This window comes from Crinia signifera, chromosome 5 (genome assembly GCF_055691185.1).
Source record: "Crinia signifera chromosome 5, ASM5569118v1, whole genome shotgun sequence".
Classification (NCBI taxonomy): Eukaryota; Metazoa; Chordata; class Amphibia; order Anura; family Myobatrachidae; genus Crinia; species Crinia signifera.
Genome location: NC_139221.1, coordinates 319,699,443 through 319,987,800, shown reverse-complemented (window position 1 = coordinate 319,987,800; position 288,358 = coordinate 319,699,443). Strand labels below are relative to the sequence as shown.

The 288,358-nt window shown below is 43.8% G+C and overlaps 1 protein-coding gene across 1 annotated transcript; it reads left to right on the top strand.

Moving 5' to 3' along the window:
• Positions 1-67,273: 67,273 nt before the first annotated feature.
• LOC146005827 (uncharacterized) lies at positions 67,274-209,326 on the top strand. Its single transcript, XM_083145255.1, has 5 exons — positions 67,274-67,288; positions 68,335-68,436; positions 207,253-207,268; positions 208,168-208,503; positions 209,220-209,326. Exons 1-5 carry the CDS (start codon positions 67,274-67,276, stop codon positions 209,324-209,326), a joined length of 576 nt encoding a protein of 191 aa, XP_083001381.1.
• Positions 209,327-288,358: the final 79,032 nt, after the last annotated feature.

Genomic DNA, 288,358 nt, shown 5'->3' with positions numbered 1-288,358 from the left:
TTTTCGATAACCCAAGTGTTTTGGTTCAGATTCAAATTTCCGTTTGGATTACAATCGATAAAGTAATTAATAATTATTGATAAAAAAAGAACAAGATTGATAAAAACTACTAAAATGATGTAAACAAACTTTAACAAAAAAGCAATCGGGAACAAAACCAAAATAAAGAACGTTCTGATAATTGATTGATTAATTGTACCAATTAAATCGGTTAAATCATAATACTTAAAAAAAAAACTATTAAAGGCTGCCCCCAAATAACAATCTGGCAAATGTTCAATTTGAAGAAAATTAATATAGAACTATATACACACAATTGAATTTGTGGCCAATGGTGTCTATAGAAGAGAGCGCCTCACGATTGGATTAATCATACAATATTTATCAGTTTATTAATATAGTATATTTAAAAATATATATATAAAAAATTTAATCAATTAGATGATATAAACAATAATTAATAAAAAATAAATAAAAAATAAACAAATAAACACACACTTGTTGAGTGGCTACAATAACATTAATTAGTTAATTCAGCATAGACGGCTTCAGAGTTATATTTCATAAAAAACTTTGTATCAGATATAATGTCCTATATTAGGAACAGGTTAATATATCACCTTGTTAGGCTCTGGTAGAAATCGGAAAGAAATGGTAGGACTCTTAGTGAAGAATGCAAATTTGTGCTGTGTTGGAGATAGCGCAGAGGACCCCAAAAGGGAGAGGGTAATGTGATTGTATTGAACCCTAGGGTTTAATCCAACCGTGTGGAGCTCTCTTTTACAGTATATACACCATTGACCACAAATTCAATTGTGTGTATAAAATTATGTAAAGTTTGTAATACAAAATCCAAAATTTGGTTTTAAAATCTGAATTCCAAGCCCCAGGGAGAGTAGAACCAGGACTCAGCACACCTCGAGAGATTGGACCAGGTTTTGGTTCAGTTCCGATTTAAAAAAAAATCAGATGGATTTGGATATCTGGAGATCCGATCCACGCATCTCACACCAGGGGGAAAAAAATCGCACCAACAAAATATCAAAACCAAATGTGGAGGGAAGGAAACATTTACAAGACTGTACACATGCAGAAAAATTTAGATCCTGAAGCATCTAGAAAGGACTCTCTGACCTTGAATGGGTTTAAAGGGGTTCTTTTTTTGAAGGATTGATTATATACTTCTCATAGTTGCTATGCCCTGCTATTTTCAGCTAGTGCTTATTAAAAATCTTTTAGCAATTATTTTCCAGTTGTACCTTACCTGTACTGTATACTAATTGCATTATCTTATCATCTGTTGTCAGACTCTGATCTAGGTTGTCTTGCTGTGTAGTCATTTTAATTGACAATCCGCCACCTATGAATGAACTCCTACTAATTTACCGCTGGTACTGAATACAAGTGACTAGTATTTATCAGGCACACTTGACTAGACTCCGTGCACCAATTATATTCATTCTTAATCTCCACAGCATCCATCTCTGGCCGGCGTAGAAATTAATGGAGATAGAAAGACTTATAGGCTGTTGGATCATTTGAAGACAGCACATAAGTGAGATGGCGGACCTGGTCATCAACATTGTGTGTATTTGTAGTACAGTATATTAGTGTAGTCTAGCCCTCATGTTACAGGGACATCGTTATGAAGGGTAGAGGCCAACAGAGGTTAGTGGAAAGTTAGTAGAAGACTCTAGGGGTGAGATATAATAGGGTGTGATTTGTAGTATTGTGCAATTTTTTGGTCAAAAACAGCCAAAATCGCACATTCACCAAAAATCGCATATGTGGCGCATGGTGCAATTTTTTTAGCTGGCCAAAATCGCACATCTCTCCCCATGAGTTGATACAATAATGCAATGCAGTTGGTCACCTTGAGAAGAATAGATAGGGCCTGATTCTGGGTATGCCAAATATACATGTGCCTGCTTGTGGAAGACTGGCCCATGACACTTGTAGAAGATGCATGGGCTTGCATTTTTGAAACGCCCAAGTCACATTTAAAGTCGTTCTCGCTTGCAATCTCTGTCCATAGGCGAATGCATGGACTGGTTCTACAATCACATTGTATGGAGCATGCACTCACCTTTCCACATTCCCACTTGTGCTTAAGCTTTGGTTTGTGGACGGATGGTCCACTCAGCTAACAAAGGAGAAACCGTAAAACCCTCTTATCGTGTAAGCTTATTCATTATATCTGATACATATGCAGTGGCGACTGCAGCGCCAACCATGTAGTGGAGGGGGGAATCGCTAGGCACATATATGGTTTATTATGTATGTAATACATGTGCTGGATCCCCGGGGATCTCCAGCACACAACATCTCGCAAACTCCGATTAGCTAGTTTCACATGAGTCCTGGGGGCAGGATTAACTGTGTGCAATGGTTTATGCTGATTCCTGGGTGCCAGAAGCTCTGAGCGCTGAAGATCCCCAGGGATTGATACAGCAAATATATTACATAAATGATAACATGTGTATATTTACTGTATATATATCCATTGGAGCATTGCTGATTCTGAGTGCCAGATATATATATATATATATATATATATATATATATATCTGTCTAGTGTCTGTGTGTCACCGAAACACTGCCATCTGTTGACAGCAAGTTAAACTACATCTAGCCTTTGAAGCATTGGCTTCAAACGGGCTTACTAGTATGGATATATGTGCCTAGCAATCCCCCCCCCCCCCTCCATTACATGGTTGTCACTGCAGCCGCTCTATGTTCGACTCCCAGGTCTAGGTCGACATGGGACAAGGTCGACATGGTTTTAGGTCGACAAATGCGTTAGATCGACATGGGTTTTTCACAGTTTTTTGAGCCAACATGTGCTGACAGGCGGTATTTCATTCCCTACCATACACTAGGGCGAGGTGGTAGTGTAATAGTGTGCCCGAAGCATTGCAAGCAAAGCGAGCATTGCGAGGGGCTGCGGTTTACTTCCAACTGTGTCCATGTCAACTGTGTCGACATTCGGGTAAAAAATAAATAAAAAAAACCATATCGATCTCGCGACCTGCCAATCTAACCCATGTCAAACTAACGCATTTGTCGACCTAAATCCATGTCGACCTTGTCCCATGTCGACCTACTGTAGACACCTGCCGACCTTCACCCATGTCGATCAAGAACCCTGCTGACCTTGCTGTCTGTCGACCCAATGGTGTCTACCTAATGACTGTCAACCTAAGTCAGGTCGACAATACGATCCACACCCCCAATAACTCCCAGCATCAATGCAGAAATTGTACCATTAAAGGAATAGGATGCAAAACTATGATCTGAGCCTTACAACAATGCCCTAACTAAGATGTATTAAGTTAATTAAGGTTTCTATTCATTATCATGTTCCAGGTGACTGCGAGTAGCAGCAGTGGATACTAAGGGGGGTATTCAATGTGTAGGTCACGGCGGTCGAGAAGGGAGCGAGAAGGGTGCATGGCCGCGAGTTGTGGCTGGGAAGAGGCGAGCTGCAGCCAGCAGCTTGTCCCATTGAATAGGGCCCGGCAACCATCTCCCCCATGGGGAGATGTTGCCGGCGATTGAATACCCCCCTAAATCACTAGAACAATGCAAGATTGGGTACTTGTCTAGTATCACGACTTCCACGATGGGCATCGTACAGGGAAAAATCGCATCGCATGCGATCGCATGAGATCGCATGCGATCTCATGCTATCGCATGCGATCTCATGCGATGCGATGTCATTTTTCAATTAAATTATGGACATGAGTTGAAATCATGTAAAATGCACCCCAAATGTAATTTTTCACACTGCACCACCCCATCTATCAACGCCAACCCGAAGCGTGGCGAGCGCAGCGAGCCCGCGCGGGGTGGCGGTACGCGTCCTACGACCTTTTCATACCCCCACTATCCACGTTGGTGTGGAGTTGAGAATAGAAAGTGTGGCGAGCGCAGCGAGCCACTGAGCCCGAAGCATGGCAAGCGCAGCGAGCCCCGCGAGGGGACACGGATACCTTCACAGGTATCCGTGTCCCCTTGCGGGCTTCAAAGGTATCCGTGTCCCCTCGCGGGGCTCGCTGCGCTTGCCACGCTTTGGGCTCGGTGGCTTGCTGCGCTCGCCACACTTTCTATTCTCAACTCCACGCCAACGTGGATAGTGGGGGTATGAAAAGGTCGTAGGACGCGTACCGCCGCCCCTCGTGGGTTCGCTGCGCTCGCCACGCTTCGGGTTGGCGTTGATAGTGGGGGTGGTACAGTGTGAAAAATGACATTTGGGGTGCATTTTACATGATTTCAACTCATGTCCATAATTTCAGTGAAAAATGACATCGCACCACATCAGATCGCATGCGATCTCATGCGATCGCATGCGATGCGATGCATTTTTATTAAAAATGCATAAAACCCCGCTAAAATCGCATCGCATGCCACTACATATGGCATGCGATGGGAGCTGTGAAGGTATACAAGTACCCAAGATTGCTCCGGAGTGGAGACAGCTGAGTTGAAGATCAAATGCCCCGGTGATCCCTACTTTAGTTGCGGTGAAACTTTGCACTCCCAGGTAGGATTCAGCAGTGCTAATGCCAGTAGCGTATTTATATTGAGTGCAGTGTGCACCCATTTTATTATTACTTAGTCTCCCAGCAGTGGCATCAGGAGCCATGTCGAAATCTCAGGAAAAATGGTGCAGCAGCCATTTTTACAGTGATCTGCGCACACACAGTGGAGTCTGAGCTTCTAGTGCTCAGACTCCACAATGCTGTGCTGCTGCCGGCAGGGAAAATTTACAGAAACGTAGCCTCTGCACCATTTTTCTGGAGATCCCCGCATGCATACTAGGGTCTGAGGCTCTAGTGCTCAGACCACGCTGCTCCCCGGCAGAGAGGAGAGGGCCCAGCCGGAGGAGGCTGCCCCTGGCCAGTGCACATGCATCGAATTTAGGCTCTGGTGGAGGGAACCAAGAAGCAAGCCTGCCATGAGAAATTGTGGTTCCTGAGTCTGACAAAATACATGCAGGGCACCCCTTCCCCTTCTCAAGCCCCCTGTCCTACCTGGTGAGACCTCAAGGTGTCTGCTTCACTGACAGCAATAATTAACATCTTCATTGCTTCAAGGGAAATGTGAACTTTGTTTATGACAAAGTATTTTTTATAGACTCCAGTTCTAGGCCCCCTTTATGACTGGGCCCGTGACTGGAATCCCATCAGCCCCCCCACAATTCCTGCACCAAGTCTGCAAGTAGCAACCAATGGATCCATCTTTTGCAATCAGAAGGAGAAAAAATTTACATCCCGGCAGTGAATTCATGTCTGATACGCTAAGCCAAGCGTCAACAACTACAAACAGGTGCAGAGGCGGGAGACCAGGTTCCTGACATTGTAGAATTATACATTTGTGCTCATATCCTCTCTTTCGGCCTTTAATAAAAACCTTTGTTAGCTTTTTAAAGCTAATTGTTTTATAATTCGCATCTAACGAATGTATTTATTCCTTAAATAAAACTGATCCATGTCTAAGTGTTTGACACATACTGTTTCTCTGTGCTACACCTGTGTTCCGGATCCAAGATCTGACATTTATTTCCAACTCACATAATCACAGGGCTACAGTAAAACAATACAATAGAATTAATCTAACTAAAATACGAGCAAATCGGCGCACTTATAATTGTCCAGCGGGAGATTATTTTCTCCGCACAGCGTGAATTTTTTTTCTTTCTTATCGCTATTAATTTTTTGTATATAAGAGTTATTTTCTTGACCTTGGAAAGAATAGGCCAGGCTCCACGTTCTTGATCTTTCTGAAGCCAGCAGATTTGCTGGAGGCCATTAAAGCAATCAGAGATTTATTTTATTTTCCCGGAGACAGAAGGAATGCTTTCTGTACCTTCAAAATCCCATTTTTGGAGCCATATGCTGAGATTTTTGGCACGCTCTCCTATTTTGCTCTTCCAGCTGCAAAAGACGTTTACAGTGGAAGGTGATGCCTATAAATATATTCTGACAGTTTTGCGGTATTATGCAAAAGAGATTTATTTATACACGTCAACCGTGACCCATTGGTGACAATGCAGGTTTTATTAGTGGGCAAAGCAGAACAATGATTGGGACAAAATTTGTAAGCTCACAAAAATCGGATATGGCCCCTTTTATACCTTGACCACCTGCATTAGAATAAACTGGAAAAAATGTGTGACTTTTGGAAAACTGCTAAAGTGTATCTCTACTCTTACATTTCTGCAGCTGTATCTTAATCTACACTCGTCTGTAGAATGCTAAATGAACATATACTGTAGATACATACGGAGAAAACAAAAAATGCATTGACTTGGAAACTCGCACTAGGCTTATAGTATACATGAATATACACTACATAAAAAGTGTATCTTAAAGAACCGCGTACATCAGGGCTGGGCAACACCGGCCCTCCAGATGTTGATGAACTACACATCCCAGCATGCCTTGCATCAGTTTCAGCATGGCCACATAGCAAAACTAATGCAAAGCATCCTGGGATATGTAGTTCATTAACATCTGGAGGGCCGGTGTTGCCCAGCCCTGGCGTACATGAATACTGGTCTACTACTGAACACATTAATGGATTCTCAGTTACACACAATGGATGCACAATGACATATCTACTCTGCTATGAGGATGGAGTTAAGCCTGTGGCATATGTCTAATGAGTACAATTTGGGGAGAGTGACAATATTGGCCTTCATGATCATCTGACAGCTCTGAGGTCCAGTCAGTACATTTTTCAGTGGGATTTACTGCTCTAGCCACCTGACATCCTCTGCTTTGTAAGAGCATGCTCCCTCTACTGGCGATGGTGTAAATTATGAAAAATATGCTTCAAGAGTTTTACTGTACAGTAGGTCTCAGTTTCTGTAGAATAATAGTGCTCAGATATCTTATTTACAGTACCTACAGTATTTTTTTAAATGTACTTAACCATTGCCTTTAAATTTGATTTGCTAACAAATACACTGGGAAACAGTCAATCTGTTGTCAGGGCTTAAAGAGTCCATTTCGATTACTTTTGTGCTCCTGACCATGGATATACTCTGCTTATTTTTCAATTGGCTCTAGTTGTTGAGCTATACAGTACATATGTCTCCTCCTAGCAATAGTAAGGAGGTATGAATGTGTTATGCCTCTCAAACATGACTACCAGCTACATTATGTCAAATAAAACTAATTCTTGCTATTGCTGAGAGAAGGTAATTGTTAAAAAAGAAAAACTAAGGTGTTTCTGTTGGGTAAAGTGGACTAGTCTGGTAAACGACTTCATATGGAGAAAATAAATTAATTTTATCATTTACATCAGTTTGAAAACTGGAGCCTATTCAGTTATTGCGAAGATCTAATGCAAAATTAGGACCTGCGAGTATTCGCAAACTGATCTTAAATCCTTGGCAAAAAATTTTTTTCGTTCCCCATTGAAGTTAATGAAAAGTTATAAAATTTAATTCACATTCATATTTCCTCACTAACGCTGGCAGGAGACATATGTATCTCAAAAACTGGAGCCAATTGAAAAAAAGAGCGTGGCGTATTCATGACCAGGAGCACAAAAATAGCCATAATCGACTCTTAAATTCCTGGCAGCAGACTGATACCCAGTGTTAAATATTTTGTACCTTATCTGCCCTAATCCTTACAGAACCATACAGGCTGAGGGTCCACAATTTTCAAGTTGCATGCAGTGAAACCATTCTACAGTGCAAGTGGTTCCATGGTGGAAACCAATGTCATTTTAGGCTTATTGCCTTTGTACCAGGTAGTGGGAATTCTGTGAGATAGTAATGGATCTTCAACATACTATGATGGGATAAAAGGATAGCAGGGAAATCAAGGCAGTTAGTGCCAGATTGCCAAATAGGCAGATAAAGCACCGGCCTATGGGCCCAGCACCTTTAGAGGCGCCACAACAATGGATCTAAATAATTTTGATATGATGTTAAATTTAAATTAAAGTCAAGCTGTTAAATTTATAAATAGAAAAAATTAAATAAATTCAAGAAATTTAAAACTTTACATTAAACACTCTGTAGAGAAAAAAAAATACTGTATTCATGTACCTATTAACAACTTAAAGTATGGGTGGCCAAATTGGTCTTTGGGATCAACCAATGGTCCACATTTTCCAAATCATCTAGCTGGTGCACAGCTGTAGTCATTACTAACTGTCACATATCCCAGACCACCTAGCTGGTGCCCAGTTGTAGTCATTACTAACTGTCATATTTCCCAGACCACCTAGCTGGTGCACAGCTGTAGTCATTACTAACTGTCACATTTCCCAGACTACCTAGCTGGTGCACAGCTGTAGTCATTACTAACTGTCACATTCCTCAGACCACCTAGCTGGTGCACAGCTGTAGTCATTACTAACTGTCACATTCCCCAGATCACCTAACTGGTGCACAGCTGTAGTCATTACTAACTGTGACATTACACAGACTCCATAGCTGGTGCACAACTGTAGTCATTAATAACTGCCACATTCCCCAGTAACCTAGCTAGTGAACAGGTGTAGTCATTACTAACTGCCACATTTTCAAACATGCTTCATTCATTCCTACTATAGATCACAGATCTTGAGGATGGTTTTGGCCACCCCTGACTTAAAGTACATAAACATCCATCAGATTCACATTACAGTGTGTTTCTGAAAAGCTAATCTTCACTTTGTAATTAATTTCGGTGCAACCTACAATGTGTATTGTAAAGTAGCAATGTAATCTCCATCTATCACACAATTTAGTTCATCCTACTATCCTACTAGACTAAGGAGAATTTAAGGGTCAAGCTGCCCCTAGGCGAAATATTATGGGACCCCCTTAACCATTGCCTTTAACCTCAGCAGTCACGGCTGTTATGCATAACTATAGTGCTGGCTCTGTATAGACATCATTTTAGTGTCATTTTTGGCTCAGGCTCTGCCCCCTGGTCCCAAAGCTGTAACCTATCACCAGGGTAGCAAATAGGATGGTATCCCCAGCCTCTCCCACACCTCATGCTAGCGAACTGCCATCTACAATCTCTTCAGTGGCTCTGGTGCACAGGATAAGAAGCCTGCTTTGCTGCCCCCAGAACGTGGAACCCTTAGGCACATGCCTAATGTGCCTAATGGGAAATCCTGCCACTAGAGTGCGCTAATGTAAACCTCAAGAGCTTAGCGTGTGTAATGATATTGTATATATTTGAATAATATTTCATATTTTTTTTATTGTTTAATATCATCAATAACTGTTAATGTTTGTTTTGTATAATAGAAATGGTAAACATATAGGAAGATCATTTGCAAGGGCACCCCAAGATTTCAGTGGCCTATGGGCCTCCACAGAGTTTAATTCAGCACTGTTGCCTGTACTGTAATCCATACTGTTTTGGTAGTATGGACGGTGTAATGGTTAGCATTACTGCCTCACAGCACTGAGGTCATGGGTTCTATCCCCACCATGTGTTATATATACGGGGCAGTACGGACGGTGTAATGGTTACATTACTGCCTCACAGCACTGAGGTCATGGGTTCTATCCCCACCATGTGTTATATATACGGGGCAGTACAGACGGTGTAATGGTTAGCATTACTGCCTCACAGCACTGAGGTCATGGGTTCTATTCCCACCATGTGTTATATATACGGGGCAGTACGGATGGTGTAATGGTTAGCATTACTACCTCACAGCACTGAGGTCATGGGTTCTATCCCCACCATGTGTTATATATACGGGGCAGTACGGACGGTGTAATGGTTAGCTTTACTGCCTCACAGCACTGAGGTCATGGGTTCGACTCCCACCATGGCCCTAACTGTGCGGAGTTTGTATATTCTCCCCGTACTTGCTTGGGTTTTCTCTGGGTACTCCGGTTTTCTCCCACATTCCAAATATGGTAGGTTAATTGGCGCCCAACAAAATTAACCCAAGAAAGTCTGTGTGTGTGTGTACATTCAATAGGGAATATAGTAATAGGGGAAGGGACTGATGTGACTGTTCAAATATTTGCTGTAAAGCGCTGCGGAATATGTGTTTGCGCTATATAAAATAACTGGTACTAAATAACTGGTAATAAATACTGTTCAAGCACTAGGGCCAGATTAACAATGGCATTGGTGAAGCTGCAGCTCCAGGCCACACATAAAAAGAGGCCCTTCATCCTGACAGCTGACCCCGAGGTTCGGGCTGCACGCTGGCTAGTAACACCACTGGTCTACATGTCTACACGGCATTGCCCTCAACTCCTCCACTTCTCATAACGGGCCTATGAACATTTTCCGCTAGTGGACCATAAATCTAATAAGCCATCCCTATATATCAAATCTGTCTTGTTTTTCTACAGCCCCACATGGTACCTTGGAAACTACCAGGTCTCTTTCTTCACAGTGGTATCAGTTTAATTCTATCTGTGAGAATGAAGGCATGACCCAATTATTTTTATGTTTTAAATTCACTATTAAATAAAGAGATATCATTGTAAGGTTGCAAATGTTGACACGTTTTTGGTTTTCCAGCCTTGATATTCATGCTAACACTAGTATAATCTGAGCCCTGATATCAAGATTCAGCTTTGTATATTTGTAAATGATCAGTGCCTTATATATAGTTTGTATTCTAGATACATGAATGCCTATTTCAAATAAAAAGATGATAAGATACATTTACTGTCATTTTGTTCATTTAAGTCACTCTGCTTTTTTTACACAAAGATGCAGATAGCAATGTGTTATCGTCTTTTACTACACTAAAAATACATCTTCAATAAAACGTAAAAATGAGTTTTTCCGTGTCTATGCAGGCTTCTGAAACTATGATAGATAGAACAGACATTAAATATTCTAAAATATACGTGAGATTCTAAATGCATTCTTAAGAGCGGAGATTGTGAAGCACTTTTCCAGTTTACAATTTAAATAAACGAGAAAGCGAAGTGATGAAATGAACTCAATAACACGGTGTTGAAACAAAATAGCGGTGATTTCCAGGTTTAACACTCACTCATCCGGGGGTTATTTAAAAAGCCATGAGTCCCGGTGATGAGTTGGCGGTGTATCCACAATTTTTACCGGTCAAGGCCACAATACTGTCTACACGCATATGTGTGCCGATTGTCAGCATAAGATGCTTGCTAATTCTTGTCACTGGAGGAAAGAGTTGTATAACATAAGATGAATATCGAAAGATTGCGTTCGCCCAACAAAGGTTAGATCTACACGGAGATGAATTCAAGGACGGACTAACATCGGCTTCAAGCAGAAAATGTTCAATGGCCTAGTGTTAGAAAAGAGGAGCTGGGACCAGTGCTGTGTGGGTGTGACCAGCAGGGGTGTAGTGAGGGTGGTCCCAGTGGAACAAGAGCTCAAATGGTTGTCTAGGCTGCTCCTGGGGCCCTTAACTGTGGTGCAGCTCCATTGTAGCCTGGCCAGGACTAATCTCTATGAATATGTGGGGAGGTCTGAGCGTGCAACTACAGTTAGTGGTGCAGCGGAGGGAGCTGATGGAATCAATGTTTTATTTTATTTTTTTCTGGCTGTGCAGTTAATGAATCAATGTGCTTTTTTCCTTGTGGGAGCAATCATTGAATCTAGGTATTTAATGCTTTATGTAGGCCAATATGTGTGTTTTTTTTTCCCCTGTGGGGCCTTTTCTGTGTTTTTGTCCCCATGGGTGGTCAATGTTTTTACCCTCTTGGGGACAATGTGTCTGTGTTCATTCATATGTGGGGGAAGCGGTACCGTGACACAAGCTTGCTCCAGGTGTGCCATTTCTTGAATAAAGTTAGTATCAGAGATGGCCAGGCACTGGTGTTTTGGTTCTAATTTATCAACGGATTTTGGTCTTGGAAAAACCAACCTGAAGTGTTTTTGTTTGGATTTTAGTTTGGTTTTAAATGAATAAATTTTTTTATATAATTGATAACAATTTAGAAAAAAATCGATAAAAAACAGCTAAATAATACTAATTTTGTAATAAAACCCCCAAAATTCACATTTAAAATCCAAATTCCAAATTACAGGAACATTCAAATTGGGACTCGATTTGTATTGGGTGGATCGAGAGTAGTTTTTGGGGTCGGACCCGGGAGTCTCTCAGCGCATACAAAGAGTGCCGGCACTGTCCGAGCATTATGCTGGGAGGGATCAGTGATGGATCCCTTTGACGGCTGCGGAGAGAAGCCTGTAAACTTCTATAGGGTATCACCAGCTTTTTCTCAAGGATGCAATATATATGAAATGACAGACAGAATCTGATTGGTTGCTATTGGCAACATCACCTATTTTCATTTTTAGAATCATTAGTAAATTCCACTAAAACTACCATACAGTCTATATAACCAGGAAATGCTCCAGTGTTTAAAAACTGTTATCCTTTATATATAAGTTGTCACTTATGCAGCGCTAAATAAAGTTCATACAAAGGTACAGTGCAAACTGGGCAGGGAAATTCAATATACCGTACAGTATGCAAGGATGTAAAGGATGCAAAACATATTATATAGGAGATTAATAAAGTGCATTGTCAGGGCTGGAATCTCATTATTAGAGCCAGTGGGCACGGAGTCGTTAGTGCCATAAAACTTGTTCTAGCCACTACACACACCAATTATAAAGCAATAATCCCAGTGCCTCAGAATTCCTATCGTAGAGCAAAAATCATATTACTGCCTACACAAATCATTTCCTCCTGTACTTAATCTCTCAAGCCCAGTTACTTTACAACAATATTTCCTCTCTGTTACATTCACATAATGTGTTCTTCCTTATTTCCTCTGCTCAGCTTTCTTCTCTGTGGAAGTGTCACCCATAGATGCAGATCTGCTCATGTAAACCTGGTCTGTCTCATTAATACTGGGCCCAGATGTGTGCAAACTGATGGTTTAAGAAATGAGAAAGGCAAGTCAGATGCTGGGTTACATAGGGAGAGGAATCAGCAGGTCATTGGTACGACCTCACCTAGATAATGTGCCCTGTTCTGTATAGGTCATTGGTACAATCTCATCTAGATAATGTGCCCTGTTCTGTATAGGTCATTGGTACGACCTCATCTAGAGTATTGTGTTCAGTTCTGTATAGGTCACTGGTGCGGCCTCCTCTATATACTGTGTTCAGTTCTGTATAGGTCATTGGTACAACCTCATCTAGATAATGTGCCCTGTTCTGTATAGATCACTGGTACGACCTCACCTAGAGTATTGTGTTCAGTTCTGTATAGGTCACTGGTGTGGCCTCCTCTATATACTGTGTTCAGTTCTGTATAGGTCATTGGTACAAGCTCATCTACATACTGTGCCCAGTTCTGTATAGGTCATTGGTATGACCTCATCTAGATAATGTGCCCTGTTCTGTATAGATCACTGGTACGACCTCACCTAGAGTATTGTGTTCAGTTCTGTATAGGTCACAGGTACAGCCTCATATAGATACTGTGTCCAGTTCTGTATAGGTCACTGGTGCGGCCTCATCTAGATACTGTGTCCAGTTCTGTATAGGTCACTGGTGCGGCCTCATCTATATACTGTGTCCAGTTCTGTATAGGTCACTGGTGCGGCCTCATCTAGATACTGTGCCCAGTTCTGTATAGGTCACTGGTGAGGCCCCATCTAGATACTGTGTCCAGTTCTGTATAGGTCACTGGTACGGCCTCATCTAGATACTGTGTCCAGTTCTGTATAGGTCACTGGTGCGGCCTCATCTAGATACTGTGTCCAGTTCTGTATAGGTCACTGGTACGGCCTCATCTAGATACTGTGTCCAGTTCTGTATAGGTCATTGGTACGGCCTCATCTACATACTGTGCCCAGTTCTGTATAGGTCATTGGTACGGCCTCATCTAGATACTGTGTCCAGTTCTGTATAGGTCACTGGTGCGGCCTCATCTATATACTGTGTCTAGTTCTGTATAGGTCACTGGTACAGCCTCATCTAGATACTGTGCCTAGTTCTGTATAGGTCATTGGTACGGCCTCATCTAGATACTGTGTCCAGTTCTGTATAGGTCACTGGTGCGATCTCATCTAGAATACTGCCCAGTTCTGTATAGGTTACTGGTACGACCTCATCTAAATACTGTGCCCAGTTCTGTATAGGTCATTGGTACGATCTCATCTAGATACTGTGTCCAGTTCTGCATAGGTTACTGGTGCAGCCTCATCTAGATACTGTGCCCAGTTCTGTATAGGTCATTGGTATGACCTCATCTAGATACTGTGTCCAGATCTGTATAGGTCATTGGTGCGGCCTCATCTATATACTGTGTCCAGTTCTGTATAGGTCATTGGGACGGCCTCATCTAGCTACTGTGTCCAGTTCTGTATAGGTCATTGGTGCGGCCTCATCTAGATACTGTGTCCAGTTCTGTATAGGTTACTGGTACGACCTCATCTAAATACTGTGCCCAGTTCTGTATAGGTCATTGGTACGATCTCATCTAGATACTGTGTCCAGTTCTGCATAGGTTACTGGTGCAGCCTCATCTAGATACTGTGCCCAGTTCTGTATAGGTCATTGGTATGACCTCATCTAGATACTGTGTCCAGATCTGTATAGGTCATTGGTGCGGCCTCATCTATATACTGTGTCCAGTTCTGTATAGGTCATTGGGACGGCCTCATCTAGCTACTGTGTCCAGTTCTGTATAGGTCATTGGTGCGGCCTCATCTAGATACTGTGTCCAGTTCTGTATAGGTCACTGGTGCGGCCTCATCTAGATCCTGTGTCCAGTTCTGTATAGGTCATTAGTACGGCCTCATCTAGATACTATGTCCAGTTCTGTTCTGTATAGGTCATTGGTGCAGCGTCATCTAGAATACTGTGTCCAGTTCTGTATAGGTCATTGGTATGGCCTCATCTAGATACTGTGTCCAGTTCTGTATACTGTATGTCATTGGTACATCCTCATCTTGAATACTGTGTCCAGTTCTGTATAGGTCACTGGTGCGGCCTCATCTAAATACTGTGTCCAGTTCTATATAAGTCACTGGAACAACCTCATCTAGATACTGTGCCCATTTCTGTATAGGTCACTGGTATGGCCTCATCTAGATACTGTGTCCATTTCTGAATAGGTCATTGGTACAGCCTTGTCTATCACGAACCCTGCCTGACTCCACTACAGGGAGACAGGCAGGGTTGAGGGGGGGGGGGGGGACAAGTGTCGAGGACCGGTGGGAAGGCAGCAGGGACCAGGTTGAACTCCGTTAAAAGGGCATGCTCGCGGGGCTGGTGGTTGGTGATCCGGCTGCATCTGTTCACCACAAAACTTCCCTGGAAAGACTAAAACTTCTCAATATGTATAGCTTGGAGCATGGAAGAGCAAGGGGGATGTAATAGAGACTGTCACATATATCAAGGGTTTTACCAAGGTCCAGGAGGGAAACATTATTTAAAGGAAGAGAAGTATTAGAACACGAGAACATGCACTGACACTGGGGGAGGGAGGTTCAGGGAAATCGGAGGAAAAATTACTTCACAGGAAAAGTAGTATACAAGGGGAATAGCCTCCCATCAGAGGTGGTAGAGGCTAAGACAATAGCACAATGTAAACATGCATGGAATAAACATAAGGATACCCTTACAATGAACTAAGTATCACATAGGGTTACCTAAAGGATAAAAAAGGGGCAAACTAAATGAGTCTAGTGGTTCCTGTCTGCTATCAAACTCAAGTGACCCGAGGGTTCCTCTGACTGCCGATGTTTACGCATGTTTATACGCAGCAGCTGATCACATGAGCATGCAGGAAAAGTCTATTAGCACAAGATACCTCCTGCAGCATTGACATATTTATCTTGTTAATTTGATTCTCTCATTTGTACTGTTGATTATAACAATGTTTTTTTTCTGGAATAGAATGTAGTAACTATTTCCCCCAGCTACTAAAACCATTTCCTTAGCACTGTCTATCTATTTTGTCTCAATTTTGACTTATTTAGGGAAGCTTCATTCCCTATCCAAGATGGCTACCAGCCAAACTTCTGTGCATACATGATACCATATTGTCACTGAGATAGAGCACTATAGTACATTGTTCAACACTTGCATCCTGCATCTCTATCAACAGACAGTCAACGGCTTGAGGACGCTATGTTCCACTCGAGCCCCACTCTTTGCTGAGTAGGGAGGCCAAGCTTGGGATTGGGATCTGCGGGATCCTGGGATTTTGACATTAAATCACCGGGATTTGGATCCTGGGACTGGAGCTTCTAATTTTTCATTCTGAGCAGTGCTGAGCACCATTGGGGGGTCATTCTGGTTGACTCGCAAAGCTGTGAATTTCACAGCTTTGCAAGCCAACTAAACTCCGCCCGCCACTTGCATGGTGAATATACCCGCACACATTTTGCATAAACATTCATTCCTGGCCTTGCATTCAGGGCCTATATCATTCGATGGTCGCTGACCATCGAATGATTTCTTAAGTGTTTGCAAATCTAAGTCACGTCTCTGGTGACTCAGATTTGCGGCACCCACCTACGTGAACAGAGGGGGCAGCTGACACCCGGTGATGTCAGCTGCCTGCCCGCAGCATCCGTGTCACAGCACCATTAGCATAGGAAGGGAACACCCATGAAATGCTGGTCGTTTACATGGGTGTGACCCATGCCCACCACTCCATGCCCCCACGCCCACACTGCTCCATGCAAATGGGTCGGCAACTATTGAAGTCACAGTGTCCATTTGCAAACAGAGCCTGCACATGCGCAGAAATGCTTATTCCCATGTGCAGTGGCAGAACATCGCTACCCCGTGCGAACGCATGGGGGAGCAAATAAACCAGAATGACCTCCTTAGTATACAGCTCAGGCACTAGCTGGCAGCTCCTGACTCTGTGATGTCATGTGAGCAGCATGACATCAGAGTGCGGCCGCGCAGCCCAGCCGCCATACAACTCCTGGCTGCCCAACCACCGTACCCCCAAAAAACACAGAAGGTTGGTCCTGCTGCTGCCTACAACCAACACCCAGCCCTGTGTAAGTGACAATGCAGGGCATGGGGTTGGGGGAGGGTGGAGTTTAGGGATCCTAATGCTGAGAGTCTGTTACATGCATAATAGAGCATTGACATTGAGAGGGTGGGGGGACAGGTACTTTTTACCTGGGCCTGGGTCTGCTGGAGGGGACCGGGTCCCACTCACCCCTCCCCCATTGCAAGGAGCCGGGCAGTGGGGAGAGAGATGACAGGATGCTGCCGCAGCACAGCCTCTCTCCTCAGCTCAGCATATGCTGCTCAGTGCCGTGTGCTGAGCTGGGGAGAGAGACAACTGCAGCGGCAGCCTGTTCTCTCCATCTCATCAATTTTTTTTACAGGGGCATGGTCATGGCCCCTCCTTGATGCTCTGCCCCCACTCGTTGGCCACGTCCCTTCATTTTACCTGTCCTGTCAGCGCCCCTGACTGAGAGTACCATTGATCATTTAAGTTATTTCTAAACAGGGCTTAAAGTGGTCCAAGAGAGGTAGGGAAACTAATTTCCCTCTGCCACCTAATTACCCCATCTCCCCTCCCCCATTAGGCAGAACCGGGGCCAGTGGCGGGGCTTTGGCACCACCTACATACTATAATTATTTTCTGTAAGAATTAATGTGCAGCGCCAAGGTGGAGGTTGAATTAGTCCCACCTCACCATTACAGGTGGCTGGACTCAGTTCCACCCAATCCCCCCCAACTTTAACCCTTGCTGCTAAATAAATCTCTCCACTGGTTAAGTGCTGGGCTGTTCAGTGACTCCAGGGAATCCGCTCGTTTGTACCTTTAGTCTTCCATGCTATTGTCAATAGCACACACATATTCCAACAGCTTTGACATGGAAGGTCACCAGACAGGGTGAAACACTCACAGTATAGACAGCCATATGGTATTTTGTCATGTATAAATATAGAATTGTAAGCTGCAAGTACCATACTAAAATATTGATTTGCAATGTAATTGTGTAGCTCATTTTCATAATAATACTGGTTACATCACAGATGAGTCAGATTCTGTGTTCAGGCTGAGTAATTCAATATTTAAATTATTTTATTTTTGCTCCTAGCATCTCGCTAAATATAGAAATCAAGGCGACTGGTTCCATTCACAATGTGTGTTCCCTGTCTCCAGCAATAATCTGCAGTGCACCAACTGTACAATATGTGAGATCGTCAGCCAAAATCCTCTCCCAGCCAGCCCGTGAGTCATTTACTGCCAGTACCGGCTAATGTTACAGTATGCCTACATGCATTCACTCACACAATATTGTGAGATGCTTTGTTTCGTTCCAGGCGCTGATATTATGATACCATATGTGTCAGAATCTGCATCCAGGGTCTCACATTATTGTTATGTCACAGATGCTGAAATGTGGAAAACATTTCCAGAGTTTCAATGTTCTTTACTGAGACTCCTCCAATTATTTAAACTAGCCGATTCATTTCAATTGGGCATAGTTTTGCTGGGCGAAATATTTTACCCCCTTTTTACCCAATTAGGATTTGAATTTTTTTTTAAAACCCTGCTTAGTGGATGGATGTAAATAACGGTCACAGTTTCCAGACCACCCATATGGTCACAATTTCCAGGTCCACCAACTGTCAAATTTTCCAGAGCACAATGATGATGCATTGTAAATGGCAGGCAAACATGCCTTGTCACACCTCCCTCTATAAGGGATAAGAAGAAATGAAGGTACTTGTGTAGTTTCACGGCGCCAGCTTACGCCGTAAGTGTAGCGTACCTGTCAGAATCAGCGTAGTGTTCCTGCGCCCAGCGTAGTTAGCGTAGTTAGTCAGAAGTAGCGTAGCATCCCTGGATGCCTTACTTGTGTAGTTTTACAGCGGCAGCTACGTTATCAGCATAGGCTGGCACCTTGAATCTACACAAGTAACTACCGTACTGTTGCCGGGAACAGCATCTCTGTCCCCAAGCGTCCCTGGCAAGCCTAGTCAGCGCCTCTCTCACACCGCCTGCACCAGCATGATCCCCTGTTTTTGGTGGAGAGGTGATCATGCTGGCGCCGGCGGAGAGGCACTCCATCTGTTTGAGATGCAGGAGCGTCTCAGACGCTCCAGCAATGATACACTCCTGCATCTGAGTAGCTATTGCTGAGATGTATGATATGGCAGGTGTGAATGTGTTCCTGAAACACCCCCACTATCGACGGCAGCCCAAAGCGTGGCGAGCGCAGCCATTATGCGTCCACACGACCTTTTCATACCCTCACTATTAACATCGGTGTGGAGTTGGATTTATATTAGTGTGGCGAGCGCAGCGAGCCACCGAGCCCGAAGTGTGAGCGCAGCGAGCCCCGCAAGAGGACACGGATGACCTTACATGTAATCCGCGTCCGCTCGCCACACTATATTAAATCAACTCCACGCCGACGTGGCTAGTGGGGGTATGAAAAGGTCGGGAGGATGCGTAATGCCTCTTTCTTGCAGGACCCTATATGCAGTAACCCACATAAAGCCAAGTGAAAAGAACCATGTAATTCCATAAAGGAATATGGGGCAAGCAGTCAGGTTGCTGAAATATTGATATCCTTTTCACATCGCAAATGGCGGGTCGCATCCAGGATTTGGAAGCAGGTCCGACCATGGAGCGACCCGGCATTTGTGAGGTGAAATAAACTGAGGTGTGGGCTGGAGCAGTGGCGTGTCACCGGATGGGGAGGGGGGGGGTTTGCCGCAATTGGAGCCGACGCTGCCTCCTCCCTATAGTGTAAATTGGAGCCGTTTACACTGCCCAGCAACCAGGGTCTGACCCGGGTAAAACCCTTCTTTTAACCTGGGTTTGAATGTGGGTTTGCTGGACCAGGGTTTTCCAAATTACGCGTTCACACCGCACAGAGACCCAGTAAAAACTCGGGGGATGAACCCAAGTTATTTGTGCAGGGTGTGTAAAGGGTATAAAACAAAGTTTACAGTGTCCATAAATAAACATGGTTTCTCTCAGACAATTGGATATACTGTATTTTCCAGTATGGGGCCACAGCATTGAGATAAAACTCTATCTGCACAGAGTAATTATGGTGAGACTTCCCTAGTTATTGAAATTATGTTAAAAATTTTGCAGCGGCCCTCTGCTGTAGATAGATGTTTATCAAGGTCGTTTGTGGCATATCTACTCATAGGCAGGTATTCAATGCTGTTTGCGAGTGGTGACAGCGAGCAGGGCTTCCTGCTCGCTGTCACCACTCACCCTGACAGTATTCAACACACCCTCTGCATACGCCAATTCCCCCTCGCTCCGTTTTTTGAGCGAGGGAGAATTGGAGGATGCGGCTCCAGAAGCAGCGAGACTCGCGGCTAAAAACAGCGAGTTTTCTGCGGGTCTCGCTGTTTTGGGGAATTCCTAGAACGTTGAATAGAGCGAGCGGCCGGCGCAGGGGTTAAACAGCAAGGATCGCTGGTTTTCTGCAATCCTCGCTGTTTAACCCCCTCGCCGGCCGCTCGTTGCAGCATTGAATACCCCTAATTAAGTGGAGGTGTCAGTAGACATGCATCAATGGAAATTTATAAGACAACCCCTCCTCCTTCATTCCCTGCTCACTGGAGCCATTACCAGGCTGCTAGCAACACTTTTATTTATTCTGAGTTATTTGAGTGCTGCCTTTCCTCCGTAACACTTTAGAAAAACTCTGGGCTGAGAATGTATAATTATATCACCCTGAGGAAGGCTCTAAAGGAGCCAAAACGCGTTGGTGGTATAGGAGAGTGTCCATCTGTGTGGGAACCTTGACTGAGACATTGTGCTGGATGGTGTCACCTGGGTTTAACATCCACCACCTGATGAACGATTACAAATGCCTTATGTTTTAAGACCCCAGACAGAAACTATGAAGCAGTGACGTGCAGTGAGGTTAGTGTCAGGTGAGGCAGGCGCTTTTGTGAAATGGGAATCAGTCCTATAAAGTAATAAACACAGAGTGACAGAGGTGGACGTGGGGAAAGTGACAGAGGCGGACGCGGGACAGTGATAGACGGGAGAGTGACAGTGGGGACACAGGGCTGAAGCACTACTTACTTTTGAAGGGGAAGTACAAAGAGAGCAAAAGCACTAGGACTTAGTGATTATATTTGATAAAAGAAGAAAAAAACCTATTATTCAGTTCTAGGAGATTATATTCAATTTGGCGGGGGTGGGGGGTGTGTTGCCTCAGAATGATTTATTGCGTAGTTCCTTTTATAATGATAAATGTTAGGATTTTATCTAACTTATACTATGTCTGACCTAGTATATTACGGTAGGTTAGATAACACGTATCAATGTCTAGATATTAAGTCTAGCTATATTCAATGAAACTTCCAAAAATTATGGTAGGCACATGTGTCAAATGCATACATAGTTAATACATTTACTGTTACATTTACTGTTACACGAATATATACACGTTATATCAATAGAACACACAAAAGCTAACCAATATGTAAGGGAGTCACACTTAGTATTTACTGTACCTGTGTGTGTCGCTCATGTATTGGAGGGTGGAGAGCTGGGCCACTCGGCGGAGACCGGGGTACAGCCGTCGCCCGCTGTCACTGTCCTGGAGTGTCTCCAGCAGTGGCGAAGAGAGCTAGGCCACTCGACGGGGCCGCAACGGGAGGAGCCATCCTGAAATGCAGATGTCGGGGATCGAGTAGCGGCAGGAGGAGGGAGAGAGGCCACGCGGCATCGGGGAGGAGGAGGTGAGCCTGGCCGCCCTGACATGCCTAAGCTGGGGCATCAGCCGCGGCGGGCGGAGGCTGGGGAGCCGGGCCACCCAGCAGGACAGCAGCGGCAGGAGGAGAAGGAGGAGTGTGGTGAGTCGGGCTGATGCCGGGGCTTCACTGCCGGCGGGGGGAGGAAGGGGAGCCATGCCTGTCGGTGGGGTCTAGGGAGACAGCGCAGCCACCACAGCTTAGCATGACAGCGGATACAGGCTGTCAGTGTGTGACAGCCTGATCCGCTGTCCTATCACATATGCCTCAGTGACAGGGGCGTTCGTCCCTGTCACTGAGGCAGATGTGTAGATGCCGCTTTTTCATTACTTTTTGATGGGCTTTTCAGCCTAATTTCTCACCGCAGCTTAACCCTGCCCCCCGCTGCTGACATTTTCCTCCTAGACTCCGACAGTGTCCCACTTAACCTCATAAATAATAAAAATAAAAAATTAAGATATTTATAAACACAGTATATGTGTTATAAATATTTTTGTATTTTTTTTTATCATTTATGCCTCCCCTGACTGCACGTCCCTGCTATGAAGTAAGGACGGAGACTTGCCTTTATTTTATGAGAACATACGAACATACCAGGCCTAGGAGAGGCCTATTTCTGGTACGGTTTCACACTTATCCTCATATGACCAACATTTTATTCAGTTGCACCTATTTTGAAACACAGGTGTTTCTTGTTATTGCTTGTCCATTTGTCTAACACAGTTGATTGGCTGGTGCATTATCACCTTCCACTTTATCTCCACTTTATCTCTTCACCGGGCTTAATACATCTGCCCCTCTGTGTCCTGTGAATTGACATTGTGCACTGACAAGTGGTCTCCCAATCCTACCACCACCACCACATGGCACAGGGATGAGACAAATGGACAGTACCAAAAAAAAATGGGACTATCAGACACAAATCATAACAGTTGGGATTTAACCCCTGAAATCTCTTTATTCTAAAACTCTAATGTTTTACAATATTAACAGATTAAGGGCCAGATGCCCTAAACTTCAAAAGTGATAAAATGGAGAGTGATAAACAACCAACCAATCAGCTCCGGCCTGCTATGCCAAAGGTTGTGTTTGAAAAAATGTCAGGCAGGAGCTGGTTGGCTGGCTGTTTCTCATTTTCCATTTTATCACTTTTGAAGTTTAGTGCTTCTGGCCCTGTATCTGTGACATTTTTCAAAAACTTTAAAACTAAATAGTCGTGATTTTTCAGCTGAAGTCATACGTACAGTATAAATCAAATACTGTATTTACCATTTTCTCTGCATATGCATCAATTTCAGAATTATTTTTTCCTATTATATTCATGTCAGATATCTTTTATGTTTATCGATTAAAAAAAAAAATCATATTTATTATATCAAATAATTCAATTTGTACCATATACAAATTATAATAATTAAATACTTTCATTTTATTCAATCAATGCCATCGGTGTACACGCAGAGAGAAAGAAGAGAGAAGTGCCAACAAATACAATCTACTATAATGAATACATATATACAGTCTATCGGAATGGGATAAAGCAAATTCATAAAGCAGCTCAGCATGAGAAACACCACCACCCGGGGCAGTAAAAGACTTATGCGGGTGTAAAATGCTTTCATTTGACTTTACGTATGAAAAGAACATTTTGCTGTTTGTAATGTCCTTGTCAGTTTGTGGAATTTACTGCATGGAATTTAAACAATGTTGCAGTACCTAAGGTACATTTACAATCATTCACACTTATAATCAACAATACAGATTATTATCACAAACATACATGGTTCTTACATTTTCTATTTTAATTTATTGCAAAGGTCAGCCACACCTATGCACAGAAACTTAGCAGTATTGGTTTATATAACAAATGGAGAATATTTAGTGCTAGTATATTTTATTTCTGCTACTTCTTCTTCTTCTTCTTCTTCTTCTTCTTCTTCTTCTTCTTCTTCTTCTCCTCCTTCTCCTACTCGTCCTCCTCCTCCTTCTCCTTCTCCTCCTTCTCCTCATTCTTCTCCTTCTCCTTCTCCTCCTTCTCCTTATCCTCCTCCTTCTCCTTCTCCTCCTCCTTCTCCTCCTCCTCCTCCTTCTTCTCCTCCTCCTTCTCCTCCTTCTTCTTCTTCTTCTTCTTCTTCTTCTTCTTTTGGGTTGAGTCTGATTCAAAGGAGGAACCACATATGGGAATAGAATCTAAACATACCTTTATGTGAAAGAACCCACAAGCAATGAGTATGAGTATAGTATGATTTACCTTCATACCTTGGTGACCCGGGTGTAAGGGATTCCAACGATCACGAGCGTTGACTTGAGTATAAAGATACCTTTGTATGAGTATTCACTCCCCTCACAGTGTGACTGAGGGTACGCATTGGAATTTTGGGTCTATCACCTTCATTCTAGTTATTTCCTCTTAACATCCCAATCATCGGTTTTTTTTTCTCCTTTATTTCCTATGAGGTACTTCTACACCATCTCAGCCACATTTGGACGAATTGGAGAGGAAGGAAGGTATTTGGGTCAACAAGACCTCAGCGCCTAGACACATGTTTGTTTTAATAGCTGTAATTGCAGCTATGATTCGCTAGAAGCCTGGCGTGGTGGTTGGCATGGTGTAATGTTGATGAGCTATTACCATACAGTATATAAAAACAAAAAGTTAAAATCTGATTTAAAGGTGTTAAACTACACAAGCAAGATGAGCGATGATTCGGGATCCGGTAGGCTCAGAGACAATGTCTAGGTAGATAGTCAATAAATCATCACCGAAAATTTGACATTAACAAAATGTTGTAACAAGAAAAATGTCAACACAGAAAAGGTTGACACGTGAAAAAGGTTTGTATTCCAGTTTCTGGTAGCTGCAGAATTAAGCAAAGCCAGAGTTTCAGTACACCGATAGGTTGGTTGGTAGTCAAATAATGAACCCAAGTCATGAATGTGATTCACTGATGTCATTGTTCAAATATTACAGATCATGTTGTCTATTTGCCCAACAAGTGCACAGGTGTTTATTTATTATTATTTCCTTTGTGAATTTGTGAGGACACCTGGAAAACATGCACTGCTGAAGGTCCTTGAGGGAACCACTGGATAAGGTGAGCAAGTGAGGATGATAGATTATAGTAGTAAATACAAGATAGTCAAGTACGCACTGATAGCCATGCAGCATAATCACTCACTGAATTCAATAACGAAACTGTAGGTCCATGAAGAGGTGTTGCCTTTGCTGCCATTAACCTAGAACCTAAATCAGTAGCCAGTACAATATGAGAATGAAAACCTCAGCCCCAAGCAAAACAAGCAAAACAAGATATCTCACAATGAATTGCCATGATATCTGAGTTCCGACAAACCAATGGCCAACCAATGGTCAGAGCATGCTGGAGGATTTTTCATGCCAAACCTACCAATCATCAATTATAAATTTCGGAGATACACTACAGTATATGATTATTGCCCTGAAATGTCAATTATAAACAGACTGGGGCAATAATGGCATAAGGTATACCCTGCTTTGAATTTTAAAATAATTTGGGGACGGTTGCCTTTACCTTATGTTTTAAGTAACTGTAAGGCAAGATTAGTGTGTACCCAGCGCTGAACAACAAATGCAGCTGGTCTTTTGTAAAGGGTTAACGCCCTAACCCAAATAGAATATACAGAACAAGAAGGATTTACAAATGACCAGCGCTGTGACAGATAACAAATGAAGGTTATCTTCAATGCGGTATCTTTGTTCTCTGCATATAATTCTTCCTGATGTCATATGGAAGTGAACTTACAATAAACTTCAATTTAGGTGTGCCCGTAGCAGTTTCTTTAAGCAAACTTCAAATTGCAGGGAATACCAACATAAACTGAACTTAAATGAGAATTCTATCTCGCATGCACATCAAAGGTTTCTTTACCAACAGATGGCCGTGGACGTCAGGAGACAGGTAAGATGAATTTATTTCACACTGATCCAGAGATCCAAACGACAAACAACGATAAAAAGTGTCCAAAGTGTAGCAGTGCAGATAGGCAGGTAACCGGCGGCTTCTTCCTCAGTACTCGGCGTGCTGCAGACAACCCCGGGGAAAGGAGGTCCGTGTAACGCCCCTCAGATCCGTCTCGCTGCTCCTGCTGAATGATGAATGCGGCCCAATCAACGCGTTTCAGATATTGGGTATATCCTTTTTCAAGATGTCCCGCCATGGTCGCAGGGAGATGCTTTTAACACCATCCTGATCCGTCACATAGTACTCAGCCGGCCAATCATATTCGACCTGTGTCCGGCTACAATCTATTTGCTACATCCTATCTATATAGCTTAAATTAAAATGCATTGATGTGTTGTACATACAAAGATAAATACATTAAAAATACATATTAAAAAGTACACATTATAAAATCCACATTTTTTATAGGTATGTTTATCTGCCAATTGATTGGCGATTTCCCTATGATGGTCTATTTTACAATAAAATAGACTACCATAGGGAAATTGCCAATCAATTGGCAGATAAACATGCCTATAAAAAATTGAGAGGAGACCCCACCGCCCAAATCCAAAAGAAAATGGATGTGTTTATCAATCTATACCTGTCCCAAGGTAACATTACAGAAGAAGAGGCTAAATATCTTAAAATAGAAAATCCAGCTGTGCCGGTTATATATATTTTGCAGAAAGTGCACAAAAGCACAGTGAATCCCCCCGGATGCCCTATTGTGGCAGGGGTGGGATCAATTACTTCTAATTTATCTCACTTTATAGACCATAAAATACAACCATTGGTCAAAGGTACAAAATCTTACACCAAGGACACCGCAACTGTAATAGAGAAGTTATCAGGACTGGTATGGGAAGAGGGTGACCTGCTAGTTACCGCTGATGTAAGAGCCCTCTACACCATTATCCAGCATCATCATGGCATCGCAGCAACTGAACACCATCTTACCAAAGCAAAAATAGATGATAAACAAAAAAAATGTATTCTAGAGGGTATTGCCATGATTTTAAATAATAACTTATTTTGGTACGAGGGTGACTTCTACCTCCAGACAGCAGGGACGGCGATGGGCACCAGGCTGGCACCCAGCTATGCAAATTCGTTCATGGCAAGGTGGGAGGACCAACAAGTTTGGTCCGACCACCCTTGGAGTGCCAGCCTGGTGCTATGGGTCAGGTACATCGATGACCTCCTGTTCGTCTGGAGGGGGGGTCGAGAAACTTTAAATGACTTTTGTATATATTTAAACAACAATGATCAAAATATAGAGTTGACATACACCAATAGTCCATCCACCGTAAATTTTCTTGACCTAACCATTTTTGTAGATGATTTTAAAATTTGTACAAAAAATTATACTAAGCCAACTGACTGTTGCTCTTATATAAGCAGCGAGAGCAACCATCATGCCAATTGGATAAAGAGCATTCCATCAAGTCAATTTTATAGGCTTAGAAGGAATTGCACCAATACCAGCGATTATGAGATCCAATCTGAGGAAATTAGAGAAAATTTTAATCAAAAAGGGTACAATCAGACCTGGGTATATGAAGCATATAATAAAAATCATGATGCTGTTCCCATTAACAAAAATAAAGATGCTAAACCAGAAAGCCGGTAAGTACGGTTAATTACCAAGTATACCTCCCAGCATACACAATTGGAGAAACTCATAAGTAAACATTGGGGTGTCCTCACCAAGGATCCCCTTTTGAAAGAATATGTAGGACAATGTCCCAAATTTGTATACCGCAGGGCAGATAATTTGAGTAACATTCTGGTCAGGAGTGCTCAAACCATTCCGAAAAGAACAACCAGAGTGTTATCCAAAGGGTTCTACCGCTGCGGTATTTGTCCAATGTGTAAAGCGTGCAAAACTGCACCAAAAATTATAGAATATAAGTCAAATATGAATAATGAGAGTGTTACCATCAATGACTTCATTACATGTAACTCCAAGAACGTTGTGTATTTACTGGAGTGTCATTGCGGAGAGCAGTATGTTGGGCGAACCAGCAGACATCTTAAAGACCGTTTAGCAGAACATGCCCGCAATATAAGAAAAGGTCACAAATTGCACAATGTTTCTTCTACACTTCAAGGAGAAACATGGTTGTGATATAAGAGGGCTAAAATCATTTTGTGGAATTAAAACTTGCAAGTCTAGCTGGAGAAATAATGATGTAGAGGAACGTTTAGCCAAAATGGAAATGAAATGCATATTCACACTCAACACCATGGTCCCTAAAGGACTCAACGTGGATTATGAGTACAAATGGCTTATATGAAAAATAAGGGGGGTGGTATGGTAACATTTATATACCACTAATTATGTTCCTTTTTTTCTTTTTTCTCTCCTTTCAAATGTCCGGCTTCTAATGAGTTGTTAGCCAGTCAGTTGTGCATTATTGTCCATGTATGCCGCTATTTCAATTAATGTTTAACTTTGTATAATGTGCAATATGTTTAAAAAAAATAATTATGTGGATTTTTTAATGTGTACTTTTTAATATGTATTTTTAATGTATTTAACTTTGTATGTACAACACATCAATGCATTTTAATTTAAGCTATATAGATAGGATGTAGCAAATAAATTGTAGCTGGACACAGGTCGAATATGATTGGCCGGCTGAGTACCATGTGACGGAGCAGGATGGTGTTAAAAGCATCTCCCTGCGACCATGGCGGGACATCTTGAAAAAGGATATACCCAATATCCAAAACGCGTTGATCGGGCCGCATTCATCATTCAGCAGGAGCAGCGGGATGGATCTGAGCGGCGTTACACGGACCTTCTTTCCCCTGGGTTGTCTGCAGCACGCCGAGTACTGAGGAAGAAGCCGCCGGTTACCTGCCTATCTGCACTGCTACACTTTGGACACTTTTTATCGTTGTTTGTCGTTTGGATCTCTGGATCAGTGTGAAGTAAATTCACCTTACCTGTCTCCTGATGTCCACGGCCATCTGTTGGTAAAGAACCTTTGATGTGCATGCGAGATAGAAATCTCATTTAAGTTCATTTCATGTCGGTATTCCCTGCAATTTGAAGTTTGCTTAAAGAAACTGCTACGGGCACACCTGAGTTGAAGTTTATTGTAAGTTCACTTCCATATGACATCAGGAAGAATTATATGCAGAGAACAAAGATACCGCATTGAAGATAACCTTCATTTGTTATCTGTTACAGCGCTGGTCATTTGTAAATCCTTCTTGCTAAGTAGCTGTATGTTTATTTGTAGCACAATGCCAATAATATACAGTTCTGCAAAATTAATGATAATATATTATTTATCTTTGGTCATGTATTTCTATGAGGGGCAGTGAGTTTGTTTACAAACATCAGGACCACGAATGGTCCTCAAAGATCCCATCCATCTGTTCCCTGACCACCTTTACTCCCGAAAATTCCTTCCTTTAACTTATAAGAAAGAACAGACTCTGGTGTTCTAGAGAGATCTTTTTTAAGAATGTATGTATGTATGTATATATAAATATATATATATATATATATAGAGAGAGAGAGAGAGAGAGAGAGAGAGAGAGAGAGAGAGAGAGAGGAATGGAAGAGGCGGCACTCAAATGGGATTTTTCAAAAGTGTATTGTGGCAAAAGAAAGGACCAACGTTTCGGGGTCTTAATCACCCCTTTGTCAAGGTGCAAGTGGCACCTACCTACCTGTCCTGGAAGGCACCGGGGTATTCGGACCCAACTGCGGGAGTGCCAGGCCTTCTCCATTTTATATATATATGTATATGTATATATATATATATATATATATATATATATATATATATATATATATATGTTATTTGGCACTCTGGAGAGAACCAACATTTCGGGGCTCCAATGCTCCTTTGTCAAGGTGAAAGTGAATCATAATTATAATTCCATAATTATGATTCCATCCTGGATTCCATAAATCAGAATCATAATGTCCCATAATGCCTAGGATGCCGTGATGGTGGGTCCTAGGATGTCACTACCCGCTGCAGCCTGCCCCCCTCTCCCGGACAGAACGGTATCAAGTCTGTGGTACCTTGTAAGCACTTGGAACATCTATATAGGTAAGCACTTTTACTGTTATTTCACTTGGTTTGTTATCCTGAAGAAAAAGTCCTAGGGACTTTGAAACATCGATATGATAGAATAAACACTTTCCACCATTGAAGCCCATGGAGTGCCACCTGCCGTTCTTCTGATAGAGGAACCCCAGAGTCAGGGCCGGTACAACACCACGGCAGCGCCACAGGGGGGGGTTGGTGTGCCCCCCACTCACCTGTGCACGGGGGGGGGGGGTGAGTGATGCGGCAAAGGGGGGGGGGTGGAGTGATGTGGGGGTGGAGTCGGTGATCCGGCCACCACCGCCACCGAGTCCAGGGGGTGCTGCGGCCTCCGCCACCGCCGAGTCTGGGGGTGGACGGAGGGAATGCCGAGTATGGGGGGAGCTGCCGCCGCCGAGTCCCGGGGAGGGATAGGGAATGCGGACGTCGTGTCCCAGGGGGGGAGGCGACGCTTACCTGGAGTGGTAAGTGGTGGGAGCTGCTCCAGAATGCTGCCCTCCAGTGCAAGAGCCTAAAGCTGCCTAGTGGTGGCGCCGGCCCTGCACAGAGTATATATATACAGTATATATATACTCTGTAGGAGACATAGCAGTGCATTGGGGGTACAGTCGCTTGGTTGATAGTATGAAGGTCAACATACTGTACATCAGGTCAACACCTAAAGGTTGACCACTAAAGGTTGATAGGGTCGAAAGGTCGACACAAGCCTTAGGTCGACAATTGGAAGCTCAACAGTCAAAAGGTCGATATGAGTTTTTCAAAACATTTTTGTACAAAAACAGGCGGCATTTCATACCCTACCATCCACGTGGAGGAAGAATAGAATATTGTATACCTAGTGCAGCGAGGGACCTTACCCAAAGCAAGGGGACGTGGTACACTGATACAATGTCCATGTCAACTTCCGTTGACATAGACACGAAATAAGCATGAAAAAAAATTATGTCTACATTCCCATTGTCGAGCAAAAGCTTTTGTCGACATTCCGACCTTGTCGACCTTAGGCATGCCGACCTGTTTCTTGTGTCGACATAAGCCCCGTTGATCTTTAGTGGTCGACCTAATTTATGTCGACCTTCATACTGTCCACTTTATACAGTGAAGGTGCTTCAAACCGTCCATTTAACTTCTGTTTGCAGCACGATCACAGAATGGGCAGAAAGCCTTATGGGTAATTATTTATACAAAATCTAATTCTTTTTAAACCTAGTAGATAAATCATTTGGCTAAGTTTTATAAAGGACCTAATCTGTCTATACGACTTAGCAAAGTTCAGCAACTTCACTAAATTATGCTTAAAATTTTATGGGCTTAGTCCTACTTAAATTAAAGTAATCTAAAAATAATGACATCATTAAAATGCTAATTTAGGCTGTAATGAAAACAGCAAAGAGATAAAAGGTATGTTTGCAAATTCAGTAGTGCAGTATTTGTGTTGCTCATTATTTTTTACTGACACCATAATCTTTGATTTTTTTAAATGAGAAATCTCTTATCATATAGTGTATATACAGTACTGTACAGTATAGAGATATAACTACCTGTTTCTTGAGATAGATTCAATATCCACCTCGCCATCTTCTTGAATTTGCTCATTCTGACTGTTGTTTCATTTGCATCCAATGACAATTTTATTTACTGTTATTAAATGTTTGTTTTCGACCATTTGCGTTGTTAATCTGTTTCTGATCTAAAACTGTATTTCAACTGTTTGTAAATCTACAAATATTTCCTTATAAATTATTACTGTTTTGTGCCAAACAGCCCTTCTCGGCACGTTAGATCCCGTGAGACTCTGCCAGCATAGGACTTTTTTTTGCATAATTTTATAAAAAATGTATCCTAGTCACAACATGATGCCTACGTGGACTGCAGAGGACGCAATCTGCACTGGATCTAGGTGAGCATATATTTTTATCCACAGCTCCCAAACAGATTCTGGACAAGGAGACCGAACTACCTGGGAACATATATATGTATGTATATGGTATATGTATATATATGGTATATGTATGTATTAGAGATGTGTAGGTTCGCATTTACTTGGTTCTTATTGCCAAATTATCGCAAGTTCAGATTTTTCCGAGTGGCTGTGATGTGTTTTGGATAGCCAACAAGATTCCACTGTAAGAACCAATTAAATCCAGGTAAAACCATACACACACACACACACACACACATCTCTAGTATGTATATGTGTACATGTAGGTAAAGAAAATTGTACTTTCTTTGGTATGTGAGTGTATTTAGTAGTATTGGTTTCACTGTGGAACTACAAGTCTGAATGGGCCCTTTAATGCAACCACAAGTAGATATTTGTGGTTCTCCAAGTACTTGCATGTGGGGGAGGCTTGCTGGGACATTGTTCCACAGCCAAACCCAATATTTTTATATTTTCTTTTATTAACACTTCTACAATTATCTACTTGGCACCCACCACCCAGAGGTGCCAGGGGTAGCCCGGGCTTCAGCCCTGACCTTTGGTGGCCTGGAGAAGACACCTTTATTGAAGGATCCCCACTTCCCAAGGAACCCCAACCAGGGCTAAGCAGTATTCGCTCATAAAAATAGTTGTAAATTTGCCGATCTGATAGAACTCTATGGACATATGAGGACGATTTCTATAGAATAGTTATTCGTAAAGGCAAATTGGCCAAGCTTGTTAGTTAAAAGCAGCAACTCAGTCAAATGCGGCCAATTGTAAATAGGCTGATATGTTGGACACGGCCGTTAATGGGATCAAATTGGTACGAAAGGGTATATTCGTACCAATTTGAACTTTCCCTATCTGAATCTAAATTTGAAGTGCAACAAAGTAGCAATTTCAGATTTTTTCTAATGCAAGACCCAGTCGCAGATTGTGATTTTCGGAGATCTGTGCATGCGCACACGCTGGCATGTCCAAGCTACTCCAGGGGAGGACATCACATGCATCCACTGCATGACATCACATGCAGCCGCTGCAACCCTATCCATGGCCACCACCTGCAATGGTAGGTGGAACTAGTTCCACCTCCACCACAGCCCTGCACAGTAATTCCAACAGAAAAGCCTGTCCCAGCGGTTTTCCTCTTCTGGCATAGCATATGTGATGTCATGCCATCACCACCGCTGCTAAAGAAGTGCTACTAACAGAAGCAGGCACTGTGAATGTTGCAGACAAGATGAGAGGGCCTTGGAGCGATACCGAGGCAAGGGAAAGCTTCTGGGCATTATGGGGCCGATTTGGGATCACTCGCAGTGATCCGAATTCGGCCCCTGCCCTGATGGTTGGGGTTTGTGCATGCTTTTTTCTGCACATGTGCAAACACCGGCAGCGAAAGGCCACAACGAGTTACAGTCGCCGGGCTATTTGGAACAGAGAGGGAGGGATATGGGCGGATGGTGGCAGGTACGGGGATTTCCCATTTCAACGTACAGCATTTTATGGGCGTCGCCATGAAAATGCTGGGCGTTTCCATGGGTACTCAGGCAGGCCGTTGCCTGCCAGAGGTGGGCGGCTGATGTCACAGGATGTCAGCCGCCCTCCCCGTCAGCCGCCCTCCCCTGTCTGAGTCGCAGATTAGAGGGAGCTTCAGAGAGACTCACATTTGCACAGACGGAAAAGTCTCTTCTATGTTTCGGGATTTGCGTATGGATCTGCGAGTGGATAGCGGTTAGTGATAGTTTCACAATTTATTTGCATGGGGTGTCTTTCTGTCTGGGTGGTGGCTAACTACTTGCAGACAACTGCATTGTCTCATATTAGCGATCCATATCAAATTAGGCCCTATATTTTGAAAAGATATTTAAAATGTAATGACAATTTCTTATCAGATGAACAGAATATTGTCACATAATTTATCAAAGTCCATTCCATATCTAAAGCGTTCCCATTTACGCGTTTCAGAGGACCAGTTCCACTACTTCCCTCAGATATAGTTCAGGAGCACGGTGGTATAATTGATTTCTGTTTTGTTGAGAAAAAAAAATCTATGATGGGTGAATAAAAATTTAGTTTTACATTAGGGGCTATTTTACAAATGATGTTATGATTTGGGTCAAAAAATAAAGGGATTAGTTAAATTGGGCAATTACTGACTGTTTAAGTCAGATTTTGGGACATTTTCAACTGCTATGGGTCTGCTTTGTAATAACTAATGCTGTTACTTAATATAAATGCCACTGGCATTAGCAGCACTTACAATGTAATTCATGGCTCTTTAGCTGATTAAAAGTAATTAAACTTTAACTTACATTTCCTGGAATTGAGACAATGACATAACATAAACATTCTCTAGTGAACATCAATATACCGAGAGGAGCACAGTAACTTATAGGACACTCAATACTTCCAAACCTCTAACATGATTGTTCTGTAGCCCATAAGTTATACTGCAATAGTATCTTGTAAATTATACTAGTGAAAGTAATCAGATTGTTGGACTGTGGGAAGCAGAATTCTTGGCATCAATTTACATGTTTCTCAGTGCAATCATATTAAATACATGTCAGCAGGAAGTGCAGATGTAGCCTTACAGGTATGGGTCATTGGATCAACCCTATTTATTGTAAGTCAGCGTGCTTAGGTCTACCCCTGGAATAGGTCGACATGGCCAAGGTCGACATAATTGGAAGGTCACATTAGCAACAACATAAAAGAATAATGACTGCGCCCAAATACTGCAGCCCTTGATTCGATTGGAAGGTCGGCACAGGCATTACGTTGACAAATGGGTAGGTCGACAGTCAAAAAGTCGACCTGAGTTTTCACGTTTTTTCCCTGAATTTCTATGTAGTCTACATGGCTACAGTCAAAGTGTGCATTGTCCCCTTGCTTTGGGAATGGTGCCTCGATGTGCTCAGCACACTACTTTATTCTCCCACCACATCGTAGTGGATGATAGGGCATGAAATACCACCTGACGGCACATGTCCACTCAAAAAAATGTGAAAAATTCTTTGGACTGTCGACCTTCCCATTGTCGAACTTAGCAATAAAAAGAACAGAACTCTTAAAACTATATTAGCCCCTAGTCATTTACAGAAACAAAATACAAATAAATGCTCTGAAAAAATTGATACACACTTGAATTGGCTTCCAGAGAAGCCCAGAGGTTTTTTCAAGTGTGGAAAAAACAAATGTACTACATGCTTGCACATCCCCAAAGATATAACTATGTATCTAACAACTCATTTTGATATGTCTCATCAATTCAAATCATTTATCAATTGCGACTCCACTCACATAATATACTTATTAAAATGTAGTTGTAACCTCCCATACATTGGGAGGACAACCAGAACACTCCGTACCCGCTTCATGGAGCACAGGAGAAATATTCTAAAAGGTTTCGTCAAACATAGTGTTTCCAGACACTATAAATTGAAACATGGATCTAACCCATCATGTTTAAAAATAATAGGTCTGGAACACATTGCAGGTACCCCACGTGGAGGGGATCGATACAATTTACTGTGTAAAAGAGAAATTTTTTGGACCCTAAAATTCAACTCTCTCCACCCAGATGGACTAAATGAGACAATTGAACTCAATAGAGTGTTATGAATACTACATATCCCATTATCAAATATTCCTAATATTCTCTTCAAAGAATAATAAATATTATTAAAATGACTATAGAAAAATAAAAATAAAGTATATGTTGTCTTTTGATGAAACAAATATGGTTGTGAGAGATGTTTGAAAATATCCCTACTGCTTTTTGAATAACCATTATGTGGTTACGAGAGATTTTTTGTCAAAATATCCCTACTGTCTTCTGAACAATCCTTTTATCCCCCTATATATTTATGTGTTTTCTGTCACGACATCTCTAGTACGTTTGAATAATTTTCTATTTAGGATATACCACCATATAGATATATATATTGTATGTTCTTGATCATGATATATTGATTGCTTATAACCTAATAAGAAAGTAAAAAATATATATATATCTGTCTTGTCTGTGATGACCTAATATTTAACTACTCATTGAAATTATATGGATAGTGTTTATTGTTGGAAAAGTCTAAAATAAGATCTACCAATGTTCCCCATTGGGACAAACATTGAATTACTATCACCCCCGATGATTCAGTTATCCCTAGGGATTTTCCGCCGTGTGATATGAAAATGTCACAGGAGACGCCGTCTTTGTTGCCCGGCAACGCAGGAGGCGTGTGTTGCGTGCAGTAAGCTAATACACATCAGACGCACGCACTCCCTGTGGAACTGGGGGCAGAGCCGGCGTCTCCTTCGTTCATGGGACGGTGCTGCGTCATGTGACGCGTCGTCACCCTGTGTGTGACGCGTCATTGTAGCGCGCCCGTTCCTAAGCAACGCGGCCGACGCGGCACAAGCTGTCTGTAGGGATTTCCCCGCCCTTACCGCTGATACCGGCAATCGGCGGCGGGTGGGGGCGCCCTCGGACACCTCGCGCCGCACTGAACAAATCGGGAACCACAATATAAGGTAAAACTATACCATGTAAAGATGATCCATTCTGGTTTCAAGTTCCGGGTCATGTGACCAAACAAACACGTATGATCAGCATATTAAAATGTTTTTTCTATGTTTAAAATGTCTTTCTACCAGTCCCGTCTGCCTCCTGGACTGATAGAAATTAATACTAATACTCAACGGTTATTTTATTTTGTATATTTTTTAATCCTATATGCATACTAAACTGTAGAAAAACGTCAGTGAATCACAACAGGTGTTAATCAACACAGGTGTAGCAATTAAACATCAATTAAGAAACAAAATCCACTGCTATTTAAACTGGGCTGGGAATACCAGTCCACACTTGTTCCTGAGGAAGCCGGCCACTGATACAGCCGGGGAAACGCGTTGAGCCTGCTTATTTCTTGTGTCTGGACCCCCCCATCCACTCCACAAGTGACCAGTCCATACTCCCGACGACGATAAGAGCCTCATTCCAAAACTGGACCTTCTTCTGGGATACACGCCATATTCCTAATCCAGCAAACAAAAGGAGGACATTCGCCAAATAGGGAGCCTTCTAAACAAGGCAAGGACAATCTGGAGTTACCTTTCCTGGATTAGTCCCATATCCAGGCGACACAAACAAGGATGGTAATATTACATCTTATTATGGAGTCCTAGACTTTTTACTGCGCAATATTGCCCTTAACAAAAATCTACAGCAGTGCAATTCTACAGCACCAAGTGAATCTTTTTTATCATCGTAAATTTTTTTTATCATCGTTACATTTTATTATTGATGTATGCATACATAGTCGTTTTATATTAAAAAGTATTGTTAGAATATTATGTTAAAATAAAATTTATACTTTTTCAAAACCGTTGAGTATATTTTATTGAAGCAGCCAGCGCCAGCACACCCCCCCTTTCTCCTCGAACTTAGCAATGTCTACATATTTTAGGTGTTAACATGAGTGGTCGACCACTGTATTTCAACTTAAATAGGGTCGACCTACAGATGGATGACCTCTCATTCAGCTCCAGCGCTCGCCAGAATGTCTCCGCTGGCAAGCGCTGGCTTAGAGGGACTCCATTAGACTGGGACACACGAGCATCTCACATTCACGCGTGTCCCAGTCACTCTTCGGCTGGGTGGCGGAACCCTACCGTCTCTGCTTCAGGGAGATGGGCAGGGTTAGGGGGGGTGAGGGGAGGTGGTGAGGACTGGCGCTGGCGGATGGGGTTGCGGTGGATAGCAGTGGGGGGCTCTGTCAGAATGGGGCTTGCAAGCGTCTCAGGCTTGTGTGCCCCCTTCCGATGGTTGGCGTAAAAAATTTAGTCAATGCTTGTACCTGGAACTCAATATTGTGAGAAAACTATAAAAATTGTTTAAGAGTCTATTGCAAGCATATTAATAAAATTAAACTATTTCTTCTAAGCATATTAACTTGTGCAATCTCGAGCAGATTTATTAAGCCTGGTGAAGTGATAAAGTTGCCAGTGATAAAGTGATAAAGTTCCCAGCGATAACACAGAAGCCTATCATCTAAGTGTCATTTTTCAAACCAAGCCAGTAACATGGCAGTTAGGAGCTGATTGACTGGTGCATTATTACTGGCAACTTTATCACTTCACCAGGCTTAATAAACCTGCACCTCCTTATTTAATAATCAAGACAATGATCACAAATTGTATTCACGTGAAATAAAATAAGCAGTAAACAGAAACTAGGAGAAATAAACAAAATGATTTTGGGAAATATAGATATACGAAATGCAACTGTCTCTCTGGACTAAGCTAGGTAAATAAAGATCTTGACGCCAGTGGTAGCTCCAGAGGGGGAGCTGCAGCAGATTCCAAAATTCAAATAGGGGAGCCACACCAACTGTCAATGAGGGAAGTTTGATTCTTGCGCACATCAAAGGACCCAAAACAGGGAACAGAGTTTTAAAATGATAAGCAACATATGGGTGATGTTTGAGAAATACTAAGGGTATAAAGGGTATAAAGCCCATGGGCCAGATGCATTAAGCTTCAAAAGTGATAAAATGGAGAGTGACCATCCACCAACCAATCAGCTCCTGCCTACCATTTTTCAAACAGTCCGTGACATGGAAGTTAGGAGCTGATTGGTTGGTTGTTTATCACTCTCAATTTCATCACTTTTGAAGCTTAGTGCATCTGGCCCTCTGTCTGGAGGTACACTCGTCCTGCCTTGAGAAAGATACTTTGACATTAAAACATGTTGGAGAGGAGATTCTGGCATTGAAACACTATGGGGTAACTTTATTAAGATGGGAGTTCTATTGATTGGTTGCTATGGATTACATGTCAACTTCAATAGAACTCCCATCTTAGTAAATGTACTCCTAAACTCTGGCTGGCGTATGGTGCTATTCCAGTGAGTTTCGTATTTGTTCATGCCGATATGTCTACTTTTTTTTGATAGACTATAAGATCTGGTAGGAGTCAATTTGCTTATTTTTTGTATATTATTGATGTTGGTATGTTTTAGAATTTTTTTTTTTAAACGGTGGAAAGTTTTTTCCTATATGTCAACTTGAGGGTTTCTGGGAGAGTGAACTGGAAATTCAATAGTGGAAAGATGGTTTGCTGACTGGGCAGCATGATCTAAGGGGAGTCATCGGGAGTTTATATACTAAGATGGGAATTCTATTATGGGCAACCAATCAGATTCTACTTATTATTCAGTTAGTGTCTGTCTTCTAAATGATAATAGATATAATCTGATTGGTTACCCATAGCAACATCTCATCTACATTAGAATTCCCATTTTAGTAAATGTACCCCATTATGTGTTTGATGGTCACTATAATACTGGTGTTTATCTGTATTTGCCTACAAGTACACACTCTGCATTCCTATAGGGCACAAGTGTGTTTTAGAATTAGATGTTTGAACACCATAAGCTCTAAGAATGAGTGGGACTTGTCTTTAGCCAAGCATTGTTGAGGAATACAGTGTTGGGAGGATAGATCCCACGCACTTGTACATAAAGTATTGAGATCCCCCATACAGTATATACTGTATTGATGACCCAACCTGTTTCTACAGTATAAATGACGTTTGTTACCATCCTTGGATATCGTCTGGATAAAGTCCAGTATTGGTGACAGCAAATGTCCTTGGTTGCCCTATGTTTGCAAGGGCTCAGACCTCCCGATTTGGCGTGCTTGTTTTCCTCCTTACAGCTGGAATTTAGGGATAATGCAGGTATCCCAAATAGGCAGATGTCAAGTTCAAATAGGAGTTTTAACGTCGGTGGGAGAAAGGACAGGTCACAATGAGGATGGATAAACCAGGCAATTGGATCAGCTCAACACGTTTCCCCGGATGTTTGCGTCCGGCTTCTTCAGGAGCAAGTGAAGAAGCCGGACGCAAACATCTGGGGAAACGCGTTGAGCTGATCCAATTGCAAACATAGGGCAACCAAGGACATTTGCTGTCACCAATACTGGACTTTATCCAGACGATAGCCAAGGATGGTAACAAACGTCATTTATACTTATCACCTATAAATACTCCAAGAATTGGAGATCTCAATACCACAACATCCCTGATATACTGTATTTTACCAATTGCTCTATTTTTGTGTAAATTTATTTTTTATTTATTATGTGACAGATGTACATCACTTATGTTATTAATTAAATATTAATTCTTGAGAACCGTCTTGTTACATTATTGGAAGCAGCTAGCGCTGGCACATCTCTTGTTTCTTTAAATATACACCTTTTGGGCTTGACAACCCAGTGCCAGCTGCTATTGATAGCGCACCACTCCACCCCTATTGTTCTGTTTCTACAGTAAATGTTTGAATATATCTAGTTAATGTGGACATCTCTAGTTCAAACCTTTAAATTGAAAAAAAAAATGGAATTCTCTAGGATCAAGTAAACTAAAAACTATAGGCTTCCGTGTTATAATGAATAAAACTGATGTTCTTATAGATCATCCACCATTGACGAAACAGTAACGTACAACCTGTCAAGATTTTTTCCACTCACATACAGTTTGACTCATTTGACTTCTGACTTATCTCACTATAATTCTATCATTAAACGTCAAATAAACTGTCTAAACTTATGCTGGTTGACAGCAAATTAAAGTTAAATTAGTAGATAATTTTTTGGTTACTTTAAACTGCCTACTGTATACTAAGTCAAGTTGGGTTGCATATAAATTTATAAAAAGTCATATTGTTCAACGTAATAATCAGAATAAAAAATATCCACCTACACAATAAACACTAATACCCTGAATGTACATGACTGAACATGACATAATTAAATAATTTGATTTTGGAAAAAGAGTTTCAATTTCATGCATGTTGAGATGATTGATTGAAAACTATGATAAATATACTGTATAGAAATGAATTTAAATGACATGCTAAATTGCCAGTGTGATATATTACGCTATTACTTAAATTATAGTCAGAAACTGCATAGATGGAAATATTTAATTGTACAGCTAATTGGAACAGTAATTGTTTTCAGATGTCAAAACTTTTGGGAAATCAGAAAAATGATGAAAAACATTTATTAGAGGTGAATACCTTGTGGAAATGCAAAATCTCTACAACAGCACAAAAACAGCAGACTACAGTATAAAATCACAAAAAAAAAAAAAACATATTTATGGGAAGTGGTTATTGTAACCGAAACTATTTAAATTGACATAAACTGTGTGAAACATAGATGGAAAAAAAATCCTAAATCAACCCTATAGGTTTTAGACCTAAACCTTTTTAGTATATAGTATATATAGACAGTACATTCTTAGAACCTTGACTTTGGCCACACACAAAATTAAAAATGTAAAAATGTAAATTTTTAAAAAATTACAAATTTACACAGTATCAGAGTTTTTTTTCACAATACTCATGCATAATAAGTAATCTAGCTGTAAGATTCTCTGAGTTTTCTCCCCACTATAATATGGTTACCAACATGCAATTGTGAATCATTATAGTGTATATAGAAGCTTCTGTACCCTCGGGTAATCATTATAGTGGATATAACTCCTAGAGTAGGTGTTGTTTGAGGACTGATACTGGGAAATCTTCTTAACCCTTTGAGTATCAACTGAATTTGTCAAAATAGGTGTGAAAATTTCCAAGAAAACATTTTTATTCATCATAATGACTTGTAATGTTTACATAGTAATTAAGGCTGAAAAAAGACGAATAGGGAATGTAATCTTTTTGAAACAATGGTACTTGTGTATTTTGGCGGTGCCCATCGCATCGTATACCATAACGCATGCGATGGTATGCGATGCGACGCGATTTCGGTGGTTAGTGTACGATGGCATACAATTTTCAAATTGTATGCCATTGTACATGGCATACAGGGCCTTATTCTGGTTGGAGCGGCCGGGCCGTACGCGTACGTCCCGGGGTTTTTCATGATCTGCGCATGTGCAGATACGCTAATGCGCCGGCGCGAACACTCCACAACGCTTACGGCCGGTGTCTCAACGTGCGAAAAAACCTGTACGCGAGTGTACGGGTAATGGGGCGGCATAGGGGCGTGTTGATGGGAGCGGCCGAAATAATGAGGGAAAATGGGCGTAAATATGGGCGTACACGGGGGTGTGCACCAGAAATGAGCGGTGCTACTACTGCACGATCGACTAAGGCACCGTTCATTTCGGACACCAAACAGGCGGCCGCCAACCGCCAGCTCAAACCACCCCTACAGATACCGCGTGCCAGCGTGCGGCTGAGTTGGCTAATTAACGCTGATTACTACTCAAACACATACACCTGAATGTAATAAGCAATGCTGCAGTCTATTAAGTCCAAACCATGATTTCACTACCTGCAAGCCACACACACAGCACGCAAACACATTGGAAGCTTATGTTTCTATACTTCTCCACAATTAAAGGTTTGTTTAATTTAAGGTAAGAATCTTTTTATACGCTAAGGTAGGTATTTGCTAAACAGACACATTCACTACGTGCTTTCATAGACTTTACGCAGTAGCACACTCAATCTACACAAATCGACATGTGTCAACGTGTTCACTCTAATACTAACATAGGTTTTGTATTTAGGATACAATAACATAAACCACATCTAACACCTACAAAGGATGTTTCAGCAATGTTTGAAGCCCATGACCACTATTTTCCACACAATCTTTGTATAGTACCCAAAATAATGACCTGTACCACTATCTCATCTGCTATGATTTGGATTTGACTACACTCTGGATGTAAGATGCCACCAATCACATTATTGCACTCTCATCTCTCTAACAAAGGATTCCTACATCTGCTTATGACACTGTCAAATCATATATATTTAAACAGTTATGCATGTTTGTTCACAAGCTAATTTATCATGTTTGGCCCATTCACACATCTTTTTTTAGGGAGGACACATATGCATTCCTACACAAATGTACCTTTTCACCCTTGTTTGTCTGCCTCACCCACTCCATGAGGAAAGCATTGTTCTGGACCTGCTTTTACCTACTACTGAAGTGAACCAGGTCTCATTTGGGCCCTTTTTTGCCCCTTTTAGATGGGGCCTTGGGGACAGGGGCCTTTGGCTCAGCTGGCTTTCGGCGTCTTCCCCTAGACGACACAGGGGGGTCAGCCGAGGTGGAAGGTTGGGGAGCAGCTTGGGGTGGGGCAGCAGATGGGGGATTGTCCCTTAGGGACCTGGCGGTGGACAGCTGCTCCGCAAGAAGTTCATTCTGGCGGCTGAGGTGTTGGCCAATGCTTAGCATGCCAGCCGCCAGAGTTTCATTAATGCGGTTCAAGGCCTCAACCTGCAGCTGGTTTGTGGCCTTCCACTCCGCCAGAAAATCCGCCACCTGCTGCTGACGGATCGCAGCATCCACCCCTTGCTGCTCGATCCTGCCCAGCGTCACCAACAGGCTCTCATTCCATGTCTCCTGTGGCTGGGGCTGGGGGCGACGTCTTGGTGGAGGCTGGACCACTTGCTCCACCTGTGGCTCTGCAGAGGAAGATGCTGCCGGTACATCCTGGCTTTCTGCTTCTGCTAGGATAAGAATTGAAAACAATGTCACCATCACATACGCAATAAAAAATATCTTTCTAAATACAATGCATTACTGTGACTTACCATCAAAAGCAGCATCAAAGACCTCCGCCGGGAGCTCACTGTCCATATTGGAGATCCCCCTGATCTCCCCCACATCAATCACGTCACAGGAGTCCAGCTCCAGGGGGGTATACTCCAAATGGTCAGGCATAGGACCTCTCCCGGTGGACATGCTGTGGTTGTACCGGTCAGTCATCTTCCTCTTCAGTGCACTTTTGAAGTCAGTCCACCTACAAGTTTAAAAATACAAATATCACCATGAGATATGTGCACCACTGTGCTACGTGTAGGGTTACCACCTAGTCCCTTTAATTCCGGACACATGTTAGTTTAAAATTAGGTGAAGTGGAGTCTTGAAGTCAGCCAGCCACAGAACCTGTGTAATTAATATGTGTCCGGAATTAAAGGGACTATGTGGTACCCCTAGCTACGTGACATTTCCTAGTGTGGGTGATCTTATGTTTTTTTGCCATATGTGTCCCACACACACATTCATGTCTCAATTAGGAGGCATTTCAGTGTCTCATCTCATTCATTAGGCCACTAAATGCACATACATACATCACTATGCAGAAATGACATCATCCATGGCCAAATTAGGCACCTCCACCTGGTGTGAAACTACACATTCCACCATAGCTTGACAATGTGGTTATTATGGAGTAATTTAACTATGGAATGGCATACTGGGATGTGTAGTTCCTCACCAGCTACATGTGCACAGTTTGCTCATTCTTGTTTCAGTAGCATCATATGGAACATGTTACAACAACTCTTTCAAAAACACACTTTCTCTTGTCCCATCACATACTTCACATGAGCAGAACTGTGCCCATAACCTCACATCACACCAATGGTGCATGTTTCATATATCAATGTGGGTTATTAGACATGGTTGTGTTCACATGTGACATTGAAGTGTAGCACTATCTACAAACACACCTTTCTATTAGTCTCAAAACATACATGTAACATATGTACACACATATGACATTATCAGGGGGACAAAGACCAGGGCAATTTTTCAGCAGTCTCCAGCAGGAACTGAGGCCCTTATTCTAGTTCACTCTTTCTGCCCAAATATTTCTTTGATGGACAAAACCATGTGCACTGCAGGTGAGGCAGGTGTAAAACCCCACCCAAATCTGATTATCTCTGCACAAGTAACACCTGCCTCACCTGCAGTGCACATGGTTTTGTCCATCTAAGAAATATTTGGCCAGAAAGAGTGAACTAGAATAAGGGCCTCAGTTCCTGCTGGAGACTGCTGAAAAATTGCCCTGACAAACACACTAACCTTTTCTTCACCGCGTCCCAAGTTCTGACCACTGGTGACACCTGGTTCACTTCCTCTGTGATCTTGTCCCAAAGGTTTCTCCTTGCACTGGCACCCGGCTTCCTGGTTGCCAATTCAATCCATTCGCGTGCCCTGGGCACTAGAATTCGCATTTCGGCCTCTACAAATGCAGGGTTTCTCTTTCTGGTGGTGGTATCCTGCTCAGTCCTCACCCTAGATGTTGCAGCCTGTTTTCTGGTGGCCCCAGTTCTCTCACCATGCACCTGCTGGGTCACACCTGTTTGGAGAGATGCAACCTCTTGTTCTGGCTGGTTGCTTGGCCCTTGTGGAGCTGGTGGAGGTTCACCAGGGCCTGTTACTGAGGAGCCCGCTTGATCTTGCAGGCTACTCCTCTCTTGGGCCCTCCTTCTCTGCTCCTGTTCCCTCTTGTTCAGTGCATCAAGCAGGGATTGTGCTGTAGCTCTCTGCAGAGCGTCCTCAGCTGCGGAATCGTCTGAGTCAGACATGTTTGCAGCAATTGTGGGCTGCATCTGACTTAATATTTATATGTTAATCTCCCGCCATGAACAAGGGGGCGTATATTTTTTCCCGCAAGGTAGATGCAAATTTACGCCGATATTTCCCGCCGATAATTCCCGCTTAAATTACGCAGGTCGCAACGCACCTGATCAATAACCTGTATATGCATATACACAGGTTGTGGAGCATTGTGGGCTACATCGTGAAATGTGTGCACCTGTCATTCCAATGATGAGTGTTGTCAGCTGGTATCTGTTGGAGTTCGTGTATGCCTTGTGAGTCACATTTCAAAACATCACGTTACAATGCTTTCCTTACATATGTAATGTGTATGAAATTGTCATACAGCAACATGTCGCATTGTGGCCCTTTAAGCAGCGTAGTTATGAGTAGAGGGTTGCGTGTATTATTTTCCGCACACTGTAAATACAGTACTCCTCTCCATGGATATCGGTGTATCGTGCCCCCTTTAAGCAGCGTAGTTATAAGTAGAGGGTTGCGTGTATTAATTTCCGCACACTGTAAATACAGTACTCCTCTCCATGGATATCGGTGTATCGTGCCCCCTTTAAGCAGCGTAGTTATAAGTAGAGGGTTGCGTGTATTAATTTCCGCACACTGTAAATACAGTACTTCTCTCTTCATTGAATGCATGCTGTTGGTTGTGGTGTGTGTATATCGGAACGGTCCGCGTAAGTTTCTATTCGCATCCAGTTTGTTAATGTAAGAAGGATTAATAAAGTTAATACCAAACAAACAATTTTTTACACCAATCAGCAAGCACCAAAAGTGATATATGTACCTGCAATTAATAACTGCGCCATTGCCACCATGACTTCAACCAGGTCTAAGGCGTTTTCTACCCAGGAGCTATTGGCCTTGGTTGAGGTCATGGACCGCCGCCTGGGGCCCAGGGGCCCTTATGTGGCAAATAGTGAAAAGCGGCGGGCATACAATGCTGCCCGCCGGCTAATTTTCGCCAGGACCGGCGTGGATAGGAGCCTGGGTCAACTGGAGCGGCGCTGGTCGGACCTGCGCCGGCGGCAGCCAGTGTTGCTCTGCACACTTCGCCGCCATATTGCCTGATGTAAGTTTTTATTTACTAGTATGCCTGCGTTATTTTGCAAATGTTTTCTGTACTTTTTATAAATATGTCCCTGAGTATGTGGGTCTATATGGGGTGTATATGGGGTGTATAGGGGGTGTATAGGGGGTGTATATGGGTGTATATGGGTGTATATGGGTGTATATGGGGGGTATATGGGTGTATATGGGTGTATATGGGGGGTATATGGGTGTATATGGGTGTATATGGGTGTATATGGGGGGTATATGGGTGTATATGGGTGTATATGGGGGATATATGGGTGTATATGGGTGTATATGGGTGTATATGGGTGTATATGGGGGGTATATGGGGGTATAATGGGGGTATATGGGTGTATATGGGTGTATATGGGTGTATATGGGGGGTATATGGGTGTATATGGGTGTATAGGGGGTGTATAGGGGGGGGGTTTAAGTAGTTGATCAGTTTTTGGGTGTAGGATATCAAATAGTTTGCATGATAAATGTCTGAAATATCACAGCAATGATAATTTTGAAGGTTATGAGCATGACTAATGTGAATTTTTCTTTCCCCCTTTTTTATGAAACCCAATCTTCGATTTCTATGCCATCAACATGAGCATTTCAGCACGGGCAAGGGCACGCATGGAAGCCCGGGAGCAGGCAGCCCGGGACCAGGCAGCCCAGGAGCAGCCGGAAGAGGAGGAGGAGGAAGAGGAGGAGGAGGAAGAGGAAGAGGAAGAGGAAGAGGAGGAGGAGGAAGAGGAGGAGGAGGAGGAGGAGGAGGAGAAGAAAGAGGAGGAGGAAGAGGAGGAGGAGGAAGAAGAGGAGGAGGAAGAAGAGGAGGAGGAAGAAGAGGAGACACTGGGTGCAGTTTGGACCCACACAATTTCCCCATCCCCTTCCCCCTCCACAACCCCCACCCCCTCCACAACCCCCACCCCCTCCACAACCCCCACCCCCTCCACAACCCCCTCCCCAACCCACACCCCCTCCCCCTCCCCAACACTGGAGACACTGGGTGCAGTTTGGACCCACACAATTTCCCCATCCCCTTCCCCCTCCACAACCCCCACCCCCTCCACAACCCCCACCCCCTCCACAACCCCCTCCCGAACCCCCACCCCCCCCCCTCCCCACCCCATTTCCTACCCCCCTACACCTCTCCACCACCCACCCCCAAACCTCTCCACTCCCCACTCACACCCACTACCTCGGTCCAAACTCCAGGACCATCCCCCTTGCTCCTGACCCCCCCAACCACTGCACTGCCAACCAGCGGCGACCAGGATGGCTCAAGTAGCCGTAAGTAAATAATGTGTCTAATGTTGACCTACACATTTCTACACATAAACAATCACAACAACCACATATGTGTATCCAACATCAACATTAGTTGCAACATATCACTGCAGGCCGACCATGAGGTGTGTCCTGTCCTTCTCCAGGAACAAGGCTCCCCTTGGTGGTTTTTTTGAGTGTGGCCATGCCTCACCCCTTGAATAATTGACATAACAGTACATCCAATGAGATATCCGACATTAGTGGTGTGGTAGTTATGTGGCTCCAGGTGTTGGGTAACTCCAGTTCCCAGCATGATGTGCAACACAGGGCCGGATTATAATGGAGGCGCAAGGGGTCAGTGCCCCTGGGCCTCCCTCTAGCTAGGGGCCCCCTGTGGTTGTCATGTATTTTTTAAAAATAAAATGTTTAAGTTATGTTTTTTTTTTTTTTAGCTAAATGTTTTGTGCATGGGTGGGGTAGTGCTGCAGCTTCACCTATCTGCCAATGTGACAATGATTTATGGTGCTGAGCATCGGGAGCCAAGGCACACTGATTGCACAAGTGTGCAGTGCATTTCTGGGAGTTGACTAAGTCCCATGACACTTTGCACCAGAGGACAGAGGCTGAGAAGTTTGTGCTGAGCTCTGATTGGTGGAGCTCATTACATGCTTCTCAGGTCCATGGAGAACAGCAGCAGCAGCTTAGTCATAGGAGGCAGCACTAGGACTGTGAGGTCTCCTCCAGAGTAAGGGGCAGAGGGACAAACACAGGCTTTTCATGTGGTGTGTGTATATATATATATATATATATATATATATCCCCTGCAGGTAACCATTGACCAAGTTTATTCTGCCTTTACTCTGTGTTTTGACAGTATAATATTCGCCCATGCAGTGTGCGGCCAGTAATGACAAGTGCAAGGGGGCCCCCCGCTCTAAAGTACCCCGGGCCCCCCAAAGGCTTAATCTGCCACTGGTGCAACTTAAATGTAGAGATTGTTTTGGTAATAGTGTGTGAGGCCATGCGGATGCATGCTTTACAAACATAGCTGTAGGCCTATAATTTGTACAGCAATGTCCTAAATTTAAAATACTAAGGAGTGCTTAAGCCACAACAATGTCATAACCCTTAAATAGCACAGGCTAATTGTGAGGTTAGAGGACAGTCCCCCAAAACCAAAGTACCAATTGGGATACAGCATACATTCATTGATGAAGGAGTAATTGAATTAATGTTATTTACTATGTACAGTATGTGTGTGTTAACATATTTTTTTTTAGTACTGTGTTTACAGCAGACCCATCTTCAATGTAGTTTCTAAATGTATGTGGCCTTCACACATAACTCTGAACTTTTTATTATGTACAAATACAACAAACATTTGTGTATGTTATATATTAATTTTTTGTTTTATCCCTTCATTACAGACACTGAACAGCACCAGGAGGAGGTGGCAGTCCTCATGCGGGAGATCATGATCACCCTCGTGTACCTCCAGCTCCTTTTTGGCCTTCTGGAGGCCCGCCTTTAATTTTTTTTTTATCCCCCCCCTTATTATTTTTGTAGAAAATGTTGCATTACAGTTCGAAATTGCCTGTGTTTTTACTAATAAATATGTTAGAGGGCTTGTAAGGGTAGGTACATACAGATGTGTACTGTAAGTTATACTTGTAATTTGAGGTGAGGGGTAATGATTGATGTGTGAATGTGTGTGTTTTTGAGTAAAATAACACATAGTGAAAATGCATGAATGTTTAATGTTGTTCGATTAAAACATCACACATAACATCAGGGTAGGTATACATGTTACACATTTTGGACAAAGTAATTACGGACATAATTTAGTACATATACAGAAACACCAACATAAGTTGATTTAAAAGTAACAGCAATATGGGGACACATAGATAGTGATTAAAATGCCACATTAGAACATAACAAATATACATGTAATGTGGGTTCAAATGTAGTTTTATTAGGTCTTTATTAAGGTAGACAATTGAGTTAATAGAAAACAATAATTGAATAACAAATAGATTAATTAATCAATTGTCAGATTAGTAGTTGAGAGGCAAGATTTGCAGGTCCATATATGTGAAGGGTATGCCAGCGTGCACGGACGTACGCTCACTCTCACGAGCGGTGACATAAGCTGAGTTTTCCATTGAAAACAATAGGGACCCCTCCGTGCAAGCTGGCGTACGCTCAGATATCCGCAAGAAGTCGTTGGGAAGACGGACGAAAGACGTCCGTAAATGGCGCCGTACGCTCAGTTGTACGCCTGTTGTCGGAGTGCAAGGGCTGGGCCGTCCGCGTACGTTGCCGTACGCTCATTTGTACGCCACTCCCCTTCTACGGTATTTCTGCCCGTACGTAAGCGGCTGATTTGTGGGTGGACTTAACCCTAACGGCCGCGTACGGCTAGCGTGCGGTAATGGCGAACGTACGCACGTTTGGCCGCTCCGATCAGAATAAGGCCCACAATGCCATACAATGCGATACGATGCGATTAAACATTGTATAAGCACCCTAATGGGTGACGCGAGGGGACGCGGATACCTGTGAAGCCCGCGAAGGGACGCGTTTACCTGTGAAGGTATACGCGTCCCCTCGCGGGGCACGCTGCGCTCGCCACGCTTCGGGCTCGGTGGCTCGCTGCGCTCGCCACACTAATCTATTCTCAACTCCACGCCGACGTGGATAGTGGGGGTATGAAAACGTCGTAGGACGCGTACCGCCGCCACTTGCTGGCTCGCTGCGCTCGCCACACTTCGGGTTCAAGTTTATAGTGGGGGGGTGGCGTGGGGTGCATTTAACACTGTAAGCACCCATTAGGGTGCTCAAAAGCACCCTTTAGGGTGCTTGTACGATTTTTCATCGTATAGGGGGTCGAAATCGCATCGCATGCCATCGGGTACATGGCATGCTATGCGATGCGATACGATCATCGTACGATGCACAAATCAGGTGCCGCCAAAATACACAAGTACCGAAACAACATTTTTAATTGAATTTATTTAACAAATGTGAGTGACACTTGCATTTTTAGTGGACATTTTGAACATCTCTCACAGAGATGTTGGCACTCAAAGGGTTAAAGGTGGTTTAAATAAATATCAGCAGCTTTGACTTGAGAAGCCTTTATATGTGCATTGGACTGCATAGCACTGCTTAGATTTTTTTTAGGAAGCCACCTTCTTGTAGGTGTGGAAAATCCACTTGGACATAGCTGTGCATTTGGGGGAAATAATTTGAGGAAGCGGAAGACAATTGATCAAATTATGCAGATCTTGGCCAAATTGCAGATATTACCACCTGCTGGCTTGATAGGATGGTGGAATTGTTGGAAATAGGGAGCATGAGGCTTTCAAGGGGTAAGTGTGGAAAGATCAAAATCAGAATCAGCTTTATTGGCCAGGTATACTTGCATATTCTTCGGAATTTGTTTTCAGTTTGCTGTGCAGCAGCCAGGTGGGTAACAAGTAAACAGTATACAGTATAAACAAAATAAACAGGTGGGGGAACATGTACAGTCATAAAGAAAATTACTCCAAGGGGACACCGTGTTAGATTATGTGCAAAGGGTTATGGCGAGACTAGACAGTGGGGTGTTCATAAGTTCACGTGTCAACAGGTGAACGGCGTGAGGAAAGAAACTTTTCAGGCTTCTGGTAGACCTGGTGGGAATAGCCCTGTAGCGTATGCCTGATGGCAGCAGGTTAAACAAGCCATGGCCAGGATGAAGTTGGTCCTTGACTATCTGCGATGCCCGCTTTTTTGCTCTGGACAGGTACAGGTCCTGGACAGAGGGAAGGTCTGTCCCGATTATCTTCTCCGCAGTTCTGACTACCTTTTGGAGTCTGCATTTGTCTCTCTCGCTGGCGGAGCCGTACCAGACCAGTATTGAGGAGTACAGTACAGACTCCACAATTGCAGAGTAGAAGAGAAGCAGAAGCTTCTGTGGGATGTTGAACTTCCTCAGTTGCCTAAGGAAAAATAGCCTCTGCTGCGCTTTTCCAACAATAGTATCAGGGTTCGGCCCCCATTTAAGGTCCCGGGAGATTGTGGTTCCTAGGAACTTGAAGGAGTCCACTAGCGACACCACACTGTCAGCAATTTTTAGCGGAGGAACACCAGCAGCCTTCTTCCTAAAGTCCACTACCATCTCAACGGTTTTGAGTGGGTTGAGCTCTAGATGGTTACTGCTGCACCACTGGGCCAATCGGTCCTCTTCTTGTCTGTAGGCCGATTTGTCCCCATCCTTGATAAGGCCAATGACAGTAGAGTCATCAGTGAATTTGATTATCTTTCCTGATTGCGCCTCTGAGGTGCAATTGTTGGTGTACAGGGATAAGAGCAGTGGTGAGAGTACACAGCCCTGGGGGGCTCCTGTGCTAATGGACCGCACTTGGGAGGTGAATTCCCCAAAACTTGTTTTCTATCAGTCAAAAAGTCCACAATCCAAGAACTTGTAGCTTCAGGGGCTCCTAAGCGGAGTAGTTTGGGGTGGAGGATATTGGGGATGATTGTGTTGAAAGCCGTGCTGAAGTCGACAAGCAGTACCCTTGCAAAGGTAACAGGCCTATCCAGGTGCTGCAGAATGTAGTGCAGGCCCAGGTTGACTGCGTCCTCAACGCATCGATTAGATCGGTAGGCAAACTGTAGGGGTCTAGCTGGTGGCCAATCACAGTTTTCAGGTGGTTCAGTACCAGGCACTCAAATGTTTTCATGATCACAGACGTCAGAGCTATCAGCCGGTAGTCATTCAGATTTGTAATAGTTGATTTCTTGGGGACCGGAACAATAGTGGAGCTTTTGAGGCAAGAGGGAACCTTGCATACTGTAGCTCCAGTGATTTGTTGAAGATCCTGGTGAATATGGGGGCAAGTTGACCAGCGCAAACTCTCAGGGTGTCACCCCGTCAGGACCTGGTGCTTTCCTTGGTTTGGCCCTCTTGAACATCTCCTCCACCTCTACTTGAGTGACCTGGAGTCATATGGAACTGGGAGATGATTTGCTCACTAACTAACAAACATTCTGGAACTCGTTGCTGGTAGGGGTGATTACAACAACTACTGTTAATCACAATAACTGTTAATACTATTTAAATCAAAACTGCATACATTTTTGGTCACTAAGGGAATCCTATAGATATGACTTACTCAAGTCAGTAGTTACAAGGCAGATAGGTTGAACTCGATGGGCTAACATCTTTTTTCAGCCTTAATTACTATGTTACTAGGTTACATTTCCACATGAGGATAATGTGGAAAATCCAGACCAGGTTTTAGAGCAGCAGCAGCAGGAAAATTAGATCCAGTCCAGTTTTCTTAAATTATGTGAACAGGGTTGGGCTAATTAGCAGCACCTGTGTTCTCCTGATATAAGTGTATCCAGGGCAGAGGATCAGGGCTTCTGATGGTGGAACAGCCGCCCAGGTGATAGGCCAGGGGTGTGGGCTACGATAGGGACCAATGGAACATATTGAGGAATTTGTAACATGCTGTGACACTATGCTGTAACCATCCCTGCCTATGCTGTGCACCTGGTATGCTGTTTACCTGCTGCAAAATAAATACCAAGACCTCATCTTATCCAGTGTATGTGAGTCCTTGTCAATATATATATATATATATATATATATATATATATATATATATATCACGTGAAGGTCACGATACCATACCACAATAGAGGTATGTAGTATTAGAGATTTAGTATCTCCTCACCACTCCTCTCTATACCCTTTTTTCCTCCTCCTCCACCCCCACATTCTAAGTGCTCACCCTCCATACAAACCGCTGGACATTTATATGCGCCTAATTATGTGTTTCATAACTTATTTTAGATTACAACATCTTGGAAACACCATCCATTTTAAGGACATATATTTCGGCACATTTGTTGATTTCCAACTTCTGGTATGTACCAGGATGAGAATGTACATCCTCATGATCCTTATGTCTATAAATGGTCAAATTTAAATTCTGTACTATGGTTTCTACCACCTACAGTGCATAAAAAAACCCTGATGAAGTCTTTTTCAAGACGAAACGCGTTGGGTTATTGAAGCTACATCCTAAAGATGAAATCCTGATGTGAATTTTAATAAAAGTTTTTTAACTGTATTTGGTTATTTCATTTGCACCCTAAATCATAGTGGTGACTACTTTTCTAGGTGGTTGAGAACCTCTAGCGCTCTCTACTCTTTCTCTTTTTCTGTGTTTTCCCTATCTCCCACTAACAGGGGGGATTTGTAGAGAAGGTGCTGTTTTGTACTGGGCGCTCTTATATATATATGAAGGTAGATAAAAGAATAACAAATGGCTGATATAACATCTTCAATTTTGAAAAAAAAAAACGGTGCAGTGAAATACTGTATTTTGGCTATTAAGTTGATTTACCTCTGCAGCACCAGTATAAAACAGGACGCAGTACCCTAGTGACACGAACATGTTAATCTTTTCAATCCCAGTCAGTGTTTGCTCATCAGTAAAAGCTATATCCATAAATTTCGGTATATGAAAGTGACACTTGGGTGAAGCCACATACTAAATTGCAAACTCCTTGAATAATTTAGTGAATGCAGACATAATATTTAATAGCACCATTAGAAAGTGTTTGCAGATATAAGTAGAAGGGACACATTAGGATTTTTGTAAGCATAGTACTTTTGTTACATAATACTTTTACTGTGCTTGAGATGGAGAACTTAGATAAAAAATAATGTCTGTTGTGCATCTTTCTCACTTGTGTCAGATTTATTTATGACGGCAGAAGTTCTGATAAAGAATGTACTGCCTGAGGAAAGTGTTTGCTATTGGGAATCTTTGCTACATCCTCGTCTTTGGAGACACCAGTGTGGAATCAATGTTTTGCTGATGCCGTACTTTGGAAAATTGTTGGGTGAATAAAGGGGTGAACATAGCAAATGCTATACATGTACCACAATAGCACGTTAGATCCCAATTCAGCTTGACTCGGTCCCCAGCTGGGGGCCCCCTGTGACTGCAGGTGTGCCGAAGCCTGCACAGGGCAGACAGCTGACATCACCGGAAGTTATCGGCCAGCCCGTTTGGCCATCTCCGGCCCATATAAAAGTCAGCTCAGACTGACTTTTATCTGCCAGCCTGCAAAAAATCCATCGATGGTCGGCGACCAACGAAGGATTTTTCGCTCGTACAGCTGGCATTTAAGCGCTCGGTAATCAGTGATTTGCTGAGTCAAGCTGAATCAGGCCCTTAAGGTGTGTACACACGGGGCGATATATCGCAGAGTGATATATTGCCGAGCGATATATTGCCGAGCGATATATCGCTCAATGTCTCCTTTTCATCGGCGACCATCGGAGCTGCAGAGGTAATCAGCTGGTCGCAGGAGCAAGCTCCTGCGACCAGCGATTATAATGGGGCTGAAGATGGGAGCGCGCACCCAGTGATTTATCGCCGCGGCACACTCCCATCACTGGCAATATGGTCGCGAGCGACCATATTGCCAGCGATTTCAGCCCATATCGCTGCCGTGTGTGCATGGCTTTAGTGTGAAGAGACCTTACTTTCTAATACCCTTGTGTCATAAAGAGATAGAAACATTAAAAATTATTGAAGAACAAATGATGTTTACTCAAACTAGTCATCTACACTTAGGGCAGTGTTTCCCAAACTGTGTGCCGTGGCACCCTGGGGTGCCTCGGCAGTCTTGCAGGGGTGCCCTGGGTTGGTGGTCCATGTCCATGAAAAATTATTTCTAACTAATGTAATAGGCAAAATGTGGACAAACAAGTGAATCCACATAACTGACACTAAGGATGAGATATAAACACAATTTACTCAATTGACTATTTTTTTTTTCTGATTTGATCAATTAGAAACTTTTGCCCTAGGGGTGCAGTGAAAAAATTCTGATACTCGGGGGCGCCGTGATTCCAAAAAGTTTGGGAATCACTGACTTAGAGGATGATTGATGAAGATGGGAGTAATACTGAAACGGGATGTCGCTATGAGCAACCAGTTAGATTGTATCTGTTATCTTCCAGGAAGTGCTAAATAAATAAAAATTAGATTCTGATTGGTTGCTATAGGCAACATCACATCTTCAATAGAACACCAATCTTAGTAAATAAACCCATTAGAGGTAACCTAAGATCTATCTGAAACATGAATCCAATCCTAACTGTATTTATACTGTAGGTCTAATTCTCAAATTATTTCCATGGTCGGAAATGTTACCCACTATCCAACTGGTGCACATTAGACACTTTTTGGATTAACTCTCTCACTGAGCGAACATTTATTAAAGCTTATTAAAATGAAAATAGGTGATATTTCCCATAGGAACCAATCGTCCAGAATACTGTGTCCAGTTCTGGAGGCCATATTCCTAAAACGAGATAAAGACACTAGAGATGGTACAAAGAAGGGCAACTAAAATGGTGCACGGCCTACATCACTAAACTTACACAGAAAGGCTAAAAAATCTCAATATGTATAGTTTGGAGCAGAGAAGAGAAAGGAGGGACATGATAGAGACTGTCACATTTACTAAGGGTTTTATTGAGGTTCAGGAAGAAGACATTCTTCAATTGAAGGGAAGTATTAGAACATGAGGACATGCACTGAAACTGGGTGGAGGTTCTTTACAGAAAGGGTAGTGGACAAGTGCAATAGCTTCCCATTAGAGCTGTGCAGTCTAAAACAGTAGAACAATTTAAACATGCATGGGATAGACATAAGGATATGCTTATACAGAAAGGATCAACTAGGGTTTAAGGATAACAATATAGTAAAAAAAAAAGGGCAGACTAAATGGGGCTAATGGTTCTCATCTGCCACCAAATTCTATGTTTCTAAATTCATTGCATGAGATCAGTGGCATAACTAAGTTTTGGGCACCCCCCCGCCGTTAGGGGGGGACGCCCCCCCGCTGCCCCGCTAAGCACCCCCAATCCCCCGCCGCCCATGCAACCCCCCCCCCAATCCCCTGCAGCCTTACCTATCGCGCTGGTCCCGGCCGCTCCGTTCTTCTTCTGCTGAGGACCACCACAAAATGGCCGCCCCCATACAGCAGACAGTTTCAGTGTGCTATATGGGGACGGCCATTTTGTGGTGGTCCTCAGCAGATGAACGGAGCCGCCGGGACCAGCGCGATAGGTAAGTCTGCGGGGGATTGGGGGGGATGTAACTATAGCACCGCAGCCCCCGGCACCCCCACATGCACAGCGCCCCCCGCGGTGGCGGGGGCTGCGGTGCTATAGTTACGCCGCTGCATGAGATGGTGAAACAACATCCATCTTGGTCAACTGTAACACTTCTTCTTCTACAGTAGCTCTGCTATCAACCTTTCCGATCTTGGTGCTGATCCAAGTAAAATGATGCACTTTATTCACAAGTAGTTTGAAGGAATATGTAGGAAAGCTTAGCAGGTGCTCCCTCTGCCACCAACATGGGCCATCAAACTGAGATGGGTTTGGTTGGAGTCTGTAAGGAGGATTATCAAGCACATCTGGCATTGGCATTTCATTAATACATTTCCTTTCGCAGAGGAGCTGGCCTGCATTCTCACAGCACACCAGCAGTGTTCCTAGCACTAGTATGGATGACCTGCATTCTCCCAGCAGATCCTGCAGTGCAGAACATTCACTGTTTTATTTATATTGGTCTGTGCATTTCCATTGCCATTTATGGAAAGTTTGCTGCTGCTAGAACTGTTTGTAATTACGGTATTGGTGTGCTCCTTATTGCTGGACAAGGAAATTATTTTCTGGTATTACAATTTGTGGGTTATTCAGTCCATCAACAATCAGAGGTCTTCTTGTTTCTTTTGCATTGTTGCTAATGTGTCGGCATGTCTTGACATCTTTGCTGCTGATCATTATGGTCTCTACCAAGCACATTCTGGGGATTATATAGATCCGTACAGATTCCCTGACCTGGTGTGGCTGTATGTTGTGATGCTGTATTACCTTTTCCTTCTTATTGTATCTCTAGCACATTTATAGGCCATGCCATGATAACACTTGCCTAAGCCACTGTTAAGATCAATGCTGTTGCTTGGAATGATTGGCAGAATTATCTCTGCTGTAGGGTATTAACTGGTAAGGTTCAACACAAGTTCTTGTTGCAGTTTGTATAGGTGCACAATCACACTGCCTGAGGAAACAGCTTCTTGCACTGAGAAACGCACCGCATGAAAGACTTCCATTTCTATTTTATCTTTTTTCATTATATGATTTATCATTGCTATTTTTTATGGATTATCTTGTTTTTAAATATGATTATTTTTGTAACATTTTATACATCATTTATTACTTCAGAAGCACTTTAAAAACACCTTGTGAAAAGGAAGAGCATCAGATAAATCCTTGGTCTTTATTTTTGTAGCTATATTGTGTGTGTATATTCGTGTCCTGTGGGGTACATTATTCTCCAACATTTTGTCCATAGAGATCTACATTTCCCTCCAAAATGTTATTCTCCAAACATCATACAAATCAAATTCCGCCATCAGCATTCGAAAAGGTGTATGAGAACCTTTCGGAGCAGAAATGGGGCTTCTAGACTTATCTACATTTGGGTCAATAACTAAATTAAAATCTCCCATCATAATAAGCACACCCGCCTTATTTTTTGAACTGCCATACACAATTTCTTGAGGATAGACCCTTGTTTAGAATTGGAAGCGTATACAGAAACATAAGAGTCCTGGAGCATCTCCACATCCGCCTTGTGCCTTTGGAAAGCAGATAGTGCCAGTCTATGTTTACTAGGGGAATTCAACCTCTTAACATTTAGTGAATATAAATGGACCATCAATCAGTGTTACTATGTACACATATGTATAGTATTTTCTAAAACCATTTAATTTTGCCCATGGTGAGTGATGTGAGGTTTCCATAAAAAAACTCGGACAATCCACTGGAGAGGGAAGGAAATAAGCAAAATTACCCATTAATATGGGTCACCATTGTTATTGTAGGGGAACTTAAAAATACAGTAACTATGTAAGATTGGGGCTGGGCAGTGACCTCACCACCCATGTCCAGTACGGAAAAAAGAAAAAAGAACTATCAGTTCTTACATATATAATACAGTAATCGATAGGGCCAGATCTGTGAAGTAAAAACACAATAAAGAAAAAAAAAGTGTAAAAGAATAAAGGATTTAGGGATGTAAAGATACCTAGCATCCTATTGTTGAGAAGTAAGGCCTAAAAATATGAAAAGCCTGGAAAATATTTAGTTTAGCGTTAATCAACCTTATCAAATAGACGTATAAACACATTGTGCCTTCAGCTAGGCCACACTCGTGTCTAAAGTAGGTGTTGTAGGCCCTTCGTGAGTCCCATCTGGAACTAAAAAAAGTCTTATATTGAAAAGGGCATGGCTAAAGCTTGAGAGGTGAAAGTCCACTTAAGTATCTCTGTGAAAAAAGGAATTAAACGACTAAATATACCTCCTTATTCAGCATTTAAAATTGTGGACCCTTCCGTGGATAGCATAGCTTCTTCAATGAATTTGGGATTTTAACCGAGATATCCCATTCGAACAAAAGATTTATACCTGCTGCTAGATCAGAGATCTTATATGAGGAACCCTCATAGGTTATGAGTCCCACCTATATCGAATCTCCTGATCACGTAAAGCTGCGGTTATGGGGCTAGATGTCTATGTTTAGCATTAGTGGCCGCTGAGAAATCTGGGAACAGTTGTAATCCACCCAAGGTATCAGAGCCCATGTTGCGGACCGTTTGGAGTATACAGTACAATCTTTGTAGTGAAGAAGTATACCTGCGTCAATGTATACCATGACAGGGAACCCGAGATGGTTTTAGGTCGGGGTAAGCGATGCACTCTATCCAAGAGGAGTTCTCTATCATCCGCTGTGGGTAGAATTTTGCGAAAAGAGGGACATAACATAGTCCTCGAGCTCTGAATTCGAAATGGAATCCGGAATACCTTGAATCTTTATTTTATTCCTTCTAGAGTGATCTTCCATATCCGCCAATATAGTTGCCAATACATGTTGCTTCTGTTGCTGGTGATCATGGGCAATAGTTACAGTAATTTATTATGGGACTTAGTGAGCTCCTCCAGCTTTATTTCAAAGTGGTCAACCCAAGATCCCAGTGCAGAACTCTCTAATTTAACTTCACATATCGCGGTAGGAAGGTCCTGCGTAAGCTCATTATTGAACACTGTCAGGACCTGGCACACAGTCTTGACCGTTAGGGGTGCCAAAGAGTCGAGGTCTAGCCCTGCGCCTGCCAATAATATAGAGGAGCCCTGGGATGTGGGTAATGTAGGTACAGACATTTAAACCAGACTGTTTGAATTGCAAAAAAATCATTTGGACTGCAATTCCAGAAGAAATGCTGTTTCTTCTGATTTACAAATAACTTTTAATAACCACAACTTAAATATCTTGCGAAACAGTGTTTGAAATTTGCCTAGTGGATTATTTTAATTATATTTTCTGAATTGTATTATCAAAATAATACATATTCATTTTAGCAAAGTGTAGTTTAATTAAAAAAAGGAAAATGGATTTTCTATGATAAATTTGCACTATATACAGTAGCCTTAGGCAGTCTTGGAATATGAGTTACCTTAGTTATTCAATTATTTGATTATTATTTTGTTTTCTGTTGTACTCCTCACATTTCTTCTACTTTAGTTGAGATGAGTATTGAAAGTGTCTATAAAACACCATTTGGTTGATATTGTTGGGAATTTAAAAGTAAACCCTATAGTAAGATCTATTTCCATGTATTTCATTAGTTCATTCTTCATCAAATAGTCTTCAAATGAGGGTCGGACTAATCATAGGAGCATACAAAAGGATTAACTAGCTAAAATGTAGCTTTTCTATGAAACAATAATTAAATAACTTTATTTATTGATACTAAGCATTCAGTATTGAGAAACATGATGGGAAAATTTTCATTCTTTAAAATTTGGGATTTAAGTCTTGGGGCGATATTAACTCCCTGACATTATTTCCGCCTACAATATAGAAGGCAGATTATGAAAAATGGATATGACTTTAAAACAAGTTGGATCTGTTTTGTCGGACATGGCCTTGGAGTGTCTAATTCACGGCTGTTTTTGACAATCCACGGCTATTTTCATCGACACGCACACTTTCTGACACTTGACAGCCAGAACTTTGAATTCCAGCTGTCGAGTTACAGTCAAGCTGAAAGAAAACGGCCCAGAATTCTGACTGTCTGGAGCGTTCAGACATTTGGAATCCCGGATGGAATACCCCTGGTACAGGTCATTTTATGCTACTGGACAAGGGGATGTGATTGGCTATAGAGAGTGTAAGGGGGGCAGTCTATGTAGGGTCACGACTGACGGGCTGGCCCAACAGCCGTGACCCTGTCCCATTCTCGGCAGGCTCGTCATTTTTACTGGTGGGATTCAATGTTGTGACGAGCGCAGAGAATGGGGCGTTGCCATGAGAAGTAGCCGGAAATCATTGAGCTGCGGCTGGGAGCTAGACAATTCCTGGCCATTCTCAGCAAAACGTGCCCGACTGCTTGTGAAGTCTGGCATGTCCTGCCGAGATCCTTGTTCAAGACAGTTGGGGAAGACAGCATTGAATAGGGCCCCGCCGCTATTTCCCCCATCGGGAATAGTGACGGCAGATTGAATATTCCTCTTAGTGTGCAAGTGTACTTATTAGAGTTATACTTTGTATGTGTTCTGTGTTTTATTCATATCTTTATTTTACAGCGACTATAGGAACCAACAGGTTCTTTTTTTTTTTTTTGAAAATATGTTTATTCGAACAAGAAATGGATATACAGTCAGAATAAAACAGTTACAACTGAACATTTGCATAGGTTCACGGTTGTCCCCTTCCCGGGGGAACTACAACATGTGAAAGGTTAGGCAAAACTTATAGATAAATGCCTCAAATAGTATTCCAGTTGCCTCGGGAGTTAGGGAATTCTAGGTGTATATGAGGTATATAATATTCAAAGTTGTAGCTGGTGGCAATCAACAACATATTTCTTATTCTAAATTTTTCTAATTTTCCTTATACATAAATGGTGGAGTAGAAAGGGAAGGAGAGAGGAGGGGGGGAGGGGGGGGGGAGGTATGCAGTTGCTACCAGTTAGATTCTTCTAGGATAAACCCAGGAAATTTTTATGAGGGTTTTCTTCTACCCGGTTGAGATTAAGATGAGGTCATCGGAATTTCCAGGAGTTTGCATATTTCGGTCTTCTGGTGGTGAGGGCGGGTGTTTATAAATGGGCCCCATGTCGCCAGGAATTTTGAGGTGGAGGAGGGAGTGGAGTGCCTCTGAAGGTCGTATTTGTCATAGTATAAATACTTCATTAGCAATGACTCCATCTCCGATACCTTGGGTATATGGGGTTTTATCCATGCATTAAGTATGATCTTTTTGGCCACAGTGACCATAAGCGTGAGGATGGGGATTAGCCTAGAGGCCGGGGAGGGTATAGGCCATGGATCAAAGTTGGCGAATAGCAGGGGTAGGGGGTCAAGGGAGGCATGGAAATGAAAATGTTGTCTAATATATGTCACCATCTTGTTCCAGAATCTAGCTATGTGCCTGCAGGACCAAAAGTTATGAACCAAGGAGGCCTTCGGGGAGCGGCATTTCAGGCAGGTGCCATCTTCGTCTGAGACGAAGAAGCTGCGCTGATGTTGGGAAATATATGCCTTGTGAATGCATTTTATGTGGACCTCCTGCAGTACAGAAGATTTCAGTATTTTTATAGTTTTGATGTGGTATTTAAATATGCTGTGAGTGTTTTCTAATAAATTGATTTCTTTTACCCACGATTCTTCCATTTGTTTCTGGATTTTAGCTCCTGGCAGGGACACTAATGGGTCATAAAACATTTTAGATTTGAACTTACCCTTTTGGAGTTTGGCCGCAGCTCCGGTTAACAGCAACATGGCAGGTCCTTTGGCGTTAATTGGGGGAAGGGAGCGAGTAAAGTGGCTGAGCTGGAGGAGAGGAAACGAGGAGGATTGTGGCAAGTTAAATTTGAATTGTAGCTCTGCAATGGAGTAAGGACGCCCTCCGGGGTCGAATACCTGAGATATGCTTTTTAGCCCTTTGTGGAACAATCTTCTGAATCCTGTGCAGTCTAGGCCTGGGGGTAGCATGGGATTACCCCATAGGGGCATCCAAGGGGATATTGAAGGGGTGTGACCCAACGCTGAGGAGACAGACCACCACGCCGTGTGGATATCCATGAAAAGTGTATTTTGAGAGATATGTTTTGGTAGTTTCGTTTTCGGTGTGTGCAGGAGGGCGCTGGGGGAAAAGGGGGCAAGTAGTGCGCAGTCAAGGGTGTAGTCAGAGTAGGTTCCTAATTCAGTCAACCAGCCCAAAGCAAATCTGCATAGCAGTGTTTTTGAATAGAGTTTAAGATCAGGTATGTTTAGGCCGCCTAAGGTCTTAGGGAGGTGAAGTTTATGTAGGGCAATTTTTGCTTTTTTCCCATTCCATAAAAATTTGGAGATGCCGGAGTTAATCTTTTTGACATCCGGGTTTGATATTTTCATGGGAAGCATCTGGAGGACGTAAAGCAGTCTTGGGATTATGACAGATTTGATTACCTCCGCTCTTCCCAGCAGGGACAGTGGTAAGTTCGCCCATGCCTCCATGGAGTTCGCCATGGATGTCATCAGTGGTTCAAAATTGCTAGAGTATATCCGGTCTATTCGGTTTGGAATTTGTATTCCCAGATATTTTATCTGGGAGTTTTGCCTTTTAATCGAGTGTAGGTCTGAGCCTGCGGGGAAGAGCGGGGGGGGTCCTCTTAGCATCATGAGCTCAGATTTTGTAATGTTTATTTTGTACCCTGAGAATGAACTGAAACGCTGGATAATTTCCAAGGCTTCTGGTAGGGAATGTTCCGGGGAGGTAATGAAAAGGAGCATGTCATCAGCAAAGAGCGAGACACGTAGATCTTTTTCTCCGATCTGAATGCCTCGAAATGTAGGGGTTTGACGTAAGGCTGTGGCCAGTGGTTCAAGGGCTAGAGCAAAGAGGAGGGGAGATAAAGGGCAGCCTTGTCTAGTACCTCTGGATATGGGGAATGGTTCAGAAATCGTTCCGTTACATAAAATCCGTGAGGAAGACTCTTTATATAGAGATCGTATTAGGTTAATAAGGGTTTCTGGGACGGCGAATCTGTGAAGAGTGTCAAATAGGTGGTCCCAGAGGACCATGTCAAACGCCTTTTCCGCATCTAAAGATAAGATTGCAAGGGTGGCGTCCGACCTAGTCCCCTGGGAGACCTGAAGAGCAGCGAGCACCTTTCTAATATTCGTTACCGGGTTCCTACCTGATATAAATCCGGTTTGGTCTGGGTGTACTAATGTTGGCATTAATATTTTTAATCGCTCTGCTAGAATTTTGGTTAGGATCTTGTAATCTATATCTAATAGGGATATGGGTCTGTATGACCCGGGGTCTGTTAGATCTCTACCTGCTTTTGGGAGTACCTTAATGGTGGCTAAGTTGAAATGTGAGGGGGACCTTCCTGTATTCATGATTTGGTTATACACTTTTACTAGTATAGGGGAGATTTTTGGGGATAGGAGTTTATAATAGTCTGGGGTGAAGCCATCCGGGCCCGGGGCTTTCCCAGAGTGTAGGCCTGATATGGCCTTTTGAACTTCATCTAGGGTGATTGGTCTGGAGAGGGTACCCGCTTCGTCATTAGAGAGTTGGGGGATGGTTAGGTCTTCCCAGAAGATTCTGGCTTGTGCATTATCTGGTTGTGGGGCTGCATATAGTTTGGAGTAAAAGGAGCAAAGTGTTTTTGCGATTTGCTCATTTGAATTGGTAGTGGTACCATCTGGGCATTTTAGAGGGTGTATTGTGGAGGGGGCCTGGTGTCCCTTGAGCAGATTTGAAAGGAGCTTGCTGGATTTGTTCCCGTATCTGTAGAAACGGGCATTGGAGGCGAATGTATGGAGGGCTTCTGATTTAATAAAAAGACCTTCAAATGTTAACTGGGCTTGTTGGTATTCTGATTTGGAGTTTGTAGAGGGGCTGTTTTTATATAATATGTATTTGGCCGAGAGATCGGCTTGTGCTTGAGCAAATTCCCGAGCTATAGATTTTTTCTGAAAGGAAGTATGTGAAATTATAGCTCCTCTCACTGTGGCCTTAGAAGCCTGCCAATAGAGTGCTGGGTTAGTCTGTGCCACTGGGTGATTGTGGGAGTCATAGTCATCCCAGGTGTCTTTTATGATTTTCTTTAAGGAAGGGGAAACCGGAAGATGTGATGGGCATCTCCATGAGACTATAGGGCTTTTTTCAGGACTTAGTCGAATCTTGATCCATGTAACCGCATGGTCTGACAAGGCTATGGGTTCAATGAACGATGTCTCTATCTTATTGAAAAGGGAGGAAGATAATAGGATATAGTCTATCCGTGAGAGGGTACCGGCCGAGGCGGAGAGACAGGTAAATTCCCTGTCCACAGGATGGAAAATTCTCCAAATGTCCATCAGTTGAAGTCTCTCCGCCAGGGCCGGAACCCCCAGTTTGGGGAGGGATCTCTTAGTCGGGAATTGTTTGTCCATGTCAGGGTCAGATATTAAATTTAGATCACCACAAAGGATAATCGGGAGATGGAGGTGGGGGGAAAGTATATGTATGATGTCTAGAAAGAATTTTCTAGAGTAGACATTGGGGGCGTAGACATTGAGTATTATGTATTGGGTTTGGGCCAATGTTATTTTGCATAGTGTGTATCTACCTTGTGGATCCGAGAGTAAAGGTTCGGCTGTTAGTGGGATCTGTCTCCTCGCGAGAATCACAACGCCCCTGGATTTGGAGTTGAAGGAGGCTGATGAAAGGACCTGCCAGTTGAGCACCCGGAGCTTGGCCGTTTCCGATTGGGTAAGATGGGTTTCCTGCAGGCACATAACATCGACATGCAACTTGTTAATATACATTAAAATGCGTTTCCTCTTCTGAGGCGAGTTTATCCCGCCCACATTCCAGCTACCCACCGTCAAAGTAGACATTGGTGTGAGGCTGGAATGGGCGGAAACAGGCATTGTATATTAAATACATTCCTAACCAGTGAAGACTTTACTGTAGCACTTTCGCAACTGCAAAATAGTGAAAGGAATGGGGGAGGAGAGAGAGGGTGGGGGGAGGGGGAACACAGTGTCATATGGACTTCCAGATAAGGTGACCAAGCAGTCCTGTCAAACATCAGGAGGCTCTGGTCGGTAAACGGGGGGAATCTGGAGAGGCACCTCCACCAGGGCGCTGCTCCACAAGCATAACACAACAATTGGGTAATAACAGCAGCTAACATTTCTACATAACGGTAAATAGTAGCATATAATAGTAAATACCAGCAAATACCACGCCCGCCATAGGCGTAAAGAGGGGAGCGGGGGGTCGGGTCAGGTATGAGGGGGAAGGGATAGGGGAGTCTTTGAGGAGTGCCCTCCTAGCGATGGGATAGTTGGTGACCCTTTGGAGTTCAGCTGTTAGGGTACATTAATGCAACCCCTTTGTTGATCCTTTTCTGTTGCTGTATGCACCTGACGGTCTTGTCTTACTTGGGGGGGGAGTCTTCCTGCATCAGGTGGGAAAAGACTGTGAAGGCAGGGAGTGAGAACCGATGTAATCAGAGGGATTGCAGGGGATGAGGGAGAGATGGGCCACCATCGGTAGTCTCGGCTGAGGGCATTTCAGTTTCTGGGTATCAGAAGGGAGGGGGGTTGATCATCCAGTGATCATAGTGGGAGAGAGGGAAGGGGGAAAAATCACGGATGTAAAATTTTTTATGGGCATAACAACTTCCAGGTGAACTTGTGGTGGGTGTGTTGATCAGATGAGTTTAGGAGACGTCATCAGCCCATGAGTGGGTCGGTCTGGATTCTTCTTCTAAATCCGTGAGGTAGGCTTCAGCGTCCAGGTGGGAGTTAAAGTCCTTGAAGGAGTTTCCTTGAAAGATACGTAACCTGGCTGGATATATCATAGCGAATTTCACTCCGTCTCTTATAAGTTTTGCGCAGGTAGGGGCAAAGTCTCTCCGGGCTTTGGAGAGCTCCGCAGAGAAATCTTGGAAGATCAGAATTTTGTGGTCTTGCCACGTGATGTCCCTCTGCTTCCTGGAAGCCGACCAAATCAGTTCTTTGTGGAGAAAGTTCAAGGGTTTGAAAATGACTGCACGTGGTTTAGCCCCCTCTTGTGGTTTAAAGGAGCCTAGCCTGTGAGCCCTTTCTATGACCAAGTCCTCACATTTGTCTGTAATCTACAGAAGTTCGGGTAGTGTCACTCTAATAAAGTCAAATAGATCCTGGCCCTGCACTTTCTCAGAGAGACCAATAATACGTAAATTACATCTGCGGGAGCGGTTCTCCAAGTCTTGTACCTTATTGTGCAGGTATGTAATTTCTTTATGGGCATTTTGCACAGTTTCTTTCAGCTCAGCAATGTCAGCAAAATTAGCTCCCACAGTCTGCTCTGTAACCTGTACCCTCTGCTGCAGCTGGGAGATCTGCCTGTTTATGTCAGCCGTCTGCTCCTTCAGGAGGGGGCCTATGGCTGCTCTTATGGCCGTCACCATGTCTCCATAGGTGACTGGGGCTGTTAGTGGGGGCAGCGGGGCATCAGGGGGAGAGTACTCACTGTGCTGATTCTCCAAGGCAGCCAGAGGGGAGCAGGGATTGCTGTTTGCAGCGCTGGATTTGGCAGCTGTGGTGGGTGAAGCTGGGAGAGCCTTCCGGGGTATGGCGTCCGGCGCCATCTTGGATCCCGGGGCTACCCGCTCTCTGTCTTTTTTCTGCCGGCTGGAGGTGCTGGGCATGGCGTCTAGGTACCGCTTCATGCGGCGCGATGCTGGGGGAGAAGGTGGGAGGAGGCGGGCGGGCTTTGCGGCACTGTGTAGCCGCGTTTAAGGCTGTGTGTGGGCGCCCTGGCAGCGGAGCTCTCGTCTCCCACTACCGCAGCATTCGGGGGCGGAGCCGGAAGTCACCAACAGGTTCTTAATGTCTTACCGGAGGGAACTTGTGGTTCTCCTTTTAACAACACTAGACTAATGGACTATCATGGTCCAGAGGTGCCGGGCCAAACCCTGGGCTTCAATGCTGGCCTTTGGTGCATGACAGACTCCTTTATTGTGAGGGGCCCACTTCCCTAGGGAAACCTGGCTGTAGCTGACTAGTGAGCAAGGATAATATTGCGGCCAGGGTACCAATATAAGTGTGTCCTCTGAAAATGGCTAGATTAAGGGCCTAATGGGCCTTGAGGTGAAAATGTTCAAGGGCCTATGATGAGTGGAGAAGGTCAGACCAATGACATGTAGGCATAAAGAACCCATACACCAACCACCAGTGTCTACCTAATATAAAAAGTAAAAGTAAAAAAACAGAAATGCAATTTCAATACTTAGGGTTTATGGGCAACCATGTGGCCAGCTGGTGTCTGTTTGGCGATCATCCTGCTGTCATGGTGATGGGACTATTTCCGGTACTTGTGTAGTTTCACGGCGGCACTGACCGCGGATCGCAACGTATGCAAATCGGCGAGGGGACGCGGAAAACGAGCACGAAGTGTGGTGAGCGGCCACAGAATACATGTCGAGTAATACAGATAATACACATCAAGTAATCCGCGTCTGACGGGGCTCGCTGTGCTTGTCACGCTTCTGGCTTGTTTCAATCGTCAGACTCGGTGGCTTGCTGCGCTCGCCACACTTTAGAAAATCAACTCCACGTCAATGTGGATAATACCTGATAACCACCCTTCTAAGTGCCTAACCCTTAACTGTGACAGCTGGATAGCCAATAAGATCCCATTTTGAGAGCTGGGTAAATCCGGGTAAATCGGGACCTGTACATCTATATTTATATATGGTTCACAAAGCTCTATTAATGCTTTAAGATTCTCCTTTGTAGGACATTGTGTACCAAACATTGTTGGGACTGTATGTAACAACGCGAGTGTTGAAGCTTTGCCAGGAACTTAATGGTCAGACAGAACAAACCAGCCAAAAAGTTGTGAGAATTATTAAATATCAATAGAACAAACTGGACCCTCATAAATCTATATACTGAGCCCACTTTACCAGAAATAAATGTTTGCATCAAAGCATTATGGGTAGAGAAATGCAAATAAGTCACTTTTCACCTTGTGCTTATTTCTCTGCTGAATGATTAAACGTTGTACTTCAAGACTCGCACAAGAAAATAGTTCTATTTTTGTCAAATCAATTTGCAAACAGAGAAAGTAATGTAGGAAGACATGTTGTTTATAATGTAAGTGTGATTGATTTGTTATTTTGACATTTGTTTATATAACAAGTTGTTTACAATTTTTTTTCTAGCAATTCAAATGAATCATGTTCTGCGTGCGAAATTTCCACTTTACAATTCCCAAGATGATTTTAGACACCTAAGAACTAAGAATCTCCAGAATCCATATGATGCTGAATCCATATTACTGCTCTGCCTTGCTATGGGTTAGTTCACACTGTTCAAGCCTACTCTTCCAGACCCTAAGGGAGACACACAGTGTCATAACTACTGTAAGGCAGTTCTGCAGCCACTTGGGGGAGCAAGCGGCAGTGGGGTCTGTGTGGGCGCCAGCACCCGCTAGACGCACTGCCAACTGGCTGAGCACCAGAGGCGAGTCAGCCGCAGCGCGGGTGTGGCCATGGCGGAGATGACAAATCCCCTCCACTGATTCAATTGACTGTACACAGAGCCGGCTATTGGCTACTGTGTACAGGATGGGCGGGCGGATGGGTGAGCTGGGGAGGCCTGGAATGCGTCAGAGCCAAGGGGATCAGCAGTGTCCGCTGGTTTCTCTTCCTCTATCCTGCTTCATCTTCTCCGTTATGCGTGTGACGTCATCATCTCACGCTGTGGAAACATGCTGGAGAGGAGCCCGGGGGAGGGGGGCACAAACTTTTTGGAAGGGGGAGCAACATTTATAGTTACGCCACTGGAGACACACATATTTGAGGACAGGTAGTCCTCCGCAATTTAATGCATTCTAAAAACAAAATTGTTACTGAAGAATTTGTATAAAGTAGCAGATAAAAATGTAGCAAGTATTAATAATATCACAAGGCGTAGCTAATCACAGAGGTATCATAAATACCTTTACTAGTCATATGGCTAGATTTGGCATGCCATTGACTTCCTGGGGTACATTTGCTAAGATGGGAGTTCTATTGAAGATGGGAAGTCTGATTCTTCTTCTTATTTGTTTAGCAGATTCTAGAAGACTATAGATTCTCAATAGTTGCTATGGGCACCATCCCATCTTCAAAAGAACTCTCAATTTAGTACATTTACCCCACAGAGTCAATGGCAGTCATATGGCTAGATTTTAGTGTTTGTGGACGCATTTGTATTAATAGATGCTCTGTTCCAGGAAGCGGTTGAAAGGTAGACAGTGAAGAGGTCAATTCCAAAAGGTCGACATGCAAATAGGTCGACTCAGACAAAAGATTGACATGCACTAGGTCAACACAGACAAAAGGTCAACATGCAATAGATCAAAACGTCAAAAGGTCGTCATGGTCAAAATGTTGAAAAAAGGTTTAGAGCGTTAAAAGGTCAACATGAGTTTATCACTATTTTTTATTGTTTGGACTTTTTCTTACACTTTACCAACTACTTGGAGTACAGTTGGGAATGGTAGAGTGTGCTGAGTGAAGCCCCAGCGGAGTAAGGCACCATGCGAGGATATGAGCTACACTAATTAAGGGAATCCATGTCAACATTGACATTGACAGCAATAAATCCTTGTTGACCTTTTCATGTGTTGATCTTTTTCAGGTGGACCTTTTGACCATATGGACCTTTTGACCATGTCGACCTATCCATTTGTCAATTTTGGCCAAGTGCGTGTTGAATTTTTATCTGTTTCGACCTATGGCATGTCAATGTTTTTGTGTTGACCTATTGAGTGTCGAACTAGACACTGTAGACTTCAATCCTTACCCTCTTCTCTGGCTATATGAGTTGACCTTCTTGACGTGATTTGATAATAAATATTTATTATGTATGTTATGGTGTGTACACATGGGGGCGATTATAGCAAGTATCGCTAGAAATATGGTCGTTGAGTGACCATATTGCCAGCGATGGGAGTGTGCACCGGCGATAAATCGCCAGGGTGCGCGCCCCCGTTTTCAGCCCCTGAATGGTAGCTGGTCGGAGGAGCATGCTCCGCCGACCAGCGACTTCCCCTGCCTTTTCTCCTGGCAGTGTGACATTTTCATCTGCGACCATCTCGGGACATTGAGCAATATGATTGCTGAGCAATATATTACTAGCAATATATTGCCAGAGATCATATTGTCCTATGTGTACGCACCTTGAGTGAGATACAGGAGGTTGTTACGATTTCAGAAGTATAGACAATTATGGCCCATTCATCTAATAAATTACTTTCTACCGCCTGGACACTAAGTCTGTCATTAAAACCTGGACCCTCCAATGGCGATGTGCACTGGAAAGAAGAGTTTATTACTGTGACCATGCATTCAGAAAGATACCACGTACTAAAAATGTTTCAAGTGCCAGTTGCAGTAGACTTCACATTGATGGGGGGTATTTAATTAACGTGCTGATTTTACGACTGTTAAAAAAATCAGCACAGTCGGCAAAAACACATCGAACAGCGATTACTTAATGAGACATGTGTTTTATTGGACACTGCAACTATTTTTGACTATTTTCTGCCAATGCAGTTTTGACTTTTTACAAAAGGGAAACTGCATTGATGGAAAAACTCTCCAAAATTGAATAGGTAAAGTCTGTTTTTTTGCGGTTAGCCAAAATAAACGGACTAATTGAATACCCATATGTCTCCTAAGTAATCAAAAGCCTTTATTATTGTGAATCAATGCTGTTTTTTGACATTCATTAATCTGACAAATCTCTTAGATCTCAGAGAAAACCTAGCTGCTTTATGGCGGTTTTCTTACAGTGCAATTCTGCTGGCAAGCAGTTTAAAAAATATGACTATTCCCATTGAGATTTGACCTGGATAGAATCCCACAAAGCTACTCCTGTTTCCTGGGTCTTCCATTGCTGGGAATAAGGTAACACCATCTCAACTTTAACTACTGTAGTCCCCATAATAGGCTATGGCATCTGTGGTAATAGGTTAACTTATATCACTTTCACATCGCATTGCTGGGTTGGACCGGGGATCTCAATCCAGGTTCCTACCTTGCTCCGACCCGTGTCTGGCACTTATACACAGGACAACCTGGGTTTAACCCTTCTTATAGCCCAGGTCAAATTGCCAGGTTGGGCAGACTAGATGGGCCAAGTGGTTCTTATCTGCCGTCAAATTCTATGTTTCTATGGGCCTTATTTTGGTTCATTCTTTCTGACAAAATCCTTCTTAGATGGACAAAACCATGTGCACTGCAGGGGGGGCAGATGTAACATGTGCAGAGAGAATTAGATTTGGGTGAGTAATTTTGTTTCTGTGCAGGGAAAATACTGACTGCTTTATTTTTACACTGCAATATAGATCTCACTTTGAAGTAAAACTCCACCCAAATCTAATTCTCTCTGCACATGTTACATCTGCCCCACCTGCAGTGCACATGGTTTTGCCCATCTAAGAAGGATTTTGTCAGAAAGAATGAAACAAAATAAGGCCCTATGTTTCTATGTTTGGTCGACCCAGGTTATAAGGTTTGGTGCTTTCAAAAAGCACCTCGACCCTGATCGATCTGGCAATAACCCAGGTTTGAGGTGTGGTATAAAAGGGGCATTAGATAGATCCCACCAGAAATCTATGATGTCTCTGCAGAAGGATTCTTGTTAAACAGGAGAAAGTAATTTTACCGTACCATTTCCTTTTGGCACATAGGCCCTTATTCGGATTGAGTCGGACGGCTGCGTGTTCGGTCGGACAGACATTTTATTGTGTTTGCGCATGTGCTGAGGTGTTTCTGCGCACGTCCGAATACGGTGTGAATTCTATACAGAAAATGATCAGTCGAAACAATCCGAGCAGGGGATGGAGAGGGGCGTGAAGGGCTGTTTGGGCTCATTACCATATGCGTATGCCCCGCGTTTCATGGGTGTTCCCATGAAAACGCTGGGAATACATATGGTAATCCGGCCGTGACGCACGTGTGGGAGGCGGACAGCTGACATAGCCGGATGCCAGCTGCCCGCCCATATCCCTGCTTTCACACAGAGAAATGTTCGAGTGGTCTGGAGCACTCGGAGCTGTCTGACCGCTCGATCCATCATTCGATGGTTCCCACAGATGGTGAAGTTGATCATATAAAACATCAACTCGCGGTACGTTTGCTTGGCGTCTTACCGTATTTGGACGGTGTGAGCGATCTGTACGGTAAGCGGGGCTAAGAACACTCGGTGGCCATCCGAAAATACACATCCGTCCAAGTCAACTAGAATAAGGGCCATAGTGGTTATCACTTCTTCATATACAGTATAGACCCCTGTGGAACAGCTGTAACTATACCGAAATGGTTAACTAGTGTCTAATGCAATGCATGCACTTCTATTTTAGAAAGGCAACACTGTTACATAGTGAAGTGCTGTTAGGGTTTGATTCCAAAATATTAAATTTACTTTCAATGTAAAAATATTAAAGCCAACTGTTTAGCTAATTATCCCTCATTATAGGCTGTGCGAGTATTGTTGACAGGCCTTGAGAAAATAAAATAATTCCTAGCTCAGATTGAGTCCTCCTCTGGGGCCTTTTTGGCTTTTATAATGGAATGATTTATATTTGAAATCTTAAGATTTTCTCCAATTATGTTACATTGGATACGTGCAGAGGTTTTGTTTTAATTGTTGAGACTCAGCAATAATGAGTTTCTTTGCCTGTTGTAGAGAAAAATCCCTATAGCCCATAGAGGGTAATTCAGATGCGGTTGCTTCTGTGATCTCATGTAGAAGGAAAGGACTTCAGTACTTTGTGCATGCTCAGGACTCTTTCTGCATATGAATGAATGGGTCCAACAATGGCTGCAACCCAAAGGAAGGTAATATAGAGTAATGCTACTCAGGGCCGGCGCCATCACTAGGCAGCCTTAGGCATTTGCCTAGGGCACTGCAGGGCGGCAGTTAGGAGCAGGTCCCCATGGATGGAGGTGAGCAGCAACTCCCCCCCCCCCCCCGGAAGTGACTCTGCAGCTGCCACCGCCGCATCTTCCCTGGTGGTGTTACTCCGTGGCCCTAGCCGCATCACACCCGCCCCCTCCCGTCACCTCCCGTTGAACATTGCAGCACCCCGCACCGCATTGTAGGTCACTCCCTCCCCCCTTGTGGAGTGACCAGAGCAGGTGAGCACCGGAGTGCCCGGCACCCCCCCCCCCCCCCCCAGTGTAGCGATGGAACGACCATCCCCCCAGTGTAGCGCCGGAGCGCCCCCCCCCCCCTCCTCCGAGTTGCGGGTGAGCGCCGGAGCGACTAATAAGGTGCTGTAGTGGTGCGGATTGATAGTAATCAGGCAGTGTTTTATTAATACAAAATAAATATAATTTTAATACAATCTGTCACTTATTTCTATAACTTTCAGAATGAAACAGTGTATTGTTACATTCCGTGACTGTTGCCCGTATATAAGGGTGTGGATCAGTTGGCCACCAGCAAGTTGTTAACAGTCATTAGGTGGACACCATTAGGTCGACATGCATTTAGGTTGACATGTGTCTAGGTCGACATGAACGAAGGTTGACATGAGTCTAGATTGACATTGGTTAGGTCGACAGGGTCATAAGGTCGACAGGTTCATTATGTCGACATGAGTTAGGTCTACAGTCAAAAGGTCGACATGGGGTTTTCACTGTTTTTTGACCCGAATGTCGACACATGGACATGGACACAGGTCAAAGTGCACCGCATCCCCTCACATGGCTCGCTGCTCTCGCCATGCTGCGGGCTTAGTGCCCCGCTACGGTCGGTGCGCTATTTTATTCTCCCATCACGTCCTAGTCGGCACAGGTCAGCTCAAAAAACAAAGAAAACCCCCATGACGACCTTTTGACTGTCGACCTAATGACCCTGTCGACCTAACCCATGTCAATTAATGACCCTGTTGATCTAATGAGCCTGTCAACCTAACCCAAGTCAACCTAGACTCATGTCGACCTTCTTGCATGTCAACCTAGATAGACACCTGTTGACTTAAATGCATTTCGATCTAATGACTGTCTAACAACTAGCTGGTGACCCAATGACCGAATCCCATATGTGAAAGGTCCTGATTGCTGTGATTAGGAGGGGATGATAAATGTTTAGCACTACAGATTGACTGCTGGTTGAAAGAATATTTAATTGTTTAAAAATGGTCTGTACAGGGGCGTAACTAGAACTTTGTGGGCCCCATAGCAAAATTTATAATGGGGCCCCCCTAACTCAGGGCCCTACTAGTGCACACCGTTTTTGACCATCATTAGTGGGAACAGTAACAATGTGCCCCTCCAATAGATATTTGAAAATTAAAAAATGCACACATTATATAAAAAGGTGAATGGCCTCGCCTCAAAGGGTAATGCCCCTCACACATTACGCGACACACCGCAATGCCATTACACATTACGCGACACACCGCAATGCCATTACACATTACGCGACACACCGCAAAGCCCATTACACATTACGCGACACACCACAAAACCCAATACACGACACACCGCAAAGCCCAATACACATTACACGACACACCGCAAAGCCCAATACACATTACACGACACACCGCAAAGCGGAATACACATTACGCGACACACCGCAAAGCCCAATACACATTACACGACACATGGCAAAGCCCATTATGCGACACACCGCAAAGCCCAATACACATTACGTGACACACCGCAAGGCCCATTACACATTATGCAACAATTACAAACTTACCAATATTCGTTCTTATTCTGTCCCACGCTGCTCCTCTCTGCATCACAGGTGCTGGAGTATGAGAGATCTGTGCACCGTCACCTTACTGCTGGGCAGGGGGGGGGGGGTTGCAGGTGTGCATGCTGCTGCAAGGGCCCATAAGGTGGACACATGGGACTGGTGTCTCAGGCTGTATTGTGGACCCAGATTCAACAGGAGACCACCCACTACTCCCCCCCCTCTCCCCTTCTAGTACACTCTGCTCTAGCCTATGAGGCAAGCAGCGTTGCAGCATTTTTAATCTGCCGCTCTCCTGAAGTAAATCACAGCTCACGAATCAGCAGCCAATCAGCCTGCTGATCTGTGAGCAGTGATTAGTTCACGGACAGCGGCAGATTTTAAATGCTGCTGCGCTGTCACTACAAGTTTGACTCACTAGTGGGGACAAGGGGGGGGGCGGGGGGTTTGCCGGTGACCGCAGTGGGTGTAAGCGTCGGGGAGAGTATCGGCAGCAGCGTGAGGCTGGGGGAGGTGGTGGCCATGGTGAGCGGCTGTGCATCTCTGAACACAGCCACTGACCACCATACTTCACTGGCAGGCAGGATTCCTCCCTCGGCCGCCCCGCGCTGTCAGTCCCACTCCCCACTGCCTGCGTCCCGTGCCAGAGCTAGGCAGCAGCGCAGCAGACAATCTCTCCAGTCTCCTCCCACAGTTTCTTCTGCACTCGCGTCCCGCGGCCCGCCCCCCTCTCGGCTTCTTTGTTCTTTCCCACCGGCGAGCAGCTTCATACAGGCAGCTGTGGCGGTACGGCTCCCTCAAAAAATAATAAATTATCTAAGCACAGTGCAGGGGAGTGCTTGCTGTTCATCGCCCCCCCCCCCCCCCCCCAGCCGCCGGGCCCCATAGCAGCTGCACCCCCTGCACCCTCGGTAGTTCCGCCACTGGGTCTGTAGCTGAAAACAGTATACACAGTATATACATATACACTGCAATGCAATGAAACACATTAAAAACAGTATTGAGGATGGAAAAGAAAAAAAATGGAGTTGAGGATTTGTAAAAAAGGCTAATGTTCAAACATGCAGGTACAGTAGTGGCTCGTTAGTATTGATAACGAGCAGCTATCCTTCTTACTCTTTGAAAAAGTATAACATATTGAAAGTTTATGTGTCCATCAAAGTATATAAATAAATGGCTGGTGTTGGTTTCTGGTGCAGACTATGGCGTCCCGTCAGTTGCATCCAGATACTAATCATTAGATTATTCCATCCAGATGATGTTAATTGGATTTGACCTGGGATGTTGTATCCTAGCTGCCCGGGTAGGACTGTGGGAGAGGGTAAGGTAATGTGATAGTGTGTCGGTCTGGACCTAGAAGTCTTAGTGTTTGATGTGCACGGCCCTAGCTGGACCGCTGCTCGACGCGCGCCTCTCCCATCAAAGCAAGGTCTATTGGTGGGAGAGGCGGGCAGCGATCATTGGTCTAGCTGGGGCCACGCACATCAAAACTAAGACCACAAGCAGAGCCTGTGGTGCAGCCCAATTCTAATGATTGTGTAATGCGGCAGTATAGATGTTGTAATGGGGTGGTACTGATGAAGGTATGCGGCAGTATGGATAATGTAATGGGGCAGTATCATTGGTGTAATAAAGCTGTACTGATGGTGTAAATGGGTGGTATGGATGGTGTAATGGGGGTACTGATGGTGTAAAGGGGTGGTATGGATGGTGAAATGGGGTACTGATGGTGTAAAGGGGTGGTATGGATGGTGTAATGGGGGTACTGATGGTGTGAAGGGGTGGTATGGATGGTGTAATGGGGGTACTGATGGTGTAAAGGGGTGGTATGGATGGTGTATTGGGGGTACTGATGGTGTAAAGGGGTGGTATGGATGGTATAATGGGGGTACTGATGGTGTAAAGGGGTGGTATGGATGGTATAATGGGGGTACTGATGGTGTGAAGGGGTGGTATGGATGGTATAATGGGGGTACTGATGGTGTGAAGGGGTGGTATGGATGGTGTAATGGGGGTACTGATGGTGTGAAGGGGTGGTATGGATGGTATAATGGGGGTACTGATGGTGTAAAGGGGTGGTATGGATGGTATAATGGGGGTACTGATGGTGTAAAGGGGTGGTATGGAATGTATAATGGGGGTACTGATGGTGTAAAGGGGTGGTATGGATGGTATAATGGGGTACTGATGGTGTAAAGGGGTGGTATGGATGGTGTAATGGGGGTACTGATGGTGTAAAGGGGTGGTATGGATGGTGTAATGGGGGTACTGATGGTGTAAAGGGGTGGTATGGATGGTATAATGGGGGTACTGATGGTGTAAAGGGGTGGTATGGAATGTATAATGGGGGTACTGATGGTGTAAAGGGGTGGTATGGAATGTATAATGGGGGTACTGATGGTGTAATGGGGTGGTATGGATGGTGTAATGGGGGTACTGATGGTGTAAAGGGGTGGTATGGATGGTGTAATGGGGGTACTGATGGTGTAATGGGGTGGTACTGATGGTGTAGTGGTTAGCATTACTGCTTCACAACTTTGTAATTTACTCTTTTTTGCCAGAAGGTACTCATTCATATATACTGTACTTACAATTGCCAATCCTAATAAATTTTTTGTATCTTTAAGTTGAGTGTAGAAATAATACACCCGTACACAGTATGTGAATGGCATCTTTTTGTAGGAACCTAAATGAAGAATATGTGAGTGCCCCTTTACAAAAGAACCGTTCCAGTTTCAAGCGAACCTTTGTGTCCTACAGTAAACTTTCCCTTTAAACTTTCCCTTTAATAAATTGACCTTAAAAATGTATTTATTCGACTTTCTTTGTCTGTGAATTTATTTAACCAAGCAATTAAAACTTAACGATGAATGACTTGCTAGTGAAAAGTTGTTAATTAGATTTTTTTCATTGTTAAGTATGTGTACATGCACTGTGAAAAATATGGCATTAATATTCTACATTATGTCACGGTTCCAAAATAACGATTCCGGTTTCCTTCTGAATAACACAAAATGATACCTGTACTTTTCTCACTCTTATTTTTAGGAATCTTCACTCTGTTTTACATTAGTATTCTGTCATTTACATGCAGCATTTATCGAGGCTGTTTTGCAAATTGTTGTTGAGAAATATTTGTGAGAATTCAATGTACAAAAAAGACTTGGGAAGGTAGAGAAACCCAGCACAGAACAAGTATAAACATAAGTAAAGTCTCAAATGTTCCTATGTATAAAATATTTAGTGTCAAAGTCTTGGAGGCTAATCCTATAACAACACTGCTCCTCACCTCTACGGGGGGAAATAAAGTGTTTTGCATGCTGAACGATTAAAGGTGCCCACACACGGTAAGATTTTTTAAAACAATATATTTCCGACCGATCATGAAGACCAATCATTTAGGAACTTACCGTGTGTGGGCCTGATGACGATCCAATGTGGGTGCCCACGGGTTGTTCAACAAGCCCGCTGATCCTTTCAGCAAGCAGAAAGATGAACGACTCATCGTGCTGGAGTTGGCAACCTTGTTCCATTTGTAGGAATGATGAACATTGTGGCCAAGACCCATGTCCTGGGAGTGGCATATTTTGCAAAACAACCAAACACCCTCCTCCATCTCTCCCCGAGTATCCAGCTTTAGTCAAGGATCTGGCTTTAGCTGATGACCAAGCAGCGACATCTCCCGCAACCCCCCTCCGTACCCGTCCAAGGGTCTGGCTCTAGCCAATGACCCAGTTCCCAGCAGCAACATATCCTGCCCCCTCCATCTCTGTCCACAGCCAATGTATAAAATAAAGATAAAAAATATATAGTCATTAAATGACCCATCTGCTCTCTAATCTTTTCACTCAATCGTTCTGTGTGTGTGGGCATGATCAGAGTATTCTAGATTTCAAGGGAAATTGGATAGACTTTGGATTGGACATGCAACCTATCCGTGTGTGAGCACTTTAAAGCCTTTGCTTAGTATAAACTGGTTACACAGAAATCCCCGTCAAAGCTCCAGTGTGGTTTCTGTGTGCCTGGGGAATCTTTGCCAGTAAAGTCTACCTGGTTGTTTCTCCTCCTCTTGCTCCATGGATCTAGGTGCCCTCCATTCTTCTGACAATGGATGACTTTGCGATCTTTGTCCTCAATGGAGTTCCTGTAAAAGTGCATTAAGTTCAGAATTCAAATCAATCAAATCATATTATTGTCACTACAAAATAAAAAAAAATGCAAAAGTGAAATTCCAAAGAAGAAAAAGGTAAAATAAGTACTCACAATTCACACACTACAAATTCAAACTTAAAATAACAGATGGGAAAAAATCTATCCTGCAGCCGGCTAGTTTGGCAACCTAAGCAAGTATAACGTTTCCCAGAGGCAACAGGGAGAAAAGAGGATAGCTAAAATAATTTTATTAGCCTACCCCTTTTTACAAAAATATCTGCCATCCTAGGCAAGGTTTGGCCAATTTTTCTGCAGCCTTAACTATCCTATCAAGGGATCTACTAACAGAACACTTAGAATTCCCATACCATATCCCAATGGCATAAGTCAACTGACTCTCAATTACACAGCAATAGAAATTCATTGGCCTAGATAAGGCCAAACTCATAGTCTCCGCAGAAAAAAAGGCGTTGCTGAGCCTCTCCAACTGCTATAGAGGTATGTGAGGACCAGGTCAGATCCTCAGTAAATGTAATCCCCAAGAATTTAATATTAGTAATCCACTCCACCTCCTTGCCAATTAAATGACAGTTGTGATGCATATACAGATGTGTTTTCATACAACTAGCATCAAAACTCCATGTGATGCAAGATGCCTATGCAAGTGAGCTACCGGATGCAGGGTTGGCTCTACCATTGGGGTGCTGGGATTTGGGGGGGGGGGGGGGGGGCGACACACCACCTATAGCAAAATTAAGGATGTCTATATTGAAGAAATCCGTATTGTACTTAATGCAGTTGGCGGCTGTGGAAATTTTATGGTGCCACCACCAAACTTTAACTTGAGAGGCTGCAAAGTGGGTATCAGTAAATGTTTTATTGAAAATTTGCCTACAGTGCTGAGAAGCCTTACACCACCCCTGACCAGGTCCAATGCAACCCTACTAGACTGGGAATATTTTCCATATATTATTACCTGGACAAGCATCTTAGTCACAATGAAATATGACTAAGATTCACCAGGAGACAGTACTGATTAATTTGATATGCGACTCCATCAGGGGCAGATTCGGAACTAAAATTGACCCTGGAAAAAGTAGTGACCTGCATGGATGGCACCGAATGAAATGTAGGCAGAACAAACACCAATAAAGTCAGAGTTAATACATCACTACACCTGTGTGTTTTAATATGCTTGGCAATCTAGTGGCCACCAGACCTTTAAGTTGTTATGAAATATTCTCACCCTTTCCCCACAGTGGAGCTCAGAAATATCCCAGAAATTGTTACTCACTCAAATTTATGCCAAAAAGTTGAATAAGGTGAGAATCCTCTTTATGTTGTCTTAGAAGAATTCTAAAATTTTGAATTGTGTTTATTAAATAACTCTTTTTAAAAAATGAACAAACTACAAAAAAAAAATGCTGACTTGTTAAATAATGAGTGCCAAAGCTGTCACTTTACACAGACCGCTTGCTGGGTTGTTTTTTTGGGAGAAGGCCTAGTTTAGCAATATTAACTTTTTAATTACAGCACTAGATTTAATCTTATGACTGTTCAGATCTTCTGGCAACAAAATGCTTTTGGAAACCTGCTTATAATAGCAGAATTTGCATAATTAAATATTTGTATTTCAGTGCAGTTTTACTTACAGTATTTTAGTATTTTTTATTTTTTTTATTTTTACTTTGGTTTTTGTTCCACCTAATATATAATGGATACAGTTGCTACTTGCTACATTTGGAAAAACAGCTAATCTGTGTTTTGTGTCAAATTGAGAAAAAAAAGCCAAGATGTATGTGGACACATCTGTACTTACCCGAATTTACTTGGTAGATAATCCCATAACCCTAGACAAGATTATGCGGAAATAACTATTTATTGCAATATTTAGTGAAAAATATATTACACTTGTAATTAGTAATGTTTGAGTAGTGCACCCGGTTATATTATTCTCTATGTTTAGTATCTTCTCAGCTTCCAAGAATCAATACGCATTATCCATATATTTTCATTGAGCAATAATTTCATTTAGAGTTTCCCTTTGTGTCTGTCAACAACCAGTTGAAATGAAGTTGAGCTCAATAGGAACAGCAAGGGTTCTGTGAACGGGAGGCCGAGGGGTAACTGGAGTATTCCAAAAATAGATCTATTTTTGACTTGATTTTTTTTGTTTTAATTAATTTCTGAAAAGATCCAGTTAAGGTTATTCAAGGTATGTGCATTACTTGTTTTTCCATTCCCACATGTTCCTGCATTCAAACACCATAAACAGCAATATAGAGCTCTTAGGATTTAGAAAATATCTTTTGAACCTTATTCTGTTTGGTGCCCTTTAATCCAATGCCATATGAAAAATGTGATGTATGCGATTCTCTAATAATGAAATCTTTTATCTTCTCAGTTTTGTAAGCAATGATTGAAAGACATTTTTTCTGTATGTCCTTGGCTTTGCTGCCAATGATTGGCAGTCTTCCCAACCCCGAAAAACACATTTGGCTTCCTATTCTTTACATTTCTCATAGGCTCCTAGAGTCCTGATGATGTCTTTGAAATATGTATAGTATGTTGATTTATGTTTGATTGATGAGTGTAACAGTAATGTTCAACCTTTTCGTATTATTTGGAAAATGTTCATGACGGTTAAAAAGTCTCATGTTTAATTAAGATCTGTTGGTACTTGTTTCCTAGCACGGCGCCCGTTGTTGGTGATCGCATACCTTAAGTTAAGGTATGCGATGGTCGCGACCGACGCGATTTCAAGGCTATTTATAGCCTTTTCCCCGACAATTGCGTCCATCGTGTCCATCGCATGCCTTAAGTTAAGGCATGCGATGCGACCGATGCGATGGATGCGGTTTTACATAGGGAACAATGTTAAATGGGCCAATGGGCCCGATTTTTCATTGTATACCCACCCTTATGGGTATTTAACATGAGAAATGTCCCCCCCCCCATTGTTAACGACACCCCACGATGAACGCCAACCCGAAGCGTGACGAGCGCAGCAAGCCGGCGAGGGGCGGCAGTATGCGTCCTCTGACCTTTTCATACCCCCACTATCCACGTCGGTGTGGAGTTGATTTTATATAGTGTGGTGAGTGCAACAAGCCACCGAGCCCGAAGCGTGGTGAGTGGACGCGTAATACCAGTGAAGTATTGCGCGTCCCCTGGCGGGGCTCGCTGCACTTGTCATGCTTCGGGCTCGGTGGCTCGCTGTGCTCACCACACTATATAAAATCAACGTGGATAGTGGGGGTATGAAAAGGTCAGAGGACGCATACCGCCGCCCCTCGCGGGCTCGCTCCGCTCGCCACGCTTCAGGTTGCCGTTGATCGTGGGGTGGTGTAAACAATGGGGGGGGCATTTCACCCATCAGGGTTGGGAAACAATAAAAATTGGAGTCTGGGGGCCATTTAATATTGTTGCCAATGTAAAATCGGGTCTCAGGGACCATTTTACATTGATTCCAATATAAAAATTGCGTCCATCGCGTCGATCGCATCGCATGCCATTTGGTTGCATGCGATGCGATCAACACGATTTCGGGGGCTCCCGATGGAAACAATTTTTATCGCTGGCGCCGTGCTAGGAAACAAGTACCGATCTCTTATATGTACATTATAAAAAATTGTGGTTAAATTGAAATTTGACCCTTTATAAACCACTTCTGGTTTCTTTTTCCAAAGCAGCTGCAATAATTCTTTCTGACTCATATATCCCTTGTCCAGAAATGATTATTTACAATGTTATCTAGTCTATGTTTTCATCCACTTCTAATGCATTGATATTATACTAAACACAGATGTTGTGTAATAGAGATAAGACATGCTTGGTAAGGGACATATGTATAAGGTATATGTACTAAGCTCAGGGTTGTCTACATTTAAGTTATCCTCTCTGGGAGAGGGCAGTCAGCTAGCAAAAGCAAGGGCAGGGGCGGCAGGCTGGAGGTGTAGCTCAACTGAGCCTTGTGTAATGGTGTATTATTATTTTTATTATTATCTTTTACGCAGCGCCTGACAATACATAGATGAACAAAAGAACAAAACAAGAAAATAGTGATTTACAGTACAAATGCAAATTAGTAAATGGTAAATAAAAGGCAGTTGCAACAGTGGACACTGATGCAATTATAACAGTGGCAGAGATATATTCTTAGAAAAGCACATGAGGAGAGAGGGCCCTGCTCATTAGACCTTACATTCTACAGGTAAGGGGCAGACAAACTGGGGTGACACAGCTGGGATAGAAGTGAGCATAAACAGAGGGTTAGGATGAGAAATGGTTAGATTTAATGAAGAAGTGGGTCTTGAGAGCCTGTTTAAAGTTTTGTAGGGAGCTGGCAAGTCTTATAGGGAGGGGTAGAAAATTCCAGAGATACAGTATTAAATATCACGCAGGCCAAGGGAGTGAAGGATTTGGAGAAGGAGAGGGCGGTCAACAGTGTCAAAAGCTGAATAATGGTCAAGAAGAATAAGTAGAGAGTAGTGGCTTTTAGATTTGTCAGCATGAAGACCAGTGCAGACTTTGAGAGCAGTTTCAGTGGAGTGGAGTGGACAGAAGCCAGACTGGAATGGATCAAGCAGAGAGTGGGAGGAAAGAAAGGCAGTAAGGTGGTTGTAGACAATACACTCAAGGAGTTTGGAGGCAATAGGGAGAAGAGAAATGGGTAGGAAATTAGCAAGATAATTAGGATCAAGGAGGGATATGATCAGGTCATATGCAGGTCGTCCTGATGTATGGCCAGTTTAAGCTTTGGATGGAGATTAAGTAACAATTAAATAGCTCCATTCATTTTTTTAACTCAATCTGTAACATGTCAGCTAAGAGCTGATTGGCTGCTACTTTGTCTTCGTCCACTTTATCTCTCTTCATGCTTAGTACATAGACCTCTTTTTCCTGCAATTGGCATTTTCATTTTACAGTACAGTATATGCAGACACAGAAAACACAGTATGTGTGTCAGAAAGTTTCCAGTTACTGTATCTTTAGACTTTCAGGGAGAAATAGAAAAGGGTCTGGATTTACGTCAACAACATTGTAAATAACAGTTTTACTCTTCAAAATCAGACTGGTTTTGCAAAGTAAATGATTGCTGCTTTAAAAAAAAACCAGGAGAATTCCTACCAAATCTCTCACTTTCTGAATCTCTCATCCTATTAAATTTCCACCCACATCTTTTAATTTTTAGAAGTAATAGTAAATTTATCCCTAAGAGAGATCTCTCACTTAGGAAGAAATTTACTAAGATAGGAGTTCTATTTCACATGGGATGTTGCTATAGGAAACCAATCCGAATCTACTTATTTATTTAGCACCTTCTAGAAGATAATAGATAGTATCTGATTGGTTGCCCATAGCAACATCCATAGTGAAATAGTATTCCCATCTTAGAAAATGTCCCCTTTATTCTCCACATAAAAGGAAGTTCTTCTGCTGACTTTCACAACTGGCAATGCAGCCTACTGTATCACATGTTTGGTCCTACATTTTTAAGGATTTACATTCTTCCTAAACTGTTACAGGTTTTTAAAGGAAGCAAGAAAATCATAGACGTTCCCATTATTGGATATTACTGCACAAGTTGCACTTTGATTGACAACAATGTCTGTAACATGAATCCAAATTGAGATTAACCCTTGAAGAAGTCTCTTGGATACGAAACGCATAGGGTAATTATCCACTAGAACCACTCTGACAATATGAAATTGTGGACACTGACTCCGGCAAAAGAGTGAACTATACATGCTCAGATGTGGAATTATTTTGTGCATCATTTATTGATTCTAAATAATTTTTGGTAAACTAAGTGTATTTTAAAAAATAAATAAGATTTTGTTTTTCTAATGCTGCCCATACACATGTGAGATATTGCATGCAATCATTCGATTTTGACCACATCTGGCAAATAAATTGAATGTTTGGATGCATTTTTAAGGCGACATTCGACCCAATGTGCTGCACTTAATATTTATCTAATTGCATGAGCAATCGCATATGGTTTTTAACGCATGTGGTTCAATTGAATGCAATCAGTGGCGGGTTTGGGGAGCGAAGCAGGGTGGGGACCAGAACGCTAGTGGAGAGCGGGTACCTGAGCGCTGGCAGCTGTGGAGATGGAGACTGGAGCCTTGGGGACCAGAGCACGGGGCCGGAGTGTTGGGGACTGGAGCGGTGGAGACTATGAGGAAGCGTTTTCAGACGGCAGCAGTTGAATTTGAAACACTGGATGGCCCTCTGATTGGATGAGGCCGCTGACTGGCTGAGAGAGCTGTCTCAATGGCCTCAGGCAATCAGAGGGCCGTCCAGTGTTTCAAATTCATCTGCTGCCACTGCTGAGCCCCTCTACCTGAAAGCGCTTTTTCACAGAGCTTTGAGATTCGACCATTCCAGTCCTGAGCTCCGGTCCCCATCGCTCCGGTCCCCGCTATACAGCCACCAGCGCTCAGGTGCCCGCTCCACTGCCACCCCTCTTCCAGCACCCAATGTCTCATCGCAGATGGCATGCGAAATCAGGTGCTGGAAAAAACACTGGGCACCACAAAAGATGCGATCAGATGCGATGAGCATAAGTGAATGGGCACCAAATAATGTCATTTGTTAGTAGTGTTTTCAAATTAGTATTTTAACATATCATTGTAACCATAAATGTTATCTACTAAAAACATTATAAACTATATATTGTTGGAAAATTATTCCCAGATCCTTTACCGTATTATTTCCTGTATATTCCTATATTGCAATTATCTAGTAAATGTCTCAAAACTTTGTTTTAATATTTCTTTCTTTGCCTTCAAGCTTCTGACCTTATATATTCCTGTTATTGCTTTTTATTTGTTTTTTTCAGAGTGTAGCTCCAAGCACGTATCCCGATCCAGCCCCCGTAAGGTCATGTCATTTCTTGGCAGGTCTTCTGCTAGCCTCCAACCAGGGTCAAGAACAAGACTTGGAACACTGTGGACCATAGTGATCAACTTACGAACATGCAATTACCACATTAAAATTCAACAATGCTCTTTTTTAATCTGCGCAGCTATGCCAACTGTATTTCAGCCAGCGCACATAATTCTTATTTATTTTCTTTAAGAACATGCTCCATTTCAGCAATGTTGGTCAAAATAGAGAATATTCCCCTCTATGTCATCTACACACATAAAACAAAGACTATTGTGTATTTATTTTTGAGAAACATGATGTGAGCGGCAATACCATTGCAAGTAAATAGCTTTTGGGGACAGTCAGAAAAACATGTCATCTGTTTGGCTTGACACATTGAGCAGCTGCGTTTTCCATTTATCGCCCGTCATTGTGCTGACAAATGGACATTTATCTAAATAGCTCAATTTGGTGCATTTTGTAAAGTACAAAAGTGACTTTAGCGCAATGAACAAAATAAGAAAAAAGGAAAATATTTTGAATATGTTTCAAGCTTGTCCTATAGCGCAAAGTAACACAATAAGTTACTGCAGACTTTGATAAAAAAATTGTTAGAAAAAAATCAAAGAAATTAATAATAATCTCACACATAGGGAGGTATTCAAACAAACACAGCCATCTCTGATGGGGGAAATGGCTGCAGGGCCCTATTCAATGCAGTCTTCCCCGACAGCATTGAGCAGGGTATCTCGGCAGAACGAGTCCGACTTCACAGGCAGCCAAGTCGTTCTGCCAAGAACGGCCAGGAAGTGACAAGCTGATGGCTGCAGCTCGCCTCTTCCCAGCCACAGCTCGCGGCCATGCCCCCTTCTCGTCCCGCTGCAGACGGGACATTGAATCCACCTGCTATTTCTCGGTCGAGCAGACGGAGAACAGAACAGGGTCACGGCTGTCGGGCCAGCTCAACAGCTGTGGCCCATGATTGAATACCCCCCTAAAGGGGAAATTTAGAAAGATGGGAGTTCTATTGAAGATGGGATTTTGCCCATAGCAACCAATCAGATTATACTTATTATTTATTTAGCACCTTCTAGATTAGAATAGATAAAATTTGATTGGTTGCCCATAGCAACATCCCATCTGCAACAGAACTCCCATCTTAGTACATTTACCCCTATTTGTTTACACATTCTGTCATCTTTAATTAATCCGTTCCTATCATAGTGATGTTTAGAATCTTCTATTTTAGACAATATAACATAGGACACTATACAGAGAGCACAAGTAGTTCGGCCAAAGAGAATAATCTGACACAGCGGTGTCCCTATTTGTTGTTATAAGCTACCCTGTGGCTTGTACTGTTCATGAGGCCCGGTTGTTGCTTATAAACTGGAACATTGTGTCTTCTGGAAAATGTTCCGATGGCTTCCACTCATAGACGGGCAACTGTGACACGATCATCTACTGCACCCTTGGTTGATTAGCGGTCTAGAAACTCACTGGCAGTATGGTTGTGTGTTACATACATTGCTGCAGCTGCATTCAGTTGTATATTTAGGAGTTCCTTCTTCCTGTGCAATATTGATTAGTGAATATTTTTGGTAAAAATCAGCAGAGCTCACTGGTGGTTATAGTTTTTGTGTTTGCATAAGTTGGTAGTCCATGTCCCAGATCCTTGTACTTAGTGCCTGTGGATACTCATTTGAAAAATGCTCTGTCTGTCAGAATTCAAGTCTCTTTGCCTTGCCTGAATGCCCGCTTTGTGTTAACCCCTTTGTACTCTCTCTGTGCCAATTCCCAGTACTCAGCCTGAAGGTTGATACCAACTTCACAGTGTTCACTGTGTTTAAACTGCATTGCTAAGGTCCTGACCATGTCCTGACTTAACCCCTCATGCCTCAGTATGTGTATTGTCTTCTTGTATATTACTCTAGCCCATTGGGTAAACATCCACAACTAGAGGTCTAAGTCCTGGTGGCATTCTAAGTACCAGTGAGTAGAGCTAACATAAGGGGCTAACATGTGCGGCTGTTACAGGCAGAATATCCTCTCATTGGCTGGAAGGGGTCTTAAACAATTCTGCTGGAGTTCCATAACACCTTCCATGACAACCGTTGTGGGAACGCTATCCCTAGCAAAAAGGGAATGGCTTCACATGTAGGCCTAATTGGTAGTACCTGACCTCATAATCTAAACACCCATTTTTGTCTTTCGAGGGGTCCAAAGCTGCTGGGCTGTCACCAGAGGCCAATCTGTTTCAGTTCTACCACTTACATTATGACAGCAGTCAAGTGCTGAAAGTAAAGTACAAGTGCAGCACTCTTAACCTAAACACCATTTGCAATATGCAGCATGCTTAAAAAAGTTGGTGTTCCCAGTGGTGTCGAGAGGGGTGGGTACTTTTCACCCAAGCCCGAGTCTGCTGGAGGGGCCCGAGGCCTGCTTCCCCTTCCCCATGGCAAGTAGCCGGGCAGTGGTGAGAGGGATGACAGGCTGCCACGTCAGCACAGCCTTTTGTTTATTTTTTCTTCACAGGTGTTACCACTTCACACAGGCATCATCCGGTGGAAAAATCCCCATTTTACTGGGGTCTGGCCGACCTGTACAGAGATGTGTGCATCTCAAGACGTACATCTGAATCTAAAGCATATACACCTGATTTGAAATTGACCATCATCAATGTGCACATACACCTGCCTTATATCTGATCGAAATGTGCATGACTCTTAATTGCTCATACTTACCTGTGTGTACCTATTTTCTGAGCATGTGCAGTGCAAATTCAAAAAAGAAACAGACGTCTAAAAACTTTGCACCACACAGTGCGAGACACAGCTCAAATAAGGTGCTTAATACTGTATGTTTGGGGAATCAAATCACTGATAAAGCCACTCAGAGTGTACCAGAGACTGTGTTGGACTGGGGCATGAAGGTTCCACAAGGGGGATGCAGTGGTATGGGCCCATGCTTACAGGGTGCGGTCATTTATCACAGTGTTAGACCAACTCTCACAGAGACTCGGGCACCATAAGAGATTATATTACTGATCCTCTTATAGAGTGGCAATGTTTAATTTCAGTGCACTGTCTGGAATTTGGCATAAGATTAAGGAATGGGGCCCTTGGGCAGTGGGGCCCAACAGGGCTTTCCCCTGTGCCCCTGTTGGTCAATATGGCCCTGACCAGAGACAATAGATTGCGACTTTTCTTGCACAGGAATAGGTGTAAGAGACGTGCTAAAATTGAAGATGAATCGTAACAGAATATGGAACCATTTTTATTTAAGACTCAGTAGCACACACAGTGATCGAACAATGGCACTGCTGCCCAAGCATGTCCTGGGGGAGTTGGAGCTGTGGGGTATATGGTCTGGCCCCCCTGTATGAAATCTGATGAAAATGTTGCTTCAAAAATGGCTGCCACCTATGAAGAGACAGATGCTTGAGGTCCTACTGGACAGAACGATAGATGGTAAAGGTCATACGGGGTAGCATATATGGCTACCCGGAAGTTACAGTTTCTAGGTAGCGATATATATATATATATATATATATATATATATTGCAGCTGCAATTAGCATGTAACAGACTGGTAAGTAGCAAAAAAAAAACTGGCTACAAGCATATAACCCCTGACAATGAGCATCAAACCCCTAGCAACAAACATGTTATCCCTGGCAACGAGATTGAAACCTGGAAACAACCATTTAATTCCTGTCCATAAGCATGAAACCCCTGGCAATAAGAATTTAGATTAAATAAAATACAAAATATATATAATAAATGTATTGGGGGGAACCAGAATTTTTTTTGTCAAGGGGCGCATAAAATTCTATTTACGACACTGAGCACACAGATGTAAAAGTGCCTCAAGCCCCAGTGGTCAGTATTGTTGGGTCTAGTTGTTAAAGCAGAACAAATATAAACTAAAAACATTTTGCAAGCTGGGCGCAGCTGAGCCTCATGGACCCAACTTGCCAAAAGGGCCAATTTGGCAGAGCTTGAGCCCCAGTGAACGAGGACACATCTGCATGCTCTACACACTGGCATATGTTCAACTCTTGATACTGCAAGTCCCAATGTGCTTCATATGCATTGTTATGCTGGAGAAGGTAGACATAAGCAGCGTATTCTTCAATGAATATCCTATTAACCATTGTGTTATGTAGAGTTGTAGACTAAACAAAAGCACTTGCATATTTATATACAGTATATTAGCATAATACATTCTCACGAGATGCATTATGTTAGTGCGGTACTTGTGTTGCGATGATCAGCATGCACGCACAAGATGAAAGAACATCGGGACATACTGGAGAAATGAAACACCGTAGCTTCCCAACAGATATTTTCTTTGTTGACTTGCAATGGTCAAGTTAGTTACTGATTCTTTTATTTTCCGGTACATCAGCAGCCATGGTGGGAAATTGAACGGACAAACAGATAATGTAGTCAGTTTGACGGATGTTCTTCTTGTATGATCCTTTCACGAAATCTGTCCAAATCACTAATCATATCAAGCAGGCTGTGTAGTAGAAACGACAATTTGTAAAGGTGCCAAATCGCTGAATGCATTGTTACAGCCAAAGGACACTTTTTATTCTCGTTCTCTGGAGATGCTGATGACATTATGAGTGTAAATGTTCAGAGATGCTTAGAGTGTTATCATGTCCACTGTTATGACAGAAATGCTTAAAGCTTGGCAGAAGCCTGAGCATCTATTGACCTATCAGACGCCGCCTTCCCACAATAAACACCTAGAACCTGATTACTCTGGGTGTTTACCTCTAGCTGTCCCTTAATCGGTCATACTCAGTACTGTACTATTCTGTCTCTTCCGGATTGGATGCTTCAAATACGTCCTTTAGTCACAATGGTACTGAAGTTTAGTAGATTTGAGTAACACAATTAAAGTATAAACTGTGTCCATGTTTTATATGATTTCTGTTTAGCTGATAATAAAAGTTGACAACCTTTATTCAATAAAGACACTTTTCCGAAACATTTTGTGAGGATGCCATCACGCTGACGGGATATAACTTTACCAACTGTGACCTCGTTTATTCAAGCATGTGCGGTGGTGCGCCGCATTGCTACCCGGGACTTTCCATCATATAGCACCCAGCCCAACCCACCCTAAATGGTGAAATAGACGTTTGGTCATCCCCGTCCATTTATTACATGATATTGTATTTTGTATTTCATTTGTACTTGCACTTTGATGTGCGGTATGTGATCATATTTTAAATGTTTTTTTATGTGATTATCTGTTTGTTTAATAAAATTCTTTTTATCTAGTTATCAAATCCCGTATATGAGTCCAGATTTGTCCAACATATTATCCATCGGTTCTGTGCGCCATTTCTGCTGACCAAATTCTTTCTGTAGGAGTGGGTGTTGCTCCTCCTTCTGGCCAGCAGAGGGCTGCTTGTGAACCCATGGTATATAGTGCACACTGATACTACTTAACCCTTTACCACAGGAATCCATGGCTATTAATAATGCAATCTTGTTTTATGGATATCTTTTTCTCTTTGTGGATGCAAAACAGAAATTAAATAATATGTATTTTATTAAAGCGCTGCGGAATCTGTGTGTGCTTTATAAGAAACTGTTAATAAATAAATAAATGAATTGCCTATTAACAGATTCTTGAGATTTTTTTGTATTCTAAATCAAACAAATTAAATCATGAATGAATCAGTTGTTTCAATCCTTCGCAGGAATTCTTTGCTATTTACTCTTATGACCTTTTATATTAGTAGCTGCAAAACTAATTGTGTAATAATAATAATAATAATAATAATAATAATAATAATAATCCTATATAATAAAAGGCCAACACTGAAAATTCTGCAAATTAATGTTAATGAGGTTAAAACTGTTGTCGGAAAATAAACGAGCCCAAATTACACGATTTTTCTTGATTTTAAAAGGAATTACAGATCCAAAACCTAGAAAGATGAGGCTGGTTTTGTAAAACCAAAGCCCAAAGCCCAAATCTATATATACAGATCGAAAACCGTAACATGAGTCTCGATGCACATCTTTAATTTTTTTTTTTTTTTTTTTGTGGGATATTAGACAATTTTAACATTAGAACAGATTCTCCCATTCTACAATTGATCTACCCTAAAAGATGTATTTTAGCTGTTACTTTGGTCTATGTATTACTTGAAAGAAATTGGGGTTTGGAAACCTACTAACCCTCCTTTGATTTTCTTTCTATTTCCATCATATTACTTTTCCCAAGTGGTACTGATCCTGTTTAACATATTTCTTTCTTTGATCTAGAACTTTCATCTTACATGTTCCTTTTGAAACTCTTTAAATACAATGGGAGTTTCTTTTTATTTCTACATTCAACAATATGACAAAGCCAATTAAACATTGAGTTATAATATTAAAATGAATTCTCATGAGCTACCTTAGTACTACAGTTCTAGGGAAAAAAATATTAAAGCAGAGATAATCAACATCAGATTGCCTATGGTCGTGTACTGTGTTTACATTCTTGCATTTATTTTATGCCAAGCGTCATGCCTGGACACTCGCTGAACTCGCATATCTCATTTATATTTCTATAAGGCTTCTGTCAACATTGCAAATCCCTAATAAAAGTTCATTGTGACAGTTCTAGTTATTGGAACTGGCTATATTTGGAAAAGCTTGTGTTAGTCTATTTCCTCTGTTTTTGTAATGTAGATTTGGTCTTTCATGTTTTACAATAAATAGATGGTTGGATTGTCATTTATCACTTTAAGTTTTGAAGGGGCTTTTTCAAACACATCTTGTTAAGTCAATGTAAAAAGGAGGTGGGTGTTTTCTGATAAATTGTGCAGGAGGTGGCAACACATGACCCTTGTCCTCTCCTACACACAGTACAGTTAACAAAAAGATGGCAAAAAAGTCAGTAGCACCTCCTTTGGTGATAATCAGAAGGAATCAATTTCTTTTGAGGATGAAATAAAGGGAGAATCTAGAGGAACTTATCAACGTACTGTATTAATAGTTGAGATGTGCAGGTTCTGATTTACTCTGATTTACTCTGATTTTAAAGCAGGATCTTATTGGCTATCCCAAATCACATGACAGTTGTTGACAGTTGATAACCAATAAGATCCTGAAATCAGAGTAAATCAGAGCCTGCACATCTCTAATTATTGGATACTTTTTGTTATATACCTGGGAGCAGACAAAAGCAATAGATTTCTTCTGATTATTACCAAAGGAGGCACTACTGACTTTTCTGACATATTTTTGCTAATTTTTGTTAGGACCTGATTGGTTTGTACTTTACTTTAAATCCAGTTCATCTCTCTATAAGGTTTGACACATCTCCCCCTAGGTCTGTGTCTTGGGTTAACAACACTCCTTCTGTCACGGCTAAAGGGCTGGATGGAGTCGTGTGGTGCACAGAAGCCGGAGACGGACCAGGAGGAGTAGGATTGAAACGTGCAGGTTTAATAACAGATTTCATAAATGATAAACTTCACTCAAATACTTCTTTAAGTGACAGTTGGGATAAATTAAATAGAGTCCAGCACAATATTAATAACGAGCAGGTAAATCTGGAAACGTGTACTTGATGAGCCAGAGTACATAGAGGAAGATCCGGAAAGAGGTTGATTTGATGACAGAAGAAATGGATCCGGATGACTGAAAGATGATGGAATGAATGAGTTGTATGAAGGAGGGCAGCGGAATGCTGTGCAGGGTAATTCTGGGACACAAGCAGGAACAAACACTAGGTAGGACTTGCAGCATTGGTGTCAGGAGAAAACTTCCTTGTAGCAAGATGCAGGGAGCAAGGCACCAGAGTCAGGAGAGAAAGAGCCAGGATCCGGGAATCAGCTAGGAGTTGTGAATGACTCCAAAGACTCATTGCACTGACACTGAACAGCCTAGGCAGATCCCTTATATCCCCAGGGGACGGCTGCCATTGGCTGTCAGCGCAGGATGAGGAGGGAACCTCCACTCTGGGCCAATCTGTCTCCTGCCCTCAACCAAGATGGCGACGCCGGCCTCCCAGCACCACTATCTGCAAAGACACCGCTACCCGACGCTCCCCTGCTGCCATCCCTACCCAGAGCTGCCGCTACCCGCACACCGCAGACCGGAGCCTGCACACGCTAGCCGGCGGCGGGCGCGGACGGGTGAGTACTGTACCCGCCGCGCTCCGTCGCGGCTACGTGTGACACCTTCTTCACATCTCTATTATGTATCATTCCTACAATCATTCTTATCTTCTCTACTTCTGCACACAGTACTCCCAACAGAGCAGTTAGTGGTCTTACAAGGAGGGTGCATATAACAGAACCATTAGAAAACTGAATGGCTTCATGTCCTCATCAGGTCTACTGTCAGATTTCTCAAATGTTCCCATTAGAGGTGAACACGGACCCCCGTGTTTTGGTTTTGGTTCTAAAATATCATGATTTGGTAGAACCATTCTTGTGTTTTGGTTCAGATTGGGGTTTTTTTGCTATTATTTGGTTAAGAAACAATAATCATTTAAAAAATGTGTAAAAATCTATTTTTATAAAAATGCTAAAAATTATGTAATTTTTACTATCCGAAACCAAAAATTCAGATTTAAATCTGAATACCTACACATGGAGCTCCTCTTATCAGAGCGGCTCCCATCGTGCCATCCACCAGAATGGGGTACATGTGCACAAGATGCTCACGTGCCCCTTTCTCGGCAATGGGACGCATGAGCCTCGTGCATCCCAGTCCCGCCGTCTGCTGGAAATTGCGAGTATGACTCCATCTATAACCACAGGAAAATTCCTATCTGGACTGGGTTCAGATGGAATCTCCTTACGAGATCTTGACTGTGCTTTGGTTGGGATACACAAAATTTGGGTGGATTCAGATTTCTGTAGAACTGAAACTCCAATCTCTATCTCTCCACCATTGTGCCCAACTGCAATAGATCAGTCCAATGAGCCATAGTACTATGGTTTATTTCTGACCATAGGCCTATCTTCATGAAGTTTGTATTCTCTCTCTGTATTGTACAAGTGGCTGCATACATTAACGTACTGTACATGTGAATAGCACCTCTACAAACTAGGAGCACAAGTTAGTACAACCAAGAGTTGTGGAAAAATGTGAACTAGTGTACTTTGCAGAGTGTTAAGAAGACATGACAAGATCAACCTCTACTACTTCCATTAAATATTTTTTTTCTGTTTTTATCAAAATTGCATTATTTTTGTTTTTCATTTATACATGAGCGTGAAGGAATATCACATCAATGGGACTAATGCAGAATGGATTGCAAAACCATTTTGCAGATGAATCGTGGATGTTTTCACACTACAGAAAATTGTTATTTTGATTTGTAAACTTTTAACATTTATTTACATGTGGATAGGAGACATTTTGTACATTGACTGTGGATGCACCCAGATGGCCACCAACACTAAACAAATATCCATTAAAATACAGTAGGCATTATTGGGTGCCTGGTGTTGACCAGTATGCCAGCTATTCCATTGACACAATTCAATTGACCTTGGCCGTCAATGTTCTTGGGTTGCTCAGAAGTCCAAGATGTATTATATCTCCACAGAGCTGTCAATGGCGAGCATCGCAATAGAAAGCCCATTGACTGCATATTTAGCATTACACACTGTAAGATAATCTTTTCAATCTGGCTGGTTGGAATGAAAAACTGGTAATGACTGGAAACAAATTACTACCAACCATTTGCTCCCAAAAGCTGTAAAATAGACAAAAACTAGCATAAATTGATTTAACCAATTTGTCTGTATGACCCTGTTTGTCTGTTTTTTCATGTTTGGGAGCAAACAGTCAATTGTCATTTGCTCATAGAAATTACTAGATTTTCATTTCAGTCTATCAGATTGGAAATATAATCTTATAGTGTGTAAGGATGACAAGTAGGCATCATTTACTTCTATATAGAATTTTTTTTTGAGACATGACAAATCCATAATCAAGCACGACTGCATGGAAATTACTATTATAGCAAAAAAAATAAACAGTATTTTTACAACAAGATTGTGGTGGTTATCATTAAGTCTGGAAATAAACAACAAATGAGGCCCTGAATAATCCATAGTGATGAAGGGCATCAATTAAATGAAGTCTTGCTCCATCAAAAACTCAGACAGTAGTATAAAGTAACATAAACGGGTCCCTTTGTTGCATACATAAAGTTATCCAAAAACAATATCAATTATCTTGATTGCAACTCTAAATAGCAGTACTGAAGCCCTGGAGGGTAATGCCAAATTTACTTTATTTAATATATTGTTTTTGTAAATTTAAACTAAAAATATTTTTGCCTAGGAGTGCCATAAAAAAGATACTGATATTCTAGGGTTCCGTGATTCAAGAAAGCTTGGGAACCACTGATGAATGGTTTAGTTCTTACACAGAGATACATTAATCTGCAGTGATTGGCTGTGATACCACTACAAAATAACTAAGGACGAACTGTAATCCACAGCGACCAAGCCAATTCTAACTGCCCTATTGTTTTAGCAAAAGAAAAACAAATACATTTCCCTATTGGAAAATTTTAGTTAATGTCTATTTCCTTTTCTACAAATTTGTTTTACTCATTTATTTTTTTCCCATGTTTTCTTTTCTTGTTGTTTGCCTTTTTGTGCTTCTGTGTCTGTTTGTGGATTCTATGCTATCATAACACAATGAGCAATGATTATAATAGATGAGCGGGACCTTTTGTCTAACTTTAGATGAATGTTTAGAGACCAAATTTAATTAGTAACATATACATGCATAATGTGTGTTTTCAATCTTTCAAAAGCGTGCGGAAATTATGAATTGTTTGCTTATTATAATAATTGGGCCCAAGAAGGTATTTAATATATTTTGCCAGAAACAGCCATCTGCTTAAGCATGGCAGTGAGATATTTTACAAGGAGTGTAAATCCTCTGCATAAACAATTCAATTCCCTCCGTAGTACTACAGTATGTCTTGGTAAGTACTGATAATTTCAAACATCTAAATAAAATATTTCACTTGCTACCACCGGAAGATAACTTCATGAAAAGTACAGTAATTGGTTAATTGCTTATGTAAAGAAGCACTAGGGAGGTTCTCACTGAGAAAGTGTGAGATGTGTTTCTTAAAACAAATGGAAGTAACTTATAACTCCCTTTTGTACCATACCCTGAAGCATCCCATCTGGCCACAGTATATCAGGAAGAATAAACATACCTGACAAGTGTCAGGATGGAAAAAAAAAGACATAAAAAGCTCAAAACCCAAATATTTGGTGCCCGGTTAAATTAGAGGTTCTATTGCAAAAATGCAATTAGAGTTTTGGGAGATTGTTCACTAAGTGTTGGGTTCCGTGTCCCAGCGATTCTGATTGTGTTGATGCCTGAAACTTAAAAGGGCAATGGTTTTACAAGCAAAACACATATAATAATCTAATTGCACTCTTAAATATTGGACATAGACATAATCGGAAATGCTGGTATTAAGGTGGCCGTACACACACAGATTTATCTTCAGATCTGGCTGGTTAGAACAAAAACATGGTTATGGATGAGAGCAAATGACAGTTGACCATTTGCTTGGAAATGCTGGAAAACTGACAAACTGTCACTCATCCATAACCATGTTTTTGTTCCAACCAGCCAGATCTGAAGATAAATCTTACTAGTGTATGGGCACTTTAAGAATACAATGTTTAGTAAATAATCCCTTTTGTTGCTTAACGAACAGATGAGTGTTGGAGCCTTAAGAAAACTATTGTATACAAGACAGATGAACAACATTATAACACATATTCCACAACATTTTTGCCTTGGACCAGATTAGAAAATTTGCCCTTTTTGCAGAATTTATTTTTAAGTGATTCATGGCTCACCGACTGTGTGATGGCCTGATTCAGACCTGAGTACTGCTCTGCAAATTTCCACAGCAGATGATTATCGAAACACTGTGCATGCATCTGGGCCACAATGCACATGCAAGAAGCACTCCAGCGATGAAATGCTGGTACTTTTTCCTTTGCTGGTCATTCGCTTGGTGATTGACAGGAAGCCAGAGTCTGGGGGCGGCAGCCGGTCGTTTAATGGAAGGACTAAGAAAATGCAGGCCTTGTTGAATAAATGCAGGCCTGCCTAAGGAAATTGCAAGCATGCCAAAGTGGTTTATGGAATGGTGTGTGAAGTCAGCTCCGTCCTCAATTAGGCTGATTTCATCACATCTGCTGAGAAAGTCCAGGACTATGGGGCACTTGAGATCAGTGGTGGCCTGTAGAAAAACCAATCGATTTTGAGCATCTAACAAAGGGTTTTAGGCATATTTGCTTGGCTGAGAACTCTTTGCTAGTCGCACACATATACAGGTCGAGTATCCCGTATCCGAATATCCGTTATCCAAATTATTCCGAAAACCAGACATTCCAGAAAGTGAAAAAAAAAATTTTTTTTTGCTAAAAACTCTCTGGGGACATTTGTAACAGCATCACTGGGGACATGATATGTAACTGGCACTATATATGTGCAAGATAATGATTGCTTGGAATTTAAATTCAGTGCTGAGATCGTACACACATTTTGTTTCAAGTTTTGAAACCTTGTTTTTTGAACAAAAAAAATATATTTGTGTGTATTTTATGTGGTAATAAAATATATTTGTGTGTATATTATGTGTTTATACAGCATAAATGCAAGATACTTCAAAATACATCATTGAAATATTAAAATATTCCGAAATATGGAATAATCCGTTATCCAAAATTCTCCTGGTCCCGAGCATTTTGGATAAGGGATACTCAACCTGTAGTCGCACAGCTTAGCTTGCATATTATCCTGATTCCTGGCCATTGCTAATTCACTGCCATGTGATCAGGGCTGAATTAGGCCCAGTGCCTCATCTCTAATCAGAGCTACTACACTGAATGAAATGCAATTTCATAAATTGTAGGAAATGGCATGGCACTGAATGTCAATGATAATGTGGGACTTTAATATTTTGTCGCTGAAACTTTGCACACTTGAGAAACCACTTGAAATGTAGAACTAAAGACATTTTTAGGCAATTTTGTGCAGTGCAAATATCATTGATTTACAATTGCCAAATTGGCATTTGAAAGCTCATCTGAAGAGAATTTTAGAATTATGAACAAAACTCTCTTTAGAAACGTGGATATAGATGAAAATAGCCTTTTAACATGTTGTATATTTGACAACAAAATGGATTAAAGGAAACTCAAATTTGAACAATTTATAGAAATGAGTATAACTTGATCTCTAAACCCCTAAAATATATTCAGCATTATTTTACTGTTTAAGGAAGAATTTCTGAATGGAAAATCTCCAACTGAACAGCAGTAATTGCAGTTGAGCGACTATTTTTTCATATCTACAGAACATGTGAGATGTTGAGAAAACACTGCCACTGAGTAGACATTAATCTGACCTAGAGCTGAAGTCATTGGATCAAACAATAACTCAAAACTAACTCCATCTGTAACTTACAAGTTTAGAGAAATATTAAGCTGGTTATTTTTTATTTTTATTATTTAAATGTAATTTCATTGATTTTTTTGTGTTTTACTGTTTAAAATACAGTATATGTACCCAGGGCTATTTTTCAGCAGGCTCCAGCAGGAACTGAGGCCATTATTCTAGTTCACTCTTTCTGACAAAATATTTCTTAGATGGACAAAACCATGTGCACTGCAGGTGAGGCAGGTGTTACTTGTGCAGAGATAATTAGATTTGGGTGGGGTTTTACACCTGCCTCACCTGCAATGCACATGGTTTTGTCCATCTAAGAAATATTTTGTCAGAAAGAGTGAACTAGAACAAGGGCCTTAGTTCCTGCTGGAGCCTGCTGAAAAATAGCCCTATATGTACCTGTAAAATGTGGTAAAGGGTAATGTAGATGAATTTTTACACAAAGGTAAAACAGAAATATAAATCAGTTATCAGATTCATAATAGCACGTGTGTGTCACAACATTCTAGTATGTTTGGTGTTTATCTGGTTTATGATTGTCCTGCTAGTTCAGCTCTACTATGCTCTGCTCCATGCTGTCAATCAGTCACTGAGCTAGAGTCTCACAGGTTCCTAATCAGTGAGAGCTGAGCATGTCTCACTCAGGTGCTGTAATCAGTCTGCAATGATCAGACTAGACCTGGGGTAGCCAACTCCAGTCCTCGAGAGCTACCAACAGTTAAGAATCACAAGTGAAGTAATTAGCTCCACCATTGGATCTTTTAAAATGTATTTGTGAGTAATGAGTGCACCAGCTGCAGCAGCTAGGTTGTCTGGAAAACGTGAACTGTTGATAGCTCTCGAGGAATGGAGTTGGCTACCACTGGACAAGACCATTGCAGACTGATTACAGCACCTGAGTGAGACATGCTCAGCTCTCACTGATTAGGAACCTGTGAGACTTTAGCTCAGTATTGGTAGTGTCAGCTCATTATCTCCCTGTAGAAGGCACTCTCTGGCAGTCAAGCCATGCCAGAGTATAGGTCAGTGATGGCTAACCTTGACACTCCAGCTGTTGTTGAACTACACATCCCAGCATGCCCTGCTACAGTTTTAATATTTGGCCATGCTAAAACTGATGCAGGGCATGCTGGGTTGTGTAGTTCAACAACAGCTGCAGTGTCAAGGTTATCCATCACTGGTATAGGTTCACACCAGCTCCAGTGTTCCTGTGCCGTGTCCATTACTTGAGATTCCTGACTATCGTATTTGACCTCGGCTTGTTTCCTGACCTCTCTCCTGCTTGATCCTTTGGTACCTGACCTGTGTTATAGTGTATGATCTCTGCTTGCCTAGTGACCATTCTTCATCTTCAACCTAGTGTATTGCGAACTCTGCTTTCCTATGTATGATCCGGTCTGACCTTGGACTCCCTTTGCCTTATCCCTTGGTACCAGTTTTGTCCATATTGATCTTGACCAAGCTAGATGACTACAATGCTCCATATCCAGTTCCAGTATATACCAGCTCAAGATGATGAACCAGACCAAGGGGCCACGACCAGCAAGTCAGTTACCGCAAAAATCTCAAAATTCTGCTTGGTAGACAACCCCCAGCACACCAATCCCTAAGCTGGTAGGCTTAGTTTTTATAGTTCGTGACAGTGTGATTTAGTGTAGGAAATATGAAACATAAAAAAATACCATCTACTACAAAGCTAAAACTGCTCCTCACCTCTATAGAGTACTGTAATTCAATGTTTTGCACACTGGAGGCTACTAGATGTTTGTTAATGGAACTAATCAAGTGTTGATCCGTTCTGGAGCATGCAGCAGCCGGTGCTGAAATTATTATTATGTTGTTCCGTCATTTTGAGGGGCTGGTAATTAGTGTTTTATTTGGTGTAATTATCCTGTGTGAATCACTTGCACAACGTACACAAGACGATTTGTCTAGTTATAAGATACTTTGTAGAATTCAATTTGTCTGGACTGCCCTCGCCGACACCGTGACAGCGCTCTCCCAATACTGCATTGCCATCACTGCCAGCCTTTAGATTGTGGTTGTATTTTCCAGAACATGACTATAGTTTAAGGGGTCTAACATGTGTGACACAGCATGGGTGCATGCGTAGAATTGCAGAACTCACCGAATAGTGATTTTCGCTATTCTATGGGCTTTGCTGAATTATTACATACAATAAAACTATTTGAAACAACAGAACAGAAAATGATATAATTGATTTACCAGCTGGTCATAGAGCTGGTTGTAAGATCGATTGGTCACTAAACAGGTAGTTTGTTAAGTGAGGAGACTGTATGTACAGTACCACTGGTGATTATTTTTTTACATTTACATTTATTACCACACATATTCCATTGTGCTGTACAGAGAATATTTGAACATTCACATCAGTCCCTGCCCCAGTGGAGCTTACAATATACAGTATATTCCATACCACATGTACACGCACACACATTCTATTGTTACTTTTGTAGACAATTATCCTACCAGTATATTTTTTTTTATTGTGGGAGGCAGGGGTTAAAGTGGGGGGAATGGGGTAATGTGGAGGTGAAACTAGTCCCACCTCCAGCTTGGCTTTGCACATTCATATTAACAGAAAAGCTTAATGGTTTGCAGTGGGAATACCAAAAGCCGTAATAATTAGATGGCAGAGGGAACTGAGTTCCACCACCTCTCCAGGACTAATTTAATCAGGGGTGGTAGGATACCGGAGTACTTGGAGGAAACCCACGCAAGCACGGTGTGAATATACCGTACAATTATGGCCATGGTGGTAATCAAACCCATGACCTCCGTGCCGTGAATAAGCAATGCTAACCATTACACCCTCAGTGGTGCCTGGTGATACTGACATTACAAGTTTACAGGATACAGTTAAATAATGGTTACTTGTTTCCTAGCCCGGCGCCCGATTTTACTACGTACGTTAATGTAGTCAAATCGCATGGCATCGCATGCCATTATTGTATGGCACGCGATGCGATGAGATGCGATTTTACCTGTTATAATGGCATTTAATGTACTACTAGGTGATTCATCGCGCCCTACGGGCGCTCTTCACACCGTCGTAAGGGGCTGCGCCCCCTTAATTTGTGAACGTTTGTATATGAGAAATATGGTTAGAATTGTATGAAAGATGCCCTGTATTGCAACTTAGGTGTCCGCGAATCGCGGGAGGGGGGGTCGCGGAGGGTGCCGCGAATTGCAGGAGGGGGGGTCGCGGGGGGTGCCGCGAATTGCAGGAGGGGGGGTTGTGGGGGGGTGGATGCTGCGAATCGCGGGAGGGGAGGGATTGCAGAGAATCGCGGGAGGGGGGTCGCGGGGTGGGATGCCGCAAATCGCGGGAGGGGGGTTACGGGGGCGGGGGTTGCGGCGAATCATGGTGGGGGGGTCGCGGGGGGTGTGCCGTGAATCACGGGAGGGGGGGTCACGGGGTGGGGTGCCGAGAATCGCGGGGGTGTGTGTGTGTGCCGTGAATCGCGGGAGTGGGGGTTGCGGGGGGGGTGGGGGGGGTGTGACGCGAATCGCCACAAGAAAAAATCAACACAGAAAGGTCAACACATGTAAATGTTGACATAAGTGTGGCACTTCATTGGTGTCCATGTCGACACATGAGAATGAATATGAAAACATTCAAAAAATGAAAAAAAAAAACTTCAAAAACTCATGTCAACCTTTTTCATTGTCGACCATAGCCATGTCAGTGTTTTCCATGTGCAATTTAATTCTGGAGCTGCCGCGAATCACGGGGGGTGCCGTGAATTGCGGGAGGGGGGGGGTCGCGGGGTTGGGTGCCGCGAATCGCGGGAGGGCGGGGTTCACAGGGGTTCCGGTGGGGGGTTGCCGCGAATTGCGGGAGGTGGGGGGTCACGGGGGGTGCCGCGAATCGCAGGAGGGGGGGTTGCGGGGGGTGTGACGCGAATCGCCACAAGAAAAAATCAACACCGAAAGGTCAACACATGTAAATGTTGACATAAGTGTGCCACTTCATTGGTGTCCATGTTGACACATGACAATGAATATGAAAACATTCAAAAAATGAAATAAATCTTCAAAAACTCATGTCAACCTTTTTCATTGTCGACCATAGCCGTGCCAGTGTTTTGCATGTGCCATTTAATCCTGGGGCTGCCGCGAATCGCGGGGGGTGCCACGATTTGCGGGAGGGGGGGGTTGCGGGGGGTGGGTGCCGCGAATCGCGGGAGAGCGGGGTTCATGGGGGTTCCGGTGGGGGGTTGCCGCGAATTGCGGGAGGGGGGGGGTCGCGGGGGGGTGCCGCGAATCGCCGGAGGGGGGTTGCGGGGGGTGTGACGCGAATCGCCACAAGAAAAAAATCAACACAGAAAGGTCAACACATGTAAATGTTGACATAAGTGTGCCACTTCATTGGTGTCCATGTCGACACATGACAATGAATATGAAAAAATTAAAAAAATTAAAAATAAATCTTCAAAAACTCATGGCAGCCTTTTTCATTGTCGACCATAGCCATGTCAGTGTTTTGCATGTGCCATTTAATCCTGGGGCTGCTGCGAATTGCGCGGGGGGGGGGGTGCCGCAAATCGCGGGAGGGGGGTCGCAGGGGGGGTGCCGCCAATCGTGCAAGGGGGGGTCGCGGGGGGGGGGGGTTTTGCTGCGAATCGCGGGAGGGAGGTCGCGGGGGGGGGGTGTTTTTTCCGCGAATCGGGGGGGGGGGTCACGGGGGAGGGTTTGCCGCGATTCGCGGGAGGTCGCGGGGTGGTGGTTATGCCGCGAATTGCGGGAGGGGTCATGGGGGGGTTCTTTTTGCAGCGAATCGCGGGAGGGGGGTCGCGGGGGTGTTTTTGCTGCGAATCGCGGTAGGGGGGGTCGCGGGGGAGCGGGTGTTTTTGCCGCGAATCGCGGGAGGGGGGGGGCGCGCGGGGGGGGGAGGTTTTGCCGCAAATCGCGGGAGGGGGGCGCTCACCTGGTGGCTGTGGAGTAGCAGTGCTGGGCAACATGGGAAGGCAGTGGGTGTCTGGCACTGTCTGTGGGCTCACTGGGCTGGTTCTCTGTCACATACCTCCCAACATGACCCTCTCCAGGAGGGACACAATGCTCTGTTTCTAGACTTCCCCTTAATGTATGATTGCCATCACCTGTTTTAAACAGGTTAATTTCTCAGAAAGGTGTTCAGCACAGATGAAGGCAATCACACATTAAGAGGAAAGTCCAGGAACAGAGCGTTATAGACACAGACACACACTTTGAGTGACAGATGTAGCCAAATATATAGGAGATACAGTTAAATTACATATAATGTCATTTATTTACGCACCCACCCCCACTATCCACGTGGCGAGCACAGTGAGCCCCACGAGGGGTGGCGGAACACGTCTGCATGACCTTTTCATACTCCACTATCCACGTCGGTGAGGAGTTGATTTAATATAGTGTGGCAAGCGGAGCGAGGGGCCGCGTATTATTTACATGTATTACACGTCCCCTCGCGGGGCTCAATGTGCTTGCCATGCTTAAGGCTCGGCACACTATATAAAATCAACTCCAGGCCGATGTGGATAGTGGGGGTATGAAAAGGTGGGCCAGACGCGTTCCGCCGCCGCTCGCCACGCTTCCGGATGACGTGGATAGTGGGGGGGGCCTAAATAAATGAAATTATATGTCATTTAATTGTATAGTACATTAAATGCCATTATTATATGTAAAATCGGATCCGATATCTGATCGCATCGCATGCCATACAATAATGGCATGCGATGCGATTTTTGATCGGACCCGATTTTTGTAATGTATTCACTGACAGAGAGCAGTGAATACATTACATAGGAAAATCGCATAGCATCGCATGCCATACAATAATGGCATGCGATGGGATTTCACTACCCTGAATATCCCACTACGCAAGTGCCGTAGTGGGCGCCGTGCTAGGAAACAAGTACCAAATAATGCAAGGGCACACTCTAGACACTATCAAAATATTAATCACAATAAGATGTATTTGTGTGTTAGAAGGAAATATTGATCATTCGTAATTTAAAAACATGAGGTTCTTTGTCCCCCGCCGCAGCTAGTTAATGGCTTACAGTTATTTAAGCAGTAATGGTTATTCTAACCTCCAGTTAAGAATTGAACAGATAATTAGGATATGCCACAATTAGATTTCTTTCTGTCATTCAGCTGGTCTGTCAATACTAATGGGAAGTAGCATCGAACAGAATTCCAGCAAATGAACCAATTAGATACCATTACAATCATTGCAATGGTTTGCCAACAGCGATATGAGTCAGAGAGCATACCGTGGCTATTGAACTGAAACTTGAGGATTTTAGGGTGTAATTATTGGACCCCTCTAGCACAGTAGAAAGCAATATAAGAACTTTATTGCAGATTTAGCTAAAAAGTCAATATTGCCTTTTTCTTACCCAGCGTAACGATTAAGATCATTCATAAAACATTAGACATCAATCTCACAGCTAAAATGTATTTATACATATATAGCCAAAACAGCATTAAACTCTAAAATGTATTCAGCTTTCCAAGTCTAAACCTACAAATCTACATTGTTTTAGTTTGCTATCATAATGACAATGTAGGTGTTCTTCTCCCATACAAAGTAAGTGCTGTATGTACAAACAACCCACTAGAATATAAGTATGCATTAGCGGATTTATTCACAGACAAATTAGCCTAGGGATGATAAACCTTCACATTGCAGCTTTTACATGTTTCTTCACATGTATTATGAACTAAAGACCAGGCACCTGCTGGGTTGTTCTCTCCCGCCTCTCCGTTTACCCCCGCCTCGTCTGCTCTCCGGCAAGCCCTTGGCAGCCTACTCTCTGCCCCTGCTCTCCTTCCCATTTACTCCTGCTCTTTTTATTCAAGCATAATCCTGGTCCCCATCCTAATCGCATTTCTAATAATCTTCCACTGTTTTCGGAATTTCCAATACACATGTAGATACAGAGCGGTAACTAGACACTGTGGTGTGCTGTGCCAGAAAGTGCATTGCTGCCAATTCCCCCCCCCCCCCCATAGTTTAAAAACGAGTAGAGCAATCATGCCCTGTTGAAATTTTCCCACACGGTAGTGCAACCTTATTCGCATTACACCACACAGTAGTGCCCCTTATCCATATTACACCACACAGTAGTGTCCCTTTATTTAAAGTACATTACACAGAAGTGCCCTTTATTCACATTACACTACAAAAAGTGCCCCTAATTCACATAACATATTAGAGATCCATACTTCACTTTAAGATACACATTAATACCCCTAATGCACATTTTGGCATACATTAGTAACCACTATTTATGTTATGCCAAACAGTAATGCCATTTACAGCACATTATGCTACAGAGTTTTAGTGCCCCTTATATTTATTATGCTACACATTAGTAGTGCCTTTATTCACAATATGCCACACATTATGCCACAGTAATGCCCCATCCTTTAACCTGCCCGCCAGCAAACCTCCCTACTCTGGATCTCAACAGACTTCAAGCCCAGAAAAATTTGTGGTGTGCGCTGCGCAATTAAAGGCAGCTGACACAGGGTTTAGTCACAAACCCAAAATATTTATATATGAAAAACAGGGGGAGGTTTGTGTCAGCGCCTGCTGTTTAAATAATTGTTTACACGGTTCTCTTAAAAAATATATAAATTTAATTAGAGTAAAAAATATAAGTAGAACAAAATACCATTCATATAATTACATACATATAATAAAAATAATAAAAGAATATCTCATATTGTGAATCAATTAGCAGCAGAAAAACTTTTTTCCTTTTTTAGGAGGTATAATTTAGCGACAGTCCTGTAATAAGGTAAATGAATGCTGATGTTAATATTACCATCCCTTGGCGCAAGTTGTTGTGTTGGCCAGTTCGATATCTTGTGACGCTTTAAGGTTCTGTTTGCCTTATAATTTCAAAGGCTCAAGGGTCCTGAATCGACAGTCCTAATTTCCTTCTCCTTGGAACAATTAGGGATAATTGGAAACCCAGAATATTTTGAAGTGTCCAGGAAGAATATTTTTTGAAGGTGGACGTCTCAGGGATGAAAAGATGAACCAGGTCACTTGTGTGGTAAAGGATGGATCAGCAATAGATAAATCGCTCAACGTGTTTCTCCGGAACCTCCGGCTTCCTCAGGAGCAGGCGCTGACACAAACCTCCCCCTAGACTTCAAGCCCAGGCTTCAGCTCTCTCCCAGTGGCAGTGGCTATCTTTCCCAGCATTAATGGCTTCTCTGACAGGAATTGGTTACCGGACCTATATCCTCTCCTGCTACCTCTGCCACAGGCTAATCTCTCCTCTGACCCTGGGTCTCTGCCACCTCCCTCTCCTGTGGTGCTGAGCAATCGACATCCTAGAGGGTTCAGAAACAAACAAATGAATTAGTCCCAAGGCGCAATCACTTCTCTTCAGCCAGGCCAAAAGGAAAGGGTCACCACTCAACCCCTTATCGGTGCAGCTTTTTTTTTAAAAATGGACCAAGGGCGATGAGAAGTTGTCAGCACATCCGTTAAATTTTCTCAAATGAATGTAATATGTAAAACAATGAATATATAAAACATGTATCAGTAAACGTCCCATCAGTATGAAGATGTTTTTATGAAAACTGAGGGATGGGCATCTAAGAGGAGCTTGCTGTATTTGATGCTGGGAGTCACTGTTCATGTGCGGTGACAGATTGGGGTATAAGGCCAATACCCCAGTCACCAGGTACCGTATTTTTCCATCTTGTGTTCCCAGTCTTTTTGTGTCTTTTAAATAAAACCTTTGTCACCAACATTGAAAGAGGGACTTCTGTCTTTCCATTTTTATATTCATGTATGGTGAGAGGAGTCTTTCAGTGGCAGGGGACTTCCTAAATAAGATACCTAGATGCGTCTGTATAAATACATTAACCTGTGAGTATGGTACGCATCTCATGCCCAATCTTTGAATCTGCACTTGTGGTGAATCCCGCACAGACCTAAAGAAACCTTTATGTGCACAATCTCCATAACACCATTGTGAGTGCGGGTACGCTTTTAGATGACCATCCCTCAGTTTTTATAAAAACATCTTCATACTGATGGGACGTTTACTGATACATGTTTTATATATTCATTGTTTTACATATTACATTAATTTGAGGAAATTTAACGGATGTGCTGACAACTTTTTATCGCCCCTGGTCCATTTCTCAAAAAAAAAAAAATACTAGAGGGTTCCACTGTGAAACTAACACATATATCTTATTGAATCAGGAGAACGCTATTGAAGCAGAAACATATTTTTTTTAGAGAAGATGCTGATTTTAATTTCAATACAGAATCCCTGGATTTACACTCGATAGAAATAAAAATATAAATATAAAAACAAGAAAGGCAATTTCATAGGGAAAAAGCCTACATCAAAATCTAAGTTAAGTCCTGCAGGATGGAGAGTTTCTAGATTGTGGAAAAAAAATGTAGCTTCTTTCCCAGAAATGTTAGCTTCATAATCTCCTAAACTCCATTGCTTTTGTGGCTTTTTAATTCCAAGGCATTTAAGTAGCAAGGGGTCCCTGTTATATTCATCTGCGAAATGTTTGTTGACGCTATGCATTTTCAATTTTTTATTTATATTCCTGATATGCCCATTGTGGACAGACCTTTCTCACTGTCCACCCTACATATTGGAGGCCACATGGGACTCCAACAGGTAGTAGTAGTAGTACGTTTATTTATAAGGCGCCGAAAAGTGTCCGCAGCGCGTACATAGCAAACAAAAAACAAATGACAAGGTAACATACAGGGTGTGTTGAAAAATACAGTATAAATAGGGGTATAGCTGGTAGAAATAAAATCAGCATCAGTATAGAAGTAGGTGTCAAAATTGTCGAGGAGACTGAAGATGAAGTAGAGGAAGGGAAGAACAGGACAGGAGGACAGGTGAGGTAAAGAGGTAGGGTGAGTACGTGAGGCAGGAGGACCCTACTCATAAGAGTTAACATACTAAAAATTGGTGGGTGGACAAACGAAAAACAACAGGATAAGTAGGAACGGAGGGGAACGGAGGCAGGATAGGAGGATCAAAAGAGGTTAGGAGGAGGGATAGGCTAGTCGAAAAAAGTGGGTTTTGAGGGAGCACTTGAAGGAGGTAAGGGAATCAGAAAGCCTGATGGGTGGCGGGAGGTTGTTTCAGTTCAGGGGGGCAGCGCGAGAGAAGTCTTGGACACGGGAGTGGGAGGAGGTGATTAGGTGAGAGGTTAGTCGGCGGTCAGCGATTAAGCGAAGAGGACGGGAGGGAGTGTGGATAGAGATCAGTGAAGAGAGGTAAGGAGCGGTGGAGGAGGAGAGAGCCTTGTAGGTGGTGGTGAGGAGTTTAAAGAGAACTCGGAAAGGAATGGGGAGCCAGTGAAGAGATAGACAGAAGGGGGAGGCGGAGGTAGAGCGGCGGGAGAGGAAGATGACCCTAGCAGCAGCGTTAAGAATGGTTTGGAGAGGTGCGAGGCGGGTGAGAGGTAGCCCAGAGAGAAGGATGTTGCAGTAGTCAAGGCGGGAGATGACAAGAGAGTGAATGAGAATTTTGGTCGCGTCAGTCGAGAGGAATGGTCTGATGCATGAGATGTTGCGTAGGTGAAAGCGGCAAGACTGTGAGAGAGCAAGAATGTGGAGGAGTCCATGATGACACCGAGGCAGCGCGTTTGGTCGGTGGAGGTGATCTCGGTTTCACCAATGCTGATGGAGATAGTGGGAGAAGAGGGGATGTTCGGGGGATGGAAGATTAGAAGTTCAGTTTTAGCCATGTTTAGTTTCAGGAAGCGTTGGGTCATCCAGTCTGAGATGGCCGTGAGGCATTCGGAGACCTTGGACAGGAGTGATGGGGATAGGTTGGGGGAGGAGAGATAGATTAGGGTATCATCAGCATAAAGGTGGTAATGAAAACCATAGGAGCAGGTAGGTAGGTAGACAGCATCTTTTGTGCTGCAAGAATTATCTTCCCGTATACTGAATGACACTTTTATAAAAAATTTAAATGAGGAAATAGTCCTAGTACTTTTTTATGTGACATGCTTTACACTGTAGGCAGTAATAAAACCATTGTTTTTGGTTTTGTGCACTAAATGGATGTAAAACCATGGGAGACCAGCTGGTTTTCAAGCTGATTGCTTTTTTATAAATTAACTTTACTCTTTCGGGGAGAATTTTTAAAGGCTTTTATCATTCAGATCAAGATCTTGCCAAATGCAATTAGGTGCGATTTTTTTGGTCAAAAACTGCCAAAATCGCACATTTTACGAAAATAGCATGTATAATAATGTGCAAATGGCGTTTAAATTCACATATTTTGCTGTGAAGAAAACAGCAAAGGGCTCTTGGACCAGTCCTGGTTCCAAAAATATGGGGGGGGGGGGGAAATACTGGGGGTCCCCTGTTTCTTAAAATCTCACCTTTAATAAAAATCACACATTTCCGTTACTAAAATATCACCAGAAATCGTAAGTGATTTCTGACTTTGTCTAAAAAAAATTGCACCTATTTACATTTCCGAGTTTTGCTAAAAAAAAAAAAATTGCACATTTCATATCACATGTGCAATTTAGTGTGATTTTTTAGCTGTCTAAAACATGTAACCTGATTTTAAAAGTTGGCCTTTGTGTTTATGTATGCTTTTTTCTAAAATATTGACTTTTGTTTGGGGTAAAAAATTACATTTTGTTTTAATTGTCTTCATCCCCAAAGCATTTTATAACCTTCTGCAATTATTTTATAACCAATTTCCCTTCTCTTTCAACTTCTTTTTCCATGGGAAAAGAATCATATTTGCTATCATGAATTTTAGTTTTTAAATTTGTTGCTTGTACTTTTTTTTGCAATCTGCTTACTTGATGAAAGTTTTTATATGGCTAGTATCTTCTTTAATAAAGATACACAAGTCCAAAAACTCCAGTTTTTTGGCTAGTTTTTACTGTAAATTCCAAATTGTAGTTTGGTGAAATTGACATATCCAATGAACACATCCAGATCTTTACTGTCATCCTTCCATATGCACAGAAAGTCATCAATGAATCTTATCTACAGTATGATATTTTCCAGTTTGGGATTATTTTTCTATATATAGTTATTTTCCCAAGATACCACAAATAAAGTTCTATATCCTGGTGCTAAACAAGTTTTTTTTTTTAACCTGCGCTCACAGTGGATTGTCAGTTTAACTCTCCAACGCGTGTCGGCTATTCTTAGCCTTCTTCACTCCCTGAAGAAGGCTAAGGATAGCCGACACGCGTTGGAGAGATAAACTGACAATCCTGCACAAGTTTCCTCCCGGCATGGGGAGTCGAGCACACGGTGCCCAGCAGAGGTTGAAGTCTCAGGTCAGCGGGATCTCGCGATACCACTCACTTTGAGGCCATACCAAAGCCCGGAGGAGCTGTGAAAGGACCAGGAAGCAAAACGTCGCTTCCACTAAACAAGAACAGCAGCGAGTACAGCGGGGGACCTGGAAGACAGGTAAGAGTGTACAGCGGGGTGGACGGGACACCAGCCTCCCGCGCCACTTTACCTGCCCGATTTCGACCTCAAACTGTGACTTTACCTGCTGATCACCCATACCCCCTTCTTTACCACACCTGCTACATCCCAACCTTGGCCCCAATTACCCTACCAGGTGTACCTCACCCAGCCTGACCATTTTACCCTGACCCTCATACCCACTATCCAATCTCTTTTTTTTTTTTGGGAGAATAAAAGTTTAAGTTTTACCTGAAAAACTCTCAGCCTTATTTACATAGGTCAAAGATACAACCTCCAGTTAATCATTGTCTTTGCCATCACATTGTGCCACATACATATACATATATATTTATATATGTATTCTCTGTGAGCGCAGGCTACAAAAACCCTTTTGTTCAATACATTACTTTTGTGAGGCAGGACTCCTCACACGTAACCCGCTGCCTATACATATAGTATACACAGAGACAGTGAGTGCCAGCTGCAAAACCCTGTACCTACCTGGTGCAAATGTATTACCCATTGCTGTCCCTTGCACCGAACTACAGATGTAGCGGGATTCATCTTTGCAGGGGATGGTGATGGCGTCGCCATCGCCATCCCCTGCCCTGCCACCATCTGTATGCCGGAAGGGGACGCGCGCGCACGAGGTGCGTGCGCGTCCCCTTCCGACGGTGCTGCCCTCGGTCGCCCATAGCCCACACCGGGCGACCGCACCCCCCCACAGTGGCCAGAGGTCCCCCCCAGCCCCCTCGAGCGGGAGGCGGACAGTATTGCGTCCGCCTCGATGCCCGGATACTGAGACGCGCGTGCGTGGGGGACGCACGCACGTCTCAGTCAGATAGAGGCGCCGTGTTGCTGGCGGATCGCCAGCAGCATGCTGCTGGCGATTCACCAGCAACACTGAGGCCAGATTCATCTGTATAGTGGGTCTTGTCAAATTTCAAGTAATTATAAAGAATAAAATTGATTGATTTTTTTATCAAACTACTTTGATCTTATTGAAGGTTAGATTATCTATTTTGGATATCTTTATTCTCCTTACATATTTTATCATGTCCAATAACCAAATAAAGGAAGGTGATTACACATGTCATTAACATGTATGTTTTTTTTTTCTATTTTACATCATTCAGAATCTTCATGAGTAGAGTCACTAATGAAGCTTTTCTGTTTCTTGACTAGTGCCTGAGGAAGAAATTAATGTACTTTGAGAGATTGTAGGTGAGCAAGTTGATACTCAACAATAAAGGCCTATGAGGAAGGATCCTTTGAGCTTTATGGATATTGTGTAAATGGTAAAACTCAGGAAATACTGGATTTCTAATCTGAAGATAATAGGGCAGTACGGATGGTGTAATGGTTAGCAATACTGCCTCACAGCACTGAGGTCATTTCTTTCTGCCAAATTGAGGATACATATTCTATTATTTTTTTCTGTTTTCAATTCTTTAGAAATTATCTTTAACAATTTTCTGAAACATAGCGATGAAGGCCCCTTTCATAAGGTAAGGATAACATTTACATTTATTCTTTAATTTTGTTTGAGGGAAATTACACTGCATCTGTTTAGCTCCTTCATCATTCATCTTATTACCAGCTTTTTTAAAGAACTTTTCAAGGTTAAATGCCCAACACTAATTAATTTCCTTATCTGGTGTTATTATTAAGGTTTTTATTTAGAAATTTTATATCATTTTATGTGAGTGCATGGTTGCTTAAATTAAATATACTCACTGGTGTTACAGCTACCTTGTATTTAGTCTGATTTCCTCTACCTCCTAATTTCCTTCTAGGTCTACCTACCTTGTTCTTTTGACATCAAATTCCATGTATCTATGAACTGTTCCTTTTTATTTCTGTTTTTTTGGGAAAGCTGCTGTTCCAGTTCTAAAATATCATTCATACAATTGTCTGGATCTTGCTCATCAGGAACATGTTGATCTATGTTTTCTTCAGATATTTCCTACTTTGGAGGCTTCTAAGTTTATACCTTCCCTATAACTTTTTCTAGTAAGCTTAAAATGACTGCTTTTCTTGCTATGACTGTCTCTACAGTGTATTAATATTCTCTTATAGTACCAGTCATTGTTGTATCTATTCCAAAAGGTATTCTTAGTAGAACTATGTCCTCTGTACTCACATTTCCGTTTTGTTGGGATATCTTCTATCAAGAAAGGCTGGATTTTATTTACAGTATATGCTTGTCATTAACATTGTGTTCCTCTCCTCGATTTCTCCATTGCTTTCTTCCTTGATTTTCTATAAAAAAAATTGTCGGCATTCCACTTTGCCCTTACACAGTAGTTGGCCTTTCCTGCTTTAACCAGTCCTTATCTTCAAGGAATTCATAAACTTTTGAGCCATGATTTGCTTTGATGTTCTTATTCCATGCATCTTCCCTATAAGTGCGGCATTTATAGTTTTCTTCCCCCTTGAATTCCAGTTTCTAATGTCTCATCAATAATTTTAAATATCTCCCCTTATTTGTTTTTTGCTTAGTTGCAATTATTTTTTCTTCCAGGTTTTGAATTTTTTCTTAACCCCTTCCTGACACAGACATTTTTTATGCGTTCCTGACAGAGCCATTTTTTTCAAATCTGACATGTATCACTTAAGTGGGTATAACTTTTTTTTGCTTTTACTTATCCCAGTGATTTTGAGACTGTTTTCTCGTGACACATTGTACTTCAAATTAGTGGTAAATTTGGGTCGATACAGTCTGTGTTTTTTTGTGAAAAATACCAAAATGTCGTAAAAAAATGGAAAATTTAGCAATTTGCAAAATGTTAAATTTTCTGCTTGTGAGACAAATAATCATACCACTCAAAATAGTTAATAACTAACATAGACCATATGTCTACTTTATGTTTCCATCATTATTTCAACTTCCTTTTAATTTTTTTGGACACTAGGAGGCTTACAATATGAATAGCAAATTTTCAAATTTTCAAGAAAATTTCAAACACTGATTTTTTTAGGGACCAGTTCAGTTCTGATGTGACTTTGAGGGACTTGTATGTGAGACACCCCCATAAATGATGCCATTTCAAAAACTGCACCCCTCACAGTATTCAAAACAGCATTTTGGAAGTTTGTTAACCCTTTAGGTGTTTCACAGGAATTAAAACAAAGTGTAGGTGAAATTTCAAAATTTCATTTTTTTTGCAGATTTGCAATTTTAATACATTTTTCTAAGGAACACAGTAGATTTTACTAGAGAAATGTGACTAAAAATTGATTCCCCCAATTCTTTTGTTTTCAAAAATATCCTATATGTGGCCCTAGTGTGCACGTTGACCAAACCACAGGCTTCATAATAGAAGGAGCACCTACTTGATTTTGGAGCCTCCTTTTTATGAGATTATTTTTTAGGCACCATGTAGGTTTCTAGGCACCATAAGATGCTAAAATTAAGGAACCCCCCCACAAGTGACCCCATTTTGCAAACTACACCCTTCAGGGAATTCATTTAGGGGTATAGTGTACATTTCAAACCCCCAGGGGTTTCACCAATTTTGATACAACTGGGCTGTGAAAATGAAAAAATTTAATTTTTCATTTTCGCAGCTCAGTTGTATCAAAATTGGTGAAACCCCTGGGGGTTTTAAATGTACACTATACCCCCTGATGAATTCCCTGAAGGGTGTAGTTTGCAAAATGGGGTCACTTGTGGGGGGGTTCCACTGTATGGGTGCTTCAGGGGTCATTCAACCAGAATCTGTGCTGCAAAATCCAAATATCACTCCTTCCCTTCTGAGTCCTGCCATGCACCCAACTGGTATTTTTTGGTCACATGTGAGGCATTGCCATACTCGGGAGAAATTGGGGCACAGATTTTGGGGTGCTTTGTCTCCTTCATTCCTTGCGAAAATGAAAAATTTTGAGCCAGATCTGCATTTTTGTGTAAAAAATGTAATTTTTTACACAAAAATGCAGTTCTGGCTCAAAATTTTTCATTTTCGCAAGGAATGAAGGAGACAAAGCACCCCAAAATCTGTGCCCCAATTTCTCCCGAGTACGGCAATGCCTCATATGTGACCAAAAAATACCATTTGGGTGCATGGCAGGACTCAGAAGGGAAGGAGTGATATTTGGTGGTGGAATGAATGGTGGGTGCTATGTCGCATTAGCAAGACCCCCGAAGCACCAATACAGTGGAACCCCCCCACATGTCACCCCATTTTGCTCACCAGCTTTGGGAGGGGGGCTGGCGCTGCGGCTGGTGGGGGGGTGGGAGGGGTGCTGGCGCTGCGGCAGCCGGGTGGGTGGGAGGGGGGGCTGCCGGGTGGGAGGGGGGGTGGGAGGGGGGGGGGCTGGCGATCGGTGGTGATCGGTGCTGTACTTAACAGCACCGATCACTGTATATATATATATACCAGTATTATTGTTTTTGCAGTTACTTACTATGGTGTTGACCCACAATTACTTTTTATATAATGGGAAATTTTTCTTACAGGTGGCGGGGTGTGCGATGGGGTCCTCAGTGGCCCCATCGTACGCAAATGCTTTCATGTATTTCATTGAGCAAAGCTTGTTTTATGTGAATGGTCATTTAATCTCGGAGGTGCGTCTGTATTTGCGGTTCATAGATGACCTCATGATCTTTTGGGTAGGCAGTAAGGAAGCATTGTGTTCTCTGTTAGACAATCATAACATCACAGAAAGTGTTATTAAATTCACATATGAAGTAAGTACTAACAACATACACTTTCTCGATGTTGACATCAATATCAAAGAAAATCATATAGTCACATCGATTTATGTGAAACCGACTGACAGAAACACTATATTAAAATCAAATAGCTTTCATCCAGTGGCCCTTAAAAAGGGACTCCCCCACTCACAACTACTTAGGGTTCGTCGGATTACATCTGACCCTGAACAAACCATAATTGCATTAAATCATATGGTAGATAAGTTTGTAGAGAGGGGCTATGACCGTGAGGAAATGGAAAAATCTAAAAGAAAGGTACTAGCCACCCCTAGAGGGGATACGCTAACCCCCAAACCTAAAAAAGATATGGGTAAAGTCATTCCCTGGGTAAATAAATACACGGTGGCCACAGATTCAGAAATCAGGAAAGCCAAACGATGGTGGTACATGATTAGTTCAGACCAAGAATTGCCTGGACTTAAAGATAATCGTCTGTTGCCCAGTTATACCAGGGGGGCAAACATTCGGGATAGGGTAGTTAAACTGGACGTTACACCCATCCTTAAAAAACAACATACCCATTTCTTGACACGCAAGACAGGCTGCTATAGGTGCCTGGGGTGCACAACGTGCAATACACTAACCCCAGGAAAAACCTTCAATCACCCCCATACCGGTAAACGCATTACAATCCATCAGGCTGTCACGTGTACCACCACATATATAATATATATGTTAACTTGTCCCTGCGGCTTGTCATATGTGGGCAAGACGCAGCGACAATTTCGAGAACGCATGGCCCAACATCGAAGTGCCATTAAGCAAGCGTTAAGTAGTGGCACTAGTGAACAGCCTGTAGCCAGGCATTTTGCCATTAAAAAACATCCCATTCCGAGCATTAGGGCTATTATAATAGATCACGTCCCCCCCACATTGAGAGGAGGGAACAGAGAAAAAACCCTGCTCCAACGAGAATGTAAATGGATATATTCCCTGGATACCATAGCACCCAGGGGGCTCAATGAGTCACTGGGGCTTCAGTGTTTCATATGATGCGTATAAACATTATCGATCACCTGTAATAATGCCTTAATCCATATGATTGATGAAAAGCCACATTTTGACATAATGGATAGTCAAAAAAGCTTAGTCTGGTACGATATTTATTTTACAGTGACGGCCAGCTTGTAAAGAAATAATTACATTGATCTTCGTTTTCACACATAAAGTGTATCTGCTTGGAAATACAAGCAGTAACACTGCCAACAGCAGAATTGCCAAGCACTTTTTATTATATGTTTTTGATGTTTGTAATTGTCATTTTAAATGCAGAATGTAGCCTGGGCAAAATAATCATGGCCGCGCTTTGTTATTGTTTCTTGCAGAGTATGACAGCGCAGCCTAGCAACGAGGCTAACAATGAGCGGTGACGTCACTGCTTGGCGCCGCCGTCCCACGTGGGTTATGCACGTCGGGTGAGGGAGGTAGGAAGCACCCGGAGCGGGCGGCGACGCTGAGCAGGTGAGGCACCAGCTGTTTTAATTATGTAATGATGTCTATGCCTATATATGTGTATTTGTTCATGTTATTTGTGTGCTGTAAGTCCCTGAAGACGGGGGGATATACCCCGAAACGCCGTTGGGCTAAATAAAGGATTTTTATCAATTCTACAAGTCTGCAGAGTGCCGCTCCTTCTAAAATCGTATTGTTTGGACCCCACAAAGGTTTCTTGAGAAGGCACAGGCAGCAAGAAAATTGCGGAGATTAAGCAGAGTGCCGGGCATTCCCTACACATATATATATACACATATATATATATATATATATATATATATATATATATAGTTCATTTAATCCCATTCACTTAAAAATCATATTCTTCCTCCTGCTGTGCTGCGGCTGGCGGGGGGTTGGGAGGGGGGCTGGCGCTGCGGCTGCTGGCTGGGTGGGAGGGAGGCTGCCGGGTGGGAGGGAGGCTGCCGGGTGGGTGGGAGGGTGGGCTGCCGTTCGGTGGTGATCGGTGCTGTACTTAACAGCACCGATCACCACCGATCTCTGTGTTACCGAGCGGCTTAGCCGCCGGTAACACAGAAAACGCTGCAATTGGCTGTTCACTTTTGAACAGCCAATTGCAGCGATCGCCGACCGGGGGGGACACCCCTGCCCCCCCTGGGCGGCGAGGGGGGATGTCTGCTGTCAGGGACAGCAGACATCTCCAAACTGTCACCGTGTCTATAGACGCGGTGACAGTTAGAACTCATGACGTACATTTACGCCATGTGTCGGGAAGTACTTCCCGACCATGACGTAAATGTACGTCAAATGTCGGGAAGGGGTTAATAGTGAGTTCCTCTAGATTATTATAAACCTCCATATGCATGATAGGTTTAATCATTTCATTGATACTGTATTTGGTATAGCCTTTTCAATGATTTTAAACAATAATTCTCTTTAGGCTAAGTAACTATATTGTTCCAGTATCTTTCATAGTCCTTATTACCTGAAATGAAAGATAGGAGCTGATTGGCTGGTATCCTATCTCCATCCACTCTGTTCTCCATCCACTTTTGGCCAGCTGTATTAAACTTGAAAAGTTATAAAATAGAGAGTTATAAACAACCAGCCAATCAGCTCCTATCTGTAATTTTTCAAACCCAGCATGTGACATGGCAGGTAGGAGCTGATTGGCTGGCCAATATCACTCTCCATTGTATCACTTTTTGATACATCTGGCTATTTTTTCTGTACTTATTTCCTAGCACGGCGCCCATCTCATTGATTGTATGCCTTAAGTGTAAGGTACTTAAGGCATACAATCAACGCGATGGACCCGATTTTCTGTCAATCACCTGCTAATTTGCCGGTGAAAGAGAAAATCGCGTTGATTGCGTCCATCGCGGCCCATTATAATGGGCCGCGATGAGATCAACGCGATTTTCCCATAGAGAATAATGTTAAATAATAATAGGGGACAATGGGAAATGGGCCAATATGGCCAATTTCTCATTGATTATGGTTCTAAAGTATGGTTAAAGCCCCCCCCCCCCATTGTTAACGCCACCCCACTATTGACGTCAACCCGAAGCGTGGCGAGCACAGCGAGCCCGCGTGGGGCGGCGGTACGCGTCCTCCGACCTTTTCATACCCCCACTATCCACGTCGGCATGGAGTTTATTTTATAAAGTGTGGGGAGCGCAGCGAGCCACGCTTCGGGTTGGAGTCAATAGTCGGGTGGCGTTAACATTGGGGGGCATTTAAAACATGAGGGGGGTTTTCTATTAAAATGGGGGGTTTTGGGGGTTTTTACATTGAAATCAATGTAAAATCGGGTCTCAGGGACCATTTTACATTGATTCCAATGTAAAAATCGGGTTGATCACGTCGATCGCATCACATGCGATTTGGTTGGCATGCGATGCGATCGACGCGATTTTTCCAACCCGATCAATACAATCAAAATCGCGGGCGACGTGCTAGGAAATAAGTACCATTTTTTTCTTTCTTCAAGGTTTGGTACATATACCTATAATACAAATACATAAATACAGATGCGCAGTAACTTGGTTAACATGATTAACATAATTTTGCTAAAATAATACTTTTCTGATGTCTGGCAAAATAAATGTTATAGATATACTGTAGATGTGGAAATGTCACTTAGAAATCTTGATATTTTTTTATTTGTTATGACAAACACCACTACGATGAATCATTATCTAAAGCGACATCTAGTGTCATTAGTGTTGGATATCTTCAAACTCTTGAATCTTATTACATGTCAAAAGAAACTACAGGTAATATTCACTTTGGTCTAGTCTGCACTTGGGACAGTTACACTTCAGCAAAAAAATAATTTGCATACAAATTTTAATGCGCACAAGTTGCAAATGTATTGTATTTGCTCAGTAATTGTTGCACTGTGTCATTGTAATGTGTAATATAATAGCAACTCCAACCAAACTGAAACAGAAGTTACTAATTAAAAAATAATTATTTTCCAAGTTAAATTGTGTTTCCGTTTTCTTTTTTTACATTTTTAATAACTAGTATGAGCTTGTGATTTTAACTGCTAAACTCAGGTTAAAAATGTTTGTGTGTTTTTAGAAAATCTGTTAATAGCAGTCTTTATGGGAAAAATTTACTAAGATGGGAGTTCTATTTCAGATGGGCTGTTGCTATGGGCAATCAATCAGAAACTATCTATTATCTTCTAGAAGGTGCTAAATAAATAAGTAGATTCTGATTGGTTGCTAGGGACAACATCACATCTTCAATAGGCCCATCTTAGTAAATGTACCCCTCTGTGTCCACCTCATCCTCTAGAGGCATGCGAGGCAGGAAGTAGGGTGTGTCCTTAGCTGAAGGGGGTGTGGCCTTGGTCGGAGTCCTGATTTCATCACTCTGGAGGCAACCCAGGATCCTGGTGTTCCTAGGCTGCCACCAGGGACTAGCACCTGCACTGTCAGCTCCTCCTCTTTGATAGGGCCCATTCTCCACAGAAAAATGTCACACCGCAGCAACTGGCTCCTATCACTGTGGAGCAGCCAACATTTTGGTGTCGCCAACTCCGAGGGTGATGCCTGGGTGCAGGTCGCTGTTGTGACACATGATAGGGGACCCTCAGGTAGTGTGGACCTCCATGGATCTCCCTGGTATCTCAGAATAAAGGATCACATGACACAAATAAATGGTGGCATACAGTAAATTGCTGATGGTAACAGATTTTCTATCAGGATGGATCTGATTCCCTTAAAATTACTTGATTTTAATTTACAAGCAAACTTGAGTTTGCCAAAACCAGTTACAGTATCTCTGAATATGAAATCTTATGCTTTGTGGTGATAATAATGGATTAATCACACCAATGTTATGAAACAGCTGACAAGTAGTCCTTAATATGCATACTCAATACAGCTATATTCCTCCCACATTCTGATGTTCCTATTATGGCGAAAAAAAATGTCCAAACTTGCCTATTAGAAAAACATTGGACTTGTCTAATGTGCTCCTGCATTAATTTATTTCCCAGGCAACTCAAATTCTGAGAGACATCACTGTCACGTAGGTTTTTAGTCATTGATGCGTTTCTCCACCCAGTTTTATGTATCTTAATTTTTTGGGGGAAAAAATTGTAAAATGTTTATTATTGATTAACTAGTGATTTCATCGTCTTTGAATGCATGTGATTATTTCAGGAATTTCCTAATGGGATACTTTTCCCCATGTCGACTATAAAGACTATATTCAGGGATGTAATTTGAACTAAAGATCCAGCTGTAATTGTGATAAACCGAATTCAGTTGCACTTTACAACAGGAAACAGTAATAAAACAAACTGGGCAGTAGAAAACCAACATAGAGGTAGGAGGGCCCTGCTTGCAAGCTTACAATCTATAGGGATAATAGGAGGGATACATAAGGATAGGATTCCATAGCATGATAGTCACACCAGATTGCAAGACAGTCCTGATGGGATGCAATAAGATATGAATGCTAATGGAGGTTGTGTGGGGGTGCAGGAATATGATAGGCTTGCCTGAAGAGGTGAGTTTTCAGGGAACGCTTGAAAGTTTGAAGGCTAGAGGAGATTCTTAATGTGGAAGGGCTTTCCATAAGGTGGGTGTTGCCCAAAGAAAGGTTTGTGAATGGGATCTTGTAATGAATGTGGATGAGAGATACAGATCTTTTGCAGAGTGGAGAGGTCAAGTAGGGATATATTTTTAAATAGGCAAAGAGATATAAGTTGGTGTAGTCAGGCTAACGGCCTTGTATGTGAGTAGAAGCATTTTATATTGAATACGGTAAAATACAAGCAACCAATGGAGGGGCTGACAGAGCAGATCAGCAGACCTTCAACATCTAGCCAGGAATATCAGCCTCGCAGCTGCTTTCTAAATGGATTGTTGCGGTGAGAGTCTTTTCTTAGGAAGGCCGGTATGGAGACTATTGCAATAATCAATGCGGGATATAATGAGTGCATGGATTACAGTTTTAGGTGTATATCTTTATGGGGGAAAATGAATGGTTAGTGAGAGTGGTGAAAATTATTAAATGATTAAAAATGATTGCAGATTTATATGGGAGTATGTAAGAGTATACAGTACATTAAGTATGTTACCTAACCAGAAAAAGGTTATTGCAGATATGTACCTTATATTTTTAGAAGATATTGGAATCCAGATTCCTAAATATCCAAGAACAACTGGGATCTGTAATATAAATGTTATCGTGACTACAGTGTATTTTATTGTATGAGCCATTGTGGGATTTAGTTCTCCACTGCAAAATCTAAAGCATCCAGTGCATTATTTAGGTAACTTTTTTTTGTCAAATAAGATTTAACTTCACAAGTAACTGAGAGATGCACTCAATGGCATAACTAAAAATATTGCATCCCGGTGCCAAAAAAGTTTTTGGGGCCCCCCTCCACCCATACATTATGATTTTGTACCTATATGCTCTTTGCCAGGAGTATCTAGCTCATTGCCAGGGGTTACATGCTCATTGCCAGGGGTTACATGCTCATTGCCAGGGGTTACATGCTCGTTGCCAGGGGTTTCATGATCATTGCCAGGGGTTTCATGCTTGTTGCCAGAGGCATCATGCTTGGGTGTGCCAGCATTGATGGATCCTGCATCACCCTGACAGACGCTAGAGGACCAGTATGACCTCCAGCATAAGTCTCCCCCTCGGTGGCACCCATTTATGCATGGATATTTTCAGCAGATTCCATACAGATGGCCATACGCCTGCACAACCCTGGTCCCCACAAGCCACCAATTGGTCTGCTATGCCACTGGAAACACTCCATGTTTTAGGAGCTTAGTGGAGACGTTGGAACTTTAAGTAGCATACAATGTTCCCCTCACTTCTTTACAAACTGTAGGGATTCAGACAGGCTACACTAGGATATTAGAAAACAATATAATGTATTTCAAATTCTTGCTTATAAAATAAACCACGATGTTAACATTTTTTCAATGATCAATATTGTTCCTCCTCAATCACGCCTAATAATTAACATAACCACTCCCACTATCTTGCCTCACCACTCGCTCAATAGGCCCTCCCGGCCATATGCTTTCCACGGCTGGTGGTGCTGAAAAATTCAGAACAAAGATCATTTAACCACATCTGGACAATTATTCCATAGAGAAGTGAATTCTCCTCTCTACGGCACAAAATACTCTTCTGAGTAGATGAAAGTGTAAAAGTTTTCTAGGCAGACCTCCTTAATTATTTACCCATATCTCCTGTCAGGAGAGAATGAGATCCCGGCGTTCATTGTTTGTAAGATATGAGACATAAACTTCATTACAAATGAGATCCGCCAGATGTGTTTTTATACAGGGGAAATCAGATCTCTGTGAGATTTGTCACTGAATAATACATCTTATGAATTAATCATTAGATACAACATACTTCTTTCCCTAATAAGATTTTGTTTACCTTCTCCCAGAAATGTGTTTTGGATATGTTTTATATCAACAGGAAACAGGTTTTCTAGATTAAAAAGGGGGGGATCGGCGCAACAAAAAATAATCTGGGAGTATAGAATTTCATATTACTTATTGAAAATGTTATTTTCATGTATGTTTTTAACTCTTTGAGTGCCAACGTTGTCCGCTACAAAAAATGCCAGCCTTGCTTTTTATGGGCGCAATATTTAACTACTGTAAACTTCAATTCATTGACTTCAGATCATTAGCAATAACTAAAGTGATTCACATTCCTCGACTGCGGCCCTGGCATTTCTAGCGGATATTTTGTGCATCTCTTACAGCAACTCAATCCAACTCAAGCAACTCAACTCAATCCAAGTGATCAAGATAAAAGCTTTGTTAGAGCAGTTTCTCCACTTGTTTTTCTTTTGACCATCAGTAGTCAGATTGTTGTTGCTGGGAAGATGACATGAAGCTTGACTCTGGGGACAAAGATTATAGGAGTGATGTGTTGGATTTAAGCATTCGGCACCTATGTTACAGCCCTTAGTAAATACAAGCAAAACACTAAGAAAACAAGTGCACTTTATGATATTCAGATGGAACAGCTCTTATTTGAGCTGCTCCTGGCAATTCTATCACCAACCACTGCCCCTCGACAGCCGCCATCCTCCGACGGAGCCCCGTTCTGTCGCAGTCCTCCACCCCTCTCATCCACTCCCTGCCAGTCTGCAGCAGCCGGCCTCCTGCTCCCTGGCCTTCTCCCTGAAGCGGAGATGGGCAGCAAATGAGACGTTCATGTGTTCCAGTCAGCAGTCCACAAGCCTGCACCAGCACATGTAATCTGGCGATACGGCAGCTTCATCTGTACTGTAGGGAGAGGTATCAGCAGTAGAAAGAAAGAAGTAATAATGCCACTGTATAGGTCATTGGTATGACCTCATCTAGAGTATTGTGTTCAGTTCTGGAGGCCATATCTCCAGAAGGATATAAATACATTAGAGACTGTACAAAGAAGGGAAACTAAAATGGTGCATGGCCTACATCACAAAACGTACCAGGAAATACTAAAAGATCTTAATATGTATAGTTTAGAGCATAGAAGGGAAAGGGGGGACATGATAGAAACTTTCAAATATATCAAGGGTTATAACAAGGTACAGGTGGGAGACATTCTTCACAGGAAGAGGAGCAGCAGAACGAGAGGACATGCACTGACACTGGGGGGAGAGAGGTACAGGTGGGAGACATTCTTCACAGGAAGAGGAGCAGCAGAACACAAGGACATGCACTGACACTAGGGGGAGGAAGGTACAGGTGGGAACCATTCTTCACAGGAAGAGGAGCAGCAGAACACGAGGACATGCACAGACACTAGGGGTAGGAAGGTACAGGAGGGAGACATTCTTCACAGGAAGAGGAGCAGCAGAACACGAGGACATGCACTTACACTAGAGGGAGGAAGGTACAGGTGGGAGACATTCTTCACAGGAAGAGGAGCAACAGAACACGAGGACATGCACTGACACTAGAGGGAGGAAGGCACAGGTGGGAGACATTCTTCACAGGAAGAGGAGCAGCAGAACACGAGGACATGCACTTACACTAGAGGGAGGAAGGTACAGGTGGGAGACATTCTTCACAGGAAGAGGAGCAGCAGAACACGAGGACATGCACTGACACTAGGGGGAGGAAGGTGCAGGTGGGAGGCATTAGTCACAGGAAGAGGAGCAACAGAACACGAGGACATGCACTGACACTAGAGGGAGGAAGGTACAGGTGGGAGACATTCTTCACAGGAAGAGGAGCAACAGAACACGAGGACATGCACTGACACTAGGGGGAGGAAGGTACAGGTGGGAGACATTCTTCACAGGAAGAGGAGCAGCAGAACACGAGGACATGCACTGACACTAGGGGGAGGAAGGTGCAGGTGGGAGACATTAGTCACAGGAAGAGGAGCAACAGAACACGAGGACATGCACTGACACTAGAGGGAGGAAGGTACAGGTGGGAGACATTCTTCACAGGGAGAGGAGCAACAGAACACGAGGACATGCACTGACACTAGGGGGAGGAAGGTACAGGTGGGAGACATTCTTCACAGGAAGAGGAGCAGCAGAACACGAGGACATGCACTGACACTAGAGGGAGGAAGGTACAGGTGGGAGACATTCTTCACAGGAAGAGGAGCAGCAGAACACGAGGACATGCACTGACACTAGGGGGAGGAAGGTACAGGAGGGAGACATTCTTCACAGGAAGAGGAGCAACAGAACACGAGGACATGCACTGACACTAGAGGGAGGAAGGTACAGGTGGGAGACATTCTTCACAGGAAGAGGAGCAACAGAACACGAGGACATGCACTGACACTAGAGGGAGGAAGGTACAGGTGGGAGACATTCTTCACAGGAAGAGGAGCAGCAGAACACGAGGACATGCACTGGCACTAGAGGGAGGAAGGTACAGGTGGGAGACATTCTTCACAGGAAGAGGAGCAGCAGAACACGAGGACATGCACTGACACTAGGGGGAGGAAGGTGCAGGTGGGAGACATTAGTCACAGGAAGAGGAGCAACAGAACACGAGGACATGCACTGACACTAGAGGGAGGAAGGTACAGGTGGGAGACATTCTTCACAGGAAGAGGAGCAGCAGAACACGAGGACAAGTACTGACACTAGGGGGAGGAAGGTACAAGTGGGAGACATTCTTCACAGGAAGAGGAACAGAACACGAGGACATGCACTGACACTAGGGGGAGGAAGGTACAGGTGGGAGACATTCTTCACAGGAGGAGGAACAGAACACGAGGACATGCACTGGCACTAGGGGGAGGAAGATTCAGGGGAAATCTGAGGAAGAATTACTTCACAGAAAGAGTAGTAGATAAGTGGAATAGCCTCCCATCAGAGGTGGTAGACGCAAATACAGTAGTACAATTCAAACATGCTTGGGATAGGCATATTGATATCCTTACAAAAAAATAAGGATCAAATATGGTTTGAGGTAACATGTTTAAATAAAGGGGCAGACTAGATGGGCCAAGTGGTTCTTATCTGCCATCAAATTCTATGTTTCTATGTTTATATTTTACTATTATGGACCATCACACACGTCACAGAATTGATTGTTCTGCATGGCCTATTCCTTTTTTTTAGCATCTCTTTCCATTTATTTCCCATCTGTCCCCCACTCACTCCCTTCCATCTCCATTTCCCTGCCTTCACCAGTCAGTCTCTCTCTCCATACTCTTGTGTAGCAGGCTCTATAACTACATTATGTGTCCATCTAAGTTCCTGCACATGCTGACCCACACAAGGGCCTCTGGGTGCACACAGTGTTTTGTTCATATGCTTGCAATTCCAAACATTATTAACGATTAGTCGCTGCCTAGAAAACCCCTTAACGCCGCCCGGCCAAACTGTACACAACTACTGTACTGTTCAGACTACTCCTAGAGGGTGTTTTTGAAATTTTTGGCAGCCAGTTTAGTTGCACTTTCTGCCTAATGCTTTACCTCCCATTGTAATTGCATGACCACTGCCAGCAGGGCAGCCGAGAGGGGGGGGGGGGGGGTGGGTACTAATTACCAGGGCCCAGGCTTGTTGGAGGGGCCCTGGTCTGACCCTGGTCTGACCCTACCTCCGACCCTCCCAGGTAGCAACAGCAGCACACACTTCTACAGCATGTGCTGTGCTGACAGCAGGCTCATTATGAGCATCTCACTGACAGCTTGGGAGCTCATGTTGAGCCTACTGTCAGCACAGCACATGCTGTAGGTGTGTGCTGCTGCTGCTGAGTTTAGAGTTTTCTTTCACCCACCTCTAAACATTTTGGGGGTGTGGCCTAAGTGCGGGAGGTGGACACACCTCCCACACAGGCCACGCCCCCAAAACGTTACCAGGGCCGGCATTTCTCTCAGCTGCCCTGACTGCCAGTATTTGTATGCACAAATTAAATCACTCAACGGGAATGGAGGCAGCAGGAAGACACAGACTGAGAGTTATATAGTGGGAGGAGCAGGAACCCCAGCAGCACAGAGTATATCAGGAGATAAGTGATGTGTCAGAGCGGACAGGGCTGCCTGTGACAGGGGCAGTAAAATGATGTGATGAAGGGAATGGAGGCAGCAGGAAGCCACAGACTGAGAGTTATATAGTGGGAGGCGCAGGGTCCCAACAACACAGAGTATATCAGGAGATGAGGGATGTGTCAGTGAGGACAGAGCTGCATGTGACAGGGGCAGTGACATATAAAGTAGGGGAATGGAGGTAATAATAATAATAATAATTTTATTTATAAAGCGCTCTTTCGTCAATAGGACTCAAGGAGCTTAACAGATAGAATTAATGTAATACAGTACAGAAACAGTGAAGTACAGAAAAGCTTTTCATAAACAATTCTTAAGGGACTGAAGGAAACGCTTGAGTAAACAGTGAGTCTCCATGCTCCAAGAGTATTACTAGGCCCTAGTATTTATGTGAAGTTGAGTGATTATTTGTTAATGAGCATGTGCAAGTTATTCTATAAATTAAAAATTGCTGCTTTCCGAGCGTTACCCTCCCCCCGTCGAATCCCCTCGGTATCATGCAAGGGGATGTGTCACCGACCATCAAACAAACTATCCTGCCTTTGGAAATAAAAGTCAGTCGGAATTGATGGGCACTGTGACATCAGCTGCCAGCCCCGGCAGGCATCGGGCCGCCTTCATACCCATGGGAACGCCCAACATTTTCATTGGGATGCCCATAAAATGCTGGGTGCTCACATAGTCCAGCACAGTTTCTGCCCCTGTCCGCTCCTGGCCCTCCCTCCATGCAACAAACTTCCTATCAAGTGTGTAACTCGCTGAAGTCGTTCAGTGCCAAGGTCTGCACATGCGCAGACCCTGACCATCTGGACTGGGGCTGAATTTGGATCCTGAATCGGCCCGATAGCAAGCTGTGCCAGTTAATGTACGTAGTGTGGCCTAAATAAAGAGGTGTGGTCACGCCTCCTACAAAAAAATGTTCAGACCCAGGTGGTGAGGGGCACGATCAGTATGATTACTCTCATCAGAGGATAAGCTGCTGCACTTAGCCAGGCCCTGGCAATTCGTACCCTTTCCTTCCATTCTCTGGGGAATCACTTTCCCTATGACACCCAATGTGGCAGTTAGATATAGGGGTGTGGCTTCATGGAGGGGGCATGACTTCACATGCTGAGCACCATTTTTTTTTATATATCAGGGGTCCACTGTAATATTACAATGCAATATTACTCCCACTAAGCAGGAGCTGGCACGTTGGTGCCCACTACTATAGATGCCACGCCCCCCCTCCCCCAACCCCAAGTGCCACTGCAGAGAGGGAACCACCAGGGACAAATTTTGATTATGGATAGGATGGTATGCCCAAGGTGGACTGTCTACAACCACCTGCGATGCTACTGTGTACAGGGACTATTGTGCACAAGGGAAGGCAGAATTGGCATTGGCATATTCTCATATCCGAAATTCCAGCAAGGGAACTAGAGGTGATGGATTGATGTATAATTTAGCTCCCCAAAAATTATTCTGATAGGATGTTGAACCAGAGGCGGAACTACCATTGGTGCAGCACTTAAGGGCCCAGGCCACACTGCTGCCCCTCTCATCCTCCTCCTGTCTCCCACTATTTTTCCTTGTCACACTCTGCATCTCCCTGTCATCCTCTACCTCCCCCTGCCTCTCTCTGTCACATGGGCCCTTATTCTGCAGATGGCCGATGGTTGGTGTTTGCGCATGTGCAGAGGCGTATCTGCTCATCTCTGAACGCCGCACACATCCGAATACGGCGTGAATTCTGTACAGAAAACGATCGGTTGGAACAATCCGAACACGGGGTGGAGAGGGGCGTGAAGGGCTGTTTGGGCTCATTACCATATGCGTACGCCTCGCTTTTCATGGGCGTTCCCATGAAAACACTGGGCGTACATATGGTAATCCGGCCGTGACGCACGTGTGGGGGGCGGACAACTGACATAGCCGGATGTCAGCTGCCCGCCCATATCCCTGCTTTTGCACAGAGAAATGCCTGAGTTGTCTGGAACATTCGGTGCTGCCTGACCACTTGGTCCAGCATTCGATGGTCGGCGACCATCGAATGATGGGGGAGGTTCCCACAGATGAAGGAGGTGTTCACATGAAAAATCTACTCACGGTCCGTTCGGTAGGCGTCTTACAGCATTCAGATGGTGTGAGCAATCCGTACGGAAGGTGGGCTAAGAACACTTGGTTCCTGTCCGAAAATACGCATCCGACCGATTCAACTAGAATAAGGGCCTTACTTCTGTGTTGCATATAGTAAATTTGGGTTGGAGTGGAGGAGGGGGGGGGGGGCATTTTGGCACCTGAGCTCACCTCCCACACTTTCCGCCACTGGTTGGGATATATGTTCTCTAAAAACACTGTATGCGTGTATATTCTATATGTTTCTGCCCGAATACAGTAAGTATATGTGCATACTGTACCATATGTATTTTCTCTGCATACATATACAATAAGTAAATGTACATATATTACGATATATAAATAAAAATGTAGATATACTGTAGCAAAAAGGTCATTCCTTACCACACATCGCAGCGCATACAATTACTATGCACACAACATCAGTTGACGGGACATGACAAACTGCAGGAAACCCTATGTTTCTTCCATGCCTAAGAAGCTGTTAATAATAGTCCAATAAATATCAGGTCACATCACTTTCCTCATTTCTAACTGTTCCTAATATATGTTTTTGGAGCATGCTGAATTACACTTTCATCGATTTCTTCTCTTAAAAGTGATCTGATCAATTTTTATGACACCGAGCATAGGAAAAAGTTATGAGCCTCATATTGCGCCTGCATTTCCTCGGTGGGTTGCTTCGAAATGTGATTTGACAACTTGTTTAAGTGAATTAGATGTTTTACTATAAAAGCACAGCACTTGAGATTTGTTTCTTTTTTTTTACTGTTATTTATGGTTTTATGCACAGATCATTGGCCGAGGAAGCCGGTCCTCGCAGTCTAATGATTTCAGGTAAGTGGTAGAATCCATCAGAAATGGACGTTTCAGTAACCGCATTGTTAGAGTGACCCCAGATTTATGTCTACATATATAATAGGTGTTTGGCACATGTATGATTTCCTTTTTGAGGTATAAACTAGTTCCATCACCAATGCCTTAATGATATCTAAATGGCAATTAAATTTTTTAAGAAAATTTTGGCAAAATTTGCCATGAAGGCCATTTTGCCATTTGCCATTAACTCGTGTTAGTGATCAGGCTACAAATGTTTTACGTTACTTTATCATTTCTGCTTTTACTCAATGAAAAATCATTTTTAGCCACGGTCATTTCTATAGGATTTCTTGAAACTTTTTTCTTGCTGCATCAGAGCAGATGAAAATGTCAGTACAGGTTGAGTATCCCATATCCGGGCATCCCGTATCCGAATTATTCCAAAAGCCGTGGTTTTTTTGGAATAATTAGATTTTTTTTTTACCCCCCCTAACCCTTTTTTTCATACTTACCAGGCCTTCAGCATCCTCTCCGTCGTCTCCACCAGTCCCAGGAGTGCATTGCGCGAGTGTGTGTGCGCACCGGTGACATCACTGGCGCGCCTGGGAACTCGTGCAATGCACTCCTGGGACCGCTGGAGATGCCGGAGACGGTGCTTGAGGCCTGCCGTGGATGCCGGGGGACAAAGTGGATGCCGAGGGACCATCGGGGCACCACCAGGGGACAGGTAAGTATGTTTCAAAAAAAATATTCCAAAATCCGGAAAATTCCCTTAACCAGAATGCTCTTGGTCCTGGGCATTTCGGATAAGGTATACTCAACCTGTACTTGATCAGAAACCTTGGGACCCCCACCAATCCCCTATTGATCAATTTGTCAATTAGAAGTTAACTTAATACTTGCCATTTTGGGGTAATAGTCTGCATACACTGCATGCTCCATAGTAATGGGTTCAAATATGTGTTTTAAGATCTCATTTACATAATTTTTTAAAATAAAATTGGATTAAAATGTAAAATTAAATAGCTAAGAGATATTTTTGAAGGGATGCGCACAGCATCCTGATCGGTAAATATGTGGGGCAGGCTAACGTGCAGCAGGGAAAGGTGGGGTTACATTTAGGTACTAGTGGGGACTTATTGTTAAGCTGCGGGGGACAGTGGTTAATTTTTAGCATTAGTGGGGAGGTTTAGGGGCAGGCTATGTGTGTGTGTGGGGGGGGGGTTATGGTTAGGCTGCTGCAAGGGACAGTTATGGCGGTAGGGGGGAGGGATACTGTAGATTCCTAATGGAACCCCTTTCAACATTTTCTTTATCAGTCTTGTGAACACCAGCATAGTGATCGCCAGGATATCATAGGACATCTATTTGCTGTAAACTTTGCTTTCTCTCGCTTTTTAAACAGTTGTTTAAACATAGAATTTTTTTTTTTGCAAATTGATAACGTGAGTAACCAGAAATTGGGCATTATAATGTAGGCATGTTAATTACTGCTGCCAAAATGTCAATGGACTTTATGCGGTATGAGCTGTCTTGTCAGTAAGAGATAATATATTGTATGTACAAATATAGGAAGAAAACATTGACCTACTGTATTAATTATGGGGGTCAAATAAAATAAAAATAATTTGTATGTGTTATAAATGTGGATACTATTTTTTTCCAATATTAATGTATGAAGCTTCACATTTTACCATTGTGTCACATCCAATGAATTGTAACTTTTTTTAAATAACACAAATAAGCAAATTATCACAAATTGGTGTGCTAATTACATCATCACTAAACTCAAGTCTGCCATCTCCAGTGTGTATATAACAGTGTATATAACAGTGTATATAACAGTGAGTACAGTGAGTACAGAGTCCTTATTAAACTAAAACTGCTTGTTATGTGCCTCAGCTGTTCATATTTTACTCGTCTATTGGTGTGTGCCTATATAACTAAACAGAACCTGCACATACACCATTCCCAACATTGTTTAAACAATAAAAAATTCCAAAATAAACACAATTATTATTATTTTTTCTTTAAAAGGGGTGACATATCTGTCACATGAAGGCGTGACATCACATATGTTTTACATATTTTAACACATTTCAGCAGTTAGAAAAACTGGAGACTGTAATACCACTTTCTGTCCACCAGATGTCACTTTTCATAAACTGTAGTGTGCATGCAACAAGCTTTGGTGGCGTAACCTGCTATTTGGCTGTACCTTCCTTTCATTGCACTGTACTGTAGTACTGTGTTACATCTTCTGACAGGATTCTGTCCTGGCAACGGTTATAGCCACCTCTGGCAGGTCTGTGTAACTGCAGCTTTGCTCCTGTGTGTTTGCACAAACCGGTCACACAATTAGCCCATTACCATGGGTTTGGCTACTCAGCTGGCATTAATCTGTGTTCAGGAAACTTGTGTTTTTCCAGCCATCCTGATTGGTTCATGCACATTATATATTACTGGTCTGCCTCTTCCCCAGTGTTGGTCATAGGTCACAGTTGTGGTGTGAGCTCTTGACACTCTGTCTATGCTTTTGTCCCAATTAGTTTCCAGTGAGCCTCAGTATTTGTTCCAGCTCTGCTGCCTGCCCGTCCTCAGTTGGGGATGAACGATGACAGAGCACCGATGTTGGAGATGAATGATGACAGAGCACCGATGTTGGAGTCAGGCAGCTGCTTGCAGGAGAGGACACGAACTGGAAACTGCAACACAGCTTGGAGACAGAACATACCAACAGGTAATAACCTCAGGATAAGATCAGTAGCACTGGCCCAGCTCTGAGTTCACCCAGCCTATTTATAGGAAGCAGTGGAAGTGGGAAGGCGGGGCACTGAGCCAGACTGAGGGATCACCAGGATTGGCTGAGACTGGAACATGTGACAGGAACGACATGGCTGCTCCCATGTCTAGGAAAGGCGGGAAACCTTGTTTGCTTGGCACTACTGTAATGGCGGCGGCATGGAAGCCACAGGAGTCTGAAGCTGAACCTCGGGAGTGAAGCACAAGCGCTGAGTCCATGGCTGCGGGCAATGGCAGATGCTGTACAGTGCGGGCAGCGCGGACATGGCGCAAGTGGAAACCATGTCTGGAGCACAGCACCAGTCTTCTCAATGGTAAATCATTTTGACTGATACCCGGATCGTGACATCAGTGCAGGAAGAAGAGGACATTAGTTCGCAAGGCGGGAATTCAATGGAGTAGGGTGGCGGCTCAACTATGCTGGCCGCTGCAAATTCATGGACGTGCGATCAAGTCTGAGTCAGCCCCTTATGCTGTTGCAATAACTTCCAAATCCTTAAGTGCATGGGCGGATTTAGGGGTCAGGCCGCCCCTAGGCACAACATTTTTGGCCTCCCCCCCATATTAGGCGTGTATTGGTATTAGGTAAGTGTGCTATGCAGTGTGCCCCTGTGCACCAGCTTACCATTTTCCTTGTGTGCACCGGTCGTTGGTGGTGTAGCAGTACTCCGGTTCATGGGGATGCATCCACCTGTGTCTCCCTTCTGGGTTCAGCAGTGCTCCCCATGCTCTCGCCAGAAAGAACCAGCCAGGTCCATGCCTGCTGTTGATGCAGATTATGTTACGAGGGTCAACTCACACAGGCACTACAGACCGTGCCTGCTCCAGGTGGCTGCGCAAGTGCACATAGTGTGCTGCGCATCTGTGTCACCATCCTCGGCTCTCACAGAGACTTTCCCTTGGCCAAACCGCTCCACAGCATAAACACTGCAACTCGCTCTGCCAGGGCCGCCGCTGGGGCGAGTGAACAGTGACATGGATAAATGGCTGGAGCCTTCCAGACTCTGCTGTGGGCCTGGTAACCCTAATTTAGCCGTCCTTAATAGATGCTGCCCCTAGGCCCATGCCTCATGGGCCTAGTGGCAAAGCCAGCCCTGCTTAAGTGTAGTTTCCATTACAATACAATAGACAGTAAGAATAGAACATTTATCAAAGGGTATTTTACAGGCCAGGCAGCGCTGATATCTATCACCGTTTATGTTGCTCATAAGCAGTCAAATATTTCATTAGTCTTCAGAGTTGTACACTCTGCACAGCTACTTCTGTCCAATGAAATATTAATGCTTAGGCTGTCACTCCCACCTAACTGTGACAGTTATATTTATTGAGCAGCTCTTTGTTGTAATCACTAAGTCATAATGGAACATAATAGACGATCTTAGCTGGCTGTATGAGGGCCCTTTGTACTCGCTGGATTCTTCTATATGAGTGTACTTTAAACAACAGTTAGAAATGTGTAACATATAATTTCAGCTTTGTCTTCTCCAAAATGAAATTGCTTATTACAGAGCAGTAACATAATATGAACCATATACAACAACATTTCAATTACTCTAAAAAAGGACACGGAGAGACTAAGTCAAGCTGTAATTAAGAAACCACACAAATGTTTCTACAGCAACATTAAAGTATAATAAAACTTTTTGAAAATATTCAGTGATTTACTGTATTACAGCGGGGTTTTATGTTTGTATTCGCATGACTAAAGGTTTTACACTATTTCATGACAATTCCAACAGGGGTTTTGTAAGCTGATCTTCTCTACGTCTTCGGCAATCCCCCCCCCCCAGTAAAATAAATCCCCCCCCCCCCCCTAACACTGCCTTACCCTGCCACTTGTCGCCGGGACCCGCAGATCTACTTGTCTGCGGTCCTGGTGCTCCTCCTGGCTCCTGCTAATGAAAGTGGTCATTACAAAATGGCTTCCGCTAACAGCAGACCGTTTTTGAGGATGCTAGAGGAGGCTGCCACCTCCTCTAGCATCCTCAAAAAAGGTGTCTGCTTTAAGGGGGCAGACATTTTGTGTAGGCTATTTTTCATTAGCAGGAGCCAGGAGGAGCGTCGGGACAGCAGGCAAGTAGATCTGCAGGTCCCGGCAGCGGCAGAGCAGTAAGGCTGGTCCCGGCAGTAGTGCGGCGCATCGATAGCCTCACAGACCCCCGGCACCCACACTTACTCAGCACCTCCCCATGACCGCGGAGTCTGCGGGGCTTATGTTATGCCACTGGCCTGACCCTACCCCACCTCGCTAGTGCCTGATCCAAACCCCCATACCCTGCTACCTATATATTTCTTCCCCACCCTGCAGCCTAACCCTAAGTTCCGCCATTAGTGCCTAAACCTAGCCCACCCCGCAGCCTAACCCTAATGGTATGTGGTGGACAGGTTGATACTAAATAGGTCGAAAGTCAATAGGCCGACCACTGTTGGTTTCTAGACCATAGGTTGACAATGACACATGAAAAAGGTAAACGTGGATTAGGTTGACAGGTTCAAAAGGTTGACATGAAAATCCCCTCTGATAATAGGATATCCCCTTTGTAAAACTTTTTCACATTGATATTTTTTGTAAACATTTTAACGATAAACTTCTAATTCAATTGCACAAGGGCTAAACACGAGACAGACGCTCTCGTTTTTGCATGTAAGGGTTCCTGCGCTTGACTGAAGTTGACCTTTGATCTTTGCGCCCGTCTTCCCACACCTTTTTAACTTGTGTCTGAAAATAGTATATTCTTATTTTTCTCAATGTTGCAAAGTAAATTCTGCTAATGAGCACCATGGTAACTAAGCCACCGCTGGAAACTTTAGTGCACAGAATGTTTTATTCCTCTGTCTCATTACAACTTGTGACAATATGCAGGACGACTGGACAGCGACATGTTACAAATGAACAGATGTTATTCGCCGTGATTGGAAAACATTTTACAGTAGCTGCAGCTTTAGTTCATTTACAAATAATTAAGTTAAAGTAAATCTCGGTTTGTGACTTCATTTGAAATGACTGTACTGCGAATTAAAAGTTTAAAACATATCACAGGATGTAAATCAACTTGGAGACATGGAAAGGAAAATGTGGCTGTTGGGAATTGAGGTCATAGATGGAAAGGGGACTGTGGGGTCCCAAAATATTATCAATACTCATCTATTCATTTCTGATCTTAGTATCTCTAGCACCGAAGGGTGGATGCAGCTGGACCAATGACCTGAATTGGACTCTGATGGTTTACGTACAAATAGGATTTTTGTGGATCTGCAGAGGATCTGCAAAATCTGTTCTGCAAATACGCAATGCGGGCCTGCGATATTGCTCACGTCACCTTGTTATCAGTAGAAAGATTGATATGATGCACTGTTTAGGTGGTATGTTACTGTTTAGGTGGTATGTTACATCATACTTAGTGGTCTGCTAACATCATGAATCATGACCGTAATTTGCATCAACCTGGACCTGGGTGACCGAATCCTGCTGCTAGTCTGTTAGTTGTCCGCTAACATCATGAATCATGACCGTAATTTGCATCAACCTGGACCTGGGTGACCGAATCCTGACGCCAGTCTGTTAGTGATCATGACCGTAATAGCCTATTCTCAAAAATTGTCTGTGAGGCTCCCAAAAATAGTGTGGCTCGTCCAATCCTCTGGTAGAGTCGGCAAGTCTCCTGGATGATAGGCAACCCCCATTGGTTTTCACTCACACATAAACCCTACCACTGGAAGGGGCTGATAATGCGATTCACAATGAAAACCATCATCATGGCCCCATCCCTGCCTAAACTGCTGCTACTATTCACAGATGTCCCCCCCCCCCATCTTTGCACCTTCATGTCATTGACACCGATGGAATGCCTCCATGCCACATCACCCTGCAATGCAGACCTGGCAACCTCCTCCCGGAGGACGTAGGTTGAAAATTGGGAATTTTGGTCATGATGAGTTGCGGCTCCAGAGGTGGGGCTGCAGCACAGTCAAAAGTTCAAATTGGGGAACCACACCAAATGCTATTCTAAACAATGTCAAACATAGCTGTACGGAACTCACTGACAGTTGGTGAAATTCCCCTATTTGAATTTTGGGTACTTGTGTAGTATCACGGCTCCCACGATGGGCATCGTATAGGTCAAAATGGCATCGCATTGCATGCCATCGCATGCGATGTGATGCGATGCCATTTTTCACAGAAATCATTGACATGTGTTAAAATCATGTTAAATACACCCCAAAGGGCATTTGTTACTGTACCACCCCCACTATCAACGCCAACCTGAAGCGTGGCGAGCGCAGTGAGCCCGCGAGGGGCGGCGGTACGCGTCCTATGACCTTTTCATACCCCCACTATCCACGTCCGCGTGGAGTTGAGTATAGAAAGTGTGGCGAGCGCAGTGAGCCACCGAGCCCGAAGCATGGCGAGCGCAGCGAGCCCCGCGAGGGGACACGGATAGCTGTGCATCCCGCGAGGTATCCGCGTCTGCTCGCCACGCTTCGGGCTCGGTGGCTCGCTGCGCTCGCTATACTTTCTATTCTCAACTCCACGCTGATGTAGATAGTGGGGGGAATGAAAAGGTATTAGGACGCGTACCGCCGCCCCTCGTGGGATCGCTGCGCTCGCCACGCTTCGGGTTGGCATTGATAGTGGGGGTGGAACAGTGTGAAAAATGACATTTGGGGTGCATTTAACATGTTTGCTACTAATTTAAATGCATTTGGATGCATTTGTGATCAAAATAGCATGCCATCACAGCGCATCGTATGGCATCGCATGGCATGCGATGCGATGGCATGCGATTTTTCTAACAAATGCATAAAAAACCCGGAAAAATCGCATCGCATCGCATGCCATCGCATGCCACTACATATGGCATGCGATGGGAGCCGTGAAGGTATACAAGTACCGAATTTTGGACTGAGCTGAAGCCCCAACACTGTAGATGTATCCAAAATCTACACATGGCAATATGTTATAGAAGCTATACTTATGGTTTACTATTATTGCTACAGCATACCTCCCAACAGTCCCGATTACCGCAGGAACATCCCGGTTTTCGGGGACGTTCCTGGACGTTCCTAAGCATGCCCTACAGCGGCAAAACGGGGCGTGGCCTCACGGGAAGACGCGAGTATAGGCTATGCGCCCCTAATTTATGGGCGAGCACCAAAGACGAGCACCTGTGCCCCTCTTCAAGGGCCTAAAAGTTGGGAGGTATGCTACAGTACATAACATAGTCATAGACAGTAGAATTTTGTTATTTTCTTTGTGCTCAATTCACATGTTAAATACATTCACTATTGTGTGCATGTGAGCTACTACATTACTATTATTATTATTATTATTATTATTATTATTATTATTATTATTAATAATACATTTTATTTATAAGGCACCACAAGTGTTTTACAGTACCGTACAGAGGGCATCCAATAGAACAGACCAGGGAGAGAAGAACTTAACCTTACAGTAAACAAATAAAGAAACCCGAGTAAAGGTAACAAACAGCACCACAATACAATGCACAATACAGCTTAGATGTAGGTAGCGAGGGAGTAATAAGCGTACTACTAGGAGCTGGCAGCCATAGATAGAGAGGAGCCTTTACCAGAGAGCTGTAAGTGAAATGTGAAGAGAAGATGTTTTAACAACAAGAGGGAAGAGGGCCATGTTCTGAGGAGCTAAACATCACCCCTCCCTCTCCCCCAAAAGCTAGAAATCCTTATTCTAATGCCAGTAGACATGTGGATATAAGCAGGAAGTTGCACTTCACAGTGATTTCCTGTCCACATCCAAAACCATCACCCAGTAATGAGTGCAAGGTGCCACTAGGTAAGTTGGGAAGGGGGGTATAATAGGGGGTTGACTTAGGGAGCTTAGAGTTAGACAATAAGGGGATACAGTACGTTTGAGGTGAGGCTGTGTAGGGAAGGTTTATGCACTAAGGTTAGGGTTAGGCTGCAGTAGGTAGGGGTAGTGGTGTAGAGGGGAGGCGTTGCATACTTACCTAGCAGGTTTCAAGCCACAAGATACTGCTGTTGGTCTTCTGACCACTGGCATCCCAAGAGATGGGATGCTGATATCATTACATTGAGAAATACAGTTGTCCTCTAACAAAGCTACTGTAAGGATCTTTCTTTCTTTTTGTCACTTGTAATATGCAGAGGGTCAAAAATTGGGTGGTGCACCTAACGTTAATATGATTGAATAATAAATGCCTGTATAGTATAATCTGCAAAACAATTAAACTAGTCTTAAGGCCCATACAATGGGTGGGTGAAAGTTTATGCTTATGCAATTCTCAAAAGTTTTGTAAAGTGAAAATGTTTTTTATTTAATGGACCCTTATTGGCCTTTAACCCCTTACGTGGAATGGCCAGAAATTTCTTGGGCTAAGCTGCAGGAATGGGCTCTCCCGAGAAATTTCCTGGCATACCACTGTAAAGAAAAGGTGTGCCAGTGGTGCCTCCAGTGGTGAAAAACTGGCGCACCACCATCCCCCTGTCGCTGATCCTACCTCATTATTGCCAATCCTGTCACCGCCCCCACTGCAGATTCTCCCTGTTGCCGCTCAGGGAGGATCTGGGCCCTTCTGTGGTGAATATTACTGAGGCAGGACAAAACTGCCCTGGTAAGTTTGTCCTGCCCCAGGAAAACCCACCACTCAATGGGTTAAGGGTCCACTTAAATAAGACTGTCTATTGTGTTGTATTCAGTACTGTAGAGAGGGGGGCTACTTTTCACTTTGGCCCAGGTCTGATAGAGGGACCCGGGTCCTGTGCCCCCCTCCACCACTGCAATGACCAGGCATTGGGAGTAGAGAGCAAAAGCCGCCGCAGCAGGACAGTCTCTCTTCCCTGCTCAGCACACACTGCTCAGTGCCTTGTGCTGAGTGGGGGAGAGAGGGGGGGAGAGAGGCAGCTGCAGCAGCAGCCTGTGCATCAACACGCAGCCCACACCATTTATTTACTGGGGCATTCTATACCCCCCTCCCATTGGTCACACCCATCCCATTGACCAAGCCCCTATTTACCTTAACGGGTAATTCAAACCCATCTTTGAACTTAGATTGTACCTTAAGATGATAAGGTAGTGCGCAAAGTTTGAACACGATTAGTTAAACGATCCAAGAGTTTTCGTAGAACACACACAAACATACAGATGTGTCTACATACATTTTTGCTATTTGTAGAGGGATTCTATTTTATTTTCAGCAGCAGCAGTAGAATTTGTATAAAGTAATAGCTTAGAGAATCAAATTTTTTGCAGAGTCCAAGGTGTGCCAAATTGTGCCACACATGGCACGATAAAACAAAGATGTATGTGGACACATCTGTAGTTCAATTATAATTATGTAGATTTCACATGAAAAAGTGGAAGTAAGTCTTAAAAAGTTGTGGAGAATTTTTTCTTGTGTTGACCATTGTCAACAATGATGTCATCTTAGTTTTTATGGATCTTTTGTCCATGTTGACCAACCTATTAACTTTCGATCCATCAACCGCAACCAAGTCTTATGTTACTCTATTAATACGGATATACCTGTAAAGTGTATTTTTTTCTCCTTCTGTTCATTTTAATAGGCACCATTTATACCTGCAGAGCGGAACCATTCATATATTCTGACATTGCACCTTTGTTCTCGTAAATCCTTGGAGAACTGGCAGGTGACAGGCAGTGAAAGTCAAATAACCTGCTAATTTGGAAACTATTAATTAATAGTCTGAATTTGTAAGATGCAACCACCTACTGCACTCCCTCTGTAACATTAATACCTATTTACAGTCTCACAATGCTCTTTTGTATATGGATTCAACAGCATAAATTAAACCAGGGGGACATTGTCACACAGCTATTACCGGGAGAATTTCCTCTATTTCCTTTTCATTTTTATATTGTTCATTCCATTCAGCATCTAGGGTGCTGCTCTACTTTTCCAGCTGCAACTAATTTAAATCATCCCAATTTGTACCTTATTGTTCTTCTGCGCCCTCCCACCGCACACCGTACTCTCTCATCAGTAATGTTCACTTTGAACAAGGTGACTGGAGCAATTTATCTTCCAAATATGATAAGTTTCCCTGGACAAAAAGCATCAAAACGGCTCAATAATCAGAAGTTTGAAAGAACAGGAGAAAAGAAAAATAATAACACAATTAGCGAGTGACAAACTAGCTTAGCATTATGCAAATGATCATTAAAATTAAATTAAAAAAAATAGGATAATTTTTTGGGGAACGTTTCTAAAGAGAACGGCAGCAAAAATAATATGTGAAACAAGCCTGAAAATAAATGGTATAATATATATATATATAAATATGATAATAGATGATAGTGATAAATGCCCCACTTGCAATTTAATTTTTGGGCTGCCTTGTTAGCGCTTACAGTTTCCAGCACAGCGTGCTGTTATTGGCATGGGGCTCTTCTTACAGAACATGGGGTAGATGTAGGAAGCAGTGATAAGGGAGGAGAAGTGAGCTTGAGGAGAAGGCCCATGGCAACCAATCAGCTGCTCTGTATAAATTTTATTTTGGTACTTGTTTCCTAGCACGGCGCTCGTCGGGTCCCATCACATACCTTTAGTTAAGGTATGCGATGGGACACGACCGGACCCGATATTAGGGTTTTAAGAGCTTCCTATACAATTTTAACATTGCGTCGCATCGCATGCCATTACAATGGCATGTGATGCGATGCGCTTACACCTGATTTTACATTGTACAGGCACCCTGATGGGTGATTACTATGTTAAAAGCACCCCCAGACCCCCCCCCCCCACCACTATCAACACCAACCCGAAGCGTGGCGAGCGCAGCGAGCCCGCGAGGGGCGGCAGTACGCGTCCTCCGACCTTTTCTTACTCCCACTATCCACGTCGGTGTGGAGTTGATGTTATATAGTATGGCGAGCGCAGCGAGCCACCGAGCCCGAAGCGTGGCGAGCGGACGCGGAATATATGTGAAGTTATCAACTTCCCCTCGCGGGGCTCGCTGCGCTTGCCACGCTTCGGGCTCGGGCACTATATAAAATCAATACCACGGCAACATGGATAGTGGAGGTATGAAAAGGTCAGAGGATGCGTACCGCCGCCCCTCGCGGGCTCGCTGCACTCGCCACGCTTCGGGTTGGCGTTCAGAGTGGCGTTGGCGTTAACAATGGGGGTGCATATAACACAGTAATCACCCATAAGGGTGCATGTACAATTAAAAAATAGTTTTGATCGCATCGATCGCATCGCATGTGATCTGGTCGCATGTGATGCGATCGATGCGATCAAACCGATGGCATACGTTTAAAATCGTGGGCGCCGTGCTAGGAAACAAGTACCTTCTATTTAAAGCAAATTATAGATGTTACTTCAGTGCTGATTGGTTGCCATGGGCCACTCCTCCTCTGGCTCACTCCTCCTCCCTTATCACTGCTTCATACAATTACCCCCATAGGGCCTAATTCAGCATAGATGCTAATGAGTGGAAAAGCAGTTGCCTGCGATAAAAAATAAATGAATAAATGCTTCTAAAATTGTGAATCCATCGCAAATAACGATCCATTCACAGATCTATTTGCAAGAAACAAAACAGTTTTTTTTTTCAAACTGATTAAGTCTAAGGCTTCCATTAATCTGCTAAAGAATCATGAAGAAAGTGGTCATTGCTGATGTCAACGTGGCCAAAATGTGAAATTACCGTTCACCTTAGTAGTAGGCTAGGCAATCCATGAGCCTCCCTGGAAATTAGAAAGTTGGGCACTGCAGTGCTGTATAATATCCAAAGTGAGGGGGTGATGATCCACAACTGGAACCAAGTGGAGGGGCAGAGATATCCTCTTTAATTAAAGTGCAAAATATGGCAAGGCGATGTCATCTGAGGCTGGTTCAGGTTATTCCAATAATGGGTGTGGGCAAGGTTTCAGACGCGTTTCGCCATATCAACGGCTTTACCTTTACTGAAAAATCCTGATGGCCGACCATGATTGGCTGGTGAGCGGGCCTGACTCCCGGTCTGTGGGCGGAGCCCCAGATGTAAACAGAACAATGGTACATGGCTACAGCATTGCAGGAGTACTGGAGAAGTACCGAAGACAGCTAATGAGTATGTTTTCCTTCACATAGACACTACTGGAAAAGAGGACTGAACTACTATCAACATAGGTAAGTATCTGTGTGTATGGGCTACGTATGCAATAAAGTTTTATTTATCTGGTGTGTGTGTATTTATTTAACTATTTGTACTACTGTGGGATTACAAGTCCCAGCGGGCCCTTTAGTGCCCTGCATGCTGGGACTTGTGGTTCTTCAAGTCCCTACATGTGGTGCAGGCTTGCTGGGACTTGTAGTTCCGCAGAAATACACAATAGGTTCTTCCTTTTTTACACTTGGCATCAGCCTGATGGCCACAGCCCACAGCCATCGGGGACAGCTCCAAGCTTCAGCATGGGCAGGTATGTTCTGGAGGGGGGACCCTTTTTTGCTGTTTTTTTTTTAAATCCGGGTGAACTCTATTAGTTTTGCCCCATAATTTTATGAAAACAGGATTGACTCTTTGAGTCCGGGGATGGTTATACTCAGAAGGGAGGAACCCACGTTGTTTTTTTTTTTTGTTTTTTTTTACACAAAATCGCACAAAGTCCGAAAACGCACACAAATTTCATGACAAAAAAATCGCACCATATCACAGTTTTTTGCAGCAAATTTGCATCTCATTAAATATGCGAATTCCGGCAAAAAAAATGTGATTTTAAAAAGTGCGATATGGTGCAATTTGGAAAATGCGATAAAATTGCATCCTATTAAATGTCACCCATTGTGTTTGAGTTGGTGCATTAATAAGCTGCAATAATTACTGGCTGTCCTTTTAATGCCATCATAAAGTCTTTGTCTATCAATTCAACAAATAGCTGACCTTTGTAATGCCACTTCTGTCTATGTGCCAATATTTATCATTTTAAAGGGTCATGTGACTAATACGGTAGGTTTTTATGGTCTTTCAGGCTCAAACCATCTGTAACCTCAACAGTAAATGCTCATATAGGAATTTATTCTGAGCAACAATGCTTTATAGTAAAGAACATCTTATTTATGCTGGACAAATCAGAATCGGAATCAAATTTATTGGCCAGGTATACTCACGTACACTAGGAATGTGAAGAGACGTTTAAGGGGGGACATGCTTAACATGTACAAATATATCAGGGGCCAATATAAGGAACTGTCAAGCACCCTTTTTACTGCAAGAAAGGACTCTAGGACACGAGGGCATGAGTTTAGATTAGAAGAAAGAAGATTTCGTTCCCTTAGAAGGAAAAACGTTTTTTTTCACGGTCAGGGCAGCCAAACTATGAAACTCTCTCCCTGGAGAGGTGGTGTGGGCAGACACAATAAATACATTTAAAATAAGGTTGGACAAACATTTATTGATTAAAAACATCCAGGGGTATGAATAAGAATCATAATCTGTCTTTAAAAATATCAGAATACACTACATATAACAAGAGTTCAGCTAATAAAACCAAGGTTGAACTCAATGGACGCAAGTCTTTATTCAGCCTTAACTGCTTAACTACTATGTAACTATGTAATGTATGTTTGGTTTCCACCACATCCAGTCAAGTATACACATAAAAAACATATACAACATACAGTACTTATAAATCATACAAATTCAAACTCATGGTGACATCACACTTTTAGAGTTGAGTTGGCATTCCCATATACTGACAGAATTACCTACTTTAGAAGACTGAATGAGTGCAGAGAAGGTGCAGTAATGTGTATTGTTTTGTAGTTTTACAGACGGTGTAATGGTTAGCATTACTGCCTCACAGCCCTGAAGTCATGGGGTTGGTTCTCACCGCGGCCATATCCATAGGCGTGCGCACATAGAGTGTTAGGGGTGCACAGGCACCCCCTAATGCTGTGCCCACGCTTATATAATTTTGCTTTTTAGAACTGGTATTCCATTAAAACAAGCGCCCATCAATCAAGTATGTGTGTTTTGCATTGTTAATTGTACTAGACCATTGTCATATCACTACATACCTGCGTCATCCATATATGTGTATGACTTTATTTGCATGTACTGTTACACCGGGTAATTAAAAGATTAAAATTTAACTAGGCAGAAGATTATGGTGTGGCTGAGAGATGTCTTATATTGTTGAGAGTGCCAATAGCTGATGGTAGACACGTCTGATTGGTGGTGTTAGACACACCCAATGGGCGTGTAAGACACCCCCTAATGAAATGTGCACCCCCTAATGAAATGTGCTGCGCACGCCTATGGCCATATCTGTGCAATTTATTTGTTCTCTCCATGCTTGCCTGAGTTTTGTCATTCCAAAAATACACTGGAACAGTAGGTTAATGAATCCCAACAAAAAGTAACCCTAGTGTGCGTGTGTGTGTGTGTGTGTGTGTGTGTGTGTGTGTGTGTGTGTGTTTGGGGGTAAAGTGGATGGGCCAAGTGGATCTTACAGTATCTTCTGTCAAGTTCTAAGCAACATATGTATTAAACTCCTAACTATCATTCTTTAAACACAGCCTGTAACATGACAGTTAGGAGCTGACTGGTTGATACCTTTTTCTCTGTCCACTTTATCTCTCTCCATGGCTTTGTAAGAGACACATCTTCTGTGCATCTGCAGTTGACTATTTGCTGCTATATAATTAACTTTGCCTGATTCAGAATCAAGCCTGTGGGGTATATTCAATGGTATTTGCTCGCTTTCACAGCTCGCACGGTCAGTATTCAACTGCCCCCCCTGAACATGCCTTATTCACGTGGCTGGATTTTTCCAGCGATGTGGAAACTGCGAGGGAGGCCACCAAAACAGTGACATTCACGGCTATATGCAGCGGGCTCCCTGCATAAGCCGCAAGCCTCGCTGTTTGGGGGAATCCTCACCGTCATCTGACAGCCCGGAACATTGAATACGGTGAGTGGCCAGCACGGGGGTTAAACGCAGAGGGTCGCTTGTTTTCGGCGACCACATTGAATACTGCCTTAAGTGTCCTTCAATTGCACTTCTTCAGGGAAGCACCTTTTTTAGGAACACTTTGGCCAGTAAAAAAATAAAAAGCTTTCCATAAAAATAAGAGTAAAATTGAATACATACCAGTTACACTGAGCAGTACTTACTATTGGAATTTGGAAGGCCTGCCCACAAACCAAAGATAGATTTAGAAGGTGTGGCTATTGACGGGAGCAGGGAGAAGTTAAGACAGGATTTTACATGTTTCACTGGTAAATAGTGTAAGTGCAAGATATTTGGCAAGGACAATGCAGGAGGGAGCATTAGGGACTAGGCATCCTTTTACAGTTAGGTCTAGATCGTAGTTGGAGTAATGACCTCTGATGTCAAAATCACATGATGCAGCATGACAAGTGGAGGAGCAAGGTCCGCCACCTGGTTACTAAAGGCAATCCGTGACACAGAAAAATGGGGGAGGAGCAAAGTCCGCCACCTGGTTACTAAAGGCAATAGGTGTTGGCGTGGACAGTGACACTGCCACCAATCGTGATCCTCACTATGGCATGAAAATGCCTTCCCCCAACTTGGGGCTAGCAACTACCATCCTTTCACTGCTACATATTTCACTATTTGAACTGAATTGAATGTCCACAAACTTACTTTCCATTTCCTTTTTTTTCTGCTTTACATTTTAACTAAGTAATTATTTGTGGTAATAAAGTTTTATGAAATTACAGAATACATTCAATCCCCTTATTACATTAAGGCTAGTAATGTGTTTTTATTGGAGCCCTTAAAAAAGGTGAATATTTTAAGACCAAAAATATAATTAAATGAAAAAGAAAAAAAATAACTTTTAATAATGCTGAAAATGCGGCCACTTCTTAAATGCATTTACAGTTACGGCAAAACATGAATTCTGGATATATCCAATAGAGCGCTACCAGGCGTATTTAATTACATTAGCAAATAAGACCACTACACTCGTTGTAAACAAATATCACGTCAGCTCTGTCTCACTGATTACTTCCTGCGGAAAGTAGTAATCCATTAAAGAAATACATAAATGTAGTAAGTCTGAGATAATTAAAAAACGCATACAAACAAATTGATTTAACCCTTTCTAACCTTTAAGTTGTTGCTTTATTTTAAGGATTTAGACAACATAAAATTTAAAGTACTCCTGAATTATTATAGTCAGCTGACCAAATTAAATCATTTATCTTCAGTATTGAAAAACAAGTGGAGTGATATGTGCATTAGTGTCAAGGTCAACCTCAAAAGGTCAACAGGCACAAAGTTGGCATTGACCCAAAAAATCCCCTAAACGCATGTTGACCTTTTCATGTGTTGACCATGCCATGTCAACCAATTGAATTGACCATGTGGATGGTGTCACCTTATTGAATGTTGATGTAGACATGTTCACCTACTATGCGGATCCCAAATATGAGTACTTAAAGTGTTTTTGTTGGTTATATACATTCTATGTGTAGTTGATCTTAAGTTACCTAATGGAGGATTGTTGTTTTTTTGCATTTGTGCAGTTACTACTGGTGCCTTATGTGCTAATATTAGTGGTTTTGTAATCTACAATTCATTGGTAATCTCCAATCTGTTGGATTTTTGTATGGAGAGAGCATAGCTGGGCTATGAGTTAGACAATTAGTTTGTGTTTGTCCTTGAGTCCCCTTGTATCCTATTAATTGATGTACTGGACCCAAGGAACCAAAGTTTGATATGTATGGTGTTGGCTACCAGAAGTAACAAGATATTTGAGGTAAGGACTACACTGGTAATAATAGCAGAGATAACAGTAGAATAAATTGTCTCAGAGTTGCATTAAGTCTCCATGGGGCCCGGGGTACAAGTGAACCCCTAAAAATGACTATGTGATGGATGTAATAGCATCTAAGTTTGGCAGGCCATGTAGAATGCTGGCCAAACTCGGACGTTTTTTAAAGGGCAAATCATTTACAAGGCATGGTTTTGCCTTGTAAATGATTGCCCCTTTAAAACATATCCAAGTTCAGGTGGCATTCCTCACAGCTGCCATACTCAGATGCTAATACATCTGGCCCAATTTTTTAGGGGCCCATCTTGTCTTACATACATACATACATACATACATACATACATACCTACATACATGCAGGTATGTATGTATGTACATATATACATATATACATAAAATATACACACATAAATATAGCAGAGAGAGGGAGAGAGAGGGGTTATGAGGGCAGAGTGAGAGGGGGAGAAATGAGGACAGAGAGAGAAAGAGAGGGGGTATGGTGGCAGAGTGAGAGAGAGCAATGAGGGTAGAGTTAGAGATAGGGTAATGAGGGCAAAAAGAGAGCAAGAGATGGGGGCGTGAGGAGGTGGAGGAAATGAGGAGATAGAGGGGGGAATATGGGCAGAGAGAGTGAGATAGAAATGGGGAATGAGGGCATAGAGATGGTTGGGGGAGAGACGGGGTGGGCGAAATGAGGAGATAGAAAGATGGGAATAAGGGAAGACAGGGAGAGAGAGAGTGACAGAGAGAGTGAGAGAGAAAGAGAGAGAAAAAGAGGGGGAATGAGGGCAGATAGGGGGATGAGGGCAGAAAGAGAGAGAGGGAAGATAGAGTGATGAAGATGCAGGCTGCCACCTTGCTGATGCCCATGGTGGCAGGCAGGATCAAGAGGTAAGTCCCCGCACAAAGCATTCATGAGCCTATATGAGCTTTGTTCAGCACTCAACTCATCCAGACTGTGGAAGCCATTACAATCAATCTAAAATCTTCACAACGAAGTATTGATTGAGCCCTGAGGATCTTAGAATGATTGTAGGGTCTGCCACAGCCCGGATGAATAGAGGGCTATTGAGTAGTACCAGCAGATACTCGAATATGGCCCTAATCTGTCCCCTCTGCATTTGCCAGGGTGGGGGGGAGGAACATGCGGCCTAGAAGGAGCTGCCGTTAGAAGGAGCAGAATGGAGGTCTCAGGGCCGCCTCAAACCTGGCTTCCGGGTCACGTTCTAATTTATTCGCAGTCCTGACTGACATCAGGCATGGGGAAACCAATGAGACTAGGGGGGCTCATAGTAATGTACTTCTGTCCTATCCACCCCCCCCCCCCCATCCTGCTCTGGATTGGCTTGTGGCACTCACATGTGGTCGCATTTTTGGTCAACATGCCTCGGCTACCCAAATATTTTTAATCCACCACTGAAGAGAGTTTACCAGAGCTACTGTACAAAAAGTTTCCGAAAGGAATTGCTGCAGAAAACAAAAACTGTGGGATTTTGTTTCACTAGTTTCCTTTTATTTACTTCACTCACAGCTGATTATTTAAAACTTAACTTTGTCTTTCTCTACAAGGCAGCAGTGATGATTGTTCTGAGTCTATGTGACTTCTAACCTGCAAGAGATCACGGCTAGTAATGAGTATGTGATGTGGAAAATTCCTTTGACTCGGCGGCTGAATAAAGTAATCAGACTGCATTTTTGTGTCAGAAAGGCAGACAACTCCAGCTAGAAGTTCAATTTACCTTATGATTAGACATCAGTGATTTTATTCATAGTGTAATCACAGGGTTTTTTTTTTTATTACTGATTCATACAAAAAGTTGTATAAAAAAAGTTTTCATTGTTTAAAAATAATTTCTATTAAACATTAGTCCCTTGTTTCCTCAGTAAATGTACAAATCAATGTGAAAACTGATTTTCTGGCCACAACTCGAGAATTTAAATTTAAAATGTCTTTACCCTTTGAGGGTCAAGTGAAATTTTAAAACTACAGATGAAGCACCTGTCAGCCAGCGTGAGGAATCGCCAGATCTTCTAAACTGGCGTAGGCTGGCGGACAGTAGCTCCATCTGATGGGGAAGTGCGAGCATCTCACATGCTCACGTATTCCCCTCAGCATGGTGGCAGGGAGCGGTTTCCCTGCCCGTCTTCGCTCTAGGGAGATGGGCAGGGTTTGTGGGGGCTGCGGACGGCGTCGGGTGGCGATGGGGGAGCAGTGGGGATCTGGTAGAGTGTGGCGGTGAGCTCCGACACAATAGGTCATGCGAGCGTCTCGTGTGCATGCCCCCTTCTGTTGGCTGGCGCACAGCGGCACACAACGGCGGTTGGCGATTCTATCATCAAGTTATCAGCATATTTCCCAACCTTAGCAGAGTAGCACAGTGGTTCCCAAACTGTGTGCCTAGCCACTTGCATTTGTGCCTTGGTCTAGGACAAGTGTATAAAAGTTATGGGCAAAACCAGAGTTGGTGACCGCCAATCATGAAATATATGGGTAAATAACGCAAATGTGATTCCTCACTGCTTAATTGATCTCAAGGATAATATAGAAACACAATATATTTAATTTATTATTTTTTATTCATTGTAATATTCTAACGTGGTTAAAAAAGGTTTGGGAACCAATGGAGTAGGAAGATGTCACACAGAGGCCCTACCCAGCCCCCCCACACACACACACACGCATACATTAATTATAAAAAAAAATTACCTATATGCTTGTTCCCAGGAGTTGCTTTCTCATTGCAAAGGGCTACTTGCTCGTTGCCGAGAGTCTGTTGCTCATTGAAAGGAGTTACTGTACATGCGGTTATATGCTCCTTGCCGGGGGTTACATGTAGTTAGATTTATGCTGCCAGGAGTTCCATGCTGGTCGCCTATTGGCTGCTGTTAATAAATAAAATAAATAAACAAATAAAAAAAAATGAAATAAAATAAAAAAATTAAATATTAATAAAATAAAAAATATATAATTAATAAAAAATGTAAGGGACAAATGCAGAAGTTTTTTGGGTGGGAGAGGTCCCATATGACACACACACACAGGAGAGGTCCCTTATTACAAACACACACATGAGAGGTCCTATATTGCACGAACACACACAGGAGAGGTCCTACAGTATATTACGGAGAACCTGGAGGGAGGCAGAGAGATCAGTAGACTGCTGCAATTGCGGCAGTTGCTTCCCCTCCATCCCGGCCAGCCCGCCCGCCTATCCTGAACACAGTAGCCAATAGACTGTAACTGATTGTCCGCTCAGCCAGCCTAATGCAGTGCACTGGGTGCCATTGCCCACCAGACCCCATTTCTGCTCACTCCTCCAAGCCACTGCAGGGTCTGCCTCATGGTAGTTAAGCCACTGGTCCTTCAAAATTCTGTACTCCAGCAAATCCCTACATTTAAATTCCTGAGCATTAAGCAAGGAGCGCACTTCCAGTTTACCCATGGTTTTTTCTAAAAGAAAACGCTAAGTTTCCTCACTCAATATCTCCCAACTGTCACAAGTTTTGGGGTGCAGGTGGGAGTTGTCCCTGCCACTCGCTGGTCTGCTTAGCATGAGGGGCTGGGAGCATGGTCAGTAGAAACGGGGCATAGCTTAATGGGAGTGCTGTGATCCTAGCCCCTGACCGGGAGACCACGCCGCCTATTTTCAGATGCTCTTGTTTGGGAGGTATGTACAGTACATGTAACAATTTCTGTGTAACAGTTTGTATAACACGTAACTAATAGTGCAACTGCTTAATGATCAACATCAATTTCAACCCATATATTTATTTCCTCAATAAACATGTGACATGGGCCTAATTCAGTGCCGCTTGCTAAGCAGCGATCATTTGCTGCTTGGCGAGCAGCTTAATGCCACCCAGCTGAATCCCCTTGGTAACATGAGAGGGGATGTACGTGAACACATCCTCTCGTATGCTGTGAATGGAAGAGGAATCATTCCTTTTGGAGTCCGATGAAGAGGGGCGGGCGTTGACTTCATGATCCTTCAAGGGGGCACCCATAAAACTCTGTCGTAGCTTCCAGCCTTCCAGACGCCCCCTTGCCTGCCCCCCTCCCCTACCCACAAGCGCAAACACCCGAACTGAGTGGGCCAAAATTCGGACCCTTCTGAGCCATAGTGAATCACCTCTAGATTCTAGATATCAGTGTCGACAATGTTGATGTCCTCATTTGACACCACAAGCCTGGAGAACGAGGAAGAGCAAACTTCTCCTCCTGTTTTCTGTGAGAGTTTGATATCACATGTACTGAAGTTTCCCTGTTACATTTATAATGATTACATTTATAATTTAGACATTTATATTCATTAAAACTTAGGGAACAGGGAAACTGTATTTAGCAGTTCTGTGTATGGTAGCGTTTAAGGGATGTGTCAGACAAGAGCTTTTCCTTTCCGCAGGAAAGCTGAGCACGCTGCCCTTTCTAAATTAATCGTTTTGAGTTTTGCTCAGAGAGAGTTCCACCAGTGCAGTATATTTTCTGTTCTGACAGCTGCTAAAAACTTGCAAACAGCATTTAAGGCCACCAGAATAACCATCTCGAACAAACGAAATAGGCAAGTCCGTGTTATTTATCGTTCACACTAGAAATTAAACATCTGGTCAAAAACTGATTAGATACAGTAAAATGTTTTGCATTCGCAGTTGTGCTGGCTGCCGGAAATATGTTTGAAATATTGGACTTTTTGTCCAAACTTTTCTTGATTATCAAGTTCTCATGTGAAACAAAACGAATAACTCTGCACAGAAATAATAAGAACAACAAAAATAATAACAACAAAAAAATTAATACTTTGATAATAAAAGCAACAACAATAATAATGATAACAATAATAATAATGGTACTTGTTTCCTAGCACGGCCACAATCGCGGGCATCGTGTGTCATTTTTAGTGGTATACGACGCGACCGACGCGATGCCCCCGATTTTCCCATTGAAATGCATTGAAAATAGTCAAAATCGCGTCGGTCGCGTCGTATGCGGCTAAAAAAGCCTTAAATGGTCCAGACGCGATGCCCACGATTTCCCCATAGGAAACAATGTTAAATGGCTCAATGTACCCGCGATGCCCCCGATTTCTCATAGGGAACAATGTTAAATACCTCAATTTCACCAAATCATCATAGGGAACAATGGTAAATGCGCCAGAAAGCCGCAAAAAACCCCCAGAACAGTGAAATGTCCCCCCAAAAGTACTTTACGCCACCCCACGATCAACGCGAACCCGAAGCGTGGCGAGCGCAGCGAGCCCGCGAGGGGCGGCGGTACGCGTCCTCCGACCTTTTCATACCCCCACTATCCACGTCGGCGTGGAGTTGAGAATAGAATAGTGTGTCGAGCGTAGCGAGCCACCGAGCCCGAAGCGTGGCGAGCGCAGCGATCCCCGTGAGGGGACGCGGATACCTTCACAGGGAAACGCGTCCCTTCGCGGGCTTCACAGGTATCCGCGTCCCCTCGCGGGGCTCGCTGCGCTCGCCACGCTTCGGGCTCGGTGGCTCGCTGCCCTCGCCACACTATTCTATTCTCAACTCTACGCCGACGTGGATAGTGGGGGTATGAAAAGGTCGGAGGACGCGTACCGCCGCCCCTCACGGGCTCGCTGCGCTCGCCACGCTTCGGGTTCGTGTTGATCGTGGGGTGGCGTAAAATACTTTTGGGGGGACATTTCACTGTTCAGGGGTGTTTTGGGGGGTTTATGGCCCATTTAACATTGTTCCCTATGATGATTTGGGTAAATTGACCCATTTAACATTGTTTCCTATGGGAAATCGGGGGCATCGCGGCTAAATTGAGGCATTTAACATTGTTCCCTATGGGGAAATCGCGGGCATCGCGTCGCGACCATCGCACCCGATTTTTTAGTGCTCGCGATGGCCGCGATGCCCCCGATTTTTCCTCACGATGCCCACGATCATGATCGTTGTGGCCGTGCTAGGAAACAAGTACAGTAGGAGCAAGTTTCATCTTTGCTCCTTTGTCCATGGCTAGCCATGGCTAGCCATGGCTATTCTATTGTTCTCAGCTGCAATACAATACATATTGCAGCTGAGAACAATAGGATAGCCATGGCTAGCCATGGCCAAAGGAGCAAAGATGAAACTTGCTCCTACTGTACCATAATAATAACAACAACAATAATATTAGTAATAATAATAATAATAATAATAATAATAATAATAATAATAATAATAATAATACAATTTGATAATAGAAATAACACCAAAATAATAATAATAATAATAATAATAATAATATGATCATGATGATGATGATGATAATAATAATAATAATAATAATAATAATAATAATAATAATAATAATAATACAATTTGATAATAAAAATAACACCAAAATAATAATAATAATAATAATAATAATAATAATAATAAGATCATGATGATGATGATGATAATAATATTAATAATAATAATAATAATAATAATAATAATAATAATAATAATACAATTTGATAATAGAAATAACACCAAAATAATAATGATAATAATAATAATAATAATAATAATAATAATAATAATAATAATAATATGATCATGATGATGATAATAATAATAATAATAATAATAATAATAATAATAATAATAATAATAATAATAATAATAATAATAATACAATTTGATAATAGAAATAACACCAAAATAATAATAATAATAATAATAATAATATGATCATGATGATGATGATGATGATAATAATAATAATAATAATAATAATAATAATAATAATAATAATACAATTTGATAATAAAAATAACACCAAAATAATAATGATAATAATAATAATAATAATAATAATAATAATAATAATAATAATAATATAATAATATGATGATGATGATGATGATGATGATGATGATGATGATGATAATAATATGATCATGATGATAATAAAAATAATAATAATAATAATAATAATAATGATAATAATAATAATAATAATAATAATAATAATAATAATAATAATAAACATAATCCCTGGTTTAATGTCAGACGTTAATCTTCCTCAAATTAATTCATACGTACTGCCTGGTTTGGTCTATAGGGGGTGTGTCTGATGAGAAGATGGTATGCCGGGGGCATTGCATCATTGCCTCTCTGACCCCATACTTTCCTAACTTAAAGTTTTTCTCTTGGGAAAAGCCAAGAGAGGAGACTTTCTGTAGATTTTCTGGGGATGGCTTGTCATTGCCGCCCCCTTTCCTTTAAATGCCATGATTTGCGGCTCTTTTGGGGAGGGGTGGTACTAAATCAATGCAATTTGCGTACTTTTAGCCCACCCCCTCCCCAAAGAGCCACAAAAGCCTGTATTTGACCAGCAGAGGGAGGGGGTGCGGGGGCTGATGTAGGGGCCCCGCTAAATGCGTGAGGCTTGCCCACCCTTCAGGGGGCCTGATTTTTGGGACCCTCCCGGCCATTCTGGGAAGGTATGTACAGTATGACCCTAACTCCAACTCAAACCATAAGCCTATCCCAAACATTAACATGGATTTACGACATTGTGCATGGCAATGTTCACAATAACAGCGGCATACCGTAATTAACATGTAACGAGCTGTAGTCTGCCCCAAGTGTGTTTATATAACATAGAACATCAGACATACAGCTAGAGCCTTCCTCATCTAGCCCTTTAATAGGATTAGTCAGAGTTGTCGGACTTAATCCTATGCTAATCTCCTACTGTATTGTTCTATGTATTGTATTGCAGTTGAGAACAATAGGCCTTGGTGAGCCAGGCTAGTTGAAGAAAGCCCCATCTGTAAGCAAGCCCAGGCCTTTCAGAATCTCCCTCTAGTTCACTGATTGATCACTCAGATCCACAAACAAACAAACAAATAGAATACTGGGTAGGAAAATCTTCTGCAGCAGTGTTCTGCCGATTAAACTGCACATAGTTGTCACACACAGTGTGTGTGTGTGTGTGTGTGTGTATGGGGGGGGGGGGGGGGCAGGGGGACAACAGATACCACCCCATATGTTTGCCTATTCTCTGAGTATGCTGTGATGCAGAGTACAGTGTAGAGCTGGGGTCAGGGAACTTTTTTACCTTTTACCCCAAAATATATTTACATACGCCAATGTTACCCCCTTGATTAGAAAAGAAGTAAATCATATAATTGTAATACACACTGTACCCCTAGAAATTGATGATATACCCTGCTAGTACGGCACACAGCCTGGCAGCAATTGATGATGATAATGATGATGATTACCATGTATGGCTGTAAAATTTGTACCACACAATGCCATACATTGTAATAATCATCATCAATGGCTGCCAGGCTGTGTGTGGTATAGCCATTGATAATATGACATCCAGGTAACTATTAGTGTCAGTATTACAAGCTGATATAGTGACAGTCTGTGCAATGTTTTCCCCTGGACTAGAGATGGGTATGCACTGACAGGAGGCTATAACCAGGCAAAGAAACTTGGCTCAGCAACTAGTCCACTCTACTGATTAAGCGGGCGGACTTGGTGGTGTAACCCTGGACATCACGCAGGGAAGCATGTTATACACAAGGGCCTGATGCACTGCACTGTGTCAGGTCCTTGTACACTACAGTACTGTAACACACACAGCCCACACTGCACTGCGTCAGGTCCTTGTACACTACAATACTGTAACATACACAGCCCACACTGCACTACGTCAGGTCCTTGTACACTACAGTACTGTAACACACACAGCCCACACTGCACTGCATCAGGTCCTTGTACACTACAGTACTGTAACACACACAACCCACACTGCACTGCATCAGGTCCTTGTACACTACAGTACTTTAACACACACAGCCCGCACTGCACTGCGTCAGGTCCTTGTGCATTACAGTACTGTAACACACTCAGCCCACACTGCACTGCGTCAGGTCCTTGTACACTACAGTACTGTAACACACACAGCCCACACTGCACTGCGTCAGGTCCTTGTACACTACAGTACTGTAACACACACAGCCCACACTGCACTGCGTCAGGTCCTTGTACACTACAGCACTGTAACACACACAGCCCACACTGCACTGCGTCAGGTCCTTGTACACTACAGTACTGTAACACACACAGCCCACACTGCACTGCGTCAGGTCCTTGTACACTACAGTACTGTAACACACACAGCCCACACTGCACTGCGTCAGGTCCTTGTACACTACAGCACTGTAACACACACAGCCCACACTGCACTGCGTCAGGTCCTTGTACACTACAGTACTGTAACACACACAGCCCACACTGCACTGCGTCAGGTCCTTGTACACTACAGTACTGTAACATACACAGCCCACACTGCACTACGTCAGGTCCTTGTACACTACAGTACTGTAACACACACAGCCCACACTGCACTGCATCAGGTCCTTGTACACTACAGTACTTTAACACACACAGCCCGCACTGCACTGCGTCAGGTCCTTGTACATTACAGTACTGTAACACACACAGCCCGCACTGCACTGCGTCAGGTCCTTGTACACTACAGTACTGTAACACACACAGCCCACACTGCACTGCGTCAGGTCCTTGTACATTACAGTACTGTAACACACACACAGCCCGTACTGCACTGTGTCAGGTACTGGTACACTACAGTACTGTAACACACACAGCCCACACTTCACTGCGTCAGGTCCTTGTACACTACAGTACTGTAACACACACAGCCCACACTGCACTGCATCAGGTCCTTGTACACTACAGTACTGTAACACACACAGCCCACACTGCACTGTGTCAGGTCCTTGTACATTACAGTACTGTAACACACACAGCCCACACTGCACTACGTCAGGTCCTTGTACACTACAGTACTGTAACACACACAGCCAGGCATGCATATAGATTCATATGCATGCCTGGCTGTGTTTTAGCTGCGCAACCGTCAATTACCCCCAGGAAATACATTTTTACCCCCTTTGGGGTTATTTGCCCAAGTTCCCTGACCACTGGTGTAGAGGCAATGACACTGCCTTTATTACATATTACTATGTATTACATGGGTAATTAGAAGCATATAATGTTTTTCTATTTTTTCAATATAACACATTGTTCCAACGTCATTTCATTAAAATATGCATGATATGCTGCCATCTGTTGCATCCTGCCACAGTCATATCCACATCCCACAGGGACCCTGGTGATTAGCTGCTGGTGAAATAGAGACAGCCCAAGAGTATTAGCAAATTGCTAAAAATTCTGAATCTCTGCAATAACTGAGTATAATGATTTGTACAGTAGTTAGGGTGTACTCCATATAAATAGACCCCTAATACCCCTTTCACACAGAAAATGAAATACCCGGGTAAAGCAGTTCTACCCGGGAATTTCATTAAATACACGGGTCCTTTTTCTGTGTGAAAGGGCACACCCGTGTCGTAAATCCCGTGTCTCCGACCCTGGAATTGACGGGATTTATAACCCATGTTGATCCTTTCACACAGAAGAGATACCCGTGTTATTCAGCAAATTACCGGGTAGAAATTTTCAACCCGGTAATTTGTTCTTCTGTGTGAAGGGGAGTCAGGCTGCTCCCGGCAAAATGACACGGCATTTGAATTGCCGTGTATTTGCCAGGATTTTCAGACTTTTCTGTCTGAAAGTGGTATTGGGGTAAATTTACTAAGATGAGACTTCTATTGAAGATTGGATGCTTCTATTAACAATCGGATTCTATGAATTTCTAGACGGAGCTAAATAAACTAGTAGAAGTAGAATTTGATTGGTTATTATGGCATCTTCAATAGAACTCCCATCTTAGTACCTTTACCGGTACTTGTGTAGTTTCACAGCGTCAGCCAATATACTGGAATTACTAATCGCCAGGACATACATTTCAAACTGGAGGGAGGTATTTATAGATTATAAAAAAACTCACAAACAAGGGCCTTAATTCAGGTTGGCTCTCCAAGCTGCGAACATAGCAGCTTACTAAGTGCCTGAGACACCACCTGCCCAAATAGCCGACACCCCCCCCCCCCCACGCCGAATCCCCTCAGTACCATCCCCTCGCATGCCTCCACTAGCAGGAGAAACCATTCAATGATCGCCGACCAGTGAATGATTTCTCTTGCCTTTGCAAATAAAAGTCAGTCTCAGACTTTTTTTTTTACGGGCGATAGGACAAAGACGGGGTGGGCAGCTGACGTCCTGTGACGCAAACCTCCGACACCCGGCAGGCGTTGACCCACCCACGTATTCCTTGGGAATACCCAGCATTTACATGGGGACGCCGGCCCTCCCTCCCCACAATGGGCGGTATTCAATGAGGCTGATTCGCCATGTTTTTATGGCGATTTTGTGCTGTAAGGCGAATTTCTGACTAAAATGGTGAATCACCCTATTCAATGACCAGATGGCGAATACATTTGAAGGATTTTTTCGCCATGATTCACCGAGTAGCAATCGCTATCTTTTTATGGAGAAGTGGAATGTGAACTTATAAAATAAAGTGTTTTGTTTTTTACATTTGGTGTCTAAAAATCAGGAATTTTATTCTGAGGAGGGGCATGCTATTTTTATTCATGTGCTGTAAGCACATGAATATATATTTAATTTAAAAAATATATATATTTTTTACACAGCAGCCAGCAGAGGCCGCCGGAGCCGAGCCGCTCATTAGATATTCATATATTCACTGCACCCGATCGTTACATATGCACGATTGGGTGTAGTGAATATACCCGGTCCCCTGCTGACACCCCCGGGGGGCAGCCTGTGCTGCCTGGCACCCGGGGAGCCCACCTCCCCCCCACATACGCTCTGGGGCAGGCAGAGAGACTTCCATCTCCCTGCCTGCCGCCGTCCTCAGGCTCCCTGCGGCGTTCGCCGCAGGAGCTCATATTCACCGGTCAGGGGCAGCGAGCCCCTGACTCGTTGAATACCGGAGCCGGCGAGGCTCCGGAACGTGGCGAATGTGCAGCGAATCCTAAACAGGATTCATTGCACCTCGCCGGTATTCACATTGAATACTGCCCAATGAATGATCGAGTGTGTCCTGTAACTCACCAAAGCTGTCCGCTGTTGGGGTTTGCACATGCGCAGAAATACACACCATGGGGGCTGGGGCTGAATTTGGATTGCCCCAAGATCTGATCTTTCTGGGGCAAGTAATTTCTGCCTGGTCCCAATTACCCAAAACTCTATTCTGTTAGATTGCTCCAAATCTGAACCAAACAAACTGTATATATACTGTATATACACCTATATTTGCATAATGTGTGTGTCATACTTACCTTCTTTGTAATTCTACACTCTAGCAGAAGCCTGGAGAGAAGACACTGCAGGGGACTGCACAATGATCTCATCATTAGGTCCTGCTCTCCAGAGATTTGCAAGTTTACGATGAGGAGGCAAAGCTGAATGATGTGATACTGTCATTTAGCCCCACCCCTTCCTGCAGCTCCCACGATTGCCAACAATTAACATGCAATCCTGCCTGCTTCACTAGGAAGTGGGCAGGATGCTGGAGTGCTGCCTACTCTTTCAGGGCTGTGGGGAACTACCCTAAAACTATGAGCTTCCAGGAAGTTAGGCAAGAACAATGTCGGACTATGAAGGTAAGGGCCCACCGGGGATGGGTGAGGGGTGGGGGTGTGATGTCACCTGCCGGATGGGTCTGGCATGTGATGTCACGGCATGGGGAAGGTCAGTAGTCTGACCTCATGATGCGGTGGACATCACAACGTCAGCCTGCCCGCACACCTGCCCACCCGCCTGCATGGCTCCTCTTCTCCCTTTCAGTCACCACCACCGCTGGATCAGTCAATAGCTGATGACTGCCTGGTGGCAATAACAAAAGCATCTTGCGTTAAAGGTGGTACTTATGTATTATCTGGACTCCCATGTTAAATGCACCCCATTTTTTCATACCCCTACTATCCAACTACGCATGGAGTTGATTTTATATAGTGTGGCGAGCGCAGCGAGCCACCGTGCCCGAAGCGTGGTGAGCGCAGCGAGCCCCGCGAGGGGACGCGGTCTCATAAGAAAAACGGGAGTCCAGATATTACATAAGTACCTTAAAGGTTTGCGTCACCCACCTAAAAAGTAGGCAGGGTCAAAATCACCAAGCCTTCCAGTGAATCCCTTTGTCCCACAGTGGGCCAGTCCGAGCCTGGGCAAGTATTTTGTGTGTGCGTTACTTAACCTTTCCCTTCAAACGAGATTGTTGCCAAAATATTTCTTGGCCGGTGACAAGTATGCTTTCCCAAGGATCCAATACTTATATAAGATATACAATTGTTGTATTATATGTAACAACCACTTACAATTTAAGACAAATGGTTCCTTGAAAGAAAAGTTAAATTATTTAGATATTTTGTCTTTAGCGATCTGAGTTTTCTATGCTCCCAGTGTACTTAGCCTAAAATGATGGGAAGTAGAAAAGTATTATTACTTCACATAAACAAAAAGTTGCATCCCGCGCTCATTCTGAGTCTTGTTAATTCTTAATGGTCCTCGGAACTGTTCTATCGCTTTATTTTTTCATCTATTTGTCATTAAAGCCTAAAAGACACAATCCTTCTTGGTTTAATATTTTAGTGTTTTTTATGCTCTCCGATATCCCAGCCTTATCTATAATATGAAACCTCACACTGAAGTGGCATTTATTTAAAATTGCTTTCCTCTTCACCTCGTGTCCTGATTTATTTATTTCCATAGCTTGTATTCTTATTTTATGCATGCCTCGGGGCTTGTTTCACTCTTCAGCTGCTTGATAATGATAGAAAATGCCATTGCACCCTTAACCAGCACATTCCCATATTCTATTTTGTGTTAATCATTCTTGATCAGATATAATTCCCTATCCCCATCGGCTGCACACATTGGAGGCATCCGCTGAGCTTATATTCAGATTAGAATTGGCTGTAGTCTATGAATCTGCAAGAAACTAGAGGCATGAGGTATGAACACAGAGGCATGAGGCTTGGATCCGGTGCTACCAGTTACTTTGTGCACTATGTACACTAACAATAGTACTGTAAAAGTAGACAATCAATTATTTATTACTTAACTAGTATGGTTGGGTATGTAAGTCAACAGTAATAATTTTCATATTGGACATGTTAACATCATTATGTAGACACTGATCAAATGTCAACATGTTAGATGGTGGATAAACAGATTCATCCCTGGTAGCCAAGTGGTGACTTACCGGATGTTGATGGCTGCAGTGGTTCCAGGTGTTGATTCGGGGTCCCGGCGATCAAGTGACAGTAACGTCAGTGTCTGGACACCAATGTTCCAGCACTGAGTGTTTCTTTATTACACCTATCTCTATTACCTACCCCTAAAAGTGGCCAAACACGTATGTGATTTCAGATGATTTCGGCCGATTCCGACATATTGACCCGAGAAATCGAGTGAAAAGCAGCCAAAATGCATGTGATTTACATCGGATCCAATCCAGAGATTGAACCTCCTGCACATAAGATAAATCGAAATCTTAGACACAGCACTGTTGCTTCTGATTTATCGCATACGATTTCCCTTGAACTCCTCTGGCAGCCCCGCAAGGAGTCCTTCAGTGCTATTTTACATGCGATACATCGCATGTAAAAATGATATATCAAATGCCAAATTGGATGGAAGGGCTCCTGAAGAGCTGTTGGGGGAGTTCAAAAGGTATCGGATGTGACTTGAGGTTCAGACAAGTCACACTAATTTACCTCTAGTGACTAATCCGAACCTCCCCTTTGTAGCCTAACTTTAACCATTCCTGCAGTGGCGTAACTATAAATTTAGCTCCCCCCCTGCCCAAAAAATGTGGTGCCCCCCCCCCTTTAGTAAATTATGACAATGGTGCAGACTGGTTAACTGGGCCACCGTGCCCCGCCATGTGTAGTGCTGCGGCTCCCCAGGAGTGATGTGCGCCCATGCGGCGTAACAGGAAGGACATCCCATCGGCTGACATACTGTAGCCTTCCGTCACCAGCCTCAGCTTCCAAGGAATGACTAGGAGAAGGGATACTAGCAGAAGTGTATGCGGGTAATGACACCGGTCGCCCCCTGGTGAGAGGAGGCCAGGAGACTGGGGAGGGGGGACATGCTGTCACCTACGTTATGCAGCTACAGTACACAGTCACCGCCGCCCACTACTACTGAGTATTCATATAGGACAGCAGGTATTTTTCAGTGCGCCCTGAGACCACTGGCTCCCCCAAGCCACCGCTGGGGCTGCCACACCATAGTGACGCCACTGCCCTCCTGTCTGCACCCTAACCCTAAAATTGAAATATTGACAATTTCAACAAGTTGCCTTTCTATAGTTTAACAACGTTGGCATCATAACTGTCAAAAATGTAGTGTCAACATTAAGAATTTCAACATTGCAATTGTTGACCTCTTGACTCCATGTCATAAATTGACATCACAGAGACAAGGTCAATATTACACACAAATGATACCAAGCACCTTTCTGCAATCTGTTTTAGTGTCTCGCCTCAAACACTGAATCATATTGGCTGTGTAGTGGGCACATAGGGGGTGTGGCAATCACAAATTAAGAGATCCTGGGAGAGCTTTCCCCTTTTTTTAAAGCTGCAACATTTACACTGAAAAAACAGGTTGATTTTGTCATGTAATTGACTGACGCTTTAAAAATTGGGAAAACTCTCCCAAAATCTCTTATGTTCTGATTCTCACACCCTATGACATTTGGCATGAGATAGCCAATGTTGTAGGCAGTTATATCGTAACAAAGAAGAATTGTACTCAAAGCTCAAGGTTCCGTAAGTGGATCTTGTATGTTTACAGTATGAGTACAGTAGATTAAATAACTATCTGGTCTAAGAAAATATCACAGTCTACCTTATTCGACCTGTAATGAAATGATAGCCAGTCTACATATTTTATTATGTTTTATTACGGGTCATGCAGTCCAGGTTAAGCTATGGACCAAACTGAAATATATGCATTCACTGTTCATGGGTAAACAAAACCACGTACAGTAAGTAGGATATTCCAGTCAAGGATATAGGCTATAGTTTAATAGTAGAGTTTTATATTGATGTAAATTTGTACAGTACTGTGTTGCTCCAATAACACAGTGAAAAGGTCACATTCAAGACCTTTTATAGAGTCAAGTAAGCAATATGCACTTGCAGTATAATTGACCTGACTTTTAAGTCTGGTCATTCAAACATACAGCATAGGGCCAAATGTAATAAGGTGTGAGAATTAGAAAGTGAGAGATTTTGCGAGATTTTTTCCATTTTTTTAAATTTGCAAAATCTACCTGGTTATTCAGTGTAAATGATTGGCACTTTAAAAAAAAATCTCCCAAAATCTCTCACTTTCTGATTCTCACACACTATTGCATTTGGCCCAAGGAGTGAGAATCAGAAAGTTAGAGATTTGGAAGAGTTCACAATTCTTTAAATCTTCAATAATTTACACTGTAAAACCAGGTTCATTGTGCCATGTAATTGATTGCCACTTAACAAAAAATGGGAAAACTCCCCTAAAATCTCTTACAGTACTTTTTGATTCTGAAACCCTATTACATTTGGCCCTTGGTGCCAACAGTGTCAAACTGACATTTGAAGGACTTGGTGTGGCACAGCATCTCGTCATTAGCCCAACGTCAGGATCCCAACTGCCCGGGCTCAGACAGCGGGGGGAGCACAACAAAACCCCTACGAGGGAGAATAGCCAGTGGCTGTTGGGACCCCGAATGTCGGGGTTTTTACAGTCTGGATTCCGGCACCTAGTTTTTCTCAACCTGGCACATTCTCTCCCCCTTTCTCTTCCTGGCACCTTTTCTCGCTACCTGGGTGGAATGCCATGCAGGATTCCAGCTGAAATTGGACTTTTTTTTTAAAAGGGCCAATCACTTTACAAGGTAAAACCATGCCCTGTGATTGTCCCTATAGAAAAAGTCAGAGTTCAGCTGGCATCCCGCACAGCTGCCGAACTGGGGCATCATTACATTATGCCCCCTGTCTCCTCCTCCCCCCCCTCGACATCCTCTCACTCTCCCTCTCCGATCACTCCCTGCCATTTTCTCTCACTAGTGCTCACACACCTAACACACCTTTCTCTCTCTCTTGCTCCTCACTATAATGCCCCCTCACCCTAACAGACATTATTATGACAACAGTAGGGGGGCCCCTTTGAATAGTTTGCTATGAAGCCCACAAAGTTCTAGTTACGCCCCTGCTCCTTGGCCTCACAAGATCCCCTGTGACTGGAAACCTGAGTACTCCTATTACAGTTGTAGAGGAACATCGTGACCAGCTTAGCATAGAGGAACTTTTGTGTCATCTAAATATTAAATAAAGAAAATCTGCAAATGTGAACTGCATAGCGGGATATCGCCAGTTTACAAGAACACTCACTGAATGTAGTGTACATCTGGGCACAAGGTGATACGGCATACAAAGTCAAAGGTGCAGGTGCACAAATTAAACTCCCAATTTAAAAATTTTGCAATAAAATTTTGCATTTTTAGCGAGGTTCTTCGCTTAGTTATGGCCATAAGTAACGGCTTGCCCACCGCGTCCAGGTGACCTCATTAGTCGGGCAAGTCCCTAACATTTTGGGGGGTACAAATCTAGGGCACAGGGCACCCCAAAATGGCGCAGCCGAGTGACCCCAGGGCAACACAAGACTGAAAGAAATATATAGTGAAACAAAGTGAGGATAGGTTAGTGAGAGAGGCTGCTAAAGATAGCAGGGGTAAGTAAGTGAGAGGTAAAAAAATGAGAGATAAAGTAGTGAGAGGTGAAGTAGTGAGAGGTAAAGGTTAGAAATGAATTACATTGAAATAAAACACACAATAGGGATGAAAGTGAAAATGAAAATAAGTGTTAATTTGTGTTGCTCCTGAGGCCAAACAGCCACACCAGTCCAGGGGGGCCCACAACCCAGAAATGCACCCCCCCATCTGATAATCCATTGAACATTTGTGCAGGTCTCACCTTCCTCTGCATGCAGTCTAAGAAATGTCAGGAACCTAATTAAAACCAATATATAGGACAGGTGAGCGTGGGTGCTACCACCAGGCGCAGAAGGGGTCTCTGGCCTTCTAATGTGTATGGAAATACACGGCATTAGATATACAGGGGTGGGGTCCTGGGGTGCACACCAATTGAGAGGTGCGACCCTGCGGAGACCTTTCAGTAGAACTGCATACAAAGTCAAAGGTGCAGGTGCACAAATTAAACTCCCAATTTAAAAATTTTGCAATAAAATTTTGCATTTTTAGCGAGGTTCTTCGCTTAGTTATGGCCATAAGTAACGGCTTGCCCACCGCGTCCAGGTGACCTCATTAGTCGGGCAAGTCCCTAACATTTTGGGGGGTACAAATCTAGGGCACAGGGCACCCCAAAATGGCGCAGCCGAGTGACCCCAGGGCAACACAAGACTGAAAGAAATATATAGTGAAACAAAGTGAGGATAGGTTAGTGAGAGAGGCTGCTAAAGATAGCAGGGGTAAGTAAGTGAGAGGTAAAAAAATGAGAGATAAAGTAGTGAGAGGTGAAGTAGTGAGAGGTAAAGGTTAGAAATGAATTACATTGAAATAAAACACACAATAGGGATGAAAGTGAAAATGAAAATAAGTGTTAATTTGTGTTGCTCCTGAGGCCAAACAGCCACACCAGTCCAGGGGGGCCCACAACCCAGAAATGCACCCCCCCATCTGATAATCCATTGAACATTTGTGCAGGTCTCACCTTCCTCTGCATGCAGTCTAAGAAATGTCAGGAACCTAATTAAAACCAATATATAGGACAGGTGAGCGTGGGTGCTACCACCAGGCGCAGAAGGGGTCTCTGGCCTTCTAATGTGTATGGAAATACACGGCATTAGATATACAGGGGTGGGGTCCTGGGGTGCACACCAATTGAGAGGTGCGACCCTGCGGAGACCTTTCAGTAGAACTGCATACAAAGTCAAAGGTGCAGGTGCACAAATTAAACTCCCAATTTAAAAATTTTGCAATAAAATTTTGCATTTTTAGCGAGGTTCTTCGCTTAGTTATGGCCATAAGTAACGGCTTGCCCACCGCGTCCAGGTGACCTCATTAGTCGGGCAAGTCCCTAACATTTTGGGGGGTACAAATCTAGGGCACAGGGCACCCCAAAATGGCGCAGCCGAGTGACCCCAGGGCAACACAAGACTGAAAGAAATATATAGTGAAACAAAGTGAGGATAGGTTAGTGAGAGAGGCTGCTAAAGATAGCAGGGGTAAGTAAGTGAGAGGTAAAAAAATGAGAGATAAAGTAGTGAGAGGTGAAGTAGTGAGAGGTAAAGGTTAGAAATGAATTACATTGAAATAAAACACACAATAGGGATGAAAGTGAAAATGAAAATAAGTGTTAATTTGTGTTGCTCCTGAGGCCAAACAGCCACACCAGTCCAGGGGGGCCCACAACCCAGAAATGCACCCCCCCATCTGATAATCCATTGAACATTTGTGCAGGTCTCACCTTCCTCTGCATGCAGTCTAAGAAATGTCAGGAACCTAATTAAAACCAATATATAGGACAGGTGAGCGTGGGTGCTACCACCAGGCGCAGAAGGGGTCTCTGGCCTTCTAATGTGTATGGAAATACACGGCATTAGATATACAGGGGTGGGGTCCTGGGGTGCACACCAATTGAGAGGTGCGACCCTGCGGAGACCTTTCAGTAGAACTGCATACAAAGTCAAAGGTGCAGGTGCACAAATTAAACTCCCAATTTAAAAATTTTGCAATAAAATTTTGCATTTTTAGCGAGGTTCTTCGCTTAGTTATGGCCATAAGTAACGGCTTGCCCACCGCGTCCAGGTGACCTCATTAGTCGGGCAAGTCCCTAACATTTTGGGGGGTACAAATCTAGGGCACAGGGCACCCCAAAATGGCGCAGCCGAGTGACCCCAGGGCAACACAAGACTGAAAGAAATATATAGTGAAACAAAGTGAGGATAGGTTAGTGAGAGAGGCTGCTAAAGATAGCAGGGGTAAGTAAGTGAGAGGTAAAAAAATGAGAGATAAAGTAGTGAGAGGTGAAGTAGTGAGAGGTAAAGGTTAGAAATGAATTACATTGAAATAAAACACACAATAGGGATGAAAGTGAAAATGAAAATAAGTGTTAATTTGTGTTGCTCCTGAGGCCAAACAGCCACACCAGTCCAGGGGGGCCCACAACCCAGAAATGCACCCCCCCATCTGATAATCCATTGAACATTTGTGCAGGTCTCACCTTCCTCTGCATGCAGTCTAAGAAATGTCAGGAACCTAATTAAAACCAATATATAGGACAGGTGAGCGTGGGTGCTACCACCAGGCGCAGAAGGGGTCTCTGGCCTTCTAATGTGTATGGAAATACACGGCATTAGATATACAGGGGTGGGGTCCTGGGGTGCACACCAATTGAGAGGTGCGACCCTGCTGAGACCTTTCAGTAGAACTGCATACAAAGTCAAAGGTGCAGGTGCACAAATTAAACTCCCAATTTAAAAATTTTGCAATAAAATTTTGCATTTTTAGCGAGGTTCTTCGCTTAGTTATGGCCATAAGTAACGGCTTGCCCACCGCGTCCAGGTGACCTCATTAGTCGGGCAAGTCCCTAACATTTTGGGGGGTACAAATCTAGGGCACAGGGCACCCCAAAATGGCGCAGCCGAGTGACCCCAGGGCAACACAAGACTGAAAGAAATATATAGTGAAACAAAGTGAGGATAGGTTAGTGAGAGAGGCTGCTAAAGATAGCAGGGGTAAGTAAGTGAGAGGTAAAAAAATGAGAGATAAAGTAGTGAGAGGTGAAGTAGTGAGAGGTAAAGGTTAGAAATGAATTACATTGAAATAAAACACACAATAGGGATGAAAGTGAAAATGAAAATAAGTGTTAATTTGTGTTGCTCCTGAGGCCAAACAGCCACACCAGTCCAGGGGGGCCCACAACCCAGAAATGCACCCCCCCATCTGATAATCCATTGAACATTTGTGCAGGTCTCACCTTCCTCTGCATGCAGTCTAAGAAATGTCAGGAACCTAATTAAAACCAATATATAGGACAGGTGAGCGTGGGTGCTACCACCAGGCGCAGAAGGGGTCTCTGGCCTTCTAATGTGTATGGAAATACACGGCATTAGATATACAGGGGTGGGGTCCTGGGGTGCACACCAATTGAGAGGTGCGACCCTGCGGAGACCTTTCAGTAGAACTGCATACAAAGTCAAAGGTGCAGGTGCACAAATTAAACTCCCAATTTAAAAATTTTGCAATAAAATTTTGCATTTTTAGCGAGGTTCTTCGCTTAGTTATGGCCATAAGTAACGGCTTGCCCACCGCGTCCAGGTGACCTCATTAGTCGGGCAAGTCCCTAACATTTTGGGGGGTACAAATCTAGGGCACAGGGCACCCCAAAATGGCGCAGCCGAGTGACCCCAGGGCAACACAAGACTGAAAGAAATATATAGTGAAACAAAGTGAGGATAGGTTAGTGAGAGAGGCTGCTAAAGATAGCAGGGGTAAGTAAGTGAGAGGTAAAAAAATGAGAGATAAAGTAGTGAGAGGTAAAGTAGTGAGAGGTAAAGGTTAGAAATGAATTACATTGAAATAAAACACACAATAGGGATGAAAGTGAAAATGAAAATAAGTGTTAATTTGTGTTGCTCCTGAGGCCAAACAGCCACACCAGTCCAGGGGGGCCCACAACCCAGAAATGCACCCCCCCATCTGATAATCCATTGAACATTTGTGCAGGTCTCACCTTCCTCTGTATGCAGTCTAAGAAATGTCAGGAACCTAATTAAAACCAATATATAGGACAGGTGAGCGTGGGTGCTACCACCAGGCGCAGAAGGGGTCTCTGGCCTTCTAATGTGTATGGAAATACACGGCATTAGATATACAGGGGTGGGGTCCTGGGGTGCACACCAATTGAGAGGTGCGACCCTGCGGAGACCTTTCAGTAGAACTGCATACAAAGTCAAAGGTGCAGGTGCACAAATTAAACTCCCAATTTAAAAATTTTGCAATAAAATTTTGCATTTTTAGCGAGGTTCTTCGCTTAGTTATGGCCATAAGTAACGGCTTGCCCACCGCGTCCAGGTGACCTCATTAGTCGGGCAAGTCCCTAACATTTTGGGGGGTACAAATCTAGGGCACAGGGCACCCCAAAATGGCGCAGCCGAGTGACCCCAGGGCAACACAAGACTGAAAGAAATATATAGTGAAACAAAGTGAGGATAGGTTAGTGAGAGAGGCTGCTAAAGATAGCAGGGGTAAGTAAGTGAGAGGTAAAAAAATGAGAGATAAAGTAGTGAGAGGTGAAGTAGTGAGAGGTAAAGGTTAGAAATGAATTACATTGAAATAAAACACACAATAGGGATGAAAGTGAAAATGAAAATAAGTGTTAATTTGTGTTGCTCCTGAGGCCAAACAGCCACACCAGTCCAGGGGGGCCCACAACCCAGAAATGCACCCCCCCATCTGATAATCCATTGAACATTTGTGCAGGTCTCACCTTCCTCTGCATGCAGTCTAAGAAATGTCAGGAACCTAATTAAAACCAATATATAGGACAGGTGAGCGTGGGTGCTACCACCAGGCGCAGAAGGGGTCTCTGGCCTTCTAATGTGTATGGAAATACACGGCATTAGATATACAGGGGTGGGGTCCTGGGGTGCACACCAATTGAGAGGTGCGACCCTGCGGAGACCTTTCAGTAGAACTGCATACAAAGTCAAAGGTGCAGGTGCACAAATTAAACTCCCAATTTAAAAATTTTGCAATAAAATTTTGCATTTTTAGCGAGGTTCTTCGCTTAGTTATGGCCATAAGTAACGGCTTGCCCACCGCGTCCAGGTGACCTCATTAGTCGGGCAAGTCCCTAACATTTTGGGGGGTACAAATCTAGGGCACAGGGCACCCCAAAATGGCGCAGCCGAGTGACCCCAGGGCAACACAAGACTGAAAGAAATATATAGTGAAACAAAGTGAGGATAGGTTAGTGAGAGAGGCTGCTAAAGATAGCAGGGGTAAGTAAGTGAGAGGTAAAAAAATGAGAGATAAAGTAGTGAGAGGTGAAGTAGTGAGAGGTAAAGGTTAGAAATGAATTACATTGAAATAAAACACACAATAGGGATGAAAGTGAAAATGAAAATAAGTGTTAATTTGTGTTGCTCCTGAGGCCAAACAGCCACACCAGTCCAGGGGGGCCCACAACCCAGAAATGCACCCCCCCATCTGATAATCCATTGAACATTTGTGCAGGTCTCACCTTCCTCTGCATGCAGTCTAAGAAATGTCAGGAACCTAATTAAAACCAATATATAGGACAGGTGAGCGTGGGTGCTACCACCAGGCGCAGAAGGGGTCTCTGGCCTTCTAATGTGTATGGAAATACACGGCATTAGATATACAGGGGTGGGGTCCTGGGGTGCACACCAATTGAGAGGTGCGACCCTGCGGAGACCTTTCAGTAGAACTGCATACAAAGTCAAAGGTGCAGGTGCACAAATTAAACTCCCAATTTAAAAATTTTGCAATAAAATTTTGCATTTTTAGCGAGGTTCTTCGCTTAGTTATGGCCATAAGTAACGGCTTGCCCACCGCGTCCAGGTGACCTCATTAGTCGGGCAAGTCCCTAACATTTTGGGGGGTACAAATCTAGGGCACAGGGCACCCCAAAATGGCGCAGCCGAGTGACCCCAGGGCAACACAAGACTGAAAGAAATATATAGTGAAACAAAGTGAGGATAGGTTAGTGAGAGAGGCTGCTAAAGATAGCAGGGGTAAGTAAGTGAGAGGTAAAAAAATGAGAGATAAAGTAGTGAGAGGTGAAGTAGTGAGAGGTAAAGGTTAGAAATGAATTACATTGAAATAAAACACACAATAGGGATGAAAGTGAAAATGAAAATAAGTGTTAATTTGTGTTGCTCCTGAGGCCAAACAGCCACACCAGTCCAGGGGGGCCCACAACCCAGAAATGCACCCCCCCATCTGATAATCCATTGAACATTTGTGCAGGTCTCACCTTCCTCTGCATGCAGTCTAAGAAATGTCAGGAACCTAATTAAAACCAATATATAGGACAGTTGAGCGTGGGTGCTACCACCAGGCGCAGAAGGGGTCTCTGGCCTTCTAATGTGTATGGAAATACACGGCATTAGATATACAGGGGTGGGGTCCTGGGGTGCACACCAATTGAGAGGTGCGACCCTGCGGAGACCTTTCAGTAGAACTGCATACAAAGTCAAAGGTGCAGGTGCACAAATTAAACTCCCAATTTAAAAATTTTGCAATAAAATTTTGCATTTTTAGCGAGGTTCTTCGCTTAGTTATGGCCATAAGTAACGGCTTGCCCACCGCGTCCAGGTGACCTCATTAGTCGGGCAAGTCCCTAACATTTTGGGGGGTACAAATCTAGGGCACAGGGCACCCCAAAATGGCGCAGCCGAGTGACCCCAGGGCAACACAAGACTGAAAGAAATATATAGTGAAACAAAGTGAGGATAGGTTAGTGAGAGAGGCTGCTAAAGATAGCAGGGGTAAGTAAGTGAGAGGTAAAAAAATGAGAGATAAAGTAGTGAGAGGTGAAGTAGTGAGAGGTAAAGGTTAGAAATGAATTACATTGAAATAAAACACACAATAGGGATGAAAGTGAAAATGAAAATAAGTGTTAATTTGTGTTGCTCCTGAGGCCAAACAGCCACACCAGTCCAGGGGGGCCCACAACCCAGAAATGCACCCCCCCATCTGATAATCCATTGAACATTTGTGCAGGTCTCACCTTCCTCTGCATGCAGTCTAAGAAATGTCAGGAACCTAATTAAAACCAATATATAGGACAGGTGAGCGTGGGTGCTACCACCAGGCGCAGAAGGGGTCTCTGGCCTTCTAATGTGTATGGAAATACACGGCATTAGATATACAGGGGTGGGGTCCTGGGGTGCACACCAATTGAGAGGTGCCACCCTGCGGAGACCTTTCAGTAGAACTGCATACAAAGTCAAAGGTGCAGGTGCACAAATTAAACTCCCAATTTAAAAATTTTGCAATAAAATTTTGCATTTTTAGCGAGGTTCTTCGCTTAGTTATGGCCATAAGTAACGGCTTGCCCACCGCGTCCAGGTGACCTCATTAGTCGGGCAAGTCCCTAACATTTTGGGGGGTACAAATCTAGGGCACAGGGCACCCCAAAATGGCGCAGCCGAGTGACCCCAGGGCAACACAAGACTGAAAGAAATATATAGTGAAACAAAGTGAGGATAGGTTAGTGAGAGAGGCTGCTAAAGATAGCAGGGGTAAGTAAGTGAGAGGTAAAAAAATGAGAGATAAAGTAGTGAGAGGTGAAGTAGTGAGAGGTAAAGGTTAGAAATGAATTACATTGAAATAAAACACACAATAGGGATGAAAGTGAAAATGAAAATAAGTGTTAATTTGTGTTGCTCCTGAGGCCAAACAGCCACACCAGTCCAGGGGGGCCCACAACCCAGAAATGCACCCCCCCATCTGATAATCCATTGAACATTTGTGCAGGTCTCACCTTCCTCTGCATGCAGTCTAAGAAATGTCAGGAACCTAATTAAAACCAATATATAGGACAGGTGAGCGTGGGTGCTACCACCAGGCGCAGAAGGGGTCTCTGGCCTTCTAATGTGTATGGAAATACACGGCATTAGATATACAGGGGTGGGGTCCTGGGGTGCACACCAATTGAGAGGTGCGACCATGCGGAGACCTTTCAGTAGAACTGCATACAAAGTCAAAGGTGCAGGTGCACAAATTAAACTCCCAATTTAAAAATTTTGCAATAAAATTTTGCATTTTTAGCGAGGTTCTTCGCTTAGTTATGGCCATAAGTAACGGCTTGCCCACCGCGTCCAGGTGACCTCATTAGTCGGGCAAGTCCCTAACATTTTGGGGGGTACAAATCTAGGGCACAGGGCACCCCAAAATGGCGCAGCCGAGTGACCCCAGGGCAACACAAGACTGAAAGAAATATATAGTGAAACAAAGTGAGGATAGGTTAGTGAGAGAGGCTGCTAAAGATAGCAGGGGTAAGTAAGTGAGAGGTAAAAAAATGAGAGATAAAGTAGTGAGAGGTGAAGTAGTGAGAGGTAAAGGTTAGAAATGAATTACATTGAAATAAAACACACAATAGGGATGAAAGTGAAAATGAAAATAAGTGTTAATTTGTGTTGCTCCTGAGGCCAAACAGCCACACCAGTCCAGGGGGGCCCACAACCCAGAAATGCACCCCCCCATCTGATAATCCATTGAACATTTGTGCAGGTCTCACCTTCCTCTGCATGCAGTCTAAGAAATGTCAGGAACCTAATTAAAACCAATATATAGGACAGGTGAGCGTGGGTGCTACCACCAGGCGCAGAAGGGGTCTCTTGCCTTCTAATGTGTAGCACCCACGCTCACCTGTCCTATATATTGGTTTTAATTAGGTTCCTGACATTTCTTAGACTGCATGCAGAGGAAGGTGAGACCTGCACAAATGTTCAATGGATTATCAGATGGGGGGGTGCATTTCTGGGTTGTGGGCCCCCCTGGACTGGTGTGGCTGTTTGGCCTCAGGAGCAACACAAATTAACACTTATTTTCATTTTCACTTTCATCCCTATTGTGTGTTTTATTTCAATGTAATTCATTTCTAACCTTTACCTCTCACTACTTCACCTCTCACTACTTTATCTCTCATTTTTTTACCTCTCACTTACTTACCCCATCTATCTTTAGCAGCCTCTCTCACTAACCTATCCTCACTTTGTTTCACTATATATTTCTTTCAGTCTTGTGTTGCCCTGGGGTCACTCGGCTGCGCCATTTTGGGGTGCCCTGTGCCCTAGATTTGTACCCCCCAAAATGTTAGGGACTTGCCCGACTAATGAGGTCACCTGGACGCGGTGGGCAAGCCGTTACTTATGGCCATAACTAAGCGAAGAACCTCGCTAAAAATGCAAAATTTTATTGCAAAATTTTTAAATTGGGAGTTTAATTTGTGCACCTGCACCTTTGACTTTGTATGCAGTTCTACTGAAAGGTCTCCGCAGGGTCGCACCTCTCAATTGGTGTGCACCCCAGGACCCCACCCCTGTATATCTAATGCCGTGTATTTCCATACACATTAGAAGGCCAGAGACCCCTTCTGCGCCTGGTGGTAGCACCCACGCTCACCTGTCCTATATATTGGTTTTAATTAGGTTCCTGACATTTCTTAGACTGCATGCAGAGGAAGGTGAGACCTGCACAAATGTTCAATGGATTATCAGATGGGGGGGTGCATTTCTGGGTTGTGGGCCCCCCTGGACTGGTGTGGCTGTTTGGCCTCAGGAGCAACACAAATTAACACTTATTTTCATTTTCACTTTCATCCCTATTGTGTGTTTTATTTCAATGTAATTCATTTCTAACCTTTACCTCTCACTACTTCACCTCTCACTACTTTATCTCTCATTTTTTTACCTCTCACTTACTTACCCCTGCTATCTTTAGCAGCCTCTCTCACTAACCTATCCTCACTTTGTTTCACTATATATTTCTTTCAGTCTTGTGTTGCCCTGGGGTCACTCGGCTGCGCCATTTTGGGGTGCCCTGTGCCCTAGATTTGTACCCCCCAAAATGTTAGGGACTTGCCCGACTAATGAGGTCACCTGGACGCGGTGGGCAAGCCGTTACTTATGGCCATAACTAAGCGAAGAACCTCGCTAAAAATGCAAAATTTTATTGCAAAATTTTTAAATTGGGAGTTTAATTTGTGCACCTGCACCTTTGACTTTGTATGCAGTTCTACTGAAAGGTCTCCGCAGGGTCGCACCTCTCAATTGGTGTGCACCCCAGGACCCCACCCCTGTATATCTAATGCCGTGTATTTCCATACACATTAGAAGGCCAGAGACCCCTTCTGCGCCTGGTGGTAGCACCCACGCTCACCTGTCCTATATATTGGTTTTAATTAGGTTCCTGACATTTCTTAGACTGCATGCAGAGGAAGGTGAGACCTGCACAAATGTTCAATGGATTATCAGATGGGGGGGTGCATTTCTGGGTTGTGGGCCCCCCTGGACTGGTGTGGCTGTTTGGCCTCAGGAGCAACACAAATTAACACTTATTTTCATTTTCACTTTCATCCCTATTGTGTGTTTTATTTCAATGTAATTCATTTCTAACCTTTACCTCTCACTACTTCACCTCTCACTACTTTATCTCTCATTTTTTTACCTCTCACTTACTTACCCCTGCTATCTTTAGCAGCCTCTCTCACTAACCTATCCTCACTTTGTTTCACTATATATTTCTTTCAGTCTTGTGTTGCCCTGGGGTCACTCGGCTGCGCCATTTTGGGGTGCCCTGTGCCCTAGATTTGTACCCCCCAAAATGTTAGGGACTTGCCCGACTAATGAGGTCACCTGGACGCGGTGGGCAAGCCGTTACTTATGGCCATAACTAAGCGAAGAACCTCGCTAAAAATGCAAAATTTTATTGCAAAATTTTTAAATTGGGAGTTTAATTTGTGCACCTGCACCTTTGACTTTGTATGCAGTTCTACTGAAAGGTCTCCGCAGGGTCGCACCTCTCAATTGGTGTGCACCCCAGGACCCCACCCCTGTATATCTAATGCCGTGTATTTCCATACACATTAGAAGGCCAGAGACCCCTTCTGCGCCTGGTGGTAGCACCCACGCTCACCTGTCCTATATATTGGTTTTAATTAGGTTCCTGACATTTCTTAGACTGCATGCAGAGGAAGGTGAGACCTGCACAAATGTTCAATGGATTATCAGATGGGGGGGTGCATTTCTGGGTTGTGGGCCCCCCTGGACTGGTGTGGCTGTTTGGCCTCAGGAGCAACACAAATTAACACTTATTTTCATTTTCACTTTCATCCCTATTGTGTGTTTTATTTCAATGTAATTCATTTCTAACCTTTACCTCTCACTACTTCACCTCTCACTACTTTATCTCTCATTTTTTTACCTCTCACTTACTTACCCCTGCTATCTTTAGCAGCCTCTCTCACTAACCTATCCTCACTTTGTTTCACTATATATTTCTTTCAGTCTTGTGTTGCCCTGGGGTCACTCGGCTGCGCCATTTTGGGGTGCCCTGTGCCCTAGATTTGTACCCCCCAAAATGTTAGGGACTTGCCCGACTAATGAGGTCACCTGGACGCGGTGGGCAAGCCGTTACTTATGGCCATAACTAAGCGAAGAACCTCGCTAAAAATGCAAAATTTTATTGCAAAATTTTTAAATTGGGAGTTTAATTTGTGCACCTGCACCTTTGACTTTGTATGCAGTTCTACTGAAAGGTCTCCGCAGGGTCGCACCTCTCAATTGGTGTGCACCCCAGGACCCCACCCCTGTATATCTAATGCCGTGTATTTCCATACACATTAGAAGGCCAGAGACCCCTTCTGCGCCTGGTGGTAGCACCCACGCTCACCTGTCCTATATATTGGTTTTAATTAGGTTCCTGACATTTCTTAGACTGCATGCAGAGGAAGGTGAGACCTGCACAAATGTTCAATGGATTATCAGATGGGGGGGTGCATTTCTGGGTTGTGGGCCCCCCTGGACTGGTGTGGCTGTTTGGCCTCAGGAGCAACACAAATTAACACTTATTTTCATTTTCACTTTCATCCCTATTGTGTGTTTTATTTCAATGTAATTCATTTCTAACCTCTACCTCTCACTACTTCACCTCTCACTACTTTATCTCTCATTTTTTTACCTCTCACTTACTTACCCCTGCTATCTTTAGCAGCCTCTCTCACTAACCTATCCTCACTTTGTTTCACTATATATTTCTTTCAGTCTTGTGTTGCCCTGGGGTCACTCGGCTGCGCCATTTTGGGGTGCCCTGTGCCCTAGATTTGTACCCCCCAAAATGTTAGGGACTTGCCCGACTAATGAGGTCACCTGGACGCGGTGGGCAAGCCGTTACTTATGGCCATGACTAAGCGAAGAACCTCGCTAAAAATGCAAAATTTTATTGCAAAATTTTTAAATTGGGAGTTTAATTTGTGCACCTGCACCTTTGACTTTGTATGCAGTTCTACTGAAAGGTCTCCGCAGGGTCGCACCTCTCAATTGGTGTGCACCCCAGGACCCCACCCCTGTATATCTAATGCCGTGTATTTCCATACACATTAGAAGGCCAGAGACCCCTTCTGCGCCTGGTGGTAGCACCCACGCTCACCTGTCCTATATATTGGTTTTAATTAGGTTCCTGACATTTCTTAGACTGCATGCAGAGGAAGGTGAGACCTGCACAAATGTTCAATGGATTATCAGATGGGGGGGTGCATTTCTGGGTTGTGGGCCCCCCTGGACTGGTGTGGCTGTTTGGCCTCAGGAGCAACACAAATTAACACTTATTTTCATTTTCACTTTCATCCCTATTGTGTGTTTTATTTCAATGTAATTCATTTCTAACCTTTACCTCTCACTACTTCACCTCTCACTACTTTATCTCTCATTTTTTTACCTCTCACTTACTTACCCCTGCTATCTTTAGCAGCCTCTCTCACTAACCTATCCTCACTTTGTTTCACTATATATTTCTTTCAGTCTTGTGTTGCCCTGGGGTCACTCGGCTGCGCCATTTTGGGGTGCCCTGTGCCCTAGATTTGTACCCCCCAAAATGTTAGGGACTTGCCCGACTAATGAGGTCACCTGGACGCGGTGGGCAAGCCGTTACTTATGGCCATGACTAAGCGAAGAACCTCGCTAAAAATGCAAAATTTTATTGCAAAATTTTTAAATTGGGAGTTTAATTTGTGCACCTGCACCTTTGACTTTGTATGCAGTTCTACTGAAAGGTCTCCGCAGGGTCGCACCTCTCAATTGGTGTGCACCCCAGGACCCCACCCCTGTATATCTAATGCCGTGTATTTCCATACACATTAGAAGGCCAGAGACCCCTTCTGCGCCTGGTGGTAGCACCCACGCTCACCTGTCCTATATATTGGTTTTAATTAGGTTCCTGACATTTCTTAGACTGCATGCAGAGGAAGGTGAGACCTGCACAAATGTTCAATGGATTATCAGATGGGGGGGTGCATTTCTGGGTTGTGGGCCCCCCTGGACTGGTGTGGCTGTTTGGCCTCAGGAGCAACACAAATTAACACTTATTTTCATTTTCACTTTCATCCCTATTGTGTGTTTTATTTCAATGTAATTCATTTCTAACCTTTACCTCTCACTACTTCACCTCTCACTACTTTATCTCTCATTTTTTTACCTCTCACTTACTTACCCCTGCTATCTTTAGCAGCCTCTCTCACTAACCTATCCTCACTTTGTTTCACTATATATTTCTTTCAGTCTTGTGTTGCCCTGGGGTCACTCGGCTGCGCCATTTTGGGGTGCCCTGTGCCCTAGATTTGTACCCCCCAAAATGTTAGGGACTTGCCCGACTAATGAGGTCACCTGGACGCGGTGGGCAAGCCGTTACTTATGGCCATAACTAAGCGAAGAACCTCGCTAAAAATGCAAAATTTTATTGCAAAATTTTTAAATTGGGAGTTTAATTTGTGCACCTGCACCTTTGACTTTGTATGCAGTTCTACTGAAAGGTCTCCGCAGGGTCGCACCTCTCAATTGGTGTGCACCCCAGGACCCCACCCCTGTATATCTAATGCCGTGTATTTCCATACACATTAGAAGGCCAGAGACCCCTTCTGCGCCTGGTGGTAGCACCCACGCTCACCTGTCCTATATATTGGTTTTAATTAGGTTCCTGACATTTCTTAGACTGCATGCAGAGGAAGGTGAGACCTGCACAAATGTTCAATGGATTATCAGATGGGGGGGTGCATTTCTGGGTTGTGGGCCCCCCTGGACTGGTGTGGCTGTTTGGCCTCAGGAGCAACACAAATTAACACTTATTTTCATTTTCACTTTCATCCCTATTGTGTGTTTTATTTCAATGTAATTCATTTCTAACCTTTACCTCTCACTACTTCACCTCTCACTACTTTATCTCTCATTTTTTTACCTCTCACTTACTTACCCCTGCTATCTTTAGCAGCCTCTCTCACTAACCTATCCTCACTTTGTTTCACTATATATTTCTTTCAGTCTTGTGTTGCCCTGGGGTCACTCGGCTGCGCCATTTTGGGGTGCCCTGTGCCCTAGATTTGTACCCCCCAAAATGTTAGGGACTTGCCCGACTAATGAGGTCACCTGGACGCGGTGGGCAAGCCGTTACTTATGGCCATAACTAAGCGAAGAACCTCGCTAAAAATGCAAAATTTTATTGCAAAATTTTTAAATTGGGAGTTTAATTTGTGCACCTGCACCTTTGACTTTGTATGCAGTTCTACTGAAAGGTCTCCGCAGGGTCGCACCTCTCAATTGGTGTGCACCCCAGGACCCCACCCCTGTATATCTAATGCCGTGTATTTCCATACACATTAGAAGGCCAGAGACCCCTTCTGCGCCTGGTGGTAGCACCCACGCTCACCTGTCCTATATATTGGTTTTAATTAGGTTCCTGACATTTCTTAGACTGCATGCAGAGGAAGGTGAGACCTGCACAAATGTTCAATGGATTATCAGATGGGGGGGTGCATTTCTGGGTTGTGGGCCCCCCTGGACTGGTGTGGCTGTTTGGCCTCAGGAGCAACACAAATTAACACTTATTTTCATTTTCACTTTCATCCCTATTGTGTGTTTTATTTCAATGTAATTCATTTCTAACCTTTACCTCTCACTACTTCACCTCTCACTACTTTATCTCTCATTTTTTTACCTCTCACTTACTTACCCCTGCTATCTTTAGCAGCCTCTCTCACTAACCTATCCTCACTTTGTTTCACTATATATTTCTTTCAGTCTTGTGTTGCCCTGGGGTCACTCGGCTGCGCCATTTTGGGGTGCCCTGTGCCCTAGATTTGTACCCCCCAAAATGTTAGGGACTTGCCCGACTAATGAGGTCACCTGGACGCGGTGGGCAAGCCGTTACTTATGGCCATAACTAAGCGAAGAACCTCGCTAAAAATGCAAAATTTTATTGCAAAATTTTTAAATTGGGAGTTTAATTTGTGCACCTGCACCTTTGACTTTGTATGCAGTTCTACTGAAAGGTCTCCGCAGGGTCGCACCTCTCAATTGGTGTGCACCCCAGGACCCCACCCCTGTATATCTAATGCCGTGTATTTCCATACACATTAGAAGGCCAGAGACCCCTTCTGCGCCTGGTGGTAGCACCCACGCTCACCTGTCCTATATATTGGTTTTAATTAGGTTCCTGACATTTCTTAGACTGCATGCAGAGGAAGGTGAGACCTGCACAAATGTTCAATGGATTATCAGATGGGGGGGTGCATTTCTGGGTTGTGGGCCCCCCTGGACTGGTGTGGCTGTTTGGCCTCAGGAGCAACACAAATTAACACTTATTTTCATTTTCACTTTCATCCCTATTGTGTGTTTTATTTCAATGTAATTCATTTCAAACCTTTACCTCTCACTACTTCACCTCTCACTACTTTATCTCTCATTTTTTTACCTCTCACTTACTTACCCCTGCTATCTTTAGCAGCCTCTCTCACTAACCTATCCTCACTTTGTTTCACTATATATTTCTTTCAGTCTTGTGTTGCCCTGGGGTCACTCGGCTGCGCCATTTTGGGGTGCCCTGTGCCCTAGATTTGTACCCCCCAAAATGTTAGGGACTTGCCCGACTAATGAGGTCACCTGGACGCGGTGGGCAAGCCGTTACTTATGGCCATAACTAAGCGAAGAACCTCGCTAAAAATGCAAAATTTTATTGCAAAATTTTTAAATTGGGAGTTTAATTTGTGCACCTGCACCTTTGACTTTGTATGCAGTTCTACTGAAAGGTCTCCGCAGGGTCGCACCTCTCAATTGGTGTGCACCCCAGGACCCCACCCCTGTATATCTAATGCCGTGTATTTCCATACACATTAGAAGGCCAGAGACCCCTTCTGCGCCTGGTGGTAGCACCCACGCTCACCTGTCCTATATATTGGTTTTAATTAGGTTCCTGACATTTCTTAGACTGCATGCAGAGGAAGGTGAGACCTGCACAAATGTTCAATGGATTATCAGATGGGGGGGTGCATTTCTGGGTTGTGGGCCCCCCTGGACTGGTGTGGCTGTTTGGCCTCAGGAGCAACACAAATTAACACTTATTTTCATTTTCACTTTCATCCCTATTGTGTGTTTTATTTCAATGTAATTCATTTCTAACCTTTACCTCTCACTACTTCACCTCTCACTACTTTATCTCTCATTTTTTTACCTCTCACTTACTTACCCCTGCTATCTTTAGCAGCCTCTCTCACTAACCTATCCTCACTTTGTTTCACTATATATTTCTTTCAGTCTTGTGTTGCCCTGGGGTCACTCGGCTGCGCCATTTTGGGGTGCCCTGTGCCCTAGATTTGTACCCCCCAAAATGTTAGGGACTTGCCCGACTAATGAGGTCACCTGGACGCGGTGGGCAAGCCGTTACTTATGGCCATAACTAAGCGAAGAACCTCGCTAAAAATGCAAAATTTTATTGCAAAATTTTTAAATTGGGAGTTTAATTTGTGCACCTGCACCTTTGACTTTGTATGCAGTTCTACTGAAAGGTCTCCGCAGGGTCGCACCTCTCAATTGGTGTGCACCCCAGGACCCCACCCCTGTATATCTAATGCCGTGTATTTCCATACACATTAGAAGGCCAGAGACCCCTTCTGCGCCTGGTGGTAGCACCCACGCTCACCTGTCCTATATATTGGTTTTAATTAGGTTCCTGACATTTCTTAGACTGCATGCAGAGGAAGGTGAGACCTGCACAAATGTTCAATGGATTATCAGATGGGGGGGTGCATTTCTGGGTTGTGGGCCCCCCTGGACTGGTGTGGCTGTTTGGCCTCAGGAGCAACACAAATTAACACTTATTTTCATTTTCACTTTCATCCCTATTGTGTGTTTTATTTCAATGTAATTCATTTCTAACCTTTACCTCTCACTACTTCACCTCTCACTACTTTATCTCTCATTTTTTTACCTCTCACTTACTTACCCCTGCTATCTTTAGCAGCCTCTCTCACTAACCTATCCTCACTTTGTTTCACTATATATTTCTTTCAGTCTTGTGTTGCCCTGGGGTCACTCGGCTGCGCCATTTTGGGGTGCCCTGTGCCCTAGATTTGTACCCCCCAAAATGTTAGGGACTTGCCCGACTAATGAGGTCACCTGGACGCGGTGGGCAAGCCGTTACTTATGGCCATAACTAAGCGAAGAACCTCGCTAAAAATGCAAAATTTTATTGCAAAATTTTTAAATTGGGAGTTTAATTTGTGCACCTGCACCTTTGACTTTGTATGCAGTTCTACTGAAAGGTCTCCGCAGGGTCGCACCTCTCAATTGGTGTGCACCCCAGGACCCCACCCCTGTATACACAAGGTGATACGTACTGACCACAAATAAACTGAAAATCATTACAATTTAATAGCAAAGCAACAACGATCATGGATTTTGTATTAGTAAACCATTCCAGAAGAGCTCACTGGAAGTCTAAAGGAGAGTACAGCAGCTTCCTCTAAAAAAATGATACTCAAAAGCATATACAGTACTGCTGGGGTGTCAGAATTTTTTAAAAAAAAATCAATAGACCATGTGACCTGACATTTACTCAGTCCATAAAATTAACTTTATATCTATCCTTATATTTGTAGCAGATGTACTAAGCCTCGGAGAGCAATAAAGTGGAGAGATATGAAGTACCAACCGATCAGCTCATTACTGTTTAAACACTAATTTAAACATCTTAGTTTATTATGCACACTTTGGACAGGGCTTTTCCCTCCACCAATATGAATTCAGTAGGAAATATCATAATCACTTGAGCTCCTTCCATTAGATGTTTTTTACCCCTTTTGTCTCAACTATCTTTAAACTCACTAGAAATAGTCTTTTCTTTCTTATATTCTAGATAGACAGATAAATAGATAGAGATTTTTGCAAAGTGTAAGAAAAGATGTGAATTAAAAATCCTAACTCAGCTGAATTTAGTTAATTTGAATTTATCCAAGTTCCGATTCGGAAAATCCTTTAATTCAGACATCAGATTTAAAATCAGTACTGTGGAGTTTGGATTGTGTGTAAGATCCTTCCATGTGATTTCAGTTGCCATTTAACTAAGGAGAGCATGGTCAAAATTTAGTGAAAAGTATTGGAAATTAACATTATTGACGTTAATAATACAATCTAGCTGGTTTTTTTTATCAATTTTCAAGAAACTCTTTAGAATTTTAGTAAATCAATACACTGAGGGTCTGCCCACATTTCTAATGTAAAATATATCATTTTTAAAGTAAAGATGTGCAGCTCGGTTCTTTAGAAATCCGAACCCACCAGAATTTTGTGATTCCTAACCGAGTACCAGTGCAGATCTACTGAGGTGATCGGAGTCTCTATTCGGATCTTTCCGTCTTTTGGAATTCAAATTTAAAAACTGAATTTTGGAATTTGGATTGCAAACATTTCATGATTTTCACAGTTTTTAACCATTCTCAAGAAATCCAAAACCCAAGATTTGGATTTTAAATCCAAATTCAAAACGAAAACGAAAACAGTTTAGTATGGTTTTGCACACTACTATAAAACAATATACATAGAATTGCTTCTTTTTATTATTTACAGCTTTATTTCCATATAAGTCAGGAAGTCCAAAGTCTACAGCAGGCATGTCCAAACCATGGACCTGCTGTTGTGAAACTGCGGGCCAAATGTAATAGGGTGAGAGTTTCAGAAAGTGAGAGATTTTGGGAGAGTTTTCCCCTTTTTTTAAAGCGACAATCAATTACATGGCAAAATCAACCTGGTTTTGCAGTGTAATTGATTGCCGCTTTAAAAAAAAGGGGAAAACTCTCCCAAAATCTCTCACTTTCTGAAACTCTCACCCTATTACATTTGGCCCTGCAAGTCCAATCATGCCTTGCCACAGTTTTGCTATTAGGAATTGCTAAAACTATGGCAAGGCATGCTGGGATATGTAGTTTCACAACAGCTGGAGGGCCACAGTTTGGACATGCCTGGCCTACAGTATATAAACCATGCTGTATAATTTATGGGAGTAAAGACTTCCAAGACTATTAAAAAAAAACAATTGTTCGTAGATGTTCTTGAAAAAGTTTATTCTATAAGAACATATGTAATTTGTTGATATAAACATTGGATCCTTGGGTGGTATGATGCGAATTTCAGATTTTTTGCAAATTTTTGTAAAAAAACTGATGAATAATCATGTTCTTTTTAAAAAGTGCATATTTGATAGTGTGCAAATTGCGATTTAATTTGCACATTTAGCGAAAAAATCAGTACTAATGGTACGGCAGGGGACGTTGTATAAAAAATGTCCCCTGGCTGTGACATGGCACCGCCGGCTATTGGAGTTCGATGTTGGTTCCAAAATACGGGGGACCCTTACACTTTTTGGCCCCCATATTTTTGGAACCAGGACAAACTCAATGAGTCCGGGGCTGGTTTGGGTCAGGAAGGGGGACCACATGCCATTTTTTTTATTAAGTCCAAAAACTGCACATTACCATGTGTAAAAAATCATGTGTAGAAAAATAACTCACAATTTCCATTACAAAAATGCGCACATTTCTGTGACCAAAAATCAGCAGAAATCGCACGCAAATTCCATTTCTACCCCTGGAACCGCATTTAATTACATTTGCGATTTTGGGGCAAAAAAGTGTGATTTTTAAACATGCGATTTAGTGTGCTTTCGTACCTTTCCAAAAATTACATCCTACTACATGTTACCCTTGATCTATAAATGTTCAGACAGCAAAGCCAAACGCACAAAACTCATTTGTAATGGATTTTTCTACTATTAAACGTAAAGCAAGTCTGACCCCAGAATTTAAGGACAGATCATTTTTACAATTCTTCTGGTAATGTGCAGTAAAACATCCATTTTATTGTCAGACTTTTATTTATTCAGATAGAAAATATGAAATGGAACATATGGTCAAGTCAATTTTATTTCCTGTTCTACCATCAGAGAATTAATTGATAATGGCAGTTCTGTAGATGTTATATACACGCAGCTGGGAGTTCAAATTATTCCCATATTATATGTGAATTACTGGATTTTTGCAAGGAGAAATAAAACTAGTTAAATGAAAGAAAGATAAAATAAAATGATTATTCTGTTCAATTTAAAAATCAATTTACTATATTTCCTAAAGTACGAACTTATTAAATCCCAAACAACACAGCCTGGCTGTAATTACTACAGTGGTATTTATTTATAATGGGGAAGATGGCTATGGTATTTTATTTCACAGTACATGTTTTAATCATCATTCATACTGATGGATTTCCTATAGGTACATGAGTCAAGAGCATAAGGACGCCAATAGTTTTGGCGGCACAGCAGACCCCCTGCATAAGTGGTTCAGCTACTGCTATTTGGACACAGGACAAAGACTTCATCCCCCAAGGATCCTGAAAAAAAATAACTGAATATTGGGGAGAATCTGACAATGTTCACATTTGCAATCCTGGAAGAGGAGAATCTTGGTGGGGTGTGTGGTTGGGTTGGGTGGCAAGGGGAAACAACATGCTTAATAGAATTGTGTCTATCACAGCAGAGACTGCAGCACCTGGACAGGCCATGAAGTGCAAAGGGGATCGCTAAACATGTACAGTATATACATACTGTACATGTTATAATGTATAAAATTTATTTTCTGGGTTGAACCCCGGGGATCGCCAGCGCTGAGTGCATCAGGTGTATATTGGGTCACCCTGATTCCGGATATCGCAAGGCCTCTTAACGTATGTTCCCTATTCACAGATCAAGTGAAACTATCATATTTCCCTTCAATGTAAAGTTATTCCTGCCTCCATTGATATGCTTTAGGAAAGGGTTTATTTCTAATATACAGTATTTGCTGTATATTTTTGTTTTATATAATTTTTTATTGTTTTATATATTATGTATGTTCACTTGATTTTTGAAAAAACCTTGTACTTTGATGGTCCGGGGGGAGTGCCTTTGTGGATTGGCAACGCTGTTGGGATTTCCAAATTATTACCAATGTTCTAACAACCCCCCATAGTATTCACATTGGTGGAACGCATTTGTGCTCCACTGCCTTTATTTGGAGGCTCAGCGAATCCTCTAATAGATGTGGAATGCATTTTGCATTCCACAGTCCCCGATTTTCTGTTTTGAGTGTGCGTGAGGTACACCATCCTCATGCCATATTGACCTTTAAAAGAAACCTTTATACAGTATGCATTACATCACTAAATAATAAGTGAGTGGGGTGCGCCAGCCTAGGCAATGAAAAAGGCCTCATTCATAAAAAAACATTAGAAAAGGAAAAAAGATACCTTTACGTGTTTACTGTACATCCACATATTGACCTGTGAGTGGTGGAACGCCTCTCACTTTAAGAACATCTAGACGTCCTCTGGAAGTTGATTGACTTTTTTTCATTGTGATTTTTTGACTTCATGGTCATTTTTAACAATTTTGTTACAGTATACACTTCATCGGAGCAAACTTCACATAAAAATAGGACAGACACATTCATCCCCACTACACAACAATAATGGCACTGGCCACACAAAAAAAGGAAATTTTTAAAAATGGTTATTTATTCACAGCTTTATGTCACTTTGATGGTTATCACGAAGCGCTTGTGAGAGTCCATACTGCTCCAAATTTCTATATATGTGCACGTTTCATGGTGACAGGTGACACCCTTCTGAGCACCGAGGACCCCACACAAGCTGATCTTGTGCAAAGTTTAGGAATTCACCATTCTTTTTTATCGCAAGGCGCCCAATGCATTCAGCGATGGTAATCCCCGGGGGGACCGATCCAGCACATATATTACATAAATGATAACATGCATATATATATATATATATATATATATATATATATATATGTGCTTAGCAATTCCTCCTGCACTTCATGACAGCGCTGCAGCCCAGACACTGCATCTGCCACTGGTTAATAAGCAGCCTCACTGCTTAATCCTCCGATGGTCATTAATTTATTTCTACTTATCACTTCTTACAACCACATGATATTGTGGCTGTCTGACAGGAAACATAAAAACTGCGATTTATGTCCCCATTAGGGTGGCCAATCGTGTACATCTAGTGTGGCCAATCGTGTACATCTTGAGGAAGGTTTATGTATATTAACCATCAGGCTATACTGTATGACGCGTGCTATCACGGCTCAGCTCGTATAAAGCAGGGAGGAACGTGGTGCTTGGCCCTGTGCCCCTGTGAAACAGTGCTGGGACGCTAGTTATATATGTGGGGATTTCCAGTGTTTTGCCAAACGACAGCCAGTAGACGGTGCCTGACAATCAAGTCAAGCGCCACTACGTTGGGTCACACACAGCCGCCAGTGCTGGCGCTGGGACTACTACTGTTTTGTTGTTCAGTTATTTCGATGGGCTGGTAACTAATATTAATATAAGTGGCAAAAGGGGGAAATGTAATTTTGGAATATGTTTCAGATGGGGATTTGTAACATTGCACATCAATCACTTTCTTGCCTCCTGCATCTGCTCTATTTGGGTGTTTAATATAAATCACATCCTTTATTCTGTGCATAGAAAATGTATGTAAAATCTAAACCTGAAAAAAAGGAAGCCATTTGCACTGTCAGCCGCCGCCATCTCTTCTGAAGATCATGTTTTATACAATTGCTAAAATAGGTTCAAACAAGCGGTACATTGAGAGAAAATGAGGACAATTAGCGAAAGGGCCTTTAAATGTTAAGCCGTTCTTTAAACTGACTTTTACACTTTGCACATTTTAGTCACCATGAAAATCAATCAATATTGTATTATATGTCTGCTTCTTAGGGTGTAAAATATAGAAATGTCAAAAAGAGGCTGAAGCTTAGAAAATAATATTTTCCATCCATATAATACATGACCTATTGCAGATTCTGAAGGCGATTTCTTTCTAATGCAAATAAAGTGTTCTCTCTTTAAAGTGTTAAAGTGTAACACAGCTGTTTTTATTTTATTTTTAAAATCAGATTTTTTTTAAGAAGAGCTTTATTATAAACAATGGAAAACAACAGCTTCCACAGTGTCCTTTAACTTTGAGTGGTGACAGCTTTTACTTTCACTTTGAGCTGTGACAGTTTTTACACCAATAACTCTCCACCCCACCCCCAGACCTGATCTGCTCCTACCTCCAATCCAGGGTTGCCGACTTTTAAATGCTCCTCTCCGGGAGAAGCCCGGAGAGGAGACTTTCATTACCCGTCAGGGGGGCGGGGCTTGACTGTGATGTCATTAAGCCCCGCCCCCATTACGGGAAATAGACAAAATCACTTATTTCCATGGAGGGGGCGGGGCTAAAATGACACGAGTGTGTCATTTTAGCTCCGCCCCCTCCTCTGAGACCCGCGGATTGCGGCATTTAAATGCCGCGATCGGGGGGCTCAGGGGGGGTCCCCCTGATTCCGGGAGGGTTGCCCACCCTTCCGGGGGCCGGGAGGGGGACCCGATTTTCGGGAGACTCCAGGTAATTCTGGGAGGGTCTGCAACCCTGCTCCAATCTCTTCACAGCTCCCAGCAAGTTTAAAACCGACCAGTATCCCTGCAAAAATTGCTTTCTGTTATGACATCTGTTAGCAAACAAAGGACTAATTTGTTTTGAAAACCCGCAACTTCAGTTCATTAAGTTAGTGTTGACCACACGAGACACTGGCTGCAGCGAGCACTGCGCTTAGCGCTGCTTTGGACCAGAATGTGTATGCTCTTATTCTTGGGTTGCACTACATTTTATTGATGGCAATTTCATGAATATTGCATTTATTTTGGAGGTTAGTAGAGTAGGAACATAGTTGTAGGACTTGTGTAATTTTAGGGGGTGCATTGTACACATTAGGTCTGATATGCATGCTTAACATCATAACATCATTTTTTTATCAGCACTTTATTTTATTAGATAGATTATGCTTAAACGGTAAATGCTATTCCTGTAATGTGTACCTCCGCAGATTGCACACCCTGCTAGCGCTGACCTATGCAGTGCACCCAGATGTTGCCTCAGATGGTTTCTCTGTGGGCAGGATGTGGGTCACGTGGATGTTTCTGTGCAGGGTTTATCATGCTACTACACAAGTATTGGTACTTATGTGGTTTCACAATGGCAGCTGGCCACCTGCTCCTTCAGGGTCCGTGTCCCCTCGCACTTACCACACTTTATACAATCAACTCACACACTGACATGGATAGTTCATACCCCCACTATCCACGGCGGCGTAGAGTTGATTTTATAAAGTGTGGCGAGTGCAGTGAGCCACCGAGCCCGAAGCCTGGTTATTATCCAAAATGATGCACCAATCCTACTTTATGCTTATTGTGCGCTCAAGGGTTTATTTTGTCTGTGACTTGTTTGTTACTATACTACCAACATCTCTTTATTATGTGCATTGTTTTTTTAAAAATGTCTGTAAAGTGCGGTCCTGTTGGAGAAAGTGTGCTACATAAAATAAACTTACTTACATACTAATCTGTAGATATGTGTTGTGTAGGTACTCTCTGGAAAGGACATTACTGACAATGGTGGGAGGAGATCACACCAACTGTAACTGCATTCCAATGCGATGACTGTCATCAGGGCCGGTTCTAGGGTGTTCGGCGCCTCCCTGCAAACTCTAAATTTGCGCCTTCCCATACCTAATAAATGAGTACATGCTAGAGGTACATGCCACAAAAAAAGGAGTTGTGTTCTCACAAGGAATGTGTTCTAAAATTACACCACACAGTAGCACAATGTTATTTACATGTAGTGCCACTGATTCACATTCTACCACACATCTGTTTCCCTTATTCCCGTTACAAAATACCATAGAGTCCATTATTCATGTTACTTCAGGCATTTGTACCGTTTATACACATTATGCCACACAGTAGTGTCCTTTATATAAAATTTTAATAGTAGTAGTGCCTTTTACACATAATGCCTATACTTAATTTCCGGAGTAATACAAGTTACACCTAATGCTCATAGTAGTGCTGCCTACACAAAGGGGGTGATTCTCTAACGATTGGAGGGGTCTGAATTCATCCCCATTCCAATGGTTGGAGGTCTGCGTATGGGCATTATTGTGCATGTGCAGATCCTGGCAGTGCGTTACACACTGTCTAGGCCGTTCATTGTGGGAAGGGAAGGGGTGGAAACGGCTCTGGACCATAGGAACACATGACTTCAGCACCCATCCGCCCTTTTAGGCGGACACCGGTGGAAATAAAAGTCAGTTCAGTAATACTATTTACACATAATGCCCACAATAATACCGCTTACACATAATGCCCACAATAATACCGCTTACACATAATGCCCAGAGTAATAAAGTACACATAATGCCCACAATAATACCGCTTACACATAATGCCCACAATAATACCGCTTACACATAATGCCCAGAGTAATAAAGTACACATAATGCCCACAATAATACCGCTTACACATAATGCCCACAATAATACTGCTTACACATAATGCCCACAATAATACCGCTTACACATAATGCCCACAATAATACTGCTTACACATAATGCCCACAATAATACCGCTTACACATAATGCCCACAATAATACCGCTTACACATAATGCCCACAATAATACCGCTTACACATATTGCCCACAATAACACCGCTTACACATACAGTAATGCCCACAATAATACCGCTTACACATAATGCCCACAATAATACCGCTTACACATAATGCCCACAATAATACCGCTTACACATAATGCCCACAATAATACCGCTTACACATAATGCCCACAATAATACTGCTTACACATAATGCCCACAATAATACTGCTTACACATAATGCCCACAATAATACTGCTTACACATAATGCCCACAATAATACTGCTTACACATAATGCCCACATTAATACCGCTTACACATAATGCCCAGACTAGAGGAATGCAAATAATGCCCACAATAATGCTGCTTACATATAATGACGCTTAGACATAATGACCAGAGTAGTGCCCCATACCGCCCGACAAATACATGCCCCCGCCCACTGCCATAACCCCTCGCAACCATGCGAGGGGATGTGTTATGAAAACACATCCCTTCACATGTCCCGCAGCAGGAGAAATCAATGGAGACCGACATATTTGCGTCACACTCCGTCATGGCTGCATTTACATGGCAACGCCCAGCGTTTGCATGGGGATGCCCATGAAACGCTGGGCATTCCCATGGCCCACCGCCCCTGTGCGAGAATCACGCTGACTGTGCAGGTGGCGAAGGCACCTGCACATGCGCACTGTACATGTACTGTATTAACACAGAGGTGGCAGTGGCACTCACAGAATTAAGCATATGAATAAACACTCAGAGACAATTCTCTATCTCACCTAATTCTAATTATTTCTGTGAGTGCCACTGCCAAGTCTGTGTTAATACGGATGGTGCCTCTCTCCTCATGTAGGGGGGAGGCCACAGTGAACATTATAGTGGCCCACCGTTCTGGCCCTGAATAATTACCCCACCCCATAGGCAGACATGTCACATATTCACCCCCCCCTCCAGCACAGCCTCCCCCCCCTCCGATAGGCAGACATGTCAGACATATACAGAATCTGCCTATGGGGGTTTGAGCTGGAGGGGGATCTGAGTTGTCACAGGCATTTCACATATTTACAGAATCCCCTCCAGCACAGCCTACTGGCACATGCAGTTTAATGTATTCCCTACCGTATCTCAGAGTCTACAGACTCTGCCCTAATGCAGCCAGAGAAACCCCTAACCCCCCCCCCCCCGAATCATACTGCATCATCCCCACAGTAGTGACAGACTAGTGCTGGTCACCCCAGAGCACAGTAGCCCACTCACTTTTAGAAAGCTTCTTCTTGGCCACAGCGCTGCTGCTCCTCGGTGTCTCTCTCCCCTCTCAGGCTGACGTCATCTGTCTGAGAGGTGCTCCCCCTGCCTGCCAGCAGCTGTATCTTCAGCTCACGGCAGCAGCAGCAGGGAGGAGAGAGTCAGAGGGGCAGAGGGGAGCACAGCTCAGCTGATTTGCCGGCACCCGGCGGGGGAAAAATCATCGGGCGGTGAGTGCGGGTCTGGGCGGGCAGCCAAGAGTGCTCACTGCTCACAACGCCCGGCTGCTTGTGAAACGTGCCGCTGCCTGTCATATATTTTGACAGGCGCAGGCATCGGCAGCTACAGTGCGGCAGGAGGGGAGGAAGCGCCTCTAAGGGCCGGCGCCTACCTGCTTTGCAGGCTGCGCTGAGTGGGTAGCGCCGGCCCTGACTGTCATGAGCCATTGTTGTGGCTCATTAGTTTTATATCAGTTCTGTGGTCTTTCCAGTCTTTTTCTGGTAGTGGACTCTGGTGGCCTCCAGTGGGGAGTCTGTGCCTTTGCAACACAATCCTCTGTGGGTTGCTCTATACAAAAGGCTGTGGTTTAATGACCTTGTTATCTCAGTCTCAGCTGGCAGCATTAGGACTGGGGAGCTGGGCTTGAACTTTCACAGGTGATTGATCACCTGAGCCCTTTTTAAGGCATTCTCCCCCGGACTGCCCTGCCGGTGATAGTTTCCTGTTTCCTGCAGGTCACCTGTCAGCTTACTATGTTATCTTCTGTTCCTGGATTTCCAGTTATTTCTTCCAGAGGTCTCCTGTGGCCCACCCTTGTTGGTCCTGGTTCTTTAAGCGTCCATTTTGGGTCAGTCACCTGCCTTGTTTGCTCCTTGCTCCTGGTTCTTTCCTGCTATGCTCCATTTGGGTCTGCCCAGTGTCTCATCTCCAGGGTCCACGTGTGTCCTTCCCGGTATTGTTTTGGTACCGTAAGTGCTCCACCTGGAAACTTTGGGTTACTTTTCTTACTTTGTCCATTTCTGTGCCCTATTGCTGCGGTACTTGTCTGGTTTCCCCTTGGGCCACCAGGAAGAAGACACAGGTCGTACTTCAGCATACATTTACCCATCGGGGTTCTTTCTTGTGGTTTGTTCTTGTTATGTCTTAGTGTGGTTTGCTGTGCATTGTGTGGTGTTATTTTATATTGCCTTGCTTTCCTGTATTTGCGACTTGGTCGCGGGTGGTCTGCAACGTGGTTGCCAATTCATTTCTGTTTCTCCAAAATTGGCTCAAATGCTGTTAGCTATTTTCATCCCAGAGAGGTCCTGTTAGCCAGTTTCTCCTTTTTGTCTGCTCTGAAGAATCGCCAGTAACTTTTCCACCATAAAACCTGTTTGCACCGAAGCTGGGGCGGACTTAATTTGCCCCTTCAAACATGGCAATTATAGTAGAAGCCTAGCATACGCAGGTACTAGTCATTCCTTGGGGCGAACAAACAGAGTCAGAGTAGGACTCACCATGGCCATCAGTAACAGCGGTCACGGCTGTGGGTTCACATCCAAAACCGTACAATGATATCATTTTTATCTGCAATTGATTTTTATTAAATAGAAGAGCAGCTGTTGCATAAAATACTATATATTGACTTTAAAGACCATTTGATCTCTAGAATAAAAGATCCTCCATGATTTGCCAATCAATGAAGTGATGGGGGCCACCTCAAATGGATGACGTTTTAGCCAAAGTTATTGGGCACATCGGGGCGGGGTTTGATTACACCTATAGTTATTTTGTCCTGATTATCCTAAACTTTCAAGGTTTCAACATTAGTGCAAAATGTTCCATTTACAGAAGGCCACAACACTCGGAAGGGGACAAATTCAGCCCCAATCTGATGCAAGTGCATATTTGTGCATGTACAGACCCTGACAATGATTGGCTTTGGTGAGTTACACACTTTCCAGGATGTTCATTGAAGGGAGGGGGCAGGGGCAGAAATGGGGCAGGCCGATGAGTGCCGGGGGTGGGCTGCTGATGTCACAGGATGTCAGTGGCTGTCCTGATTTCGGCAGACACTGAAGGAAATGAAAGTCATTTGAGTCTGACTTTTATTTCTGAAGCCAGGAGAAAGCATTCGATGTTCGGCGACCATTGAATAATTGGTACTTGTGTAGTTTCACGGCAGCAGTTACGTAGTCAGCGTAGTGTCCCTGTCAGAATCAGTGTAGTGTTCCCGAGGCCAGCGTAGTGAGCATAGTCAGCGTCCCTGTATGTATCAGCGCCGCGTTCCCGCTGCCAGTGTAGTCAGTACGTTCATGGCTAGCCAGAGCTTATGTAGTTGATGATATGCCAGGTATGAATGTTTTCTTTAAACACCCCCCACTATCCACGTCAGCCCGAAGCGTGGCAAGCGAACGCATTGCGTGTCCTCCCAACCTGTTCATAACCCCACTATCTATGTTGGAGTGGAGTTAATTTTATAAAGTGTGGCGAACACAGCAAGGCAAGTGCAGTGAGCCCCACAATGGGACATGAATTACTTGACGTGTGTTACGTGTCCCCTCGCCGGGCTCATTGCGCTTGCCACGCTTTCGGCTCATTTTACGCGTCTCAGGCAGATGGAGCGCCTCTCCACTGGCACCCGCATGATCGCCTCTCCGCCGGCATCCACCAGCACAGGGGATATGGCGGTTACCGGCGCTGTGTGAGAGGCGCTCACTAGGCTCGCCGGGGACAGAACTGCAGCTCGCGGGGACTATGCTGCCTGATGGGGACATTGCGCTGACTACGCAGGGTTGCCGTGGGGGCTCTACGCTGACTACACTAGGCAGCTGTTGGGCTACGCTGACAATGTACCTTAGCCTACACTGAAAATGTAGCATAGCCTGCCGCCGTAAAACTACACAAGTAAAATTTATCCTGCTAGTGGTCGCATGCGAGGGGATGTGTTAGCATTAGCGATGTGGGCAGAGCGGTATGGCGGCATTTCAGGGCTGAGTAAGCATGAATTACCCCCATAGGGTCTGCTACTTCCAGAGGCGTAGGGACGGTGGAGCCGGTGGAGCACATGCTCCAGACGCCGACATATCACATGGCGCTGGAGCCGCCAGCTCCCCTGTCCTGTTCGCCCACTCTCCTGCTCCCCCACTCCCCGCTGCGCTATAATCTCAGCCGCGGGTAGCGGCACAGCCTCTTGTGCAGGCTGACAGAACTCCAGCGCTCCTGTCAGCCCGCACTGCGGTTCTGGTTGCTGAGCAACCAGAGACGCTACTTCTCCTTCACTCCTTCGGCGGGGATCGCTTCTCTGGTGCCGGTCGCTTGGCAACCAGAGAAGCTCAGGCGGTTCTTCCTCCATGGGGTGCGGAAGGTGCACAGGCACCTCTTAATGATGCCTCCTCCTTCCTCTAGTTTGTGCTGCTGCCTGCCCGGATGCTGCGCGCTGCCCCCTTCCTCCCTCCGCCCGGCAGCTCAGCAGTGGCAAATGTGTCCCTCCTCTCCAAGCAGCTCCATATCATATACACACCACTGTGTGGGGGAATTATGTGTATGGCAATATGGGGCATTATGTGTGTGTGGCACTACTGGGGGCATTATGCATGTGGCACTACAAGGAGCATTATATGTGTAACAATATGGGGGCAGTATGTATGTGGCACTATTGGAGCATTGTGTGTGGCACTAAAGGGTCAGCATTATGTGTGTGGCACTACGGGAGGGCATTATGTGTGTGGCACTATGGGTGGCATTATGCATGTGGCACTACGGGGGGGATTATGTGTGTAGAAATAAGGGTGGCATTATATGTGAGCAACAAGCATGTAATCCTCTGGTCAACGAGCATATAATCGCCCTGGGCAACGAGCATGTAATCCCTCCTAGCAATAAGCATGTAACTACCACTGGCAATGAGCATTTAGTCCTGGTGGCAATGAGCATGCAACCCCCCCTCCCCGTGTCAAGGAGCATGTAACCCCCTGGCAAGGAGCATGTTACCCCTGGCATCGAACATGTAACTCCTGACAACGAGCATGAAGGTAAGCACACTTTTATGGCATAATATGTAATGGGCATTATGGTGTGTGGCTTTATGTGGAATAGGCATTATGTGTTATGGGCATTACTGTGTAATGGGCATTACTGTGCATAGCATTATGTGTAATGGGCATTACCGTTTGTTATAGAGTATGTAATGGGCAGCATGTGTGGCCTTATGTGTATTTGGCATTACGGCATGTGGCATTATGTTTAATGGGTATTACAAAGTTTGCCAAAATGTGCAATGGGCATTAGTGTGTTTGGTATAATGTTACGATGCGCCCCTTTTCACTGTGCAGGAGCCTCGTCTGCCACAAATGGGGGGGGGGGGTTTGTGGTGCGAAACATGCCCTTGCTCCGGGTGCCGTGGCACCTAGCTACACCACTGGCTACTTCAAGCTTTTAATTCAAAAGAATTGTTTGTCCAGCGCCATCTTTCTAAAACTTTAATATTTTGGAGGTAGAATTCATTTAGTTTTTAATTAATTTTATTTAACATTTTTAAGAAATTGACTTAATAATTAAGTGTATACAAACAATAACAAATAATAAGAAACACAATTTTGATATGTACGATTTTATTTTTGTTTTGACATGAATCCCGAGAATTCAGTAACGCTCTTTGAAAATTAATTCTCCTGCTCTTTTTGTTCTCTGTCATCTCCTCCTCCATGTGAATTAGTATTTCACATGGGGAACGTCATCTAAGCCAAAGACTAAAAAGCTTCAACAAAATAATAAATCATTCTGCCGATGTACGCCGTAAAGCGCTAACAATACAAACAATTCTCCTATTTTAATTAATTGTGAAATGATTCCCATTACAGGCTGCATATAATGGCCTAGCTAATGATGCAATTTTGTTAATATACAGCTGCACCGCTGTGAGTGATGCGTCGTATATTTTATGCTATCTTCCGGCTCTTTCAATAATGACAGAATATTTTGGTAGTAAATTCTTCAGCGTTTAGCATTCCACCGGCAAACCCGCAGAAATCTCCAGATCTTCCCTGAAAAAAACATCTATCCCCTATGGTCAAGCCTTCTTATCAAAAGCAAAACACAAGGACTAGGCATCTCTTCGGCCTGACACTTTTCTTTCTGTTCATCTTTTTTACTGATATAGCAGAAATCTACATTTTCTCATTGTTTCGGGAATGTAACGGAGAGATTTCTTCATTTTAACAAAACAGCTGTTGAAGCTGGGAATTGGGGATTGCCTGATACATGTGACGGTAACTTGGCTGTTTATACCATTTCCCACTGGATGATTCTATCTCTTCCTATGAACTGTGAATACAGTACTTGCCATATGTGAGTTCACAGCTAAAATCACTGTCAGAAAACTTGACACTTAACGCTTTTAAAAAGTCTACAATGTATCCTGAATTTGACTCGCTGCATATACCGTATGTGGCATTCTTAAATATCCATTTTTTTTGCTCATAGCAGTTTAGAGGATACTGAAACCTGCACGACAGTTTTTCAGAAGACTTTAAATGCCACTTATAAATGAGTCATAACACAATTAAATTACATCTGCACCTTATGGTGTTCCTAAAGGTTCTCGGAATGATGAAAAGAGAACACGTGAGTGTTAATGATCTCTTACTTGAACTATAGCACTTCAGATCCCGTCTTATTAAACACAGATGTTTGGCATAATTTTAATTTATTTATTTAAAGAACATCCCACATAGCAGGTGTTATCCATGATTGCATCTTGTGTAGTTTCTTCCAATTTTTTGTTAGCATAAGTATACAGTCAATGATAAGATAGGTAGTTAAGCGCTCACCTGTTGTTAGCTGTATTAGAAGCACACACGCACCATCCAGCAGCACACCCACCGGCAGCCCAGTCTCCTCCGTGATAGTAGAGCATGCAGATCCCCCCCCCCCGCTGACATCACCGCGCCAACCTGGAAGCGGCGTCAGATGTAGGGGACTGCTGAAGCCGCATCCAGAACAAACGGAGCGGCGTCTCCACACAGAGCTGGACGGGCACATCGGTACTCACACTCGTACCAGGAACAGAAGTGTAACTACACCTACAAACTCCGCTGCGTATTCTCTGCAACAGGAGCAAGTGGGTAAGATCTCTGGGAGCGGGACGCCACCACCCAGCACCTTCAACCTGAGACTCTCATTGACTTTCTCACTGCAGCAAGCTGCACTGGACATTTGAAGCACCCACAAACATACCCCCTCCATTTAGCCACCTGTATAAGACATAAGCCCACGGGCTTATGGTAAAAGGGATCTGCTGAGACCCTCATACCCGAAAGGGCTTATATAAGGCAGCTCCCACACCACCCCCACCTGATTGAGACATAAACCCACAAGGCTTATGGTATAAAGGGGCCTGCTGGCACCCTAATCCCCCACGAGGCTCTTTAGAAGGTTCTCCACATCCAGCCCCCCACCGCACCATCTGTATCATTCTGTACTGTATTTCCAATCTTATGTACTGTGTTTATGAAGTAATAAACATCATTTTGATACAAACACCACTCCATTGTCACTTATTAGATCCACTACAGCTAATAACAGGTGAGCGCTTAACTACCTATCTTATCATTAAATGTTACTCGAGTTTGGACAACTCAGTTAAGCTGCCCCCACACACTAAAGGAAGTAGCGCTATAACCAATCCCCTCAAAGTAATAAGTATACAGTATATATATATATATATATATATATATATATATATATATATATACTGATATATATGCTGGTCATGTTGGATTACATTTAGTTTAATTAAAATGACCGGGGTACAGTCAGAATCCCGATGGCCAGGATGGCGTCATTCAGTATACCGGATCTGGCATCCTGACTGCCATCAGAACACTGGCTCCATAACTGCGGCAGACATCAGGATGGGATACGGTTGCTAGGTCAAGATTATGAAGGTCGATGTACATAAGGATGACCACTAAATGTCAACAGGACTTTGGTCGACACATATAATAGGTCGACAGGGTCGGAAGGTCAACTCAAGCAATGGGAAGGTCTATAGTCAAAAGGTGGACATAAAAAGATGAAGATGGAAGAAATGACATAATCCGGGGAGTAAACCAGTAGACTGGACTGGAGCTTGGAATGACAACAAATGAAGAGATTTCTTGCTACGGAGAATTAACCAGGAGACCGGACCAGATCTTGGAATGTAAAAGAATGAAGATTAAACAGTGTCCGGGAGACACCTGCCACAGTTGTTCCAAACCCAAAATATTGTTGTACTGGGTGATTCATTGCGCCCTAGTGGTGCTGTTCACACCATCATAATGAGCTCCCCCTTTCACCTTTGAACACCTTTAGTGCGTGAAATATGGTTAGTATTATATGTAGGATTCCCTGCTGTGGGAGTGGGGGTGAAGTGGGGATGGGTGCATTGGTACTGTGGGTGGGGGATTGCCATGGCTTGGTGCAGAGGTGCTGTGGATTCAGGAGGTCCGGGTGCGTGGGTGGGTGTATTAGACAACGGTGGGGGAATGGCAGGTGCGGGGTGGCCGCAGATGGGGGAGTGTGCCCGGTGGTGCTGTGAATGTGGGAGGTGCGGGTGTGCTGCGAGTAGTGGAGGTGCGGGGGTGCTGCATGCGGGTGGTGTTTGTGGGGTAGAGGGCGGGGTTGCTGCAGTTGGGTGGGGGTAGACGGGAGCAGGGGTGCCGTCATTGTTTGAGGTGTGGGTACAGGGTTGGTGTGGGAGAGGGACAGGGTCTGGGCCTACTGTGGATTGGGAAGAGGCCGGTGTGCCATGTGTGGGGGAGGGGCAGGTGTGGGCTCACTGCGAGTGGGGGAGGGGCGGTTGTGTTGTTGTTACAGCAAGTGGATGCGGGGGTGCTGCAGGTGGTGGAGCGGTGGGTGCGGTGGTGTTGCGGGTCGGTGCGGCGGTGGCTTGGGTGGGTGAGGTGCAGGTGCGAGGGTGCCGAACCTCACCCATCCACACACATTGATTTAAGCATCTTTACACAAACAAAATTTAAAACTATAATTTATTTTCTGTATGAACAGCCTTGGCGAGAGATAAAGTGGTCAGAGATAAAGTACAGATGGTTCGTCTCTCATTCAGCGCTGGGAATCACCAGTGGAGAGGCGCTCCACCTGACTGGGACCCAGCACCCATCTGTACCAACCTATCAGCTCCTAACTGCAAAATGGCTAGTACTTTATCGTTTTCCACTTTATATCTCTTCAAGGCTTAGTACATAGGCCCCATAGTCACATTTTGTTTGATATAAAAAAAAGACCATTACATTCAGAAGTAACATCTTTTTAGCTCCTGATCACAAGAGATATTGCTTATCTTTGCCGCGTGTACGCAACTTGTGCTGGTAACAGCAATCTTGTCTCTATGTCGTACCATCAACCATTCACTATATTTATGGCCTTCTCGAGGTTACTAATATTAGACATTTCTCATCCACTCACTCTTGGTTAATACAGCAAAATGAAAAGCACTGTGCTCAAATCCACAAGGTCAATAAATGAGCTACACAAAGTAGGTTATCTGTGCAATTGCAGCATTTAATAAAATGCAACAGACCACATACTGTACCAAGTGTCAGAGTGAATGTTAGGAGAGAGATCTATTACCGACACACTCTCAGTTTAAAGGAGAATTGTATGTTTTGTTATAACACAACGGGTGTTACAGCAAAACATACAATTCTCCTTTAAACTGACAGCATGTCGCCTCTGGGGGGTGTTATTGCTGGGTCGTTACGTCACCAACACGGTTCGAGGTGCAGTCTGAAAGGGCCACCCCGGGCTGAGCAAGGTTGAACATGGCACTGACCCGGTCCAGGTGTAGTGTGAACGGGTAACCCGGTCAAGCAACCTGGGTCCTGTTCACAGTATGGAGAAGGCAGCGCTGTCAGCTCCAAGCATTGCCTCCTCGCCGCCCCCAGATGATGTGCTGCCACTCAGCCCCACCTCTGAGTAGTGCTACTGATCCGGCAAAAAGCCGGGTCAGATGCGGAGCTTTCAGACTGCAAATGCTGAGTCGCTCCTAGGATGGACCCGTGTTCTAATCCCTGGTGCGACCTGGTATTAGCGGTCTGAAGTTAGTATCAGTCAGTCAGGAATGGCAGTTGGTGGCAGTTGCTGTGCCTCCACTATTTGAATATTGAACTATTCTGCAGTCCCCCCTCTGGAGCCTCTCCTTCCTTTGTCCATCAAGTAGCAGACCCATGGTCCTTTGTGCTTTGTATTTTTTTTATTTTTCCCAAAAACTGTTCCTGCAAGCAATGATTCTCCATGGATATTAACCTGGTGAACAGGTTGGCAATAAGAGAGTAGAGGGGTGTGCGATCTCCATCTGGGCTCCTCCTCTTACAGATATTCTTATGATGGGAAAGGGGTATATGTGTTCAGTTTGTATCCAAACCATTTGCTTTATACAGAAACTAACACATTGAGCCCAAATTATATAACATCCTTTCTGAGCCCCCGGGTTGTTCTTCACAGTTTTCTAAATCTACTTTGGGAGCATATTTGTCTTATTGATGACTTATTGGGAATACACTTGATACTGTACTGTATATATATACAATTAACTCTACGTTGTCTGTATCAGGAATCCTCGCACTACACAGTGAGTAACCGAACAGAACCCTTGCACCATCACAGGATAAGACAATGGGCCTTATTCTGGTTGGTGCGTACTTTCCCGTATACTTTCGGATGGCGTTTTTTAGCCGTCTGCGCATGCGTGGGGAACGCTATGCGCATGTGCCACGCACGGTCTACGTACTTGTTCTCACTAATACCGTACAGAAATGTGCACCGCAAACACTCGGGAAATATGGGCGTATTATGGGCGTCATTCGGAATGACACAGGGGCGTACTTTCAAAGTGGGCTAAACTGGGCGGAAACATGGGCGGACACGGGGGAGTGCACTTATTTTGGTGGGCGTGCATTCGGACAGCACACCGAATGCACGCGAACAAAAAGGGTAGAAATATGCGGTGTTCAAAAGCAAGTATTGCTTTGCGGACACCACTCGGTCATGTGCTAGGCAATCGGAACGCCTAATCAGGACGGACGCACCTCAACCAATGTCAGCTGAACACAATACAATCACCTACTTTACTCATTACTTGTTAATTACACGCTTCTCACTGCTTCAATTGGAACCATTGCAGCTTAAATGGAACATTACTAAACACACACATATATGCTGCATTTTTCACACACTTTTACACTGCAACTAATGAACACAACTTAATATTAATAATACAAATACACATGTCACTTCTACATGTATCAATTAAACCACACATTTGGGGGAAACAAAAAAACATTTATTAAATGAACTTATAAAATAAATTAGAAACCGTCACAAAATAAAAGGTAGCATACCAGCAATAAAAGTAAATAATATATAATAAATACATGTATTATAGACATACATAGCCACAGCAGAATCATTAGGAACACATCAGGTGGCTTCACAACAAAAGTATAGCACCAACACTTCAAGTACAGCACACAGTAATGGTACCCAAAACAGGGCAACAGGGGAACCAAACATGACATTTGAACCGAGGGCAAATGTGGGTACCCTCGGCACGGAATTGGACACAGGATGCTGACACACACAGCTCAATGAAAGATTTGGGAAGACATAAGGGTGGAGATTAATGCGGACACAAGTTGATTTGCGGGCACGTTTGCCCCTGGCAGGCTCCTTGCCACGTGCAGCAGCTCTTCGGCCACGGCTACGGCCATGGTCAGATGGTGGGCCAGGTAGAGCACATGCTGGGGAGGGGGTCGATTGTCTTCCCCCTCTGGCAGCAGGGAGTGATGATGGTGGTAATGCACCAGAAACGGGTGACATTAGGACCCTATTGCTGGCAACTAGCTCCACCATAAGATCATTATGGTGGAGGAGGAGTTCATTTTGCCGCAGGGCTTGATCAGACAGCACCTGCAGGCTAGCAGCAATTGACTGCTGGGTGCCAGCCATGGCCTGCTGGGCCTCAGCAATAGCCTGCAGGCTCCCAGCGATAGCCTGCTGGCTGCTGATCAAACCCTGCAACACCTCCTCGGTCCTACGCACCCGCTCTGATGCCGACTCTCCCTGCTGCTGAATATTGCCAAGCACATGCCCCCATGTGGCCAATTCAGCCGCGGACATTGGCTGCTGCTGCTGCACGGGCCTGCTACTGGGGCCAGGTGGCACAGACTCCTCAACCTCCTCAAGAGATTCTTGACCAAGCGGTGGGGATGCTGGTGAAAGAGAACATTCCAATTACCACACATTCCATGCAAAATTAGAAGCAGCTACTTATGGCATGGCAAATAATTACCTTCAAGCTAAGAAGCCATGACTTCCGCTGGGGACTCGCTGTCCATGGTGCTCACCCCCCGGACCTCCTCGACTGCAATGCAGCACTCGGCCATCTCTTCCAGGGGGGTGAGCTTCAGCTTTCCAGGCATGGGGCCAGCCCCAGAGGTGTGGCTGTGTTCCCACCGCTGGGTCAATTTCTTTTTGAGGTTCGTTTTGAAGTCGTGCAACCAGCAATCAAAGTGTACATATTAATACATGTCACTCCTCATGTTTGCTGTAGCACCCATTGCAATCTGAAACATAATACAACATGTGCCTCATGACACCAAACTTATATTATATTAATTTTGAAAAACAACCCTTAGAAGATACACTCACACTCACCCTACAATAACTATCAATTCAATGACATGGCAAACATGTCTGTGGCTCCAAGCAACGTCACCGCCCATTGACCAACTCCATCTAATATCTAATGTAAACATTACTGGACTTGTACTGCTCAAATGTAACACACATGAACTTGCCTCTTCTTAACGTGCTCCGCCTCACAAACTTGTGGAGCCACCGTATTAATCTCCGCCGTTATGTCCTCCCAGATCTTCCATCTCCTTGTGTGTGTCAACTTGTCCTGTGGACACTCGATCCAACCCCGTGCCCGGGGCACCAGGATGGCAAGCTCCTGCGGTTCGTATGCCATGTTTCTGGTGGTTGGTTCCTCTGTTGCCCGATTTCGGCCACGGCCACGACCACTGGCACCGCCACTGCCACTGGCACCGCCACTGCCACTGCCACGGCCACTGGTCGCTGTACTTGAAGTGCTGGCCAGGCTACTCTGTTGGGAAGCCACCTGCTGTGTTCCCAATGATTCTGCTGATGCTGAAGATGGACCAGCTGCCGATTGGCCTGATGTCGATGGCCCATCTGTCTGCTCTTCCACCAATGGCTGTTCTGGGTTGATGGGGACATAGGTGGTGCTGGAGTCCATCTGAGCAAATAGGTCCTGCAACTCCTGCTCTTCCTCAGATAGAGATGCAGACATGTGTGCAACAACATTGCATTTGGCAAACACACCTTTATATAGTATTTCTGTAATTGGCGTACATCAGCGACACCCTGCGTTCCGTACGGCCGCGTTCCGTACGGCCGCGTTCCGTACGGCAGCGTCAACCGTGCGGCGCATAGGCCACGCCCCTTGCTGCGGAAAAATATTTAAAAAAAACCTGGCAAACTGAGTAAGTCTGATTTAGTAGGTAAATGCAGATTTGTACACCGATGACCAAATAAAACTGAGGTCACACATGAAATGTATATGTGAATGTACATCTGTACTGTGCACTTGTTTGGTATGTAGTACAACTGACAATACCCATTCCATATGTAAATCCAGTCCACCACTTAGGCACAAGTAATCAGTGCTAGCATCCAAATCACATGTGAAAGCTCTCCAAATTCAGCCTTGATGCTAGCTACGGTACTTATGTAGTAACTGGGCTGCCGATTTTGAAATCGGGTCCATCGCATCGCATCGCACCCGACCAAATCGCATGCGATGCGATGCGATGCGATGCGATGCGATGGACCCGATTTTTCCATAGGATTCAATGTTAAAATGGACTGAGTCCATTTTAACATGGAATTCAATGGGAAAAAGGGGTCCTTTTCATACCCCTACTATCCAAGTGGGCATGGAGTTGGATATAAACCTGTGGCGAGCGTAGCGAGCCACCGAGCCCGAAGCGTGGCGAGCGTAGCGAGCCCCGCGAGGGGACACAGAATACCGTCCCCTCGCGGGGCTCGCTTCGCTCGCCACGCTTCGGGCTCGGTGGCTCGCTACGCTCGCCACAGGTTTATATCCAACTCCATGCCCACTTGGATAGTAGGGGTATGAAAAGGACTCCTTTTTCCCATTGAATTCCATGTTAAAATGGACTCAGTCCATTTTAACATTGAATCCTATGGAAAAATCGGGTCATCGCATCGCATCGCATCGCATCGCATGCGATGCGATGCGATATCGCATCGCATCGCATCTGATTGTATGCCTTAACTTAAGGCATACAATCAAAAAATCGGCAGCCCAGATACTACATAAGTACCCTAGCTACTTTTAATTTCAGCTCTCTAGTATGGCCCAGTAGAAGGTAAGTGTACACATGGCAGCATGGCCTAATTTTGGGAAAAGGTCTGGCACTATTTGCTATGTTTCAGCTGCATAGCTTTCACTATAAAAAAGCTGTTTAGTACCTTGTGGAGTTAGGTGTAAGTGGCTAGTGATGCAGACTATTTCACCTGTTGCTTATACCCATGTTTGGTGAATGTAATAGATTATATATAATGGGTTACCATCTTATTGTACAGTGTCTGTTTAGGAGATAGTAAGTAATGGCATGGTCTGCTAAACTATGCACAGGTACAGCGATGCAATGGGTTAGCCGTCTGTCCTGGCGCATACACGCTGTTACTGACAAAATGAACAATAAAGTTAATACCAAATATCACTCTGATCAACCAATGACAGGACATGATTGTTTGAATTGTGCCATTGCTAAGATGGCGGCCTATGGTAGAGCAGCACCCTTCTCTGCCGCGGAGCTGAGGGCACTGGTCTCCGTTATGGAGACCAGGCTGGGGCGTGCGGGGCCCTTCATAACAAATCGGCAGAAGCGCCTGGCGTATGCGGCTGCCCGCAGGCGCATATTCGCACGCACCCAGGTGCGCAGGACCATCGCCCAGCTGAAAAGGCGATGGTCTGATCTGAGGCGCCGGGAGCCCGAAAAGCTCCAGCAAATAAGGGCCAGCATTGCACGATGTAAGTGTTTACACATTAAATGGCCAATTGTACATTAATGCTTACATGACCTTTTTTGTCCCAATAAGGTAACCTGGTTCATCATGAGTTAACCATGACATACTCTATCTGTGTGGTACCTCATGTTAGACATGCTGTAATGTGTGTGTAATATGTCATTTTTTGGAATGCAGGATGAATGAACAATTCATGTGACTTATTTAACACTCTGCATTTTGATTTCCCTTACAGCACGTGACCGTGCAAGACGGGCCCGTGAAGAGGGCCAGGAGGAGGAGGCCCCCCCTGAAGAAGTGGCCGAGGAGGAGGCCACAGAAGTGGGAGAGGAGGAGGCCGCAGAAGTGGGAGAGGAGGAGGCCGCAGAAGTGGGAGAGGAGGAGGCCACAGAAGTGGCCGAGGAGGAGGCCATAGAAATGGCAGAGGCGGAGGCCACAGAAGTGGGCGAGAAGGAGGCCACAGAAGTGCCAGAGGAGGAGGTGGCCACTGAGTATATGGGCCAGGAGGAGGTGGCCGAGGAGTTTGTGGAAGAGGAGGAGCCATGCGAGGTGGTGGAGGAAGAAGTAATTGGTAGGTAAACATAAGGCATCATTAATAATTGGTGGTAGTACTATTTGTTAGGTACCACTGGTGAATCTAGTGTGTTTTACTCTATTATTAATAAATAAACTAAAGTGGGTTACAACAGACACACTTAGGGGTTAGAGGCCCAAGCTGCAAAGGTGGAATCTAGAGCCTCAGGTAGGTGATGCGTTTTTGTTTATGGAGGGCCTTTCTATTTGTTTGGTGTAAGGAAGCAGATTAGTGCAGCAGCTTCACCTATCTGGCAATGTGACTATGAATCTGGAAGTAAGGGGTAGAGGGACTAGGCTAGCCTTTAAATGTGGTATCCATCCATCCATGTATCCATGTATCCATCCATCCATCCATGTTTCGATCTATCATGCAGTTTAGCTATTAAGCAGTGACATGCAGGTATATATGTATGGCAAAATGTGGCATGTTGTATTGGATGTAGCTTTGTAGTAGATTGGTGAGTGTTAAGGTGAGTGTTAAGGCAGGAGATTTTTCAGTCACATATTCATTAGTGTAAGCCAGTGTGTGTGTGTGTGTGTGTGTGTGTGTGTGTGTGTGTGTGCCTATTTTTATTTTTACCAATACAAACAGTATTGGCTATGTAATTGTTTTTATGTATGAATTCTCATGCTGTAGGTACTTAAGATTTACTGTACAAGGTCAACCTGAATAGCATAATTAATGTTGTTCCCCCTTTAACATGCCCACAGATCCACAGAGGCAAGCCGACAGATTAAGAGGGGCCCTACTCAGGCTGCGGCAGCTCCTTATTGCGATGGTCGCAGAGGTGGAGGCTGTGTGTGACCTGCTTGTTTAATTTTTTTTTGTTTTTTACTATCTTGTAAATTTGTAATAAATATTTGTGTTGACAGTTCGAAGTGGTATGTGTGTTATTATTTTATTTTACAGTATAAATATAACTATAAATATATATCTTTAAATAATGGTGTTTAGTTATATAAGGTGCAAAATGTATATACATATTCATAGATAACACATGGGCGTAAAGGGGCATGAAAAAACGTTGTGCACTTAGTATGATGAAAGGGTTAATGTAAAGTGGTAGTAAAGTGTTTAATGATCAATTAGAGAAATAATAGATGACCATTAAAAACAATCCCTTTTGAATGAGGTTGGCTAATTGCATAAGCGGGTAATGGCACAGATTTGGCTCTTATGAGAATAGTGTTGTTTTGTGCGTAAATACTCCGCATCGGTGCGTACGGGCTGCTTCCCGTACTTTCTGACGCGGTAAGACCGTGCTTACGCGGTAAGGCCGTGCAGAATCTGTACGTGTCCTCCGCACACGCAGGGTTTATATGTCGTCCGTACACACGCCCTCTTCTTAAAGAGTGAGTCCGTCCGAATGCGGGGGCTCAATGGGCGTTTCTACGGACGATGTCCGCATAGCGTGGCGTGCGGCCCGCTCCGTAAGAAGTCGGGAAAGTACGCACCGATCAGAATAAGGGCCAATGTAATCTTCAACAGAACATCAACTCCTTGGTCTGGGGTCCACTTGAGAATACAAATAACATCATTAAGATCATGAGCAGAAAATTAAATAGCATAAAAAATAGCAAACAAATACCGTATGGTGAGGATGTTAAGGTAATGTTCTTGCCAAAAATGCCCTCTCTGAAAAAGTATATATATATTCAGGTGTCAGCAATGCAATAGCTGTGAAGGGTATGAGTGCCACTTCATGCACAAGAGGGAAAAGAAAAAGAAGTAAAGTGCACAGCTGTGGAGTAAGAAAGAAATGTTTGACAATAGAAAGGGTAATGTGATCACATAGCGCTATACAATAACAGGAAACTCAAAGGGTCCCTGAATTTTTTGTGCTAGGAAAATTTGACATCCACATTACAACTGTAGGATAGAAGAGCAGGAGAGAAAAGAAACAATAGCATGCTCTGTGTTTTCTGTATGAGGTAAACATTTAAGTGGACAGATGTGTCCTCAGTCACCGAGCGTTTGTACGCCATATACTGTAGTTCGAGACACTTGGATACTCAGATCCTCCACCAAGAGTAGTGATCTCGTAAAATAATTATTTCTATTAATTATCAAACATATTCTATAAATGACATCTAGGACGGGATGTATTGAAGATTGAGTTTGGCAGCTTGCAGGATGCTGGCCGAACTCTGAAGTTTTTTTTTTTAAAGGGACAATAATTTAGAAGGCAACACCATAACTTGCCCCTTTAAAAAATAGTATGAGTTTGGCCAGCAACCTGGATGGCCGCCGAACTGGGACTTCAATACATGCCATCCTCTGTGAATTCTTCAATAAGATGATCTAAAAAATATTAGTGTCCCAAAAATATATATTTTTTTTAATTATGAAATTATGTAAATAATTGCTATTTTTACCATACTCCGTATCATTTTATTAACAAATCTTCAGATTTGTCAAAAAAAAAATTATACCGAACCAGGTTTAAATAGATGTTTTGTACATAATCTGGTAAAGAAAAAAATTCTAAATTTTTGGACGATTTAGAATTTTTTTAGACAGTTAAATGGTATGGTTCTGTTGTAGAATGTTCATATTACATTTTATTACTTACAAATTATTGTTTACAAATAGGATAATGTAAGTTTTTCTATCGTAACCAACTCTACTAGATAAATTACTGTTGTTGGAGTTGCACAAACCTTGAGATACATCATTGTGTTTTGGCAAAACCACCCTCAAGTGTTTTGTTTCAGTTTCAGATTTTAGTTAAGTTCAAAATTGATAATAATCGGTAGTCATTGGCAAAAACTGGTTTAAAAAAATGCAACAGCTAAAATGATCTAATCTTTGAAATTCTAAATCCAACATTCAGATTTAAAATATGAATTCCACACAATGGCCATTATTCAGATCTGATCGCAGTACAAATTTGTATGGAAAATGGGCAAAACCATGTTCACTGCAGGTGGGGCAGATGTAACATGTGCAGAGAGAGTTACATTTGTGTGAGTTATTTTATTTCTGTGCAGGGTAAATACTGGCTGCATTATTTTTACACTGCACAGAAACAAAAATTTCAACTGAAAATGTAACTCTCTCTGCACATTTTACATATGCCCAACCACCAGTGCACATCGTTTTGCCCATTTTCCAAACAAATTTGTACTGCAATCAGATATGAATAAGGGCCACTGAGAAGATCTGAACAGGTTATTGATTTGAATCTTCTTGGGAGATCTGGACCGGGTTTAGGTTTATGTATTTTTTTCCATAAAATTCAGTTGGATTTCGATTTCTAGAGAACCTGACCAGACTTTTCTAATCACAACTGTACTTGTATGTTGTGGGTACAAAACTCTTGAAGCTTTAAACCAGATCTAGTATTTGGACACAAAGAATGTACAGCAACATTTTCATGCAAAAAAAAAAAAAAATAGGTACTTGTGTATTATCACGGCGCCCATCGCATCGCAGACCATAAGGCATGCGATGCGATGTGATGTCCCGCGATGTTCCCCAATGTCATACAACGTTAAAATTGTGTGGCATTGTATATGGCATACAATGCCTTACAATGCGATGCGATTATAAATTGTATAAGCACCCTAATGGGTGCTTACAATGTTAAATGCACCCCCACGCCACCCCCAGTATGAACGTGAACCCAAAGCGTGGCGAGCGCAGCGAGCCCGCGCAGGGCGGCGTTACACGTCCTCCGACCTTTTCATACCCCCACTATCCACATCGGCGTGGAGTTGATTTTATATAGTGTGGTGAGCGCAGCAAGCCACCGAGCCCAAAGCATGGCGAGCGCAGCGAGCCCAGCGAGGGGATGCGCATTACTTTACAGGTATACGCGCGCGCTCGCCACACTATATAAAATCAACTCCGCGCTGACGTGGATAGTGGGGGTATGAAAAGGTCGGAGGACGCATACCGCCGCCCCTCGCAGCCTCTCTACGCTGGCCGCGCTTCGGGTTCACGTTCATACTGGGGGGTGGCGTGGGGGTGCATTTAACATTGTAACATTGTAAGCACCCATTAGGGTGCTTATACAATTTAACATCGTATAGGGGGCTTACATCACATCACAGTGCATCGGGTGTATGGCATGCGATGGCATGCGATGGCATGCGATGAAAAATCGTGCGACTTAATATCGGCGGCGCCGTGATAATACACAAGTACCCAAAAATAAAAATAAAAATGTAAAGTTTACATGTAATTGTTGCAATACAGTACTTGTGAATCGATTTAAGAAAACTGCAACCTGAAACCAAACTGCAGAGATTTACACAACACATGCAAAAAAGTAGTGTAAACATTTATGGGACAACATGATTAATTCCTATATTAACCCATTTTGACAAGAGTCAAATGCAATAAATCAAGGATTCAAAATTGTACTAGTTCTGTGATTCTCTTTGTGGCAGAATGTGTGATCTCCATGTACGAAACGGAACCATCTAACAAAACATTTGCATCTTGTGATTAACGCTGTGCTCCATTTTATGTTTTTCTTTTACGGAATGCTTAAGTCTTCTGCCAATCAGTTCATGTCTACTCCAATAATGTTGCTGACTACATTTTTCCTAACGACAGTTTCCGGGAAAGCTCATTTATGTTGGGAAAATGAATTCATATGGAAATTAGGCAAATCATAACTTTGCCAGGCAATTAGCAAACGGCTTTCTCTTTGAGGATGCTGTTAAACTGAATGGTAAAAATAATCTCGAAGCAAATGGAGAAGACGAATGACCTAGAGGTATAAATTGTGATGTAAAATGTTTCCATATGTCACATTCTGAAGTATTTATAACTGATCCACATTCTCTACTTTTGTGGGGGGGTTCTAATAAAACAAAGTGAGAAAAATGAGCAAAATAATTTTTGGAAATTTTAAGTTTCTATAATTTGTAGATTTTTACAGCGGGCAATAAATTTAGATTAGGTTCAATTTACTAAATCTTATTTCCATAAAAATATCAACAAAGACACAGAGGGTACAGGTCATAGGTTTGACCCAATTAAGGTCAACAGTCAATAGGTCAACCACTATTGGTCGACAGGTTGACAAATAAAAAATGTCAACAAACCAGAGGTGGATAGGGTCAAAAGGTTGACACAAGCAATAGGTCATCATGGAAAATGTCAACATAACATTTTTCCGTTTTTTGGTGTCTATGTTGACATAGGTCAACATGGACACTGTATAAGTGTACTACGTCCCCCTTGTTTCGGGCACAATGTCTCGCTATGCTCAACACACTATTATTATCTAAATTATGTCCACTTGTGTGGTAAAGTATAAAAAACACCTTTTTAAAAAAAAAGTGAAAAACTCATGGCCTTTTTCATGTTGACCTTTCCCATGACGACAAATTGCTTGTGCCAACATTTTGACCACGTCAACCTAAGTTACTGTATGTCGACCTTTTCCTTTGTTGACCTATAGCCTGTCAACCAATAGTGGTTGACTTATTGACTGTCGACCTTATTAGTGTCAACCTGGTGACCACTTCCCAACATAGATATCTTATAATAGTGGCCAGTTAAGAATTAGGTACACCCATTGTTGGACTGGGGCATGTTGTACCTACCAGGGGGGGCCTTCATGGTGGGGAATGGGCCCATGATTCGGGTAGATGCCCATGCAGTGGTAGGGGCCTATGCTTGTGTAGCGAACCACCAGAAGGGGTGTGGTAGGCAACCATAAAGGCTTGGCTAACCAATAGAGAGAGCATGATCTGGCCCTTGATAAATATAAACAGTATATCGTAAATACTGATATTACACCCATGATAATGTACCAGGGCAATAACAGGAATACACTATAGAAAATATGCCATACTGTCGTCCTGTGCAGTATTTAATTAGTATACAGTCTGCATGATCTCTAGAGGAGGAGGTTGGTCAAGGGTAATGGTTCCCACCTGGACTTTCTACTTTAAACTTGTAGGCCAATCCAACCCTGGGTGCACCCATGGGAAAGAGTGACAGAAATCATAAACGTCATACTTTATGCATTACTTAAGGTGCCCATGCATGGTTAGATTGTAAGAACAATCCAATCCGTCACACAATTTCCCCTGAAATCCAGAACACTCCTGGTCAAACACTATCAAGCGCACACACAGAACGATTGAGTAAATGATCAGAGGATTAGATGGGTCGTTGAAGGTCTGCAACATCATCATCACATCGTTCACTATGACTATACACAGAACGATGTGTGCCAAATCCTCAGCTCATTCATCTTTCAGTATGATTTCTCGACAGTCAAAATACCAACATGTTCAAAAAGCCGACATTCATTGTACTGAAATGTTCAACATGCCGACACGGTCACGTGACATTTAAAATGTCGACATGTCAAAAAGCCAACATGTATTTTTTGCGTGTGTTTGTCTCTGTCGACATAGGCCAACATGGACACCATATAAGTATACTGCGTCCACGGCAGGGTGCCTCGCTCCGTTGGCACACTGTTATAATCTAACTCTGTGCCCACTTAGATAGCGAAGTCAGCTTCAAAGATAAAATCATGAAAAATGCATGTAAACTTCTTTGATATGTCGACATTTTAAATGTCGCTATTTTGACCATGTCGGCATTTTGACCATCAGCATAATGAATGTCGGCCTTTAGAACGTGTCATGGTTTGGACTGTCTGCATCCCCTTTCTGCATGTTGATGGGATCAGCGGGCTTGATGAACGACCGGCGGGTACGTGCATTGGAACGTGATCATGCCCACAAACGGAACGTTTTTAAACTATTGGTCGTTCCAATTGGCCGAAAATGGCCATATTGTTTAAAATAACTTTCCGTGTGTGGGCAGCTCTACAGCTTTATATGGATCCGATATGTAATGCCGGCGGTCGGAATCCCGGCAGTCGGAATCCCGACACTGGAATCCCGACCGCCGAAATCCCGACATGGGGGGGGCGTGGAGCGCCCCCCCTTGCGGGCTCGCTGCGCTCGCCACCAGGCGGGCCCAGTGCCTCGCTACGCTCGGCACGCTATTTTATTCTCCCTCTATGGGTGTCGTGGACACCCACGGAGGGAGAAAGTTTCGGGATTTCGACGGTCGGGATTCCAGTGTCGGGATTCCGACCGCCGGGATCCCGACCGCCGGCAAATTGACTGCATCCCCTTTATATATTGCTGAATCTACAGTATATTTCTCCAGTATTGTAATACAATGACAATAATATAATTACCTCCAATGAATACCCCACTAATTCTCCTGATTGTGTACATACGCTCACTATAATGTATACGTGAATATTTTATATCGGAGGCAAATAAGGAGAGTTTGTATAGAGAACTGGTCAGCTTCTAGGTTCTTGATTTATACTCTCATGATTGATGAGACTTTTATACCTGCTGGAGACATTTGTGCTTCATGTTTGATTGACCCCTATACCTGTTGTAGATGTTTGTGCTGCTTTTGAGACTCATCAGAATAAAGTGCAACTGTTCAGCGTGTGATCGTACTCTCACGCACAATTTCCTTTGTGCTTATAAGTTATACCCGTGCATGTATTTTAGACTCTCTTATGTCCAGTGTTGCTGTGCAGAGTGCAACGATATATGGAAATGTCATTTACCACGGGGTTTTTGATTGCGGTATAAAAACTAGAAAATCAATGATTTTGGACAACAGTTTGCAAGTTCATCAGACTTGCGGGAAGCCGGACGAATGCAGAATTTTTTTTTTAAAGAGGCATCTACAAGGAAAAACCATGCTTTGTATATGATTGACCACTTCAAAAGAAGTCAGCGTTTGTCTAGCATCCTGAACTCGAACTTCCTTACATCCAACCCTATATCTCACCCTATATCTGCATGCCCCTACCATACACTCTTTGGAAGAGATTTATAGTTACATGTATTTATCTAGTCCAGTGTTTTGAATGATGGGTTACATAATCAGTATGGGAGCGTCACCAGTGACAGAAAGAACCGATAGGTGTCTCCATTTTACACATGATCCCAAACAGGTGTCCACATCAATCATGGAATAGGATAATGGATACTTGAATAAGCTATTTTGGACACTTTTTAGATAGAATATTGAGGAATTTCACCTCAGATAATGTCTATCATTCTATAGTATAAACCAAAGTCCCTATTGCCTGTCTGTCTGTCTTTCTGAAAGCGCTAATCTCGGGAACCGCTTGGCAAATTTTTATTTGGTTTTCAGTATAAGGTAGTGGAGTTCTCCTGGAAGGTTTACGTATATTCAGCATCGCCCTATACCGTATGGGAGCCAAGTACAATGAGTTCATCATAATCAACCAATCAACATGCACCATGCAAATGGAGTGCCAGTCATCACAGCTGGGCTCCACGTCCATTTGCACAGCAAGCAGTACAGATGAGAGGCTGGCCAGGATCTGGTATCATTTTAGGGGCATGGCCTAATTGCAGGAGGTGTAGTTATTCCCCCCTTAACAAAAGTTTTGCAGGGGGAGCCAGAGAGACCTCTCTGCCAGGGGCATCTCTGACTTCGTGCTGCTGCAGGCCTGGTAAGGATGGGATTGGGTGAGGCAGACCTGGCCCCCACGGGCCACTCCATCAGTCCTGGGCCTGGGTAATTAGTAAACGCCCCCTCCCCTCTAGGCATCCCGGTGGTCAAAATCCTGACGCCGGAATCCCGACAAGGGGGGGGGGCGTGGTTGGCGCTCCTTGCGTGCTCGCTGCACTCAGCGCACTAATTTATTCTCCCTCTATGGGTGTTGTGGACACCCATAGAAGGACAAAGTACCTGCCTCCATCTGGCTGACCATCGACTGGTTTTTACACTGGCAGGCTCAGAGTAGGGAGAAACTTACTCGGCGCTGTGATGGAAAAATACATATCCGGTCTGGAGCTAACATCACACACCCTCCCGTGAAGCACTCAGACACACCTAGTGTTTTACTGGACACTCCCAGTGTTTTCCTAGGCACGCCTTTGTTTTACTTAGCACTCCCACTAAATGTGCAGTTTTATACCCCTGAAGCTTATTTCCTTATATCACCTTGTGAACAGCGTGTGTATACAAACCGTATCAGGATGTCATCGCAGGATGGGCTCGCTTATGCATAATCGGCCTACAGACAAGAAGTGGACCGATTGGCCCGGTGGTGCAGCAGCAACCATCTAGAGCTCAACCCACTCAAAACCATTGAGATGGTAGTGGACTTTGGGAAGAAGGCGATTGGTGTTCCTCCGCTAACAGTTGCTGACAGTGTGGTGTTGCTAGTGGACACTTCAAGTTCCTAGGAACCACAATCTCCCGGGACCTTAAATGGGGACCCAACACTGATACTTTTGTTAGAAAAGCGCAGCAGAGGCTATTCTTCCTTAGACAACTGAGGAAGTTCAACATCCCACAGAAGCTTCTGCTCCTCTTCTACTCCGCAGTTGTGGAGTCTGTACTGTGTTCCTCAATACTGGTCTGGTATGGCTCCACCAGCGAGAGAGACAAATGCAGACTCCAAAAGGTAGTCAAAACTGCTGAGAAGATCATCGGCTTGGACCTTCCCTCTGTCCAGGACCTGTACCTGTACAGAGCAAAAAAGTGAACAACGAAGTTAGTCAAGGACCAACTACATCCTGGCCATGGCTTGTTTAACCTGCTGCCATCAGACAGACGCTACAGGGCAATTCCGAACAGGTCCACCAGATGCCTAAAAAGTTTCTTTCCTCAAGCGGTTCACCTGATGACACATGAACTCATGAACACCTCACTGTCTAGTCGCGCCATAACCCTTTGCACATACTGTAATCTAACGCAATGTCCCCTCGGAATAGCTTTCTATATGACTGTACACGTTCCCCCACCTGTTTATATTGTTTATACTGTACGCTGTTTACTTGTTACCCACCTGGCTGCTGCACAGCAAACCGAAAACAAATTCCAAGTATGCGCAAGTATACCTAGCCAATAAAGCTGATTCTGATTCTGAACTGTACACATGCACAGTCTATTGATAATTGTCCAGCCATGCATTCAGGTTTGAATTACCCCCCCATACATGAATATATACAGTATGTAGCTACAAAAGGAATAATACACAAAATTCAGCAAAAGGTATGAAATGATGGGAGAGGTCTAAGTCAAGCCTTGTGTTTCGCATCAACTGGCGCAAAAATAATAGGTCTAAAAAGAACACATCCGTTTTGTATTCCCTTATTCTAAGTCAATGCAATATTTAGATTCATCATGGAGCAGTCACATTTGCATAGTACTCGTGAATCCAGTGCCTGACATTGATTGATGGGTTAATCATCGTTTACTCAATCCCATTGTTTTGGAGAACACCGGAGACAAGGTCCAACAATAAACGACAATCAGATGTGGCTTCAATGCCAACTCTTAATAATTCTGGCCACTGTCCAGTATTCTTCTGCCAATATTCCATCTGGTCGCAATCTGCAGGAAATGCTGTAGGACAGATCAGCGACTACCCCTATTTCATGCCCACAGGGCACAGAACCAGGCCTTCGTCACTGTCTGCATAATTACTGTAAACACAGATTTTTCTTTTGCTTCTTGATAGATTTTCTCCTTACCTTGGAGGGAATACTGTTGACAGTTTGCAGAATGTCATTATTACACCTGACGGAGGTTGTTGTGAACACACTGACGCCTGGTTCGTTTTCTGACACATTTTCTTTTCTTTCTGGATGAATGATTGAAGAGTTTATACACTGTAAGCATTTCTTGGAAATCTACAAACACCTACTTCCTTTCTGTTTCCGCAAGCAAATTAACCCAATTTTCACTTGTAATGTTGTAAAACATATATACTAGTTGGTATAATAACTTGCCTCTCTATCTCTATATCAAGAAAGCTAGGGGGAAATGTAATAAGGTGGGAGTTATTGAACTCCCACCATCCAATCAGAATCAACCAATTAGACTCTGGCGGTTATTCAATCTGTTACAAACCGAATTTTGGGAGGACAGCGCTCTACTGAGGATATAATAGACAAATTAAATATTGTTGATATTTTACCAACTTGAGATCCTGTATTTTGTCCTTTCCAGTGTTACTTCATACGATTTACATGCAAAAAAAAACAGAAAAACACACAACATGTGTAGTGGTCCACAAAACATATAGTCCATATATATATGCAGGGGTCCCTTGGAGCTAGATGAATTTTGTGGATTCCTCTATGTCCCTTGTGTGGTAGTAAACAGGGGGGCTTCTTTTTAGGGGATCACCTCGTGCCAGGATATAAATATCGCTTACACTCTGCTTACATAAGAAGGGTTAGAACGCCTTATATAAAGGTTTCTTTATCTTTATCCCAATCAATTAATGGTGCTTACTTTAAAGCTTACATGTGCAAGGATGGTGGAACTCTCATCAAGGTTTCTTTATGCAAAAAATACCTCCAACTTCATTCGATAAAAAATAGTTTCCTTTTTATTATAAAACAATCACATAAAAACCGGTGCCAGATGGACTCCAAAAACCAGAAAACACAACAGTGGCCAGATGGAAGCCCGGGAAGCACACTCACGGTTCTGCTGGTATGGGGGGCAACTCGGTAATACACACAAAAACTTCAGTAGTAGTGGCACCCCACCAACGCGTTTTGACTTATGGAAAGTCTTTTTCAAGTCGAAACGCGTTTGTGGGGTGCCACTACTACTGAAGTTTTTGTGTGTATTACCGAGTTGCCCCCCCCAGGATCTTGCACTTTAGGCTACAGCCTGCTCAAAATATTGATTTATCAGGCCCTTTCCCCGTATGCTCCCGGCTTTGCTCCGGAGGCTCCTCCCTTCTCAGATCACTGTCTGACTCTGAGCAATGTCTCTGGGCCCCATTCAGCAACAGGCAGCCTCCAGATTGGCTGCCTGTTGCTATGGATACAGACATCTGGGGATGCACCCATGTGAGCCACCCTGTCCGTCATTTATGGTTTCAGCATCGCATCAGCCGAGTTAGTCCCCCTGTGCCCTGGCATGCACGGTGAAAGGCAGGGGCGTAACTATAACCTTGTGGGCCCCATAGCAAAATCTTGCTATGAGACCCTCTCCACAGGGACCAGGGGCATACTGACACAAACCCATACATTACACAGGGACTGGGGGGGACACTGACACACAAACACACACATTGCACAGGGACCAGGGGCAAACTGACACACACCCATACATTACACAGGGACCGGAGTCACACTGACAGTAGCACCCACACATACATTGCATATGGACCAGGGGCACACTGACACACACCCCCATACATTGCACAGGGACCAGGGACACACTTACACAACCCATACATTACACAAAGACCGAAGGCACACTGACACTGGCACCCACACATACATTGCACAGGGAGTGGGGGCACACTGGCACCCACACATACATAGCATAGGGACCAGGTGCTCGCACACAATCTCCTTCTCCCTTCACCGGGCAAGGCATAACTGCGCTTCTGACTTTTATCTTCTGGCTGGCGGCGCCACGTGACACCTGAGATACAGCCAAGGTTCACCAGTACTGTACAGCACGCGACCAGCCTTGTGCAGTGAGTCTGCAGGCAAGGGGGGGTGGGATCGGTCGCCAGCAGCCAGCCGCGAGCACTGGGGAAGCTGGCAGCAAGACCTTAGGGGGAGCGGCGACGTGCACAGTGGAAGGACAGCGGCTGACTGCTGCAGCTCACAGAGGGCCATGCAGCTGCCTCCGGCTCCATGAGAGCGGCGAGCGCCGTGACCCTGTGCCCCAGAGTCATATGCTCCCACCGCCACCGCTAGGGCTGTGGAGCCCTATTTACGCCACTGCGTGAATTCGACTGTCAAGAACATCCTGACGGATTCAGGATTGAATACCCCCCTCTATTTGTTATCTTCTAGAAGGTGCTGTATAAATAAGAAGTAGAATCTGATTGGTTGCTCAAAGCAACATCGCATCTTCAATGGAAATTACATTTTTGTAAATTTACCCTCTAGTTATATTGATGACTACAACACATCACTACTAGTAATTTTGTGACACATATACTGGTTGGTATGACACTGTATATTAGATAAATAGACTTAAGGTTCTCATACACCTACCTGTGGCCGCAATCCCCCGACCATCCGGATGCACCGATCAGTGGCCAGTGATCTCTATCGGCATTGAGGAAATGGAAAAACACTGGTTGTGTTTACAGCGCTAAGGTGAGCGACAGACTATAAGGTGTGTATGTCAGCAGCCACCATGAAGAGGTATGCCAGCCTCCAAAAGTAAACAATAGAACCAAGTGGCGCTAAACTATACAGGGACTATACAGAAAACACATTTATTAATGTTATACAATACAAGACCTCCCCAGGGGTGTAACAGTGATTAATATGTACTGTATATTTAATACACATCACAATAGATAAAAATCTGCATAACAATTGTTGCCTCTTGTTCAGAAAATAGCTGAATAGATTGTGTCTAAATTCTATTCTATTATCCCCCAATGGCAAAAAGGGAAATGGTGAACTCCAATGTATAGACCAATTATCAGTACAGTAGCTCGAAAGTGTTCCTGCCTTTTGGGAAAGCCACCCTGTGTGCGGAGGAACCGGTAATGCATACAAGCATTGTTTAATATAAGACCCTGGACACCTTTACCTAACTGATTGATAAACAAAACAGGTATCTCGCTGAGCCTGAATCAGTGGCTGTATTTACTTTTGGGACGAATGTGGGATTAAAAAGTTAGGTAGCCAATGCTGGTGAGAATGGTTTGTTTTATATTCGGTCCTGGCAGCTGACAGCTCTTCACTTTTTTCTTGACTTCCCACCTTCCTCGAGTATTATGTCTTATACTATATATGATGGTGGTGGTGGTAGAATGGCTTTATAATTTGAGTTATTACAGTATATGTACAGTGCTAATGGATGTTCTCTCCTGATGCTATTCGATGGCCAATTAAAAATGTCTCTACCGGGCATTAACATAAACTCCTTTGGGCGTGTTATTGATTTATGTAGAATTCAATGTTAAAGTTTGGGTTGTTTGAAGCTATGTTTGTCTTGTTATTGTCATCCATTCTTTTGTCTACCACCATAACGTTAATCACAAGCAATATAATTATCCAAGACAATCAATAATTCAATTCTAATTTAGTTGTCAAGCAAATTTGACATTTTTTTTTATAAATATTTTTATTGAGGACTTTGTAGCTTGAAATATACAATAAACTACATGCCGAAGTCATCAAGGCTTAGTAAAACAGTATAAGGTTAGACAGTATTATACTGTATATCAACCGACAAAATAAACAGACCAGTCAATGCATCTTTAGTTTCATGGGACAACTCGTGTGAGAACTTAAAAAAAAGAACAGAAAATCACCCTATATTGGTGGGTCATTTGCCACTAATCTTGTAAAATAGCAAGATGTTTTTGAAAAACACTGGGAGATTCTCCAAGCTAAAAATGCAATAAAAACCCCGTTATCTGGGATTTCACCGCATTTTGGGATGCACTAAGCATCCCCTGCCGGGTTACCGCTGCGGGGGGCATCGCCAGAAAAATCTGGCGATGCCCCATAGAAGCCTATGGGCTTCTACCGCATCCCACCGCCGCCCCGCAACGACCCCCCGCTGCCCCGCACGGACCCCCGCCACCCCGCATTGCCCCCTCACCTGTGTCCTCCTCCCTGCATTGATCCTCTTCCGGGTGCAGGGAGGAGGAGAGCCCGGTGCAGCAGCAGCAGCGCCGGGTGTGGGAGGGAGGGGGGAGCCGCCGGGACCTGTTGGGACCCGGCGACTCTCACCGCAAAGGACAGCTCTTAACGCAAGAGCTGTCCTTTGCTATAATTATCGCATATGTTACAACATATGCGATAGTTATAATTGCGATGGGCGGCGAAGGGGGGTGGAGATTCTTAGAGAATCTCCCCCTTGATCATCAACATTTTGGTAGGGTTAGCAAGAATTGAAATATAACTTTCCCAGAGTTAAAAAAAAAAAACTACCACTTTCAATTCTTTAGCAAGGGAAGCTTCAATCCAGTCCATTCTGTAAGAAAAAACAAAAAATAAAATATCTTTAAATAGGGAAAATGGGGGAGTTTCAGAGCTGATTCCAGACCTGTGAAATGGTCTTCTTGGCAGCAGAGCACACTATCAATAATAATTTATGACTACCTCTAGATACAAGTTGACCTTGGGGTAAAATACCTAACACAGCCCACTCAAGGGTAAAGAGGACATAATGAAGGAGGTTATCCAGAGCATATCATTAAACTTTGAGACAAAAAGACCTGATTTTTGGGCAAGTCCACAGACAATGGAAAATATCTGCGTTATCCGCTAGGCATCTAGGGCCTCTATGTGATGTGGAAGAGCCTATCAGATATCCCTATGAGGGCTGATATACAGTAGGTCCTCTGGTAGACATTGAGAAATAATTCTCTGTAGGAGCTTGCCGGAATCATGTGGTAAGAGTTATGCAAATTATTTCAAAGGGAAATGTTGAAGCCATTGAGCGAGGCAAGACCATATATTGTCATACTCTTTCATGCTGCTGACATCCATGGATCCTAATGTGTGGCGACCCACCCTTTCTTTTTACATTCACCCCCACAGGAATCCTTTTACGGCTTTTCGTTTGGCTGTGGGAGTGACAGGTTTCGATGAAGGATTAAGGATAGCGTAACAAGACTTGCCGGTATACTGGATTGTAGTTTTGATCTGGGAGTGATGGTCACATGATTGCCGGTACCCAGAAGCCGTGCTGTAAACTGATGTAGGTAAGTCACCGTTGGGCCAACAGGAATGATACTAATGGCGGGACATAATACTGCATGAGTTTGGCAGCCGTGAAGGATACCGGCTGAACTGTGATTTTTTTAAAAAGGGAATCACTTACAAGACGTGGTTTTTGGCTTGTAAGTGATTGCCCCTTTGAAAAAAGTCCTAGTTGGGCCGGAATGTAGATTTGAGTGGCATTATATCCGTATATGTTGACGTTCTAACATGTTGAGATTACTGAATTACTTGTCGACATTATGACCATGTTGAAATTCTCCTGTTAACATGATAAACTGGGGGCAGGCTGAAGCAGAGCTGGTGAAGTAACTTGGCATATGCCGGGAATAGTGAGAACAATCACGAGGAATTTTTTAATTCTGGAATTCGGGATTGAAAAATGCTCAATCCTGGGAACCTCGGGATCCCTGGACTGGCTTCCCTATTAAAGAAAATGCCCTGGCTGTCCCACATTTACCTTGTCTGGCCGGGAGTTGTCGGGGGGGGGGGGTGTCTAGGAGCTGGGTGGGGGTGTGGGCGGGATCAGAAATACGAGTGGGCTGGAGACCGGCAGAGCATCTGAGCGGCTGTACTGAATGCGCTGAACAGGCAACGCTATGCTCAGAAGCTGCCCAGAATTAGTTTGCGGCGCACATGTACAGTCTAATCCCAAAACCCGGGGATTGGAAACTCCAATCCAGGGATTTAAAATCCGGCCATTTTAGGGCCAAATCCAATAATCCTGTCAATTGGCCACTGTAGCCGGGAATATTTTACTGTATAAATCTATTTTCCTTTTGTAAAATGTTCTAGAAATGAAGTCCACTGCAATTTTCTACAGAGAACAGTAGATCAGCGTGGAACAGCTGGAAATGCCATCTGAGGCTGAGATATTGCACGTAAACTATAAGTCATAGCGAGTAGCCCGTGAGATGCTGTCATACAGTAATTAGCTGAGAGCAAATGTCAGTGAGCAATTGTTTCACTATTTTACAAGCAATTGTACCATCAGGCAATTGTGCTGTAAGTAATTGCCGTCATATGGTTCTGTGGTTCTGCTGTCCTCCGTGTCTCCTGTAATCGTACATAGAAACCAAGCACTGTTCTGCAAGCAAATGTTCTCTTGCGGTCTTGTATAGTGGAATAGCGTTACACTTTTTCCTTTGTTATGCAGGTGGGGTGGAGAGTGTGCACTTAATGCTAGAAATGTGTGTTCAGAAGAATATTCAATGTATTATGCATTAAACATCCATCTCCGTTGTTGGTCATTTACTGTGTTTGACAGGGATTTGCAGGCAGATGTTTGAAAGAGTTGGCTGGAAAAATAGCCATTGAGAAAATTCTGTTGGCGGAAAGTTAAACAATTTGAATTGGGTGTTTGTTCCAGTCACATTACGGCCTGAGAATGAGCAAAATGTTGGGTTTCTGGACGCGCAGGCCGTGAGCACAGAACAAACAGACGCAGCATATGTACAGTACATGGTCACATGCCATACTAATTAATGTGGTTAGTGTAGCGTGGAGCCGCAGCGCATGCACTGGCAATGGGACCATCCATTATAGCAGTCATGTTAATATATTACATAGGAATGCAAACTTCTGCAGTGATGAAGCGTATAGAGTTACTGTCATTTTATCCCATTTCCATCATTTTGTTTTACACGCAACTTATAATTAAATGCTGTATTTATATTTATCCTATTAAGGAAAAATATAAATCTTAGAATACATTAGGGACATGGGGGGGGGGGGGGGGGGGGTGTGATTCTGGATCACACGCATGGATCCAAATTCAGACTCTGATCCGATGTTTGGGGTTTGCACAGGGGCGGATTGGCCCACCGGGAAACAGGGCCATTTCCCAGTGGGCCGGCCCAAAATTCATTAAAAAGGGGCTGGATCCCCCCCTGGGCTGGCTGGACAGCGGCCGCAGCACTTTGCCCAAATCCAAAATGGCCACGGGAGGGCTGCTGCGCGTGCATGCACAGGCCCACCCAGGCTCCCAGCTCCCGTTCCAGCAGCAGCAACATCAGGTGAGCCCACCACCCGCCGACCCCCCCCCCGGCACACATTATTGCATACCGCCGCCACCCCCGGCACGCATTCGCGCATACTGCCACCGGACAGTCAAACACACCCCCGCGTGCGCGCGCGCTCCCGGCCCGGATTAGAGACCCAATCCGCCCCTGGGTTTGCATTTCTCTGCACGTGAAAACCCCGGTTGTGAACAGTCGAGTTACATACTCACTGGACCATTCATAGCATGGAGGGAGGGCAGGGGCCGGTCGGCGGCGTGGACGGGGATAGCCCATGAAAACGCTGAGCGTTCCCATGGGTACTCAGGTGGGTCGATGGCTACTGGGGGTGGGAGGCTGATGTCACAGGACGTCAGCTGCCTGTCCCGTCTTCGGGAAGGTTCCCACAAATAAAAGTCAGTTGTGACAGACTTTTATTTGTGAAGGTAGGAGAAATGGATAGATGGTCAGCGATTATCGAATGATTTCTCCTGCAACGGCGGCATAAGAGGGGATGTGTCTTACACATCCTCTTCCATGGTTTCAAGGGGAAATGGCAGCGGGGAGGCTGGCATTCATGAGGGAGGCAGGCCAGCCCCTCTGGCACATGGTAAGCTGCGATTTTCGCCACTTACTGAGCCAACCAGAATCCGGTACTAGGGGCCTGATTGGGCTTTGTTAGCAAAAAAAGTACACAACTGGGCAAAACATCACAGCACTGCAGGTGGGGCAGATGTAACATGTGCAGAGATATTTAGATTTGGGTGCAATATATTTTTTCTGTGCAGGGTAAATACTGGCTGCTTTAATCTTACACTGCAATTTAGATTTCAGTTTGAACACTCCCCACCCAAATCTGTTCCATCTGTCCCACCTGCAGTGCAACAGAATTGTACCCAGTTGCGTGCTCTTTTGCCCTGCTAACAAACTGAATAAGGCCTTATATTCATTTTTTTAAAGAACATTAGTAGAATGCACATAGCTCCCAAGTGTCTTTATAAGAACGTGAAAGCGCCACTGTCCCATCCAGGATGTCCCCGGGTGGGAGGGGTAGGGGGCAGCTGGGGAGACGCTGATCAGGGCCGGCAACAGAAATCTTGGGGCCCCATAAATTGATATTTCTGGGGCCCCCTGCAGTCAGCCACCTGGCACTCGATTGCTGTGGGTGGCTGACACAAAACACACCCCCCCCCAACAAGAATATTTATGCTGCAGACAGAGGGGAAGCTTCCTAGGGATGCCCGTTTAAACACGCAGGTCCCGCCCGCCCTGTGCTTATACACACTGACATGAGCCCGTGCTGCTGCGGCGCTCATGTCAGTGTGTGTAAGCAGCGGCCGGAAGCTGAGTGTTCTGACAGGCATCCCCAGGAAGCTTCCCCTCCCGAGTCTGCAGCGGCTGCAAATATTCTTGTTAGGGGGGGTTGATGTGTCAGCCGCCCACAGCCATCGAGTACCGGGTGGCTGACTGCAGGGATGTCGCCAGGCCTGCCGCTGTTCACTGCATAGACATATCTACAAGTACAGGGAGGGGAGCGGGGGAGTTCCAACTGCTGGTTGTAGTTCATAGTTCTATAGTGTCTAGATAGACAGTCAATAGGTCTACCCCCAAAGGTTGACATGCAATAGGTCATCAGGGTGAAACCGTTGACAGGGTCAAAAGGTCAAGATGCAATAGGTCAACAGGGTCAAAAGTTGACATGAAAAATGGGTACTCTTTACCTAGCACGGCGCCCATCGCGGGCATCGCGGGTACATTTATGTCTGGCCGCGACGCGACCGACGCGATGCCCGCGATTTCCCATTGAAACCCATGTTAAACATGGAAATCGCGTCGGTCGCGTCGCGGCCGGCCATAAATGTACCCGCGATGCCCGCGACGCGATGCTCCCGATTTGCCATAGGAATCAATGTTAAAAGGCCCGATGGACACGATTTTACTGTTAAATGCCTCAATGGACCCGATGTGGCCATAGGAAACAATGTTAAATGGGCCTTAGAGCCCAAATAGTTACCCTGAACTCTGAAATGGCCCCCCCAATTGTTTACGCCACCCCACGATCAACGTCAACCCGAAGCGTGGCGAGCGCAGCGAGCCCGCGAGGGGCGGCGGTACGCGTCCTCCGACCTTTTCATACCCCCACTATCCACGTCGGCGTGGAGTTGAGAATAGAATAGTGTGGCGAGCGCAGCGAGCCACCGAGCCCGAAGCGTGGCGAGCGCAGTGAGCCCCGCGAGGGGACGCGGATACCTTCACAGGTAAACGCGTCCCCTCGCGGGCTTCACAGGTGTCCATGGCGACGCGGACACCTGTGAAGCCCGCGAAGGGACGCGTTTACCTGTGAAGGTATCCGCGTCCCCTCGCGGGGCTCGCTGCGCTCGCCATGCTTCGGGCTCGGTGGCTCGCTGCGCTCGCCACACTATTCTATTCTCAACTCCACGCCGACGTGGATAGTGGGGGTATGAAAAGGTCGGAGGACGCGTACCGCCGCCCCTCGCGGGCTCGCTGCGCTCGCCACGCTTCGGATTGACGTTGATCGTGGGGTGGCGTAAACAATTGAGGGGGCCATTTCAGAGTTCAGGGTAACTATTTGGGCTCTAAGGCCCATTTAACATTGTTTCCTATGGTAAAATCGGGTCCATTCAGCCATTTAACATGAAAATCGTGTCCATCGGGCCTTTTAACATTGATTCCTATGGCAAATCGTGGGCATCGCGTGCACATTTATGGCCAGCCGCGACGCGACCGACGTGATGTCCATGTTTAACATGGTTTTCAATGGGGAAATCGTGGACATCGCGTCGGTCGCGTCGCGGCCAGGCATCTTTAGCCCGCATACGACGCGACCGACGCGATTTTTTACCTCACGATGCCCACGATCAAGATCGTGGGCGCCGTGCTAGGTAAAGAGTACCGAAAAATGTTGACATAAGTTTTTCATGATTTTTTTTTTAACTGGCTTGTTCTTAATCATCCATATTGGCATAGATGGAGATGTACATTTTTTACCATTATACTAGAACCATTTAAATACACAAAATTGACAACTTTTTTAAATTCAGTTGCGATATTCTCTTTCGCTCTTGATTCATTTTAAATGTTATTTAACCCCTTCCCGACATTTGACGTACATTTACATTATCTGAGGAAGCCGCCGATACACAAGAGGCGGAGAAACGCGTATGTAAGCCTCTCATCTAATTGCCAGAACCGCTGCTATCGCAAAATCTATAGCCATTGGGCTAACAGAGACTGTGACTGACTTATGGACTTATTTTACATCTAAACCTGGGAGTGTGGAGTCCTGTTGGATATAAGGAAAGGGGGCATCTATACGCCACAAGGAGAAGACTGCCAAAAACACACCGGGGAGAAATATTTCTAACAGCTATTACCTATGGTCACAGATGGATTAATTCTCTGAAATGCGGGACTGGTAACTATACCCATTGCCTCATATACTTTACAAAAAGCCTAAATTACCAAAGCCTCAATAGCTAACAGTAATATAGCCTCATATGAATTTAGTTATATGTTATATGTAGTCTGTCTTGTTTGTCCATTTTTTATTAAGAAGTGCACTTCGAATAACTGTTTTATATTATATGGAGAATAAATTTATAATTTTGAATATATACCTGTTGTGTTTATTGTCCTGGGTGTAGCTGCGCCTCCTATAAACAGAAGTTGGTGATCTCACCAACCTTCTATCCCCAAAGCTTTTCCTCCAGAGGATCACAAAAACCTCTGAATATAGGGGGCAGCAATCTAGACCCAGATTAAAATCCTTCCTCTCTGAAAAGGAGATATATATACTGATATCATCAGCGCTTCTGTGTGGCATATTGTCACAAAACCTACCCCAGACATGGCATAAATGTACGTCATGAGTTTAAACTGTCACTGCGTCTCGAGACGCAGTGACAGAGGGACGATGTCTGCTGTCCCTGACAGCAGACATGTCCCTGCATGCCCAGGGGGGGCTGCGATGTCACCCCCCCGTCGGCGATCGCTGTGATTGGCTGTTCAGTGTGAACAGCCATTCACAGCGTTTTCCTGTGTTACCAGCGAATCGGACGCTCGGTAACACAGGTGTCAATCACCGCCGGGCGTCAGGGGGCATGAGGGGGTCATCGGTGACGATGACACCTCACCCCACCCTCACCCCACCTGCCCCCAAGGCTGTGATTGGTCCGTGGGACCCACGGACCAATCACAGCCAAGGCGCGACATTTAAACTGACGGTGACTGCGCTGCAGACGCCATTCCGGTCTGGAATAGCGTGCAGAACGGTCACCGTGCCTGCCTGCCGTGAATACCGACCTGATCCTTGCTAATACTTACCTGATCCTTGCAAATACCTTACCTGATCACCTTATCACTGCTTGTAGCGTGCTGGACGCTTCCTGGATCTGACTTCCTGAGACTTCCTGCTGCTGCTGCAGTGTGATAGAGAGATAGAGAGATAGAGAGAGAGATAGAGAGAGATAGAGAGAGATAGAGAGATAGTGACAGAGAGAGCTATATTTTGTGTCTGCTACCCCCCCTTTTTGGGGGTGCAGGGGTTTTCTATATATATATAACTGTCAGTGCTGCTGCTGCAGTGTCATACAGTGATAGATAGTGATAGATAGTGATAGATAGTGAGAGGTAGAGAGATAGAGAGATTTGTGTCTGCTACCCCCCCTTTTTGGGGGTGCAGGGGTTTTATTTTATATATATAACTGTCAGTGCTGCTGCTGCAGTGTCATAGAGTGATAGATAGTGATAGATAGTGAGAGATAGAGAGATAGAGAGAGATAGTGACAGAGAGTGATAGAGAGTGTATATTTTGTGTCTGCTACCCCCCCTTTTTGGGGGTGCAGTTTTTTTTTATACATATAACTGTCAGTGCTGCTGCTGCAGTGTCCTAGAGTGATAGATAGTGAGAGATAGTGAGAGATAGAGAGATAGAGAGAGATAGTGACAGAGAGTGATAGAGAGTGTATATTTTGTGTCTGCTACCCCCCCTTTTGTGCTGATCAGTATATCTGTGCTGATCAGCAACTTTTTGGGGGCGCAGAGGTTTTTTTTTTATATATATACCTGTCAGTTGCTGCCAGTTGCACTGTCAGTTGCACCAAAGGTTGTGCACCTGCTGTCCCTCACTGGTAATCAGTGTCGCATCACTGATCACCTTTTTTTTTTTTTGTGAGTGCTGTGGGGTCTTTTTTTAATTTTTTTTTTACACACACTGATTTTGTGGGTGTCCTGTGGCCACTGTGCGCCGATCAGTGACGTACATCACTGATCAGCTTTTTCGGCACAGGGTTGATCAATTTTTTTTTTTTTTTTGATCAGATTCCTGTTGCCTTTGAGCGCTGTTCAGTGACAGACGTTACTGACCAACATCTGTGCTCAATTTTTGGCGCAGGACCTTTTTTTTTTTTTTTTAACCCCTTCAATTTTTTATTTTTAACCCCTTCATTTTTTTTTTTTTTATTGGTATAAAGTATTTTTTTTTTTCTGCACCACATACACACTACATACCCCCCGGATTGAAATAAAGTTTGTACCCCCCCCTACACTATACACGTGTTGAAACATTTCACTACCAGTAACACAAAAATAAAAATGGCATCCCAAATGTCCTCCCAAATGTCCTCCCAAATGTCCTCCCAGTCATCCAGGAGAATGTATTCAGTGGAGGAGGCATATGCCATGCTTGCCTCTGACTCTGACACAGGCAGTGATGCAAGCGGGGAATTTGAAGGATTCGTCTTAAGCTCCTCTTCCTCCTCTGGTGATGAGGGACCCCCTCAAAGACGCCCCCGTAGATCAGCTGAGATTCCCCCCCCCAATAATTGATCTAGTATGGACCCCACCACCAGACAATTTTGAGCCCCAGGTTCCTGAGTTTTTGGCCATGCCAGGAATCCAATTTGATTCCACAGGTCTCAGAGAAATTGACTTTTTCAAATTATTTTTCTCTGACGATTTTATAAATTTAATGGTGGACCAAACTAATTTATATGCCCAGCAGTTTATTGCTCAAAACCCCACGTCATCATTTGCTAGGTGGACCCCTGTAGATGCGGTAGAGATGATGACGTTTTGGGGTCTGGTGTTTCATATGGGCATAGTAAAAAAGCCAGAAATTAGGCAATATTGGAGTACAGATGTTCTGTACAGTACTCCATTTTACCGTATGGCCATGCCCCGGACTCGATTTGAGACAATTCTTAAATTTATACATTACACCGATAATGCACAGTGCCCACCCAGAGATGATCCCACCTTTGACCGGCTATTCAAAGTCAGGCCGGTCATTGATCATTTCAGTGCCAAATTTGAAGAGGTGTACATCCCTGAAAAATTTATTTGTATCGACGAGTCCCTTATACATTTTAAAGGAAGGGTTAAATTCCGCCAGTACCTTCCCAGTAAGAGGGCAAGGTATGGCATAAAAATGTATAAACTGTGTGAAAGCACCTCAGGGTACACCCACAGGTTTAGGGTTTATGAAGGGAAGGATTCAAGAATTCAACCGCCAGAATGCCCCCCCTCCCTCGTAGGTGTTAGTGGGAAAATTGTCTGGGATTTAGTGCACCCCTTCCTGGATAAAGGTTATTACCTCTATGTGGATAACTTTTACACTAGCATCCCCCTGTTTAAGGCCCTTGGTTCAAGAGGTACAGCAGCTTGCGGTACTGTGCGCAAGAACCAAAGAGGCCTCCCAAAAACGCACATTGCCCAAGTAATGAGAAGGGGTGAAAGCAGGGGAATATGCAACGAAAATATGTTGTTGGTCAAATATAAGGACAAGAGGGATGTCCTTATACTGACAACAATTCACGGAGACAGTACCACCTCCGTCCCTGTACGAGGTACCAGTACCCACACCTCCAAACCTAATTGTATCCTGGATTACAATAGGTACATGGGCGGAGTGGATCTTTCAGATCAGGTACTGAAGCCGTACAGTGCCCTGCGGAAAACAAAAATCTGGTACAAGAAGGTGGCCGTGTATATCATCCAGATGGCACTGTATAACGCTTACGTGCTATTCCGTTCTACCGGCCAGAGGGGGACATTTATGCACTTTCAAGAGGAAGTCATAAAGGGCCTTATATTTGGGAACCAGCAGGCAGAGGGCCCCAGTACTTCTAGTACTGGCCCCCGTATTGTACCAGGGCAGCATTTTCCTGATGAAATCCCCTCCACTGGAAAAAAGGGCAGGACACAAAAAAGGTGCAAAGTTTGCTATAAAAAGGGAATAAGAAAGCAAACTATTTTCCAGTGTGACACTTGCCCCGACAAACCCGGCCTATGTATAAAGGAGTGTTTTAAAATATACCACACATCTATGGAATATTAGGTTCATAATTTCACCGTGCTTCGGGGGTCTTGCTAATGCCACATAGCACCCACCATTCATTCCACCAGAATCTGAGCCGCAAAATCCAAAAATCACTCCTTCCCTTCTGAGTCCTGCCATGCACCCAACTGGTATTTTTTGGTCACATGTGAGGCATTGCCGTACTCGGGAGAAATTGGGGCACAGATTTTGGGGTGCTTTGTCTCCTTCATTCCTTGTGAAAATGAAAAATGTTGAGCCAGAACTGCATTTTTGTGTAAAAAAATGTAATTTTTCATGTTCACTGCCCAGTTTTATCAAAATTGGTGAAACCCCTGGGGGTTTGAAATGTACACTATACCCCTAGATGAATTCCCTGAGGGGTGTAGTTTGCAAAATGGGGTCACTTGTGGGGGGGTTCCACTGTATTGGTGCTTTGGGGGTCTTGCTAATGCGACATAGCACCCACCATCATTCCACCAGAATTTGTGCTGCAAAATCCAAATATCACTCCTTCCCTTCTGAGTCCTGCCACTTTTTGGTCACACATGAGGCATTGCCGTACTCGGGAGAAATTGGGGCACAGATTTTGGGGTGCTTTGTCTCCTTCATTCCTTCTGAAAATGAAAAATTTTGAGCCAGAACTGCATTTTTGTGTAAAAAAATGTAATTTTTCATGTTCACTGCCCACTTGTATCAAAATTGGTGAAACCCCTGGGGGTTTGAAATGTACACTATACCCCTAGATGAATTCCCTGAGGGGTGTAGTTTGCAAAATGGGGTGACTTGTGGGGGGGTTCCACTGTATTGGTGCAACATAGCACCCACCATTCATTCCACCAGAATCTGTGCTGCAAAATCCAAAAATCACTCCTTCCCTTCTGAGTCCTGCCATGCACCCAACTGGTATTTTTTGGTCACATGTGAGGCATTGCCGTACTCGGGAGAAATTGGGGCACAGATTTTGGGGTGCTTTTTCTCCTTCATACCTTCTGAAAATGAAAAATTTTGAGCCAGAACTGCATTTTTGTGTAAAAAATGTAATTTTTCATGTTCACTGCCCACTTGTATCAAAATTGGTGAAACCCCTGGGGGTTTGAAATGTACACTATACCCCTAGATGAATTCCCTGAGGGGTGTAGTTTGCAAAATGGGGTCACTTGTGGGGGGGTTCCACTGTATTGGTGCTTGGGGGGTCTTGCTAATGCGACATAGCACCCACCAAAATTCCACCAGAATCTGAGCTGCAAAATCCAAAAATCACTCCTTCCCTTTTGAGTCCTGCCATGCACCCAACTGGTATTTTTTGGTCACATGTGAGGCATTGCCGTACTCGGGAGAAATTGGGGCACAGATTTTGGGGTGCTTTTTCTCCTTCATACCTTCTGAAAATGAAAAATTTTGAGCCAGAACTGCATTTTTGTGTAAAAAATGTAATTTTTCATGTTCACTGCCCACTTGTATCAAAATTGGTGAAACCCCTGGGGGTTTTAAATGTACACTATACCCCTAGATGAATTCCCTGAGGGGTGTAGTTTGCAAAATGGGGTGACTTGTGGGGGGGTTCCACTGTATTGGTGCTTGGGGGGTCTTGCTAATGCGACATAGCACCCACCAAAATTCCACCAGAATCTGAGCTGCAAAATCCAAAAATCACTCCTTCCCTTCTGAGTCCTGCCATGCACCCAAATGGTATTTTTTGGTCACATGTGAGGCATTGCCGTACTCGGGAGAAATTGGGGCACAGATTTTGGGGTGCTTTGTCTCCTTCATACCTTCTGAAAATGAAAAATTTTGAGCCAGAACTGCATTTTTGTGTAAAAAAATGTAATTTTTCATTTTCACTGCCCACTTGTATCAAAATTGGTGAAACCCCTGGGGGTTTGAAATGTACACTATACCCCTAGATGAATTCCCTGAGGGGTGTACTTTGCAAAATGGGGTGACTTGTGGGGGGGTTCCACTGTATTGGTGCAACATAGCACCCACCATTCATTCCACCAAAATCTGTGCTGCAAAATCCAAAAATCACTCCTTCCGTTCTGAGTCCTGCCATGCACCCAACTGGTATTTTTTGGTCACATGTGAGGCATTTCCGTACTCGGGAGAAATTGGGGCACAGATTTTGGGGTGCTTTTTCTCCTTCATACCTTCTGAAAATGAAAAATTTTGAGCCAGAACTGCATTTTTGTGTAAAAAAATGTAATTTTTCATTTTCACTGCCCACTTGTATCAAAATTGGTGAAACCCCTGGGGGTTTGAAATGTACACTATACCCCTAGATGAATTCCCTGAGGGGTGTAGTTTTCAAAATGGGGTGACTTGTGGGGGGGTTCCACTGTATTGGTGCTTGGGGGGTCTTGCTAATGCGACATAGCACCCACCAAAATTCCACCAGAATCTGAGCTGCAAAATCCAAAAATCACTCCTTCCGTTCTGAGTCCTGCCATGCACCCAACTGGTATTTTTTGGTCACATGTGAGGCATTGCCGTACTCGGGAGAAATTGGGGCACAGATTTTGGGGTGCTTTTTCTCCTTCATACCTTCTGAAAATGAAAAATTTCGAGCCAGAACTGCATTTTTGTGTAAAAAATGTAATTTTTCATGTTCACTGCCCACTTGTATCAAAATTGGTGAAACCCCTGGGGGTTTGAAATGTACACTATACCCCTAGATGAATTCCCTGAGGGGTGTAGTTTTCAAAATGGGGTGACTTGTGGGGGGGTTCCACTGTATTGGTGCTTGGGGGGTCTTGCTAATGCGACATAGCACCCACCAAAATTCCACCAGAATCTGAGCCGCAAAATCCAAAAATCACTCCTTCCGTTCTGAGTCCTGCCATGCACCCAACTGGTATTTTTTGGTCACATGTGAGGCATTTCCGTACTCGGGAGAAATTGGGGCACATATTTTGGGGTGCGTTTTCTCCTTCATACCTTCTGAAAATGAAAAATTTTGAGCCAGAACTGCATTTTTGTGTAAAAAAATGTAATTTTTCATTTTCACTGCCCAGTTGTATCAAAATTGGTGAAACCCCTGGGGGTTTGAAATGTACACTATACCCCTAGATGAATTCCCTGAGGGGTGTACTTTGCAAAATGGGGTGACTTGTGGGGGGGTTCCACTGTATTGGTGCAACATAGCACCCACCATTCATTCCACCAGAATCTGTGCTGCAAAATCCAAAAATCACTCCTTCCCTTCTGAGTCCTGCCATGCACCCAACTGGTATTTTTTGGTCACATGTGAGGCATTGCCGTACTCGGGAGAAATTGGGGCACAGATTTTGGGGTGCTTTTTCTCCTTCATACCTTCTGAAAATGAAAAATTTTGAGCCAGAACTGCATTTTTGTGTAAAAAAATGTAATTTTTCATTTTCACTGCCCACTTGTATCAAAATTGGTGAAACCCCTGGGGGTTTGAAATGTACACTATACCCCTAGATGAATTCCCTGAGGGGTGTAGTTTTCAAAATGGGGTGACTTGTGGGGGGGTTCCACTGTATTGGTGCTTTGGGGGTCTTGCTAATGCGACATAGCACCCACCAAAATTCCACCAGAATCTGAGCTGCAAAATCCAAAAATCACTCCCTCCCTTCTGAGTCCTGCCATGCACCCAACTGGTATTTTTTGGTCACATGTGAGGCATTGCCGTACTCGGGAGAAATTGGGGCACAGATTTTGGGGTGCTTTGTCTCCTTCATACCTTCTGAAAATGACAAATTTGGAGCCAGAACTGTATTTTTGTGTAAAAAAAATAATTTTTCATTTTCACTGCCCAGTTGTACCACAATTGGTGAAACCCCTGGGGGTTTGAAATGTACACTATACCCCTAGATGAATTCCCTGAGGGGTGTAGTTTGCAAAATGGGGTCACTTGTGGGGGGGTTCCTAACTTTTAGCATCTTATGGTGCCTAGAAACCTACATGGTGCCTAAAAAATAATCTCATAAAAAGGAGGCTCCAAAATCAAGTAGGTGCTCCTTCTATTATGAAGCCTGTGGTTTGGTCACCGTGCACACTAGGGCCACATATAGGATATTTATGAAAACAAAAGAATTGGGGGAATCAATTTTCAGTCACATTTCTCTAGTAAAATGTACTGTGTTCCTTAGAAAAATGTATTAAAATTGCAAATCTGCAAAAAAAAAGAAATTTTGAAATTTCACCTACACTTTGTTTTAATTCCTGTGAAACACCTAAAGGGTTAACAAACTTCCAAAATGCTGTTTTGAATACTGTGAGGGGTGCAGTTTTTGAAATGGCATCATTTATGGGGGTGTCTCACATACAAGTCCCTCAAAGTCACATCAGAACTGAACTGGTCCCTAAAAAAATCAGTGTTTGAAATTTTCTTGAAAATTTGAGAATTTGCTATTCATATTGTAAGCCTCCTAGTGTCCCAAAAAATTAAAAGGAAGTTGAAATAATGATGTCAACATAAAGTAGACATATGGTCTATGTTAGTTATTCACTATTTTGAGTGGTAAGATTATTTGTCTCACAAGCAGAAAATTTAACATTTTGCAAATCGCTAAATTTTCCATTTTTTCACGATATTTTGGTATTTTTCACAAAAAAACACAGACTGTATCGACCCAAATTTACCACTAATTTGAAGTACAATGTGTCACGAAAAAACAATCTCAAAATCACTGGGATAAGTAAAAGCAAAAAAAAGTTATCCCCACTTAAGTGAGACATGTCAGATTTGAAAAAAAGGGCTCTGTCAGGAACGCAAAAACTGGCTCTGTCAGGAAGGGGTTAAGCCAAGCTCAGTAAAAACTGGAAAGAAAGTTTAAATGCCAGTTTCTGAAGTGGAGGGAATCTGGGGATTGTGATGATGATTCTACTCTTTCTACAATCTCCAGCGGCCAATTACATATATTTCTGCAAAATGAGATGCTCTGTGTGGCTGGATGTTTGGCAGTTCATACATCCCATTCACTGTCTGAAATTTGAGAGGTTTAACTTTAACATAAGGAAGTTACATAGATACTGTTAGATCTGTGGAATAGTTGAATACTACCTTAGCTGTGGCAACAGGGTTAAAGTGGTGGTGGTGATGATGGTGGTGGGGCGGGGGGGGGGTCAGGGTGGAACTGAGTTCCGCCACCTGTATTGAGGAGGTGGAACTACTTCCAACCCCTCCTTGGCCCTGCACAGTAATCCTAACAAAGAAGCATTACAGTTTGCAGTTTACCACTGGCCCTGGCTCTGCATAATGGGGGAGAGCGGTAATTAGGAGGCAGAAGGTAATTAGTTCCACCACCTCTCCAGGACCATTTTAACTCCTGCATGGCACAGAGACTCATACACCTAAGAAACTCAAACACAAATCAAGATGCCTATACACATTTCACCCAATTCCAATGCATCGGGCTGAGAAATCGAATGAAATGTACCCAAATCGTATGTGCCTAACCTCTGATTCCGATTGGATCAGCTCAGAGCCAGAGATCGCAACTGCTGCATGTAGGATTTGTTGGATCCTGCAGCCCTTGCTGGGAAAACACACAATATATCATATCCAAAAGGACCACATATGATATATCATATGTGATCCTGCTGCCAGGGAGCCCAGCGGCTTATCGGTGGGCATTTGGAGGGGTATAACAAGCGGATTGGCAATAGAAGCCACAGGGAAGATTCCTGGGTGACCAATGTGTCGGATGGGCCACTTGTGGCCACGAGAGGGCTGACAGACTGGTGGTTTTGGTGTGCAAAGCCCCGTACACACTGGGCAATTTCAGCTTCAATTGCTGGGGATATGATCGCTGAGTGACCATATCCCCATGCATACAGGGCCACGATCTCTGGGGGCGCACTTCTGCGACCAGCCCTGCAATGATTGCTGATTTCAGGAACTTCCCCCAGCAGAGTGACTCATTTTCATCAGCGACCATTGCTGGTCACTGATGAAAACGGGACACTCAGTAATTTGGTTGCTGAGCGATATATCGCTCAGCAACCAATTGCTCCATGTGTACAGAGCTTGTGTACAGAGAAGGTGACAGCCTGATGTGGAAGTGTAAGGGAGTACTGTTTGGAATTTTTTCCAGAACAACTATAACTTCCCAGTTAGCCCAGGACATCGGTAAAGGGCATTATAGGGGAATTAGCATAAAGCCGCAGACACAAATGCAGGAAAAGACAAAAGTACGGCTGAAACTGTGTCCCACCCAGCATAAGGTCCTATTAAGAGAGATCACACCCCTTCCACAGACCACACCCCCTCAAAAGACCCCACCTCCATGAGAGCTGCTTCCAGAAACTTTCTGGGCTGGTTCTCCATGCCAATCCGTCCCTGGGTGATGTCTCCAACATGCACCCAACGACTACCATAGCAGGGGATGTGGTATAGCCCCTGCCTAGCCTAGTAGGAGGGGAAGACCTGGCTGGCCACTTGGACTGTGGTAGGTATGGGAGAGAGTGGCGGGAGGGCGGTGGATGAGACAGACTGTGTGTTTAAGTTGAGTGGGTCAAGCATAATAGGAGGTGGAGCACCAGAATGGCGGAAAGACTGGAGGCATGGTATCAGAGAGGGGGTGGGCATGTACACTGTGGTAACCTGGGTTCCTTTTTCTAGTCTTTAATTATTTACTTATTCAATATTATAATACAGCTAAAATCCCATAAATTTGTTGAACATGGAGGTGATGTAAGATTTTGTGGTATTTAGCGGTGATATATGAAGCTTCAAAAAGTGATAAAATGGTAAGTGATAAACACAGCCAATCAGCTCCTAACTGTCATGGTACAGGCAGGGTTTGAAAATGACAGGTAGGAGCTTATTGGCTGGTAGTTTATCACTCTCCATTATTACTTTTTGAAGCTTGATACATCTGGATCGAATAGTTAATTTCCTTATCATATATACTGACTTCCCCTTTAAACATTGTACTAGTTCATCTCCTCCCAATACCGTACATACCGACTTTCTACTAGCTCCCCGGGAGAGAGCTATGCAAAACGTATGACGGAAAGACTGGAAATACGTTTCTTGGACTAACCATATAATGTAGACCCCATTGTATATTTTTAATCTGTTAGAAGAAACACATTTACTGCTATATAGCTAGAATTCATCTTCCTGTGAAGTTTTCTAAGCAAATAAATAATTCTCGTTACGTTACATCTTATTTTTTAAAATAGCAATCCATGCTCCAATTTGTAAGAATAATATTTTTATGCCATACATATTTTTTTTTCTATCTTCAAAGAGTTCAAAAATTAGTTCAAACCTTCTGTGAAGTAAAGTGTTAATACTCGCAATTATGAACATATAAAAATCCAATGTTTCGGTCACAGCTGGGTCCATGAACAGGGACTTAAGTGAAAATTCTGGGAGTGATACACCTCCATGCCAACTCTTCCGGAGTGAAAATCAATTGACCGCCAAACAAAAGTCGTGGTAAACTTCAAAGGCTTAATGTTACTCTCAGCAATCAAAGCTCTAGAAACGAAGGCCCGTATCACCAGCAGTGTCGGAACGTTAGATGAAAGGGCTCCGGCAGGTTTGAGAGTTCAAAGCACAGAACAAAATCCATTATATCAGAGTGAGTGGGAAGAACAACGACGTGAATCTAAGGTTGGTGTTAACTTTTTTCCCTATTAGTGAAGTTTCAAATATTAGCACTGTTTCAATTTATGAGGTCAAAGATAAATATTAACAAAACTGGAATTCACTTACCTACATTATTTTCAGTTTATTAACCACATAAGATTTAATAGGCTGATAACCTGCTCATGTGACATTGAGGGGGAATCAAATTGCTACTTCAAAATGACAAATTGTGCCCATCTTCTTTACATCACAAGTTTTGACGTTCAGCCAGGACTGCAATCAGGGGATGACTGCCAGGGACTGAAGTCCTTGACAGAAAGTCGGGCCCACTTGCAGATTACAGACCATAAGCCAGCAACAGAGATACTGGAGAGACAGTGAAGGCATTTTGAATTTGGTGCTGACCCTGAGCCAATCACAGATCATGGACTCTTCTGGTTGGCTGTAGGTTCATGAGCGGTGATTGGCTCACGGTCTCCATGTCTAGAGACTAGTATTCCTTGCAAACCTTACCAGCTCAGTGGAAGATCTGTGGCTTTTGCCTTCCACCACCAGCAGGTATTCCTGTGCAAGGTGCTCATCCCAATAAAAGCATTTCTACACCCAGCCAAGGTCTGGCCCATCCTGTCCTGTGCCCCTTCCACAAATATGAAGCCCTCACTTCCCTGTGCTCAACCACCAATGTCCAGCTTTTCCTGCCATATGCCCCCAATAATATGCAGCTTTCCCTGTCCTGTGCCCACACTGCTCAAAACATACATGTACTTTGCTTCTCAAGGTCCAGCCATCTCTGGTCCAGCCTTCCATGCACTGTGCTACCTCCCACCATGTCTATACGCCACTATGTCCCAATAGGTTCAGCCTTCCTTATCCAGCACTTCCCCTATATCTAGCCCTCCCTGTCCTTTGCTCCCCCAGCTCCAGGCTTCTCTGTCCTCTACCCCCTATGAAGGTCCAGCCTTTGCTGCACTGTGCTACCTTTGACCATGTCTAGCCACCACTTTGTCCTAATAGGTCCAAGTTTCCATGTCCTGCATTTCCCCTATATCTAGCCCGCCCTGTTTTTTGCTCCCTAGGTCCAGATTTTTATGTTCTGTAGCCCTGCAGTCTCAACCGTCTTATATCCAATCATCACTGGTCTCCTATATATTGTACCCACCACCCATCTTTCCCCTTGTGCCCCATCACCTTTTTTTCCCTTGTGTCCTTCACAATCAATTTTCCTCTTGCCCTGTTACTCATTCTTCCACCCTTCCACGTCTTCCCCTTCTTCTTCTTCCTTCTTCCTTGAAAATCTTCTCCCCTTCTGCTGAAAGCAATAGAGTACTACTGGCTGGATGATCAGAAGTGACAAGGAGAAACCTAAGCATGACGGGTAAGCACACTCAATATTAGGGAACCATGTACTGCAAGTAACTAGCGCCCCCAAATGGAGGGTCTTCTGCCTGTAACAATGACCCATTGTTCCCTTAGTGCAAGCAGGCACTCCAGTACTTAGGTCACCACCAGTTCTTCCAGTCTCCAGGCAGTAGATCTTTATACAACAGACAGAGAACCTCTAGGTGGTGTTCAGAGAACCTATAGGTGGTGTTAGATGACAGGAAAATACCACAATACAGCTGCTGAAGGTGTAACTGTAAACTAGCCTCTAGGATTACCCTCAAGGTGGTATATAGGGTATATGCCAGAAGGGCTAAGCACAGTCACGGAATCACAGTCAATTACCGGTACAGATATTACAGGACATGGTAAGGCAACTGGAATAAATGATAAATAAACTAGGACTTACCTTGACTGGACACAGACACAAGAGATCTGGCCAAAACACGGACTGGAACTATGATGAATCTTTCCACCAGGTGTTTAGAGAATCTCCTTGAACAGGAATCCACTGGACCTTCCTGGTGATGGTAACGACAAGATCCTCCAATGTACACGCATCACAAGGTCTTTCCAGAATCCTTCAAAAATGGAATCTTTCACCACAGAAGCAGCAGATATGAGTCTTTCTACCAGAGAATAAAAGGTCGTCTGGTCCTCTGGTCTTCTGGACCAGAATCCACTGGACCTTTTTGCAGCTGTTGACAGACTTTTGAAGAAGATTAGGCAGGAACAGACCTTCCTAAAGTTCACATAGTAGAATCTCTCATACAAGCCCAGAAACTTGAATCATTCTTCCAGGATTAGCTACGGAATACATTGAGGAAGGGGGGCCAAATTTGTCCCGAATATCTGAATCGGCCCCTAAATCAGTAATAGAAAGTGGTGCAAATTGTGTCAGTGACTGGTGCATCCCCTGAATGGCCAGTTAATGAGATAGGTCCTCATTAGGAAATTTATTGATCTAAAAAGACATTGGGGTACTTACAGTATATGTTAGTTGGGCGACCACTAAGCTATTTGCTTAGTGTTCTGCGTCCCCTGGCGGGGCACGCTACGCTCGCCACACTATATAAAATGAACTCCATGCCGACATGAATAGTGGGGTTATGAGCGTACTAACTATAGTGGGTGCCCAACTAACATATAAGTACCGACATTGGTCAATTCGGTCTCGAAATTGGCCTATCAGCAGTGGAGAATGCCAACATCCTCGAAGCTATGTAGTGTTGTGTCTGAAAAGAAGCTAGGCGATAAGGCTGCAGAGTTTTGAATCCTGCAGATGCCTTCGAGGAATGTCAGGGGGTCCCCTCTCATTGAAGTCAAGTAGATGACTTTAACTGTGAATCTGCCACCACCATCCATGCCAAAAAAGGAAAGGCCATCCCTCTTGGAAGTCTAAATCCCCCAAGAATAGGAGGTGGATTGATGTACAGTACTGTATGTGCATTAAGGCAAGCTTTGTGTTACAGTAGTGCCAGAGGCATCTGATCGTCAGTAGGGGATTGTCATGAACCTCTAGTGGAATTCCTGATCATGAATAATTAAGGAAGTACTTGAAAGCCATTTAAAAAATAAAAAAACAGCGATTCAAGGGATGAATACGATTAACACCTTTTTTGTAGCCAAACAGTTAAGAAACTCAGCAGTGAGGCATGTTTATGGGGATCTGGCTTTTCAATGTGTTTTTTATTTATTTTTTCTATGGCTTTGCAGCCAGTCACAGTGTATCACAGTATTTGGCTTCACCTAGGCAAAGCACAGTGGTGGATTTTACCTGGAGGAGCTGCAGTTCTTCCCTTCAGAGAAGTCGCACGCAATGATATTTGGGCCACCTGGGACCTTCCCATACAGCAGAATCGCATGCCATATATCCCAGCTAAGCCTGCCCGGCTAGGAAGCAGTCCTGGAGATTGCTCCTATATTGCAGTGTAAAAATAAAGCAGCCAGTATTGACTCTGCACAGAAATAAAATAACTCACCCAAAGCTACTGTAACTCTCTCTGTACATGTTACATCTGCTCCAACTGCAGTGCACATGGTTTTGTCCACTAGAAAGAGAATTTTCTTTTGCAAGTGAACCAGAATCAGGACCATTGTGTGAGCTATAGAAATAACTGGTAATAAATAAATAAAAAAATAAATAATGTAATATCCATGTTAACTGCAAAACCTTTTGATCCTCCCCGCCTTTAAAATAATTTGACATCCACTCGGATTTGACAGAGTTTGAATGTCAATCCTACATTTTACACAGATCTTGTCAGGCTCCCATACACTATGCAATTTGGGCCCAATTTCACCCGATTCTGGAGGATCGGGCTGAGAAATCAGGTGAAATAGGCCCAAATTGCGCAGTGTATGACATCCGATCTGATCCGATGTGTGGTCCCATGTGCATCGGATCAGATCCGGAGGTCGGGCGGTGCAGCTGTCAATGTGGCAGGGAGCGAGGTCCGGGGGACCAGGGCCCTGGTGCGGCGGGAGGGGACCGGAGAGTAGGGTCCAGGTAGCGGCAGGTGGGGACTGGAAAACAGGGTAGCGGCAAGCGGCGGGAGCACTCCGGTCCCCGCTCCCCACCTGCCGCTACCCTGAACCTTGCTCTCCTGCTGCTACACCACCTGCAGCTCCTCCGGGTTACATGTGATAATCACATCCGATTTATCATATATAAAAAAAAGAATATCAAGTGCCAAATCTTATCAAGCTCCCCCGGGGGAGCTCAGGGGAAGTCAACGTGGGTCTTTAGACATAAAAACAAAATGATAACACTGTAGTAATGCGACGCATGAGAGTATGACCCCCATAACCTTGGGCGCCGCAGATCCTTTGTGACGTCATAAAATTTAAATAAATAAAGGAATGATAATAATAATAACAATTACCCTCTCATCACCTAATTAAAACATATATGCAGTAAATGAATCAATCAGATACCGGTTACATAATATAATTTGGAAAGATGCAAACTTCTAAAGCTCTCTGCACAGATTCCTCAAATTGGATATTTCCTATTATCAAGACAATTTAAAAAAAAAATAAAAAAAAAATAAAAAAAACATTATTCGTATAATAAAATGACTATTTTTCCTCTGTCTTTACTGCTTTTATTTCACATAAAGTTGACGTGTTTTCCCCAGGCATGGGCGAGATTTCAGTATTCACGGTTACATACTGTAAGTCATCTTTATGACATTGTGCACGGATGACGTCTATATGGGTTTTGCTGGCATATTATGTATGTTATATTGATCCACAGCAATGTGCGGATGATTTCTCCAGATAGGATAATGGAAAGTTCCTTACAGGAACAATTGCCTCGGTTCTTCGGATGAAATCGGACTTTATTTCTTCCTAAACCTGAATGTTTATTACAGTGCTCTAATATTTCACGTTCATTGTAAGTGATTTTTATTATGCAATGTATTTCACGCTGAACAAAAGAGAGATAAAATGTTATTAATGAATATTTCGGTGTATCGCACGTAAATGAAAACAGTTTAATAATAAATGAATAACTTTTGATTGTGTATCCTGCACATAAAGGGGAACATGTCATCTGTAGACTGTCTTATACTGTATGTTCTAAGATTTTTGTATTTACTAAAGTCTCCTGTGGATTGGCAAAGTCATAGTCAGACAGATTGGCGGAGATACTGGTGGTATAAAGACCAACCCAGACATCCCAATATGGAGAATCCCAACGGGCTTTCGAAGGGCCAGATGTATCAAGCTTCAAACAGTGATAAAGTGAAGAGTGATAAACAACCAGCCAATCAGCTCCTACCTGTCATGTTACCGGCTGGGTTTGAAAAATGACAGTTGGGGCTGATTGGATGGATGTTTATAACTCTTCACTTTATCACTTTTTGAAGCTTGATACATCTGGCCCTAAGTGACCTAACCCTCCCACAGCTTTACCCCAACCTTTCCCTCTAGTGCCTAACCCTAACCCCTGTATCCTGTCACCCCTACACAGCCTAACCCTAAGTTCCCCTCTAGTGCCTAAACCTAAACCTCTCCTTCCATGGCCTAATCTTCTCCAGACTACTTCAATTTGTGATGCCGGCTGTCCAGACTCCAGTGTCAGAATCTTCATCAATGAAGAAGTACCAGTGTATGCCTCCCAGCCCTTTGGAAAGAAGGGCAAGTCCATGGGGTTTCAGTGGGGACTGGCCAAGATGATATCTCACTGACCTTGCCCCGGTGAGACATTCCCATATAAGCTCCACCCATGCACTTCCCCATTTACATCCTGATGGTGGCGCCACCCCCGCTTCCTGGAAATGGCAGCCCTTGAAGTAGGCAAGTATAGGATATGCTTGGATTTAGAACAATTTCAGATGCAGAAAAGCTGCAGAGTCTCATCTGCGGGACTCACTTAAGGTAGGCAAGTATGGAACAGTTTCAGGTACACAGGATACTGTACTTGGATTTAGTGCAGTACCAGTTACACAGGATATAGTTGGATTTAGTACAGTTCCAGTTACACGGGATATAGTTGGATTTAGTAGAGTTCCAGTTACACAGGATATAGTTGGATTTAGTAGAGTTCCAGTTACACAGGATATTCTTGGAATTAGCAGGTACAGTATCCAGTTACACAGGATATAGTTGGATTTAGTACAGTTCCAGTTACACAAAATATAGTTGGATTTAGTAAAGTTCCAGTTACACAGGATATAGTTGGATTTAGTACAGTTCCAGTTACACAGGATATAGTTGGATTTAGTACAGTTCCAGTTACACAGGATATAGTTGGATTTAGTAGAGTTCCAGTTACACAGAATATTCTTGGAATTAGCAGGTATCCAGTTACACAGGATATACTGTACTTGGATGCATGAATAAATGGAACTGCAGAGACATGCCATTACAGAGGATACACGAGAGCTGTTCCAGTGACACAGGATATAGTGAGCTGCAAAGCAGGTGCAGTTATGTATGTTTGCTGAGCTGTGGAGCAGGTGCATGTATCCAGGGTCTGCTGAGCTGTGGAGCAGGTGCAGGTATCCAGTGTTTGCTGAGCTGTGGACACAACTAGTGCTGCCTAGGTATGACCATTGATGATTCGAAATCATCGATGGTTCATGCCCGATGTTGAATACTTTTGCCATTGGACGGGGAGAACCAGATGGCTTCCCTCCATCGATAGAATAGCAAAACAATGTTTTTTTTTTCAAAGTGCAGGGACACAGACACCCGCAAAGCCCCACCCCCTATGTTTTGATTGTCTTACAGGCAGTGGCGTAACTACTGTAAGGCAGCCCCAGCTGCCACTTGGGGGAGCAAGCCACAGCGGGGTCTATGTGGGCACCAGTATCGTCTGGACGCACTGACATGATGCTGCCTGCCACTGCCCACTGACTGAGCACCGGAGGCGAGTCAGCCACAGTGCGGGTGCGGCCATGGCAGAGACGACAAATCCCTCCACTGATTCAATTGACTATACACAGAGCTGGCTATTGGCTACTGTGTACAGGATGGGTGGGCGGATGGGCGTGCTGGGCGGCCTGGGATGCTTCGGAGCCAAGGGAATCAGCAGTGTCCGCTGGTCTCTCTTCCTCTCTCCTGCTTCAGCTTCTCCATTATGCGTGTGACGTCATCACCTCACGCTGGGGAAACACGCTGGAGAGGAGCCCAGCAGGGGGGGGGCACAAACTTTTTAGCAGGGGGAAGCAAAATTTATAGTTACGACACTGCCCACAATCAAACACAATCAAACACAATGGATGACCATTGATATGTAAAATATCGATGGTCATCCATTGCATAGTTAAGCACTATCGATGGCCAGTTGCAGAATTGCTGTGGATGGGTCGATGGCAACCATCGATGGTAATGGCAATGATGGCCATCCCTAGTGCTGCCTGCCGACATGGCTGCAGTGAGAAACTCACATGCCCATCCACCGCCTTACCACCACCCAGATAGGTAGGTCTCAAGGACTAGCAGCAAACATCAGGCAGGGTGCTGGAAATCAACCCCATAAAAACGCTGGGTGTTTCCAGCAACCAGGCGCGGTGATGCCTGCTAGGGGCAGGCAGCTGACATCACATGACATCAACCCCGCCCACTTTTCGGCGTAAAAAATCGGGGAGAGAAATCATTAGATTGTGAGAGACTTTAGAATGATCTCTCTCCCGCTTGGCCTCATGCGAGGGGATGTGATAAGGGACATACCCCCTCGCATGTAAGAGAGAGGATTCGCACGGCGGGTGTGGGGGGTGGGACGGACATTCAGCCGGGCAGCAGGGGGCTTTTTCCTGTTTGCTAGGCTGCCTAGAGAACGGGTCTGAGTCCTGCCGATTATTTTTGTCGTTTTACCTTGTTACTGAGGCAGAAGCGGAGAACAAAGCTCTATAGATCTGTTGTTCGCAGTTTGTTATCCTCTGTTATTTGTTGACCAACATCATGTTTGCATTAAATTAAAAACAAATTGACACAGTCCTGTGATTCGTCGTACAATTTGTACCGCTGTGCCAATCAATACTACAAGATTATCCAATCAATGCAGGAACATGACTTCAAACAATACGGGAAGCTCAGAAATTCCTATAGGTCCAAATACAATTTACTGTAGATGACGGTCTGTAAGGGAATGTGTTTTATCCGCAAATAGATTGTGAGCAGATTGGCAAAAAAAATGTGCAATAGGAGACATAGAAATGCTAATCCACAACAATATGTTTGGCGGTATTCAATATCAAAGGTGGTTCTTTACAAAATGATGGGGCGATTCAGACCTGATCGCTGGGATGGGTGTTTTTGCAGCCCAGCGATCAGGAAACACTCCCCCACCGACCGCACTACCCTCTTCCCTGTGTACGGCTGCAAATGCGATTCCACAAATGCACATGATGGGAAAACCATTCCCAATCGCCCAATCGCACGGCTGCGAAATTGCAGCAGTGCGATTGGGCCTGAATCAGTACAGGATCTGCCCATGGTGGCTTATTTTATGTTATTATTATTATTATCATTGGTACTTGTGTATTATAGCGGCGCCCATCGCATCGTATACCATAAGGCACACGATGGTATGCGATGCGATATTGCGCGATGTTGTACAATGTCATACAATTTTAAAATTGTATGACATTGTATATGGCATACAATGCCATACAATTCGATGTGATGCGATTACAAATTGTATAAGCACCCTAATGGGTGCTTACAATGTTAAATGCACCCCCACGCCCCCCCCCCCCCCCCCACTATAAACGTGAACCAGCGGTGGTGCACGTCCTACGACCTTTTCATACCCACACTATCTACGTCGGCGTGGAGTTGAGAATAGAAAGTGTGGCGAGCGCAGCGAGCCACCGAGCCCGAAGCGCGGCGAGCGGACGCGGAGACCTGTGAAGCCCGAGAGGGGACACGGATACCTGTGAAGGTATACGCGTCCCCTCGCCACGCTTCGGGCTCGGTGGCTCGCTGCTCTTGCCACACTTTATATTCTCAACTCCACGCCGACGTGGATAGTGGGGGTATGAAAAGGTCGTAGGGCGCGTACCGCCACCCCTTGCGGGCTCACTGTGCTCGCCACGCTTCGGGTTCACGTTTATAGTGGGGGGGTGGCGTGGGGGTGCATTTAACATTGTAAGCGATTCGATAAGCGATTCGATAAAAACATCGTATGACAAACATCGGGGGCGCCGCTATAATACACAAGTACCTTATCATTAATAATATCAGTTTCTTATGCTGCTTTCACATTGCCTAAACCTTTGAGACCCGGTATTTTGAAACGTTATTTAAAACGGTATATTACCATTTTAAACCCCGGCACATAAATACCGGGTCTCAAGCAGGTGTGCAGTGTGAAAGCAGGAGAGACAGTAGCTGTAAGACAGCGTAGTGCATATGTAATGAGCCGCTCATTACATATACGCATATGCAATGAGCACAGTGCATATGAATGAGCCACTCATTACATATGTGCATATGTAATGAGTGGCTCATTACACATGCACTGCACTCATTACATATGTGCATATGTAAAAAGTGGCTCATTACATATGCACTGCGCTCTCATAGCTACTGCCTGAGTCCTATATACCGGTTTAGAGCCGTTCACACTGCATAAAAAACGGCTCTGAACCGTGTAGGACTCTTTACCCGTTTGCAAATACCGGTTATTTGTAACCGGTAAATGCAGACAACCTTACTAAACAAACCCATATATCCTTTACATTGGACCAGCCAATTAAACTTCCTGGCCTCCAGGGTCCAATCAATAGCATGCGACAGATTTATGAAGCGGATCCCCATATGATTATTTACATACAGAGAACATCTTTGTGCCGCAATGAGACTATCTCTTTTATTACTACTCACATATGGAGAACCCCCGAATACCGAAACAAGGCTGCATATGCAATTCTATGTCTATATTCGGAATACGCATGTATATGCTGGATGCTCGCTCTGAAACTTGATCAGAACGAGGCCCGGAACGCAAGCCATAATACAAGCCGGATACAGAATGTAGCGCTATCCAACTGATACAATCACAACGAGTCTTGCAACGCACGCCGGAACTCCCCACTTCCGGGCTCAGCATCACGCTTACCACACAATACCATGTGACCGTAAAATCTGTACAAGTGATTGGATAGACTGCCGGTCACCATAGTAATAACCCAACAATAAAATGCTAATCCCGATCTCTCTCTCTTGCCGATTGGCTTATCTTTTCTCCTCCTGTCAGAACAATAAATGTTCAAATTGTACTTTATCATACTCGTTTTTGAGATGACTAATATGCATTGGTTCAAAATAGTAATTGTTGGTGTTTTGCCTTCTGTTGACACTTATTTTGATCTGTATACATATTGACCACCTGACAAAGCAACGCAGGTGTAATGCTTCAATTACTTATATAAACTTATATACCTACTTATATAAACCCCATTATGAGCAGTACCAACTCCACCTTTGAAAAAGCTGCATCCCCTTAAGCAGTGAAACGCGTTAGGAGTATATTCGGGATCGGACCAGTTTGTTCACACTGGACATCAATCACTTGGACCTTCTCAGCCATCTGGTCTTCCACCATCTTCACCGCATTGAGACCCCTTCCCCCGGCAGTTGCTGGTTACCACCGCAGTCACCACGCTCAACTTGTACCAATACAGGAATCAAGGTTTGTAATGACCATTTGAAACAACCTATATCCTGGTCACACAGCCCACCCAACCTTGAGGACACCTGTCAAATACCATCCCTGAGATTGGATACCTCTAGCGGCGTGGGAAACCCCTGGCTGTCTCACCATCCAGCCATTCCCTACATCTACTGGGTCATCGCCATTTGTGGCCCCACTGCCGCACCACATTTGAGGACATATCTGCATCATTGCCTTTCGGGATTGGATCACTCGCAGCTACAGTACTTGCGGTAACTATCAGCCCAGTGGGCAACCAGACTTACCTCCCGTACCAGTTACATCTTTGACCTGCTGAGACTGATTATCCATTTTGTCACATTTCCCCAATAGTCCGGTCCAGACTTTTCATACACATTTACCATTTTAATTTCTTTCATCATTTATTGGTATATAATTGTATGATATGATTTTTTAAATTGTTATTATACATTTGTATAATCTTTCATCAAACCAGCGCCACTTCTCTTTTCTTGTTGATCTTGTTTCATTGGGGCTGACAACCCCATTGTCAAGTGGCAGCTCTTAGCAAAACACCCCTGGTAGCACCTGTCTGTGCACCCCAAGAGCACACCCAACCTTTTTTACTTGTTGCCATTTTGAACCTGTCGCGTAATGAATGTCAGCATTTTGAATATGTCAGTATTTTGACTGTCAATGGTTGATGATATTTTGACCGTCGGCAAATTGATTGCATCCCGATCTCTGCCTGGGCTAATATGCAATTTGTGCCAAGATATAGGTAATACTCTGCAAAAATGTCCAATCCTCAGTCCCTCTCCGTTGATTGGTTCTGTTATAGTTTTTGTGATCCCGTTATTCTATAAAATCTGTGAAAGTAGCACCAGGGGGGGAGAAAGACCCATTAAGATCAATGATTCTTTGTTCCTTACATGAGACCTTTTGTTTCTTTTTTTTTTCCCAACATTTTTTTCATTGCTGAAGCTTTATTAAATGCTTCCCAATGAGCACAGAATGAGACACGAACACATTACCTTTCTAATTGCAAAGCCCAGTCACAATCAGAGGCGGAACGCGCCAATGGAACATACTGCAAATAATTGTGCATTGTGCTCACATGTCTCTGTTATATTATCAGTGGAATAAAAGATAAAGAGAACGAGAGTCTATAGGAGGACGATATTAAATATGAATCACAGCTGAACTGTTACTTTTCTGGCTATTGTTGGGAATCTATCTGAAACGGTGATTGAAAATTATTTTCTATTATTCATAAATCACTTAACATTTGCCCTATTCCTAATGGAGCCGTTCTGAAAGCATTTTCAAGATTTCTACTTCATTTTATTTTACAGTGATAAAATATGAATATAAGTAGTGAAGCCAATAAAAAATAGATACAGCGGTATTTCTATATGTAATTCATTCATTTAGTGCTATCAGAGTACAGCAAAGATTCCCTTTTCTTACATAATGGGCGGTATTCAATGTGAATACCGGCGACGTGCAGGGTGTTTAGGATTCGCTGCACATTCGCCACTGCTCGCTGCGTTCCGGAGCCTCGCCGGCTCCGGTATTCAACGAGTCAGGGGCTCGCTGCCCCTGACCGGCGAATTTGAGCTCCTGCGGCGGACGCCGCAGGGAGCCTGAGGACGGTGGCAGGCAGGGAGATGGAAGTCTCCCTGCCTGCCCCAGAACGTTTGTGGGGGGGAGGTGGGCTCCCCGGGTGCCAGGCAGCACAGGCTGCCCCCCGGGGGTGCCAGCAGGGGACTGGGTATATTCACTACACCCGATCATGCATATGTAATGATCGGGTGAAGTGAATATATGAATATGTAATGAGCGGCTCGGCTCCGGCCCCCTACTGGCTGGTCTGTGTAAAAAAAAAAATATATATATATATATTTTTTTTTATTAAATATATATTCATGTGCTTACAGCACATGAATAAAAATAGCATGCCCCTCCTCAGAATAAAATTCCAGATTTTTTGACACCAATTGTAAAAAACAAAACACTTTATTTTAAAAGTTCACCTTCCACTTCACCATAAAAAGATAGCGTTTGCTACTCGGTGAATCATGGCGAAAAAAACCTTGAAATGTATTCGCCATCTGGTCATTGAATAGGGTGATTCACCGTTTTAGTTAGAAATTTGCCTTACAGCACAAAATCGCCATAAAAACCTGGCGAATCAGCCTCATTGAATACCGCCCAATAACTTCATTCACAGCTCAAAAGGACCTATCCAGTAAGCAATCTCATTTTCCCAGTATGCAACATTATTTTTTTTTTACACCTCTTTAAACATTTTTTGAGTTGTTGAAAATAAACATATACAATTAAATACAAGCATTATACAGTTTTAGGCAGCTGTCTAGGGTCCCCATAATCTGGACTCTGACTATCACAAAATTAAAGATGACTCTAAGGACCTTATTCAAGTCCATTCGCAAAGGATATTCATTCGTACAGGGACGATGTTGTGTTACTGCGCATGTGCATAAGCAGGGTGCGTGCCCTCACTGCGAATAGTCGGATCGCTGGGTGCATGCACCCAGGACAGTGGGCGGGGAGTGGAGAGGGCCAAGGGGTGGTGCTCGGCCCCGATAGCCTATGGGAACGCCCATCTTTCATGGGCGTTCCCAAGAGAATGCTGGGTGTTCTAATGCTAATGAGGCCGTGGCATGGGCGCAAGGGGGTGGAAAACTAACATCACCGGATGTCAGCTGCCCGCCCACTTCCTTCTGAACATGAACGTATATGTAAGAGTGACTTACATATGCGTACACGTTCCACATCATTCAATGGTCACCAACCATCGAATGATGTGGGTGTTCCCCTTTCATGTAAAACCTCCATTCGCAACCAGTGTGAAGGAACGCGCCTTGGGAATGGTGGGCCGGCGTACCACCATTCGCAAGGCGGGGCTAGGTTGACTGCTAAGGATGCAAATTTGCATCATTGCAAATCAACCAGAAGAACCCCCTGAGAGAGACATCATTGTTGAACCTTATTCAGACCGGCTCAGTAGGCTGCCTACATTCTATGCCTTGCGAGCAGGATAACGCTGCCCTGCCGCACGCACTTCATCCCACCCCCGCCACTCGAATCCCCTTGTGGTGCTGTGAGCGGATATATTCGCTTACACATCCACTCGCATGCGCCTGCACAGAGGAGAAATCATTCAATGTTTCGCCGATAAAAGTATGCCAGGACTTACTTTTTAGCTGCCCGGTCTTCTGCGAATTGAATTGGGGGTGGGTGCTGACGCCATGTGATGTCATCCACCTGCCCCCCTGCTCGCCTGCATTCCCAAAGGCTCGCCCAGCATTTCTATGGGCGCGCCCACTGTTTTGAGGGCACATCCATGAAATGCCGGGTGTCCACCTTACAGCGCCCGCCCCCTGCCTGTTAATCAGTCATCGAGCACCCTGGCAAATGACCCATACCTCTGCCCTGTACACATGGCAACTTATCCAGATATACAGTATGGCTGTGCGGTAATCACCAATGGGGCAACATTACCAACATTTGAGTGGCCAGCATCAGGGAGCAGTGCGCATGTATAGGGAGCATGAACATGCATTGGAAGGGTGATGTTAACCTGTCTTCCCTTTAAATGGCATGCTGTATACTCATTCACTAAAACCAACAGTTAAAAGGGACTTACCTTGCCATCTGTGTGACAAGCTGGGACAATGCAGTCCTAATCGGGAAGGTGGAGTGCAGACAATGCAGTCCTAATCATGAAGGTGGAGTGCAGATAATGCAGTCCTAATCGGGAAGGTGGAGTGCAGACAACGCAGTCCTAAACGGGAAGGTGGAGTGCAGACAATGCAGTCCTAATCGGGAAGGTGGAGTGCAGATAATGCAGTCCTAATCGTGAAGGTGGAGTGCAGACAACGCAGTCCTAATCGGGAAGGTGGAGTGCAGACAATGCAGTCCTTATCGGTAAGGTGGAGTGCAGATAACGCAGTCCTAATCGGGAAGGTGTAGTGCAGACAATGCAGTCCTAATCGGGAAGGTGGAGTGCAGACAATGCAGTCCTAATCGGGAAGGTGGAGTGCAGATAACGCAGTCCTAATCTGGAAGGTGGAGTGCAGATAATACAGTCCTAATCGTGAAGGTGGAGCGCAGACAATGCAGTCCTAATCGGGAAGGTGGAGCGCAGACAATGCAGTCCTAATCGGGAAGGTGGAGTGCAGACAATGCAGTCCTAATCGGGAAGGTGGAGTGCAGATAACGCAGTCCTAATCTGGAAGGTGGAGTGCAGATAACGCAGTCCTAATCGGGAAGGTGGAGTGCAGATAATGCAGTCCTTATCGGGAAGATGGAGTGCAGATAATGCAGTCCTAATCGTGAAGGTGGAGCGCAGACAATGCAGTCCTAATCGGGAAGGTGGAGTGCAGATAATGCAGTCCTAATCATGAAGGTGGAGCGCAGACAATGCAGTCCTTATCGGGAAGGTGGAGTGCAGATAATACAGTCCTAATCGTGAAGGTGGAGTGCAGACAATGCAGTCCTAATCGGGAAGGTGGAGTGCAGATAACGCAGTCCTAATCTGGAAGGTGGAGTGCAGATAAGGCAGTCCTTATCGGGAAGGTGGAGTGCAGATAACGCAGTCCTTATCGGGAAGGTGGAGTGCAGATAACGCAGTCCTTATCGGGAAGGTGGAGTGCAGACAATGCAGTCCTAATCGGGAAGGTGGAGTGCACATAACGCACTCCTAATCGGGAAGGTGGAGTGCAGATAACGCAGTCCTTATCGGGAAGGTGGAGTGCAGTTGTGATGGATGTTTAGCTACATGTAGTTATGTGTTTTAGAACCTGGCTCCTTTGTGTTTACAGTTTGTAGACAAACGTGATTGGCTGTTCTTTAGCGAAGCAGCTCTGCTTGCCTTATGATTGGTGTAAGTATATTCTTTCCATGATATCTAACAGATCTACTGTATTTCAACTCATCTCACTTTATGTTCCTGTAGGTGCAGAGGTGAGCATGTCTCTATGCACTAAAGAACAACAGTGTCTGTGTCATGTGTTAGCGGCAGCGGCGTATACGGTAGATACCAATGTTGGAATATTTGGGCGTCAGATCATAATGAAAATCACTTAAGACTTTATCACTTCCAACTCAACACCCCGGCGCAGTTCACCTATGGGTTTAGGCTAGGGTCGAATGCATAAAGGTTGACATGCATAAGTTCCACCACTAAAGATCGACAGGCTTAGGTTGACACCTGAAATAGGTTGATGTGGCTAATGTTGACAGGGTCAGATGATCAGCACAAGCATTAGGTCGACAATGGGAAGGTCGACAGTCTTAAATGTTGACATAGTCAACATGGACACCGTCTAAGTGTACCATGATCCCTGACATGGCATGCTGCACTGGCCATGCTTCGGGCTTGGTGCCTCGCACCCTAAATTATTCTCTCACCACACCCTAGCAGATGGTAGGGTATGAAATGCCGATTGTCGGCACAGGTTGGCTCAAAACAAAAAAAAGTGAAAAGCTCACATAGACTTTTTGACTCCCGGTGGGCGCTCATCTGCAGGATATCATGCAAATAGCCGTATCGCTAGTAGCACCAGTTGTCTCTCTTCTGATTAGCTGTTTGCATTCTATAGAGGAGTGGACGTTTGCCCTTCTACAGCCAGCACCGACTCTCTCCAGCTTTTATATTCAGCAGCGCTTCCCGTCCTGCTGCCCGGAAAGCTCCCAGCCGCCGCTGCCCGGATCCCCGCTGCCTGGACGCCACTGCCTGCTACAGCTCCAAAGTGTCGTCTTTCCCATTGGGGTGGGCCCCTAGAATCCTTGTGCCCCTGGGAAAGACGGCACTGGGCGGCTGAGATGAATACAGGTGTATCCGGCCTGGAGCTGACATCACACACCCTTCCCTAAAGTGCTGGGGCACACCTGAATTTTCCTAAGAACCACTAGTATTTTTTTCTGGCACGCCCACTGTTTTTGTTAGCACTCCGACTAAACGTCAGATTACCACCCCCAGGAGCCTACAGATGGAGCATTTTTTATCATTGCAGGGACTGGTGGTGGATTTGCCATGCGCCAGCCCCAGGAAGGGGACGCGCGCGCATGAGATGCCTCACCGCCGGTCGCCGCAGCGTTCCCCCACCTCCTCCAGCCCCCACCCCAACCCTGCACGTCTTCCCACAAATGGCCTGCGAAACTGCTCGCGCGTCCCATTCAGCTGTAGTGCCGCTCGCCAGTGGAGGTGGTCTGTCGAGCCCCGGCGTTGGATGAGCGGTGCTACATCTGTACTTCCTGTCAATCACCTTGAGAACGGCTAGAGAAGGAAAAACATAGCAGGAGTCCATCACTAGCAGGCGCCACAAATGAGGATTGTGGCCCATTTGCATGCGCAGTTCATCGATAATCGGCCTCTGTGCAAAATCACTTATCGCATTGATAATCACTCCCCCCCCCCCCCCCCCCCCAGTCTGTTCAATGTGGATCCTGTACATTCACTCATCAAAAAACATTGGAGATTGATGTAATCATCAAACACATGTTCATTTTTAAGTCACGCCCATTATTATTATTATTATTATTATTATTATTATTATTATTATTATTATTATTATTAATAATAATAATAATAATAATAATAATAATAATAATAATAAACACATTTTGAATGAAGACATCTTTCATTGAAACATTTATGTGTTCTAACGTTTTCACCCCAATTCAGATGAAAGAATCAAGTGTATTAATATTTTCTTATTAAAGAACAATCTCGTCTGAGACGCCATAAACAGAGAGTATTTCATTCTGCCTCTGTATTAATGGGCCATGAAAATTCACTACGTTCCTTGGTGTGTTGAGTCTTGACAAGTGAACTTAAATATTAATGGTCGGGGTGTAATGATGAATATTCATTATTTTACTAAGAATTTCCTTTCCTTATAGTTACTGTACACTGTTTCCAGGAACATGATATCAGTGATAAGTAAATGATGTATTAGCAATCAGTGGAAGATAGGTTGATTAATGCATTGTCAAACTAGCTTGAAGACTATTAAATAACCTTGTTAGAAATGTGTTGCTCTTTTTTTTGTTCCTTTGATAAGTAGAACAATGCGTCGGATTCAGTTCTGGATGCAGCGGAGATATGATGTATGGTGCAATTTAAATAATTTTTTTTTAGGACACAGCATGTTTCAGATATGCAGTGTGAATCTTCCGTCATGGGGTCCACCTCTGGAACCGGTCCAATATTCAATGGGAAGGGTGAGTCTAGACGTCATCAGAAGATAACACTCTGATCTACTGTATATACAGTAGGCATAGCATGCAATCCAGAATCAGGTCTAGTACACTTGAGATTTCACTGTCAATACCGCACATTGCATGTGTGTGTGTGTGTGTGTGGGGGGGGGGGGGCAGTTAACGGGTGTGGATGGATCATATTGTCGACCCGACTTAGCTCGACAGTCATTAGGTCGACACCACTGGGTAGACAAGCAACTAGGTCGTCAGGGTTCTAGTTCGACATGGATGAAGGTCAACAGGTGTCTAGATTGACATGGGATAAGTTCGACATGGTTCTAGGTCGACAAATATGTTAGGTCGACATGGGTTAGGTCGGCAGGTCGTGAGGTCGACATGGGTTTTTTCACAGTTTTTTTACCCGATTGTCGACAAAGTCGACATGGACACAGTTAAAATTCAACCGCAGCCCCTCACAATGCTCGCTGCGCTCGTCATGCTTCGGGCACGGTACGCTCGGCACACTATTTTATTCTCCCACCACACCCTAGTGGATGGTAGGGCACGAAATTCCGCCTGTCGGCACATGTCGGCTCAAAAAACTGTTTAAAACCCATTTCGACCTTACGCATTTGTCGACCTAGAACCATGTAAACCTTGTCCCATGTCGACCTAGACACCTGTCAACCTTCATCCATGTCGACCTAGAACCCTGTCGACCTAGTTGCCTGTTGACCTAGTGGTGTTGACCTAATAACTGTCGACCTAATTGGGGTCGACAATTCGACCGTTTCGCCAGTTAACACATATAAATACACATGTAATGCTATACGTAATATATGTGCAGGCTGCATTACCCCGGGAATCAGCAGTTCTATGTACTGCACCAGTGCTGTTTGGAGGTCTGTCGGGCCCCAGTAAAAATTTAGTGGGTGGGGCCTAGTTGCGGGAGGCGTGGTTATACCCCCTTGGGGGAAAAAAAGATAAAAAATCTCTATGTAGGGGGAGGAGGGCAGAGACTCAGCAGGAGCAGTCTCTGCAGCACACCACAGTCCAGGAGATAGGGAGGTGGGTCAGTGGTGTTGAGGGGCACGGGTACTTTTTACCCAGGCCCGTGTCTGCTGGAGAGGGGCCTGCTCCCCCCTCCCCCATTGCAAGGAGCCGGGGAGTGGGGAGATAACTGACAGGCTGCCACCGCAGCACAGCCTCTCTCCCCAGCTCAGCACACACTGCTCAGTGTCATGTGCTGAGCAGGGTAGAGAGACAGCTGCAGCAGCAGCCGGTCATCTTTCTCTCGTTTATTTTTTTACAGGGGCGTGGCCATGTCCCACCCAGTGGCCAATTTACCGGGAGCCGAGGATTGTGTGGACCTATCAGACAAAGGCCTGGGTAATTATTACCTAGACCCAGAGCCAAATTTCCCATTAGGCACGTGAGGCACGTGCCTAGGGGCGGCACATGTTTGGGGGTGGCACTTGGATGCCTGTGATAGTACTGTCAGCCCAAAATGTACCAATAACTGCAAAATATCCACTGTACTGTACTATATTCCATCTTAAATAGAGTGTAAATGGATAGGACATGCAGATACTGCCCCTGTAACTGTCCTACTTAGTAAATATGTATTCATAATAAAAGAACATGTCACAGTTAGTGGCTCTTTTTATAAATCCATTATATTGGCTATTATCAAATGACTTATAAGTAAACAATAAAAATAATAGACGGGGTGGGGGGGGGCAGCATTATTGTTGTGCCTAGGGGCACTGTCATCCCAAAATCCGCCGCTGCCTAGACCCCTCCTCTCTCGGCAGCCTAGCGCTTCTGCTTCCTCTATAAACTCACCACCAGGCTCCCATTGGCTAGTATCACAGGAGTCTGGGGGGTGGACTTATAACTGAAGGACGAGTGGAGCCAATCGCTGAGTCCCAGATGCAGAGGCGGTCTGGGACAATGGGGCAGATGTATGAAGGGTCGTTATGGGGGAGAAGGGGTATCAGCGCACGTTATGTGCACTGATACCGCTTCTCTCCCATGTATGAAGCAGGTGAGATGCGGTAACGGACAGGGGCGCTATGCGCCCCTGTCCATATCGGCGCTGCTATCAAAATGATAGCAGGCCGAATGTATGAACGGTCAGCATCGCTGACCGTTCTGCACGAAGCCTGCTTTGGCTTCGCCAGCATCAGGCTGGCGAAGCCCTATCTAAACAGCAGGGACAGCGCTGTCCCTGCTGTTAGGTCTGGGCTGCGCTGGGGATCTCGCGTGAACAGCGAGATCCCGCGCATGCCCAGTGCGGCCGGCCGGGGGACAGGAGATAGCGCATCAGTATTAACTGATGCACTATCTCCAGAAAGGGACATCGCCGGAGGGGGGAGTTAACGCTCCCCCGCTTTGGCAGACAAGATGTTAATACATCTTGTCGATGTCCCTTCCTGCTTCGCCTCGCTATTGAGGCGAAGCAGGAAGTATCATAGCGGCGCGATAAGCGCTGCTATGATACATCTGCCCCAATGTGTGGTCAGCACTGCAGCCTACAGGTCAATACTTTACCCTAATGATAACATGCTTAATATAAATAAAACAACTCAGATGTTAACATATAAATACTTTTCTGTTTTCCATACTAAGTACAACTTTTAACTTTTTTTAATAATGGTTTAAAACGATACAATATTAATGTCAACAGAAGATCTATCCTTGTGCCATATTACTAAAGGTTATCAGAGATCTGCAATCAATCTAAAATGTAATTATAAAACCGGGAGACAAAGACAGTAATTCAGACTGTGTAAATGAAAATTCTAATTTTTATCTGACAAAAAGTGCATCTGGAAATGTTATTGTGTCCCGCAGCTTGCCGGAAGGTTACATCTAATTACTGGGAACTATTTAGTGCGTTAAATGCATCAACTCTAAAGGAAGGTTACGATACTCTTGGCAGCAAAGTGACCGGCGCTTCTAAGTGTTTCCAACAAGTTTAAGCCCGAAGAGGTTTCTAGAACTTATTAGGTTTAAGTAAATTATTCTTTTTATTATTATTTGAAAAAGTATTCTTACTATTCTTTATTTCTATGATCCAAGTGAAATATTCACATAATGGCCTTTATTCAGATCTGATCGCAGTACAAATTTGTTTGGAAAATGGGCAAAACCATGTGCACTACAGGTGGGGCAGATGTAGCATGTGCAGAGAGAGTTAGATTTGTGTGATTTATTTTGTTTCTGTGCAGGGTAAATACTGACTGCATTAGTTTTACACTGCAATTTAGATTTCAGTTTCAACACACCGCCGCCAAATTTAACTCTCTCTGCACATGTTACATCTGCCCCACCTGCGGCGCACATGGTTTTGCCCATTTTCCAAACAAATTTGTACTGCGGTCAGATCTGAATAAAGGCCAATGTTTTGTCATTTTTTCCAGTGGTATGTGGTCCCTGGGTAGACAATGCCTAGGGTTGCAGAGAGATCCACTTCTGTCTCTTGACATTTCCCATCATGCACTGGGCCCACTTATACCTGGAGGGAGAATATAAATCTGTGGCGAGCAAAGTGATCCACGATACGAGCCCATGAGGGTACAATCCAGCTAAAGTAAAAGAAAATAACCTACTGTGCACCAATGTAAATAAAGATAGCTTAAAAAGGGGCATCTAACTACTTCCGCCCTCACCGTACATCACATCCACCTCAGGAAACAGAAGTGGATCTAGACACAACCTAATGTCTAGGTAGACAGTCACTTATGGTCAACAGTGACTAGGTCCACCACTAATGGTCAACAGTGACTAGGTCCACCACTAATGGTCAATAGTGACTAGGTCCACCACTAATGGTCAACAGTGACTAGGTCCACCACTAATGGTCAATAGTGACTAGGTCCACCACTAATGGTCATCAGTGACTAGGTCAACACCTTGAAATGGTCGACATGCCAAAGGTCATCATTGACAGAAGGTCGACACAACCTTAAGGTCCCACAAGGTCGACATGCGTTCTTCAGGGGGTTTTTTTTGTGTAGACCGACTTGGTTCAAACTTTTCTATCCAAGTGGGCATACTGTAGAGTGAGAATATAATAATGTGCCAAGTTCGGCGACACACGGTGCCCAAAGCATGATGACCACAATGAGGACATAGACACACAAAAACCCATGAAAAATGCATATCAACCATGTGGGTGTTAAGCTTATGTCCAGCTCTGTCAATGTCGACCTATGGTATGTCGTCATTTTGAAGGTGTTGACTTAGAGATGTGGTGGTTAGGGGACATGGGAACGCCCATCCTGTTCCCATGAAAATGAGGGCAGTACGAAATGTGCCAGGGGCGGCCAGCTGATGTCACATGATGTCAGCTACACATCCTGTCTTTGTTCTGGTGCACGCAAAGAAGCTGACCATCGGATGATTTCTCCTGCTGAGGGCACATGCGAGGGGATGTTGTCATAACCCTCCCATGGTTGCGAGGGGTTACGGCGGCGGTATTCACCGGGGCAGCGGGTAATCACTCTGGGACTTGATAATCTGCGGGAATTGGTAAACTGCAATCTTCACGGCTTACCGAGTACACCAGAATCAGGCACGATATAGAGATGCGCCTTTTTTGTAATAAAACAATGGCCATATTTTTGTACGGCAACAATGCTAATCACTGTGACACCATGCATTCCCCGGTTTCAATTAGGTGAGAAGTTCCGGCAAAGCAATCTTGATTTGCCATTCCCTTTGACTTTACAAATTTCCATAGCGAGGGATTTATAGTGAAAGAATCGGCCTATGGCGACAACAATTAATTCTGCTCTCTGGTGCAGTCGGGGCAGGACTAGGATTACTAAAGGTCAAATTCCACTGATAGAACGTGAACAATGTGTGAAATGAAGGGAACAGAAGAATACATCTCTTATAACCAAGCTACTTTTCATTATTATTATTTATATGGCGCCACAAGGGATCTACAGCACCCAATTACAGAGTACATAAAAAAATAGGCAAAATAAGAACACAGTGAGTTACAGTCCAAGACAATATGGATGTGGTATAACGCACCAACAGTCGGGATCCCGACAGTCATTAGGTTGACGTCAGAATCCCGACTACCAGGACTCAGACAGCGGGGCGAGTGCAATGAAGCCCCTTCGGGCCCGCTACACTCGCCACCTATTCTATTCTCCCTCTATGGGGGTTGTGGACAGTCCCGACTGCTGGTCAGTCATCTGGCCCTTGGCAATATAGGATAAGTAGATAATAGATGAAACTAAGGTACATCAGCAAACAAAACTGAAATATGTAACAGTGGCAGAAAACCCAAGGGATTTGTTGCCATCAAAGGTAGAAGATAGTTTAAGTAAGAGAAGGAAAAGCACAAGAGGGAAGAGGGCCCTGCTCATGAGAGCTTACATTCTAAAGGGAGGGGCAGACAGACAGGGGTGAGAGTATTAGGTTGAGATTTGGCTGGGTTTGGTGAAGAAGTGGGTCATGAGATCCCGTTGGAAGTTTTGTACAGAAGAGGAGAGTCTGAGGGAGAGCTGAAGCTGTGCTCATTCATTCGGCTGGTGCGCCACAGCTTTCTGCCTTGGCACGCCATTCGCCGAGATGGGAACACACGTGCATCTCACAAGCAGGCATGTCCCATTCTTGGCAAACAACGCTTCAAGACGGAAATCTGTGGTGCACTAGCTAAATGAATAGGCGCAATTCCATCTGTAGATTACATTGTGAGATGTACATGCGCATATACACACCTTTTTTTACTGTAGGTGCATACAGTACATCACAAAATTAATGGTACTTGTGTCTTATCTGGGCGCCCAAGATTTCCATTGCACAACCAAAAATCAGTTGCATCGCATCGCATGCGATCATATCGCATGCGATGCGACCCGATTTTTAATTGTACAGGCACCCTGATGCCTGATTCCTATGTTAAATGTACACCCACCCTGATGGGTAATTACTATGTTAAATGCCCCACCATTGTTAATGCCACCCCAGTATCGACGCCAACCCGAAGGGTGGCGAGGGGCGGCGGAACGCGTCCTCCGACCTTTTCATACCCCCACTATCCACGTCAGTGTGGAGTTGATTTTATATAGTGTGGTGAGTGCAGCAAGCCACCGAACCGAAGCGTGGCGAGTGCAGCGAGCCCCGCGAGGGGATGCGGGTGACTTCATATTTATTCCGCGTCCCTTCGCAGGCTCGCTGCACTCGCCACGCTTCGGGCTCGGTGGCTCGCTGCACTCGCAACACACTATATAAAATCAACTCCACGCCGACGTGGATAGTGGGGATATATGAAAAAGTCGGAGGACGCGTACCGCCGCCCCTCGCGGGCTCGCTGCGCTCGACCACGCTTCGGGTTGGCGTTGATAGTGGGGTGGCGTTAACAATGGGGGTGCATTTCACATAGTAATCACCCATCAGGGTGGGTGTACAATTAAAAATCGGGTTTGGGGGTGCATTTAACATTGGAATCAGGCATCAGGGTGCCTGTACAATGTAATATTGGGTATAATAGCGTTGCATTGCTTCGCATCGCATGCCACTAGTTAAGGCACACGATGCGACGCAATATAAAAATTGCATACTCTGCCCGGGAAAGCCTCAAATCGGGTCCCATCGCATGCCATCGCATACCTTAATTAGTGGTATGCGATGCGATGCGATGCGATGGGCGCCGTGATAATACACAAGTACCAAATTAATTTGCAATGCAAGTTTTAAAAGTATAGCGTGTGATTTGATATTGTAATGCGTCATAGGGAATATTGGAATTTTATATTATCATTTTGCAGCTGATTTCATTGATGAAAACAAATATCATGATTTTAATTAGTGGATTTATTTTGCTTTGATCATCTGCACACAGTGACTCCTTTTTTCTAAATGACGGTGATGTGCCCATGCAATGCAGTAGTTTATGGCCATTTGCTATAACAGGGTATGCTAACTCTCCGACACCTGAGAATGTGTTTGTCTTCCTTGGAGCTGAACTTTCTGAGTAACCGAGAGCCTCTAAAGAATTAACATAAACACGCTAAAAGGATCAAATTGACATTCACACAAACTAACACCAGTGAAAGTGAGAAAGCTTTTAATCTGGAACTGGTCGTAAAATGATATGTCCCAATTAGCAGTCTAGACCGATCATCAACGCGCAGTTTACAAACGAAGACCAAGGGCCTTATTTTGATTAATTCTTTCTGACAAAATCCTTCTTAGATGGACAAAACCATGTGCACTGCAGGGGGGCAGATGTAACATGTGCAGAGAGAATTAGATTTGGGTGAGTAATTTTGTTTCTGTGCAGGGAAAATACTGGCTGCTTTATTTTTACACTGCAATATAGATCTCACTTTGAAGTAAAACCCCACCCAAATCTAATTCTCTCTGCACATGTTACATCTGCCCCACCTGCAGTGCACATGGTTTTGCCCATCTAAGAAGGATTTTCTCAGAAAGAATGGACCAAAATAAGGCCCCAAATATCAATAGCTATTTGCCGTCTGGAATACTGAAAAAGGACAAGGATGTATTGAAGAATTCTATTGAATAATTTGTCATTTTCCATACGGCTTGCAAAGATCAAAACGTTTCCATTTACAGGATAACATGCATATAATATGTATCCTTTTACAGATGAATAGATTTTTCAAAAATGCATGCAACGCGAGCCGGGATATCATTCCCGAATCATCTATAAATCAGTCTTAACTCTGGTAGTTTCCTGATTGAGCTGGCACTTAGCTGGACCCTAAGGCAATGTTACAGGGCTGTAAGGAGTCAAGGTGAATTGCCATTTATAGCATTTCATTAACCCTCGCAGCCCTGTCATCAAATATGGCAGACTTAGCATTTTTTTTACATACGGTAAAAGAGCACCACTACTCCCAGGAGACTGACATTTTTTTATTCAGAGCCTGAATTGATGATCCGGACAAAGTCAGCAATTTGCTGGTTATTGACAGAGCGTGGTTTGCCTTAGAGGTATTGGGATCTCATGTACGCAGAGTAGAAACAGCAAAATAAGATGGCTCCGCAATTATCCGTTCTAATTAATGACATCGCCCTGCTATGGCCCGGGAATGTGTTTTTGATGGGCTGATATTTTTATCTATTAATGAGGGGTTGATTTGAACGACCTAACTGGAATTGGTATTAGTTTATGTAAATCAGAAGGCTGCACAGTGTGTATTTGTGGTTCTAGACTTGATGCCATAACTTCAGAAGGGTAAATAATGTACAATGGGTTTGAGTGCCAACAGCTCTGTGAAATATGTGCAAAATACCTGCTAATAATGCCAGCGTCTCACATTTGTTATATAGATTCAAAAAAAGAAAATGTTGTGTAAAGAAAGATTATAAATTCCTATATAAAGTAACATTACAGGCAGAGGCGTAACTATAAATTTTGCTCCCCCTGCCAAAAATTTTACTGTAATGTATAGCTCAAAGTAATAGGGTTACTGAATATAGCCAATCCATCAACTCACTGAAGACTTTCCTATCTACATATAAAGGCTACTGTACATCTCCTCTCCTTGCTGCCACTTTGCCCATGAGGAAAGCAGATGTAAAGACTTAAGGGGTGTATTTTTTAAGATGGGAGTTCTATTTTAGATTTGATTTAGCTAGAAGCAACCAATCAGAACTTTCTTCTGCTTTCTTTTGCACCTTCTCGAAATGGAGCAGAATTCGGACCCGTACGAACGAGACTGATCTGGCCCCATAGTATATAGTATACATCAGGGGTAGCCAACTCCAGTCCTCCAGAGCTACCAACATCTCACATTTTCCAGACCACCTCATAGGTGCACAGGTGCACTCATTACTCACTGACACATTTTAAAAGAACCTCAGGTGGACCTAATTACTTTACTTGTGATTCTGTGAGGAGACCTGGAAAAGGTAACTGTTGGTCAGTGGCAAACGCAGGATTTTTAGAGGGGAGTTTCCAAATGTAATCCAAAATCTCCCACTCTGCATTGGAGTAAGTACGAGAATTTGGGGAATGGTAAAAGCCCTTACATTGGGTCTCTTTATATGCTGGATACTGTATGAAATAGAGTATTATTATTCAACAGTACAGATGGTCTATAGTGTAGGCTTTTTCAAACATTTAAATAAAATAAGTGGTCAGGAAAAGGTTACACATATCATAAAAAATAAATGCACAAACATTATAGAACCAGTACTGCACTTTCTAAGCTCACAATCTCCCACTTCATGGTAAGGCTCCTGTCTCTTCCTCCTGGCAGCTGCTCTCTGGTCCATTGTGATGTTTGAGGGCTCAGATCCGCACATACAGTAAATGTGGTAGAAGAAGCTGGTACACTGGGCATGTGCAGCAGCTCTGCTCTGTCCCATACACTGCATGATGTGGTGGCAGCTCCACTGATCATATTATATACCAGTGCTATTGTCATAATATAAGGCACTTACCAAGAGGAGGGGGTTTCCGGGCAACCAGAAACCCCCCCTGCGTTTGCCTATGTTGGTAGCTCTCGAGGACTGGAGTTGGCTACCCCTAGTATACATGCTTACAATACTAATAATTGTGAAATGAGAACAAGAGAGTGTAATAATGCAAAGAATTATGCTGTATTTTAAGAAAAGTATAAACTTCATCCTACAGCTGCTCATCTCGCTGATGGCTGCCGTTTCTGCAATAATTACTAAGACTTAAGGTAATGTAATATTATCATACAGCCCGCATTATCACAGGAAGCAGACGGGTACAATTGGCATATGTCTGTGAAAGTTATTAGTTTCAATCACAAACGTATAACACATTTCCACTCAACAACAGCCCTGTTTGACATAAGCTGATTGCGTTGTATAGTCGCATTCCAGTATCCATGGCAACTAAGTAGCAGTTTTTTTTTTTCTATAAATCTCCGCACCTTGACTCGCGGAATGTTAGACATATTTTTACTAATCATTTGGGATAGAATCCAATTGAGATACGGTAAAAATAGTTCGCGAAAGGCACAGTGCTAGGGGATCACATGACACGTGCATTAAAATGTTTATTGGTATTTGCTTACAGCCCTCAAGCGAAGTGCTTGTACTTACAGATTATATACCGGCATTACAGCGACAAGGTGCCCGAGTGGTAATGTTGATATTTGTACTTGCCTCTGTCACATTACAGTTCTCGGTGGAAAAAAGCAAAGTAAATGATGATAGTGGCATGCTTGTCTCTTAATTAACTTACAAATACTTACAAATACTTATCACATTGCACACCGCACACTGGGCATGATTCTGGTTGTCCCAGTAAACTGCGAAGATCGCCCCGGCAAAATCCACCCCCACCGCCATTTTCCCTGGCAACCATGCGAGGGATGTGTACCGAAGGCAGGGCCGGCGCCACCACTAGGCAGTTTTAGGCATTTGCCTAGGGCGCTGGCCACTGGAGGGCGGTAATGAGCTGCAGGAAAGGTCCCGAGGAGAGCAGAAGGAGGAAAGCTGCACGCACCTGCCAAGTTATTCAGGTGAGTGAGCCATACTCCTCCGCCCCCGGCCCCCCCTGACTGGAGCCCACCCATGTGTGCGTTACCCCCCCCCACACACACACACACACAAGTCAGCAGCAATCGGCGGGTGCCCCCCCCCCCGCGGCTTGGAACAGATAGGAGGCCGTGGACACATCCCCCCCCCCGTGCAGCAAGTGGATGCCGCCCCCCCCCCCCCCCCAGTCAGCATCAATCTTCAGCGGGTGACGGCCGCAGACCCCCCCTGCTCTGTGGAGCAGATAGGCGGCCGCATCGCCCCGTACAGCAGGAGGACGCCGCAAACCCCCCCCCCCCCCAGTCCAATTTTCCTCGGCGGGTGGCATCCCCCTGCAGCAGGTGAACAGCGACGCATACCCCCCGGACCGGGTCTGGAGGGGGAGGGGGGGTGGTCATCTGTCGTCTGTCACCTATAGCCTGGGGCGCTGAAAGGGCTTGCACCGGCCCTGACCGAAGGCACATCCTAGCCTGCCGCCGCTGCAGGAGAAATCAATCGATGGTCAGCCGACCATCGAATGAATTCTTCTACCTTTTGCAAATAAAAGTCAGTCTGAACTCTGAACTTTTATTTGCAGGTGCCCGCGAACCCATGGGAATGCCCATAAAATGCTGGATATTCCCATGGAAAAGTGCCGCCGCCGCCACCCCCGTCCCTTCCTCCCCACTGCAAATGGGCCGGCGAGTGAGCAACTCGCCCTGGCCGTTTGCAGTTGGGGTTTGTGCAAACCCCGACCATCGGGGAAGGGACTGAATTTGGATCACTACGTGTGATATAGAATCGGGCCCACAATCTTTGGCGTACACTTTGGGACTGATGCTGAGTCAACTGCATGCTTGCTGGTAGAATGTACCTTGCATGCTGCTCATAAAAGAACCGAGAGGGCCGTCACTAGGATGGTGCAGACTATGCACAGCACACAGCACAGCACATATGCAATATGGGTGGAAAACTGGCATCACCCCCACATTCGCTAGCTGCAATGAATCTTTGCCACTGACCGCCTGAGTGCTACATCCCCTTCTAGCTCCCTTATCTAATAATGTTCCTGATAAACACTTCATGGAAGTGAGATCAGGTGAGACCTAGATCCCAAAAGTCATGTGAGACACAAGGGGCTCACAGTACCCATTATTCTACCCAAATATAGGACACCAGAGATTGATCTCCTGATTTACATTCACTCCCAACATCTTATGTGCAGGCCCAAGCGGTGTAAGGGGTGAGCGGACGTGGGCAGGAGGGAGCCAGATGGCGGTGTGTTCTCAGAGCGGTGAGTGGATGCGGGCAGGGGAGAGCCAGACAGCGGTGTTCTCAGAGAGCCTGGCAGAGGAGCCGGAAGATGAGCTGCAGGAAAAAAAAAACATACAAAGAATGGGAGGCTGCTGACTGGCTGAGATCAGCCTATCAGCGGCCTCCTATTCATTTGTATGGGTATTTTCTTTTCTGCAGCTCATCTCCCGGCTCCTCTGCCAGGCTCTCTGAGAACACCCCCCCCCCTCCCGCCCTTATCCATTCACTGCATCTGTGAGTCCCCTGACCGCCACTCTTTATCCCCCCTGCCGGCTTTCATCCAATACATACAACAGGGTTTCCAGAAGTGGAACTAAATTTCCTAATGTGACACTCTAACGGGGTGTACAAGACCAAAATGTCACCCATCTTGGTAAAGGACCAATGTCTCCCTACAGGAGCTCAATCATTAGTTTTGTGAGGTTTTCCTCTGTGGTAAGGGGTGCTACCCACCCAGGGAACTTAGGGGTGTAGGCCTGGAAGTGGCAGAAGAGTTGAGGGTACACAGTATCTAGAGAAGGCAGCATGGGGGAAAAGAATGAGCAGGTGTCAGAAACCAAGTCTAGCCAATTATCTCACTCTGCTTTGTTCCATGTTATCTGGGCTCAGCCAACCAAAACACCAATGCCACAAACACAATAATTTGTGCAATTCTGTAAATGTAATTGAGCTCTTAATGCAGTGTGGCCTGCAGAAAGCTGCATTCAGATAAAAAGAGGAGGATCTAGAAGCAATTATCTGAAGAAAAAGGGAAACTACCGTCATCAAAGGAGGCGGTCTTCTCCTGGTCATTCATCCAATCCCAGTCACAGTTGTTTATTTCTGTTAAAGAACAATGCATTGTTTGCACCATTCAAGGTCATAGTTGGAACTACATCCAGTGAAATACCAGATTGCAAAAAGTTAGCGCCATCTCTTCAGAGACATCAGCATCAGACAGCATCGGTAGTCATAGATAAAGGTCAGCAGCAACATTAAGAACACCTGCTGGACATTACGCCACCTACACCAATGTAGAATAAGACAACAGGGGATAGTAGTAATGCCCCATAACATTCCTGCCTTGGTGGGTAAATTAGCAATTTATTAAATTACCAGAACATTGGGGTTATCATTTGTTTTAGGACACATTACTCTCTGAGTTTCTGAACCTTGGTTTTAGAAGAAAAATCCAGTCCAATAGACCATAATATTGGTTATTCTTAAATGTATCCATAATGTCAATAGTGAGTGTAATGATAAAGTTAATGTATGCAATTATAGTTTATGCGATCAATTTGGTAATTATTCATTGGTTAGGTTAGCATAGTAGAATAAAGTCTTGTCATTATGATAGTTCTAACAGATACAGTGTAAGTCTATAGAAACTGGTGTTACCTGAATTTTTACAATTCATGCTGTTTCATTATCCAACTGTTCTACTTTGTGGCTTGTCACATTGGCTGGAGAGACATACAATTACACTTGAAACAAATTGTTCTTAATGTGTCTGGGGAATGGGAAAGCCTTGCCTCTCTGTCATGGTTTGAGGATAAAAGATGAGAATTTTGAGCAGAAGGACAAGAGGGATCTCAGCAGGAGAGAACATCCCTATCTCCATCAGGGTCAGGTCATTTGAACCTGTGAATGCGTCATGTTGTCTGAGAGGGTTTTACAGTAGTTTGGTACACCAGTGGATTTATCAAAGCACCTGGAACTGCTCCTCAAAGGGTATGTTCTATCATTGTAGATGTTATATTTCTCTCATTATATTTCAGCTGAGCAGGTCTCTGTGGATCAAACATTGTCATTATGCAATAGCAAAACCGGTACTTGTGAAGTATCACGGCTCCCATCGTATGCCATCGTATGCCATATGTAGTGGCATACGATGGCATACGATGCAATGCGATGTTTTAACGATTTTTGAGCATTTTTGCTCAAAAATCGTATGCCATCGCATGGCATCGTATGCCATATGTAGTGGCATACGATGGCATACGATGCAATGCGATGTTTTAACGATTTTTGAGCATTTTTGCTCAAAAATCGTATGCCATCGCATGGCATCGTATGCCATATGTAGTGGCATACGATGGCATACGATGCGATACAATGTTTTACCGATTTTTGAGCATTTTAGCTCAAAAATCGTATGCGATCGCATCCGATGCCATACGATGGCATCCGATGCGATGCTATGCGATGGCAGCCGATTTTGCACTGAAATGCATCAGAATGCATTGAAATGTGTATTAAAGTAGTGAAATGCCCCCAAATGCCATTTTTCATAGTGCACCACCCCCACTATCAACGTCAACCCGAAGCGTGGCGAGCGCAGCGAGCCCACGTGGGGTGGCGGTACGCGTCCTACGACCTTTTCATACCCCCACTATCCACGTCGGCGTGGAGTTGAGCCCGAAGCGTGGCGAGCGCAGCGAGCCCCGCGAGGGGACGCGGATACCTGTGAAGCCCGCGAGGGGACGCGTATAGCTGTGAAGGTATCCGCGTCCCCTCGCGGGGCTCGCTGCGCTCGCCACGCTTCGGGCTCACTATTCTATTCTCAACTCCACGCCGACGTGGATAGTGGGGGTATGAAAAGGTCGTAGGACGCGTACCGACGCCCCTCGCGGGCTCGCTGCGCTCGCCACGCTTCGGGTTGACGTTGATAGTGGGGGTGGTGCACTATGAAAAATGGCATTTGGGGGCATTTCACAAGTTTAATACACATTTCAATGCATTCTGATGCATTTCAGTGCAAAATCGGGTGCGATAGCATACGATCTGCATACGATGCAGGTCGTGGGAGCCGTAATACTCCACAAGTACCGCAAAACCCATCTCCTGAATTACCTGAAATGACACTGAATACATGTATTAAATTTGTTAACATATATCTCTCTTGGTTACCTTATCTTAACCTTTCCATAGAAGAATGACTTGACTGGTGGACGATGTGGATGCAGAGCACATGCAGAGGAAGGATAATTTTTGTAAAATTCTTGGTGTCTCCTTCATTACCTGTACCAAGATGGCCACTGAGGCTATTACTGAGCATGTGTGAAGCCATCTTGAAACTGTGTGAGCGTACCACAGTGGAAAGACCGTGGGACCTGTGTTTACCTGTGATATGACCACTGTTCAAGCATCCTTCACCGCTACCTGGTACCTACAGTATATACACTTACTCTCTGGTGAGCAGTATGACATCCCAAACCACTCAAGTTCCGCTCCTTCTTCCAGTGTGTATAACAGTGAGTACGTCTTCAATAAAACCTCTTCACTGGTTAATTAACCGGACTGTTCATAGTTGTAAAGTGTATGCTGGCATATACATCTGCTACATCTTCAAGAATGTACACACATATTTCCAGCAGCCTCAAGACAACATACACTATGTGCATTGGACTACCAAAATATAAGATGGTCCTCAGACACTATAGAATGAATACTGTAGCTCACCGATTGCTGGGAGCCATTTTTGGTTTGATTTTGTGAAATGTCTATTTTTTTCAACAAAATCGATCATTTTGCAACGTCAGCTAATATAATAGCATCTGAGTTCACCAAAATTAGGAAGCTTTCAGCGCTGAATACAAGATGCTGGTAAAAGTTGGATCCAGGTGTTTTGGCCATGTTTAACATACTGTACAACTCGGCTGATGTAATTGGAGCTAAATTTGAAAGTAAGACAAAAAAAATAAAATAGACCAATTTATGAAAAACATGTTGGATGTAAATTAAGATTAATAATTAAAAAATAATAATAATAATAATAAGTAAATGAAACCAAGTGGCAAATGGTAAATTTGGAGTCTCTCACAATAATGATCCTGCAACAATGTCCTGTTCTTATGAGTGACCTCTGAATAGGACACTAGAGATTGATACCCTCCAGATATACAGTCCCAATACTCTCTAGAAATAGGTTCTTACTTGTTTGGTGGCTCACATGGAGCAATGGGAGTCCTTGGAGTGTAGACAACGGTTCTGATGGTGATCTTGCAAATGTGCAGTAGGTCCTAAGATCTGGTCCAGTAATGAAGAATTGAGGTTGGAGAATTCTTGATCAGGGTCCTGTTGGGTAAGGAAACCGTTGTGTAACTGTATTCACATATAGATGCGTTGTTCTTTGTCTAATATGTAACTGGTTACTACTGTATGTTTTGAGACTGTGAAGTATTTTTATGAAGTGGCAGCTCTTAAAAATTGTATTTTCTTGATGAGTTTGACCCATAGGCCGATATGTAATAGGGTGCGATTTTTGGACTAGTCCAAAAATCGCACCATATCGCACAAATTCGCACCTTTCCAAATCGCATTTTTTGCCGCAAATTCGCATATGTAATGAGATGCAAATTCACGGTAAAAAAGTGCGATGTGGTGCGATTTCGGGCGAGTTTTAGTAATGAAAATGTGCGCATTTTCAGTCATGAAAATGTGCGCATTTTCAAATGTGCCATTGGAAAAAAAAAAAAAACGGCGTGCGGTCCCCCTCCCGATCATAACCAGCCCCGGGCTCAAAAAGCCGGTGCTGGTATCATAAAATCAGAGGGACAAACAAATAGGGGTCCCCTTGATTTAATGAAACCAGCACCAGGCTCAAGGTCCGGCGCTGGTTCCCAAAATACGGGGGACAAAATGACTAGGGGTCCCCCGTATTTAAAGAACCAGCACCGGACCCAAACAGCCAGCAGGGTAATGCCACAGCCGGGGGGAGACTTTTTATACAAGTCCCCCCGGCCAAAGCATTCAGCCCTGTGGCTGGTCAGCATGGGCAGGGGTCCTGGGGAAGTGGGGACCCCCCCAAAGAAGGGGTCCCCCCCCTCCAGAACTTACCTGCCCATGCTGAAGCCCGGGGCTGTCCTCCATGCCCCTGGGCTGTGGGCATGGAGCTGATTTTGTGTAAAATCAAGATAAATCTATTGTTTTTAACAGTGGTACTACAAGTGGCAGCAAGCCTCCCCTGCAAGCTGGGACTTGGAGAACCACAAGTCCCAGCCTGCAGGGCATTAAAGGGCCCGCTGTAACTTGTAGTTCTACTGTTAAAAAAATAGTACACAAAACACACACTGACACACATTTTAAATAAAAGTTTAATACACACATCACACACACACTCATACTTACCTATCTTTATCCCGTCGGTAGGTCGCTGGCTCTGGTGTCGCTGGCTCTGGTGTCGGCGGCTCCGTGTCGGCGGCTCCGTGTCGGCGGCTCCGGGCTCGGCGTCCTGTCCGACGATAATCCATGTTGGACCTGTGGAAGTAAATCCTACTCACCAGGTCCACCATGGATGGTCTTCTGTCTTCTCTTCTCTCTTCTCTCTTCTCTCTTCTTCTTTATCTTCAAGCTCTTGCGGCTCCGGCAGCTCCATTCGGCAATATGATTGAAGGCGCTGGAGATGTTTGATCTTCAGCGCCTAACATCAGAATGATTCTATTGGTTGCTCAGCAGCCAATGAGAAGCGCCGCTGGAGCAGCCAATAGAATCATTCTAAGCACCGGCGTTGAAGAGGCAACATCTCTGCGGAGACATGTTGCCTCTTCAACGCCGGTGCTTAGAATGATTCTATTGGCTGCTCCAGCGGCGCTTCTCATTGGCTGCTGAGCAGCCAATAGAATCATTCTGATGTTAGGCGCTGAAGATCAAACATCTCCAGCGCCTTCAATCATATTGCCGAATGGAGCTGCCGGAGCCGCAAGAGCTTGAAGATAAAGAAGAAGAGAGAAGAGAGAAGAGAGAAGAGAAGACAGAAGACCATCCATGGTGGACCTGGTGAGTAGGATTTACTTCCACAGGTCCAACATGGATTATCGTCGGACAGGACGCCGAGCCCAGAGCCGCCGACACGGAGCCGCCGACACGGAGCCGCCGACACCAGAGCCAGCGACACCAGAGCCAGCGACACCAGAGCCAGCGACCTACCGACGGGATAAAGATAGGTAAGTATGAGTGTGTGTGTGATGTGTGTATTAAACTTTTATTTAAAATGTGTGTCAGTGTGTGTTTTGTGTACTATTTTTTTAACAGTAGAACTACAAGTTACAGCGGGCCCTTTAATGCCCTGCAGGCTGGGACTTGTGGTTCTCCAAGTCCCAGCTTGCAGGGGAGGCTTGCTGCCACTTGTAGTACCACTGTTAAAAACAATAGATTTATCTTGATTTTACACAAAATCAGCTCCATGCCCACAGCCCAGGGGCATGGAGGACAGCCCCGGGCTTCAGCATGGGCAGGTAAGTTCTGGAGGGGGGGGACCCCTTCTTTGGGGGGGTCCCCACTTCCCCAGGACCCCTGCCCATGCTGACCAGCCACAGGGCTGAATGCTTTGGCCGGGGGGACTTGTATAAAAAGTCTCCCCCCGGCTGTGGCATTACCCTGCTGGCTGTTTGGGTCCGGTGCTGGTTCTTTAAATACGGGGGACCCCTAGTCATTTTGTCCCCCGTATTTTGTGAACCAGCGCCGGACCTTGAGCCTGGTGCTGGTTTCATTAAATCAAGGGGACCCCTATTTGTTTGTCCCTCTGATTTTATGATACCAGCACCGGCTTTTTGAGCCCGGGGCTGGTAATGCTTAGGAGGGGGACCGCACGCCAGTTTTTTATTTAAATTTCTTTTTTAACTATTTTTTTACAGCAGAAGCATGCACAGATCTCAATGATCTGTGCATGTTTCTGCCTAACTCGCCAGTCAGAAGCTGGTCTATTTTTTTTGCGATTTTTTTGAAGCTCCCATATGCGACTTTAGAACTCGCATCCTATTACATATGCGAGTTCTATAGTTTACTATGGGAAAACATCTGGATGCGATTTTCAGCGTGCCTGAAAATCACATCTTTAAAATGTGCGATTTCGCAGTAAAAAATGCGATTTTTACCGCGACTCGCATCCTATTACATGTGCGATTTTTAGAAAAAATGCGATTTTGGTCAATTTTGACCAAAAATCGCAAAAGTCTAAAAATCACACCCTATTACATATCGGCCATAGTTGTGGACTTCCTAGTTGCTCTTTACAAGAAAGCCAAACGGGCTTAGTGGAGGGGTTAGTGAAAGAGGTGTCAGATCATAGGGGGCAGGGTGGAGGCAATAGTGCTGTACATGGGGTGTGGTGGCCAAGGCACATCATCTGAGCCATGCCCCAGCTTTATATTGCAGAGATTACCAGCATTGTACTTCAACAAGCAACATTGGCTGCCTACTGTACTTTCATCACAAAGTGGGCTTCTAGGTCCATGGGTGCAGAGAAGTTGGGAGACTTGGCTTTCCTTTCCAGGGAGCCAGGAGGGTCAACTGATTTCCGGCAGCCTCCCTACCAATCTGGGAGAATACCATTTGTCATCAAATTTTACCCCTAATACCCCTTTCAGACACACCAATAAGCCGTGTTACTGCGGGGTAAACCCAGGTCAAGGTGTGGTAAGGAAGCACCAAACTAAATAACTTTGAACAATCAACCGATCAATTAAACCCGGGTTATAAGAAGGGTTTCGTGTGATCTCAATCCCGGGTCTGACCTGGGTCCGTTGCTTTTAGAATGGATCTAGGTCACCCTCTGTATAATGGGTTTAACCCTTCTGATATCCTGGGTCGTCCAAGCTGGCAATTCAACCCGGTTTCTAAAAAGGGTTACAGCTTCGGTGTTTTTTCGCAGCACCCCGACCCTGGTCGACACGTCACCAACCCGGCAATAAACCGGGTCCGAGGTGCAATGTAAAAGAGGTATAAAAGGGTCGGACCCAGATTTTCAATCTGAAAGCGGTATAATAAAATATCTAAATATACCTAATTTATATAAGTACTAGTTAAAACCCATCAACACGACAGCTTCTGCAATGTACTTTCACTTTGAGCTGTGACTGTTTTTACTTTCACTTTGAGCTGTGGATGTTTTTAGCCGACAAGTTCTCTACCCCACCCCCAGTCCCTATCTTCTCCTACCTCCAATCTCTGTCTTCACAGCTCCCTCTCTCCATGGTCCAGATGTATCAAGATTCAACCGTGATAAAGTGGAGTGTGATAAACAACCAGCCAATCAGCTCCTACCTTACATTTTTCAAACCCAGCCTGTAACATGAGAGGTAGGAGATGATTGACTGGCTGTATATCACTCTCCATTTTATCACTTTTTGAAACTTGATACATTTGGCCCCATATCCAGCAAGTTTGAAACAGATGAGTGTCCCTGCAAAAATTGCTTCCACTCCGGAATTGTTCTCCATAAAAATAGAGCAAACTACTGTCAGTCTGAATTCTCTGCTAGCAATTGTTTGATGACTTATGAAGGTGCCTCTGAGTTTTTACACCTATAAGAGACTTCTGTGTCAGAACGTTTCCCATAGCAGTCAGCTTCTGAGACGTGACATCTGTGTGCTGTGCATGCTTCAGCAAACCTGGAAACACAGGAAAAGTAAAGCTGAGAAATAACATCTAAACCTAATTTAGTATAGTCCCAGATCCTTAACTCCTGAACATGATTGTCCCTATTAAATAGTGTGATATCTGCATTACAGTATACATTGCTAGAGTGTTAATAAGTATGAATATAACAGCCCTGTGTCCTTTACTGCACTGTGCCCAGCATAAGATTTGGCTGCAGGGAAAGGACACAACAGAGAATACAAATTAGTTTCACCTGCATAACCTTGACAATTAACATGTCAGCTCTGTGCTGTCTACTGACACAGTGCAGGGACGAGCGCACAAAGCGACACACCTGCTATAACCTTGCAACGTTACATTATCTTCTAGGTGGTGTCTGATCCCTGCCGCTGTGTGACGTGCCGTATCCACTGACACAGGGCCTGGTTCAGATTTGTAAGTAAAACAAAAAAAAAAGCAAGTAACTTTGTGTCTGGAACAATCCATGGGCCTTATTCAGCTTGGTTCGCAAAGCAAAATCTATCTCTAATGGGCAAAACCACTGCAGGTGGGGCAGATGAAACATGTGCAGAGAGAGTTATATCATAGTTGCCTTCTCTCCTGCATTCTGCAGGAGACTCCCTGACATAGCAGCAATCTCCCTATCTCCCTCATTAGTCTAGCAATCTCCCTCATGTCACCTACCCTACATTACACTGTTACATTTTTGGGGAAAAAAGGAATGCGAGACAGATACATTAACATTGAATTAACATTGATAAAACACAATGCTCCCCAGGGGCAAACGCAGGATTTTCAGAAGGGGGTTTCCAGAGGGGCGGAGCAAAGCATGGAGATGGACACTTAGGTGACCCAGTATATGCCGGATCAGTTAAAGTTTTATAGATAGACCAAATGTATATAAATAATAATAATAAAATATATATACATACATATATATATATATATATATATACATACAGGGGCATCAACAGCAGTGTAGACCCCTGGGCATAGCAATGTAATGGGGCCCCTACCGATCCTCCAGCGGTAGGGGTGGGGGAAGCTTTGATGTCCCTGGATGGTGGGAGAAGGGGGCATTGGGCTGAATGAAGGGGCCCTGATACATAACTTCCAGGGTGGTAGAGGATGTTTAATATGCAGAGGAGGGGTGTATGAGATGAGTGGGCAAAAAAATGGAAGATGAGGTTCAATGTAGATAAATGTAAGGTTATGCACCTTGGGAGACACAACCAGTGTGCAAGTTACAACCTTAGTGGAGAGGAACTGGGTAATTCCATACTTAAAATGGATCTAGGAGTCCAAATAGACAGCAAACTAGGATGTAGTGCCCATTGTAATGTAGCTACAAAAAAGGCCAACAAAATTCTGGCATATATTAAGAGGGGAATGGAAACTAGGGACGCAAGGGTAATTATGCCACTATATAAAGCATTGGTGAGACCTCACCTAGAGTACGGAGTACAGTTCTGGGCCCCACACTATAAAAAGGACATCATAGAATTAGAAAAAGTCCAAAGGCGAGCAACAAAGCTTATTAGGGGAATGGAGAATTTAAGCTACGGGGAGAGATTAAGCAATTTGGGACTATTTACATTAGAAAAGAGACGTTTAAGGGGGGACATGCTCAACATGTACAAGTATATCAAGGGCCAATATAAGGAACTGTCACGTACCCTCTTTTCTACTAGAAAGGAATCTAGGACGCGAGGGCATGAGTATAGGTTAGAAGAAAAAAGATTTCATTCAGCTAGTAGAAAGAATTTCTTTACGGTCAGGACAGTCAAACTCTGGAACTCTCTTACCAGAGATGTGGTAACGGCTGGCTCATTAAATGCGTTCAAGGCAAAGTTGGACAAACATTTACTGGAGAAAAACATCCATGGGTACAAATAAGAAATATAATTTGTCTGTAAAATACCAGAACCTACCAAATCAGCAATGGATATCTATACCAGGTTGAACTAGATGGACGCAAGTCTTTTTTCAGCCTTACCTACTATGTAACTATGTAACTATGTATAGTGGAGTGGGCTTATTATTTATAATTTTCTGGTGGGAGGACAGCTTGCTTGACTGCAGATATCTCCAGTTCCCAGAAATAGATTTCTTAGATTTTAATGGAATTAAAAACTAGAGGATCCCACCTACCAAATGGTATTGGGGACTAGGGGATCAGAGTTCAGGAGGCAGAGCAATCTGCCAACGAGCATATAAAACTACATACCAGGTGTGTGGAGCTGGAGCAGTAACCAGCTGCTGGCAGGCTGATATCTCTGGTTCTGGGCACAGTAGAGACAAGCTATTAGTGTTCATCAAAGGGGGAGAGTCCCAGCTTTTGGAATGTACCCTTAGAAAAACTCTAAGTCAGACAGAACCTGAAATATCTAACTGGGAAGAGCAATTAACAGGCTTGGATGGGGACCACTGCTTTGAAGTCAGATATCTCCGGTTCCCAAGGGCCGATTTTTAACTAGGGCCCTTAGACTCCTGGGGGGGTTTCTGGGTACTCAGAACCCCCCCCCCCCTGCGTGCGCTACTGCTCCCTATGGCTACATACATGTATTGTGGCCATTTATATGAAACCCTTTGTAAAACAAAATAGATGACCAATACCTGACACGTATCAGTGAATTTTCTTTACCAAGTATAGTAGCTCTTACTTACTGCTTTGGGGGTCATCTACATTTGAATATATATGATTCCTCTCAGATGTAGTAGAACACACCCATGCTTCTAGGTGCCATGTTCACAATATCTTCAAATTTGGAATTAGACACGCCCTCTGGGTGGAGCATGACACGTCCCCTCAATGGAGCGCTGTGCAAAATTCTACTACCAACCATAATCTCCCTGAAACTAGTTTTCAAAAGTAGGCAAGTATGAGTTATGCAGTATGCATATGCAACCACCATTGGCCACTCATGAACTGCATGTACAGATGAAGGAGGATGCATCATCAACGATATTGAGCATATGAAAACAAGATCTCTCAGAAGGGCCAAAATGAGCGAGTATTCAATACCATACCACACTGGTGGCCGGCAGTGTGCCGCAGTGGGGGGGGCAGTTTGGATATGCACAGCATCTATCCACAGAGACAAGGGGAAAGGAGCATGGCCAGCAGCTTACACAGCGCTAGCTATGCCCCTACATGGGCAAAATTTGGAGTGGCCTCATGATATAGGCAATTTTCGAGAAGCCGCGCACCCTTTTATAGAGGCCACGCACTTTTTTAGGAACACCTGCTGAGTCCTGAGAGAAATGATGGGAGGTATGTAGTGTGTATGGGGCTATACAACACAAGACTCCCAATGTGATCTAAGACCTTCATCTTCTCCACATTCTACAGTATTTGCTTCACAGAGTCAATCACAATATACTAGAGACACTGGACTGAGGTTTTGACTGCAAAAGAATTGGTTTCACAAACACAGAAAAAACTTGACCCTTGTCAATCATCTTGGTTGTTATATTGCAACATGTATATAGGCCGATGATAGCTTTACAGTTAAATTGCTAAATCGGGTTTATACGGCAATGTTGACAAGTCATCGAGTTACTGAAGACTTCTAAAGAGTCAGATCTTCAAGCAAATCTTGCTGGCTCCAGTGCTTTTGCTTCTAATAGTTATTGTAAGTCAGATTTTTGGCTTTATTCATATTTTTTAATGCACCTGATGGTTTTATGTTGATTAGCCCTTTCATGCTCACATTTTGCACATGCTTGGCGGCTCTTGTCATGTCAGTTTGCAGATTAATGCACTTAGAACACATACTGGATGTGTTATTTGTTCGAATTAAAATAAGCTGGTCTCAAGGCAACGAAGCCTTTGGCCACCTTTGAACACCGCGGAGATTGAGATGAACATTCTTTATGCCATTCAGTTCAATGAATGATGGAACCTGACTCAGAGCAGGAACAGTGCACGTACTTTTTGTTAGTGTTCAGCAGGATTCATTTTAATTGAATGGAGTCCTGCTGGATGCATTAAAATTGCATCAAAGGTCCAATACACGTGCCCATTAATACATTTTCATGTTGTTTTGATGCCCCGAACAGGAATTGATTCATTTAATTGAATAGATTCCTTAAAGTTCCCACCTTTATCTTTCTCATTTAAAGCTTTATTTCAAATTCAGAAGTATAATCAGTGTGTCACATGAGCTATTGTTAAAATATCCAGTTTTACATACTGTAGGAAGCAATGAGGACTCTACCAGGAAGCTTTACATTGGAAACTTTGGGGGGTCAATCAATCCTGGTCGTAAGCTGCCAAACTGTCGAGTCAACTCTGTTTTGTTTTGCTCACCTCTCGAGTTTTAACTTGACAGTCAAGTCTTCCGCCTATTCACAGTTTGAAACTGTCGTAAAGCCACCTGTCGAGTTTGGACCAATGTGCCGTAAAATAGGCATCGTTAACTCGTCTTCCCACCTCGACAGTTTCTATGCAAATCCTTGCTTCATATGGTTTGGTGCCATTTTGTATAACTGCAGAGCTGTAATAGGAGCTGTGGGGGGACCAGAACCGGGACCAGAACCATAACCGGCACCAGAACGAGATTCAGAACCAGAACTGGGACCAGAACCAGAACCGGGGTCAGGACTGTTGAGAGGCCAAAAAAATTAATAAAACGTTTGACCTAAGTAGACTGCTCCCAACAGAAAAAAACTGTCTGGTTCACATTGACATACTCATGACTAAAAACTGTCAAAACCAATTCAACAACTTCAGGTTCATGTCATATTTTTAAACTCAACAAAATGGTAAAAAAAAGTCAAAAGTAAGAAGTAATGACAGTCGAGAGAAACTAAAAACTAAAACTGTCCAGGCAGATTCGACAGTCGGGGAAAAAAAAAAGAATTGAATAGTTGGAAGCAATACGACTATTTCTGTTGAAAAATAAGAGTTTCTCGACAAAACCAAGATTTTGCCAGAGATTGAATACCCCCTATAATAGTTATAATATCAGTGCTAAGTTGTTGTAACTGACTACTGTAGTTTTGAGACGGGAGAACAGGACTGACCCACAAGGATACAGCCGAAAATTCCGGTAGTCCCCGCCACCTACTCAAGGGATCAGGTGACAGATTGTACACTTGAATTATACATTATTCAGTTATTATAATACTGCATACTGCAAAGGGCTCAATGTATTTTCTACAGTGCATGGCTGGTACATTAGCATGCACAGTGGTCGAAGTGGAAATTTTGAAGTGGGGGTATGGAAAAGTAAAGAGTGAATATAGTGCGCACCTTCGGACACCCCCCTGTCCATCAACGTCCCCTGCCAGACTGCCCCGTTGTACAGGGGTATTACAAAAGCACAATATGTGCTGCTGAGTGATCAGAGAGCATCCTGAGGGGGGAAAAAAACTTTTTTTTTTTATCTTCAGATTAAAGTGGCGGTATGGCATACCCCCGTATACCGCCCCACTTCGACCACTGAGCATGCATGTATAAGCAGTATTTAATATTTATATTTAATTTATCACGAGTTCCAGACCACTCTAGATTCTGACCAAACCTCAGTGGTATCTAGTCTGTGCATGTCGATGTGCATGGCTATTAATGCATTCACCATCAGATGGATTCCCCCTGTTGGTGAGTACAGAGTAAGTCTAGCCAAACTCAGAGCTGCAATGGCCGGGGGAGAAGGAGGCTGCTGATGACGTCAGCGGCCCTCCGTCACAACACCTGGGGAATGCCTGTGTTACTACCACCAAACGGTTACATGATGTCAATCCCCTGCGTACAGACAGCACAGGCTAGCCTTCCCGAAATCCATTTGTACAGTTGGCTCACGCATGCGCACAGCGTACCGTGTGCATGCGCAGTTGTCCGATATTGGCAGGGCTGCGAATTTTGCAACCCTGCGCGTAGGTCTGAAACGTTCTCTATGGCCCTTATTCTAGTTCAATCGGTCGGATGCGTATTTTCGGACAGGAACCGAGTGTTCTTAGCCCCACCTTCAGTATGGATCGCTCACACATCGGCCGAATGCAGTAAGAAGCCGACCGAACGGACCGCGAGTGGATGTTTCATGTGAACACCTCCTCCATCTGTGGGAACCTCCCTTATCCTCCGATGGTCGCCTACCATCGAATGATGGACCGAGTGGTCAGGCAGCACCGAGTACTCCAGACCACTCGGGCATTTCTCTGTATGAAAGCAGGGATATGGGCGGGCAGCTGACATCCGGCTATGTCAGCTGTCCGCCCCCACACGTGTTTCACGACCGCATTACCATACGTACGTCCAGCGTTTTCATGGGAACGCACATGAAACGCGGGAGGTACGCATATGTTAATGAGCCCAAACAGCCCTTCACACCCCTCTCCACCCCCTGCTCGGATGGTTCTGTACGATCATTTTCTGCACGGAACTCACGCCGTGTTCGTACGTGCGAGGCGTTCACACACGCACACACACCAACCATCGGTCGGCCGTCCGCATTCTGAGCGATCCGACTCAATCAGAATAAGGGCCTATGTGCTTTGGAAAATCAACAATATCCAATTCGATTTACGTTTGCAATGTTTTGGTATAAAGTTAATTTTTATGTTTAAAAATAAATTATTACAAATAATTATATCTTGGTCATTGAGCTAATGACTTAAAGGACCACTATATCGGCAGGGGAGAAACGTATATATAATCTTTACATAAGGAATTGTGAAAACAAAATATTTACGGGAACATTATAGATAAGAACGTTGAAATAACAATGGAAAATGCTAACAATAACAATAGGTGAATAGTGAATTGAAATGAGGCACTCAATGAGTTATTCCGAACCGGGTTTCCATCTCCCTAAGGAGTACTGTATGCAAGTGATCTGACTGCACTTTGCAGGGTTATAGCAGGAAAACAACTTTGTTTATCGCAGCACATTACAGAACAAGGCAAAATAGGAACGGACTCGAACAGGCACTAAGGCCCTTATTCTGGTTCACTCCTTCTGGGAAATTCCTTCTTAGATGGACAAAACCATGTGCGCTGCAGGTGGAGCAGATGTAACATGTGCAGAGAGAGTTAGATTTGGGTGAGATATTTTGTTTCTGTGCAGGGAAAATACTGACTGCTTTATTTGTACACTGCAATATAGATCTCACATTGAAGTAAAACCCCACCCAAATCTAACTCTCTCTGCACATGTTACATCTACCCCACCTGCACTGCACATGGTTTTGCCAGAAGAAAGTGAACCAGAATAAGGCACTAAGTCCAGCTGGGCCTCTCCGCAAAATACGGTTCGCTATCAGTCATCTCTATTTTAACGGCACACTGTCGCATTTTTATTTCTACATGAATAAATTTTTTTTTCATACATGTTTTTATGTTATTGTATATTAAAAATATATATATATTAGGATACCAGCACTACTGTATTTATTACATTTTTTTTTATTTAATCTTCAAACGGGCACTGAAAATTCACCTATTCATCAAAGCGTACCCTTCCACTGCATAAACTAGCTGGTTCTCCGACCCCTTGCCTGTTTACATCCTGCTATCTAGCCACCACCCACTTGCTTGCACCTCTTGTAATCTGTCTGTCTTCCCTTCCTACTAGATTGTAAGCTCCTCCGAGCAGGGCCCTCTTCCCTCCTGTTGTTAAAGCCCACTTCTCTTCACATGTCACTCACAGCTCTCCTATACTCAAACACTCAGTGACCATCTTCGTCTGCATACTCATCTCCATCATTGGCATCAAGCCTCTAGTTGTATGTTGATTGAGTCCTCACTACTTATATTTAAGCTGTAATGTGTATTGATCTGTGGTGCTCTTTATTTGTACTCAATTTTTGTTATTTATTCAATGTTATGCCAAATTTTGTCTCCCTGCACTGTTCCTTTGTACGGCGCTGCGAAACACTTGCGACGCCTTATTAATAAAATTCTAATAATAAAAATAATAATCAGCGCAGTCTTTTTCCACTTTTTCTAGGAAGATCTGCTCTTCAATCAGATATTAAATTGTTATCATTTACCTGCTATAACAAATGGATTTTTCATTTATTCTGCAATTGATGGTAAGTTTTCAGTGAGTTTGAAATGTGTGTGTTTGTTATTTCATTGATCTCTTTTCATAAAGTTATTTGATTCAAAATCAATTAGAAAATATGGATTACCACATTCGGAATGTGTTTCAAAGATTCTATTGTTACTCCCTGCATGTGAGCCGGATGCCGGACGGGATTCCGACAGTCATTACTCCGACGTGGGAATACCGACTGCTACCTCGTAGGGGTCCACGACCCCCATAGAGGAAGGATAAAATAGGTGGCAAGCACCGTGCCCGCAAGGGGCTTCATTGCGCTCCCCCCGCTGTGCAGTCGGGATTCCGATGTCTGAGTAATGACTGTAATGACTGTCGGAATCTCGACTGTCTGTGAAATATACCACACCATGTGAGCCATATATTTACAACATTTGCAGTGTATGATTTCCAAATGTATTAACCAAGGGCCTGATTCAGACCCACTTGCTAAGCAGTGTTCTTTTAATTCTTTGGGAACGGAAACAATGCTGCCCATTAGGGAAGCGAATGGCAGCTCCCCTTTGCCAACCTAATGCCCGCACCAGCATGCGAATGAATGTGACACACCCATTTGCATGCCAACATACGGGTGAAAAATCTTTTGATGTTCTTCTGTCTCAAAATCATGCCACATGCACCTGATGCACACAGCATCTATTCAGTGAAGCAGAGGGTGCTGCGGGAATGGCCAACAGCTTAATAAGCGCTGGAAAATGGGTGTGGCTTGTGGCCACGGCAACTCCGCAAGACCACACCCGCTTCTACATAGAGCATGCCCCTTTTTCAGGCACACGTGTTGGGAGGAATGTAAGTATATTACCATCAGAGAATGTGCAATGAACAGCGAGAACCAGATCATGAAGGTATGATTCTCCTGCGGAGACATAAGGAATACTTGTTTTATTTATCGGGAGAATACTTTTATTTTTTTTATTTTTTTAAAGAAAGAGCTACAAACCTTTTAAAAAGCACTGTTCATAAAAAATCTCATTTTCACATCATATACAGTACAGAATGTGCTTGAAAATAACATTATAGTTATTATAGATGATTATAGAAAGAAATGTATTAGCAGCAAGCAAAAAACAATAATTTATCTTTAACGTAACACACACTTTCAATTTTCCGTTTTCACTCGAAGTATATTAGTACTGTAGGTGTGAAGCAGATTGCAGGTTTAATGCGTTCTAATGCAGAAAATCTGATTATACATTATTTTTTTTCCACTATTGTATTTGTAAACCGATGAGCTGGTGAGGAGTTTGGCGTATGTACACAT

Excerpts from the sequence above, each read along its gene's own strand:
- LOC146005827 (XM_083145255.1), top strand. Across the intron at positions 208,504-209,219 it reads GGTGGAGGAAGAAGTAATTG|ATCCACAGAGGCAAGCCGAC; the intron begins GTAGGTAAACAT and ends ACATGCCCACAG.